The 285,274-nt window shown below is 41.5% G+C and overlaps 20 protein-coding genes and 1 long non-coding RNA gene across 33 annotated transcripts; 10 read left to right on the forward strand and 11 right to left on the reverse strand.

The window, feature by feature from the left end:
• Positions 1-10,864: 10,864 nt before the first annotated feature.
• Positions 10,865-29,616, reverse strand: ppap2d (phosphatidic acid phosphatase type 2D). Its single transcript, XM_073494114.1, has 6 exons — positions 28,719-29,616; positions 15,834-15,991; positions 15,381-15,667; positions 15,193-15,250; positions 12,633-12,809; positions 10,865-12,406 (listed from the first exon to the last, which is right to left on the reverse strand). Exons 1-6 carry the CDS (start codon positions 28,924-28,926, stop codon positions 12,302-12,304), a joined length of 993 nt encoding a protein of 330 aa, XP_073350215.1. The 5' UTR covers positions 28,927-29,616; the 3' UTR covers positions 10,865-12,301.
• Positions 29,617-33,937: 4,321 nt separating this feature from the next.
• Positions 33,938-37,408, forward strand: tnfsf18 (TNF superfamily member 18). The gene is made up of 4 exons (XM_073494921.1): positions 33,938-34,084; positions 34,712-34,783; positions 35,273-35,339; positions 35,506-37,408. Exons 1-4 carry the CDS (start codon positions 33,968-33,970, stop codon positions 35,862-35,864), a joined length of 615 nt encoding a protein of 204 aa, XP_073351022.1. The 5' UTR covers positions 33,938-33,967; the 3' UTR covers positions 35,865-37,408.
• Positions 37,409-40,901: 3,493 nt separating this feature from the next.
• Positions 40,902-44,366, reverse strand: tnfsf14 (TNF superfamily member 14). Its single transcript, XM_073494641.1, has 4 exons — positions 44,090-44,366; positions 42,029-42,062; positions 41,874-41,948; positions 40,902-41,737 (listed from the first exon to the last, which is right to left on the reverse strand). The coding sequence occupies exons 1-4, from the start codon at positions 44,282-44,284 to the stop codon at positions 41,346-41,348; spliced, it is 696 nt and encodes a 231-aa protein (XP_073350742.1). The 5' UTR covers positions 44,285-44,366; the 3' UTR covers positions 40,902-41,345.
• Positions 44,367-48,648: 4,282 nt separating this feature from the next.
• Positions 48,649-53,081, forward strand: tmed1a (transmembrane p24 trafficking protein 1a). Its single transcript, XM_073494213.1, has 4 exons — positions 48,649-49,076; positions 50,298-50,395; positions 50,784-50,970; positions 51,064-53,081. Exons 1-4 carry the CDS (start codon positions 48,900-48,902, stop codon positions 51,280-51,282), a joined length of 681 nt encoding a protein of 226 aa, XP_073350314.1. The 5' UTR covers positions 48,649-48,899; the 3' UTR covers positions 51,283-53,081.
• dnm2a (dynamin 2a) lies at positions 52,344-81,930 on the reverse strand. Of its 4 annotated transcripts, none has more exons than XM_073494210.1 (21): positions 81,460-81,930; positions 74,071-74,144; positions 73,689-73,838; positions 72,181-72,384; positions 71,913-72,011; positions 71,664-71,824; positions 71,324-71,466; positions 70,566-70,701; positions 70,371-70,438; positions 69,560-69,698; positions 67,397-67,483; positions 66,326-66,396; positions 64,356-64,407; positions 63,051-63,083; positions 60,290-60,400; positions 58,441-58,550; positions 58,199-58,310; positions 57,690-57,854; positions 56,686-56,909; positions 56,146-56,400; positions 52,344-52,673 (listed from the first exon to the last, which is right to left on the reverse strand). In XM_073494210.1, exons 1-21 carry the CDS (start codon positions 81,618-81,620, stop codon positions 52,643-52,645), a joined length of 2,586 nt encoding a protein of 861 aa, XP_073350311.1. In that variant the 5' UTR covers positions 81,621-81,930; the 3' UTR covers positions 52,344-52,642. The 4 variants fall into 4 exon arrangements, with proteins under 4 accessions (XP_073350311.1, XP_073350308.1, XP_073350309.1 ...); XM_073494207.1 differs by lacking the exon at positions 52,344-52,673 and adding an exon at positions 53,279-55,850; XM_073494208.1 differs by lacking the exons at positions 52,344-52,673; positions 63,051-63,083 and adding exons at positions 53,279-55,850; positions 63,289-63,300.
• LOC141019330 (uncharacterized) lies at positions 58,965-60,583 on the forward strand. Its single transcript, XR_012180770.1, has 2 exons — positions 58,965-59,493; positions 59,993-60,583. It is a non-coding gene; the product is annotated as an uncharacterized lncRNA (long non-coding RNA).
• Positions 81,931-82,040: 110 nt separating the features above from the next.
• qtrt1 (queuine tRNA-ribosyltransferase 1) lies at positions 82,041-86,547 on the forward strand. Its single transcript, XM_073494212.1, has 9 exons — positions 82,041-82,437; positions 82,565-82,633; positions 82,742-82,880; positions 82,984-83,178; positions 83,598-83,736; positions 83,838-83,913; positions 84,034-84,143; positions 84,746-84,830; positions 85,819-86,547. The coding sequence occupies exons 1-9, from the start codon at positions 82,150-82,152 to the stop codon at positions 85,969-85,971; spliced, it is 1,254 nt and encodes a 417-aa protein (XP_073350313.1). The 5' UTR covers positions 82,041-82,149; the 3' UTR covers positions 85,972-86,547.
• Positions 86,548-88,231: 1,684 nt separating this feature from the next.
• On the forward strand, positions 88,232-129,813 carry kcnt2b (potassium sodium-activated channel subfamily T member 2b). Its single transcript, XM_073495149.1, has 30 exons — positions 88,232-88,320; positions 100,156-100,235; positions 101,422-101,524; positions 101,807-101,869; positions 102,717-102,765; positions 103,161-103,220; positions 103,908-103,982; positions 104,368-104,451; positions 104,833-104,927; positions 105,632-105,812; positions 109,331-109,495; positions 110,629-110,765; positions 111,771-111,834; positions 112,648-112,756; positions 117,420-117,528; positions 117,684-117,740; positions 119,359-119,511; positions 119,597-119,850; positions 120,291-120,615; positions 120,697-120,802; positions 121,491-121,663; positions 122,192-122,263; positions 122,427-122,561; positions 123,221-123,332; positions 124,172-124,273; positions 124,390-124,473; positions 124,553-124,681; positions 126,317-126,662; positions 129,487-129,571; positions 129,668-129,813. Exons 1-30 carry the CDS (start codon positions 88,232-88,234, stop codon positions 129,783-129,785), a joined length of 3,714 nt encoding a protein of 1,237 aa, XP_073351250.1. The 3' UTR covers positions 129,786-129,813.
• Positions 129,814-132,230: 2,417 nt separating this feature from the next.
• LOC141020095 (C-signal-like) lies at positions 132,231-134,701 on the forward strand. Its single transcript, XM_073495151.1, has 6 exons — positions 132,231-132,510; positions 132,678-132,729; positions 132,875-133,062; positions 133,153-133,314; positions 133,435-133,545; positions 134,529-134,701. Exons 1-6 carry the CDS (start codon positions 132,265-132,267, stop codon positions 134,640-134,642), a joined length of 873 nt encoding a protein of 290 aa, XP_073351252.1. The 5' UTR covers positions 132,231-132,264; the 3' UTR covers positions 134,643-134,701.
• Positions 133,649-138,251, reverse strand: LOC141020094 (E3 ubiquitin-protein ligase TRIM35-like). Its single transcript, XM_073495150.1, has 6 exons — positions 137,114-138,251; positions 136,921-137,016; positions 136,000-136,230; positions 135,894-135,916; positions 135,678-135,796; positions 133,649-135,372 (listed from the first exon to the last, which is right to left on the reverse strand). The coding sequence occupies exons 1-6, from the start codon at positions 137,654-137,656 to the stop codon at positions 134,813-134,815; spliced, it is 1,572 nt and encodes a 523-aa protein (XP_073351251.1). The 5' UTR covers positions 137,657-138,251; the 3' UTR covers positions 133,649-134,812.
• An 831-nt stretch (positions 138,252-139,082) lies between these two features.
• Positions 139,083-143,815, reverse strand: gipc1 (GIPC PDZ domain containing family, member 1). The gene is made up of 8 exons (XM_073495164.1): positions 143,578-143,815; positions 142,577-143,131; positions 142,286-142,471; positions 141,926-142,106; positions 141,412-141,524; positions 141,247-141,328; positions 141,019-141,155; positions 139,083-140,758 (listed from the first exon to the last, which is right to left on the reverse strand). The coding sequence occupies exons 2-8, from the start codon at positions 142,868-142,870 to the stop codon at positions 140,741-140,743; spliced, it is 1,011 nt and encodes a 336-aa protein (XP_073351265.1). The 5' UTR covers positions 142,871-143,131; positions 143,578-143,815; the 3' UTR covers positions 139,083-140,740.
• A 2,470-nt stretch (positions 143,816-146,285) lies between these two features.
• Positions 146,286-151,642, reverse strand: dnajb1a (DnaJ heat shock protein family (Hsp40) member B1a). The gene is made up of 3 exons (XM_073494893.1): positions 151,042-151,642; positions 149,164-149,747; positions 146,286-149,067 (listed from the first exon to the last, which is right to left on the reverse strand). Exons 1-3 carry the CDS (start codon positions 151,250-151,252, stop codon positions 148,837-148,839), a joined length of 1,026 nt encoding a protein of 341 aa, XP_073350994.1. The 5' UTR covers positions 151,253-151,642; the 3' UTR covers positions 146,286-148,836.
• Positions 151,643-153,774: 2,132 nt separating this feature from the next.
• On the forward strand, positions 153,775-160,684 carry tecra (trans-2,3-enoyl-CoA reductase a). The gene is made up of 11 exons (XM_073494878.1): positions 153,775-154,292; positions 155,410-155,461; positions 156,279-156,323; positions 156,442-156,545; positions 157,942-158,057; positions 158,271-158,376; positions 159,168-159,240; positions 159,319-159,362; positions 159,470-159,527; positions 159,632-159,720; positions 160,511-160,684. Exons 1-11 carry the CDS (start codon positions 154,125-154,127, stop codon positions 160,682-160,684), a joined length of 1,029 nt encoding a protein of 342 aa, XP_073350979.1. The 5' UTR covers positions 153,775-154,124.
• A 2,197-nt stretch (positions 160,685-162,881) lies between these two features.
• samd1a (sterile alpha motif domain containing 1a) lies at positions 162,882-173,524 on the reverse strand. 3 transcript variants are annotated; one of them, XM_073494485.1, is made up of 7 exons: positions 172,950-173,524; positions 169,721-170,078; positions 168,414-168,550; positions 168,239-168,302; positions 165,580-165,661; positions 165,142-165,256; positions 162,882-164,208 (listed from the first exon to the last, which is right to left on the reverse strand). In XM_073494485.1, the coding sequence occupies exons 1-7, from the start codon at positions 173,310-173,312 to the stop codon at positions 164,062-164,064; spliced, it is 1,266 nt and encodes a 421-aa protein (XP_073350586.1). In that variant the 5' UTR covers positions 173,313-173,524; the 3' UTR covers positions 162,882-164,061. The 3 variants fall into 3 exon arrangements, with proteins under 3 accessions (XP_073350586.1, XP_073350585.1, XP_073350584.1); XM_073494484.1 differs by having other exon boundaries at positions 168,239-168,299; positions 168,414-168,553; XM_073494483.1 differs by having other exon boundaries at positions 168,414-168,553.
• A 2,321-nt stretch (positions 173,525-175,845) lies between these two features.
• Positions 175,846-193,970, reverse strand: prkacaa (protein kinase, cAMP-dependent, catalytic, alpha, genome duplicate a). Of its 2 annotated transcripts, none has more exons than XM_073495370.1 (10): positions 193,205-193,970; positions 183,440-183,501; positions 182,914-183,042; positions 181,782-181,880; positions 181,612-181,694; positions 181,402-181,528; positions 181,218-181,313; positions 180,883-181,005; positions 178,689-178,853; positions 175,846-177,587 (listed from the first exon to the last, which is right to left on the reverse strand). In XM_073495370.1, the coding sequence occupies exons 1-10, from the start codon at positions 193,248-193,250 to the stop codon at positions 177,462-177,464; spliced, it is 1,056 nt and encodes a 351-aa protein (XP_073351471.1). In that variant the 5' UTR covers positions 193,251-193,970; the 3' UTR covers positions 175,846-177,461. The 2 variants fall into 2 exon arrangements, with proteins under 2 accessions (XP_073351471.1, XP_073351470.1); XM_073495369.1 differs by lacking the exon at positions 193,205-193,970 and adding an exon at positions 186,999-187,209.
• A 695-nt stretch (positions 193,971-194,665) lies between these two features.
• On the reverse strand, positions 194,666-198,753 carry asf1ba (anti-silencing function 1Ba histone chaperone). The gene is made up of 4 exons (XM_073494496.1): positions 198,402-198,753; positions 197,572-197,687; positions 196,261-196,437; positions 194,666-195,430 (listed from the first exon to the last, which is right to left on the reverse strand). Exons 1-4 carry the CDS (start codon positions 198,508-198,510, stop codon positions 195,239-195,241), a joined length of 594 nt encoding a protein of 197 aa, XP_073350597.1. The 5' UTR covers positions 198,511-198,753; the 3' UTR covers positions 194,666-195,238.
• A 2,407-nt stretch (positions 198,754-201,160) lies between these two features.
• crb3a (crumbs homolog 3a) lies at positions 201,161-205,672 on the forward strand. Its single transcript, XM_073494130.1, has 6 exons — positions 201,161-201,267; positions 201,406-201,457; positions 201,657-201,768; positions 202,080-202,269; positions 204,507-204,562; positions 204,659-205,672. Exons 4-6 carry the CDS (start codon positions 202,137-202,139, stop codon positions 204,866-204,868), a joined length of 399 nt encoding a protein of 132 aa, XP_073350231.1. The 5' UTR covers positions 201,161-201,267; positions 201,406-201,457; positions 201,657-201,768; positions 202,080-202,136; the 3' UTR covers positions 204,869-205,672.
• A 1,133-nt stretch (positions 205,673-206,805) lies between these two features.
• On the reverse strand, positions 206,806-209,643 carry tubb4bl (tubulin, beta 4B class IVb-like). Of its 6 annotated transcripts, none has more exons than XM_073494136.1 (5): positions 209,587-209,643; positions 208,666-208,774; positions 208,438-208,548; positions 208,083-208,162; positions 206,806-207,224 (listed from the first exon to the last, which is right to left on the reverse strand). In XM_073494136.1, the coding sequence occupies exons 1-5, from the start codon at positions 209,641-209,643 to the stop codon at positions 207,105-207,107; spliced, it is 477 nt and encodes a 158-aa protein (XP_073350237.1). In that variant the 3' UTR covers positions 206,806-207,104. The 6 variants fall into 6 exon arrangements, with proteins under 6 accessions (XP_073350237.1, XP_073350236.1, XP_073350235.1 ...); XM_073494135.1 differs by having other exon boundaries at positions 206,806-207,464; positions 208,071-208,162; XM_073494134.1 differs by having other exon boundaries at positions 206,806-207,708; positions 208,051-208,162.
• Positions 209,644-211,644: 2,001 nt separating this feature from the next.
• On the forward strand, positions 211,645-216,097 carry LOC141019504 (zinc-binding protein A33). Its single transcript, XM_073494441.1, has 6 exons — positions 211,645-212,203; positions 212,904-212,999; positions 213,100-213,330; positions 213,418-213,440; positions 213,524-213,642; positions 214,151-216,097. The coding sequence occupies exons 1-6, from the start codon at positions 211,811-211,813 to the stop codon at positions 214,687-214,689; spliced, it is 1,401 nt and encodes a 466-aa protein (XP_073350542.1). The 5' UTR covers positions 211,645-211,810; the 3' UTR covers positions 214,690-216,097.
• Positions 216,098-216,285: 188 nt separating this feature from the next.
• Positions 216,286-217,320, reverse strand: LOC141019981 (G-protein coupled receptor 183-like). Its single transcript, XM_073495019.1, has one exon. The coding sequence runs from the start codon at positions 217,318-217,320 to the stop codon at positions 216,286-216,288; it is 1,035 nt and encodes a 344-aa protein (XP_073351120.1).
• Positions 217,321-234,187: 16,867 nt separating this feature from the next.
• gcgra (glucagon receptor a) lies at positions 234,188-276,917 on the forward strand. 2 transcript variants are annotated; one of them, XM_073493789.1, is made up of 14 exons: positions 234,188-234,470; positions 265,193-265,340; positions 265,871-265,967; positions 267,253-267,360; positions 267,498-267,592; positions 267,705-267,799; positions 268,312-268,504; positions 269,464-269,623; positions 269,773-269,833; positions 270,434-270,503; positions 271,782-271,870; positions 271,962-272,106; positions 273,241-273,282; positions 273,433-276,917. In XM_073493789.1, the coding sequence occupies exons 2-14, from the start codon at positions 265,287-265,289 to the stop codon at positions 273,796-273,798; spliced, it is 1,575 nt and encodes a 524-aa protein (XP_073349890.1). In that variant the 5' UTR covers positions 234,188-234,470; positions 265,193-265,286; the 3' UTR covers positions 273,799-276,917. The 2 variants fall into 2 exon arrangements, with proteins under 2 accessions (XP_073349890.1, XP_073349891.1); XM_073493790.1 differs by having other exon boundaries at positions 267,708-267,799.
• Positions 276,918-285,274: the final 8,357 nt, after the last annotated feature.

The following is a 285,274-nucleotide window of genomic DNA, read 5'->3' on the forward strand; positions in this document are numbered from 1 at the left end:
AAAGCCCTGCATTGTGAGGGATAATCCCTCAGAAACAATCAGGATTTTTATACTGTGCCCTCTGTTATTCCTGTAGCTTCACACGTAAATATACACACAGAATGCACACACACACACACATACAATACAACTCACACACGCTGCCATTTGTTCTGACACAGAAACAAGTACAAGGACAAGCTCTGGCATGCACTGCACATTAAGTGGACTCATGAGAAAGTATGCAAGAAATTCACATCAAATTGCCCTTTTAGTTAATTTTGTTTACAAGCTTCTCTTTGTTCTTTCTGTCATTCAGAATCCAAGGCGGCCCACCTACAGCTGTGAGTGACATGACGGGAGTTTTAGGGGACAGGGATTTGTAAATGGGGAGTTGCTGCAGCCCTGTAAAATGTCAGTTAAGTCAACATGTCTATCACTGTCATGTTATGTTAAAGGCAGCCCTTCTGTGGCTGTTCACACTTGGCTGAGCCCTATTGTTAAATAAACAAAGCCGTGTGTTGGGTTGTGCTGCAGATCAGTGAGGCAATCAGGCTCTCACCTTAAAGATCAGAGTGAGGAGAATTAAGGGAGCAGAGCAGCACACTGCAAGAAATGTGCATTTGTACACACGTCATCAAAACCAATGCAAAAATGTGCCAACAGCTTTTTTTTGACAGCAGACATTTTGACATGTAATAAGCACAGGTGAAATTAATAACATTAACGACAGCCGTGTGCCATTGAGGTGTTCCACTTCCAGCCTCCTGGTACCTCACTGCGCCGTCATTAAAGTTATTTGCTCCATTTGACATTGTACTTTTCTGCAAACCAGCCAGGTTACAGCTAGGCAAAAGGCTGCCAAGCGTCGAGATGTCATTTCGACATTTGTGAGCACAAAACCACTTGACTGATGTCGGGACATTTTCCAGACGTGTAAGTGGCAAAAAAACAGATATTTTTGGCTGGACGTCAGGATAATTTACAGCCAAAAACATCCTGCACGGTCAGTGTTTCGGCCAAAGAGCTGCACTTAAATTCACCACAGAGACGACAGCTGACGGCCGTCTAGCTGGTGCTGTCTGCACCTGCATTAGAGGAAGTACCTCTTCATAGCACCAGGTAGCAGTAGTCTGTACTTTTGCCATGAAAAATAAGGAATAAGAAAACGTCCTAATTGAATGACTGGCTCCGCTGCCGATTCTACGTGCTCAATTGGCTAAAAAGTCACCGACAAGGGCCGTCTAGTGCCAGTGGTGCAGAACACACCAACAACAACTAGGGCCACAGACGCTCTCCGACGGCCCCGACATGGTGCGTCAGGGCCCTTATGGAGACACTGGGACCATTCCCTGCCATGGTTGCAGCAGGAGAACCAGGTAAGCCAAAACTTGATCTTTTCCTCAACCTCACCAATCGGTTCTTGTGCCTAAACCTAACCAGACCAAGCACGTCAAAACATAAAGCTGAGAATTGAACAGAAAGAAATGTAAAGCTGAAACATAAAGAAGCATAAAGTTTCCAATTATCAAACTTAAAGATTCAACATATCTGTTTGCAGAAACCTACATTGCCAACATTTATTCAGGTGATTAGGTTGGTCAGCACGAGATCATAGCATTCATTCATTCATTAACATGTAAACAAGTTCTGCATTACTGCATTACTATTTTAATGTTTGAGACAAGATTACTGACCTCTCTTTTTGCAGTGTGGGAGCTCCACCTGAAGACAGCTGTTCAGTGTCTAGACAGGTAGATACCTCTGTGGTTCCAGGTCTGGGATTGTCTGTCTGTCACTGTCATCAATCCTCCTTTTCCAACAGGAGGTTTCCCTTCACCAGCTTTTCCACTGCCGTCATCAGCTGCCAAGACAACCGAGGGGAAGGAGAAACATAATTACAGGACAGAGGCAACCATAACTCACCCCCCAAGGTTAACACTAATAACAATGGTAGCCAGCGGCCATGACTGTCAGGCTGACATTGTTCAGCCATTAAACCGAACGACTATAAACAAAGAAACAATGCATCGTAGAAGCAGTTGTGGTCCACCTGTTGGCCAACAGCCCAAGAAAAAGATTATTTATTTTAAGATGCTAAAAGACATAAAGTTGAGCATAGGCAACAAATTCATTATAGTGTGATGACCATTATTATTATTATATTATATCAGCCTCTTACTGTACTGTACTTACTGCCCTTTATCTACCAATTACGCAAGTGCTCCTTGGCAAGTGATGTTAGTAGAGCAGCATTACACACACAAATGACTCACAAGTTCACCTCATTCATAACTAGGAATTACAGGAATATTGTCAGGTCTCTGCTGTGTGCATGCTCATTAAACTGTTAGCACTAAGCTATCATCACACTTACAATCACAGGAGTGAAGATGAATGGATGTATACACAGATATACACACAGAGCAGCAGAAAGAGAGAGGCCTGCACTGTATTTAACTGTTTCCTGCGCTCCAACAGGAACATTTCATCAGCTCTCTGATGGACTGCAGAGCTGTAAGTGTGACCTCGGCTGCTCACGTTTTTTAATGTTCAAGTTATTCCAGCTGGTTCCTGCGGAGGTCTGTAATTAGGAGCACTGCTGCACTGATAGAACCGTCTCCACCATCACATACACAAGCATCTGCATCATAGTCTGGCACATGCAGTTTACTGTCCCACATACAGTATTGTGCTGTGCAATAAACTCTTACATGCCCACTCATTGCATTGGCCAGTAGCCAATAAATAATTATATGGAAGTTGAAAGTGGCCGCGTTCTCTCGTGATCAAGTTAATCATTTCTCGTGATAGCGAGAGACAAAACTATTTCTACTTTTCCAGGGAGTACTTGCTCAAACTCTGTTCGTGGAAACAGAAACGGATATGCTGATGAAAGGGATCAAAATGATTGTGGAAGAGAAACCAAACCATTCTGAAACCTCCTTTCTGACGGAGATCTGCTTTATGGTGAAACTATTTAAAGAGAGTTTCTTAAAGAGCTGAAATATTGTACCAACAATACTCAAGAAACCAAAAATAAAGGTTTCAGAGTTAGTCTGGATGTGCAGCTGCAGGCTGCTGCTAAGTTAGCTCATTTTGATAGACTTTTAAAACAGCTTCAAAATCATGATGCACCTTAATTTATCTTGTTATCTCGAGAAACAAAAGGCTGATTTCCACACATTTTCTTCACACACGTGCACAATCCTCCGTCAGAGTGGATTTGGGAGTTTTAAAGCCAACCATATGAGCTTTTAATGAAAATTGTTGTTTAAAGATTAAAGTGCAGTCTGGTTGCATCGATGAATAACTGGTACTCCTCAAACTGACTTTTTCAACATAAATCAGTTGCTACTGTTTTCAAGACGCCCTCGGTGTGTGCTGGCATGGCAATCCTGATCTCTAATAATCATTTTATGTAATAAGAGGAAACAACCTTTTGATTTCTGATGATAACGGGTTTATTAGCTTGTAATCTCTCCCTTTTATGGAATAATTAAATAAGTAACTCATGATGTCGTGATAACAACATTAAAAAAAGTAAGTGCAAACATGGCTGTTTTCTGTTCAGTGATGTCATTCAGCAATATAAAATAATATAGTTGGCTCAGTACTTCTACTTGTACTAGAGTACTTTTGCCACCTCTGGTTATTACTACTTATTCTTGAAACCTCAGGAGGTCAGAATTTAACCACCCATTCAGTCAAACTACCTCCCTTTTACATTAAACACTCACTACAGATTTGCACCACATGCATTCCCTCTCTCTCTCCTTTTCTCTCACACACATTCATATTGTATTTCACATTCATACATGTACTTTTTTTCTCTGCCCTACATACATTATCGTACTGTCCACACACACCATTATTCACACACTACTATTCATTCCCTCTCACACAAACACTGCCGTTCTTTGTCTTTCTCTCCTTTTCTGTTTGACATATGCAGTCCCACTCACACACACAATAATCCTCTTTTATAAACAACATCAGTGTTTCTCATACAGACCAGTCATCTCACATTTATTACAATAGAGGGTGAAACAGTATATGGTAGGAGGGTGTGATTGTATGTGTGTGTGGGAGGATGTAGTGGTTTATATGTGAGATTATAATGGTATGTGTCAAGGAAAGTGTGATTCATGGCCTGAGCGACCTTTTTAAATGCACACACACGGGTGTGTATACAGGTATGTGCATGCTCACGCGCACTTCAACACATAAACATGCGGTCTAGTGGGCAAACACACAGATTAAACACACACACACACAAATGAAGATCCCTGCCATACACTGACCCAACATCTTCTCTGCACACAACAGATATGTTTTCTCAAGACTTGTGAGATCATCTCCTCAGAGCTGCAGCGTGAGCGCTGAGGTCAGCTGTGTGCATCAAACTTTATGAGGTTCAACTTGAGTATTACAATGTAGTTTACTTAAGTGATGAATGGGCTGTTTTCATGATTCCCCTCGCTTGTATTAACATTGGATGACGGTCGTGTCACTATTACATTACCACTACGTGCATGTGTGTGTTGAAGGAGGCTCAGCTTGTTGACCTTGGAACTCAGGACCGTCCTCCGTCCTCTCCCCTCGCTGTATGTACGAGAAGGCTTAAAGGAGCTGTTCACCCAAAAACTGATAATTCAGTTATTTCCTACTCACCTCCATGCGGATTGAAAGTCGGGCTAAGTTTAGTGGTCCACAAAACAGTGTTGCAGCATTCTCCTTAACAACTGAAGTACATAGGGACTTGTTTTAAAATGTAAAAACAAGCCCCCCATCTACTTCAGTTGTTTAGGAGGATGCTGCAACGCTATTTTGCTGTGAAGCTCCAGAAATGTTTTGTTGACTGAGAAACTTCACCCGACTTTCTATCGGCATGGTGGTGAGTAGATAATGACTGCGTTTCCATTCTTGGCTGAACTGTTCCTTTAAATCTTTCCTTTTTGATAAAGCTTACAGCTGGCTCAGGCTTGCACGTAGTTCTGCTGCTGTAGGCTCAGACTGCCGAGGGACTTCCCACGACACACTGAGCTCTTCTCTCTCTCCATCTGTACACATTCATGTCCCATTACTGCATGTTACTGACTTGGCTTCTTCCCTGGAGTCTCCATGAGGCCTTCTGCTGTGGTCCTGCTTGACAGCCACTGCTATTATTATTATTATTAGTAGTAGTAGTAGTCATATTTTTATTATTTTAGCTGTTATTGTTGTTGTTGTTGTTGATGCTGTGCATTTCCATGTCTCCCCCTCTCCCCTTATCTCTCCCTGCATCTCAAATCAATGAAATAAATTTTCCATTCAAACAAGCTTTATTGGCATGAACATTTAAGCTAAATTGCATGTTATTGAAGGATTAAATAATGATTGACTAAATAAATGATCACACGATAAGAAATATATTTTAAGCTTACACACTGTGAACCACTCAAAAACTTTTATTTCTCTTTTACTGTTTATGACAACAGTCAACATGCAGTATTTTGCAACTAAAACACTGACTTTTCTCCACATATACTGTAGATAAGGTCATTTCTAAGTGTCAGGGAGATGAATGAACACAGGATGAATTGTTGATAAGATGGATAAACCCTCTCTCTTCTTCTCGCTCAACCCAACCAGTCCAGGCAGATGACCCTCCCCTCCCAGAGCCTGGCTCTTCTCTGAGGCTTCTGCTTGTTAAAAGGTGCCTACAAGTATCTAATTATGAGATATAAATATCCAATATCTAAGTGTTAGATTTGGTGCTATATAAATTAAACTGACTTCACTTGACTCTCCACCACAGTCGTCACTGACACCTCCTGGGTCCTGATAATTTTAGTTTTTATTCTCGTGATCTTGTTTTTGCATTCCAGTCAGCCCTCAGCAGCCTGTTAGTTATGGAACAAACACACACACACACAAGCACACACATGCACACACACACAATAGACATCTCCCATGTTTCAGACCGCATAAACAAAGTAGTTTGGTATCTCTATCGACAACTTGTCTTGTCTAGGTCCTGGTAGATAAGCTTGTTTTACTGAAGAATGTTCTGTCAAAGTCTAACTCGCTTGTTATGATTCTGAGCCAAATCTTTAACTGTCAGTTGTGCCTGGGTAGACGACTTAATGTGTTTACTTCAGCTTTGTTTTACAGGTGACAGAGAGAGGTGAAGTAATTGGCTGAAAACACCTCGTCCTCAACAAAGAGAAGCTGCAGTGAGGTCGGACCAACCCTGAAACATTCAGCCTGACACTAAAATAAACATATCACACATTATGGCGCCAGGTCTTATCAGGTAACCTTTCCCATTGAATTGTTCTTTCGTAACACCTCCTAGCCCTCGCAAAGACAGCGATATGACCTCTAGATGGTAAATAGCAGCTCAGTTTGCTGTTTGTCATGACCGCTGTACAAGGCTGAAGAGAAAATATCTTCAGTGAGACACATGGTTGCTTTTCACAAACCTAAAAGAAACTGGAATAATTTTTCTCCCAAGGAAATGTTCAGCCCTGAGCAATCAAAAAAAAAGTATTTTATCAAACTCTCTAAGTGGAAACTGAAATGGATAAAATGATGAAAGGAATCAAAATGATTGTGGAAGCAGAACTGAACTATTCTGAAACCTCCGTTCTGCCAGAGATCCGCTTTACGGTGGAACAACTTAAAGTGCAAATTCAACAAGCGCTCAAATGTTTTCACACCGATACTCAAAAAAGCATCTGCAAGTTATCAAAAACAATTGAAGAAAGTAACACTGAGCTAAATTGACCACAAACATTTGGAAAATGGAGGTTGAGAGTAAAAAAACAATTACAAAAGTTTGAACGGAAAACTTCTTCCTCTACCTAATCTCCTTCAAGCTCTACTTGTCCTGTGGACATGTTCAGCTAGCTTGTCCTCAAAATCTTCTGACACAATTGACAGTTTATTCCTCATCTGTGAGTCAACATTCAAGCATCCACAGACGCTAATGAATCGACTACACAAAGCCAGTCTCACAAGTGTATCTCAGATTCTGCCTGCAAGAAACCAGATTTCTCTGGTAAAGGAGTGCTGAGAGAGCACTTGGTCCTATCCAGTACGAAAACATCTTAAAGAAGTTTATAGGTTCTTAGGGCTGGATGGCCTGTTCCCAACTAGAGAGTAGGTAAATGAGACACACCTGTGAGTTGAAAGGATGGAAAACTAACAAAGACTGCTTGGAGGAGGACAGCCAGATAGGGGAAAAGCAGCAAAGGGAGATAATGAGAAGTTTAATCCAGTTATATTTGAACTAAAAGAAAAACAGTTACATATATACAGAGTGGAGTGAACAAGGACTGGTGGAAACAGGTTCGGACATTGCTGGTTCATCTAACTCTTTGACCTGCATGGATACGGCGGCGAGTTTTTTTGTTTTTGGCTGGACCTTTTAAAAATTCATATTACTACTCACTACATTAAAGTTTCCCCTCTAACCCCTCTGAACTTAACTGAACTGAGGCCTCGTCTAAACAAGCACGGGTATTTAAAACAAAATGATCTCAGCCCAGATAAGCGTTTTACACACCTGAAATCGCAAATTACAAGACCATATATGTACTCCGGGCCGTTGTGAACAGGAAGAAGATTGTCTACTCTTCAGTCAATGAAACTAAACTGCATGCCCTCATCCCCACAATGGGCATTTATGTGTGACTTTAATATTATCTGGGTTGAATATAATGAGATTCAACTGATAAAACTGAATTGATGGGTTGTGTTTTCTTTTTATTTTGTATATTGAGAGAGTTATCCCGGCTATCTGTCCAACTTGTTCATATCTGTATATTCAAAGTGACAGGTTGAGTATTCTGTCTGCCGTCCAGCTCTGTTGAGGATATTAGAGAAACATCTACGCTACAACTGACTCATGTGAGTTTCTCATTCTGTCCCTCTATGCGACTCATTAGACGAGCGCTGTGTGTGTGGTGAAGTACGTAACAGCGCCTTGATTTGCTGAGTGATTCCTTCACTATCAGATAGCACAATGACACTGTCCTCATCAGATAGTGTGTGTATGCATATGTATGTCCTGGACAGATAAATAAGGTATGCTTTTGTATGCACAGACATCACATACCTACTGAAACTAACAACAAGGTTTCCACATTTGGCAGTGATTGTGGCCCTCCAGCTGGAGTTCCTGTCAGTTCTTGGTAGATCAGTTTTAGGGTTTGATATTTTTGCTTATTCAATGAGCTGATGTGGCTCGGCACATCCTAATCCCTGAAGAGCAGAGCGAGAAGAAAGGGGACCCAAGAAGATTTATCTAACCAGGAACATGCAAACTAATGCCTTTAACAGACTCATATCAGGACACAATGTGCCCACTTGCAATCCTAATGACTGCAGCTAGTGCATTCGCTGACTTTCATTACCATGGGAGATTTAGAAATATGCATAGCAGTGAGGCAGGGGAGCAGGCCTGAACTTGAGCATACTAAAGAGCCCATTAATCCTTTTTAATTCTATTAAGAATCGGACTACAGCTGGATAAGGGGCCAGCAGAGTTCCAGAGACTACATCTTTAATGCCTTGGAGACCCACAGCGAAAAGCTCTTACTTAACAAAAAATCATTTCCAATGAAAATTCATTTCCTCTTCGCAGTCGAATCAATTCACAGCCTTAAGCAGCTTTTACTTGGTAGTAAACACAGACAGGTTGAATTTTGTGAGGACGAAGAGGTCTGTTTTATATCTTCATCAAAAGGGCAATTTCATCACTTCAAACTGGGGCAGAGTTTAGTAAATGGAATTTGGCTGAACTGCACATGCCTCGATGATGTTATCACTGTCAGACAAAAAACATGTATGACACAAGCGTCTTCTCCTTAGGCGTAAAGAGATATGCACGTGAGCTACGTGCCTTCTGCAGCACACTTATCTGTGCGTTGATTTAGATCAGCACTCCCAAGCTTCCGCTCTGCTATTTTTGCACCTGTCCAGTTTCACAAAAAACATCATAATCTTATCAAGGAATTCCCCACAGTTGAGTATGACGAAGAGGGAGAAAATGGGTTTTTCTTTCACAGTGAAGCATGTGGACAGTAATGACTTTCACCTGTTGAGATTAGAGATCAAATACCCCCCCATTCGAAATGACCACAGTGCCCGGCTACTGTTCCCACTGTGTGCACAGTCACAGCAGTGTAAATAGTGAGGCCCTTCTGCCTGGACCTCAGTAATCTGAACATACAGAAAATGTGCCTCTGCTTGTCGACCCCCATTCATTTCCATTAGGGCCACAGGGTTAGCGAGGAGGACGCCAGTCACAGTGTAAACGAGATGTCATGTTTGACAGGGTGTGTAAGCTCAGCTCAGTGGAGCGGCCTGCCTCTCGCTCGGCTCAGTCACACACACCTAAACATAAGAGAATAACAAGGTGCAAGGCAGACACAGATAAACAAGAACCTGTCACACAAGCACAGGCATATACGTTGCTCAGGAATGAAACGTGTCTCCTTAGTTACAGTATTATGAAACAAAACAGGCCTGAAAACCACAATCGCATTCCTTCCCACCCTGACACCCCACGCCCATCACCCTCACTCTCTCCCTCTCATATCTACCGCCCCATCTGTTCTGCCAACTGCTCCATTACTCCTTCCCTTCATTACTGGGCCACTTTTCCTGCTCGTCTGTCCCCCTTACATCAGCATTATGCACAAACCCATTAATGACGCTCTCTCTGTCTCTCCCATTTGCCCTCTCTGTCTGATCTGGGCTGCTTTTTTATTCTCCTCCCTCAGCCTGAAAGTGGATCGGAGGGGGGAAAAAAATGAAAAGAAATGAAAAGAAAATGCCTCAGACGCCCCAACCTGTATCGGGCTAAGCATCTCCATGGTAGCATGACCCCCTGAAACAGCCCATCATGCTCCACTGCACTCAAAAAGGACTGAGAGCAGGGAAGGGGCAAAGCGAGGAAAGGCGTGAAGGGGAGAGAGAGCGAAAGAGCTGTAATGAAAGAAACTAGTGGAGCACTGGAGTGGAAGCCTCCGAACACAGGAGGTTAAATCACTTATCATTTCAGTGTTTACTTTTTGTTTCAGCCCAGATTTCTTAACCTCCTCGCAGACTCTGGTATCCTGTCTAAAAAAACCTGACTTACAAATAGCTAAAAGGTTTATTTTACCAACTTGACTTAAAATATATGACATTGATGTTAAAGGGACAGTTCACCCCCAAGTCAAAAGTACATGTTTTTCCTCTTAAATGTGGTGAAATGTATCCATCTAGATTATTTAGTGTGAGTTGCTGAGTTTTGAAGATATCGACCGGCACTCGGCTTGTGGTGCATAAAGCACCCAAAAAATACATTTGAAAAACTCAACAGCAATGTTTCTTTCCATCAATCCTGACCCGGTTACTCAAAATAATCCACAAAGCTTGTTGTGACAGTTTCATATAGGAACAATTTTCTTTCTACCGAACTATACCAGCCAACTGCATCACCATGCAGCATCTACTCATGGATCAGAGGCTCGTGCTTGTGACAGCACAGGATGCAAACATTAATGGCGTCCTCCTCCGCTGAGCTGTAATGTTAGCTGGCTTATTTATCTGAAGTGGTTTCTGGTCCATGAGTTGATGCTCACTTCTTTCTGCACGGTGCATGAAAAATAGTTCCTACATGAAGCTGCTCACAACAAGGTCTGTAGATTATCTTGAGTAACTGTCATGATGTATGGAAAGAGACACTTGAGTTGAGTTTTAGTGCTTTAAGCACCTCAAGCCGAGTGCCATCTAGTTCTATCATATTTGAGACAAGTATGCGTGTGTCTAGTATACATATGATGGGCTGTGATGTGCAGCTTTTCATTTTTACTGACACTGACAATAATAGAGAACAGAGGAAGTTAAAAACATTCAACATTCATTTTATTGGTTTGGTTTTTTGAGTACAGTGGTTATTTCTGCCTTTTCTGGCATTCACAGACAAAACAAACATAGAACAATAACTGGGAACACAAAAAATATAGCTTTCTGATAATATCTGTGGCTCAGTCTAGTAGTTACAACAGATACAATAGTAACTCTCCGTACCTGATCAACACAAACGTAAATACAAACACTTAATAAACATGTAAAAACTGTCCAAAAACTGGAACTAATACTTTTGAAATTCTGTGTGGTTTATAAAATGAAATAGCTATTTACATTCAATTTGAATAATTATCATTTCAAGAAAAAAAAAATATAGTGTATGAGTCTGTCATTAACAAAAATAAACACTGATTATTCAAACTTGTGATAAAATATATAATATTGATTACAATTTCCATTAGGTTCCATTATGTACTTTCAAGTGCTATTAATAAAGATACACAGGAGAGCCGCCGGGGTCGCAGCCATGTCGGCTCTCCTGTCAGAGTGGCATAAATCAAGGTGCAGCTCAGAGAGTCCGGGGGCAAAAGTCAAAGGTTACAAAATTCAGTCAAAGCTCCACCTCTGAGACACAGTCAAAGTGGTTAGTACAGAAAAGTGGTAGTGATGTGGAAGGGTCAGATTCCTTCTCATCACGACCTCGGTTACACAAAAAGAAAAGATAACATTGTGTTACAGCACAAATACTGCTTTTTTTCTCTGCTTAGGTTATTGTTAATCATAGTGATGTAGGGCAGTCTGATTAGAGCAGCGGCACATCAGGCCACTGAAGGTAAAGGATGGTTAGAAGTTGAAGCCAGTGCTTGTTATCACTGCCAGTTCTGTTTTGTTTTTTTTTACATCTGAGGTCTGATGGTCTCAGTTCACAGCTGCTGGGTGATGTTTTCCGAGATCAGCGGAGGATCGAAAACAAAGAAGAGGCCGGCGCTTTTCTCCTCCTCTCTCACCCAAGACCAAAGAGTGACCAGTTCTGCTTTGAAAGCTAAATACATGCACTGACCGAAAGCCTCCGTCACAGAAGAAAACAAGTTCAAACTAGAAACTATCAACATTAGCAGCTTCTAAAAATCCTCTTGAAAAATATACATTTTTTATTTTTTTTCATATATAAAAAAATATCTGTAATATTACTATGCAGTTCTTTTCACTGGACGGGTTTGACTTACAGTCAAATGTGCTTCTTGTGTCTTCACATGTGTGAGTTTGTGAACATGTTAGATTGGTCTGTGAAGGTACGATTGCATGTGTTAGATTGTACTCTTTAGTTATATCCTTCTCTTAGAATGATTCCCTTTCTTAAAGACTTACATTTCTCTGCTATCTGCTCCTCAGCTGTGCTATCTGACATTCTCCCTGTCTTTCTGCAGTCCAGCTTCTCTTATCCTCTGATTCCTGGATTGATTGCATGCGCCTGCTAACAGACAGTTTGCTGGCTGGACAGTGGACTCTCCAGGGACATGCTGGTGGGGGACAGGTCTGGACGGGCGCAGGGCTTAAACATGGAGGAGATGTAGAAGGCCTGCAGGCACAGACGCAAAGCATGTGAGGATATGTATGCAGACCACACACGCTGTCAATCATCCACTGTTTATAAACACCATCAGGGATCAGAGTGAGGAAAATGAGGCAAATAGCCTATTGTTTAAACTAACTCCGTCAACAGAGAGCTGAGAGAAACAAATCCTGTAAAGACAGAGATAATAGTTTTTTCAAGACTATTTAGACAACAGTCATTTTCAACGTACCACCCAGTATGCGGTGAGTCCTCCTTGGATAAAGCCTGTGACGACGTCAGAGGGGTGGTGACGGTAGTCAGAGATGCGGGTCAGGCCAGTGTAGATGGCGATCATCACTAAGAGGAACTGTATTAGTGGGCGCAACAGCCGAGCTCCTCGCCACGACAACCGCGCCTGCAGGTAGAACTGCAAGAAAGAAAAAAAACATTGTTTGCTTACTCAGGTTGACAAATACTCAATTGAAAACAGTACAAATACAACATCTTTAAAGTTTTACCTCATCAACTTCATTGATTTTTGTAATTATATTCTTTTTTCAGACACGTTGTGACAGGGGCAACAACAGACTGACAGGTGATAGTCAATCGTGATTGGGTATGAAAGGGGGCATCCTGCAAAGGCTAAGTCGTTCAAGAGCAAGGATGGGGCGAGGCTCTCCACTTTGTAAACACATTATTGCATGATGGATATTTCCACATGGGCTCTGGAACACTCTGTAAGTCTGTTGTCAGTAAACACAGTTCATTTGCACAGGATTGCATTCTGGTTTTATTAAGGTTTCACACAGCGTCCAAACTTTTCTGGAATCAATTCAACTTCTATAAACACAGGCGGTGCCCTTCAAGAGGAATATACGACATCCACTCAGTCTGCTACCCAGAGGGGAAAGAGAAGCCTGGCAGGAGTCCATTAACACTATCTACACCCCATTTCCTCCTTTTGTTCATCCTCATCTCCTCCACCGGCGCTGCAGAATACATGTTTGTGTCTGTAAAAATGGGGTCACAGGGCGAGTGTGATGCAGCTTTATGGAGGTGGCTGGAGGTCTGTCTGGACGAGCCAAACACTGAGGAGCACGTGGCCTACATTCCTGCGGTGAGGCCGACGCTCATGGGGTCCTTCTCTCCCTCTCCTATCCCAGCTGAGTGCAGGTGTCACTGTTCCTGCCTTAAACATGAGCAGCTGGCCGCAGTCCTGGTGGCATGTTGCTACAGGTTTGACACAATCTCTCCAGGTTGTCTAAAACACTAGCTAGCAGCAAACTTGAATGTGAGGCTGTGTGTCTGTGTCTGTGCCTGCGGCGAGTGTGAAACAATAGAGCAGGGGTAGCAAAAACTGGGGGTCGTGTTTTTCTCAGACCACTTCTTCCCTTCGGTTCTTCACTCTTGCATTCCTCTCATTCAGTCTTTCCCTACTCATCCTTGTCTGTCTGAGAGGAGCTGCTTTTCATTTGGACTTCTTTATTGCACAAGTGCTAATAGGGGATTTTCTTTTCTCCTCTCTTTGAACATCTTCATTTCATATTTTTTTTCATCAGCTGCACACGACAAAATATTTAGGGCACCTAAAACTATAATTTAAGAGTTAATGATGGGGTTTACATGAGGAATATGGACACTTTTTTCTTTAAGAATGCCTTTGTCTCCGTCTAACTGTCGTTTCTCTCCCACAATGCACCCATGACTAGTGGGCAGTGCAGTGTGAGAGAACGGAGGAGAAAGATGAAGAGATGGGGGGAGGCTGGGGGAGAGGGGGGCATGAGAGGGTGTCTCTTGCTGAAAGAAGCCTGTCGATCTCTCAGCAGGCATATTCAGCCCTCCACCCCCCTCCTCTAAATGAAAGCCACAACAAGGCCTCCTCTGTCTGTGTAGTCTCTTCATCTATTCATGTTCCCCCGTGGAAAACATTCTCCCTCATTCTTTAACTCCCCCCTACTCTCCCCCCCTCCTCTCAGTCTCACCAGCTTCTTTCAGTCTGAAGCCTTTGGAGAATTGCTCCTCTCAAAGATCTCCTCCCTCACGATCAGGAAGTGTGAATATATTTAACAGCACATGTCTCTGTGTGTGTTTGTGCATGTTTAATTAGCTTATCTAGTTAATAGTTGCACAGAGTGCTCTCGGCCTCTAGAGACTGGTGCTGTCTCTAATAACTGAAACGCAAGTGAGAGCTGTAATATTTCCCCAACATTGTAAACACAGATCCAAATACTGTAATTACACAACACAAGCTCAGGTGAATGTGAAGGTCACATTCCAGTCGTGTGTGTGTGTATGCGTGGATATGTGTTACTCGCGTTGTGGGGACATTAATCTGTTTACTAACATTGTGGGGACGCATACCCACTCTGCTCTGACTGGGCAGCTCACACACGCCTGAACCAGCACCTCTCACCGTGTCTCAAGTCAGCTCTGACGTGTTTTCAGTTTCTCTTCTACTCTGAATATGGGCATAAATGTATGACAGGGTGATATAATGTGATGTTAAGAAGTCACAGAAACAAAGGCGAGACTACTGATGAGTATTTCAGGCACGGCAGTCTTTTCTGTGGGAGAGAGGAGCTCCTGTTGGTGCTTGTTTTACTTTCAAGACTTTTTTAATGCAAAAAAAACCTATTTAACACACTGAAGGAAAGGAAAAAAACAAAAAGTTAAGGCAAGTAGTGGTTAGGAAACAAATGTAAATCTATGTGATACCCCCAAACGGGTGTGTCTGTGTGTGTGTGTGTGTGTGTGTGTGTGGGTGTGGGTGTGTGTGTGTGTGCGTGTGTATAAAATTAGATTCGACTTACTGCCAGATAGAGCATGGTGTACATTGCGAAGGAAGCATGGCCGGAAAAAAAAGACTTCCTGAAAGAGAACATCAATAAAAAATGCCAAAGGTTACACATTAACTACAGAGCTTTTGTACTCCCCACCCTTAGCAAACACACCAAATCATTTCTGAATGAAAACACTCATGCACACAATCCACACACACCTTGCTTCTTCCACCAGCTTCTGATTAGTCTCCGTGCAGGTGAACTGGGACACGTAGCTCCCCACAGTGCAGTTGATGGACTCATAGGTGATTTTACAGACACTCAGGAAGTTGGGCCGCAGGCGTCCCACACTTAGCTTGGCCATATTAGTGAGAGACTGACCCACACAGCAACCAAAAATGAAGCTTCCCAGCTCCTTGTACAGGCACGACACATAGAGGTTTTGAACAAAAGCTCGCGAGTGCACGCCTCGGAAACGCACCCGGAAGCATTCAACCAGTGCGATCTGGGAAGAAAATAGGAAAAGAGAAACTGGTTAACATAAGTCATAAAGTACAGCTGCACAAAAACTGCAGCAGTGAAAGTAACAAACACACGTTCCATTACACAGTATTAAAGTGATGACAACTTTAACTCACTGTGCAAACACATAACAGCTATCGTTGTCTTACCGTTATGCCAGTGATGGCTATACCACCAATAATGAGCACGCTGTCAGGAATGACTTCTTTGGCTTTGTTAGGATAGGTGATGCTGGAGTCTCCGCAGAAGAAGCCTCGCTGGTACGGTTTCACCGCCTTCAACTCACACGCAAAGAATGGGATGGAGGCTGATGAAATGTGGGAGAGAAAAGGGAGAGGGGGGGCAGACAAAAAACAAAAGATGGCTTGATGAGCATGTGGTTTGTGCAACATAGATAAGAGACAGAGAGACAGAGACACTGTTGTCTAACAGGAGCATGAAGAGGACATGCTCCTGTGAGCGCTATTGAGTGTCAGTCATCTAGTAGCATGATTTCCAGATTCCTGTTGGATGAAGCATTCCACACATTGCTGCTTTTACCAGATTATCAGGCAGAAGAAGAGAAGACAGACGGACAGACAGGGAGATGGCCATGACGGCGGAGGTTTAAGATGAAGAAGGAGGAAGAAGATATTAGAGGCAGTGTTAGACACAGAATGTGTCAGGGTGCCAAAAGAGGACAATAAACTCACTGTAGGAAGAGTAAAGTATTGTTTATTGATGGCATGACTTTTAATCCACCTGATCTTACATTAACAATTGTCCTACTTATGTCTTCCCTCTGCTTCCTGCCTGGTCACTAATTATCAGAACTCTGTATCAGGTGAAAGTCGGCCAAGGTCTTGCATGCTTAAGCAAACAAACCTCACAGCCTGACGGTGAAAGTTCGTTGGGGGAAAAGTTGTGCAACGTTTTAATGGCGACATAAAGGGAGATGGTGTGTTTGTGTCCCCGGAAACAAGGACTGAGACACACAGCTTTTATTCTGTGTTATATACTTCAAACTCATAGCCAATAGCCCTGTAAGAGCCTGCCCAGCCTGCTCCATTTCTCTGTCCCCTATCCCATGTCCCCTTGTCACCCCATGGAATGCAGCGAGAACATGGGACTAATCATTAACCTCTGTGCCTCTTCCTGTCATCCCTGGCCCTGCTGGTTGGTTGGAACGCACCCAGGCCAAAACATTGCTCCTGCCAGGGAATCTCTCAGAGTACGTGACTGAGTAGTGCACAGGATACACACTCAAAATTAGGCCAAAAGGAACACGGCACAAATACACACTCAAAACCACAAACAATGGCAAGCAAACATGTTCTTAAGTAGGATAAATCGACCGTTACTGACTGCCAAAGAGCTGGACATGAATACCTGACCTACTAAAGGTAACAATGGCCACATAGGCTTTGGTCATTAACTATAACTAATCTAAAACTTTATATTTTGTCCCTTGTTGTTTCTGCTGTGTTTTTATTTTGATATTGTTTTGTACAGCACTTTGGTCAGCTCAAACTGTGTTTAAATGTGCTCTAGAAATAAACGCGACTTGATTTTTCTCTGTGTTTGCTATCACAACCATACAGTCCACTAATAAAACGCCCACTCATTCAGCCTCAGTGGACTGATAAACAATGATAACAAGGTAAATAATCTATAGGTTTGAGGCTATCAGCACAGAAAACACATGAGAAGACAACTCCTAACAGCCGTGTGACTACAGCTGAGACGTAGCCAGACTTGTTTAAGAACATTAAACCGCAGTCGAAAGTGTGTGCAAGCGTAGTCAAAGTCATGCTGACCCAAACAGAAAGACAAAATAAGATAAAAGCGAGCCCTCTTCCATATATTTTAACATGGGCCTTGGTAAGAAAACGAAGGAGGGAATGAGAGAGAGAAACATGTAGCAGGCAGATAGCCGAGGCTGTGAAGCCAGTGAAGAGAGAGAGAGATAGGAAACACCTCTCATCTGACCCCAATCTCTCACTCATCTCATTCAGTCGCCACGTCTACAAGTGTCTACCTCATGTAACGCACACATCCACACACAGGTGCTACCTGTTGTTTCAGACAAAGGAATTCTCAAACTATTTTTCATCTATTTTTAAAACCCGGTGATGTCTCGTCAGACTTCCTGCCTTTATAACTAAAGACAGTTGAATCTTATCATGCAATTGCATTATTGTATTAGTGTATTTGGTACATCATGTAATGCAATCAGTTGAAATCACCCTGCTACTAATTCTGCAGTCAAATCTTACATTGTAGAATCTAATAATGCTGAATTTTGTGGACGCTGTTGACAGCGTAGTTACGTTACCTCACATGTCTTTTAACATTACAGAAACTGCTTGCTTGAGGTACTTCTGATTAGTTTGTATTAGCTAAGATCATAGGAAGTATTAGATAAATACTTTGGGAAAGTCCCTTTTTTTTCTCGTTAATTTAAAAGGTAATCTCCTGTGTGAAGTTTTCCTGGTTCCTCCCTGCCACCTGCATAAAATTCTCACACATCTCTTAATCTTGTAATCGTAATCCTGTTATCTGTGTGTCATACCTTGGTGGAGACCTGCGGAGATATGGTCTGATTCAAACTGAGTGGGTGTGTGGATTTTTGTTTTACGTGACTATAATGCTTTTCATTCAATTTTAAATTAGTTTTAACCCCGGGCACAAAATTATCTGATCTAGCAAATGTAGCACCAGCTACCTGGTAAAAAAAACAAGTGGCTGATGCTAAATTTACTAGATTTTCTTTACTCAACAGCAACAAAAAGGCTGGGAGTATATTCATGTTCTCAGAGATTTAGGTGGTGGACAAAAAAGTTAATTTTGCATGAAAAAATGTAATGTATACATATGTGTATGTATGTTTATACTATGTGTGTATTTGGGATAAGGGGAAAATATTTATTTTACTGCAGATTAGCATGTGTTTGTGAGTTTGATGAGGCAAAAATAATCAGTTTGTAATCAATGTATAGTTGTAATTTTTAATATTAAAAGTAATACTTAATATTGGTATACTGACTGGGCATGAAAGATAAATTTACAGATTGTATGATTGCTGATAGTTCTCACTATACAACATGAAAGCAGATTTTTTTTATGCCCAGGAAAAGGAAGGGCTGGCAGTGCTTTGTAGTTATTTTTTCTACAGGCTTGGACACGCTACAAGTTCTTCTGAAGTGTTTTTTGATGATCAAATGTTGCAAGATTGAACTTCGATCATGTCAAACACAGTAACTGCTTGGGATATAATCAGACCAGTTTTGTGGCAAAGAGAGATCTTCTACTGCTTTCTATACCATCCATTAACAGGCTTTCTCTGCATCCTCATCACATTTCACAATATGGCCAGTCCTCGCTCAATAATCGATATTTTGCTGCACTGACAGAGAGGTAATGGACAGACTGTCCATTAAGGACACTCTGTGGTTACAGTAGGAACATGGACTTCTTCAGGGATCATTTACAATACATATAGGGGACTAATGGGAACCATTAAGTGCTGAGCCAGATAGCAGCATATTTTATTACCTCAGGCCTGCCAGTACTTGTGGCTTGTGTTGTCCATGTACAGACTAATGATCAAGAAGCAAAGATCATTCCACAGTGGCAACGCTGTTTGCTAAGCTTCTAAATAAAAAAATCCACCAAACTGACCTCAACCTGAGTTGTGTCACAAATTCTCAGTACTGCAGAATAAACGAAGCAAAGGTTTCAGAAACCACACGCAGCATCCTCCACAATCCTGTACACACTACAAGCTCCTTTGTCACAGTCAACCTCTATGCTTACAACTACATTAAAACAGTTTTCACAACAAGACACAAAAACACTCCAGAGACCCTCACATCATCTGTCAGGCAGCTGTGAGCAAACCTCTGCACCTGGCCAAGACATGCTTTAAAAGAGAGCCGGCCAGGAAAGCCTGCGAGGGGACCCAAAAGGAGGCGGAGGAGTGGGTCGGCTAAGAGAGCCAGCCAAAATGTGCTGCTCGCTGGGCCTGACACTCAAGCAGGAATGCTTTCAAATAGTCAAAAGGGATAGAAAGAAAGAAGAGGGGGAGAGAGAGAGGGAGGGAGGAAGGAGAAGAGGAGGAATGAGAGCAGAGGGGATATGAGCCTCACTCTGAGAAACTCTTCTGGTTCTAATTTACACATCTATGACCACAGCCCAGAATGAGCTCACTGTGAGAGGAGAACAACAACAACCAAAAGCAAGAAATAAAAAAAACTATGGAGAAAGTGATTAAAGGCAGCCTGCTAAAAAAGAGGGCAGATGGTAGTTGCTCATTGACATGCTCTCCAGACAAGTTGCTTAACATCTGCTGATCGATAGAGTGTCAAACTAAAAACTAGGCTAAAATGCATAGCCAGGAGGCTAGAAAATTGACAAATGGGGGTGAGGGCAGTAATACAGGGGTGAGAGAAAACTGGAGAGATGGAGCCAAGAGAGATGCGGCGAGGGGTTACTCTGCGGAGAACAGCAGACGGAGGCGATTAGTGGTGGTTCTGGAATGTGAGGGTCAGAGATCTGGGCTCTGCTGGGACCCGCTCTGTAAACACGACCCCACCTCAACCAGCAGAATACCCCCAAACACACTCACGTACACATAAAAACCTCACTGGGATGCAAACAAACCGAAGCCGCAGCCACATACAACCAAACAAACCACCAAAAAACCCACCAGCGACTGGGAAGAAAAACTAACCAACCAAATAAACCACACCAGAGCCAAAGAATCCTAAAGGGATGTATTGAGGCAAACAGCCTGTTCACTATCACAGACCTAAATAAACTCTTTTGGAGGCTGTTGCTACAAACAAACAGCCTGTGCATCATAGATTAGCATTACACTCTGCCTGCAGCTATATCCAAGCCACAATAATGGCCATCTGCGTCATCACAGCCAATAATGTTTGACTGTACAGGCTACATCGTTCTACATTTGCCCTCTGATAGGACTGGAGGACAGACAATTAGTGACCTGTCAACACAGGTCCATCTGGCCTGCAGCTCAGGGCTGGGCTGAGGCTGGGCTACAGCCCAGCCTGCTGCAGCACCCTTCAGGGGTGGTCCACCCTCACTGGGCCCCTCACCAGCCTGCATGTGCCAGTGTTTCCCAACTAAATTTTAAGCTGCTTGTTTACCTTTAAGTCAACATTGCAAAAAAGTCATAAGGTCGTGAACTGAACTGTGAAGTGTCGTAATTTGAATCTTTGCAAGCACGAGAATCTGTGGTAACAACATTACAAGAAGCAGAGTGACGGCCGCCTAACATGCTCGTAAACAGCAGTCTGCAGTTGGGTTGGGTGGGCTTGAATGATTATTTACGCAATAATGACTTTAACTGCACAAAGTCTCGGTCTCCATAAGCCAGCCTTGGTTTGTTCTTTCACCTAATCACTATTCAGTTTGTGACAGGGCAGAGCCAAGCCTTTTATGTTTCACCTGATATAAAAAGTCTTTGTTTGAAGAGGCAGTCCAGGAAGAGACAGTATGCACCATCACGAGGCTCAAGCACACAAAAGAGCACAGTTACAGACACACAAACAGACAGACTGTTGTACCGTAGGGCAAGTAACACTTACACAGGAGATGAAGTCATTCACACCAAGGCTGTGATTATGATTGTCAAGCATAACCCAATAAAGTACTGTGCATGCATGTGTGTCCTAGAAGTCAGTTCTCCCTGTTCATCCTTGGTGGCCCAGTCCAGGTAGTGGAAAGGTAGGATAAGGTTGAGTGGTAACCCCCGGCACTGACACACAGCCAGCTATCTTTCCATAATTGTCTGGGTTATTCTGAGGGACTGTGGTTTTTTTTGTCTGCTCTGACAGTAGAACAAACAGTCTAATCAGTGGAGAACAAAGAGGGACTGAGGAGCCACAACAGTCCTGGATCTTAGTTAACCATCTGCTATCATCAGCATCTGCTACTGCCTGACCTCATGCAAATTGTTTAAGTAGATACTTACAGGGTCACAGGTTTGTCATATTTCTTAAGAAATATGTTGTATTCATCCGCATCATAAGCACTGACAAAAACAAGTCATAAAAAGGCCAAGAGTGAAACAGAAAGACAGCTGAAAGTACCCTGCTGGCCAGAAATGCTAATATTTATTGAGGAGTTTGAAGTGTAATGTTAACAGACACACAGAGCAAAAGAAAGTGTGTGTAAACTGAAAATTGTTTCTTGTTAGCAAGGTCGTTCTAACTAAAGCTGAAACAATTAGTCAATTAATCAATTAGTCGACTGAATGAAAAGTGATTATTTTGATAATTTTATTGATGCACGCTCTGGATTTTTTCAGCCAATAGAGATTTTACCCAGCTTCTCTTAGCTGATACCAACAAGAAAACCAATAATTTCACTTCTTGTGTTTTATAAAGTTCCTAACCTGTCATTTATGCACACCTAACAGTAGGGAAGGCTAAAAGTAGTGAGCAAAGATGGATGATATTATTCCATAGCTCTACTGCTTATAGTCTGGCTTCTCTTTGTTGTGTTGAAACTCTTCTCCTCCTACTTCTTCTTCTCTGTATTTATTGAGACTTTTCCCAATATCCAAAGCTTTATCGGTCCTCCAGTCTTTGAGTTTTGGACCATTTTTCATCATTTTAACATTTTTTAGACAAAATAATGAATCGTGAAAATGATCGTCAGCTTAATAGACTAGCTGAATAGTTGCAGGCCTACCACCAGCGCACCAGGTGAGCTCTTTCTTGCCCCCTCTTCTGTTACTGTTACCACTGGCCAGTGGAGACATGCTTCCCACAGCTGCTTCTGTTCTCTCCTCACTTCACTGACCTGCTTCCTGGAGCCCGGCTCTGGAGTTCAGGGCATGAGTGGTGAGGGCTGAAGTGGGTTGTCTGTGTGCCTGTCTGATTCAGCAGGAATATAAAGGACCCGCCACTGTGGTATGTACCTTGGAAACTTTAAAGGAGCTCTCTGGTGGTTTCTGTGGTGTGAAGGTAAGGGTGTGCGCTGCGAGGTGAGGTGCTGGCAGTCTGCAACGTGAGAACGACATGGGGTTGTGGTTGAGACTGGAGGGGAGGTATTTGGAATAGGGGAGCCTGATTGTGGTAGTGCTGTATGTATGGAAAGAGTTGAGAGCTGCAGGGTTGTTTTGTCTGAGTGTTTTGGTTTGCAGTGAAACATGCATTTGGAACGACTTCAGACGGAGCAGAGCTTGAGAGGATGAAGGAAGAGAAGGCTCCAGCAGGTGAGATGTGACACAATGATAAAATGGTCCCAATGATGAGTAACAATGCCATGGCGCCAAAGGGGGGATGTCTAAGTCTCTTTACGGGGGGGCAGACAGAAAGAAGACGAGTCATTAGTTCTGACAGACGTACAGGCGGGGCTACAGGCTGTATTCGGATTCAGGTAGATACTTTGATGTTAAACTTCTCCAAACCCATTCTAGCTAATGAGCACTGAGGATTAGAGCACTACACACATCTTCATTCACTCATTACGGCTAATACCTATGGACCACCCTGGGCACTTACGTAACCGCCATCGAGGAAAAGATTGCAGCTGCCTCATTAAAAGTACATTTGAAGCTATTTGCTGTCGAACAGTTCCTATCCCTCTCAATACTACTTCCTCACTTGGACATGAACAGACAGCTGTGGATAAGATCCCCTCAGGCGCCCGTGGGTCTGACCTCTGACCCCTACTGTAGATCCTCATCCCCGTCTCTGTTTCAGGCTACTCTCCCACCCCAGGGCTGTTCAGGCTCTCACTTGCCCCTCAGCCTTCAGGCAAACGAGACATTTCTGAGGGCTGAGCTGGCTCTGGAGAGCTAATGGGTGAAGGGAGACGTATTGACAGCAGAATACATGTGTCCATGTAGACTGTCTATGGCAGAGCGTAGCTAATGGATTCCTGCTTCTGCAGTGCTGTCAAACGGGAAGGAGATGCATTAATACACTAACGAGGGAGAGTAAGCAAAATCACTTCTTCCACTCGCTAATGATTCGACTGAGCCATTTTTAATGGCTCTCCATCTGTCATCCGCAGAGTGACGCCAGTGTGTTCCATAACTTCAGAGTGTGTTTGATCAGGGCCCGAAACACGCAGCAAAACACACCCGGCGAATTTGTCAACAAACAGCACGCACATGGCAGCTGTAGTAGGGTGCCTGCATTGGCAACCATGACTCATCCACAAAAACACCCACACCCACACTTTTACTCTCATAGGCACGCACACACACATAAATACATACACATAGGAGACAATTTAATATTCCTGGCCCTATACACACAGACATGCTGTGACGTGTTGGCCTTTTGCTGTCTCACTCACTTGGCAGCTTTCTCTGCCAAAAGAATAGAAGCAGGAATCCTCTACGATAAACCCGCCGCCCGCCCAAAGCACACAAACAGACATAAAACACACACACACACACACACTCACACACCTCGCTACATTGCTGGATCACCTTCAGTCCCAAAATAGAGTTTGTCTGAGGAATAAGGGACAAAAAAGGGGGGGAAAGCAGATATAAGCTGGAAAAAGGGAGCCCTTTTAAAATTCAGATCTCTTCGGTAGATACCGGTCCTCTCGTCCTGGCATGCTGCTTCACGTCTAGAACAAAAACACACTCAAACACACCAGTGATCAACTGATTCCAGCTTTCTCTTTCTGTAGAACCCAAAAACTAGTTGTGATTTTACAACTGGAAAAAAATCACTTTCCTGTTTAAAACTGCCAGTTCTATGCAGGTGTGACAAATGTCAATAACATCTTGTGCATTAGGGCTGCAACTTCAAATTATCCTCATTATCTTTTTATTTTCACAATTAATCATTAAGGAGGTAAAATGTCAGAACATTTTTTTAAATGCTCATCACGATTTCCCAGAGGCCAAAGTGACGTCCAACCAACAGTCCAAAACTCATAAATTACAATGAAAAGATGCAAATTCTCTGATGTAAGAAGCTGAAAAAAGCAAACATTTTGATATTTTTGCTTGAAAAAAAGACTGAAACGAGTAGTCGATTATCAAAACAGTTCGCAATTAATTTTCTTCTGACCGACTTAGCATTGTAATGCTAATGGTTGCAGCTCTTTTGTGCATATAGTATGAAACTATTTCACAATTGACCTCTGCAAGAAGGTTAAGCCTAGTGGCAATTGTAGTGTTCCTCTAAGCTGTATACGCTAATAGCAGGCTTTCAAGTGTCACTTCCAATCATTTCCCAATTACACTTAAGAGAGCCAATAACTGGCTTTATTGGGGTGATGACAGAGTAAGGACCACCTGTGCAGGAGGGAAACAGCAGTGCAGGCTGCGAGGCCTGTCCCTGCATGCTCTGCAGATATGACAAACACCCGCCACCTCCTGACCTCCCTGTGGCTGGACGCTAGATCTTAGATGCAGCCACGGGGCGCAGATTCTGTCAGCTCTCTCCCGGTCAAACCCCTACAGACCCACCAGGAATGCATGAACACACTTAGGAACACAAGCAAACACTTGCATTCTGCAGCTTACTTGGAACTGACTGACACTGAGCTGAACCAGAACAATCTTTCTCTGTGAAGCATCCTTTGTGTGCATGTCAGAACAGCCCCATAAGCAACACCTCCTTATGACTGGGGTACAACAATGTTAGACAAGCCTGGTGTTGAGTAAGAGTCTGATCAGGTAACCTGAGTCAAAACCGCAGTTTATGTCCTCAACATCCATGCATTCCACAGCTCATGCATTATTCCATACCATGCTAACTTTATGTCACCACTTTGACTGTTTAGTAAATAAAAAACACACGGAGACGCTGTGAAATCCTCACATCACTGTGGAATCCCTCTTAAGCTGATAGCATAATTAGGACAAGATGCTTCGGGGTAAAATTCCAGCATTACAGTGGTGAATGAGCCCCTTTACAGGGTGAATAATGCCAGCGGCCAGTCAACCATCTGAGTGAATCTGATGATGGCATTTTTAAGGGAAAATTGGGTTAGTCAGAGATAAGAGGGTTTAGCTAAAAGAAGGGCCCTCTTCATTTTCACTGAGTGATGGCATTCACTGCCAAATACCCACAGATGAGTCAAGATCAGGCCTCTGCTGATAACTGACATGATGGCTAACATAGCTGAGACATGCTGGAAGCTGCCAGACAGACAGGAATCGGTGAGTACTCTAATAGCTCATGAGCAAGAATGGGTTTAACAATGTGTTATACTATATTAGGGATAGACTAATTATCGGAGCCAGTATGCAGCATTTTTCCGCTAATCAGAATTAGTGAGGGTTTTCTTGTCCAATTGCGGATGAAACAATTTAAAAGTGTTCAAGTTTGGCTCTGATGCAGCTGTTTCTCTCTGTCTGTGTAGTCACCAGTCTGCAGTCCGATTGGTTACACGTCACGAATAATAAAAATCTTTCAACACTAATTCATCTGAATCTGCACAGTAACTAGTAACTAAAGTTATTAGATAAATGAAGAGAAGAAAAAAAAAATTGCTTCCCAAAGGAAGAGAAGTGGAAGTATAAAGTAGCGAAAATGGAAATACTATAGAGTAGTAGAGAGATTATCATTTCTACCCTGGTTTCAAATATCAGTTATCAGTCTCCTGATAATACTAATAATCATCATCCTGAATAAAAACAGATCTGTCGATATACTATATAATTCAATATGATGCTGTCATTGTGTGTTGAACAATTGACCACATGTTTTGTTTAGCAGGTGGCGATGTGGTTATTGATCTGAGAATGATGTCTGGTTTTGCTTGATAAAACTATAGGGGTCTGATTTGGGTTTATTTGAGAAACTACACCTAATGGGCCAGAAAAAAAACACCCCTTTTATTTTACCAAAGAATATTTCAGTCACAAGACGAACTCACTCTCTAAATCCTCTCAGATGGGTCTAGCTTGAGGCCCAGTGACTCAGTCTCATGTTGTAATCTAGTGGGAAAGAGGATAAGAGGGGTCAGGGCACGCAATTTTGTGAGAAAGCAAGTGGCGTGCTTAGTGTGTGTCGGCGGAGGAGAACTGAGAGAGACCATTTCCTCCCTTCTGCTGACTGATGCTGGGTGACTAGCCACTTCCTAAGCACAAAACAAAGCTGCTGAGATGTGTGCAGAGTGAACAGCTAATAGCATACCTGCAGGGGTTAAGAATAACACGGCAAAGAAACTAACTGCCTCACACTGTCGTTTTGTCTGCCAGGCTGCTTCCTTTGCTTTAACTGCCAACGAGACTGAGACCTGTCGGTCTGCCTAGACGGGTTCTGCCTCTGTCATGTTTGCTGCAGGTCCGAATAATCACTCAGTCGCTCAGCACTGATGCTCCCGTCCCAATCATAGTCATGTGAGATGACGACATGAAACTTATGACTCTACATTTTGTCCCAGTCTTCACTAAACATCACAGTAAAGCAGGTACCACACTGAAACCGGCTTTTAGAGGATTTTAGATAATTTACCCCACAAGGTTGAACAGAAGTAGAAAGTAATTTAGTGTTTTTATTCTATTCCTCTTAAAGTCCAATACATTTCTAAGGTACTGGAATTTCATTGACGTGTTCCCATTTCGTCAGACATTTACGCGCTATAACATTTAAGAGATTTCTGCCAATGAAAAGTTCATTCTCACTATTACAGTAAATCATGAACTGAGGGCACAACGAGAGAATGTGTGTGTGATCACATTAAATCTCAACTACTGAGGTCATCCTACATTTAATATAATGATGATACTCATGCTGCTCTATATGATTAAAACACAATTGGACCAAATCTTATCACATGGAGGTTTCTGATATTATATGGGTTATAAGATGGATAGTGCTGACTATGATTATGTTGCAATTTTTGTTTTCTTTTTTAAGGCTGCACGATTAAACTATTATTTCAGTAGATGTTATGCTTGTGATGATGTGAATGATCATTATGATGCTGTTTTGTCACACGTTTCCTTTATCATCTGCGATATCGATATTGCACTTGGTCATATTGCAACTTCTACGTTTCAATTCACTCTGCTTATCTGTGAGTTAAGTAAACGTAAATACACAACAACATCTGCAAGCTTGCTCTTCCTCCACTGTAAGTTTAAAACCATCAGATTTTGATTCGCAGACCGAGGAAAGCGTCTTCTTACTGTGACAGTCTGCAGGCCTGGACAACTTTTGAAAGCTGGACCATAAAATGATTGATGGATTACTTCACGATAAGAAAAATACACAATTAGCCTATCACATCCACTGTCAAGTGGAATCCATTAGTGATTACAGCAAAACTAATTCTGAGCACTCCTTCATTATGGCTCCGTCCTGTGGCCCCTGAGTTGTTTTCCCACATGTTGTTCCTGATGTTCCTCCCTGTGAAAACTGCTGGTTAATTGAATTATAAACCTGTACCAGCCTCCAGCTGAGCTCTGCTAATGAATCTGTGGCTGACGTCCAGCAGTCCTGCAGTGAGAGGCGCTACAGCGCGCAGTGAACAGAGGTAATTTTCGGCACGAGAACACAAGCACGGGGCCATGTTTTTATCCCAATTCCCACGTTCTTCTCCCGGGAACTTTGGGGGGGTTACCATGGGAACAGATGAATTCCCGGGACAACTCTGCTGCCAGCTGAGCTCCCCTCCTCCCTCCCTCCTGCCCCCACGTGCACCGAGGGGAACGGGCTGAAACTTTGCTGCCTGTTTGAACAGTTTCCACTTGACTTCTGGAGAAATACTTTGCAGCTTCGTTGACTTAAACAAATCCCCCTTCGATGTGTTTTGGGTTTGTTTTTTTTTTCCAAGAGAAAAAACAGTTTCGTTTAAACTCCTTCAAACCCTCTTTAAAGTTGACATGATCCACAGAGCTGCTGTTGACATGACACAAGGCAAGCTGACAGACGTGTGTGCGTTATTTAAAAGTGTTTCAAAGTTACTTACTGCAGCTTTAAAAATGGCAAATGGTGCATTTAAATTGTGGCCTAATTGTTGTTGTTAAACTGATCAAAGAAAATAAGTTTGCCTCAGGTCAAACCCAGTAAAATAGGTTAGATTAATAGACCTGTTCTTACCGACACAAAGACATATTACATCCAGACCGACAAGCATCCTCCTCTTGGTGCAAAACGCCTGTTCCTCCTCAGGCTGGGCGAGGAAATGATTCCCGGCTCCGTTCTCTCTACTTTCCCCGGCACCGCCGCTGTCAGCCAGCCGCAGCTGGAGCTCCGCGTCCCGGGGCAGCGTGTTGCTGTTGGTACCGGTGGAATTGACCTTTTGCATGTCTTTACACGTTAATGACGTAAAAAAAAAAAAAAAAAAGTAGTTGCAATGAGTCTGTTTTGTCGTGGTAAGCTGGTGAATGATGAAAATTCCCAAACTTTTCAGTCCATCCGCCGTCGGTGCGACAAATCCATGTCAAGGAAAGTTTGACAGCAGTGGACCCTGCTCAACCAACCAGCCAGCCAACCAGCCAGCCAACCAACCAGCCAACTGGTAGTTAAGGTAAACTCACACGTTTGTCATCAAAACGCGAGAGAAAGGTGAAGGCCAAGTGAAAGAAGGAGGGAACAAAAACATCCGAGTAAACTTCAGACCTCTCAGCCAACTTCTTCAGAGTGGGAGCGCGTTGTTCCCTCTGCTCCCGGATCGTCCCGGACACCTCTCTACAGCGTGATGGCAAACACACATGAATGGAAAACACAACTTTTAGTCCAAACTTTCAAAATAAAAGCGCTCTCTCGATGGGTGTTATTTTCGCCGTTGGTCGAGGAAACTGTGACATTTATTTTGGTAGAAAAGTCGTCTTATTTCCGGTGTTGTTCAGTTTGACTTTACGCAGCTGCGTCAAAACCTCCGCGGTTAAAAAAAGAAAAAAGGAAAACAGCTAGTAAATCAATGTGTGTGACGACGAGCCTGGAGCGCACAGCCTGTTTCGATCCACCTGACCTGACAGCTGAAGCCTACAGGACTGTTCCTCTTCACTGCGATGTCTCCTGTCCCATTAAACTTGTCCCACCCCTGTGAGGACACGTCCCACATACACCTCCTGCTCTGTCTCAGAATAATACAGCAGATTTAACGAGATTTGTTTCAGCTTGCACAAACCCTGGAGGTTTAAACCAGCAGCGAGACATATAGACTGTTATACTAATAATGTATGGAAGCCAACTGAGGCCAATATAGTGAAAAAAGGAGTGAATCCATCCTGTCAGCATAATGAGAAACTTTCTCAAAATAATGAGGCACCGTCTCAAAAAGAAACTTTATTCAAATACATCTCAAAATAATGACTTACTCTCTCAAATAATAAGAAGCATTCTCCAAAAAGACTTACTTAAATCTTAAAATAATGAGTTGGTATCTCAAGATAATGACTCTGTAGTATCACAAAAAAGACTGATCTCAAAATAAGGACTTAGTATCTCAAACTTATTGAGGAACTTCCTCAAAATAACAACTTACATATCTCAAAATAATGAGTCACTTTTCTCAAAAAGGAACTTTCTCAAATATAAATACAATGACATAGTGTCTCAAAATGAAGGGAAACCTACTCAAACTAATGACTAAAGCCCAGCTGATCCCAGCTTTAGTCATAATTATAAGATCATATGTCACTATTTTGGGAAAGCTTCCTTTTATAATGACCTTCACTACACAATGGGCTTCCATATAGTCTGTAATGACTTCTCGTGTATACTCATAATAACGTAACAATTAATGAAGTCTCTCAGTTGTGATGTCTTTCTGGCTAAGCTGGTCAGAAACCTGTAAGGCTGCCTCAGTTTGATTTTTCCACAATATTGACTTCTGCTGTCTGACTGTGTGTCAGAGCACCACACACACACACAGAAAGAGACAGGACACCATCCAGACACATGATGTAGTCGTTCCCTCATGAAGCTTATGAGAAGATTACGAAAGCTTATGAAATGCATGCTGCCACACATTTTATTTCTTAAATCAATCAATCAGCTGCATGAGATCCCTCAGTGTTGAACTCCTGCCTCACTGTGTGTAGTGAGAGTTGTCCTGCCACCTGCTGTAAAGACGGAGGCACAGCTCCTATCAGAGGTTTCTCAACATCTTCACACTGTTAAGGCTGTTTGTCACACACATGAATGTAATCGGGGCTGCAACTAGCAGTTATTTTTATTGTTGATTAATCTGACGATTATTGCTTAATTAATGTGTTGTTTGGCGAATAGATAGCAGAAGAGAGGAAATCATTCTAACTTCATTATCAAATTTAAATAAACTTTATTGGCAGGAATGTTTAAATTACATTGTTGCAGAAGCTAAGTTACATATAATTGAATGGTTACATTTCAACAAAATCTAAATATATGATCACAAGATTAAAAAAAAAATATCGAAAGACCACGCAAACCAGCAAATATTCACATTAGAGAAGCTGGAACTTTTTCTTTTCTTTTGTTTTTTTTGCTTAAAATGTAGCTTAACAAAAGGATTGATTATTAAAATAGTTCCTGTCATTTGACTAATCAGTTAACTGACTTATAATTTCAGCTCTAAATGTATTTTTTCCCATTTCATATTTTCACTGAGTTACATTTTAGAGCTGCTTTTTGTGTAAATTACAGATATTTATGAGCGCACAGTCCTCGATTTTACCCCAAATGGAAAATAGATTATTCAGTTCTCTGCCACTATAAGGATGATTGAGCCATTATTGAATGAACGAAATGAAATCGAAAACTGCAAATGACCTGAAAAATATAAAATGGCTTTTTTCTTTTTCCATTTTCTCATCTGCTTCTTTCATTTTTTTTTATGAGCTGTATGTAAACTAGAAGATGTAGCCCTCCTATCAGGTAAAAAAACCCTGAAGTCACTAAATTCAATGTGTTAGTCTTATGGATCTACAGTTAATTTAACAAATCTAAGCCTCAGTGTTTTAGTTGTCTTCATCCAAAATTATAAACTCTATTCTTTCCCTATAAAAGTGCGATTACTAACACTAATGATGGCACGAAAGATCTATTTTCCTGTCATTGTTTGATATTATTGATATTATTTTTTCATTGTTGATTATTGTTACTATCTTTCATGTATTCATAAGCACTTTTGTAACCACATTTCTTCTATTTGTACTTGTGGCTCGTCTTTGGGCAATCCCCTGCTGCTGGAATGAAAACAGACGGTGAACACCAGCTTCAAATGTGTGTTAGGATCATATACAGTGGCACAGTTTTACACTTACGGTAGGCCAGGAGTGATGGGGCACTGACAGTTTCTATTCTTCTTTAATATGAGGTCTCTCTGCTTTGTGCATTATTGATTTACATCCACTAGATGGCTGTACATCTTCATAATTAGGCCAGAAAATCAGAGGAAGTCAACTAATTGCACATCAACAGCAGTCAGTGAGATCGCAAATGGCTGAAGTCACAATAATTCCTCCTCTACGGATTTGAAATCATTTTGTGGTGCGTATTAAAGGATGTCAATTTAAGATCCTTTATATATGGTGCAGTAACTCTTTGAGTATCTCATTTTTTAGCACGTGTTGCAGTCACTGACAGTAATAGTGTCAATCTAGCTGATTGCGTCATCGCCTCAGACGACTCTGATCTGATCTTCCATCCTTCTTTGGCATTCTGTGTCACTATTTGCGCTTTTCACATAAACCATTATCAGAGGTATCCATCCTCACCCACTGCAATAATTAGATAAAAGGTCATTTGGAATGACTTATAGCACTGGGTTTCCTCTATGCCTCTGTCATGAAACTATGATTCATTTAGGGTTGTACTATGTGGTTTTGCTTTGGTTAGGAAAGTATTACATCTGCTGAAAATGCAGAACTAATGTTTGTGATCACAGGACAAGAAACGGGACAAGAAACACTGGCACAGTACTCAATGTGCACATGACTTGATACTGCTGACTCTCAAAAACACAACTGCACTTCTGCTTTTCACCGTTCGACACAAAACGATATATTCTGTCTGCCGTTATTTAACTCAAATACTATCCTACTGCTCTGCAGCACACATGAAGGCTCTCAGCCACTGTGGATTAAAGTCGGTAACAAGTCTGGGCATGTTGTTTGTTTTAGTGGTAATTGACCACTGCCAGTCATAAAGGTAGCCTACAGGTATCATTTTGTCTTTGAGTCCTTTATTCAGTGTGATGACGCATACCTGAACCAAAGCCCATCCTGTTTTGCTGCCATGAAACTTTCCCCGACCAAAGCACAAACAGAGAAAGTGAAACCACATTTATTGACCTCAGCCAGATTTAGATGCAGATGGGAATTTTCAAAAAGTGCGAATAGTAAACAAGTAATGGTGACATTTTGTGAGTTACACTACGAATTAGAATATGACATTTTGTTTGATGGATTTGTTCTACAATCTGCTGAGGTAATGATGATTATGTTTCGGTGCTGATTGTTTTTTAACCTACATACATTCTTAATCTTTTGACTGAAAAAGTTAAAGAAGTACACTTCTGTACCCGATGTGAAATATGGAATAACATTTTAAAAGGACATTTTTGAAGGGACTAGCCTTTTCACAGTAAGGGCATACAGTAATTTCCTCCTGGCAATGATGCACACAAACTTCACCCTTGTTTACATTGTATTATTTGTATTCATTTTATTCCTATAGTTTGTTTTGTCTTATTAGCCTGCAAGAGTCTATTATTTCAGGCTAAAGGCTTCAGTAATGTAATAGCGAATAAACAAATTGGATTTTTGTTTAACTGTACGAATCAACCCTCAGGCACACTCCTGAGTACAGAGCACACTTCCTTCTCCAGAGTAGTTTCAGTGTGTTAAGTAATTTTTTTCTACCATGTTTAATACGAAGACATAGGGGGAAAAAAGGGGAAATGGGAGCAAAAAAACAGCCAGCCAATGATTTTCAATGTTGGCAAAAGAAGTAATGCATTCACCACCACCTTCAACCAAATAAAGTCATAAAGTCAACGTTCTTTACTCCTTCCTTCTCTCCTGGTGGTGAGTTTTGTTCCTCCTTTTTGTGTCAGTTGTGTTGAGTAAGAGGAGAGGGCCAGCCCCAAGATGCAGATGCACTCTGGGCCTGTTGTGTTTGCCTTCATAAAAGGGAAAGTACCATCTGGATTCCTCTTTGTTCTATAGATACTCAGGTCACAGCAGTACACAGGCTGACATCAGAACGTCCTCATCAGTTGCACACACTGCGCTCAGGAAGCAAACACGCACACTGCTTTGGTGCACAGCAGAGGAAACTCGGGACCTGTAGAGTCATCAGCTCTGAACATCTGTCTTCCTCAGGCTCAGCTCGATCTGAGCTCTGTCGTCGGACTGACAATGCCGCAGCCTACCCAGCACTCCCTAATCCGTGTCCTCCTGTTGTGGACCACCGTCCTTTCCATCATCCAGGCTGTGTTCATCATCCTCTTCTTCACAGTTGGACATCTTGGCCTGGTGAGACTGCTTAAAAATATCCTCACATTGAATTTAAAGATTCCTACAATATCTCATGGTCATTAATGATGAGATACGAACTTTAAATTGTATTCTTGTGCAATAGTTTTACCCTTCCCCCGTCGTGTTTGAATGAATCCGATGAATGTCAGTACCGGTGTGTTAAAACACCTGAGTAGTGCATCTGTTCTTTCTTGTGGTCTTGACAGTAGCACAGCTGGTGGGACAAACACCTCTGCCTGTGGTCTGCAGCTGGTTACAGAGACCCCTGTCGTGACTCACTAACAGTGAAAACAGCTGCATTATGTTCGGATAGAAATGTGTCAGTCAATACCCCACAGATAATACAAGGCAACCCAACAAACACAGCCATAATGTAGAATAAATGACAAACTTTTATAGTCTAGCATTATCATTGACTACTCAGCACATGTGTTCACTGCTTGGTTAAATATTTTACAGGAGAATGCTTTTAGACTATACATTGCATTAAAACGTTTGACTTGGTTTAGTAATGGCATTTAGAGAACTTGCATGGCACCTTCTTTCACCAGGCAGTTTTGTTGTTCAAAAACTTCTTGCAACACTTATTATGAGCATATTTTGTGCTTCTGTTTCCCTCTCCAGTCTCAGAACAGTAGCACTGTAGCACCAGAATGCCCAATGCAATCCAAGGCAGACAATAGGCCCACACCTTCGGTAAGATAACCACAGCTTCAGAGTTTGTGCGTCTCCTGTTGTACCTCACTGTGTTCCGTTATATCTTCTCACACGCATGTTTTTTATTAATTCAAATGTCATGCTGTTGTTGTTAGTGTTTACTATCCCAATTTTCCAAACACACAGATCTAAAACCACGCAGGTTGATCACAATTTACGTTCCCTTTGAGTTATTTATGTCAGGCAGTTTAACAACTGTTCTCATGTCTCGGAGGAAGCACAGTGACGTCATTGCCACATTCGGGGAAATGCCACTAAACTAAACAGTGTCTCTTCATTTTCCTTCTGAAGATACTGAATGATGTTCTGTTCTTACTTCTAAGGTGGAGATACAAGTCTCATAACCACGCTTTAAAAAATGGAACATCCATGAAGCTGGTCTATATTACACTGTGTGAACCTGATGGGCCCCAAATTTAAAGTTAGATTTTCTATATTTAGAAATTAATAGCTTTCTTCCTCTTTCAGCCGCCTCTACCTAAAGACAGGCTTCTCTTGGGCAAAGGCAAAACGCTCACCTACGAGGCTACTCTAGGTAAAGATGTCCTATTTTAAGTATTTCCTTTTTCAGAGCGTAAGACAAAGCCTGTAAAAATGTGTACACAATGAGTCACGTCACCATTTACAAGCTGTTGGAAGTACAGATAATGTCCCGGTGTGATCAAACTCAAAACTAATAGCAGCTTCTCTGTCACCCACAGACAATGGCCAAATCCAATGGAGAACAAAGAATAACGAAAACGGCGTTATCTCAGACGAAGGAAAAGAACTTAAAATAACAATGGATGGATATTACTTTCTAAGTCTTCAGGTGACACTGAAGACATGTAAGTGTTCATGTAACGGGACTGTAAGGGGATCAGAGCACATGGTCAGTGTGACACATAATACAGGCATTCTCATGCAGGGTTGGATTAACACATGCAGCACAGGCCTCCTCAGCAAGGCACAGATGCTGACTGTTCCAGACACTCTGAAGTTCAACTTCACACTGCAACCCAAGGAAATTGATGCCAATGTAAGACGTACCCACCTGGATATCATCTTCTTTCAAATTTAAAAACCATAGATGCATCTCTGATAGATTAGAGATCTATATTTCAATCAAATCCTTGGCATATTCCAGGGTACCTGTCCAGCTTGGAGTCCGTCTCTGCAGCAAACCTGTTCAGATGCAAAGATGGTCGAGTGTACTTGTCCTCTTGTTACTAAACAATTGTACTTACCTTTCACCAGATTAGCAAATCACTTAACTGTCTTCCTGCCGTAAGAGATGTGACTGAGTCACAGGGGAGGGATGAAAGGGCTGAACTCAACATTGAAGATCTTATACCCACAAAAGAAAAACTCCCCTTGTTGAATTCTGGTCTACTAAAACTAAACTAAACTAAAAATCCACTTTAAAACGTAATTTACTGGATTAAATGTCTAACTAGTAGAAGTTTAATTACTATATAACAGGATTGGTTAATGTTGGCGTCATCACTACAAGTCTGTTTCTTTACTGTTGTGGGTTGTTTTTTGAAATTCACATTTTAAAACTCAGGTCTTGCATTAACAGTATAACAGCATACTGTAGGTTTGGGGGGATTTTCACTTGTGAAGCAGAAAAGCTTAAAAAAGCAAAGTTGGATTGTTTTGCTTTTTCCCAAATAGCTGTGATCAAGAAGCACATTTTTAGACAGTGAATCAGATATTCAAACATATATACAAACTGAAATGTCATGATATTTTTGACATCAATATTGTGACAATATTGTAGGGATGACTATTGGTAAAATATTAACACAATCAAATATTTGATAAATAATCATCAGTAATGTGTATATAATAACTATGTGGGTAAAGGCAAGTATTGAAACAAGTAGAACAGTCTGATAAGCTCAAAAAATGACATTACTGTAATGCAGCCTTTAAAACCAGGAAAGGACAACACTTGCTTGTGCTGTATCACGATATAAAGATATCTAAAATCTCACAGGATATATATAATATCATATCACGATAATGATTTTATATCAATATGTTGCTCTAATCTTATTTGATTGAAATTTCTTTGCTGGAGTTTTCTACATTTACAATGTGCAGTAATTGACGACAAGAATGTATTATTCTGAACCGCCACATCAGTTAACAGAACTGTGTTGTTTGCACAGCTCGTATTTGCTACTCGATGATTTATTTCTTGTTTTAAAATATATTAATCTAATATTTATGTTGTATTTATTTATTGTTTGGGCCTAAGATATGGTACGTTGCAGTAATATATACAATGTTGTATTTATCAAATTTCCACAGAGAGGACAGCAACTATTGAATGAATGTATGTCACTGTGTGACAATGTATGTCATTGTATGGCGTACATATTAGTGAGTCACTGGAATAGTAGTCACAGTTTTCTTTATTGATTATTGCAATAATATGTAGCTAAAATTGTTCAGACGTGTTCAGGGAAATTACACTTTACAATAACCTCCATTAATAAATCCTAAATTTATGGTTAAATACTGTGTAGTTCATGTATAAACATTATCTGGATGGACATTATAAAGTTGCAACTGATGTTTATAAACCTTTACAATTTCTTAATAAACGGTTTATTGGGCAATTCATTGCTTGTTAGCTGTTAAATAACTATTAACTAAAGTTTAACTAACTATTAATTTACCATTTTAAAATGATGGTTATTATAAAGTGTTATATGATTTATTTGTTTAGACACGGTGTCATTCTCATGTCTTTTCCCAGTCTGTAATCATTTAAAGAAGAACCCACTGTTACATACATTAGTATTCTATTCTCATCCTCTAAATTTATATTGAAAAGTGAAATGATTTGACAGAGACACCTCCTTCGCTACTTGAATTGCACATTGTGACGCATGAAATCACAACTCAAGGTGGTTTATGCGGAGAGTTTCATGTGCTAAGAGAAGTAGTATTTGGTTCTGTCAGTGATATTCAGTTGTTTTATATCAAACAAGAAGAAACCTCTTATTTCCTTGAAGATGATTTGTATGCATTCAAAAAAAAAGCATTGCATTTGATCTGGGAGCCTTTAAACATGTCTTTTCATCTGACTACATCAACATAACTGCTGCCACAAAAAAATGTAATGACGTTATGATTAAAAACTATAATTTCTTAGTAGTTTATTGTATTGTGTGGTTATTATGTTTGTGTTCAAAGCCCTGATATGGATCTAAACAGTGCAAATGACATTACGATGAGGTATTGGTGGTATTGGCTCGTGATTGTGAGTCACTTTCGAGACCCTTGATATAAAGTGAAAGTGAGAGGTCATAAGTTAACAATGGGACCCCGCAGATTATGAGTCACTAATAGAAGGATACAGTGGGACCCTCCCTGCCGTATGCTGTCGAAGAATGTTCCCTCTCGAATCTGAAGGAGCAAAATAACAAATCTGCACCGCACAAGAACACAAAACATCGTATCTACTGACATACATCACAACATTAGAGATGCGATATAAAAGGTCATGGGAACAGTTAGTCATTGCAGCCAAGACACATATTTTCCAAGTTACTAAGGTTTCATCCGAAAACGATTCTTTTCCAAACCTCTGCTGCAGAGTGCCACATTTACTACCACTCACTGTAATAACTGTTCCCACCACAGCTTTCGATTACACTGAGGAGAGGTCCAAGATACTGAATTCTAATGCGGATATCAGACAGTCACCACCCACTCTGTCTCATTTATTAGACGCATTTACATGGGCTGGTTTGTTCCTACCCTTGTTTTCCACTGCCCAATGTGCAAGATTTGTGTGTCCACGTAAAAATGTATGTCAACTTCTGCGAAAAAACCTCCATCAACTCTTTCCATTATTTCCATGCCATGTTTTTTCTCGACTGTTACTTTCAGTGGCGCCAGTTAAGAATCAACAGATTATGATTTCCCAGAATTTAAGATATGTGAAGCCCAGTCACCAGAATAATGTGTCTGCATTTGAACATTTCTGCGAACCACGGATACGTTAAATGTTTCATTTGTATCATAGCAACACTTCTACAGTACGTGTCATTTCACGTTCACATTATGCTGTCCTTCATGTCAGGAGGAGGAGGGGATGGCGGTGCCAAGCGAGAGACCACTGTTCAAGATTGCATTTTAAAACATCTTGGAAACAAAATGATATTTTTGATGAGACATCAGGACAGTTTCCAGCCGTGTTAGCAACAAAAGCAGACGGAAGACAGAACTAGATAAGCCAAAACAGGATGTTTTCCTATCCCTATCCAAATTAAGCATGAAGAAACTTCTAAGTGCTGTATCATAGGTGACTGGACGTGTTTCAGTTTCCTGAAGATGTTTCACACACTCATCCAAGAGGCTTCTTCAGTACTGAACTGACGTCTAGTTATCTACAATACAGTACTTAGAATTACAATTACCATGTCATACCATGAGCTGGATGACTGAGAACGTTCATCAACAACGAGAACAAAACGTTTCAGCATCTCCGTGAATGCAGAAAAGTGCGTTGACGACATTTATTTTACAGATTGGGTCAATGTCACAAACCCAACCACAGGACTTTATACGTTAAAATGACATTACTATCAAATATGTGTGTATTGTTGGGTCCCTGTAAATCAGTTAATTAAAGATCATGGTCTGAAATCTGCTCCAATTGAAATGTGTCATGAGATATCTTTTTTTGTGAATTGCCGCTATAAATATAATTGACTTGTGAGAAAAAAGGGATGAATACCCTATGTGATAGATATTTTCGGTAAACTTAGCAGCAAAACTGACCCTTTGAATTTTCTGCCTTCAGATGATTCAATTGTCAACAGTTCCCTGCTGCTCTGCCTCATCTAGAGACCAACACAAGGGGACAGCATTTAGCCATGGGCCGTGTGCTCCAACAGTCAAGCTTAACATTAAAATGTCACTCGAGACATCACATGTTGCTTCATTTGTAAAAAAACATAAATAAATAAATAAATGAATAAGGCTTCCGTGTGACAAACTGTGGTAGTGGTTGGTTTCCAAGTAGCATGTAAAATTGCTGACAGTGTCTCAACACATTGGTATCTGACAGCACAGCCCTGCTTTATCAATGGAAAATGTTCCATGTTTTCCGTGTGAATAGTTTGTTTGAGATTATCTTATGACTGAGTACTCTCAATCCCACACAAATTCTCTGTAAAAGTCACGTCTAGACGAAAGCTAAATGATGAAAGAAAAACTTACATCATGAATCCCAACCACACAGCTGTTAAAGTCTCTCACACCTCGCAGGTCAGCCAGCGCTGGAACATAATGACTCACACATGCACGGAGGATGAGAAACATTCAAGACAGTACAAGAAGACTGTACAGAACATCTGACAGGCCACTCATGATTTGACCTTAGTCAGACTACACACAACCAAGCTATGAACTGCGTTTAGTTTCAACTCAGGGTGTTTTACCGATTTGAACAAAAACTCATGGTACAAGCCTGAGGGAAAATGAAATTAAGGTTTCACTTAACCCACTCGCCCACCTGTACACACACATGCACACTCACAGCCCTGCTAAAGTACATTTACACCAAGCGACGATCTGGGGTTGGAAAGTGAGTCAGGCAATCTGCTGACACCCCCCTCCCTCCCAGCAGCCCCCACTACCACTTCCTCTACAGTTTACAAATATACAACTCTGTGGGTGTTTTCAAGAGCAGCTTCTTCGAACAGACACAGCTGAAGGGAAAGCGTAACAGTGACTGCATGAGAGGTACAAAAAAAAAAAAGCTTCGCAGAGTAATGAGGTTGGCCTGTTGTTTGCACATATATGTGAGCATGCTTGTCACCATGGTGATGAAAAGCGTTACGAGGAATGAGACCGCTGATCTGAATACACTGTCACAAATACTGTGTCAAAAGTTGTTCTGTAATTTTCTGTGTCACTGTGGTAAAAAAACAACCGTCCACAGTTTGTGTGTGTGCGGTTGGACTGAGTGGGTGAGACATTTGCTGCTACTGAGACCACTCAGCACGGCAGCAGGAAATGCAAGCGGTAGCTCACTTCAACTACCTGACGGCCTGTAGGGAGAGTATGAGAAAACCAACAAACAAGACTCTTAAATCATTATCTGTTTATTTCAGTGTTTAATATACATTATTGTCGATAAATACAGTGGAATTTAAGCGTTTTTTTTTTATTCTATCACTGAACGAACAAATAAATAGTTTGCGGTATGTGTCACAGCAAGAATGAAAAGAAATGTGTAACATTGCACTTAATTTTAGCATGAACATTACATATACGGCTATACTCAGCAACTATAAATGAGAAATGTTTAACATTCAGAAGATTAAGTTTAAAGTACGTATACTTGTAAGCGTATAAAAAGTCCCTGATGTGTGAATAGTATAAGGAAACCCCCGGCATAGACACGACCTTTATCACTTACTGAACAGCATTTTCTTTACAAAGAGGATCAGTAATCCTCCTCCTTTTTTTCCACTTCTACGTTTTACTCTTATTTCAAACTTTCCCGATTCACGATGAAATATCAATGTGATATTTATATCATAAATGCACCAAAGATGTTCTCAAAAGATTTGGATCGGGCAACTTGTGAGGTATTGCTCACTTTCACAAAAATGGCATCATCTTTATGGAGGTGAAACACTCCACCCAGGTAACTGTTTGACAGTTGCATCTTCTTTGACCTCATTTGACCGTATTTTCTGGATTTCAGAAGGGTAATACTTTTACCAACGTACAGCTTAGTTCTCCGTTCAACAGAGTGGCGAAATACACCAAAGTCAGAGAAGGAAACCTTGGAGTAGACGTAGTAATAACCCTCCTTCTGAATGACAAGACTCCCATCTTCGTAGTCCATCTCACAGAGGATAGGTTCTGCAACCGTGCTCCAAGCCATGGTTTGGTCTCTATGAACTACATCTTGTCCATCTGAAAAAGGGCAACAATGTGAAGTCTTTTAAAACAGGGGCTTTAAAATGAATTTTGCTCAAACCACATGATTGATGGCAATGACTACGGCAATATATGTGATGAAATAAAGGGGGGACATCAACACTGGTCTCACCTGTCAGATGTGCAACCGGTTTGGAAGGAAGAATACAAAATCTGGGCCTTTCAGTGGGAGAAGTATCATCTTCACCTGTGTGAGGAGCAGACATCATGTCTCTGATGTGGATTAAGTCACTGAAGATATTTAGAGTAAAACGGGCTACGACATACCTGCAACCTGCTTAGAGGACGATGCTGAGGTGTCCTGCAACGGAAATAAAATAGTTAGCCTCAGATGTATGTGGACATTTTGTTGTGATTGTGAGAATGCACATGTGAAGAAGCAAATATCACATGATTTCATGTGACGTGTTCTGTTTCCACATGTGGAAATTCTAATCCACATGTGAAAACATCACATATAATGTATGCAATTCAGATGTGACAATGTATGTGTCACATGTGGAAATTTTCATTCATAGATGAAAAGAGCGAATCAAATGTAAATGCAATCACAATTGGAGAATATGCAACCAATTGCAATAAGATGTAAAAAAAAAAAAAAAACTACAATCTTGCTCAGATCTTTTTAACGTTCTCGAAAGCATAAAATCTGAATTGTTTTTAAAGACAGTTTTCCGGTTGATGTTTGTTTCTATGATTTTATCTTTTCGCAGAAGAAAGTAGGACAGAGCTGCCTCTCTGGAAATAAGCAAAAGGTAGATAACAATCATGCAACAGGAAGTAGACTGCTTCCTTTTCTCCACTGTCCCTTGTTTATCTCTTCTTAGTCAAACAGTGTCAATCCAGGAAGGCATGTCCCCCTCCCTCTACCCGAACCCATGACTAATCCCCTCACATAGGGCATCAGACATAGACAGGAAACTGTGTCTGACCATCCACCATCATGGATCATCAAGTTTGCATGCCCACGCTACCCGGGACGTCAAAAAAATTCCTCGTAAATGGGCCGGACTTTAATGTACTTCTCTATCCCTGCTGCACTCTCTTCCCCATAATAGTGAAATTATTATTCATTGTCAGCAGTTTTTGGAGGAAAACAACCAATCATATGATCAAATATGTCACGTGATTTCTTGGTTTAATCATGTTTTTGCTTCACTAAACTAAAGTATGACAGCAAAGCGAGTAGTTGTAGTCATGGCATGTGACTCTGTGCATGTGAGTATGTGAAGCTATGAAGTTATGTAAGCATTAGTAATTGTCCTCGCGTTTCTGCCTGGTTCTGTTTATTTCATTAATAAAACTCACAATGCTGAAATTTTACATTTCCAAAGTAACTTTCTAAAACCAACACATGAAGTGTGCCGCTTCCGTAATATTTCTTGATGTCGCTCTCAGGTCAGGTCTTTTGTATTTTGTTGTCTTTGTCTTGAGATTTTACCTTAATGGTACAAATATGTATCTAATTCACTTCCAGTAATTACATTAATGTATTAAAGCATAGGCAGTGATGTAAAAAATCACAAAGGTCACACTTGAGTAAAAGTAAAGCGATTGCGTGAAAATATTTCTTTGGTAAAAGTGACAGTCTCATACGAATAACACATGAGTTAAAGTCTTAAAGTATCTGATATTCAGTATATACTTTAAATGTATGTATATAATGTATACTACGGGTCAACCGATTATCAGATCCAATATTCAGCCTTTTTATGATAATGGGAATGTTTTGTTAATCCAATTGCCAATTGAATAAATTAATCTTAAAATGACCTACTTTGGCTCTGATACAGCGTACAGTCTGCAAAGTAACTAGTAACTAAAGTTATCCAATAAATGTAGTGGAGTAAAAGGACAATATCTGCTGCGGAAATGTAATGAGTGGAAGTAAAAAGTAACAAAAAATGGAAATACGGAAGTAAAGTATAAGTATATGACAATTGTACAATAGTATAGTACTTGAGTAAATGCACTGTATTGTTACATTCCATCACTGAGTATCTGTCTGTTTAAAGAAAATCTAGAAAACCAGAAGAATTACCATTAAAATCTTAAAAAGCATTTGAAGAAAATGAAAAGGTGTTACTGACATAACCACAAGAGCTTTGGGTTGAGAGTGACAGGAAAAAAGAAAAAACTGTTTTAAAAAAAACTGCAATGAAAAAAAAAACTGAAAGTGAGAATAAGGTGTAAAAGCGAGACTCAAGGGCTTCAAAGGAAATTCAATGAAGCACAAAAAAATGTGACTCCGTTTGTAAGAAATCACAGGATGACATTGCAAAAGCTACTACAGGCAGGTTCAGACTCAGACACGGGGTTGATACTCACAGATTCAGCTCGGTAGAGACGGTAGATGAAGCAGGCTTCTATGGCCATGCCGCCCAACGCCAGGCTCACCAGCAGGAACAGCAGGGTCTGAGCCACCCCAGCCCGCCGTCGCCTTTGACTCAGCCTAGGCGGCACAGGAGGCCGATTGGCAAAGCTGTCCACCACATACACAGAGGGATATCCACCCTCAGCCATACCTACAGTGCTCACTCTGTAATTGAAGAATCAGTGTGGAAATATCTTCCAGAAGTTGTTGGAGGGTATTCAGCTTCAACAAGGCCCCCGGAGACAAACGGAGAGAATCAGAGACGAGTGGAAGAAGTAGCAAAATGGGTGGGCTCACTTGTGGTTGGTTCAAGTGGAGATGGCTCACGAGTAGTCAGATAAAGAACAGAAACAGATACAGAAATCTTGAGATGTATCACTAAAGCATCTTCAGAGGCTCTCAGAGATGCACCTGTCTGGACTCAGAGACTGCAATCATCAAAATGATAATGTAGTTTATGTATTTCCAATGCAGCTGCAGAACCTGACAGTCAATCAGTTACAAAGTCTAAAGGTAGAAAGCGACATCACTAAGTTGGAGACCGAGAACAATTCATTTTAACCTCCCCTTCACACCCTCCCTCTTCACCATAACAGCAATGTTGAAATATCTCCATTCACACTTCCTCTCTTGCAAACACTCTCTCTGTGGCTTTTCTTGAAGCCTGTTTGCAACAATAATTGACAAAAATGGAGTTTATGATCTATATCTCGACCACATATCACTTTCAACAACGCTTTGTGCCGTGTTGCAGGGGATAGAGTTGATTTGTGAGGCAAAAAAAAAAAAAAAAATACTGAAGACTCAGCCAGGGTAGTGTTATGTGAAGTGGTAGGTTAAGACCACTTTATGTTGAAAAAATTAACTGAGGATACATGTTGAGGTTTAAATGCCACACGTTTCCCTAGACGTGTATAAGGACGTATATTCAGTTCCTAAAATAATTGTGTCTGTGTGATCACTGGACATGAACATAGCAGCAGGAGGCTTTGAAAGAGGTGAGAGCCTTCATGTCTAATACTGCAGACTTCAGTAATTTATTGCTTTTGTTCATATATATATATACGTTCTCACCTGGTATCCTCTGACACTGAATTGATAAGCTTTAAGCGTCCCTTTAATTGACAGAAAAAGGTCCAGCTTGAGTGATGTATAGTACTTAGTTTTTTGGGTTTTTTTTCTTCATGACAGCAGGGTAGGACCACTGAAGGGGAAGGAGGGCACAAGAAGAAACCTGATAAGCACGATGTGATGTAAAGACACTGAAACAGCAGGGTGGTGCACTGAAGAGGACTGTTCTGTTCCTGATGTCTGACCGTCGATAAAGTACCATTTTTCATCATCTCTGTGAAGCCACAAACGTCTTCTTTTACTATCCTCTGTCTTTGAGGAAGTAAATTAAACCAAAACCTTTAGCATTTTTATTGTTTGACTTGAAAAATGCAACACAGCAACTTTCAGGGCATGACGTTACTAGCTGTTGTCAATCTGGCGCCAGCGCTTTCACAACATTTGTTTTCACCCAAAGGGGGGCGTGTTCATTCTGGAAACAGAAAAGTGACGTGTGGTCACCTATATTTTCACACGTTCATCCATTCACATGCACACAACCTCACAAACACTTGACCACCATGGCAAATTTCAGCTTCAGGAATAAAACGTTGCAGTTGTTATAGGGTGGGCACAACTTTGAGGACAAATGGACGCGCTTTTATGACAGTGTTATGAAATTGTGGCTGACACAGCAATCCAGAAGGAACTCTGCTGAGGTCAATGATGCTTCCCGGAAGTGTCAAAGAGAACCGATTCATGAGTTATGAAAGGGGATTTCACAAAATTGTGTGTGTGCGTGGGGGGGGGGGGTGTTTATGTCTGTCTATCTGTCTGACTGTCTAGGCGTGCGCCTTTCCGCAACAGTTTCATCATGTTGAGTGATTCTGTTTAGAAACGATGCGCCTCTTTGTTATAGGCCACTCCAATGGTCACGCACAATTATAGCAAATTAGCATGAACCCAAACACACAGACACACACACAAGACCCTGTTTTATTCACTTGTGGGGACCTTACATTGACTTACATTAATTTCCTGGAGCCTTACCCAAACCCCAACCATGACCAAAGTCTTCACCTGAAAATTTTATGATGTACATTATGGGGTCCAACATTCTGGTCCTCACAAAGTTGTCGGACCCCACATTGTGAGTTGGCTCCAGGTTATGGGACCCCACAAACATAGAAAAACAAGGCCACACACACACACATACACACACACACAACCTCTTTTCTAGATTTCAGCCTACTCGGGTAAAAACGATATATATATATGTTAGCTGCAACTGCAAGCTCTGTAGGTTACCCTTACTGATCTGACCGAGTTACCCTGCTCGGTCAGATCAGTTGGTCCACGACAGTTTCTCCAGCCTTATAATAATAATACGTCTGTTTGAGCCTCGTTGAATTTGCAATTTCGGCAGTGATATTGTTTTATTGGGTTAATCCCTTGTCATTTTCTGAGCCATTTTGGATATTGCCTTTCTCAATCATTTTGATTTTAGATTCTAAAATGTCCATTTTGATCTTTAAATGCTTTCATTTTTTACTAGTATAACTTATAATTGGACCCCTAATGAAAGCCTTAAAGGCCTCCCATCTGACTAAAGCAGAGGTCTGTGATGCGCTTGTTTCTAAACACATCAATTTGCTCTCTCAAATACATTTTGTGTGAAACTTCACATTTATAAGAAAAACACATCAGTTTTGACTCTACATATAATGGAAACCGCTACATGATCGCCGCTGACTATATTATGTTAATGGCATCATCAACTTTTGAAAGAAGACAGCGAAATGATCTATTCTAGAGTAGCTTTTATGGACTGAAAAGTGGAATGGCAATCTCTATATCTCTTACCAGTGGAGAGCTCTTTAAAAATAAATTGTTGTAAAAGTCAGCATGATCGCAGTTAGATCCATATATAATAATTAGATATGATCACCTAGTGAAAGTAATGGGTATCACCAGTATGGAAGTATATTATCAAGGTATCAAGGAAATCAGTTCAATGTTGCGCCATAGTTGACACCAACCACTCCAAAATACATGTTTTAAATAATTTGTGGTGTTATTAATATAATTTCTACTATCAATAAAATATCTCTTTGATCAGGTTGTATATTTGATGGTTGCATATTTCTTGCTACGTGCTGATAACTGAATTATCTGTATCTTTTAGCAGATCTGCAGACTCATGAATCATGAGTCATTATGTGTCATGTATTTCTGTTACTCACTATCACAAACTCATTAAGACACAATGAGTGTGCCTTGTGAATTATTGCTTAATAGATTATCAGTAAATGATTTACAATTACAGAATTATCACTTGGAAACTGTTAGATGTTTTGGTTTCACTACAACTTTCTTTTCCGTGCTACACTGTAAAGGATCATTGGCCCATCTGCCTAATTTGCTAATGTAGCTAATGTAAGTAACATATTATGAATTGATTATGTTGTAGCAGTCCAATTGTTTGACTTGCTATTTTTCTTTGTTTGGGCTGATTTTCCTCATGACTGATTGCTGGTGATTCAGATCACCTGTGCACAGGTGGGGAGACTGACTCCTGATTGAGGAGTGGAAGCAGCTTGGGGCATTTCCCTCCCAGCCAATCAGGGTGTGACGACACCCTGTTTGAAAGGCTTAAGAGAGGTGGGAAATGGCACACCGGTAGCTCTCACCCTCATACTGAATCTGTCTCTGAACCACTGAGAACCTCATTCCCCCTCAGATTGTCTGCCAGAAACTCTGGTCTATTTAGGCCCCATTTTGTTTTCTTGGCTGCCCACATCTTTCTTGAGGGAACTTTGTTTATTTGGGGACCCCTTAAAACCCCTTTGCACCTTCAGTTTACCATTTTATTTCCCTGGGGCTTGTAGGAGCACATTTATTTACTATAGCAGGAAGAGGCATTTGTTCATTAAATCCAAAAGAGGCATTTGTTTATTGTTTATTGTCCAAGTAGCTGACATCGGGCATTCCCCTAGTTTTGCATGTTTTTTGTTTATATTTTTATGTAGGTTGGGCTGGCCTGTAAGGAATTTACAGCCAATACCGCCACAATGTCATCATACAAACTCCTAGTATCTCTTCTATGCTATTTGTGACCAATTACATTCATTAATGCATTAAATCATTATGAACCATAGATTAGTTATACATTAGATAAGCATGTGCACTGAGTTTTCTTTATATTGTTCATTTACCCATAACAGGTTCTTCCTTATACATCCATGATAACAAGACTGTCTGCTTTTGCACATAGCTCCCCCCACAGGATAGACTCTTTTTTTTTAGGGGGAATAGATGATTCAGAAAACATAGAACATATTGTACGGGAACAAAAAGAAGCAAAGAGGTGATACAAATGATGAAGTATCTAAATGTACTTTTACTAACTGTACAGCTCATCATACGCCAGGTGTCATCAGGCACCATCAGGTACTATATGACGAGCATATCACACCTTGTCACAGTTTTGCATGTGGCTGCAGTCCAGACTACAAGGCGACAGACGGAGGTTCACTCATTCAACTCTGATAAAGGAACTGTGACTGCACTGTCAGGTTTTTTTTCAACCGTTGGAGTATGACAGTAAGCAACTGCACAAGCGTAGTAAAATGCTCATGTGTGTATGAGTAACAGAACAAAGTTGCTCCACGTTGGTAAAAGTAGAATAAATGGACTTTGCACTGTGAGCAGAGGATGATGATTGTGTCTGCAGAGCTCAGTTTGTTGGCATGTTTGATTCTGACTGTGAGCTTGACTTTGGGATTGGGGACAAACCAAAATGTGGAATTTACATTTCTATTACCTGCCGGCAGAACAGAGTGTTTTTTCCAAACCGCCGCGAGGAATGACAGCATGGAAGTTGAATACCAGGTATTTATAATCTTCTCTCTGGGTCTCTATCTTTCTCTCATGTCTGTTTATATCTGGAACAGTGACAGTGTAATATGTTAGTTTAAAAAAAAAAGATATTTTTTAAGTAAGATTTAGAATAATGTCTAACTGAAAAACAGGTGAACAGGCTTTGGACTTTGGTCTTGAATGCAGAGAGATAAGAAAACCACTGCTACTTTTGTCGAAGACACCTGTCCTCCTTAGGTAGGGCAATGTGGTGGAAAAACTCAAAACTATAACCTTGATATTACTCCAGTAAAACACATTGCAAACAGTACTTAATATCCATCCTATACAAGCAAAAACATGCCTTAACATAATAATCACATTGTAAATACATCAAAATATATATCCACCATAATTAATTTCAAATGCGTCATGCCAAATTCAAAACACAAATACATCATTTATCCACTTTTGAACTTTGTAAAATGGCACTAAACATAGCAAGTCTCTAAATGTGTTATCAGCCTTGATGGTTTTATGGCCATGACATTTGCATTGCTTCACCTCCTGCCATCACACCACAGTCATACTGCTATTACACCCTCTGGCAGCTGCAGGTTAGTAAAGTCACTGTCTTGGCTGCCGACTGTGACACCTCTCTGTGCTTTGCATGGAGTTTTATCACTGAGACTGACACCTCTGCTCCTGGATATCTTATTCACTCACCCATCTGCTGTAGTTTAAAAAATCTTCCCCAAAGAGGCAGTCACAAGTGCTAACAGTAGCTTGTAAAGTTGAAGGCTGGCACATGGATCTGCACTTTTCTAACTCAACTTTTGAGAATCTTGCAGCCAAAGATCATGTTCAGTATACACAAACAGACTGGATAGCTTTACTAAGAATGAAATATTGCTTAATTGAATCCTCTCAGGAATAAGCTTGACGTGATAAACAAAACAAAACCTTGAGAAAGGTCACTGATCCCTATCAGGACCACCGAACTGTGTCTGACACTGAGCTTTCCTTCTACTAGAAGTGATTAGCAAAAATAGAGAATTTCCCCACAAAGATACTCAAACTGTCCAAATGTTTTGCTCAGTGTACTATCAGGGCTTTAATTTGAATTTCAGACAGCCGTTGCCCAGGCGGTCTGATTAAAGCTGGAGATGTGAAGATAACAGGTTGGGCGAATTCTGGGCAACTGTGACCTCAAGCCTGAATGTTCTGACTTCAATCCCTCTGTCTCTTTTACAGGTGATAGCTGGGTCAGGTCTGGATGTCGGCTTTACCCTCATCTCACCCAGTGGATACCGGCTGGTCTCGGACTTCAGGAGATCTGATGGCATTCACACGTGGGTCACCTCAATGCTCTCATACAACCATAACAACCACAATTAACCATAAGGAAGCATAGAAGCATATCTGTGTTGCCATGGTCCTATGCTCCCAGGATCCTATGTCCACAGAGTCATACGTTTCCAGGGTCCTATGTTCCCAGGGTCAAATGTTCCCATGGTCCTATGTCCACAGAGTCACATGTTCCCAGGGTCAGGATCCCATCTTATAGGGTCATATAGGGTTATAGGGCTTCTATTGTGTTTAGGCCAATAAACCCTAACCCCATGACCTGGAGAACAAAGGCCCATGGGATATTGTAGTGAGTAGTTTCTACCACTGTCCAGAGCAAATGTCACCTGTTTCCAAAATTTGATATCTTTTTTTTTTTTTTTTTTCCTGCAGGGTGGATGCCACAGAGGATGGAGACTACCGGTTGTGTTTCGACAACAGCTTTAGTAAACTATCAGAGAAGATGGTGTTCTTTGAGGTGATCATTTACAGTCAGAGCAGCGCTGGCGGAGGCCAAGACGAGTGGGCAGACTTGGCCCTGACAGAGGGCATGGTGGACTACAAACTGGAGGACATCAGGGTGCGAGCGGCAAAACAAAAACGGCACTTAAATTATTTGATGTCATTTTTTATGCACTGGCTTTCATCCCCCTGTCTTTTCTTCTTCTTCTAGGCGACGATGGACTCTGTGTACCAACGCCTGGAGAGGACCCGCCAGGTCCAGACTGTGCTGCGGGCCTTTGAGGCGAGGGACCGCTACCTTCTGGAGGACAACCTGTGGCGTGTGTCCTTCTGGTCCTGCCTCAACCTGCTTGTCATGATTGCCGTCTCTGCCACTCAAATCTACAGCCTGCGACGCCTCTTTGATGACACCAAGACGGTCCGCACATAGCCACAAAACTGTTCTATTAAACTCCAGCCAAGAGAGTGCACAACCCACCTGAAGACCCTTAACTGACAGGTGCTTTGTGAGCTGAATTTAAAGGAAGAGTTCACTCTTTTGGGAAACAGAGGCATCATGTACTGGAGACTGTTATATTGCAGTGTGTATGTGCAATTGTGAATTCCTGACACAGCAACGCCTGAAAATCACATTTACAGCACTGTAATATACATACACACACACACACACACACACACACACACACACACACACACACACACACACACACACATAAAATATTCATGAGTACACACACATTTGTAATATAGTTGCAACACTGATGTTTCTTAATAATTTAATTTGGGAAGCTAGAAAACCACTACTGTTGTCACTGGAATGCTGTTTTATTGAATACAGATTATGTTTCACATCAACATTCATGACCCCGAGCTTATTTTTATCAAACCAATAGCACAAATAAACAAACCACGGTAATATCAGACACCTCTCCTCAGTATAAACTATAAAAAAGGAGAAAAAAACATTGTTTTTTTCTATGAAGCCTCAAGCAGTCTTAAAAAAATTACACCTAAAGTCTTTACTGTGATAAGAAGAGATGTATAAACACAGTCATAAAAGCTATCTCCCTGATCAATGTCTCCATCTGGAGGTTAAATACACAGAAAACAGTGGAGGCTCCACTTCTTTTGGATGCATTGCAGTCATTTGCTTCATGGAATTGCACTTTGTGGTAAAAACAAATATATAATGGCTATTTTATTGACTACCACTACATTATTTCAGTGTTTAAAACTTCCTGTGACTGCTCAGCTTCCTGAGCCATCGTTCACTTTTCTGTCATAAATCATATTGAGTGGTTGTGCTCCACCACTTGAAAGGCATTTTTCTTTGTGGTAACAGAGCAGACGTGCTTCAGTAACAATGATAAAAAGGTCTTTATGACATGGCACTGTATTCAATCATATTTTATCTGAAATTATCACTTTTGTTCAAATAAATAATCAACAGTTTTCTGGTAGATTTTGTGATATAAACAAGCAAAGACAGAATTACATTTATTTTTTAATTTAGATTTTACACAATTACAACTTGTTTTGACCATTTGTGGAGATATTAAAATATTTTGTGATCAGAAGTATTTCAGACATTCACTATAAAGAAAACTTATTTAGTGTTATGCCTCAATAGCAAATATAAATGGTTCATATGTTTTACTTGCAGTATCAGATTACTTATGTGTGCCTGTAACAGCCAGATGAAGCTTCTTCTTGGTTTTTGAGCAAAATATAAAGACATGTTGTTCCTCTGTAGTCCTGCTGCTGTCGTTTCCACTTCAGGCTGGTCAAGGTCACCACTGGTTTCGACGGGGAGCCGGGCGCCTGTTCAGGAAGAATCAACCAGCATTAATCTCGTAACCTTGTGACGTGCACTCTGACAGGTAGTACTACAGGATCCAGTCACCGGAACAGCGAGGACATTTGTAATGAGGCAATCTCTATTAGCGAGGGGGCTTATCCTCCACTCTCATTGGAGGATATAATTAGTCATATAAACCTGGATTCATTCATTATTAATGTTGTACATCAAAGAGAATTACATGAACAAAAGGGCTACTTGGGAAAAATGTTTTGCACTTAATGGTTTTAGAAGATGCTTGTAAAATAACTGGGCTCTCTTTGCATTCGGGTTACGCTCTATATATTTATGCCTATAAAGAAATTTCCACTTCCTTGGAGGTGGTTGTGCTTTATTGTCTTATAACATTGAATTAAAGTTGACCTGTATTACCTTTTGACATTAAAGGGTCTTTTCTTATCAGTTTTAGTAAAAAAAAGTAAAGGGTTGCCATAGGCGTTTGTCATTCTGTATGGGTTTAGATGTAGAGAGGGAGGCACATAAAGAGAGGAAAACAAGGAGGGGCGCTACATTATCAGAGAGAGAGAGAAGAGACAGTGGATCACACAGGACACAAGGAGACACCAACCACCAGAGCCAGTCCCTTTTATTGTACACAACACCTCTTTATTTATTCTCCATTCTAAATCAGTTCATGTTGTTTATTCAAATCAATTAATTGCTACAGAGGCACTTGACAAGGGTTTGCAAAACAAAAAGAAAAGAGAATTCTGCAGGTTGGTTTCCAACCCCTTCCACCAGATTCAGAAAGGGGAGGGAAAGAGGAAGGAGGCAAGGTACACCCATTAGGCAGACAGGCATTATTGCCTTAACCTAATGTATTACAGGGCATTTACAGTCTGGGCTTCTCGAGGGCAGGCTGAAGTGACAGGCGCGAGGGAATTTCAACAAACTTTGGCCAATAAGAAGTTTTATCACATGAACTACTAACTTTTGTGTACCAGGGGTTTGTGGAAGATCTAATTTAAAGATTCAGGGCTGTTTTATAAACTTATTTACTCCTTCTGGCACTGTCACTGAAAGCCAGTCCTGTAGAAAATTACAGGGGAAGAGAAAGCACACTCTGTCTCTAGAGTCTGTGGTTTTGGACAGTTTTGAAATTTTTTTACAGTTTATTTGTCTTGTCAGGTTTGCTAATTAAGTTACTATCCACTGTCTTGAGAACAGAGAATAGTCTAGACAGCCTCTCTAGACAGAGTGTGCTTTGATAAACCACAATTCCCACCACCTGCTCACCACCACTACTGATCAAACCAAAAACAGGAAACATCCTAGGAACCCAACGTCACACCCCGCTTGACCACTTTTTCCCAAAACATCGTCAAGAAAAGTTGGTTTAACATGGTCAAATACCCTCAAAGAGCAATCAAAAGATATTCATTATCAAATAATCACAGATGTATAGACAATGTCTAACCCCATGTGCCCTCCCAACACACAACACAAATGTTTAGACACGTATTCCCTGTAGCAGAACCCCAAATAACAGTCCGGGAGAAGCTGGGGAGCTGAGTTGTACAGAGCTGATACAATTGCAACCAAAAACATCAAATGAAATGACGAATGCCCAGGTTATAAATAATGCATCAGGAGATGACCTTTCTCTTTTCCCCCCACATCCAAGGCTAATCTATGAAATGACAATGTTAGTGCTTCTTTTCATGTGACAACTACGGTTGCATTTTATCATTGTGGGCATTGATTATAATCAATAGAATGTTTTTGTCATCAACCCTGCAATTAAATGAGATACAAGTGCTAACTCCCCAGTATAGGCCAGCTATATACAATATTTTTAATGCGTGGAAGCAGAACTGATAGCAATAATAAATGTCCTTGGCAACTAAGCCCAGAAAGAGATGTGCCAACTCCTAAACGCTTAACACCATCTTTATACTCTAAATCACGGATACATCCTCGTCAACACACCCCACCGCTTCACTGAGTTTTATCCTCTCTGAGAGGAAACTGTACTGTGTGCTCTGCTCTATATGAATCAGCTAATCCAGGAATGAACAAAGTCTACCCGAAGGCTCAACGTCTCATTGGGGTTCAACTCAGACTAAAGGGATTAAAAATCAAGGCTTTAACATCTTTAGCGGAGAGAAAGCATCCCACAGAAAGCCTTCAGTCTCTCTCTCCCCCTCTCCCAGATTTTTGTGCATAGTGTTCTGGTAACGGTCGACAACATCCCCGTTATGAGTGGCTTGTTGTAAGGCTAGATGGTTACAAGTGCTTGGATTGTAATGGTCAATCTGGCTGACATCTTTTCACCGTGGAAGAATCATTCACAGAAGGGGGCTGAAGCTACTCTCTTAGTCTCATGCAACCCTGCCCCTCGTCTGTTTATGCTTTGTTTTCTTCTTCTCTGCGATCGGGATTTTCACTCTTAAAGCTACATTTATGACGCTCATTAAAAATGACAAAGTCACTCAAATAAAATAACACATGGGGGAAAAAAAAAATGTAATCGACATCACCAAAATAACAACAGTGATAATAAGCTATTGTTTTCAGTATGAAATCAGTTAGAAAATGAAAACCCAGTAAAACATTAACAACAGGTTAGGTGTGTATATTACAGAGGTCGAAACTTGGGGGGTGGGGATCTGGGCCAATCTAAAAAGGTGGAGGGAGGGGAGAGGAAAGCCAGCCTGTAACAGTTAATAAGTTACTTAATGAGCTTTGCCGGGAACCTTGTCAGAGGAAATAAACCAGTTATTACAATAAAAAAAGCTCTTGAACTGAATTTGATACATCGTCTCCTACTGATGATAAATTCGTCCTACAGATCAGCTGGGTTTTATTTTGTATTAAACAATTGCCACAGCAGTCAAATGTAATATTCAAGTTGTTACGGGCTTTCTCTCGTTCATGTGCACTGATAAAGACGGTATTAGCAGCTTATTACATTGCTTGAAGAGACATATTAATACGGCTGGACGGTGCACATAATGCACCGCTATCAGTCGCCCCCTCCCCTCAAGCCCCCGCCGCTGGCCTTCAGTGTGCAGATACACACACCCACACACAAACACACACACTTTAGGTGGGCTTGGCCACAGGTCTAGTCTAGCAGGGAGGGCTCAGCAGGGCGGATAATGGTGGGCCGGTGAGAAGGAGCGCCAGGGGGTCTTCGGCTGCAACGGGGAGAGAAGATAAAGAACAAGAGTGAGACCAGAGACAGTGGAGAAACCAAAACAACCCGACAGAGGGAAAAGAGGGAAGGTGACAGAAGAGTAAAAGTGAGAGGCTTGATTGCCAAGAAATAATATTAAATATAGAGATGGGATAACTAAATAAACTACCCCTGTGACTCTTGAAAGACAAACGATAATGAGACGTTAGTGACATAACATTAGAAATGCAGTGCAAAAAAAATTCCATGATATACACACAAGGTATTGGTAATCACATCATGACAGGAAGTCATACCTGGGTACACCGGGTGGGACGCGGGCTGGTCGAGAAGGGATCTGTGGGGGTGCACTGAAGGGATCCAGGTTGCTGTTGAAGGCGTTGCCTGGGCGAGAGGGAATTGGTGGTGCACCGAAGGCAGGGGAGGGGTTGAGTGGAGCGCCAAAGGCAGGGGAAGGGTTCATGGGTGGCCCTGGCGTTGGGCCCCGAACAGCAGGCGGGCGGCTGGGGGGCGGGGCTGCTGAAGGAGGCGGCCTGCGCTGAGGAGTTGGGCTGAGAGGACGTTAAGATTCATTAAACTGACATGGTAATGAACACCTGAAAGATCTCATTAATTCTCCTTTAGATGTGGAGCTGAGTTCCTTGAATCACTGACTCTTATGTGTAACTGCACCTCTGTTCAATACAGCAAGGCAGACATAACACTACAAGGCGACTGATTTGTTTTTATCTCGCCATTTCTATTCCCATATATTTAAAACTGGATGTGTCATTAGACACTATATCTTCCAGCTGTTACACCTACAGCTTAATTTAATGCAAGTTGTCCTTTATCACCTTGCTTCTGGGATCCAGGTGTTGTTGACCGGTGGTGGTACTGGGGTTGAGATGGTGGTGGCGCTGATGTCACCAATGATGTTCAGTGACTCCTTGAGTGCATGGTACATGCGTAACATTTCGTCTCTACGCGTGGCCTGGTCAACTGACTCCTCCATGAGGCTGTTCTGGTCCCCGGATGAGTAGAGGTAGGCCAGCAGCTCCGAGTGGATGAAATCCTTTGCCTGAATGGAAGTTAAAAAGCGATTAAAACAAAGAGGCTGGCAACTTACATCTATAAACACAGAGTGAAGGTTCATACATTTGAAAATGGCTGACAGAAGTGAAAGACCTAAGTTAAGAGAGGAGGGAACTATTCAAGTGCAAAAACAATTTATCTATTGGAAGATATCTGATCCTTAAACAAAATAATAGAAAACCTTTGTAAAGGAAATGCCCAGTGGACGAGGGTGTGAGTGTTGGTTTTGTGTGTGTGTTTGCTGGATTGCTGGAAGCCATTAAGTGAGCTCACTAGAATCATAAAACCTAATAAAGGGACAGTGGACAACTCTGTCACTGTGAGGGTGCGTCATAAATTTAGTTAACTAGTGTCTTAAAGTTTATGACTTTGTTCTAACATGAAATACACGACCACTGTTGCTATTAAAATGAACACTAAACACTATTCTGCACAGCGCTATGGTGCAATGATATTTAGAACTTAATTAATTATTAATTAAAAAGCAGTTTATTTGATCTCAGATCCCAATTTTATCAGGGGCGTTGATTACTTTTATGATGATGTAGGATGCTACATTCACTGGATAATTGTAACATTTTTCTCAGCATACATAGCAAATGGGATATTACATCCATCCATACATAAAAGGAGGTCATTCGCCTTTTTTAAAAAAACATTTCCATAAGGTAAAATACATTGCAGAGTGTTGATGTAATAGACTCAGATCTGCAGACACCCTGTCTGTTAATGGCATGTGTCTGCTGCTGGCAACTGTTCGACTCACATTGTTGATCATGAGATGCATGATGGTCTTGGGCATGAGGTCCCTGATGGATTTGTTGATGATACCGATGTACGAATCCACCAGGTTGCGAATAGTTTCCACCTGCCGCTCCAGCTGAGGGTCCATAGAGAATGTGTCTGCAGGGGCAGCCTCTTCATTATCCGTCTAATAACAACAAACAAACAAACAAACAAAGATGAAGTACAAATACACTCTGTAGGAGTAGCCCTTATGACAATCCCACACTGTGAATAGAGAAATATAGACAAGTATGTGTTCATTTGGGCTGGGTTTTTCCAGTTCAAATTTATCTTTGTTTGAATTATCAGATAATGTTGTTGTTTTTTTATTTTAGATCCCAGGATTGATCCTTTAATATCGCTAGCTTAAATTATATTGAATTGAGTCGGGAAATCAGTGGCAATATCCAACTCTAGTATTTTTTATTTATTATTAACTAGTTTATAGATTTTATAGAAACAGAAAACCCTGCCCGACCACCCACATACCTGGTCCTTCTCTGGATAAACTCCTGCCCTGAGGAAGGATGCTTTCCAGCTGTCCACATCCTCCTGAGAATCGCAGGCCAGTTCTACTTGGCGAAGATCTTTGTACACGTTCCTGCGCAGATAAACAAAAGACAAACACACGTGCTTGTGAGTGTGTTGGCTTGCTATGTATACAAGGAACATGCATGCGCACAAAAAAACACAAAGTGTATTCAAAGATGTCTTAACAACATAACCCTGACCTCGATTCGGTGTTAAAGATTGCAAAAATGTGCTTTGTGGACATGAAGCCTTTCTCCACATCTCTGATCTTCAGGTTATCCAGTGGCAACATGTACTTCTTTTCTTTCTCCTAGCATGACACAGACAGAAGAAATGTGCATCAACAACAGAACTGAAACCTGGCATAATCAACAGTTAGTTCGTGACATATTCAGACAGTGACCAATTGGATGTATTTTGGTTACTGCTGTAAACACAAGACAGCAGTGCTAACACTTCTCCACCAATGAGCAGACATGATGGAATGCATTTCCTCTGTGTGGACCACCACCAGGCTGGTGAGATGGAGCAATGCATGATGAGGGAGAGGAGGAGGAAGAAGAAAAGGAGGAGCATGATGGAGCTCTGGGGGGATGGGGTGCCAGCTTTCACTGTTGAGCAGAGACATCTGGAAGCATTTACGTCTGCACTAACACAGAGCGAGGCGCAGGCCCAACAGTTACATCACTCACAGTTCCACACAATCCCCTGCCCCCACCACACACACACGCATACAAAATACTTAACCACACGTGCAAAGACAAACAAACATATGTGGGCCTGAAAAAATTGTACAAACACATATCATAGATTGGGTGTGCGCAAAACCACACACTAGTACGGATATGACCAACTACCTAAACACTAAAAGATACAGGGGACTCATCTCAACAAGCGCCTACACACATGCACTCTTGTACACACACAATCACACCCCCCCCCTCCGGCCCCCGTAACCCAGTACGATTTCCTGCAAATTCCAAAGTCAGATCCCGGCTGGAACATTTCAGCCCGCCTGCCACGTCACTTTGCCTCCGCCAACCTCCCTCTCTCGTTCTCTTTCTTTCCATTTCGCTTTGCTTCTTCGGAAAAGGCGACTGACATGAAAATGTTTCCAGTTGGCGTTTGGGCACACTAAGGCCAGTGGACTGGAGTTCATCCTTAGAAATGAAGTGAAGTAGTATCTTTTAGGGGTCTTTTTTATTTCACTGGGAGAATGGATATGACTGAGGCCTTGGAAAGGAGATCAAGTGGTGAGTAAAGCAATAGTAATGCTATGTATGCATTCTACGCACTTTTGATCATTGCAGACAAAATCTGAAGTTAGTTTAATCAGTTTTCTATAATTAAGTGTAAAATAAAATGATCAGAGAAACTAGATCATGTAAACTGTATCCATCAGCCCACTGACATGTCTCTTGTTCTGAATGTTAATCTTCAGGTTAGTGAATACAACCTTTGAAAAGGTCTATAATGTAAATTAACTGTAGAGCCGAGTCTGCTGAGTGTGCACTTACTGAAGTTATTTCGCCAATACAGTCCAACCACTTGTAGATCTATTTGCGTTCAATGTTGCAGGGGTTGGATTTTTCAAAATTAGCTCTATTTAAATCAATATTTAACAAGATACAAAAATATTTGGTTTTGTTTCAGCATATGTTAGGCTGTTCCATGTACGTGTTTTCTTTCATATGTGCAATTGTTTCACTGTGGTAATGTTTACTCTTCATGCCCTCTGTTCCAATGTCCTAGGGTAGCGACCTGAAGCCGCATTGACCTCGGGGTCCTTCCTCCCATCAGAGTCCTCCTCACCCCCCCGCCTGCCCAGTGTTCAGACTACCTGTTCATCAGGCTACAGCTGAACAGTAGTCTGCACATTGGTTAGGCTGGGCTGGGACGCACACACCTCCAGACACCAAATCTCCACTTGGGATAGCTTATCCCAACAGTGTCAAATTCAGTGTTGTCATCTTTATACATTCTTGTGGTGCAGTGTCATCTTATCTTAGCTAGCCATATCCCTGTGTGTGGAGCAGAAATCCCTCTTACCTCCTCATCTTTGTACCAGGACAGGGACTCAGCGGTCAGGACAAACCAGTACTCCTTGGAGCCTCCTTTCATGATGCTGATGTTGATGGTTAGCCAGCCTTTCCTGATCACCTGCACAGCAAGGATAAGATGTGGGAGAGAGGGGTACCAGGAGGATGGAGGAAAACAACTTTGTCAATGAGGCGTATACACTGGTGACATGAGTGCCCAATAATTAGTGTTGCATGATTAATACCAGGATGTCAATGAAGGTTATAATAAAATCTTGCCTACTTACCTGATAGGTCACTGAAATTTGGTTTGTCTCTCATCTTTTAATCTTAATATTCAAAATTTTTGTGTCTGTAAGTCTAACATCAAATATGCGCTACAATACATAGGCAAAGCTTAAATGTGAAACTTACTGAGTAAAAAGCATTGAGTGACCAAATGACAGTAATGTATACTGTGTGTAATATGGCTAAATGTATACAAAAGCATCAAATGGTTTAGTTGAAAATACTGAAAAGGGATGTAGTCCTTTTTCACTCAACAGAGAAGAAATCTTTAAACCAACAAACAGGAGCAGATGGTGTCCAGACCATGCTAGCCCCAACACAGAGTCAAAGACCAAAGGTCGGCGGTGGTATGTTAGTGTCAACGGGTCAGTAAAAGCTAATCTATGTACTTATGAAAAGCAATGTTAGTGAGGTTAACTGGATCGGGAGAAGTGAGTGCAAAATCAGGGGTAGCGGAGGTGAATATAGTTGCAATGAAATAGATTAAATGTAGAATGAAGTCAGCTGACTTAGTAGAGTTCACAGAGGGACAGACATCTAAAAAGCAAAGAGTAAATCTGAATTTGAGAGATGGAGAGGGAGGAAATACATACATCAGACTGAGAGGCTGAGTTGAGTGAATCATTTTGAGGACAGTAAGCCATGCATTTTAGAGGAGCTCTCTTAACGATGTCTCTTTTCATTTTTTCTCATAGACTCTCATGCATTTCAAGTACAATAGAGCAAACTATCTGTGAAAATTGTGCTCTTGTGCTCAGTAAAGTGGAGTGGGAACGTCTGTTTCAAAGTCAGCTCAAAACCTCTCTCATGTACTCCCTCTCCATCCAGCAGAGGACTGGAGTGAGTTATGGGAAAAAAAAGGTTCATTAGTTCAAAAGCGCCAACATAAACATGGGAGAGGAGGCAATTACATAGGAGCTAAACTGGTAGTTTGCCTTGGCGAGGAAATAACTTCAACTTTCAGAAACAAGGAAATCCCCTGTATTAAAGTCAGTTGGAAATGTTATAACTGAGTTGACATTAAAAAGGAGGAAAACATGAGATGTAAGGGTGTCACAGATGAGATGCTTTTGTTTGTACACTATTTGCCAGTAGTAAAAAAAAATGTCAAGAAATGTTCAATCCACTTCTGTAAACTTGGTGAGTGTAGCTGTAAAAGTGATTCAAGGATTAAAAATAAAACAAAAAAAAGATTAGTATAAAAAATGCTCATTTGAATGTAAAAGATAGTTAATTGTGAAAATGATGAGATGTTAATAAGGAATTTTGATGTAATCATTTAAAATACATCCCAAAGCCAAACTAACAGACCTTTTTGATCAGTTCTGAATGCAGAAACAACAATTGGAGACTTTGGTGTTTTTTTTGTAATAAAGTGAATTTGGACATGATGAAAGTACTTTGAATAGTAAAGTATTTTTAACATGCATTGGAAAAAGGTAATCACTGGAAATTAAAAGAAAAGTTCACCCGCAAATCAAATTACACATATTCTTCTTCTTTCCTGTAGTACCAATTAATCCATCTACATCGTTTTGGTCTAAGTTGCAGAGTTTTGGAGTTATCCGTCGTAGAGATGTCTGATTAAATGTATTTTAAAAAGCAAAGACAAACATATAAACTCACTCACATACACACACTCCCTCAAGAGGAACAATGATTGAGGACTTTGGAGACCTAGGGTTATGGTTAGGCATGTAGGAAAAATAGTTCCTACATGAAGCTGTTCACCACAAGGTCTGTGGATTATCTTGAGTAACCAGGTCATGATTTCTGGTCAGAGACATTGCTGTGGAGACTTTCAAATGTATTATTTTGCCACTTTAAACACCACAAGCTGGGTGATATCTAGTTCCACTATAATTATGAGAAGGCAGACCTCTCTATGGCTGACATCTCCAAAACTTGGTAACGCACACCAAAACAATCTAGATGGATGAGTAGCACCACAGGTAAGAGGAAAAGTATGTTTTTGATTTAGGGGTGAACTGTTCCCTCAAGAGCACAGAAAATGCCAAAGAATCAAAAAGTTAACTGTATTACGTGTCGCTGATTTAATCACTCCCCGCTCCCTCCCCGTTTCGTCCAGAGTGACGTTTAGGATGATTCTCACAAGGCAAACTTCGAGTCACCATGCAAGAGGCAGCAGCAGAGGTATGAACCTGAAGACATGAGAACTGATGCCGTCCAAGGTCAGTGGTGGAAAGTTTGCCTGTTCTCTCTCTCTGTTGTCCCTCATAACACACAGCATTACACAATGCCACATTCTTCACATCTTATTTACAATATTTGGTGGTGCACAAAGGGTAAAATGTTAGTAGCAACCCAGATGTGTACAGTTAAAGACAATTACTGTCTTAAAATGAAACCAAGAATTACGAGTGCAAACCTGCCATGTGTTACTGTAAAGGCAGTTCCAAATTACTGGTAACTGCATTTTACCGCTCGAATTGATATCAGTTTGATTAGTCTGGAGACTCTACCTTCTCCTCGTGGACCTCTCCAAGTCCGCCGAGCTGCAGAGGGGTAGAACAACTCGTTACGGTGAAAGGTATCGACTCCTGTATGTGCAGGAAACTGTTGATTCTGTTATCTCACAGCAGTTTGTCTTTTCCACCCTAACCATATTGGCTGACCTGTGTGTGATGGCCTCAGTTCTTCTGCATGGTCTACCCCTGCTGCCCCCTAGCAGGGTGTGGTTTAAATCTGTGGGGTACTTACCAGAATCTCACCCTGCAGTAATAGGAAGGGGGAGGGGAAATTAAAGCAAAAGGGGGGCAGTATAAAATCATAGCAAAAAGAAATGAGAAAGCAAGCAAGCAAAGATGAGGGACAGATGAGAGGCAGGAGGAGGGGAGAAAAGGGAAGCAAGTGGACAGTAGAAAGAGATGAGAGAAGTGGAATAAAGAAGTAGGAGACAGTAGAGTATGAATGTTTGAGTAAATGTTGAAAAAGGAGGGTAGAAATCGAGAATGAGAGGTTTGAAGGAAGGAAAAACAGGAGGAAAAAGAGAGACAGAATTCATGAGACAACCAGAGAAACACAGGAAGAGAGGCAGGAGAGAGAGAGAGAGAGAGAAAGAAAGAGAGAGAGACAGAGCAAGAGAGTTACATGCAATTAGAATTACTTCAAGTATACCACAATTTGGTTATGTCATATTTGTTGCTCAGTTGATAGGGGTGAGGTCCATGCACGTTCTGGATTTCAATACAAAAGATGCTTGTGTGTTAATGAGGAATGCAACAAAACAACCGTCATAAGTCTGTGATTAATTGTTGCTTTGCTGTAGAACATGCCTGGGTTACATGCAAACAGCAATTAATAGTAGCCATGGAAACAAATGCTCGTTTGAGAAAAAGCAGGGAATGCGGGTTCACCGATACTACTTTCCCCTGACTTCAGTCTCTAAAGCTGATTAGCACTATTATGATCATGTTCTAGTATCTTACCAACACACACTGAAATTCAACAACCATTTCTAAGTATCAGTCTGAATAAAACAAAAAAAGGAAAAGTACCAGTTTTACAACATCGTGGACAAAGACCAGCCAGTATAATATTAGGATTAGACAACTAAGACTGGGTACAGTCAGTAGTTAATATGATGCACAGGGGAGGTATCGTTCCCAGTTAGACGGGTCGAGATAGATTAATGGCTACTGGCTAAATCATTGCTGGGGTGAGGTGTATTCACATGGTTGATTAATCGACTGGTAATGGGAGGCATCAGTCAAGGGAGATTAAATCTGGGTCTGCTGAAAAGGCCAGAGTGGAGTGATAAAACATACCTGGTTGGGTATGGCCCTCTTCTTGTTTGCAGCTGTGTTCCTCTGCTGGGCACTGCCATTACACAAAGATGGACAGAAAAGACAATAAATATTGATGACAACACACCAAACATAACCTGTTTAAAATGTACATACCAAATAGTCATGTTCAATTATTCATTAACCAATATTGTGTTCCATAAGTTTTATAGCCTCTTAGGGTTGGGACGATGTAAACATTTTCAAACGGTTTGATATTCAGCCCTAATATACAGAGATACAGACTTTTACCACTAGCTGTTGCACTTGAATCTGCCGCTCCTAAATGGCACATAATGAAAGCATGTGAATGAGATTGTAGCAGCATCGCAATTTATCAGCACAACTATGACACATCATGTTTTTTATCTCTCATAACAACCATTCAACAATCAGAACAGAAACAGAAAAAGTAATGAATGAAGACTTTAGCCTAGTGAAACTAAGGAAAATATGTCAGTAGCTACATTTCAATGTGCATGTGAACCTTGCAATGAACTTTTTTTTTTTAAATAGCACCTTTCAATGTAACGATGTTACAAAGTGCTTCAAGAGTTTTCCACAACACATTCTTGCAAATGTTTCCCTGTAAAAGTCTTGTGAAAGAGATGAAACTGAAATGCTAGAGGGCTTTTAATTTTAAATTGATGTAGGAAGTATTGAGTATATAATAACATGGTAATGGAGTTAACAGGGCCATCAGGACCAGATCAGAAAGTTATTGTAGTGTGGAACATGGACAGCATAACCTGCACCACCTTGTAACTGATAAGAGTTCTCTCTTGTGGATGTCAGTTTGAGTCATATAGCGTCACTGCGTCTCTCCTTCGTGGTAAACCTCTACAAAAAAAGAGGAGGCAGCACCATGTGGTGCAAAGCTAATCAGCTATCCTTGGGCTCCTGCTAACTACCTGCATGCTGCTAGCTCTCTCCACCTACACCTGACAAATGCATGAAGGTGAAAGTGAGTTTTGGAGGACTGTGGACAAAACGATGGGTCAACATTTCTCTCACACACATACTGTACCACACGACCCTACATCCTTTCAATGAGCCCACCTGTTGTTGCCGTACCCTGGGGGGCTACCATCATCCAGCCTCCTGTAGTCAATACTGAAAGTGATGTCATGAGAACTGTTAAACAGCCCTAGCTGACCTCCGACACATCGCAGCAATCCACTCTGCCATGCAAAGGCTAGGCATAAACCCTCACACACGCACACACGGGGGCTTGCTTTGTTACTCGGTCAACAGTACAACCCACACAGAGGAGGGGAGCTCCACTCAACTGCATGCTACTGTAACTGCTACACTAGTGACTACGTGAATTCAACCACAACCTCTAAACTGCTTAGTGATACACACCACAAAAAAACTGTGAGTGCTTTGCAGTGTGCAAATGAGTTTCCAGTGCACAACAGCAGCTACAAGTGATGCAGTAACACATTCACATTGCTCTGTCCAATGGTACAGTCAGCGACAGTCAAACAGTCTGCAGCAGACAGGAAGTTTATCTGACAAGCAATCAACCATGCTTGATTGACTTTGTTTGAAGGAGTAGTAGTATTGATGCATGCAGGATGGAGAAGTGAGCAACTAAAGCGACCTTTATTATTGTAGCATCTGCTCTCCTACAGAGAGACACAGGCTCTGATGTGGCAGGATCACTAACTGGCATGCTACATCTCACTGATGCCCCACAGCCAACAACATGTGGCTCACTATAAGCAACATTTTGATTCAGGAGCAGTGAAGTGGTGGGGACTCTGTTCAGTTTTTAAAACGGCAGCTGGGTTAAACATGTATTACAGGTCTTTGTCTTTGTAAATCTATGGAATCACAACTGCACCTCAGACAGCAGGCAACATGTAGTTATTTGGGATCATAATGCCTGTGCACTGGAGACAAGCTGTAAGTTGGGCTAGATAAGGTGGGTGCAGAAGGGTACATACTTTGCGAAGCCAATGAAGTCCTCATGGTTGGTGTTGATGTAGGACAGCTCAATGTCAATCAGCAGCAGAACCTTAATCAAAGGCATAAAATCATGATTAGAATTGAGGGGCCTTAATTTAACACCACTTACCAAAGACACAATGTAGAAGTGTGAAGTCTCACTTTTTCAGTCTCAAATTTTACACTTGTGAACTGCATAAAAACAACTATAACAGAGATTACATCAGAAGCTAAATTTACACGAAGCTATACCAATATAGTCTGTCAGACTGATATTACTGATGGATTATAATCCAGATAAATCAACCTGCCTCACATCCTATCTGACAGAGCTGCTACCAAACCTCAAAGTCTGATTAAGCTTGGTTTGTTATAGAGTTAATGCAGTTTCAAAAGTAGCAACAAACTGATTTAATTATAAAATAACTGTTTTTCTGCCATGATACAGAATGCTCTTACCTGTGATATTATCAAAGCAATAGTTTAATCAGACAGGAAGTTGGAACAACATGTTTTTTGCATCCGTGGCTGTTTATGCACCTTTATTTCTAGAACAGCAAGATAAGAATCTGACCAAGATGTTTGAAACTCTTGCTTGGAAAAGGAACTGAGCCCTCACAATGAACTTGAAAAAATGCCTTCAATTACCTTTCAGGCCTTATTTAATTTTCTCAAGTTTGTAAATCTTTACGAAGTTATGAGGTCTATAGAAAAAAATGCTGTAAAATTCAACAAAAGTTAATCTAATAATCGCTTTTCCAAATTGTTTTTTGTCCTTACCATGCAGCTAGAGGTTCTGCAGACTCAGAGACAGACGATGCCAGATAACAAATTATTACAGCCAACAGTTGTGGATGTTCAAGCATCATATGCCAGCTTCACCTTGTGCTACATCTTGCTGCATTCCATTCCCCCGTTTATATGACTCAATTTGGGAGATCTTGACATCTTAACATGATTTTGAAGTGGGGCTTCATATGAACTGTAAATTGCAGCTCTTAGTGTATGTCTCCGAAAAAGAAAAAGCTAAAGAGCCATTTGCCAATTGAATTAACAGCCTATCAGCTCACCTGGTCCTTGGTCTTCCCTTCTCTTTCTCTGACGTGGGTAGTGACGATCCTCTCAGTCTCCTCTCTCAGTCTGGGGTACGAATTGAGCTGAAAGGCAACACAACACAACTGCAGCACTGAACGGAGACGCATACACACACATACACACTTACATGTGAGCTTGAGCTTAGTAAGACTTACCAATAAGTATCAGAGAGAAACAGGAGTGAGAAGTGAGAGTAAGTGTAGAACAAAGAAAAGGGAAAGAGATAGTCAAGTGACATTTCAGTGTCACGCATATCCAAACTACCACAAACCAACACACACACTTACGGCCTTTAAATAGACAGTGACTGTCCGAAAGGTGGAAAGGCATTTACTATCAGCCAGGGACGACTTTATGAATATAGAACCTATGCTAAGTTGGCCATTTTCTGATTGATGCATTTTTTAAATTTTTTTTATTTATTTATTTTTTTTAAATGGAGATTTCCTTTTTTGGCCCTGGCACAAAAGGGGGAATCAATAAGAAAAATAACTAAATAAACAGCAACAGGAAAACATTAATATAGGCCTAATTGATATCTTAAACATCAAATCAGTATTAGCCCATAATTTCACAACCGGTGCAACCCTCATATCAACAGATGAACCCTGTAGATTTGATCATCTGTGAATACATTCAAAACTGTCATCTCTGGCTGATGGTAGAGTTCTGATAATTAATAATATTAGTCAAGACTGGATGAGAAGGGAAAGTGGGAGAATGAATGGGGTGAGACAGAGGGGAAGGATGGCTGGGTTAGTGTTGAATCAGACGTGCTGCGCCTTCCTCTGTCCACAAGATGGCAGTGGAGCGCTGTTGCTATGGAAACACTCCAGTCAAGCTTCCACTGTACCCACAGCCTATTAGTATCATCCCCCACCCACCCCCCAGATATCACTCCCTTTCCATCCGGTCCAGCAGATAGAAGAATGTCAGTCTGCTGTGTGGGTCAGCAGGGGAGCAAAGCCGGGCTCTGCTCTGCCCAAAACGACAGAGCAGGCTGGGTTGTGGGCAGGGAGAGTGGGAGGAAGCAATGTGGAGGTGGGCAAAAAAAAATAAAGGCTTTAATGAGCTGATGCTGGGATCTTGCTGGTGGAAGTTCAAATTTCTGACGTGATTTGTGATTCAATACTCAATGTGAATGATATGGAGACTTTCAGGGAGTAGGGATGGGACGATATACAAACTCGAAGCAGTGGGCACGGATGGTGTGGTGGCAAGGGTGGGGTGGGGCGATTTCACTGGGATGACCATTTTACTGGGATGACAGAGACAGACATGTAGAGAGGAAAGGAATCCCTTCTCTTTTTATGTCATCATCCCTGCAGGTGTGTCCCTTGTTACCTTCACGGCACACTTCATGACGAGCGCGGTGAGCTCGGAAACCACGAGGTCCACGCATTTGAGGCTGGGCTCTTTGAGTTTGAGGATCTGCTTTTTGACAATCGCCTCGAAAGCCAGGTCAGGGGTGAAGAGCCCCGTTCTGGAAGACCAGTGGGTAAGATTGCATTTTGTTGTGGTGGCAGACAGAGAGGGATAGACAGAAATGAAGGAAAGAGAAAAAGAGGACAGCCAGGAAAGAGAAAGAAAAGAAATAAAAAGAGAAAAAGTCTTTGTTCAGTTAGTCATTTCTAGTTGTTGACAGACAAATCAACCAGTGGAGAAGGACAAGCCGCAGGTTTTTCACATCCTCTTCCCTGACAAGCCAGTTCCTAAAAAACTAGGTCAATATGGTAGAGATTGAGACATGTCACCACCAACTCCAGGCCAAATTACCGCTTACAACTACCTCTGCTGGCTTTGTGCACTGAACTGTGACACCTGCAGCTTGTCCAGGAAAGAGCAGAGATGCTTAGACAGGTTGAGTCCCTGAAACATCTCATATCCACGACGACACGTCACCCGTCACAACACTCCACAACACGACAGCACTGCCTGCACACAGGGCGTAACCGGGCTGGGCTGAGGGCAAACTGCACAGAACGTTTAAGAAACTAAACTGGTCAGTAGAGCCTTTTTCTAGATAGTGTAGGAAGCTGTTGGGCTAATGTTCTGTGCCAGTGTACCCTCTGGGACACCCATGGTTGCCCCTGCCCCATGTCTTGGCTGGGTCGGGAGATGCTGGACACCTGCAGTACCTTGTTGGTGCACTGCCTGACTGTGTTGATGAGCTCCTGAATGACCAGATCGATACATTTGAGACAGGGCGTTTTCAGCTTAACGATCTGCTTTTTCACGATGGCCTCAAACGCCAGGTCTGGAGTGAACAGCCCCGTTCTGAGGATTCACAAAGAGACAGAGGCACAGCGACAGACAGATGGGACAGTTAACAGACATGTAGGCCAAAGAAACACATGATTAGACGGATGATTAGGTACACGTGAAGACAAACAGGTGACTGACACAATTGGAGGTTATGGACACAGAGAAAGAAACGGAAAATTAACATACTATCAGCCACAGCAAAGGAAGGAAAGATAAAGCTCCATGGAGGGCCAGGTATAAATGTAATTATGCACACAAAATGAGATGTGACAGACAGGAGAGTATCGGTGAAGAACACATGACAACATTTGTGCAGTAGACACAGATATATGTAACACAATAATAATTGAATGCTTCAGCAGAGACAGAAAAGGAGTGGGTGGTGTTGCAGTGAGGAGATAAGGGGATTGGAAGAACAGTGAGGGAAAGTTGAACAGAGAAAATACATTTCACATAGAACAGAAAACAATTTTCTGAATACGCCACTTTGAATTGATGCTTTGAGTCTGTGATGGCAAGGCTTGATTATAAAAATTTGAATTATAGAACAATAACAGCTTTGATGAGGGGAGAAAAGTGAAGCATGTTTGTATTTCATATAAAAACAGAATTATAGGTGTCTATTGAGCTCTGTGGGTGGCTACTTTGAGAGACAGGCAGGTTTGTTATCTCAGCTCCACTTGCCTGACACCGTGGACGTTCTTGATTGCGTGACTGATTTCTCGCCTTAGCTCCTTCTCGTCAAACACAATCTGAGTGACAGCGGAGAGAAGAAGCAAATTATACTTCTAGTCTAACAGCACTTCAATCTTTGTGAAGACAGCCAGAACATAATATAAATAATACCCAACATATCACTCATCTTCATGGCACACTGACCTTGACCAGTTCAAAGGGGAAGCGTTCATGGAAGATGCGGTTGATCTTAGCGCCACCCGACAGCTCATTGGTGTCTACCTGGTCCCCAGAGCCCTCAATGCACTTCTCAAAGTCCACACCAAACTGCTGCACCATCCTGAGAAAGGTCAAGCACATAACATATGTGCTAAGTGTAAATAATCTTGCAACTACAACTGGAGTCATCCTAACTGTAATTCTTGCAGTGGATCTCCCACTGCAAGAATGACTGTAAATGCAATTTCAAAAGGGGGTCATGCTTATGTCAGCATGGGATATCAACATTAATTGTGTCCTCGGCTGAGCTGTCACATTAGCTCGTCTAGTTAAATAGCCTGTCGTCCATGAGTAGATGCACACTTCCTTGTGTGTGGTGATACGCTTGGCGGGTGTAGTTTCGGTAGAAAAAGAAACAGTTCCTAAATGAAACTGCTCACAACATGGTCTGTTGATTACCGTCTGTAATCGGGTTATGATTTATAGAAAGAGATATCGCTGTTGAGTTTTTCAAATGTTTTTTTTGGCGCTTTGAGCACTAAAAGCCTTCCCTTTTAATCTTATCAACTGAATGTGTCAGCAAAGTTAACCTCAATACAATTATTAGTCCTACGAGCTTCATAAGGGAGCTAACTACTAAGCAAGCCATGCAATTTTTTGCGATTAGTATATCGTATAATGGGTAACATTAGTATCAAATGCATGTTGCATTGTTATTAACAGCGATACTCAGATGCACTCACTGCAACAAGGCCTTGGTCTTGCGTGTTGGGTCATCTGGACGGAAGTTCTTGTATTCCTCCACCTCCTTCTCCAGGGAGAGGAGTTGACTCTGCAGTTTACTGCGCAGACCAGGCAGGGTATCCCTGATGTGGTTGGTCAATTGCTAGAGACAGAGGTAATATATACAAATATATATGTATATATATATATATATATATATATATATATATATATATATATATATATATATATATATATATATATATATATATATATATATTTGAGAATCAAATGGCACAGTAGAAAGGAAATCACAATTATCATTATCATTACTATTTTAAACAACTATTGACAGCAGACCTGGTTGAGTGTCTTTTGTAGATGTGGTGTGCCCATACGCTCTGCCAAATGTCTATAGGCAGGATGGGAGAGGAAGAACTTCCTCTCTGCAGCGAGAGCCGCACGAATGTCCTTCTTTCCATCAATGTCTTTCTGGCTGCGGTTCACCACACCAATGTAGCCTGCACATAACAACACAAATAGTGACTCTCAAGTAAAAAATAAAGCCTGTGAAAGTTCATTTGAGTGATTGTGTGTATAAATCCTCACCTCTACGCAGTGGCAGCAGTTTATTTTCAAGGATGTCCTTTGCATCTGTCCCTTCATCCATCAGGTCAAGTTTTGTTATAACACCAATGGTACGCATACCTGCACAAAATTATGTGTAACTACATCAATTCACACAGATTTAGTAGCTCTCAGCAATGGGTTTCCTACTACATGTCTTGTAGAGTAAAATCACTGATACAGAACAAAACAGAGACAAAAATACTGACTGTAGGCCTGCTCTTTGACTTCTGTAATGCTACATACTAACCCTGTGGGTCCACCTCCTTAGCGATTTTCAGAGCGTCCGAGTTGGCCAGGTCAGAGTTGGCAGGGGTGACGGCCAGGATCAGACAGCTCTCCTTGGTTATGAACTGCATCAGCATTTCCCTGATCTGGTGCTCGATGTCTACAGGCTGGTCTCCGACGGCCACCTTAGTCATTCCCGGAAGGTCGATCAGGGTCAGGTTCAGCACTGAGTCACATGGACAGAAGTAAAAAAAAATTAGAAATGCAAAAAATGTGTTTTCATCAAAATTACTTGAAGCCTACATATTTCTCACCGATGTATCATAATTTATCCAAATAATGTGTTCCCATGACCATTTTTTCCCCACAAAGTAGTATATGTAATATAATTTGACATATCATTAACTTTATAGGACATCAGACGAGGAAATGTTGATGATTAATCAATGAGAAAACACAAAGGCTATTCATGCTGTTGTCATTAAGTTATTTTACATGGCAAACTAATGATAAATACAGTGCTCCGTTTTTTATAAATTAATTTTCCTAAAACTTCAGCCGCCATCTACACCATCATGCTAATAGGTGTCTGTGGTGGTGGTGGGAAGCTTTCATGTTGTGACACTTGAGTGGGGAGGCTTTCGCTGTTGTCTAGTCCAACTGTTTACTTCCTTCATAAAACACCATGTGAGTTTTATAACTTACAAGTGTCCAATTAACTGAAAGAAATAAACATGAAAACGTCTATCCCACAAGATGAATGGATCTTTGTGACAGCCATTAAGTTCTGCTCAATGTTTTGCCAAAGCCACAACAATCTGTTTTTTTATATCTCAAAAGGCTGTCTGGAAAACTTATACTGGAAACAGCAAGGGGCAGCTGTCAACAACACAGAGAAACTTCTTGTTCTCTGTCATGTGCCGATGGCTTTCGGACTCATCGTTGTTTACTGTATGAGAAAGTTGGGCGGCAGCGAGAAGAAAAGAGCACTGCTCTCTATTTATTTTCAAAGCACTTCTTGGTGAACTACCGGGGTCTCCCTTTAACTACAGTTCAAGCTCACACTGCACTAGGTCCCAAAATTATCTTGTACTTGAAAATCATCATATTAATACTGAGATTGGAAAACTTGCTTTTATATATTATGCCTTGCAAAACTGGACTGGCTTGGAGCAGTTTGAATGTAGGTGTTTTGACTGTTTGTTGTGAGGTTGGTTTGTATTGTATATGTATGATGGATGTCTTGTATATGAGCCTATGTGTTGTTTATGTATCGTATTACATGAAGTCGCAGGGGGACCTTGAAATAGAGAGCTTTATCGAAAAATGTTTTTGATAAAGGATGATGATGATGATAATGATAGTGGTGGTGATGATGATACAACCAGGGAGAAAATGAAAACAGTACAGAAAAATCATGTCTGAGTTACAGTATATTTTCTCTTTTTATTTTCTCATCATATAACATGCAAATTCATGTTATAAATACCAAACAGCACATGTGTTTACAGTAAGATTTGCGTCCATTACCGTTTGGGGAGTAAACCCTCAGGTTAATTGGGATGGGAGAGATGCCTTTGTTGGAGCCTGTTATCCTGTCAGTCTCCGCTTCAATTTCCTGCCGCACTTCCTCGAAATCCACAAACTTCTTCCCTTTGCAGTGCAGGAATTCAGCATATTCTACACACAGGGTCAAAAGGACACACAGAAGGGGAGGGTAAAGTGAGGGAAAAGGACAAAGAGAGAGAAAGAGCAGGAGAGAGAGATAAAAATAGAGTATTAAATTAAAAAGATGAAGGTAGCAGACAGCAGACAGCGAGCTTAGCTTGAGGCACTGTGACAGAGTGGCCATATGCATAGCAGCGATGAAAGGAGACAGCGATGTGACTGTGCACAGGGCTGTTACACTCACCTGCTTTATTGTTGACCAGCTGCAGAATGAGAGGTCTCCGGGTAACAATGCCTGATCCACGTGGAAGAAAGTCCCTGAGGGAGGAAGAGAGACAGACAGAGGAGGAGGAAAAATAAATATCATGATTGTAGGGAGTAAAAGGGATGAAAAGGAAGGATATAAACACAAGTGGGGGCATGTTTGGTAAACAGAGAAAAAAAGAAAGAAAGAAAGACAGAATGGGCCCAGGGGGATTTCATGCCACAAACGTGCCTTTCAACAAATCAAATGTGACCAAGTCATTGTCTGTCATCATTAGAGCTTTAGAGATCAATCCATGCATACACTCATAAAAGTCACAATATTCTACACTTCAGTTCACTTATAATTCATGAAACTGAACAAGTCTCTCTGTATGTTGAATTTAACAGGCTGTAATGATGATCTGCTCTACAGCTAAATAATCAAAAAAAGTAGGTCACTATGACAGCACCCGTGGAGATGTTTCTGGGGATAAGAATCCCCGCTGTGAATTTGATTCACACATTTCCTACATTCAAATGACACTCATGTTGATGTAACATCTCAAACAAAACCCCCCAGACCACAAGTTCAGTCAGCCAGTTAAATTTGTAATTTCTCTCCGTTTTCAGCCCTGCTTCCCCCAAAGTGCTGTCCAATATTGCTGGTTAACACTCAGTTTTTATGGGCTGCGATCACATAATAACTTAATAATCGTTTTGTTGTTAGACAAGAGAAAGGGAAAAGTGTAAATGAGAGCAACTATATTGTGAATTCAACTTCGTTAAAAACGCAATATAGATGACCACAGAGAACAGGAGGACACGACATGGAGGTATAACAGGCTGTGTATGCAGCCTTGTGACAGGCAGAAAATTTAGATGGCAACTTTCTGTTATCTAACCTGTTCTGTTATCAAGCATTTTAAACATCAACCTAGCCGTTCACAGTGAACAGCTGATGTCATTGACCTGTATTTCCGTTGATTTTGTCAGACAACGTCTCAACCATGAAATACTGATTTGATCAATTTGGATTTTGGGCTGATTTACACATCAAAATCATTGGAAAAGTGCAATATATATCCTGTTTTAGAGTTGTTTTTACCCTAGCTGTACGGTTTTGTGATTTTCAATTAACAAACTTGTTGAACTATCAATTTACTAAATGTACCGCCTGTTTAAAGGACAGACATGTTTCAGCTAGCGACTATCAGCTTTTGTGTGAGCCCAGGATGTGTCAATATAAGAGATATCGCCCATGATAACGCCTTAACCACACTAGCCTCAGGCCTGAGACTTGACATTGTGCTATGTGCACAGTCACGATTACAAACATCAAGCAACTTGATTGCACAATGTAAAGCATTGCACAAAGCAGTAGATGACAAACAACCACTAATGGTATTGGTGCAACAGTGCATTATTGAGACAGCAGCCCATAGGAAACGATCAGACCTTTTATCACAGTGTTCCTCTTAAAGTGACAGGGTACCTCTGGAATTTCTAACTACATGGCCAAATATGCTTAGTCAGCCTTCAGATTAGGCTCCTCCACCCAGTCTTCTGCACTCCCCTCCCAATTCTGAAGGCCCCTCTGCTGCTCTGCAAACACACTACATCTGGTGGCAATCACCGTCCTCAGACCTGAAACAATCAAAGCAGAGCTGAGCATGTCACTAACCCACATTCTCCTTTTCCTCCCTACTGCCAGACGTACAGGCCTGAGGGGACTATGGTGGTGCTCAGCCTGCCTGCTGACTTCAGACTGGAAGCAATGTGTTAGCCACAGGACAGGAGAGAAGAGGGGAGCCACCATACTACATACTGCCTGCTCTTCCTACGCTGTAGTCCTGTGGTCAAACAGTGGGGAACATTCTCGATGTTCCTTACATCAGCAAAAATCCACAGGTCTGTGGTTCAGCACTGGTGCTGTGTCATGCACATAATGCAGGAGCATGCAGGCATTTGTCCACACGGCGGACAGTATAGAAAGGCCTGGATGAGGAATGGGAGGAAGGGAGGGACAAAGTTAGAGATAAAGAACAACATGGCTATGGGCTGGGGGAAAGGATGTGGAGAATGGCAGTAAGATGCTGCTGAGAGGGCAGAGCAAGAATGACATCTTCAAGAAACTGCTCATTAGGTCTGAACAATATGCAAATATATATAATTACACATATTTAGACAGATATTGAGATATGAGTCATGGTTTTTAGAACATTTTAATTTTAATTTTTACTGAAAAAGGGTGTGATTTTTGGCTGGGGTCAAAAAAGCATGTGCCGTTACATCTGAAGAAAATGATTTGTACTTCAGGGCATCTCTGTAGGACAATGATCAATTTATTAGCATTTATTTATTATCTATTAGTATTGGGCTGAACAATATGGTTAAAGAGTTGCAATCGTAATATGATACCCTCAGTGGGAATGATCATTTTTGGATTACAATTTTAGTTTTCATTGAAAAAACTGTTAAAATCATAATGTGACATTTGTTGGGGTCTGTACCAAACATGTTGTTTCACACATGGAGAACAAGATCTGTAGGCCAGGGCATCTCTGCTGCACCACAGTAGGCTACTTCATTATAATGCTGTTTTGTGACACATTTTACTTTTATCAGAAAACTGCAGTTTCTTGCGATTTTGGTATTGCCTTGGCCATAATGTGATTTTCGTTTCAATTAATTGTGAAGCCTTACTGCAATTATATTGATTCATCTCTTCAGTTACAGGTAACTCTCACTGGATTTTCAGCAGTCAAGCGTCACCTCATTGGCTCAAAAAGCTGCCACTGGTCAAAGATTCATTGCAATAAAATAAAGAGACAAAAAAAGGTTAAACTGTTTGCTCAAGAGTGCTTCTCATAACGTAAGTGCAGAATTGAACCAATCAGTCTTCATTGACAGAATTGGATAAACAGCAGTGGCATATTGAAAAGAAGCAAGAGGCCAGGATTACATTATTGATGCGCTGTAAATGATAGACGAAGCTGAGCAGATTGTGTATCGTGTCATGCATTATGGATGGCCGAGCAAAGAGCATCAGTCTGTGAGCCACCCTCCCTCTATCTCAAGAGAAAGCAAAAGGGAGAGTAGGGCAAGGGGAGAAAGGGAGAGCCAACTCCCCTCCCCCTGCCTGACTGCCCAACAGCCTCTGCCTCAAACTGGCAGAGCAACTCCGAGGAGCCATAGCCCACAGCTGATTCTCCTTTTCCTCAAGTCTACAGAGGCCTGGCAGAGCTCGTTTTTCAAACATGGGAACTGGTGTGTGAAACTCTGAGGTCATTGAGCGCTCTCACGGGAGGGTGCAGTGCACAGAAATGTGTTCGTGGTTTGATGGGACTTATCCCATGGGTCTCTGGTGCGGCAATGAACATATAATTATGGCTACCCGCATTCCCGCACCACAGTGTGTCACTGTGGGTACCAAGAGGCATCACTAGGGAGCAAAGCCTTTACAAGCACTACCTAAATCCAAGTGCTTAATGGAAAATCCCTTTGCTCTCCGTCACTTGGCTGTCTGAGGCTCTTCCTCACAGGGATGTCCACTGTGCTCCACACAAGCATCCAGACTGCTGGATATTTCTGTTCAAATTCCTTTATATATATCCGTGCCACCATTCTAAAGGGAAATCTGCTGCTACCAATAGAGAAGGCCAGCAATGGATTTAATGCTACAACTCATCAAATAGGTTTTAAAGATGCTAACATGGTCATATTTGGTCATATTAGAGCAACGCAGATAAATTTAAATTTTTAACAAGGAAAAGCATATTTTAAACTCAGATGAAGTCTAGCTCAAAATTAGGACAACTGTTCCACACTTTAAAAACTCCTGGTTTCTCAGTTGTCTACTTGCACAGATCTGATAACAACCTCCACCCAGGCCAGCTTGCAGTGCTAGATATGATGTCTTTTCTCTCCACTGGGGCAATGACATCACAACACAGCCAAAAATGTAGACACAGGTCTGATCATCATCTCTAAACTGACGGTTAATCATGATCCAATAAGGCATGCATTAAACTGCAGACGAGCCAGTCAAAGAAAACTGAACAGTTAAGCGAAATAAAATTCAGCATAAATTTGCAAATTTCCCTTAATTGTCTCCAGAAACAATTATTCTCATCATCTTGTAAGATTTTATAAAAATTCCTGAGTATTCTTTTGACGTCTTTGTTTGTTTTAGCAGCTGTTGGTGTCATATAACCAGTTGATCAAGAGTGGACAGAACGGGATCAGTCTGGAGATTTTAACAAGCTCTACAATGTACACATAACAAGTGGGTGGAGACAGGCATACGCTTGCTTTTCTCATAAGATATCCATGCTAGTCAGATTTCACAGTGGAAATCTTGGAAAAAAGGTGATTCCAGTATTTTAAACAGCTGAATTGGTCCAGCCTCAGCCCAAACGGGCGAGTTGCTGAGGTTGTTATTGTAAGCATCAGACAACATCACTCAGAGACACAACCTTTTGTTAAAGATCGAGATCTTTTTTGTTTAAACAGAAACAGACATAATATCTCTCTCTGTCTCTCTTTACAGTCACCAGACTCTGTTGACAAAAACAGTAATTTTACCTCACAGAACTAAGGAATTTCTGGTCTGCCGCTGCCTCGATCAGTTAGTTTGTCTGTGTTATTGTGCGCCTTTGGTGTTTAACACGTTAGTTCGGTCCGGACTAACCCTATTTTTTAAGTTGATGAAAACTTGATGAAAACTGACAAGCCTGCCTACCAACAAGGCAACAACACACATACACATGCCCCTACCATAAGCCAGAAACATTCACAAATACACAAGGCTGTTGAGCCAGAGTGATTTGATTAGCTTCTGTCTAGCAAAGAATGCAGGCCAGCCAGTTAGCCAATGTGTTCTTGTCTCCAGTTAATAACTTGGAGGGAACAGAGGCCAAAATCACATCTCCAAGATGGGTCAAAACGGCACAGTGAGAAATCTCAATTCCCCCTGACCGGCCGGGGCTGAATATCAGAAGTGTGACAACTAAAGAGGAATAGCTACGCAGCAGTTATGGTCCAGCCCTACCTTCCTCACTCCATCAGAGCCAGGAAATGTAAAACAGAAACTAAGCAACGACAGACGTGCATATGATGACGGCAGAACATTTTCCAGTTAAAGAGAGTGAAGCAGTACGTGAAGCCGCTTGAGAATGACATTAGTATGGAGTTCAGACAGAAGACAAAAGGAGAAGCATTTATGCTGGTTCTGAATCAAACATTCAGTGGTCTGAAATTTGCCTCTACCCAGCACTGAGTGACTCTATTTGTGCTGTCCTTGGTGCCAGAGAAAGGGAAAGAGGGATTATTTTCAAGCCTGGTGGCACAGGGATGAAGCCAGGCTCTCACACACATCATGAACCACACCATAACAGAAGACATCATCGACTGGGAAAACCATGGAGTAACCACTACTGACAGTCCCGAATTGCTCAGGGTTCAAGTCTGTTGTCACCACAGAGAATTTGCAGATCAATTATCTTACAACAATAAGCCTCCATAGTGTTCTATGGCAAATGATGGAAAAATTAGCTGCTCATGAGCTCAAACAAGCCCTTATATCAACAATGAGTCACCCCCACCTGTTGCTGTGATACACAGCACCTAAGACTCCACCTTCCAGGTATGAGTTTGACTTTTACTGTTCCACCTTGTTGTCCCACAAGTTCACCTCCACAGCAGTAACAGTCATACATAATAGCTGCAGTACTTTCCATCTTTTGGATAAAAAGATAGTTAACACTAAAGTGCACCACTGAGACACACTTCAAAAGATATTAAAAAAAAAAAGATGAGCATGCACAAGTGTATGTGTCCTAGCAAATCTGCATAGTGTTTGTTTAACTTTTCAGCACATGGGTGTGTGTTAGCCCTGTCAACAGGAAGAAAGTGGAAGAACGTCTGCACACATAATGAAATTGAGGTCGCCATGAAATGTCTCATGATAATTACAGCTGATGTGTGTCAGGTGCTCTCACAGTGCAAAGTCCCACTCATCTGAATTAATGTGCACTGAGTGGTAGTCTAATCTGCGTGTGTGTTCTTGCCTGAGAGCAGTTAAGAAATGTGCTCGCTGGTGTGTTTATAACCAAAGGCCTGTCTGCATGCCATCTTAATAGCCTATGTACTTCCTCCTCGTCAGCTGGGTGGCCTGCACGTATGTGTGTGATTGTGCAGTCCCTGAGCGGGTTGGGTTACACACACACCGAGTGTCCCTCAATAGGGTGGAAACCTGCTAAACAAGCTGCTTTAGAGCCGGCTTGTTTTGTTTCTTTATCTGCAGGGTGATCTCACTCACTGCTGATGTGGGAGAGGACAACTGGAGCAGCCTGTTGAGGAGCACCGTAGTTTGACCTTCACACCACAGAGAATGAAGAAACATCGAGCCTATTTCCTTAATTTGGCCAGAAACAGTAACAAAAGAGGAAGCTGCTACGGGAAGTTGTGTCTGCTACAGATGTGAGCTTGTTTTGTTCGAAGAACTGACATAATCTTGACCAAAAACTGCTTTGAGGTAAAAAATGATGCACTACTAAAATTTACATCCTTCAGGATAATAGGTGGCTAGCTCTGCCTCTACTGCTTTTCTCCACTGGCCTTCTCAATGACATGTTTTACCCCCTCATATAAATGAACAAACTGATCTAACAACACAGGCTTATGTGACCCAATACAAGTCCAATCAAGAGCCGTGAGTTACAGACAGTAAGTGGTAAATATAAACTCTGTGAGGTTTTCTGGGTGTGGCCTGGAAGTGCAACTGGAAGCACAGGAAAAAAAGTTCCCATTCAGAGCTGAAGCCAGATAGACAATGGCATAACAAGATAATCTGCATTGTGATTTCTGAAAATACCAAAATGTGCACTTTACAGACACAAACCTTCATTGTTCATATAAGTATTAGTTTGTCAAGAATGACCAGGTACAGAATATATTTACTGATCATTTTAAAAAGGCATAAATATTGTGCAAAGTATTGGGAAAATGACAAGAGAACAACCTGGGAGCCCACCACAGTAAAGAGCACATGCACACATCATAGTTTGGAGATTGCTTGCAAAAGTAAGAAACCCTACACGAGCTCTGGGTGCACAAAACGTTATAAAATACACGAAACTCCAGTGGTTTGCCACGTAAAGGGCGTATCTACGTCAAGTTGTTGAACCTGCAAGCCACTTCATTCTGTCAACGCCAGTTTACGACAAGTGCGTAACTCAATATTGACGTTACGTACTGGGAGAGATAACGAACGTATCGAACCTGCTGGAACATAAAATACACAGTTTGACCACGTTAGACCACGCAAGACACCGTACTCAGTATGAGATCATCTCAACGGTTAACTTAATTGATCATAATAACTCACCTGCCGACAAAATTTTCCAACACCGAGCTTTTGCCAGCGCTCTGCCCACCGACCACAGCAATCTGAGGAAGATCCAAATTGCAACTCTGGCCAATGGAGCTGAAAGCGTCTTGAAGCTTGTTAATCAGGGGAATCAGGTCTTCCATGCCCCGGTTCCCCATGGCTTCGTTAGACTCTGTGAGCCCCCTTCAACACAACGTAGACCCAGAGGCTAAAGCTAGCCGCGCTAACTATATAGGTAACGTTAGCTTAGCAGCAAGGTGCTCTCGGGTTACTCTGAAGTATTGAGTTCCGCCGCTTCAAACAGCTCAGGCTTTTATTCTCTCCTTGAACACTTGAGCGGTTACCGGTAATGCAATTCACACTAATATCATTCCGTGTTCTTTTTAAGCGCATTAACTAAATACTCGGTCAGTCGAAACGGACGGAAAACTCGCAAAACAAAACTTCCTACACAAACACCATCCGGTTAGCGTAGACGACATCCGAGCGAAACCGGTGAGTTAAGACCCGCCTCTTTGTCTGTGAAACCAGGTTGTTTATTGGCTAATTGTGCTGCCCCTCTGTCAAGCGGACATTCTGATTGGATATCCGAAAGGCGTGTTTCTTCGCTCGAAACGAATTGCTCATTTCTGATTGGTCAACGCGACTGTCAATGTCAGCCGCTTCGTGTCACATGGTTAACGCAACATGGCTGCTACCATAGAGTGTGGGGCTGATTCAAATACTTCAGGAAACAACATGTCGCTAAAGAAAGCTCTGTCTGCAGCTTCTCCACTCACTCTGCGGATCGTTGCTGAATGCCCGGTGACAAAAGCAAGAGCTTGTGATCTGATACTGCCACACTGCGCCGTCAGCACCCCGGTTTTCATGCCTGTCGGTACCCAGGGCACGCTGAAGGGAATCACCGTGGATCAGCTGGAGGGTCTTGGGTGTCAGATTTGTCTTGGAAACACATACCACCTGGGCATGAGACCGGTGGGCAATACTGCACTAAAAGCAGTGCTGTTTTCCTTGTGATTCGTTTGACTTTAATTCTGACTTTATGCATTCATAACTTTTCTTTTGAGAATGTGCTTTTCCATTTCAACTCTGCCACACACAGGGACCTGACTTGATCGAGAAAGCCAATGGTTTGCATGGGTTCATGAACTGGAAGAGAAATCTTTTAACCGTGAGTATAGCTTTAATAAACCAATGCAAAGGGGAGATATTTGATATTCACAAAAGTACAAGTAGTAGGTGATCTTGAAAATCTTGTTTCACTTTCATCTGCTTAAAGGACAGCGGAGGGTTTCAGATGGTGTCTCTTGTTGAACTCTCAGAGGTCACTGAGGAAGGAGTAAAGTTCAAGTCCCCCTATGATGGCAAAGAGATCCTCCTAACTCCTGAGAAGTCCATCAGCATACAGAACAGTCTCGGTCTGCAATGAGTAAACTAATTTGCATCAGTAATAAGTAATAAAGATTTGGAGCTTTCCCAGTGGCTGAAAGACCATGTCCATGTTTCTCTATCTTCTTCCAGGGTCAGACATTATGATGCAGCTGGATGACGTGGTCAGCAGTACCGTGACCGGACCACGGGTGGAAGAGGCAATGCACAGATCCATTCGCTGGCTGGACCGCTGCATGGCAGCCAATAAAAATCCAGACAAACAGAACCTTTTTGCCATCATCCAGGGAGGGCTGAATGCAAAGCTGCGCAAGGCCTGTCTAGATGGTAAAATAGCTGGGGTTTTTTTTACAAGCATGCTGGAGGATTGATCATATTTGGATAGAGCCTAAGAACATGTTTAAATGCCCTGAAAATCCAGCTACTTAAAATAATCTAGAGCAGCCATATAAACTACAAACACTCCATATATCCATACATGTAGCCTGACAAGTGTCAGGCAGCTTGGATAGTAACATCTTCAAAGTGTCAGGATGTGTAGAGGAATCCAATAATATAAGATATGTACTGTCAAAAGTTAAAGAGCAAAATATTATGCAAAGATGGTGGCAGCAATCTGCATGTTGGCAGGCAAAAGAAACATTTGCATTTTAATGTCAGGTCTTGTAAACTAGCCAGTTTGACTGTGAGAGACTGATGATAAGGGCTTGAACTTGTGCTTTAGGTATCTTATCCTCTTCCTGTAGAAATGACAAAACGTGATGTTCCTGGTTTTGCCATTGGCGGCCTGAGTGGAGGAGAGGAAAAGGATGACTTCTGGCGGATGGTCACACTAAGCACTGACCACCTGCCACGAGAAAAGCCTCGATATCTCATGGGTGTAGGGTATGTTTGCCTCTTTGCTGAAAATATCTCATGAGAACTGTGGCGTTAAATGTGCTTTATGATTTTAGAAATTGAGCCTGAATGATCCTTATGTGCTGCAGGTATGCTGTGGATTTGGTGGTGTGTGTAGCTCTGGGATGTGATATGTTTGACTGTGTGTTCCCCACCCGCACTGCAGTAAGTCCTCTTCACCTCACACACAGATAATCACTTTTACATGGTCATTTAGCAGTTATAATTCCATATCCCAAACAGATTTAAAATGTGTTTCTGACAGTCATCTTTCTCCTCCCTCAGAGGTTTGGCTCTGCCTTGGTGCCCTGGGGATCTCTTCAGGTTAAACACAAGCAGTATGCAAAGGACCTCCAACCCATAGACCCAGACTGTCAATGTCCCACCTGCAAGAGGTAAGCTGAGAACAAACCAAAGATTATAATGCAAGCCTGGAGATTTAGCTCACGCGATAAGCATTGTTCTTCATTAGAACAGATATTGAATATTATAAAGTAGTACAACACCAGAAAAGACTTGTAGGTACAGAGTTACTCATCAAGTTCTGTGCATCACCTTGATGAACTGGGTCATTTTTTCTAGAAAGAAACTTTGCTGTTGAGTTTTTCAAGTGTAATTTTTTTTGGGTGCTTTGAGCACCACAAGCAGAGAATCACCTCCTTCCATTGAATTCGAGAGAAGGCAGACATCTTTCTCTACCCCAAACTCTGCAACTCACAGCAAAACAATCTAGATGGACAAATATCACAATGTAAGAGGGAAAAATATGAATTTTTGATTTTGGGATGGATTGTCCCTTTAGCTGGTTACTTTGATCAGACAATGCAATAATGCAGTGTGTTGTGAGAGGAGGGTGCTTTAAATGTATGAATAGGTACATTTTGGTCAATGCTGCACTTTGATGCCAGTGGCACCTGGTGTTTGGACATTCTGTACCACATATAAAGTTTGCTGCAGGACTGAAACATGTAAATGATAAGCCTGCCGTCTGTTTCAGACATAGTCGGGCTTACCTCCATGCTCTGTTCAAGAGTGACACTGCAGCCATGCATCACATCACCATCCACAACATCGCCTACCAGGTCAGTATTGGAAATGTCTCTTAACAGTCAACATCAAATCATAACTGAAAGATTAAATTAAAGCATTTTACAAATAAATGTAAAAAATGTTTTGCCTCCAGAAGTTTTTGGACCAAAATAGCAACTTTTTAAAAGTTTTTTGTTTTTACTATCAACCCATTTGACTTTAAAGCTGAAGCTGAATAGAATTAAAAATTAATTTACATTGACATTAAAACTATATTTACATTTGTAATCCAACAAACTTCAACATGACATGGGAGCTGATATATCTGAAGGACACATTCTACATGTATTAAGTGTGTTTTATCAGTTGATTAGTTTTCTGTATCTGCAATCCTGCCACTAAGAGATATCAGCCCGAGCCACAAGTTTACATAATGTGTCCCAAATGTCTTATTGCTCCGACAGAAATGTGACAAAAGATATGAAACTTTTGCAAATGTATGTGACACAATTCAGATCGTGTCCTCGCCTCAGTCACAATCACTTAATCCTTCAGTACTCTCTGTACCTCAAAGTGGCACAAACTTGCTTTGCTGCTCTGACATTATCAAAACAATGAAGAGTCTCTTCTCGTGACGGATGTGTCCCAAAACATCATGTTCACGTTAAGAGAGCATAACAGATAATGTCTGATTATGCAACATGTTAATTTCTTGATATTTTTTTCATTGCCTTTTGCATTGAAGCTGCACCAGCAGGGTGGCTGTTGTGATGTTAGTGTCGTCTGGTCTGTTGGGCTTTGACTCTACCACTTTGATCCAAACTGAAAATGTCACAACAAGTTTTTAATTTCTGTGAAACATTTATGTTGCTCTAAATGTTGCTATGGTGAATGGTTGTAGGTATTCTTTCTGTATACTCTGAGGATGCTGACCTGTAGTTGACCCCTACACTCTGAGGTTGCAGAGGAGTCGATGACTTCCCTCTGGAGATCAAGATTTACATTATTTTACTTCGATTCATCAAACATTTCTCTTTGCAGCTCTCCCTGATGCGCTCTGTGAGACAGAGCATTATCGAAGGCCGATTCCCTGAGTTTATACGGACGTTCATGAAGCGAATGTTTCCCTCTTGTGACCAGTACCCCAGCTGGGCTGTGGACGCTCTCGCCTCCGTCAACGTTACACTGGAATAGAACCAGGACGGCAACTGTTGTTCTCCAAATGGGGGTATAAATGTCAAACAATGACTGAGAGATTTTATATCTTTTAAATGACTCTTTTTATGGATGATTGTTTTCTACTCTTTGTTTATATTTGTATATATTTTACATTGCCAGTTTTGTTGGCGATGAAGAAAATGGCTTTTGATCTGAAGGGAAAAATCCTGATTGTCTTTTGCAACAACCTTCTTCACTCAGCCTCTGCAAATTGTCCTCATAGTACACATTATGATAATGTGAGACTGAATGGGGTTTAAATGAGGTTTGAAACACATGAACTATCTCCTCCGATATGCTCAGACAGTTTTGTGTTGTTACCATGGCTACACAGTTGGCCCACCCACTTGAAACGAAATGTCTTGCCTTCCTGTCAACCTCTTTTATTTGTATTTTTATTTTGTGCCTCAGTACATTACAGAGGTATTTCATTTTTGCCACAGTCACAATATGAATAAATGCATATGTATTCTGGTATTTTTACCCACATCCTAACAGACTAGTAGTTGTCAGCTGTAACTGTTTAAACTGATAAATGAAGCTCGCTACAGATTTGTGTGCATTTGTCATGATGACCACCAGAGGGCAAAATAGACAAAACTAGAGCCAAGTCTGACAGTAAAATTGAATGATATGCTGTATAAGTTTTCTAATAGAGTAAACAGCAGTTCAGCTTTCTCTTAGCAAAAAGTAACCGTATTACAGTAATATTAGGCGTATGATCTGAAATGTTATCCGAATTATTGACAATCTAAAGTCAGCATCCATCTAAGTAATTTTAAATCATTATCAGCCATTGTTATTCTTCACTTTCTCATCATTTCAATTGGCAGTAATCCTTTTTGAGCCTCTTGGGGGAGGTTTTTGTTCGGTGCTTCCAGAGGTGCTGGTTTATCAAGGCCCCATTTGTGGGTGATTAATATTAATAAGTGGAAGTTAATTTGAATAACACCTGTTGCCTGTGGCTTTGAGTCAACAGTCCACTTGAGTGCCACATTTGAATTTCATTATAGCTTCTGTCATGACCACGGCTCCACAGGATTAAATCTATGACATGTATTGAGTGGCGGGCAAACAAATATCCAGCACATCAGTGAAGTGCTACAATGCAAATGATGGGTTGGGTGCATAACAAGTAGTTTACAAGTGCTTATAATCTTCATTATATTAATTAGTTACAAGTATAGCTAACTAAATTATTCATAGGAGGAGTTCTGCTTTGAAAAAAGTGAGTTCATAATGTATTTTATGGCTCCAGGTTCAAGTAATGATTGTAACGTTTTCTATAAATTACAGTATTATTATTCTTTGTCATGAGAAGAGATGTTTTTTTAATCTTCTGCTTCCACTGTGTATTTTTACATTTAGCCAATGAGAGAGCAACAGCACTCAGAGCTCGGTTGACGGAGCTGCACTACATAAATTGGATGTGTTCTCATGTATATTTCAGCAAGACGTTTCCCAATATGTCATTTGTGCCTCCTTAAACTGACTCTAAAAAGGTTTATAATCCCATAATATTTCACAGAAGCCCAGTTAACATAACAAAAACTCTCCATGCAGAAATAGCAAATAGGCGTAAATGTGAGCGTTGTTTAGACTCACGACTGAGATGCGCACAAGTCTCCACAGAAGTCTGATAGAAATATCTGGGCATCACGTGTGTGTGTCAGTTTTATTATTCGGGATTTGAGAGGATAGTATGAGACTCAAATGTAGACGGAGACCGCTCTTTGTAGAATATTGATGTTTTTTTTAAACACCTTTGTTTTTGTGATTGATGCTTTTTGGGTTATTCGTGAAATGAAAAGTCGTCGCAACAGAAGCCTACAGTGTAACGGTTGGTTACACATTTGCAGCCAGTGCGTCCATGCGTAGCTCAGCCAGGGAGGATGCTGGTGTGGAGAGAGACAACCAGTTGCTCTCCAGCTGTCACAGTAAAAGTGGAGCCTCCCCTTATACGCACCGACGGATGAACATCCTCGACCTGTTGCCTCGGCGGGAACAAAAGTAGAGCTGCATTGTGACGGGTGCCGAAAACGAAAGAAGTTGATTTTAATATTGAGGGGAAAGGTCGAAGACGATGCCATGAGGTGTATCAATGTGTTGGTTTTTAATCTCCGATTTGAATAGCAGAAGGAAGAGGAACGGAGTTGGTTTTGGGGGGTCCACCTCCTTGGTGTGGAGGTGCGGTTTGCGGCGATATCTCTCCCTTTGGGCTCTATAGAGGAGGACCATGGTCGAACTGGAGAAGGAGGTGCTCCCGCTGCCCCCTCGGTACCGGTTCCGAGACCTGTTGCTCGGGGACTGGCAGACCGATGACAGGTAAGGATGCAGCTACTTGCATCGTTTACGCACGGCGCGCCGAATCCGTTGCGCATCTGTGCGCCATGAGAGCATCACATCACCTTCCTTGTCAAAAGAAAAAGTACTCATTTGTTTCGCATTTTCTCCCTGTGATCTCGTTGATTCTGGGGTATGAATGTGTTGGAGTAATTCACTGGCAGCTGTGCAGCTCTGTTGTTATGGAGGCTGCAACAGGTTTCCTCGTTGCCCTGAGTGCGCAGAGGCGACTGGTGCTAATTCTGCTAATAAACTATTTCTCTCCAAAAGCATTGTACTGATGATTATACATATAAGAGAAACATACTCGAAAGAGAATGAGAGACGAAATATTAATTTAGGAATATTTTGTATTAATTTTCATATCATACAAGGAGCGCATTTTACACGTACATATTTGGAACATCAGAGAAAATTCCTTTGGTTGCACCAACCAGGAAGGAAATGAAGAAGCAGTCAGGGAGGTGAACGTACAGGAGTCTATTTATGTTCCTCCTCATGTCATAATTCCTGCGGTTTACAGTGAACCGTCTGCCACCTGGACAGGCAATTTCAAGTGGGTGCTCTCAGTAACTGGCAATTAACCTTTGCTTACACTCCATTTACAGGGCAGTTCGACGTGCTATACGATATGCATTGCTTAATTTGGCTTTTTCATTATGCTGTCTAATGGAAAACGCTAACCTCCATTTCACGCTTGGTGTCTCTTGTTGCTGGGCTGGCTTTGGGACCAAGACACTTGTGGACTTGAGTAGCTGTTTCAAATCAGATAATGGGCAAATCTTGCTATTGAAAGCATGGCAGAGATCAATCAAAGTCCAGTCATTGGCAGGGTTTACTACCGAGACACTGCTGCATGCTAACATACAGGCCTGTCAATAATGCAAATCATATTGTTGAAACTATGCAAAAAGCATTCCAGCTATTGTTTGTGATAAATCATGCCATTTTCTTGTGTATCTGAAACCTAGTATGTTTCGCACAGCTGAGCCCTAGATAGGCCTGCTCACCCTAGCCGTGCTCTTCTGGCCTTCTGTAATTTGTCAGCTATTGCCCAAGGACTAATGTTTCCAAACCAGAGTGCAGTGTGTGTGACCTCACTCACCTGATTACATAGGTTCATTGACAAGGGTTGCTCCCTGTTTCCTGGAAGAAAAGAAATGACTATTTGTAGTCCAGGCACCTCAGTCTTTAAAAGAGACTAGGAAACATAATGACAGTTGACAAGGACATGATCTTTTAATGTAACAGAAACAAAAACAGGTGTACAGTAAAGTGACAGTGTGGCTGTGATTGCTTGTGTTGGTTTGGAGGCTGCTGAGACAGTTTGAGAGGGCTGCGTTTGTGTCAGTGCCAAAGATGTGCTGTGATACACTCTAAATACATGATGTGGATGAGTGTTCAAGGATAACTTGGTGTCAATCACTTTAAGAGCTCTAGAAGGTACTGAGATCCAAATAAAACTTGTGTGGGCTGTGCATGTTACATTTGTTTTGTCGTAGAGCAGCCAGTGTACCCAAGCTGCCTGCTCCACATAGAAAGTAGATCTCAATTATGAGCATTGTATCCAGCAAAATAGAAATTTAGTCCTTTGTATCTCCGATGTGTGTAACTGTGTGTGTTTGCCACTCTCTTAAACTCAATCTGTGTGTGTGTGTGTGTGTGTGTGCATGTGTATGCAAACATCGCTTTCATCTACAAACGTCAGACGCTAGAAGGAATGTGAGAGAAAGAAGAGAGCGATTCTCAGGGGGGTCAAGATGTTGATCTCTGTGCCCGAGAGAATTAGTCTCTATAAAATGGACTGATTAGAAGGAATGCAGGAGCTGTGATTAATAGTGACAGAGAGCTTAATTACAGCAGAATCACACACACAGTTTGTCTGCCATGGTCCATTAATCTAAGGAGTAGCCTTTGAGCAACATCCCCAAAGAACCAAACGGCCCCATGAGCTCAGGTGCACAGATAGCTCCATACAGTATCACTAATCAAAATGTCAACATGTGTATGCATAACTTATCTCCCTGACACATATGGGGACACTCTGCTCTGGGAACGCCTACATTATTGAGCCTTATAATCCCTCTTCTGTCATCCTCTGTGGGCTTTCTCCCTGTCCTGTCAGCTTGCATCCATGCTTGTGCATGTGTGTGTGTGTGTGTGTGTTCATACATGGCCCCCTTTTAACATTCGCACCCCCGCCGTCCTTCTCCTCCATACATCTTATTTCTGATTGAAGTGCCATAATACGATGTTTTCCCCCTCTCAAGAGCTCTCCTGTAACCCAGTGGAATACATTTTGCTGAAGCCGTTGGAAGGCTCTTAGGTGAAGCAATTTTCAACACAGACTTTTAAAGAAGGCAATTGATTTTATAATTTATTTTACACACAGGGATCTCCTATCCTGCTGATAGTACTATTACTGGTTTCTGTGGTGCCTCCTTTTTCTACCTCTGCCAGTGTTTGTGTTTTCTGGTGGACCTGTGCCCTGTGGCGCTGCAGTTCGAGTGTATATTTATAAATATTTAATACTTTGATTTGAATTGCGCTTTTTCTTTGGTAAAACATACAAAACTGCAAATACAATTAGACGTTGTCTTTGACAACCCAGCAGTGGCTGTATCTATTTATTTTTTCAAATTGGAACAAACAGAAATTTGGCTCTGTTTTGGCCGTACAGACTGAAACAAGCTTTCTCTCCAGAACAGTATTTGAAGAGCTGTGTGCTGCTAAAAGATTGGTTACAGCTGCCAATTATCTTTTATCTGTGTAGTTCACATCACCCCTCAAAGTTAATCGAGGCTGTGCCCGATAATTGATCAGTAAGTGAATGTATGTCCTGCTGGTACAGAAATGTGTCAAGGACAGAGAAGTGGGAAGATTTTAACAACACTGTTCTGATTACACTGACACCATTTATTTTATTTATTTTTTGGCGGTGAGTCAGAGGCTTCTGTTTTGAGGAAATGCCAGATGACTAAACAATTAAATACCGATCTTTGGCAGGCTGATGACAAGGATTTTACCAGTCAAAGGAGCTGTCTGGTTTTTGGCTAAAAAGAACATGATATCAAGACCTGATTTCTTTTTGGCAGTCTTTTGATATTAGCAGTAGTCTTTGACTTTGTGTAATTCTTATCACAGCTTGACTAAACACACTACAAAGAGTCTGAACTGATTATGAACAGTCTCAGTTTCATACTGATGCTCTGCTATCACCTACATAAGCAAACAAGACCATCAGCAAGAAGACTGGATATATAGTTTAAATATAGTTATTATAATGCCCCAAGTGTCACTTTGTCAGATTCCTCACGAAAGATTTCTTGACAAAATTACTTTTAATAAGCAATCAAGTCTGTTATCTGTAGACTACGTAGGCTTATATACTGTAGGTGTATGAACGTCATTTAAACAAAGGCTACTTTGTTCCACCATTGATCTTACATAGCCACAAATAGAAACATTACCTCATAGCAATTCATCCTGCAAACAGCTGTGTTTAAAAAAGAAAAATAGTGATAAAAATATGAAGGTCTTTTCTTTCACTCGCTTCCAAAACAAATGCACACCAGCCAGATCAAGATCTTTATGACCGGAGGTGATGATGCGTGTAACGGTCTGTAACACAAATGAAAGGTAGCACATGTAGCTTTCTCAAATTTGTAAAGATAGCTTTTTGCGTTCACCGAAACACCCCCATCTTCTTATCTCCAGTGCTGTTGTTAAAATTTTTACAGTGTGAGAATTCTCAAAAGAATGAATTCTGGCTTAATGTGCTGCAATTACTGTGCTCCAGCAATGCAGAGTAGATGGCGTGTTCATAACAGCCTTTAAAAACACACGATTTCCAGCACAGCTCTGCTTCTGCCTAATTTGTTTGAAGTAAAATGAAATACAACAGAGTCTCCATTGCTCCACAAAAGAAAGCCTCAATGGGAGCTTTCCTCAGAGTCCAGGATTATCATACAAATGACAGCCTTTTGTCCTTAGAACAATCTGTCATTGGCTGTCGCTTCCAAATCTTCCTCATCTCTCTGTCTCAGTCTACTCTCCACAATACTTTCTCCCTCATGCTCCTATTCCCTTTCCCTCCCCCTTAATTCTTCCAGTCAAGCCTTAATCTAGTAAAGCCAGTGTAGAGCATAATCCATCAATATTGTCAATATTCATGCCCGTTATACGCTTTGACTTCACTATAAGGTGAACGCCAGAGTCCTTTAACCAGCCTTTCAAGGCTCATGTAAGTTTCAGTCTTATTAATAATAAGACAGTTTGGAAAGCTGATAGCTATCTCTGTCAAGAATTGTGGAATCATGGCTGCATTATGCATCATGACTGCAGAGCCAGAGTTGGCATCAAGGGAGGTTATTAGCAATACAAATGGCTGGTATGATGAGAAAAGTCACTCTGTGAAGGTGATTTTTATCAGATTTGATGCTGGGTGACGGGGACCTCATAACTTCTTTTGTGAGTTGTGCGCATGTCCTCACAGCCACATGAGTCTACCCGTAAACACATTGTAGTTAACTTAAAGAAACCCAGTTACTAATGGAAATTAATTGGACGGCTTTGAATAGTCGATTGGGAAAACTTGGCGCCAACAGTGGTGTAGGCGAATGAAACCGAGCATCAGGCCTGACAAATGTCCCTTTCTATTAATTAGAAAAGGCTTATAAAAACAACATCCTAATTAATATTGGTGAAGAGGAAAGGTTGCCAGTAGGCCTGAACATTAAAGAAAGGTCCCTTTGAGATCAAACGAGGGGGCATAGTGGGAGGATGGAGTGCTCATATGGAGTCTGAGCAGGATCCTGCTACAGAGAATATTGTGCGTATGATGCCAGGTGAGCATGAGCCTGTGCTCTCTTTGTCAGAAGGTTGTGCACAGAACAGAGAAGACACTACCTGAAGGCAAAGTGAGAGGCACTTCAGTTCAGCTGCACAATCAGAGTATATTAAATTTAATTATTTGTTCTTTGAACTCCAGCAACCCCTGCATTTACAATATTTATAGATATATTACAGAGACACATATTGGATATATATTAAAGCTTTATCTTTTTTCATTGTTATCATTGACGAGCAATAGCCCAAGGACAGAGAGAACAGAGTCAATGCTCAGTGGTTATCTAGACTCATGGTTCTTTAATTTATACAGCTATTTTGTTACCAGTGGGCTTTAATAAGCTACATTTTGAAGTCCCTAACCAGCCTTTGGGTTAGAAAAGCACTGTCAACACTTAAGAGCCTTCCTGCTGTGGAAACTAACACAGCCATGGGGCTGACTAGCATGTGTCTGAGCACTTCTGGGCCCTGTTTCTGAAAGGCCCAATGGCATCAGAGTGGGGGCAGGGAGCTACTGTGCCACGCTGTTGTGTGGGGATCACAAACACAGTTGTCCACTGATCGCAGCTCCCCTACTCCCAAAGTGTGTTAGCTGAATACACCACAGAACCTTACAATCCAAGCGGCTCCAGAGACACCAAGGACAGAGAAGATACCTCTCATGTTTCCCTCGTTTTGCATCACGCATGCCATCCTGAAAGTGGTGATTTGAAGATGACTTTGAAACAGATTGATATCTCACGTTTATTTGATCAAATGTTAAATGCCTGCGCACATCTGAGGCTAATGTAATCTGAATGGACAGGGAGATAGAATGTCATTGGATGGCTTTTAATAGAGCTGCACATCCATTTAAGCCATATTGTGTTTCACGACTTAGAGATGAAAGGGGTGTTTATTAGCAAGCAAAACGTGGACCCATGTTTTTTCCATGAATTCAACAGTTAAGAGGAACTGAAGGAACTGTGATTTGTTCTTCCTGCAGGTAAACAAAAGAGACTACTTGAATGTGTCAGTGTATCCTCCTCCAAGCAATAAATAGTGAATGATCGTTTCAGGAAAGGATGAGGCAAGGCTGGTTTACGTCAGGGAGCAGAAGGGAGGAATGGCTGGAGCGCTTCCACTGATGATGTATGGAAAGTCTGAATCCATGACAACACAGGGGTTGTTCAGGAAATGGCTCTGACTAACAGCTACACTGCACACTTCCTTACTGTTAATATACAGTGGGAAACATTACATATTCATTGTAAATAATGGCTGTCATTTTCTTGTTGTGTTGTTACACTGGCTATTGTGGTAGACAGAGGTACTGTTGGAGGATAGACACACACGTGTTTACAGTAGGGGTGGGCGATCTGATGATTTTAGATCATGACCCATCTTGAAAGTGTCCATAAAATACTTTTCAGGCAAATCTTGAGATTGCTGTATTTAAAGCAGGGGTTGGTAAGATTGCAGAAACCCACCAGAGCAAGCAAAATTTTGAAAAGGTATCCAACTGAAAAAATCCCATCCCCTCTCTTCAGGTCTACCTCCACAGCTGCTCTTCTGGAACACATGAGTGTGCACTGCCTGACTACACAGACACTGACTGCCCTGTAGCTATTGCTGGCCAGCAGGGAGAAATGTAAGTGACTGAAAAGGCTAACCGGCATGACAGTTACTGGTCAAGCTGTGTACTTTGTGCTAGCGTTAAGAGCAAGAGGCTGTTGTGGCTCTGTTCTTCAGTTCAGGGGCTGTTTGCTTTGTGCGACTTGTTTAGCTGTTAAACAACAAGCTTAAGGGCTGTGCACTGTGAGTGCAGTGCATGGAAAAGAAAGTTATACAATTCAGATTGTGGATCTTGATTCCAATTAAATAGATTGTGATATTATGTTTTGGCCTGATCGCCTACGGCTATTGCACAGTGGATAAAATGGTAGATGAATCGGTCACGACACAGACTGCTTACATTTTATTTATACTCAATAAAAAAAAAAAGCAGGAGAGAAAGAGACTATTTAAAGGTACCAGCCATCATTATAATTTAAGTTCTTGCTTTTTTTCAATGAAGTGTTAAAATCAATTCGTGGCAGCAGTGAGAAGTATTAAAAAAAAACGTGCCTTTTAGCAGAGGAATAAAGTTCTGTCTTTAGCATGGATGTGTACTCTCATTTTTCATTTTCTAATATGTGTGATGGTTGTGTATCTGGGTCAGGGACAAGCTGTCCTGTCGACCATTGGTTGGGTGAAGCAGAGAACACCTTGCCTTGCTGTAAAGCTGTAAGAGTGACCCAGTGTTGATGTGCAATTTATTTGCCTCTTGTTATCCTATTGAATTCCTCCTGTCCTCATTTGTGTGTCTTTGTCTGCTTTTTCTTCACTCTTTTAGATGTGAGCTCTTTTCTCAGAGGATCTCCTATTCATCCACACATCCTGAGCCATACACTATGTTAAGAAATTAACTTCAAACTGGTTTATGGTAATTAGCATTTCTCCGTAAAATGGTTCTCCAGAAGCTACATGTTGTTCTGATAGATGGAAAGAGCTTCTTTAAAATAACATTTCCACTGCATTGCTGCAGATGTCGGTCTCCTTATAGGTTAAATTTATTTTTATTCATCTTAGCCCTTACCATGTGTTATCTGTAAATCTTTGAAGGGTTTGTGATTTAAATACCAGGACAGTCATTTGTCCTTGTTTGCATATCAAAGTGATCCATACTGCGGAGTGTAGATTGACAGGCGGCCTCTATCAAGGATGGATTTTTCTCTTTTAATGGTGGGCATTCAGATGTATCCTTCCTCTTTCCTTACAGCATGTTTGGCAATGCTGTATTTTATAATAATAACATCTTTTTTTTTAAAATAAATGTAAAACCCTTAATAAGACATCGTTCTCGCTTTAGATCTGGTAGCTGTAAAAAGCAGTTAGCAGTTAATAAGGGCATAGTTATCTGCTAATAAATGCATAATAAAGTATATATTAATCTTAATAAAGAAACAAAGAAGCTTAGTAGAGGTTTTTGTCTTTTAAGTGCATGTAAAAGTATTTTAATCTAACAATAAACATCTTTATGATGTTATAATTAAAGCTTATATAGTCTAATCAGGGGACTTATTGTCTTTTAAATAACGCTACAAGGACTTAAATACAAAGAACTACAGCATGGCAAAATAATTATCATAGATTTATTTTTATTTATTTTTTTCCAAAGCCATGCTCCAAATATTAATTTACATTTTTGCTTTCTTTTCATTAGTTAAACCAACCCAATGTTGGCATTTTTGTGAAAATGCTGAACTCTCATGCTCTGGTTAGGTTTAGGCACAAAAAACACTTGGTAGAGGTTCGGAGAACATCATGTTCTGAAAATACCACAAACACGAGATTTCCTGAGATCTTATTAAGAATACCTTGTATGTTGCCACGAACACAGCTGGAAATTGCCCCAAGGTCTCACCAAGAAAAATCACCAATATCCAGTGGTTTCAGACTTGTAATTGTTGAAACACCATCCCAAGCTGTGCCCACTGGCTTGCCGGCCTTCTTGCCTGTAATTTCACCACCATCCCCTCCACCTCCTAGTATGAAAGTCAAGTAATGAACATGCCTATGACTCGTACAAATGTGAATGTATCAGTGTTTTGCAGAAACGCCATCTGTCAACATTTATATCTGTGACTGGACTGATTAAATACAATAAACACTGATGTGGCTGATCTTATCATGAGGTAGACTTTTCCCTTGGTTGCTTCGATTCTTTCTTTTTTTTTTCTGCTTCTGTGCTATGAATAGTGTTTCTGAGTTGTGTGTGGAGGTTGTGATGAGCCAATGCTGTGCTGTTGTGCACGCATAGATTTGGGTTTCTTTCGTCTCTTCAACTGTGTCATTAGATGGCCAGTGCTGTGTCATTATGGAGCAGAGGCATGGGTGGAAGCAGCAGGAGAACAAGGTTCAGCACTCTCTCTCTCTCAAAGATCCTCCTCCGCATGTCCCCCTCTGTCTTTCTGTCCATCTGTCTGTGTCTACTTATCTTTCTGTATTTGTGTCTGCTCTCTCTCTCTCTTTCACACTTCAACTATCAGAGTGTACATGCAAATGCGGAAATGCAAATTTTCTCCCCAGGCTCAGGTTTGAAATGCTATGCTCTGCCCCCTTTCTTCATGTCCTCATGTTTCCAGCTGTTGAAGATGCTGTTTCTGCTTAATAAAGCCCATGAGATGATCTTGATACTTGCAAATAATGACTTTGATAAAACTGTGTGCAGAGCAGACAGAAAGAGAGGGGACCCTCTTTGAGGGTTATTCTCTGGTGTGTCTTATATGATACTCTGAAGCAGTTGTTCCCTAATCCAGCGACATGTGTTTTTCCAGCGTCCCAAAGCAGTTTTTCTCAACAATTACCTAATCATTTATTTTCCCTGGGCTTTTTGGAGGGCCCTGGGGGTGCTGCTATGTGGCTATTGCCCAGAGGTGACATCGTGATGTGCTTGTGTCTCTTTTGTTTTGAAATAATGCACTTTATGAGTTTTTAATGTGTTTTTCTCACCCATCCTCCCCTTAGATTAAAGACCCCGACTCTCAATCTATCCCACAGCTCAACTCTTTATTGGGCTATATTTCCACTTTATTTTTCATCCTCTGTTGTACGCTCAAGTGGAAAAGCTTGCTCTTAGAAAACACATCACAGGCAAAATGACCTCTGAAATTATCCTCTTCTCCTGGGTGAAGATCACAGCTTCTTTACACTGAGGTTGGAGAGGGTTTAAAGACTTTGATGAATGAAGAAATGCATGGATGGTTTGATATAAGAACGTATGTCACCTTAAGTTTCTTAAAACAATACACAGGCAATAAGTAACTGAACGTTCGGCAAAGGATAGAAAAACACAGTCATGGTCAGATGTGGCAGTGCAGCAACTAATGGATTTGGTTTGAAAAGAGGACATTAGCTTGAGGGAAAGCGAACATTAAAGCTCTTAAGATTTTGGTTTGTTATGAGGATGATAACCCAGAACTTGCCACTGCGGAGCTCTTTAAAAAGCATGTGCAATGATCTCATCAGACCCAGCAGCACTTAGCTGTGGGAAATGTGCTAGATAAACATTGAAGCTCTTATATCAGTATGTTTTCTTATCTGAAGAGAAAACAATATCCTAATCACTTGTGACTGGCAAGAAGTTTTAACTTCCTGAACTTTTCCAGACCATAAAAACATAATGCAGCATGGATGTCTGATTTTCTGACTGCTGTTACTTACTGTCCTTGGTCACGAACATCATTCAAGCATTAAACATTTGTAGTCAGTCAAATTTTGATTTGGACCAGGAGAGAAAATCTTTCTGATAAGCACAGTAACATTAATTTAGCTAATTAATAACATATGTATTATTTTCATTACATGTAGTCTCTTACTTCCCAACTCTGCTTTTCCATATGGATGAGTAATAATATTTACTTTAGATAAAAAGTAATAATGGTGACCTGCTCTTAGTGCCACCATGGTATTGACCGTTTGATTGCTCTCTACATGGAAGAACTCATGCAGTCACATGGTCGATTTGCTCAGTACGAGTCACCACACACAGACATATGCACACAAAATCTTTCCTAACTTTCCCCACTGTCTATGACTACAAATACTGCAGGGCGTCCCATCACTCTAGTAATTCCTACAGTCATTTTCTAACCAAACGTGCAATTACACACCCCTGGGCTTTTGTGAAGCCTGGATATCTGTGCGTATCTACATGTCCGTCTGTTTTCCATCATGTGTGCAGAAGCCTTATTGTTCACAGGCTGCTCGGAGCAAAAAAGGAACCGTCAACAAGTGGGCTATCGGCTTCGATGGCTGAACACACTTCACAAGTATGTGTTTGCTCACATCTGCTCATGTGAGAGGAGGAGGGAAAAGACAACGAATCCTGTGTTGCCATAGCAACAAAGAGGAAAGTTACCCCCAGCCCCAAATGTAGCTGGAAAAGTGCGGCGTCGGTTTCGGTCTGTGTGTGTCTGAACATGTGGGGTGCTGGTATAGCGTCACTCTGGAACCCTGGGAAGACCCACCGCCCCCCATCCACCCCAACCCCCCACCATCACTTCCTCTTCCTGCAGACAGGAGAACAGATTGCAGTTGTTCTGCTTCTCTTTCATCTGTCTGGAGACCACCAGCGAGCCGAGCCTGGCGTTTTTCATCCGCGACCTGAGTCATCCACTCTTCCCTCCATAGGATGAAAGGGAAGCTACCGAGAATTCTCCCCTGAGGTGGTCAGACAGGAAATACAGTCACCCTCACTCCCGCTGCTTATGCGTCTGTCCACATGTAAGAGCTGTCTGAAGAGTGTCTCTTTGTCATTTTCATCATGCCTCTCTCCATGAGCGTCCATGTCAGATGGGCTTGCGAATGGTCTAATAATCCTAATGACCCCGTTGCAGGTGTGTATTTAAGGCCTGTGTGTGTACAGTAGGTGTGTGTGTCCCTCTAACAGGAGGGTGCCAGAATGGAAAGGGAGAAAGAGCAGTAATTATGGCCTCCCATGTTCAGCAGAAACATCAGAGGGAAGTAATTTGTTGCTCTATATTTAATCAGTGGAGATAACGAGACTGACTGCAGCTGTCTGGGCCTATGGGCAGGCGGACAAGCAGGAACACCATTTCCTACAAAACCCATTAGTCTTTAATGCGGCCAGACACGGGGTCTTATTTCCATACTTTTCAGTGTTCAAATAATCATTATCACCCTTTCTATCTCCAATTTGCTCAATTGTACACTTTTTCTTCCTCCACCTTTTATTCTTTTCGCTTTTGTCTCCCAGCCCACCACTTGTTTCCTGTCTTTTGTATCTGGACTTGACTTCATAAAAGAAGTATTTCATCTCTTCAGTCACCTGCAGCGCCTCCTGCGTGCTCTCTTTTTTGCTCTTGCACTATCCTTATGTCTCTCTCTCCCTTTCTGTCTCTGCCCACCTCTCCATCCATCTCATAGGGTGCAGGTAGAGTTCTATGTGAATGAGAACACTTTCAAGGAGCGCCTCAAGCTGTTCTTCATCAAAAACCAAAGATCCAGTGAGTTGTCTTTGTTTGGGATCCCTCTGTCCGTAATTAGTTGGGTGATTTTCTTTCTGCTGCCTGTTTTCTTACCACATGAGTTACTCTTTAATTGAAGAGATGTGTTTTTCATTGTAGTGTGTGGTGTGCTGTTATTATTGCATTACATTTCATCACCGTTAAACGTATCCACTCTTTGTGACTGTTTCATATGTCTGTGTCGTGATTCCAATGATCAGTGGATTCATTCATAGAAATTTCATGTTTTTTTTTTGTTTTGTTTATTTTTCCCCTGCATGCATAAAGTCCTTAAGTAGATTCCCAAAAAATGTGAACGCTGTGTAAAACATAAATAAAAACATCATGTGATAATTTGCTAATACTTTTTGACATAAACAAATGTAATTTATTTAATGTTTTATTATTCATCAACTAGAAATATCAGAATTAGAATCAGAATCGCTTTTATTGCCAAGAAAAAAACAACAAACAATACTGAAAAATAATTACAAGATATGCTAAAAATATAGATAGAAATGAAAAATAGAAAAATATATCTAGACTGAATTTGATGCCAGCGACATGTTTCAAACAAGTCGGGACAGGGGCAACAAAAAAGGTAAACAGGTTCATTGGTAACAGGTGATAGCATCATGACGGGTGTGACAGGGGATGGGGCGAGTTTTAACAGTTTGTCAAACAAAGGATAATACTCGTTAAACACAATTCGTTTGCAAATTATTGTATTTTGCTTTTATTTACATTTTGCACATTGTCCCAACTATTTTGGAATCTATATATATATATATATATATATATATGCGTGTACTTATACCTTGTTTGAGAAACCTGTCTATTTTGTACCGTATTTGTTTCATACTAAATAGTTATTGCATTCACTTCTTTTGAAGGGACTAATAACTGCTTAAATAACATTTTTTAATAGTAATAAAGATGTAGTTGTAAAGAATTGGCTTTCAGCTAAGATTAACTAAAGATTAACATTCAGCAGCTACATACTTTTATTCCTTTTTAAGGTGCATAGAGCATTACACAACTTAAAAGAATCCTCCAGAGCTTTATTAGAGATTTTTTAAATATGCACAGAGAATATTTAAAACGTTACCATATTTAAAAAAAAGAAAAGAAAGAAAAGTGCCTGCTGATTGATATTTTTATTAACTGTCTTCTTTTTGCATTGCAGGTCTGCGAGTGCGAATGTTTAACTTTGCTCTGAAGGTGCTGAGCTGCCTCCTCTACATTGTCAGAGTCCTGTTGGACAACCCGCAAGAGGGAAGACAGGACTGGTGAGAGAAAATGTTGATAACGGGGGCTTAATGAGGTGAAACAAAATCTCTGTCAGTGTGGAGCCCTGATAGGAAGAGCAAGTGCATCAGGTCAATAGATAAGATTACAGTGTGTAGAGTATCCCATGAAAGGATTGGATGTAAGATGATGTTGAGAGAAGAGAGGAGGTGGAGATGCAATCAGGAAAGTAATCAGATATTTGGATTGAGCCGAGTCCAGCTTCTGGAAAATAAGTTGCTTTCATCGCTGTTTTTGTGTTGCTGTTTTTTGTCCCCCTGCAGTGTGAGTGGAGCGAACTGCACCAAACAAAACAATTCGTCCCGTCCCTGGAGTGAGGTTGACTGGTAAGTCTCTAATTATGAGTGATGGCTTTAGCCTGCAGACAAGGCCCATGAAACCACACACCCTGGAGGACCTGCATCTCCAACACTGGCCCACCGGTCGGAAACGTTATATAACACAATCAATGCAACTTCACTTAATTGACGCAGTTCACAATGCTGATGCTGAGCATTACAGAACCACATTCATTTGTCACAATCCAACTGCATGGATTAGCTGTCAACATAATATGTATGTAGTGCCTGTGTAGCCTAATCAACAGTGATCTAGTGGAGATAAAGCATGTGATCTACAACAGCAGAGAGAGGGAGAGGAACCAGGAAGTGCACACGGACCTGAGGCTACACCATGTCTCCTGCTCAGGGACCTATTGATCTAATTGGTGGCTGGTGACACTGGCTAAGCTCTGGCTCCACATGAATAAGGAGCCTGACAGAGTGAGCTCAGGAAAGGGATGGGCAGCCTCCTGCTCCAGGCAGCAGACTCGTAGGAGCAAATCAGAGCGCAGGCAGGCAAGCAGCCATGATAAGCCCCAGGGTGTCTTTGGAAAAAGAAAAAAAAACAGCTTCTCTCACAATAGAGCTGTAAATGTCCATTGATTGTATGAATATTACCTTTCTCCTACAATATGAGCACAGTGGCAACTGTGCACTCCACTGTTGTAAACAGCATAATTCAATGTTATGTAGTGTCATGAGCTTTGTTCATGGTCCCTGTTGAGTGTCACGCGTGCCATTGTGTTTGGCAGAAAAGAATTTTAACATTTTGTCCATTTTCTCAGTCTATTTTTTTGTCTTTTAATTTGCCACATCTCTCTCTGCTGCTCTTTCCTTTTCTTCCACGCTGTAGGAAACTGATCATCTGGGTGGATAGACCTCTACCGCTGTGGGCACTGCAGGTCAGATAGATCAGTACACTCTTGTGTAAACAAGGCCTCAGTCTGTTTACACACATATCTGCACATCAGTTTTATCAGCGTTAAATTTACATCACATGATTTAAGAGCCTAAATACATGAAATCAGTTCATTTCTCCTGACACTACAGTATGATTACACATGCATATATGTACACAAACAGACACCGGACTGTGTCTTGCTTCACTTAAACCTGTTCCCTCTGAAGCTCAATCATCAGCACGCCTACTGATTCCACCCACGCTCTTCTCTTCCATCTCTGCGACTCCTAATTTCTCTCTGCTCCAACTGTCTTGACTCCTCTCTGTGTCTACTCTCCCTCTGTCTGCATTTCTAAATTTCTCAATAACTCTGTCTCTCTCTCTCTCTCTCTGCAGGTGCTTGTGGCTTTCATCAGCTTTTCAGAAACTATGTTGCTCGTGTATCTCAGCTACAAGGTGAGTTACGTACCCGTTGACCCCAACAGACCATCAGAAGCCTTTTGTGATGCCTGTGGCTGTGATGTCTACATGTGGGGTGTGTGTGGGCGTGCATTTTATGCTCAAAGGTAGTGTTTGTCTACTTCGCAGTCCTGCTAAATGGAAGTTTTCCTTTCTCCTCTTGCATTCGGAGCGTACCTGAGCAGGCCTTGAGGCTTCCTCAAGCACCATCCTGTTATTGACACATCAGAAAAAACTTTAGGGGAGGCCCCTGTGTTGCTGTAGTTGGGGGTTGATCCATCAACGGGTTGCCCTGCCTTTGATGTACTTGACACTATAAGCCTATAAAAGACTCCCTCTGCAGATTGTTCTGGAGGCTAGAGGCCTTAGCATTTAGAGTTGACTGATTCCTGTGGACATACCCTGTGCCTGTCCACCTACACTAGCCAGATTCAGGTCAGCCATATGTAGGTGGCAGACATAAAAAAAACATTGGTTGACATCTTAATTGAATGGTAAGTAATGCTGCTCTCAAAGGGCACAAGGGAGCTGTTTAACCCATACACATCCCAATCTATTCTATTGTGCACAAGCTACTCAATTTGTCGCTTTCCATTCTCCGCAATCATGCCTGTTATGTGGTAATCCCTTAAGGTCACCATGACAGTGGAGTTCCCTGACCCTGTGTGTGGTTTTTGTTTCCAGGGCAACGTTTGGGAGCAAGTATTACGTGTCCCCTTCATTCTGGAGATGATCAGCGCCGTTCCCTTCATGATCACTGTGAGTGGAAAGATACGGCCCAGTGACGTAACGTGTAATATTGATGTACAAAACCACGTTATAAAGAGAAAATAAGACAAATGTTAACTCTAAAAATCATTATGGAGATGTGTTTATTTACTGTAAAATGAATTTATATTAATGATAACTGAATGTCAAGATTGCAGATTTTTGTAGATAACAAACAATTTTGTCACGTAGGATTACTGACCTCAGTCCCATCCTCCCTTCTTGAACATGTTTAATACAGTAACACAGAAAGGATATCACAACAGGCACATGCACATCTCTTTCCTTGCAAGAGATCCTGTGACTGTATAAAACATCTAAAAAAAAAGTGATGAGACAGACAGCCAAGCAGACTGAAGCTTTCTCTTCTTGACAGGTGATTTTGCCCTCCTTCAAAAACCTCTTCATCCCTGTATTTCTCAATTGCTGGCTGGCCAAACACGCACTGGAGAACATGATAGTGAGTGAAAGACTGTCTCCTTATCCAATTTTTCCATTAGGTTCATCTCAACATCTCTGTTGTTTTGTTGGCATGCACTTGCCCCTCTATGTCTCTGCAATTTCAGCTCACCAGCTTTTTCTGCCTTGAAGGTAAATCAGTCACTAAACATTTAAACGTGCACCTTGGGATTGTTATTGAAGCTTCTTAAATTCCCTGCCTCCTCCTGTCCTTTGACAGCTAACAAAGCTCGCTTCTCCCTTTTTAGTGCATTTTTATATTCCAGCCATCCTTTTTATTGTCTTTTTCCTGCTAGTCCTCGACCGCATTTTATCCTCATTTTACACCTCAACAATGCAGCACTTACTGCACCTGAACTCATATGTGTCTGTCTCTCTGCAGAATGATCTCCACAGAGCAATCCAGAGGACGCACTCAGCCATGTTTAACCAGGTGGTGATACTCATCAGCACGCTGGTCTGTCTCATGTTCACGTGGTGGGTATTCTCGCTGCTGACACTGAAATGAGAAGGGGGGCAACCAGGAAAAAAAAGGTGGAAAAGAGAGGCAGAAATTTATAGGCGTCGATGAGGAAAGGAGCTGAAAAGCAAAGCAGCAGTGTGAATCATGCTGAAGAAATTAGACAGGAGAATAAAAATTGCTGCTCTTGGATCTAAGAGAGAGAAAAGACAGAGAGCAGAGAAGTAATTGGTAACTGTAAGCTTGAGATAGTGCTCTGAAATGACAACTGGCAATTCCTTAAAGTGCAGTGGAGGATGTGTCAGCTTCCTGCGTATCTGGTGTGAAAACCTGAGCTAATCCAGAAGATCCTACACACGGCATGAATTAAGCTCTCAGACCATTTCAGGGTTGACATTTGCCTGTTGACTCAATTATCCCTTAAAGAACACAATAAACACAGTGTGCAGTCGCACACCTATATATATATATATATATATATATATATATATATATATATATATATATACACTAGTGTATATTGTCCCACATATGCACTCAAGCATGAATCTACCTCCATCTCCTCACACACACAGTCACACATACATGCACAGGATTGAAAGACAGCCCTATATGTAAAATGTCCCCCACAGGCACCTATACTTCACCTAACATATGAAGTCTGTTGATTACTTCCTCTTCCTATTATCTCCATGTTTCCTATAATGCCGACCTCCATCAGTATCTGCGGTATCCAACACCTGGAACGAGCAGGCAACAACCTGACCCTGTTCGACTCACTCTACTTCTGTGTGGTCACCTTCTCCACGGTGGGCTTTGGAGATGTCACCCCCCAAATCTGGCCTTCGCAGCTCCTGGTGGTCATCATGATCTTTGTGGCGCTCATTGTGCTTCCCATCCAGGTGAGAAACATTAGTGATAACCTCTAGGACGATCACAGAAGGTAAATTAAACAAGAGATGGAATTAGTTTTAATGTAATGCAATGCAACAGACGAGATTTCACCGTATAACAAAAAGCTTTAAAGGTGCAGTGTGTTTTTTTTTTTATTTAAGATTGTAAACGTAACAAAAAATCAAAAAAGTCTCCGTGTTTGTCAACCGTCGTCATAGCCATCGTCAGAGCCACTGCAAACTACCTCCGTACTGTATCCCCTGTCTTCAAATTGGCCAAAGTTGGTCTCAGTCCAGTGTCCCCCCTTCCTCAGAACCAGTCAGCTTATAACCCAACTTGCTGTATAGCTTACTGTGCTAACTACATAACGGCCACTAGCTACAGCCAAAGATAGCTACAGCAAAGAGTATAGTGAACAGCGGTCAGCAGTTACCCTTTTGATATGCAGCCCCATACATTTTTGGAAGGACCTTCTGCTTTTAAAAGTGAGTTTTAAAAAGTGAGCCAAAAACCCTCATTGATTCGATAAGTCAAGAAGCTCTGAAGGCAAAAATCCATCTCAGCTGCCTCATCTTTTATTTTCAATTTAACTTTTGCAGCAGCCGACCGGGCTCTGCCAGGCTGTCTACCAAATTATATGAAGGTACCAAAGTCTCAAATAAATAGAGCACAGATGTGCCTTTGAAGCAGCAAAAAGATCTTACAATCGTCCCTAAAATTAATTTATGGGATAGCTTTTCAATTTGCAAAAAGCAATTTTGTTTTCTTTTTATGCTCATTACAGTTTTCTCTTATAATGATTCTTGTATTTCCCCCCTGCACACTAATGCATGTGATGACTCATTGCATCCTACGTACTTTTACAACACTATTTTTATTCAGAGAACAGCAAGCGTGTCTTCCTTACTCGCTCAATTCCCCAAATCCCTCTCCTGTCATTTATCATCTCCACAGAGGGAACTTCAGGAACCATTCACGCACACACACACACACACACACACAACATGGTCATATGACAAAAGTGTCAGTTTGTATCCTCACGGTTGTTTCTCGTCTTTGTGTAAACTTCTCATCCCTGAGGTAGCTCGCTTACAAGTGTGTCTCCCAAAAGATGCGAAAGTGCTAATGGGAGGAATTTCCTCTGTATGTGTGCATATGTGTGTGTGTCAGTGTGTGTGTGTGTGTGTGTGTGTGTGTGTGTACTGTACCAGCTGTCAGAGGAGGGCCTCTCTGGGCAGGAAATCACACTCACACACGACTGATAAACAATTCACAAATGATTTAGTTTACTGACATCCTTGTTTTGCTGTAAATTGGATTTCTTTTGTAATGACGCGACTCATCTTTGATAGCTTTTCTTTTTTAATCTTGTCACATAAGCAGTCGGTGTAGGGCGGCATCCTACGCATGCATGATCAACAGGCTATTGAACACGCTCTCACCGTTTTGTTTTTCCCCTCAGCTGTGGCTGGGTGGTGGCAAATATCTTCACAAAAAACTTCACAAAAACAAAAGCCTGAATATAATTTCGCTGAATTTACACGAGCCGACTCCTAAAGAAATGGCGACCTCTGCATCAGCAACATGGATGCCATGTCATCCTCCCCACTCCCTCTCCCCATCTTTCATCCATAAATACCCCTTGACATTTAGAAACTGGCCCCCCCTTAGCCCTAACCCAAACCCCCACCCAGTGTGTCTGTGAGTCTGTCTGTCTGACTCTGAGTCCTGCCATGACCGGTCTCCAGGCTGCAGAGGGGAGCCACAGAGCCCATCAGGATTGAGCTACTGTCATTTTCTTATTGCTGCCTCTATTTGTTTCCCTCTAGCCGTCCACAACACACAACAGGAAATTTACCCCATGACAAGTCATTTTGTCAGTTTTCTAGCCTTAAAAGGATATTGATTTGAAAATAAGATAAGAAGCCAACCATTTAGATAATTTATCTTGTTTGCAATTCATTTTCACCAGTTTGGAGACTTTCCAAACTAATCCCGATACCAAAAATAAAGGCTTGATCGTTACATCACAAATCTACCAAAGTAGGTGCCATCAGGAACTGGCTGTACACAAATAATGGCTGAATAAAACACTGTGGCCTGATGATGTTTTCCAGCGTTAACAAGCTGACGTTATCTCAGCTCAAAGTTGCTGCAAAATGATTACCTCCTGGAGAAAAACAGCACACAAGGGAACACCGTCTGTTGAATGCTATTGGGTTTATGTTTAGAAACAGTGTCAGGCGTTCATTATGAGCTGTCGATCTCCATTACAGCCGGCAGAGGGGTTCAATACTAGCTCGTTACCTGTTTAGCGTCGGCTTAATGTTGCTTAAATCAAGAAGATTCTTGGAAAAAAGTCACTTGAAATGAGTGAATTTTTACGCTATGACCAACAAAAGTCTTAACACCACTTTGTATGAAAAGGATAGTTTGGATCTTGGGGGTACTGCACTTTTCCTGCTTACACAGGGTGAGACAAAGTTGCATCATAATGGCTCTTTCTGGTCCAGTTAAAAGGACGAAGGAAATACAGAGTAAGAGGAGACAAGGATCCTTTTCTATCTTCAGTGATAATGAGGTTGACAGGTGTACAAAGAGCTTACAGAAGGTGAATGATGAGGTGCTTCTGCCACACTCCTTTCACAAAAGCTAGAGCTGATTATTTCAGTTTTAATTGGTATTTTATTATTGATCCAGAACTTCAAAATTTAATGGCAAGGCAATCTGGTTGAAAGTCTAATTTAAAAGTAAAATGTATCATACAAAATAATGTTATTTGCTTTCTGGCAGAGACACTGTCATGTCTGTGAATTAGTAAATATAAAGCTACAGCCAGCAGCCAGTAGCAGCTTAGCATAAAGAGGGGAAAAACAGCTAGCATGGCTCTGTCCATATATAGGATTCACTTGGCTAAGGTGAGGGAAAGATCGAGTTCATAAAAGATCGGTCTGTGAAATTTTGACGAAATGTAATCTTTTGGATTTGTGTAAATGGACATGAATTTTCTGCCAATGTACACAAATTGTATAGATGCAATTATGTCACTATTTTTGTCACTATTTCACAAACTGCTGTGGTTTGGGTTTATCTCAGAATTTTCCAGTAGGCCTCTTGAAAACGTTACTGTGATCTTCTTATCACAGAAGTACATTTTACATTTTGTTGTGGTAAGAGTTGTTTTGAATAAGTTTAAATCAGTGTGTTCACTGTAAAATATCTGGGTATTATTCAGTAAGTCAGTTTTCAAAATCCCACAATCCATCTATCAAGCACAGATTTCTTCTAATGTTGTTTAGTCCTACTGTTATTTCCGTAAACTGCCTTCCACTATCAATCTCTCCTATCATGTTTCATTCAACCACCACCCTTTCTTAATTCCCCCAAACACTCCCTCTAATCAAACGGAAACACTATAGTACAAGGCATTGTTTTCGTTTCATACTCCACCTGGCTGCTCTCTGTATTCCAGCTAACTTAATCCAATTTCCATCTGTTGAATGTGATTGTGTCATCCTGAATGCAGTTCGAGCAGCTGGCCTTTCTGTGGATGGAGCGGCAGAAGTCTGGTGGGAACTACAGCCGCTACAGGGCGCAGACGGAGAAACACGTGGTGCTGTGCGTCAGCTGTCTCAAGATCGACCTCCTTATGGACTTCCTCAATGAGTTCTTTGCTCACCCCCGACTACAGGTCTCTCCAAATGGTTTCAAGTAGCACAAAAGGGTGCTGGGGGGTCTCGTGTTTGTGGGTGTCTGTTGTCTGTAATCCTCTTCAGGAGCCCGAGCAGCTGAGGTTAAAGAAGAGGATTAATTCAGCATTAGCACGGATTGAACTGCTGTCTTATTCATATTTGAGCAGATGTGTGTGTTTGCTTGAGGGTCCATCCATGTTTGTGTATCCCAGTAATGAAGCCTCTCAGATGAGTTGTGTAACACCACATGTCCAGTACCCCTCAAATTATTTAACAAAATATCCTGACCTGAAAAATGAAAATCTTCACAGAGTCATTGTCTGCGTGTTGAAGTGCATTTCCTTTATTCTATTTAAATTTTGTTAATTTGGGTTATCACTGCTCTGATTATAGTAAGCCGGGAAACATCACAATGTCATCAAACAACATCTTATGTTTTCATTGTGTTGATTGAGACCCCAGCAGCAGAAATTACATACTGTGCATTTAATAACCTCCAAGCCTAATCACTGAATCAGCTACCAACAGGCCACAACATACCCCATATTGCATTGATTGCCGACAACAAAAGAAATGTTGCAGGCCTAACCTGAAACCCAGTGAGCTCAACACGCTAGCAGCAGTGGCTTTGTTCGTCCTCTGCAGTGTTGCCATCTTGACTGCGTGGTTGGGGCCAGCCCTTTCCTCAGGCGTTGCTTTCAGTTCTGTTCGGTTAACAAATAGATTCAGACAGAAATTAAACCAAAACACCTCAGGGAGGATGATTATTATTCTTTGTCCATCACCGTCTCAACAAAAAAGTTGCTCTTTGCTATCCTCTGCAGTATGCCACTCTCAAATGGCCATATCTCTACTCACACCTCTCTAGCATCTGCCCTCTGGCAACATTACGAAACACCCTCTCTTGAAGATTGGCAACCAATCAGAAATTAATTATACATTTTGACAGTGATACTAAAAACAAATTTCCTGTCTGCACACCAAGCAAATTATTACAGATTGAATGTAGTCAGTGAAATATTTCCTCTAGTTTCAGCAGATTTCTTGCTGATGTCTCGCTTGCTGTTGAACGCCCTTCAGCCACAATACAAATTGTGTGTTTATGTTTGTGTGTGTGTGTGTGTGCATGTAGGACTACTATGTGGTGATCCTTTGCCCAGCAGAGATGGATGTCCAGGTTAGGAGGGTCCTTCATGTGCCCCTGTGGGCCCAGAGAGTCATCTACCTTCAGGGCTCTGCCCTCAAAGACCAAGACCTGATGAGGGCCAAGTGAGTCTCAGTGACCAAAAACGACAGTCTTGTTTTAAAACATTTATTTGATTTTATGGATGTAATTAATTTTGCATGCACCCATTGGGAAACAAAGAAATCTTCATTATATAAAATAACCGTTTTTAAGTCCTTCAGCCCTTCATTAAACAAATTTGATCATATACATTTATGAAAAAGCCCTTGATATAAGCGTCTTTCATATGTAAAATATTCTCACTCTCCCTTAAAAGCCCCTTAGCCGGCTATACAGCTACCAATCAATGATACTCAATGAAGAATTTTTCAGTACTTACCTTTACAAAGTGATGGCAGGGATATCACGAGCCAATAGCTCATGTATGCACCAGTGCAAAATTGATGTGACACGACAGATGAATGGATGTCATCTTATTTGCTGAAAGGCTGATTGCAGTCAAAAATGCGGATATCGACCGGTATAGATGTTTGGTTGATACATTGGTACATCCCTACTATCTATCAGATTTCATTAGAGACATTCTCAGCACAAAGTAATTAAGCAAAAATAAAGCTCTGTAAACCTCAGAGCAGAGCTGAGACACAAAACACAAGAAAAAGCGGGAGCTCATAATTAATACCTGCAGCTCCTACAGCCTCGAAGTAACTGCTGTAATTACGGTTTGAGTCATATTGCTGTTTTTATGTTTACCCCCTGGCTTCTGATATTACAGCAGCAGCACCTTAGGCTGGCTTTGTCACAGGGAGCAGAAGCCTGTATGTTTAATCTCCCTGTCTCCTTGCCTCCTACTATCTCATCCATAAACGGCGTGGGCTTGAAAGACACATTGGTTTGTTTGTTGTTCTATTGTCCTGCTTTTTTTCTCTTTTGTCCTCTCCCTCAATAACATGACAACACCCTCCTTCCTGTGTCTTCTCTCCTCTTCGCTTCCTGATTCTCTCTCTCTCTCTCTCTCTCTCCCTCCCTCTCTCTATTTGTCTATGTCTTCTGCCCCCATGACCACATGCTCTACTAACTGCCTGCAGGATGGACGATGCTGAGGCCTGCTTTATCCTCAGTAACCGGTTTGAAGTGGACCGCATTGCTGCTGTACGTTCCCCATCACTTCCCTGTGCCACCATGAACCCTGCAGAACATCCATATTAAGACTTCCTGCCTGATACTAAGTCATAGATTTTTGTGTTTGTAAAAATTATTTCCTGTAATTTGCTTTGAACATTTTCCCAGAGTGAAAGAACATTGCTTTGTCAGTAAAGCAGCATTAAAGTGGATTTAAGTCACTTCATTGGCAATTTATGTGCTAGTCTTATGGTTGGGGATTTTTATGTTTTCGCATTAAAACATAAATTGCAACTTCATAGGGACGGTATTATACAGTAGTGCATGCCACCAAAATAAGGTCCCATGTGGGATACTGAAACTTGATCCCCTAGCCTTTTATCTAGCAGCAACATGTGTTTGACAATTTAGATTTTTAGTGGTAGATTTCAAACAACTATTGCATGGATTGCCTTTAAAATTGGTTCAAACATACATGTCCCCTGTAGGATAAGCTGTAGTCACTTTGGTCTTGTCTTGTTTGTCCTTCGACTGACTTTTCAATAACTATGTCAGGGTTGGTTTTACTCAGTTCCCTCTTGATGGCCATGTGCTCTGTGTAGCCTTGAATACTTCTCTGTACAGGGATGTCAGAATTGCACTACTCTGAAACGTTGTGAGAGCCTTTCAATTGCTCTGTGCAGTCAGTGGTTTAAGAGGATTATTAGAGTGGAGCTACAATCTGATGCTGCTAATAATGGGTTTCCACATTTTTCTCTCTGTCGCACTTTTCCGCTCTCTCTCTCTCTCTCTCTCTCTCTCCCTTGTTTACACCCCATCCAACACCGTCTCCAATTTTCTCAGGATCATCAGACCATCCTCCGAGCCTGGGCAGTGAAAGATTTTGCTCCAAATTGCCCCCTCTATGTCCAGATTCTCAAGCCCGAGAACAAGTTCCACGTCAAATTTGCAGGTGGGCAAGGAGTGTGAAATCAAATACACTGGCTGTGACTTGAGGTGTCATCTTGAAGGTGTGTTTCTCCGTCTAGTTTGGATGCTACTGCTGTTATTTAATCGCATCAGGCTGCAGGAAATAATGGGATGACACCTACTAAAAAATTCATCCTCCTGGCCCAATTTGACAGGGGGTTTTGCTCTGTTTGTGTGTTGTCACCTGCCATCATGCACAGCATTGTAAAAGATGGGTTAGGGTGGATGGGTAAGCATTTTTATTTTGTTACTGCAGGGTTTCATTGCAATGTCATGGGAGACTGAGCTGTCCTGCCTGCCTTTTTTTTTTTGCAGTGTGGGTCATCAGCTGTCAAGACTCATTTTCTACCTGAGTGTTTCTACTTCATTTATAAGCCTGAAAAATCTGCGTGCCTGTGCAGCAGCAAAGCTCTCCCAGTTCTGAAGAAGTGCTGGACAGATTGGCTCTGCTTGGCTGTAAGCCCTTTGAGGGTTTCTGTGAGTTTTTGCATCGCTTGCTGGAGAGAATCCCTTCTTCTCCAGCTCAACAGAAGATGCCAGTCAATCATCTACGAGTGAAAGAAGAGGACCCAAACTCTTTCTCACCCTTTCCTCTCTCTAACACATCTCTCTGCCTACAGCCCTGGAGAACGTCAAACTCAATTCTAGCTTGCCGCCCTCATCCCAGCTGTCTCTATCAATGATTAATGTTTTACTTTGCCACCTTCGCAAAGAAAATCCCCTTCTTTTGATGAGTTCTGCTGTTGTGCTAACCTTGTAGACGTGCTCTCCCCGCAGGCAAACCTTCATTGCCCCCGCAGCGCTGTTTAAACACCTTTAAGCACAGCCACACCGAAGCCTTTGTTATAAGTGGGGCAGGAATTGTTAGGTAGAAAGATAATTTCATGTTCACCCATGGTAACAACTGGTCTCTATTATCAGCGAGCTCTGTGTGGTGAAACTCCCGCTTCTGTTCTGGGAGTCAGACAGCCATAACATGCATGTGATTTGCTTTGATGTATTATCTTACACTGACATAGTGTTGGGCGTCTTCAAGTATTCCCCACATTTATTTTAAAATAAGATATTGTTTCTTATGAAATAGCCAACAGCCATTCAATGTTGAATAAGGAATTCTCTGTGGGATTATAGTGAGAAGTCAAGTACCCCTTTAAAGCCTTTGTGATTTTGTTCCTCTACAGTTACAGCACAGTAATTCACATTTTTTACACAAATATGTGCACATATGTTCAGATGTTTTAAACGCCTGCTAAAGAATAGTTGATTGACTCCCTCCCATTGCCAGTGTACCAGTTAGGTCAACCAGCCAATGCAGAATGGACCCCTTTCCTCCAATGCTCTATCCAGTTGTAATTATACAGTACATCCATGGTACCCTGAAGGGAACGGGCGCTCGGAGTGCCGACAGAGGGACAATTCTCACTATTACATGTCGGTTTGCCATCAAAATGACTGTAGAGCTGCTATTCTAAAGTAAAATAGTCACATAACGTTGCTTTAAACACATAAAACCTATAAGCTCTGCCAACTGTAATGTCCCTCTGATCCTGAAGTCACCATAGGTAGACTCAGAGAGCAAATCAGTGTGCAGTTACATGGGCATTACTGTAAAGTGCAGACACCATGTTTTGACACCACTTGGAGAATAGTCACTAAGTGCTAGTGTGGGAGGCATTAATGAGCATAGATACAAGATTTAATTTGATCCGCAGGAATAGCTTAATAACAGCCCAGCGTTCATTAAGAAAGATCTGTCGGTATGATGCTGCAGCGGGGCAGGAAACCCTGAAGCATTTGAGTAACAAAACATGATTTGGAACAGCGTGTCAATTGATTTTCTCCCTAGTTTATGTTTTGAACGACAATAGCCAGTCGCCCCCATGAGCTCGGCTCATTGTGGCTGCACGGTGTTGATACCGGCTGACTCATTCAAACAAGAATGGCCTACTGATTTAATTAGCTCAACCGGTGGACCTGTGGTCAGGTTGTAATTGCAATCTTGCAGAGGGTGCAAATAACCACATCTGCTCGCACACACGCATACACACATATCTGCGATGGATACAAAAAAAACGACGGGTACAAAAAAAAGCAGATCTCCTAAGTGAGGGCGACAGAAAGAGAAGAGAGAGCTTCTGTGTGTGTGTGTTTGTCGAGGTTGGTAATTGGTTTCTCTCCTAGTCTGGGTCCAGGCACCTAAAGGATACAGAGCTGGATGGAAAGCTGTGATGAATGGTACGCAGACAAGAGCATGTGAATCGAAGGGATCACAGTGGTGAGGAGGGGTTTAAGAAGGACACTGGAAATTGGATATTGGAAAAAAGACTCAATTTAGTGTGTGACTACAGTGTCTGTGGATTGGGAGTTAGGAATGTAAGACACAGACAGAGAGAGTGGATGTGTCTGTGTGTGACTGTAACAGTAATGAATACTGTTGCTCCACAGATACACCATCAGTGTTTTTTGCCTTTTCCTCTGCAGGCTTTAGATGCCTATTGCTCAGTAAAAGCTTCAGCTTCAAACACAATTCTCAGGCTGAACAGCAAGAGGCTAGTCTGTGTGTTTGTGTGAGCTGCATTATGATGTACTGTTCTGAGCCAAAAGAACATTGGTACCGCAACAAGACCCACAATCAGCATTTTTAATTGTCATGTCTCTCACCTGAGCAGCTTCAGACACACGCAGACATGACTAATTTATTAAAAACTGCATTTACATCTCAGCTGGCCTCCTGTTACTCCGACTGGCAGCTGATTGAGTCTGATACCTCATGTCAGGCTCTGACGTTTGTCACCAATTATTTTCTAATACAAAGCACATGTTGTGTTCTTCGGACCTAGCTCAACATTGTTGGTTAACAAGAAAGCTCTAATATGCCTGCCGCTCATCACTGAAGATAATGCAATCAACAACTGCACAGCAGGGGAAATGGTTGCTCCCTGGGCCCGAGTCATTGATTGGTTTACTACAAACATTAATCGCTCTGTTGGTTTTTCCTTTCAAAGAGGAGGCTGTGTGGCAACAGGTAAACGAGAGGACTGTCATCTGTGTTTGTTCAGTTTGGTTTGGTTTGGTTGGCTCAGAGGCTGGGCTTCGTTAAGTGTTTGATGGTGTGTGTGAAAGGTGGTTTAATAAGGCTGTCACTGAATCACTGGTTCGTTGCTAGGTCTTCCCATCATTCCCAAAAACTGAGCGGTGGGCCACAGCGGTGACATACAATTGAACCCATGGGAGTAAAGGGAGGACGTGTGTCCAATCAAGGCCAAGAGGATGATGGAGGATCTGACATGGCTGTCTGTTTGACTCATTTGTGTTAGACAAACATCAAGTGACAAGATATTTTCCAACATAAAATACGGACACAATTTATAGTGTGTGTGCTTGTGTCTTTGGATGGTAAGCTGCAGTCATTGACAGTGAAATGTGTGATAGTGTGTGTGTTTGCAAGAGCCACAGAGCACACAACAACAGTTTTTATTGAGAATAATTAATCAGCAGAAGGTAGTTGTGAGTATTTTGAGTATTTTGAGTATTTTCTCCAGAAAAACATGTTTTCATTAAAGAAATTTTAATGTTTCTGTCCTGTTTTCTGCGCTAGTGCTGAAACATTTAGCCAATGAAGGTAATTAAGTCAAAATTAACCAACAACGATTTTTATAATTACCGTTTAAGTTGTATACAGTACAAAGCAAAAATGCCAAACGCTCCCTGGTTCTGGCTTCTCCAATGTAAAGATTTGCTTCTTGTTTTTTATCAGTTTTAATTCAAAATGTTGAGGTTATAATAGGTTCAACACAACGAGCAATTTGCAAACATCTGAAAACAACTGATGGGATTTTTTTTCTTCTTTTTTTCGTCTTTCTTACATGAGTCCTTTTAGCACCATAAATGAGATTGAGTTCACTCTGTGTCTACCAGCAGCATAAAAGTCAGAAATGTACTGTATATCTCTAAATCTCAGCAGAGACAACTGCAAACCTGTCTGGCTACATATTACCAGAGATAATAAGTAACATCTTTTGTGTAATTTTTCTGTCCTTGAGTTGAGCGGGCCATTTAAAGGTCACATATTACCCTCATTTTCAGGTTTGTACTTTTATTTAGTTGTCTAACAAGCCTAGTCTGCTCCGACTGTTCAGCTCTCTCGGGCCTGAGAAGGCACCGCCGACGTGTTTCTGCATCAGTTCTGCGTGCTGGGAGGCACGACTGAGGGCGGTGACTTTAAAGGTGTGACATCACAACCTTATGGAAGTCGTGACGGCTCTTTAAAGGCACAGTATCTGAATGTGGGCTGTGTTTATTTCTCTGTGGACTGAGCGTTTTGATACTTCCACAGCATGTAAATAACACTTAGAACTGTTTTATAATCAAAACAGACATGGAAATCTCACAGTCTATAATATGGGACCTGTAAAAGGATTTAATTCCTTTCAAGCCCTGGCCCTTTTATTTTACTTGAATCTGGATTAATGAGATGAAACCATCAACTTTTTCCTTTTCACCCACACTCTGCACAAGGACAGGAGAGTCTGAACTGCACATTTTATATTTGATTTGAATGTTTTATGAAGCATAGTGTGAGTGTTTGTTTGCCATGGTATGTATGGCCTGGGTCACTCTTTCCCTCTTGTTTCCTCTGTCTGCAGATCATGTGGTGTGTGAAGAAGAGTTTAAGTATGCCATGCTGGCTCTAAACTGTGTGTGCCCTGGCACCTCGACACTCATCACTCTATTGATTCACTCCTCCAGAGGACAGTGAGTTCACTTGCTTTCTTTCTCCCGATCCCACTTTTTGATTGTTCATAGTTCGGTCTTACAGACTTGACAGTTAAATATACAGTGGTTTGGTGAATAGAGGTGAGCTGCTTCTTTTCTTCTCACTGTCACTCAACTCCTTTTTCTTTTTGCAGAACGGCGCCCCAAGAGCCTTTCAAGCAACGTGTCGGAGCCTTTCAAGCCCTTAACAGGTAGGATGCATCCGATCTGTATTCACACACAGGAATGTTGAATGTTCACTCAAGTATTCTGTCAGCTTCCATCGTTTACATAATGTGTGAGTCCGTGAGATTTGTAAATGAAGAAAAAGCCTTTTAACAAAAAGCTTATTTTCGAAATTGTGCTTAGAGGATTAATTTAACTTGATGATGTTAAAAATGGCAGCTTGTTTTATGGGCTTGACGAGTCAGAATTCAAATACCCAGAAATCAGGAGATGTGACAGCAGCAAGCTGCAGACAGCATGTCAGATTTGTGAAGCTGTGAAGGCAAAAGATTAAATATGAATGAGTCCTATTTTTGTGTGGTGGTTCATTCACAGTTTTAACGTGCAGCTTAGATCATTGTCATTCAATCTGCTGATTATTTTCACAATGAAGTGATTATTCGTTAAAGTACTTTTGCCTAATTTGCCTAAGTGACATCTAAACATTTTTTTTTTTGTCTTTTGTCTTTGTCTTTTGCTCTCATAAACAACAAAGAAAAGCAAAAAATGTCACTTCCTGGAGAAAGATAGTTGATTATTGAGTCTCATCCCCAAGTCGTCAAATACAGATGCTTTGAGATGGCAGCTCGGATCGGACGCCAGCCCAGAGCTTCAGTATTTGACGACTCGGGGGTGAGACTCAACAATCCGCTTGTTCTCCAAGGAGCTGAATTTTGTTGCTTTACTGCCGGAGTGACCAGCACCAGTTGTTTGATGTACAAGATCCCAGTTGCTTAGTTACTCCTTTTGATCATCATGATAAGAATGATGCTACTTTGATATGATTTTTTTGTTTTTGTTGATGTGTTGTATTTGACAGTCGACTACTTTTTTCCAACTTTCTTTTGGGTAACACCTTGGCATTTATGTGTCTGTCATCTTAAACATCCTCTCATCCTTAAGATAAACAACAGGGTGTCCACACAAAAGACAAACCTGCTATCACCATCATCATCATCCTAAAAATAACAGGTCGAATCCAATTAGACAAGAACCAAATCCAAGTCACTAACGATTGTTTCAAGTAGAGAGTACAGAAGACATGACAAGCTCTACATGTATTATGTGTTAGAGAAATATAACACCATAACTTGTGTCTAGTTCAACATTCATGTGTTTCATAAGTATGCTTCTATATCTGGACTTGATGTCATTTGGTTTATTGGCTGCGACAATGCTACATGACTAGAATTTGTCCTCCTCCTTCTTCCCTGCCGTGCACTTGTAAACTGCAAAGTCGCTATAACACTTGTTTATATAATGGCTTCTTTGTCGCAGGCCACCCACATTCACGCTGCCCCCACACACCCTTGCTTCCTGTTATCACCTCTTTAGCCTTCACGGCTAAAGCCATATTCCCCTGAGAAGAATGTTGTCCACTTTACTGTAAATGCGAACATCTGGTACCTATTGTTCAAAAACACCCTGTGTTGATTGAAGTATTGATCAGCTACTATGGCAGATGTAAGATGTTACATCTGCAACCTTGAATGTAAAATCTCCTGATCTCCTGTGGCCCTGGTGCTGAGGTTGATGCTTTGTGTTGCATGTTTTAAAGGTCAATCTTTCCCCACGTGGCCAATCAATCCTCTTTTTCTGTTTCAGGGAGGGCGGCGCATGTTCAGCAGACCAATGGCACCGAACCTACCGCCGCTGCTCTGCCAATGAGGTGCATCACATCCGCCTGGATGAAAGTAAATTCTTCGGGGAATACCAGGGCAAGAGTTTCACCTTTGCCTCCTTTCATGCTCACAAAAAGTAAGTCATAATGTTAAAAAGCCAAGAAATGGGAACACACGCCAACCTGCACGCTTCAGAGCTGACCTTGTCTCATCGCCTGCAGGTATGGAGTATGTCTGATCGGAGTACGCAGGCTGGACACCACCAACATCCTGCTGAACCCTGGTCCCTGCCACATCATGGGGGCGTCTGACACGTGCTTTTACATCAACATCTCCAAAGAGGAGAACTCAGCATTTGTCAGAGGTCAGAGGGAGCCATCGTGGGGCGGCGCGGGAGGAAATGCCAGGGGAGTGCACCAAACCATCTACCATGGACTCACTCGCCTGCCAGTCCACAGTATCATCGCCAGCATGGGTCGGTCAAATGGGCACGGCACAAAGACTGTGTAACATTTACCCACTGACCTTCTGTTTGCAGTTTCTATGTTGGTCAAACATGCAAAGCTGTCGTTAAACTGTCTCAGACAGCGGCACAGTCACAGCTTTCAAAATTATTCAGTTCTCACATTTGAAACCTATCTGGGTGATTAAAAATATTCATAGCTTTCCCAGTGAATTACCATGTATCTGATTATAAGTCACACTTGATAAGAGCAACTGCCAAATGAACTGAAATGTCAGATATTGTGGTTTTACAAACACACCACCTGGTGGACAACAATGAAACTGTCCAGCTCATACCCTCACTACAGCATATATTATCAGGGATCTGTGCAAACACATCACGTATAGGGTTTGAACTTTTAGCATCATCTCTGCTTTGATAGTCACTGTGGCTGTCTGTGTGTGTTTCAGGCACAGTAGCCATCGACCTGCAGGACTCCAGCGACAGCAGTCCAGAAGGCCAGGACCCCGGGAGCACCGGGCTGGGCAGTGGAAGGGGAAGCAGGAGCAGCTCTAGGACGGAGATGGGTGGTGCTAACACTTTGGCTCTGCCTGCCATGGGAGACTCAGCTGAGGAGCGGCGGCACAGCATCGCCCCCGTCCTGGAGCTGGTGGACGGTGTGAACAACCCCACCTTTGACCTGCTGGGAGACCAGTCAGAGGATGAGGTCGGGGAAGAGGGCAAGGAGGACAGTGACAAAGATGAGAGCGCCCACTGGTGGGGACGACACTGCGAGTAAGCAATGAAGATGCTGTTTGTGTTTTTGTTGTGCGTGTTGACGTGTTGTTCAGAGGTAACTGTTGGTTTGTGCTACAGGTGGGTGAAGGGATACCCGCTGAACTCTCCATACATCGGCAGCTCACCTACGCTGTGCCACCTTCTTCAAGAAAAGATGCCTTTCTGCTGCCTGCGCATGGACAAGGTATGTGATTTAAATAGATTGCTATTCAGTCCGGGCAATATATTGATATTTTATTATTATCATGATTTAACACTATACTATATCATCTTAGATTTTGAACATTGTTAAATCCTGATGTGGCAGAATTGTTGTCTTTTCCTGGTTTTTGTACCTGTGTTCTCATACTTGTCTTTACCCACATAGTCATTATATCTACATAACTGGTGATTTTTAAATCAAAAATCTCATTGTGTGTGCAAAAAATATAAAATAACATGATATTGATTTTGTCACTCATTCCCAGCATTTATGCTTTATGATTTAAAGAGATTGAGATATATAGTGTATTACAATTAGGGTTGGGAGGATATAAGATGTGTTGAGTCATGATGAACAGACAGGATAAGTTGACTGTGGTGAATTTCCATTATCAGAATGATTGTGAAATGGGATAATCATGAACATCCCTGACTTGAAAAACCTGTCTAGCTCGTAACACATAGTCCCACAGTATATTGGTTACCTAAGTGTGTCTTATCTCTGATGCAAATCTTTTTTGCTTTTTCACAAAATGTGAAGTTATTCCAGTATGTTTTAGTGCCAATAAAGGGTTTAAAGCATATTTTGATGATTATCGGGATAATGTCGTGAATTGCAAGTCTTATTATTGTGACGTAAAATATTCATAATGACTCTGCTCCTCTCCTAGGCTTGTCACCACACCCTTTTTGAGGATGCCCGATCCTACGGCTTCAAAAACAAATTGATCATCGTGTCGGCGGAGAGCGCGGGGAACGGTCTGTACAACTTCATTGTGCCTCTACGGGCCTACTACCGACCCAGGAAGGAGCTCAACCCCATTGTGCTGCTGCTGGAGAGCATGTAAGGATACGGTGCATCTAAGGCCATGTGAGGCCCGTGCCATGTTGTGAATATAGCCTGAAACAGAAATAGGTTATCTGTTAGTGTTGCCCAAAATTGTTGCTGTGAGCACAACAGCTAGGCTACAAATCAAGGTTACAGGGGAGGGTGAAATGGGTTTCTCCTTAAATAGCCAACAGAGGAGAAAAACCGAGCTATTTAAAGTCACTGTAAAGATGATTTGTGAAACGCTGAATGCTTTCAGGACAAGGCGCTCCACAATCCTGTGTCGTGTTTTGAGGCTGGTACACAAACACAGTCAGCCAAATGAGAGTGGAATCCAATAAAAAGGCAATAAAATGCTGAGTCACTCCTGTGTAGTGCTGTTATTTTCAGCTTTCTCTGAAGACACTGTGTGTATGGCTGTGTTGTATTTCTCAGGGTGAGTGAGGGGGCTCTGTCTCTGTGGGGACGTTAGCTCTTCATCATGGTACATATAAATCTCCACTGGTGGGAATCTCAAGTCTATTTGTGTTGTGATTGGTTCAGACCTGAAGCAGACTTCCTGGAGGCAATCTGTTGGTTCCCCATGGTGTTCTACACAGTGGGCTCCATCGACAAGTAAGACAGCCCAAAGACTGATTTCATTATTTATCTTTATCTCTCTTGTTTTTTTGTTTTTTTTTATCTTTTACTCTTTACTTCATCTTTTTTTTCCATTTATGTGCTTTTGCACCTCTTAAATGGTACGAACACACACACTCAATCTCAATCTTCCTCACAGTCTGGACAGTTTGCTGCGATGCGGAGTGACTTTCGCAAACACCATGGTGGTGGTCGACAAGGAGAGCTCCATGATTGCAGAGGAAGACTACATGGCTGACGCAAAGACCATCGTCAACGTCCAGACCCTCTTCAGGTCTGCTTTGCTCAAACTTGCTCTGCAATCTCACACACTATCTTACATATTTTTTTAACAATTGATAATAAGCATGTACCTGTACTTCAGATACTCAACATAGCAACACAGCTACATCACACAATCAGCCAAGTAGTTAATTTTCTGCCCAAAACCACATTTTGTTCTGTTAGATGCCGAGTTTACCCACTCTGTTTTCCTGATTGAGTGTCGAATATGTGCTTTTTTTTTGTAACATAATAAAAAAGAAATGAGCCATCTGTATTTTATGGAAGTTCCAGTATGAAAAATAGCGACAGAGCTGCTGCAGTAAAAGTTTTATCAGCAATAAGAATCTCGGTTCCAGTAATAAAAGGCATACAAGGGAAAAAACACAAAAATGAACAATCCTGTTCTAATCTACTCTACTATAATAAACATAATAATAATGATAGGTTTTTTATTACTGGCATGCTGTATGTAAGCGTTGCAAAAGCTTTTGGTAAAGAAGAAGAACAAGAAAGTTTTTGGTATTGGGTAAGTTTGTTAGCATTTTAGAAATGTGTTAATTGTCTGCATATGCTGTGAAAAACTGTGTTCACGAATGCTAAAACTGTAAAATGAGTGTTTTTTATTTTTACCCATTATTCTTTCGCTGTCTGTGTGCTTCTTCCCCTCAGACTGTTCCCAGCTCTTAGCATCATCACAGAGCTCACCCACCCAGCCAACATGCGCTTTATGCAGTTCAAAGTCAAAGACCATTACTCTCTGGCCCTGTCCAAACTGGAAAAGGTAAAAGCTTCATACCTTCACATCCCACTTTTCTTCTTTCTCTCTTAACTCAGACTTCAGAGGTCATAATGAAAAAACAATGAGAACAAACAGAGCAGACTGTTTGGCATCCTTTATTTAGTATTCTCACCGGTTTTGGAAATACGCTCCCTCAATCACTGCTCATGTTGCTTTGTTTTGATAAAAAAGCTTCAGGCTGAAAATAGTTTTTTTCTCACTAAGACTGCAAAGTTTTGAACATTTCTAACTGATTATAGGCGTGTGTTTTTTCTTCTCCTCAGCCCACTGCTGCTTTCTTTTTTTAATTGCTGCTGTTGTTGTTAATGTTTCCCTCTGTGCAGCAGCTAATGAATTTTCCCCTCTAGGCATCAATAACATTTATCAACAAATCAGTAAAGGGATTAACATTATTATGAAACAACAGTCTTTTTTTTAAATGTCAGGCTGTGTCGCTTCACAGCAGGAAGACCCTTTGGTGGATTTCCAGCCTTGTCTTTGTTTGGGCATTGCATGTTTGTGTGTGTGCTTCCTTGAGATTATCTGGTTTAATCCCATGTCACAGAAACTGGCAAGTCAGATGCAAAGGGAATTGTGAATTTGGCCGTGAGCATGAATGTCAGTTTGTGCGTTATCTTCTTCAGCCCTGGATGTTACACTGTCTTAAGCCCAGTGTATGCTCAACTGAGTGCTTGGCTGTGTTAATAAATACGATTTTAAAAAGAAAAAAGACACATCACCCATCTCATCTCTACAAAGACCTGTGTAATCAGGTGTGTGTGCGTGTGCGTGTGTGTGTGCGTGTGCGTGTGCGTGTGTGTGTGTGTGTGTTTGATCTGCAGAAGGAAAGGGAGAAGGGGTCCAATCTGGTTTTTATGTTCCGCCTGCCCTTCGCTGCAGGGAAGGTGTTCAGTGTTAGCATGCTGGATACGCTCCTCTACCAGGTATCTCAAACTTTCCTCTCAGACTTGAACACAACTAAAAAGTATAATTTTTCAGTGTGGAAAAATGCCAAATCTGATCTATTTCTATCGACCTGTTTGCTGTGTTCTCTCGCCAGTCATTTGTGAAGGACTACATGATCTCTATCACCAGGCTGCTGCTGGGTTTAGACTCCATGCCTGGCTCAGGTTTCCTCTGCGCTGTAAGTAGCTGAACATAATTCGGTTTGTTCGGACTGCGGCGTGGCTCTGAGGCCGATTATTGTGTTGTTGGTTTTCCAGATGAAAATCACAGAGGATGACCTGTGGATCCGCACCTACGGTAGACTCTACCAGAAACTCTGCTCCTCCAATGGAGACATTCCCATCGGCATCTACCGGACGGAGGCACACAAGCTTCCAGTCTCTGAGGTCAGCTGCTACAGTCACTGGACTGCAAGACACTTAACTCACTGCAAACTTAACTCACTTTTTGTCACAGTATGTAATGTATATCACAGCGTTACATACATGTTTACTTCATGGTACAAGACTTCAAGATATAACATTGTTATGACATAATGAGTTTTGTTTTTAGTTAGCACCCACATTACGCCTGACAAATTGTTACAGACCTGGGATTTGTATTTACGACAGTGATGTTGCAAAAACTGTGGGGGGCGCAAAATCACACAAAATGGCAATTTCTACATAATATTGCTTTAAATTAAGAAGCTTCTGTCCCAAAGCACTTCTAGCGGCCCCTAGAGGCCACAATGTTCATTACACCAGACAGGCTGGTTAGTCGGCAGATTGTCTCATTTTGATGTGTATTCCTCTGAATCGAATTCAACTTTATTGTGCAGAAACCAGTTTACCCACACATGAGGCAGCAAAACATGAACAAGCATTTATTTAATTCCAACGTCGCAGCAGGTGGTCCAAATTTGCATCCAAGCCCAGTCCGTTAACGACTTGATGCTATTCATGCTCATAAGGTTACATCAATAACATTTCATGTTCAAAAACTTGTAGTGAACCAAACCTCCCATTTCTCAGCATCTCATCAGCAGCATGTTGTCAAAATACTCTGATCATACTCATTAAAAAACTGCATGACGGCAACACTTGTTGTAAAATACAACAATATGACTTTAAATTTAACACTTTAAAACAGGCAAAATTAGAAAGTAAATAGGATGTCATAACAACATATTTACGGACTGTAGCAGCTCTCACTCTCTTGTTTTCACTTACTACAATGTCACTATTTTTGTCATTAATAAAATAAACAAAACAATAAAATACGAAAAAGTGAAGCATTTCCTTTGTTCATTGAAACAAAGGCATCTCCCCAGATAATTCAATTAGTCCATGTTTTACCAACAAGTGTATGCAGAGTTATGAAGCTACAGTCAGATATGAAAACAGTCATATATTAGTTTTGATCTGTGTATTCATCGCCTGAAATATTTCATATTACACATGATGCAGTGATAATTGATGATTCTTCCAATTTGGCACTGAATCACATCAATTTCTAAAGAAAAATGACGGCCGTGTCGGTTGTGTTGGTTACAAAAGATATTTCATAGGTTGGACTATTCATTATATGCAACGGACTGTATCTTGTACATTATTCATTTATAATGTGATAAGAATGTATTAATTCAGTTTCATTTTGAGAAATCAGACACTGATAAAAAGCTGATTTAATAAAAATCAGTATGATAGCGGGATGATTCTCTGCAGGAGGAAATTAAAAGTTTTTATATGGATGAACCAGAGAGCATATGTGACATTTTGGGCTAAAATGAGTTAAATCTTGATGAGCTTCTTTCAAAAGGGCACATGTGAATTCTAAACCAATTCAAGAACATATTGTTATATTGTTCATTATGAATATTGTCATCAACAGATTTACGAAGATGTAATATTCAAGATTGAATTTGATAAAGAAAGTTGCAACAAAGAATGTTTTTTTGTTGTTGTTTTTTTTGTTTTGGCTCTCCAGTAAAGTTGGTCAAATGTCATTTATTCACCTCATTACGTGGTTTTGTGTCACAGTCCCAGGTATCTATCACAGTGGAAGACTACGAGGACACCAGAGAACCCAGAGAGCCACTGCTGTCCCGGACCAGCGCTCATCGTAACTCCACCTCCTCCGAGCCCGTCTCTACATCTTCCCACTCCTCAGACCACCCGCTGCTCAGGAGGAAGAGCATGCAGTGGGCACGGCGACTCAGCAGGAAGGGGGGTCGGGGCTCCAGTGCGGCCAAGGGGGGTCCGGGCAGCGCGGCAGAGAGGATCAGCCAGCAGAGACTGACCCTGTTCAGGCGCTCCGAGAGGCAAGAACTCAACGCTCTGGTGCGAACGAGGATGAAACACTTGGGCCTTTCTCCAACTGGATTCAGTAAGTCTATAAAAGTATTCTGCTTATAGTTTTCCTTAATTTTGGTCAATGTTTTAACTTTTGTGTCTTTACAGCAATAAAATGCTACTTGTGCATTAATACATCAGTACTGAAAATCTAATAATGTCATATATATAGGTACATATATGTAGGTATGTATTTTGACTCTTTCTTTCCATTACTCTGAAAGATATGGAAGCTCTGAGGAGCAAGCGAGAATTTTTTTTTTCTGGTGCTCCATTTTCTAATATCTAGATTTTTTTTTTTATGTGTGTGTAACGGTGATTTCTTTTTTCATGTGTCGAGCCAAGTGAAAAAAAAATTTTCCCGAGAATTTTTTTTATTGTGTATGTTAATAAAATGTTTTATAACAGAAAATCTACGGAAGCCCTGAGGGGCAAAGGAGAATTTTTTTTTTCTGGCGAAAATGTCTCCACTGATGAAAAAACTATTTTTTTTTCATGTGTCGAGCCGGGTGAATTTTTTTCTTTTCATGGGTGAAAACATTTTTTTCACTCGGCTCGACACATGAAAAAAAAAACTATTTTCACAAGTGAAAAAAAAAGTTTTTTCATTTGCAAATATGAAAATGAAAAAACTTAAATCTGTATTTCGACTCCTTCTTTCCACTGGTCTGAAAGATACGGAAGCTCTGAGGAGCAAGTGAGAAAATTTTTTTCTGGTGCTCCATTTTCTAATATCCAATTTTTTTTATGTGTGTAACGGTGAATTTTTTTTTCATGTGTCAAGCCGAGTAAAAAAAAATTTCAAAAGAATTTTTTTTCTGTGTGTTAAAAAATGTTTCTGGGGCAAAGGAGATTTTTTTTTTTCTGGTGAAAAAAAATTTACTTTGATGAAAAAAGTTTTTTTCATGTGTCGAGCCAAATTAAATTTTTATCTTTTCATGGGTGAAAACATTTTTTTCACTCAGCTCAACACATGAAAAAAAAAATTTCACAAGTGAAAAAAAAGTTTTTTCATTTGCAAATATGAAAATGAAAAAACTTAAATCTGTATTTTGACTTTTTCTTTCCACTAGTCTGAAATATACGGAAGCTCTGAGGAGCAAGTGAGAATATTTCTTTCTGGTGCTCCATTTTCTAATATCTTGATTTTCTTTTTTATGTGTGTGTGAAAGTGAATTTTTTTTTTCATGTGTCAAGCCGAGTAAAAAAAAAATTTCAAAATAATTTTTTTTTCTGTGTGTTAAAAAATGTTTCTGGGGCAAGGGAGAATTTTTTTTTTTTTCTGGTGAAAAAAACATTTGCACTGATGAAAAAAGTTTTTTTCATGTGTCGAGCCGAGTGAAATTTTTTCTTTTCATGAGTGAAAACATTTTTTTCACTCAGCTCAACACATGAAAAAAAAATTTCACGAGTGGAAAAAAAAGTTTTTTCATTTGCAAATATGAAAATGAAAAAACTTAAATCTGTATTTTGACTTTTTCTTTCCACTAGTCTGAAATATATGGAAGCTTTGAGGAGCAAGTGAGAATTTTTTTCTGGTGCTCCATTTTCTAATACCTAATATTTTTTTTTATGTGTGTAATGGTGAAATTTTTTTTTTTCATGTGTCGAGCCGAGTAAAAAAAAAAAATTCAAAAGAATTTTTTTTTTCTGTGTGTTAAAAAATGTTTCTGGGGCAATGGAATTTTTTTTTTTTTCTGGTGAAAAAAAAATTTTCACTGATGAAAACATTTTTTTTCATGTGTCGAGCCGAATTAAATTTCTTTTTTCATGAGTGAAAACATTTTTTTCACTCAGCTCGACACATGAAAAAAAATGTTTTTTCATCAGTGAAAATGTAAAAATTTCATTTGCAAATATGAAAATGAAAAAACTTAAATCTGTATTTTGACTTTTTCTTTCCACTAGTCTGAAAGATACGGAAGCTCTGAGGAGCAAGTGAGAATTTTTTTCTGGTGCTCCATTTTCTAATATCTAGATTTTTATGTGTGTGTGATGGTGATTTTTTTTGTCATGTGTCGAGCCGAGTGAAAAGATTTTTTTTTTTTTTCATGGGTGAAAAAAATTGTTTCACTCGGCTCGACACATGAAAAAAAAAAATTTTCACTTCACACTTAGAAAAAGGAACACCAGAAAAATGCCCCTTGCCCCTCAGGGCTTCTATAAATATCAAAAACCTTGTGACACAAAATGAGTTTAGTAATGTGAGCAATCAACTGGGGAAGTTTCATGGTTATATCACTGTCCAATTTTATTTCTATCTATATGCTGATGTTTTTTACAAAGGGGTTTGTTCATACATCATTCATAGCCTGATGCATAAAACATTTTATTCCAAGAAAAAACACAAAAAATTGATTTTTTTTTTTTTTATGGCTGTTGGCTGTATTTTCTGATCAACGGAGTAATAAAAATAGATATATCCATAAACCCCTTTGTAAAAATGTAAGGGAAATTCTCCTTGTTGAAGTTTGAGAGTTGTTAATTCTCAGAAGAATTTCAGACTCTGTGTGATGAATCCGATCTCTACATGCAGCATAGAGAGGAGGCCCACTGTGTTCTCTGCAGTCCTCCAATTGGTCTCGACTTATATACAATATATTGTATATATAAAATGCCTCAATTGCATATTTAAACAACCCTTTCACTTGTAGTGTTTTACATAAAGTAAAGGGTCTGAGTACTTCTTCCACCCACGTTGTTTGCAGTCTGTAACTGTCTATGTCCACTGCTTGTGTCTGTTTTTATCTCTTATGACTCAGAGTAACGTAGCCTCTGTTCTGTGTGCCCGGATGTTGCACAGCCTGCTGTATATCCTCTGCCTGTTTTATTTCCTGCCTCTTTTCTTCCTGTGTCAGATGGGATGACAGACCAAGGGAACAGACTGTCCTATATCCTCATCAACCCTTCTCCAGACACCAGACTGGAGCTGCACGATGTTGTGTGAGTGCATAAATATAACTGATAGCACGTTAAAATCAACACAGCATGAAAACTACAAGTATTACAGAATCCCGTTTGTCCATGCACCACCTGCAGATACCTGATCAGACCAGACCCCCTCTCGCTGGTACCCAATCAGGGCAGCAACAGGAAGTGCGGCGCTGGGCTGTCAGAGAGTCACAGGTTCGATATGCAGGACAGCACCCATCTGTGAGAGTAAGAAAAAGATAAATAAACTGTTAAAACACTGCCAGAGAGAGAAGAAACAACAACACAGTCGTAAGAGAGAGAGACAGAAATGGAAAGGGATGCAGCCAGATGGCACGTGGCCCTCGTATTTCCTCCACATTCAGTATCTGTGAACTCAGAGGTGCCGGACATGCATGGACCTTTTCTATAACTACGGGAAAGTTTTATTTATGCACCTTCCTATTTTCAAAGTGGAGAGCTGTGGACACAGAAGTGCATTTAATGAAAAACTGTATGTATTTATATCTGTGTATGTGCATGTTATGTGCTGCATCGTGTATGTGCAGTGTGTGTGGTTGTGTGTATGTGCAAGTGTGTGGATGAATGTGTGTGTATGTGTGTGTGTGCTTATGGATCAAGAGCAAGACACTGCCAATTTTATCTGGACAGCCAAAGGAAACCTGCTGCCAAAATGAAAGTCGAGGGATGTTTTTTGTCTCCTTCTTTGTGTCGTTGGTGTGTTTTTTTGTCACACTTAATGTTGTTCGATGTATTTGAAAGTGACACTGCAGTGCACACACCATGTGAGGTTTCCTTTTTATTTTATTTTTTTCTCATAAAGCCATTTGGACACTTTTTACCTGTTGCTTATACAGTCCAACGCACACATTCATTTTACGCTCACCAGCAGCGGAGCAATCCAAAGAGGAACATAGAACATCAGAAACCTTGTGATACGAAATGATTTTAGTAATGTAAGCAATCAACTGGGGAAGTGTCATGACTATATATATTGACTTATATACAGTTGGTAATCACACCTTAGTTAAAGTGCCAAATTGCCCTGAATTTGAATCCCGGACCTAACAACTGCCTACACCTCAGGCGAAGATGATCTCCCCTCCTCTCACATCCTCATATGTTCTCATCCACACACTATGTGAGGTTTCCTATTTTTTTTTTCTCATAAAGCCATTTGGACACTTTTTACCTGTTGCTCATACAGTCCAACGCACACATTCATTTTACGCTCACCAGCAGCGGAGCAATCCAAAGAGCACCAGTCCCAATAATCAGTAAACAGCCGGCCTCGTCAGTGCAGGGCCTTCAGTCACACTGCTGTCTGAAGTGTGTTATTTTCTTCAGTCATCTGATTTCTCTTTGAACAAACTGTTCTTGACTTTATTGTTTGCCTGTTTTTTTTTTTTCTTAAAGTCCCGCTCTCTGCTGCTATCAGTCAGTGTGAGTCGTCCTGCCACCAGCTTGCTTTTGCTGACGTGCATGTTAGAGATGCAGAGGCATGGACAAAATAACAGGAACATATACCGTAATATAAAACCATAAAGTACAACAGCCCTGCAATAAACACGCCCTTTGTTAAGCTTATAATGTAACATCTTTGAGATTCAGCTCTCAGTTTAAAAGCCGATTTACAAGTAAATATTTGCTGTATTTATTGCTCACTGCAATGAATATCCACCTTTTCAAGTCATTAGTTTGCCAGTTAAGAATTTAAATCTATAATACAAATCGGTTTTCAGACAGAAGAAATCTCATTTCTCTGAAAACAAGTGAAAAGTGTGCCAGTAGAGTGAGATTGTTCTTGTTTTTTTCCAGGCGAGTCGACCGTATTTCATTAAGATTTTCAGTTGTTTGAAGAAACGTGAGATTTTAATCTGTTCTATTGATGTAAATTACTTGTTAGGATGAACATGTATGCAGTTTGTTTACCAAGGATTTGCAAGCCTCTGTAAAATCTTTTGTCAGAAATTCAGAATGTGCCGTTTCACACAGAAATGGTGCAGCCATGTGGTGGGAACGCTCTCCGGCATCCCAGCCAGCAACACCACTCCTGTAGCTTTAGTGCCGATAGAACAGATGAAAATATGTATATATTAAAGTCAGTCATTATAGCTTGTCATTGCTTTATTGCTGGTTCGGTGTCACTTTCTGCAACTACAACCAGAATCTCTTCAGATGATTTCACTCAATAGGTTCAGAATTTTAGTCAATGTCGTCACATTATTTTTTATTCCTAAACAAATCGCTCAATTGTCGGACGCAGTTTGTCTTTGTGTTGTTTTCCAAGCTCGCATTCCTGAGCTATTTATGCTTCGAAACATCAACACAGTGAGTGAGTCACTAATGGCTCTAATTCATCAGCTGCAATGTTTTCCGAGCTCAACAGAGACCACACAGTGTTGCCGTATGTGCTACATCACTTAGCTTGTGCATCCATATGACTTGAATTATCAAAAATCTGTAATGTGTGAGTTTGTGTGGACACATTGTATTTCAGCTCAGGTCAGGTCACTTTTCTTTATATTCGTTACTAGGACAAGGTTGATCCCAGTGCTTTCACAAGCCTGACCAACACTCCTTCTTTTTATCTGGCATGTTTGAACATTATCACTTTATCAATAAACTGCACATGCCTGACTTGTCACAGTGACTGGCTCAAATTTTGAGGTAAAGAGGAAGCGGCTCTATACACAAACTAGGACATGGGTGAGAACGTGGGTGTGGTGAGGCTAAAGACCAAACATTCAACAGGAGCTTTATATAAAGGGCTCAGACAGAGAACCGTGCAAACAGAGGCAGAGGAAATGGCAGCGCAACCAGTCACTGTGCTTATCACAGGAGCCAACAGAGGCTTGGGCCTGGAGATGGTTAAGCAAATCCTGGCGGGCAAATGTCCAGTGAAAACGCTGTTTGCCTGTTGCAGAGACCCAGATGGACCCAAGGCTGAGGTGAGTCTTTACGTCCTTTTATTCCTTCATTGAGCTCTTCAACAAACTCTGCTGCCTGGATTGTTGACAGCAAAAATCAGAAAATGATCTTGCAAACCACAGAGTTGCAGTGATTGAGAGGTGAGCTTCCTCTGAATTAAAAACGTGTCTTCTCTGTGCATTTACAGGCTTTGAAAGCGCTGGCAAAGAAGCATCCTAACCTCCACATCTTACGTCTAGGTATACACTCTTTCTTTCTATTAAACTCTGTCCTGCTCCGTGTTCAAACATGCTCTGGCTTTGACTCTATGAACAGCGCTGTCTTGTGATATTTCTCTGAATGTCTGCTATTGACTGATTCTCTCACTGTCTTTCTCTCCGTCAGACGCCGCTGACCTTGGTAGCATTAAACAGTGCTCCCAGCTGGTGGGCTCTCACGTGGGGACGGCTGGTCTCAACCTGCTGATTAACAATGCAGGGTACATGTCCAAAAGCATCCTGCAGGAGACCACTACAGAGGACATGCAGATGACTTGGAACACCAATCTCATGGGCCCTATGTACATGATTCAAGTAAGTAAGAGGAAAAGTGTGAAACACTTAAATACTGCATTTTTGTGTGTGCTTCTTCATGTTGACTCTCTTGCTTCCTGTCATCATTAGGAGTTCCTGCCTCACCTTCGTGCAGCAGTGAAGGCCAGTAAAATACCCGGGATGTCCAGCAGGAAAGCAGCCGTCGTCGGCATCACCTCACTTCTGGGTTCAATGCAAGCTGTCAAAGACACATATTCCTTCTTCCCTGCCATGCCCTACCGCATCAGCAAGGTGAGAAACAACCTGCCAACACTGTAACCTGCTACTCAAAGGCTTGACCTCACATTAATTGAGTGAAACTCTTCATCCATCACCTCAATTGCCCTGTCACCTTCTTTACCTCCTTCTCAGGCAGGACTGAACATGCTGACAGTGTGTGCCGCAGAGGAGCTGAAGAAGGATGAGATCCTGTTTTCTCTGCTGCACCCTGGCTGGGTGCGCACTGACATGGGTGGAGAGGAGGTGAGTCAGCAGCTGTCACCGACCTCACCAGTCCGGTCATAAAAGGCTACGATAAAACTACTGTAGAGGAGCCATTTAGCTCTGAATGATAAGATTGCTTTATTAATTGAGAGGCATGATAATTCCCTCATGTTGTTTGATTTCACACTTCACACACCAGTGGTTTCTACAGCTCTTTTTACAAAGTAGGCTTCATTCATTCATTGCAGGACTTCAGTTTAGCTCAGTGCTGTGAATTAATCCAAATCCCAGTAATCCTAACGGTACCGAAGACGTTACAGAAAGCAGGATTATCAGGTTAAACAGGCAGCGGATACAAATCACATTATGAAATGTTGCTCATTTTTTGCAAGTCATCATTACACATCAGAATCACATTCATAAAACGTAATAATTTAAGTTTGCTTTCATGTGTCCGAGTCACACCCAACAAAACTAACCTCTCTTATAATTCTCTGCAATGATTTAGGGGAAAAAATGTAAATAGGGTAAAAATGTTAACTCATATATATCACAGCTAAGCTTCTTAACAATAACTAACATAAGACAATAATTGTTTTTTTAATCAAATGTTCTCATATTTTATGTTAAAACATGAAAATGAGTTCAATCTAGTTAAATATGGGCAGATTTGAATAAATCTCCAGAACAAAGATATGAACTAAAATAAACACCTAGTTGTATATTTTAGACATTTTCTTTCCACCAGGGTGAAAGAAAACATGGAAGCAAAATATCCTAAAATCAAAAAATGGACCAGTTGACCATGAAAAATAGTGTTTTTCTCCCCTTACGTTGACATTAAAAAACAGTTCTGTGTCACATATGACGGGAGACAAAAGCAGATTTAAACCAGTTATGTTGGTTAAGTCGTCAACTGGTTTGTGAGAACAAACATTAGACGTCTTTTAGTCTTTTTGTGTGAGGAGAATTGACTTCCTGTGTGAGCCATCTTGTTAACTGTGTGTTTTTCCGACCACCAGGGGGAGATTGATGCCCCGGAGAGCGTGAAGGGGATGCTTTGCGTGTTAGAGTCCCTGACTGAGAAGCATAACGCAGCTTTCCTGGATTACAACGGCAAAACCGTCCCCTGGTAACAAACTGCTGTCAATCACTAAATGAACCCAAGTGAAATAAACCAATACTGTTCTGACTACTTTGCTTCTGTCGTGCTCTTTTTACACACAAACATGCACCGACATCATCTGCTTAGATTATTAAATCATATTAATTAAATAATTATGTTCTGTGCAAGGAGTTTTTAAAATCACCATGTGGCACTGTTCCACACAGCCACCTTGGCGGGGCAGATCTTAAGTGGTTTGGGGTTATTGCCATTAATGTTGGCTCCGGGGCAGAAGAAGGGGAACATCTTCTCAGTGAAGAAGTCGGTGAAGGTGTAGATGGGCGTCATGCTGATAGGGTTGGAGAAGGTCACCTCTCCGGAGTCGAAGTCCAACTGCACCCTGACTCGGGTGAGCTCTCCCACCAGATGCAGCGGGGTGCTGGGCCTCGTCATGGCCGAGTACTCGCCCTCGTAGTGCGAGATCATCCAGAAGCCGCCCTCGGGACAGCCCGAGATGCGCCCTTTCCTGTCGATGGACTGCTTGACTACCCCGAGCATCCAGTCCATCTTGTCACCCACCTCCACCTCCCAGGCATGGCGACCCGAAGTGAAGCCCTCTGAGCCCAGCACGAACACGAAGTGGCCGAAACGTTCAGGATTGGCCGGGAGCTGCTTGAGGGACCCAGTGTTGGTGACGCTGCTCAGGTCTGTGGAGAGGGACAACCAGGAGTAGGCAGTGTTGGGGTCCAGGGTGATGGGAGCTGAAAGAGAGAAAACACAGTGATTTAGTAATGCAGGGCTCCAGGGTGCCCCCAAAAATCTGTCAGACGTGACCAAAGATTTTCATTGGTCTCACTGGTGCAGGTCTGATTAAAGAAAAGATGTAGTCTTATAAAAAGTATTTTTGAGGTTATCACAATCACTTGTTGAGTATGCTATGATTTTATGATTGTTTTATATTCATCTATACTGTAAATGAGCTGTTAACACCCTTGTATTTCTGAATTATAATAAAGGTTAAACAAATTAAAAGATTAAATAAAAAACGATTCAAGTGAGTGCTTACTGTACTGAACCAGCGCCACCATCTTCTCCCACACATGGTACTTGAGGGAGCTGACATGTTTGGCCACATCTATGAGAGCACCTGACACTTTTCCTGGATCCTTCGGTGGGATCTGAGCTCTGTGAGAAGAAAATCAAACACGAGAATCTACTAATACTGAACGACTAGCGAGCCGAGTCTGGTTTAAACAGATATAGAAGATAAGAAAACTGTTACCTTTTCTTTATGTTGGCATAATTCTGAAATCAAAAGAGAGAGTGTTAGAAACTGTGTGCGTGGTCGAGTGAATCCAGAGAGAAAAATGCATGAAAGATTCCCGTACCTTGAGGAAGAGAGCATCACTGGAAGCAATCTCATTCTCAATGGCAATGACGGCGTGAGAGAAGGTGAGGATGGCGCTGGTGATGCTGTCCGACTTCCTCTTCACCAGCTCTTTCTTCTCCTCGTCCTCCTGCTTCAGGGCGGCCAGTCGAGCCGTCTCCTCCTTTTGCAGAAACTCCCGCAGCTGCTCGAACTCCTCTCTGATCTGCTTCTCTGTGGCCTGAGTCTGGTTCTGGCACACATACGGGTCGGGATGGAAAAACACTGAATGTACAATAATGTGACTGATACTGAACTTCAGTCTGTTGTTGTCTTATTTATCTTAACTATGTCTGCCTCTGTTTATCGACATCACTAAACATATTTTCATACGTGTTGTATGTAAACATCATGATTTGGAAAGTAAGAAGTAACCAAAACAATCAGTGCGTGGATTATAAAGTACAGTATTTATGTTGTGGATTAGAAGTAGGAAATGCCACAAAAAGACTCAAGTAAAGTAAAAGTACCTCAGATTTGTACTCTAGTAAAGTACTTGAGTAAATGTACATTCCACTGCATGCCTGTGTACATCTCGAAATGTAAGTGTCCCAAATATTTTGCACATTTAATGTATTCCCTGTCCATTTACTAAAAAATAAAATTGCAATAATACCCTTTGACTCTGCAGTTTCCTGGAAAAATATGTGCACATTGGCCAAAATTACTTAAGAAAATATTAGCTCCTCAAATATCACCACAAATCCACGGTCGTACACCCCAACAAGAAGACAACCTGAGATCTTCCACCCTGAAAATGAACTAGGTGGCTTTTCTTACACCTCGGCTGACATGTTTACACACCAACAGTGCCCGGCTCAGTTTCAGCCACAGTCACGCTGGTCCTCTAGTGTTTCGTGGATCTCTGTGTGTTTGTTGATACCTTCATGTGCACCGTTGTGTCATCACACTCCTGCTTGGCTTCATAGAGGCAGCGCAGGTTTTTCTTCAGAGGAATGAGCTCTTTCTTCATCTCCGCCTGAAGGGTGGAGAAAGTGTCAGACAACATGCGATCAAATGTGTTAGTTCAAAAGATTAAAACAATAATAAACCGCAGCTCAACGAGAACACATCACCTTCAGGTCCTGAGCTCCCTCTTCCAGGGGGCACACTCGATGTCCCTGGTGCTTCTTGGATGTGTGACACACACAACAAAGGACTTCAGAGTCATCCAGACAGAAGAGTTTGAGAACTTCCCCGTGTGTGATGCACTTCTCCTCCAGTATCACCGCTTGCTCCCCGGTCCCCCCGGCTCCTGCTCCTGTTCCTGCTCCAGCTGTGCGCTCCTGTTCCCTCAGGAAGGTGTCGGCCACGTTCTTCAGCGCCAGGCTGACCGTGGGCTCCGTCAGGGAGCACTTCCTCCTGCAGATGGGACACTCGCGTCTCGCCTTCTTCTTGTTCCAGAACTGCTGCAGACAGGCTCGGCAGAAGCTGTGGCTGCACTTGAGCACCACGGGGTCCCTGAAGATCTCGCAGCAGACGGGACAAGACAGCTCCTCTTCCAGCATGGAGCCCGAACGCGAGGAAACAGCCCGAGGTCGAAGGGCTGAAGCGACCTTGGGACTCTGGAGGAAAGAAAGTTTTCCGGGCTGGGAGGAAGCACGTGGGCGCAGCGCCATGGTTCCTGTTGGCAGGGGGGCTTCTTTTATCGCTGTGGAAAGTGCTCCGTTAGGAAGAAGAGCTCCTCTCTGAATGCTGCGCGAGTCCTGAGTAATCTGGACACAGTTTATGAGCAGCCAGGGTTATAGATCAACAGGGACTTGAAAGACAGGTTTCCTTCGCTTCTAGTAAATAAAGGACCCGCCACCACCCCTCATCTGCCCGCCACAACAGGGTTTGTGAAACAAGGCCGACTCCAGCTGACTCAAAAGCCACGTTTTCATTCTTCAGAGAAAAGAGCCAGAATAGAGCTCAAAGTGCAGCTTTTGGTCTATTTTTGAGTGAAAGGCACAGCAGATGGAGGAGGTATTGTAGAAGGACACCGGTGATGTTAGAGGGCAACGGGTCAGAACAGCTGCATCACATTTAATTATATAAACATACTGCAGAAGGTGCCGGGGACAAATCATTCCTGGATTTAACACGAGGCCTGTAGGTGACCCCAGTGAGCCTCACGAGCACGATCAGGTTAACCAGCGTGTCTCTTATTACATCACCTGTAATGACCTGCTGACACTCAAAGTGATTTCGCTGTCTGGTTAAATGTCATGCATATTTCAGGAGGACACAGGAGTGAGAACAAACACACACACACACACACACACACACACACACACACACACACTCAAGGATGGTGTCTGTGAATGTTGGAAAACACTTGAACACATCACAGCATCGTCTCTGTGGTGTCGGATCATCTGATCTAAATAAACACAAAACAAACCGGTGTGACGTCTGAATGTGTTTCCAGCTAACAACTGTCAGGAACTGCGTTTTGTTCAGTGGAGCTGCAACTAACGATTGTTTTCATTATCGATTAGCAAAATTGTTTCAAGATAAATGACTAAAAGTTTAGTCTAGAAAATATCTAGAAATTGGGAAAAATGCTCGGTCGGTAAATGTTTGAGATTTTAGCTTGAAAAAGGACTGAAACGATTATTTGATCAGGGCTGGGCAACATACAGCTGTTAAATCGAAGGGCAATATTTTTAGGCTGTATCGCGATACACAATATATATTTTGATATTTTGAAAATCTCCTCAAAAGCACCTCACAAAACTAGGAGTAGGTGACAAAATCAAATATCAGAATATTTTTGACTATTGGTTCTTAGACAAAATAGTAACACAGTGAAATATTTGATAAATAATCACCAGTCATGTGGAAATAACACAAGACAAGTGTTAAAACAAGGTAAACAGTCTGGTAAGTTAAGAAAATGACATCATTTTACTGTAACGCCTTTAAAACCTGGAGAAGACGACACTTTTACCATATCAAGATATTAACGATAACGGTATTACATCCAGCCCTAAGTGATTACCAAAGTAGCTGTTGCTAATTGTTGCAGCTTCGGTGTTTAGGAAAAAGACCAAACAGAAGGAAAACTGTCATGTCGGTGTTATTATTGCAATATAATTGGACATTGACAACAGTGTAATACAAAGCCATCAAAATAACGTGTTCTTCTCAGTGTTACAGTGTTCTAGCATCAGTTTCATTACATAACCCATTTAGATATTCATTAACTCTCAAACAAAACTACAAAATAGCTTCATACATTTGGATATACTGAAAAGGTTAAACACCAAAAAAGGTTTTTTGTTTTTTTTTTAAGACACGTGTTCACCTACGCTGAGGAGTCGGTGCAGCGCCGCCCGTCTTTCCTCTCTATGAACAACACGAGTCGCTGCGACACGTGATGGAAGTAGTTTGGTATCTTTCTGCTCCGCCGACAGGAAACGGGACTTTCCAGCACCGTGCACCAGGATGCAAACTTCTAACGCAATGTTTAAATAAAAAGAAAATGCGTGGAATGAGAAGAAATGAAGGCAATTTGTTCTTAAAGGGGCAGTTCACTCCAAAATCACATTTTTCCTCGTACGTGTAGTGCCGTTTGTGTATCGGCGTGGAGGTGTCTGCCTTTTCTCAAATATAAAAAATACACTTGAGAAAGTCAACATCAGCGTCTCTTTCCAGAAATCACGACCCAGCTCGACAAGATAATTCACAGACCTTGGCCACTCGTGTCGTCAAGCAGAATTATTTTAGATTATCTTGAGTAACCGGGTCAGGATTTTATGGAAAGAGACGTTGTTGAGTTTTTCTTTGGTCTTTTTTGGCAAACTAATGAATTATATATATTTTAGAGAAGGCAGATATCTCCAAAACTCTGCAACTCACAGCAAAACAGATGGATACATGGCACAACAGGTCAGAGGAAAAACACGTATTTTTGATTCTGAGGTGAACTGTCCCTTTAACAGACTCTTTTTCTTTCTTTCTTTAACACGACTACCTCCCTCTCACGACTCTCTCTTCTTTAATACTGCCTCCTGTAATGCTTCAACACAATGAAGTAGTTGCAACACGAGATCAAATTCTTCATCAAACCTTGTTTTAAAATAGACGTCACGTCACTTCATATAAAAACACCAACCATAAAAAAAAAAAATACACAATCCAACAAACCTGGAGATCAATCTGCTTCTCACTCTGGTATCATGACCTTCAATAAAAAGGTAAATTAACACTGATCTTCTGTATGAAAGTAAGACTGGAACGAGCCGCAGTCGTCACAGCGTGGAGTGTGTCAACGGTGAACCACTGAGCTTTTAGTGCTACGGTTTTACGACGACCCTTCAGCAACTACATTTTTTTTTTATCTTTCACCAAAATAAAAGAAACATAAAACCAGCAGAATTCATCATGAAGACAAAAACGTAACAGCACATGCTTGTAAAACTGGTCCATAAGAGAAACACCGAGCGGTTCAGGACGACACTGAATCAGGGACGCCTCCTCGTACTGTGCAATAACTGTTCACTCCCAATGTTGGTTCACAGCGCAGTGCCACACAGTGCAATGTGCAGGGGGGGGGGGGGTCACATTTTATTTTTTGCTAAGTATCAGATCTCTACTTAGTGTTAGCTGTCGTCTTTCACTTCTCCCATCTCAGAGACTTGTGCTGTTCTTTGTTCCACCGCCAGCAACTACAACATCGACATGCAGGGTCACGTGATGCGGTCGGAGGGAAATGCTCGTCAGCGTGCTCGTAGTTTCTGGAAAAAAGCCGGAAGACAAATAAAAGCACTTGGGAAGTCATCACAGTCTTCTTCTTCGTCTCCCATTAACTGGCATTAAGCTCAGAGTCTCCCAAAAGGGTGCACTCTAAATTAAAAAATAACAGGAGTATACACTGGAATAAAAACAAACTCATGACGGTAGTGTTGTGTTTCCTAGTAGTGCTGACTGTTGTGGGTGTCACACACACATACAGGTCGTTCTGATCCATTAGTTTCCGTGGTTACACCCGCCCAACCTTTGCATCGCCGATGGCACCCCAGACGTCAAAAACAAACTCGTCTGGGAAGGCGAAGTCTCCCAGGGTTTCATCTAAAGCCTCGGCAAACTCGTCAGGGTTCTTCTTGTCCTTTCCCAGCTCCACCATGGTGGCCGCTGAGGAGACGGAGAGAGGTCAGAGAACATTTAGTGAGCACGAAACCGCAGCTGACACAAACCGGTTCTGACAGCGTCGACACGCACGTACCCAGCTCGCTGTCTCTGATGCCCATGTAGCTCTCCAGCAGGTCATCCACCTTCTCAATGGCCTTTTCCTCGAACGCAGACGGCTGCAGTGAACAAAACCAGAACAAACAGAGTCAGCTAACAGAATTAAGATCTGTTATTAGTCCACAGGTGAGAACACACTAACCACTTCTTCCACAGTAGCAGGGCCTTTGGAGCGCAGCCGCAGAGTTCCTCTGCCGGTCCCCAGCTGAACTCCTGACGCCGACCTGGACCCTCCGGACCGCTGGCTGATCATATCTACACACAAGAACAAACAAAGATCCATAAACACTTTGCACAGACCTGAAAATCTGACTTCCTCCTGTTATTCTCCAGTTTGTACAGTGCTGAACATTAGAGAGTTATTTCAAATAAATATCCATCTTAAATTAAATTTTTTTTCCAGTTTCTCCTCTCTCACAGTAAACTGAAAATCTTTGGGTTGTGGACAAAACGAGACACTCAAGGACGTCATCTCCAGCTTTGAGAGACACTGGTCGTCACCGTTAACTGATCATTTTATAAACCAAACAACTAATCAATAAGTTAGACTTCTCCAGTCCGACAAAGAGAGGAACATGCGCTGCCACACCACATCTGAAACTGTGGAGCTGAGCTGATATCATGATGAAGCCCGTCCCTCGGAGGACTCCACCTACCAAAGGCCTTGAGAGGCTCCGTCAGCTTGATGGTGAACTCCTTCCCTTTGGGCAGCTCCTTCAGCATCTTGGCCACCTCGTAGTGTCGACACCCAATCAGGCGATGGCCGTTGATGGACTCGATCATATCGCCCACATTGATGACCTGGATCTGGTGGATGATGCTCCCCTCGCGGATTCTCTGAAAAACCCAAATAAATAATCCAGTAAACTTTCCATCTTATCGTCATTTCACTGACTTATTCTCGTTTCATATTGTGTGCAGCAGCTACTCCCTCACGCAGTCCAGGGTTGGGCCTTTTCCTGTGGACCTATGAGTCAAAGTAAATCAACTTCCTCGACTATTTTAACATCTCTCACCTTGATGAAAGCGTAGCCGGCTCCATTGTCAGTGATCGTCAACCCCAGTGCATCCTCTCCTTTGTACACCTCTATTTCCTTTCGCTGTCCTTTTATGTGGGCAAAAATAAAGTCCTCTAACCCAATCTGGCCTCCCAAAAGTTTGTCCATGTCCACCTTGTGAGTGTTCAGTGTGCAAAACATAACCTGTGGAAGGACACAACAAATGAGTAAGATTTACCACAATGCTTTCTTCCCTGATCAACTGAGGCAGTGATCCTGACTCCCACCACAACCAGCAGAGTGGCTCACCTCAGCCGGAGGGATCCCAAAGGCCTCGCCGATCTTGGCGTAAAGCTCCCGCACGTTACTGAAGCCCTCGATCCGGCCCGTGGGGCTGCCGTGAGCGAGCTGAGTGTGGAATATGAGGCGAGGTCGCATGGTTGGAGGAGGCAGACCCTCAGAGGTGGCGCCTTCTCCCAACCCGACAACACCCCCATCTAGGCCGTCCATACCTGACACATTGAGACCCGCGCGGATGGGCTCCGCTTCCTCGTTCTCAACTAACGGGGACGCCTTCTTCCGTCTTCCCAAACCCAGAGGCATAGTAGTCCTACAGGGAGAGCAGAGGTAGGGGAGGGGAGGAGGCTGCTCTGGGGAGTTATGCTACAATCCAGGCCCACATACACCTGTTCAGCCAAATCAGCTGCAGGTCTGTTGGATGTTTACGTCACAGCAATAACACTCCAGACCAGCTTGAGAGCGGTCTGAACCAGGTGCTGTAATGGATTTACAAATCCACACATCAGAGCAGCTCACATAGCTGGGTCTGTCAGGTCCAGCAGCCTGCAGTGGGTGGTCCCTCAGCTGTGAAGCACACAAAAAGCACACAAAAACACAACAATGTTCATTAGGTCACCACAGCAGTGACATCTCACTTGAGCCACTTATCTCATCAAAGTACTTAAAACTACTGGCAGCATTACAGACTTATAACGTCACCTTTGACTCTGGCAAGACAGGACATGAAACAGAGCTAATGTTAGCTGCTAGCTGCGAGGTACATTTTTTCCCACACATCTTTCACTTCTAGCAACACAAACACTGACAACTCTCAGGTGGCTAGCCACTTAGCACGTAGCTCCTGAAAACGGAAGCTAGTTAAAAGAGTGAATGTCGATCCCTTCTCGGTGGTGAATTACAGCGTGGGTATTTTAGGAGTGGCTCGGACAGCTGATGTTAGTTAGCTAGCTTAACCAGGATCGCTAAATGTGAACAGAAGGGAGTAAACACGGCAGGCCAGTCATTCTTACCGGAGCAGGAGTTTTTAGCCAACTGTCGTTAGCTCTTCTTGCTAGCTTCGCCTAGTAACGGCGTGTCTGTGAGTTGTCAAAAAATAACGTTACACTTGCAGAGAAAGTCCGATATTTGTGGCTCCTCCGCTCCTGACGGGGGTGACTTGGCCTGAGCAGATTGCGGGTCACCACAGTGTCTGTATCGGTATGCTGCTGTAGCTGCTAGCTGTTAGCTGCTAGCTCTGTCAGCCCAGCAGGGGTGGAACTATGACGCCTTCAGGTTTCCTCGTAAACTCCAGCTTCCCCACTGGAACGATTGTTCTCAAGTCTGTACGTGACACTTAAGCGAAATAATTAAGAGAGGAAAGTATGAGTCATAAGTGTGTTGTTTTACCTTATTTATCTTTTATTAGAGGAACTTTAAGTTAAAGTGTTGTGTCGCCGTCGTGTTATCATTGTTATCATTACATCAGAATCTCAAACTTCGGCAGCCATCGCGCCACCTCCGTCTGATGTGATTTTATTTTGAAGGTTTTAACGGAAGTGTTTCTATGCTATTGTTTCGGACTTGAACAATAACTTGGAAATTATGATTCCGGCTCATTCTGTCAGAAGTAAAAACACATTATACTTCATAAAAGTACTTTCTACATCAAATAGCTATTGTTTAAATGTAGTTTCGACAAAGTAATGTGTAGTTCATAGGGTCATAACTCAAAAAACATCATTAATTCACGGCGAAGTTACGATCAAGAGTTTTTCTGCCCTCTAGCGGCGACAGTGAGTAATTACACTGTCAGTAGTGTCAAGCTAGGTACAAGAGAGTAGTGATACTTCCGGTTACAACCTTCAAAATAAAGAAATAATAACTAGATGTAGTTACGGGCCGTGACCACGAGAGGGCAGTGTTTAAACATGATTTATTCTCGACAGTTGACAGAAGAAACATGTTAAAAGACTTTTTGTATGAAAAATATAAAATAATAGAAAACAAATGCAGAAAATCTAATGCACCATCCAGTTTATCACTCTCTACCTATAATACATGTGATTTATTCGCATTACATATTCCGTGCAGAAGTTATTCCCTCACAAAGTCCAGGGTCGTGCATTTTGCTGTGGAGCCATAAATAAATAAATTTTTAAAAAAATGAAATTTCTTGACTATTTTAACATTTCTCACCTTGATGAAGGCGTAGCCCCAGTGCATATGTGAGCAAAAATAAAGTCCTCTAGCCCAGTCCGACCTCCACTTTGTCCTCCTTGTCAGTGTTCAGTGTGCAAAACACGAGCTGTGGAAGGCCACAACAAATATAATATAATAACTAAGAATCGAGCTGAAGCAAACCCATTTATTCTCACTTTCATCTCATTGCGAAGGCCAGTGGACTTGCTACTTGCACTGTACTGTCAGTTTTGACAAAGTAATGAGTGGTTCAAAGGGATAAATGTATGCTGAATTTTAATAATAAAAAATATTGATATAAAATAAAAGAAGCAGTAAAAAATATTAAAAGGAGGTGTGTCTTATTTGTCCCATTTGGTTATACAGTTCGGCACTAGTTTGGAGTCACTGGGTCAGATGACATGGAAGCTATTGAAGAGAAATGCTGAATTTTAATAATAAATATTCATATAAAATAAAAGAAGCAGTAAAATGTAATAAGAAGACGTGTGTCTTATTTGTCCCAGTTAGTAATACAATTCGGCTTGAAATCAGTTTAGTATTTTTATCATAATTTTTATTAATATCATCAAATCAGCATGATTGACACATCATAACTCATTTAAAGCTACTTTCTTCCGGAAGACGAGTTTATTCCGCCCTCTAGCGGCCACAGTGAGTAACTACAATCCCATGTTTATCAAGCTATAATAATCAACAATCAATAATAATTCAAAATAAAAACAATAATAATAATAAACCGATGTAGTTACGAACCGTGACCACAAGAGGGCAGTGAATAAAGACGAACACGACCGTTAACGTAGCTAGTTAGTGTCTGAAAGCAAGAGATGGAGTTTACGTTGACTTTTTGAGGTGTTTGACAAAGACAGGCTTTCTGTGTACAAAAGAAGACTGTTAAAATATTATTCTATAGGAAAACATAAAATAATAGTAACAATAAAGCAATTAAATATTACTTTTTTCTCTTCTTTTCCAGATAGGAGTGAAACTTTTTTAAGAATGCACCAGACTTTTTTGGCTGGTAATGGATCGAGTGTTTTCCACAAACACACCGTCGACTGTTTAGCCACAGAGTCAGTGAAGCGCTGCATTTCAAAATAAAACAATAAAAGCATCGTTTTATTTCTACCCACAACTGAAAATGTAACCGGAGGTGAACAAACAAATCACAAAGAAGTTTTTTTTTTTTTTTTTATTGTTTTTACAAAATTGCTTCAAACATAACTATGAATAATATAATTAATGCTTTTAATATAATAAATGCTAATAAAAAAATAACCAGTATTCTGTACTCTTTAGTCATGCTATTATTAATATTTGCTACAAGACCATATTGCATAAAATACAGTTTAAGACCTTAACTTTATAGATTTGGGAAGGAAGAACTTTAGACGACCTTTTCTTTAAATCCTCTGAGACAAAGACTGTATAGGCCGACTTTATACAATGAAGATAATTTTTTAAAAGTCCTTCAAATTTCACACATTTGACAGAAGCTGCTAAAATGTCCTCAATAATTAAAACAAGTAGGCCATGATTGATTAGATATGTTTGCCAGTCTCTTTAATGTGGAAATGCAAATCATCACAGCATAGGAAAGAGCTATTAAAAATCCTCCTTCATTATCAAGTTACAACGTCTCTGTTGTTAAAAATCAAAAGTATCTTCAACCCCAACCTGAGGAACCTCAAAACAACATAAACAGGAGCTAAAACAAAAGGCTTACATTTGTTTTCCCTTAAAAAGGAAAATGTGAGAAAAAAAACTTTTTTTTAAACAAAAAAAGTTAAACGTTACAGAGATTACACATCTCTACGATCATGTTAAACCACATGTTTGTGTCAGTTTGTAAAACTTCAAACTCCAGCAGGAGCAGCATGAAGTCACATCAACGCCAAACATACTTAAAAAATACTTAAAATGTGAAAATGAACTAACTGATGTCGTAACTTCTACAGACTACAGTCAAAAGGTGCACAGAGCTGAATATGAGCCCAGTCATTTCCCCCTGAACTGTGAAACAGCACATTTCCAGATACTGTACATCGCCGAGCGAATGCTGTCGCGTATGAGCTCTAAGAGACGGCGTTAAAAATAAGACAAAATAATCAAACACAAAATATGTAGTAGGCCTTAAAGTTGGCGGCTTAAATTCTTCTTAATCTCTAAAATATTTAGCCCGGTACCAGACTGATGCACCAGGTTTGTATCATGTGGGGTAAAAAAGAAAAGAGAGAAGAAATAAACTCACTGGCTTAAGATTAAAGTCAAACAGACCAATATCAGATGAGGAGGAGCTGAAATATCAAATATAGTGAAGCTTGTGCAACTCAAAGGGTACAAATGAAGTAAATATCTTAAGATTTCGGTAGTTTGTCAGTCACACGAGACAGGATACACACACATGCTCTCGACACATTAATACTACACAGGAACAATTATTTGGCACAAAAAGTCTTCACACATGTATTTTACACAAGTGCACTACCAGAGAAACGAGATGTGGTAAAAGTAAACATTTTGCAAGAAGTGCCAGGGACTTGTCTTTCCTAAACTTAAAATCTGTGCAACGCTACCTCGAGCTCACTGGAATCACTCTTATATACGGTTTTCTCTTCTTAATTATAACTGGAGACATCCGTCCATCATCGTGGTTTTTAGGCTTATGCATATTTTTAAATTATGTTGTTGTAGTTGGTATATAGAGAGGCATGTGTCCCCCCTGGGGCCTTATTTCAGGAAAAAACGTGTCAATGGCGAGAGACAAATACATTTTTGATCCAGTTTCATTCGTGCCATGAATCACACAGATGATAATTATCCATTTAAAAGATTATTTTGCAAGCCAAGAAAGTCGCAGGTCGTTGTAAAGATAGTAAATTTAGTGTCTGTAAAACCGCTCAGTGAACTGCTGCGTCTCGCTCAACATATATCACCAACACGGCCGTCACCTTGGCACAGAAAAACTATTAACAAAGGTTAAAATAACTACAAGTGTGGCCACAGACAGCTGCAGTAATGTGAAAGGAGAGTTAGTTTTATGAGCTAGCTTATATGCAAGGTTTTGATGAACGAGACGGCACTTACCCGACTGCTGGGTGTGTAGTCTTACTTATATTTCAGTCTTATATTTCATTAGCTTTATGACAAACTGCGACTTTCTCCAGTTGGGAAATGATCTTTTAAATTGACAAACATCACATGTGTGAGTCATGACACCACAGCCACAGTGTGGTCACCCTGCTGCTGTCTGGCAAAAGATACAGAAGTATCTGCTACAACCTTCTGTTGTAAAATGACGATTACATGAACCTTTGAAACCTTTAATTTAAAGTATTTGTCTCCCTGCATTAACTCCTGCACGTATTCTTTCTGAAATCAGGTCTCATGGTGGTCCATCGTCTCTCTTTGTCTACGAGTGCTGAAACATTGACTTGACATTGACAAACAAAGAGTACTTAACGACCGATCAGTCACATCTGATCTGCCTCATAAAGTCAGTACTGGTTCTGATACCAGTGAATCAGATCAGTGCATCCTTATTTAAAACTCAGATGATTTCACGTCTCAGGATTCACATTAAGCCTCCGTTTTATCTAACGGCAACTAAATTCATGTCCTGTTGAGTTGAGTAGTTATCGCTACATTTAAGCATGTGTCACTGCACCTGAGGTATTATTTCACTTGCTGCGTGCGCCCTTAAAACACTCCTGAAAACTGCTGCTGCGAGACCAAATCCTCATGAACTATATTACACAACACTCTGGTTTCTGTTTCCACTTGATACCTCTCAGGTTTATCTTCATACACACTATATACGGTACCTTCTATTTGCTTTTCCTCCTTGAATCTGACATTGTGGCAGCTTGTTACTTCACACTGTTGTCAACCTCAGCTGAATTCACAAACGAAACATAAAGTCAGCTGTTCTGTCAGTTTCCACATAAAACTGACTGATATGAAAGATAAGAAAGCTGGAACCAAACCTGCCCTGAGCCTCAATCGTCCAGGATGAAACACAGTGTGTGACACAGTGTAACTGGAAATGTTAACTTGTTAGATTTTTGGGGGGGTAAACTTTTATCGAGTCATGGTGGGAGGACCTGTTTGAGTGCATCTCGCGTGCTTTGGCCCAGTTTTTCAGGAAATTTGACTGAGAAGTCCAAGATCATGTCGCCCCTCTTCTCAGGGCACTTTGACAGAGGGAGCCCTTCTCCAACGATCCGCTTTTTCATTCCAGGTTTGACAACGTCTCTGGAGGTCACAGTGATGGTCCGGCCGTCCAGCGTCGGGGCGTTGACAGTGCATCCACACAACGCCTGGAGAGAGACACAACAAAACAAGGTAATTAGACGGATGAAGCCACCGAGGTTGTCAAAATATGGCGATCATTCCTGACATCGGCGTTCACTTACATCTCTGAGTGATATCTTTGCAGGATAAATGATATCCGAGCCCTCTCTTCTGAACACCGGATGGGGTTTATCTTTAACTACAAACACCACATCTGCAGGAATGTTGGAGGGAGTTTCGTCTCCCTCCTTAGGAAAGGTGATTTTTGTCCCTTCCTTCCAGCCGCGCTTGATGTCGACGGTTAAAATCTTGTCTTCGTTGCGTATGGTGCAACCGTCCGGATTCAGTCTCTTGCGGGAAATCTTCATCTTTTTGGTGCAGCCGGAGAAGACCTCCTCGAGGCTCACCTTCAGCTCGTGCACCACGGGCGGGTCCTTCTTTTTCTGCTGCGCTCTGTGAGGGCCTCCCGAGTGGGTTTTAAAGGGCCGGTGAAACCCGCCCATGCCGCCCATCCTTCCCATGCCGAACGCTCCGAAGGGATCGTTGATGTCCATGTCGTCCTCCCCGTTTTGTGGGAAGAAGTGATCGAAAGGGCTGCGGCCTCCGAAGAACTCAGCGAACATCGCATGGGGGTCTCCATGGAAGGTGTAGTTGTAGCTTTGACCACTGTGTCCTCCACCTCCACCACCAGTCGAACCCTTTAATCCTAAAGATGAAGAGGACAAACATCAGAGCACAGACAGGAGTAGAGCTTAAATTAGGGCTGCAACTAACGGTTATATTCTCGATTAATCGATTAGTTGTTTGGTCTAGAAAATGTCAGAAAATCTGTTCTTTCCAAAGCCCAAGATGACGTCTTCAAATGTCTTGTTTTGTCCGCAACCGAAAGATGTTCAGTGAACTGTCATGGAGGAGGAGAGAAACCAGCAGATATTCATGTTTAAGTAGCTGGAATCAGAGAATTGTAATTTTTCTTTTTCCCTAAAAAAATATATAAACCAATCACTGATCAAAAAAAATGTTAACTTTAATAGCTGACAACTTGTACAATGATTCATTAAATCATGAATGAGCCCGTGAGGCCAACATTATGAGCCAGCTGTAGGTTATCGCACATCGGTATCTTTGTACATGTCAGATATATTTCAACACATTTTGGTCGACACTGACATTTTATCAATTACTGATATAAACCGATATTTATTTCGACCTGATTGCAGAAAACATCGAGTCTCTCCTGAAATGGATTTAACATATTATTCTGTGACTGAAGGACGGAGACAGAAAAGTCTTCACAAAGTTTATCATTTCACTGGGAAAACTAATAAAACTACTTCCACAGTGTTTTGTGTCACATGCGTATAATTAAAGCGTCGCCTTATCGGCCTGTCATACTGTCAGACATGTTTATTTCAGGCCAATGCATATATTCAATTTTAATGCATTTACTGGCTGATACCGAGGACATGACGATATTATCCTGCCTCGTTAGAAATAACTAAAGTATCTGCAAAAAGAGAGTAAGTGTAATTACTAAAGCTTCAGTCAAGTAAAAATACTGAAATATCCAATTACTAATGATCATGCTGCTTGTTCATGTGCACATTTATTCTGGGATTTCTGTCCTAAAACTCAGAGCTGTGTCTGTGTCTCTGCAGGAGGATGCAGACAGAAGATTTACAGCCTGAAGGCACAAAAAAGTGCATTTCTTTCAGCAGGTTGAGCCTGAATTATCACTCCAGTGACAGTCTGACAGGACAGGCAAGACCTGGCTGTTTCTAGTAACTTCTCCAGCTAAACCCCATTGTGCACACCCTTCATTGTGTGCCAACTGCTGTAGAAACATGCCAGAAAACAGCAGTGACCCATCAGGAGGATGCATTAATGTATAAACTGGATTCAAACTGGAGCAGAAATGTGCAAAAATGCTGAACATTAAAGTAACATCACGAGAAGTGGGACACAAACTTGCGTGGAGAGCGGTTCAGTTTCAGTTTTACCTTCTTCTCCGAAGCGGTCATAGATGTCCTTCTTCTTGGCGTCACTGAGGACATCATAAGCTTCTGCAATCTCCTTGAATTTATCTTCTGCTCCAGCAGACTTGTTCTTGTCAGGGTGGAAACGCAGGGCCTGTTTTCTGTACGCCTTTTTTATCTCATCTTCGGAGGCACCTCTGGCTATCCCGAGCACTTTGTAGTAATCTTTACCCATTACAATAACCTGTCAGTCGTTCTTCCTCTTCATAAAAACACTGTCATCGCAGACGGTTTAGGTTTAGTATCCGTACGGTGCCCGAAACACACCCAGCATGTCCGGTTCGTGGGCCAGGTTACCGGGCTCCGCAGATGTCACTGCTGCTGACGATCGCCGAGCTGAGCTAGCTTTAGCTAACTGTCAAGGTTAGCTTCCCTCACTTGTCACGGTCCGTAAACAAATTTCAACTCGTCACTGAAACGAGGGTAAATGATGGCAGTCAAATTAAACCACTCAACGTGAAATAACGTCTTCGCACGGGAGTGTCCGTGCGCTTTAGCCGAGCTGTGAACCGGCCGAGGAAACTTCTGGAAGAAGCTGCTGCTGCTGCTGCTGCTGCTGATGTGTGTCATCGCTGCCGAGCCGAGAGGAGTCACTGTCAACAACTTCCGGTTTCGTTTGAATCGCCGTGAACATAACGAAGTGTCTAAAACTGTTTAAAAATGAGCAGCCAGAAACACACACACACAGTGAGCAGTAACTTATCTGAATGGAGTTGGTCTAGGTTGCCTTTATTGAGTATTAATTAATTGGTAATTGCTTACTGCCTTCTCCTTTTATTTTTAATTGGACTACGCATGCGCAGACTGCTTATGTTGCCTTCACGGCCAGGGGCTTCGCTCCATATACTGTGAGGGCAAATCAGCTTAGCTCTATGGATGCAGTGCAAGGTATGCTGGAATAATCAATATAAACACAGAGGTAGTTCATATGAAAGGGATTTATGTGAATGTCAATGCACAGTGTGTGTGTGTGTGTGTGTGTGTGTGTGTGTGTGTGTGTGTGTGTGTGTGTGTGTGTGTGTGTGTGTGGTTGTTGACTGGTTGTACTGGTTGTGAGTGGCTCTGCAGCGCCCACCAGAGGGGACAAGATGAAACCTGCCATGTCCAGAGGCTTCTGTGATGACTTACCCAGCCGGTTTTATGACTCAGGAGGTGTTCAAGTCCTGGAGGGTGGGCAGGGTGTCATAAGTTATCTTGTCTTTAATCTGAAGTGCACTCCAAAGTTAAATAATGAATAATAAATCAGAAGCATTCTGACACAGTTTCCACAGAAAACCAAACGACTGTAGTACGACTGTTGTGATTAGATTGTACAAGTGTTGCTGTAACTATGTCCACCAGCTTTAGCTCACAGAAAGAAAAACAGAGGTTTAGTTAATTGGATGAAGTTACTATCAGTCTGAATATAAATCATGATAAATGAGTTTTTATTGTTATTGCATGCCATGTAAATACAAAAAAAAATAAAATAAAGCACATGAGGAGATTAAAACAATAATCATCACTAGATAACCCATACAAATTGTGATTCTTATAATGTATCTGGAAGAGAGTATAAACTACTGTTCCTCTAACCACGACACTCTTAGAGAACATGTGAAGTTTGAGCAGATTTGACCATCTACAGTCGAGTTGCAAACCACTTCCTGTTTTGTGGCAAAACATCTGAATTCACTGGGGCACCACAGCCACAGCTTTCTTTGAAAACATAACAGTTTTACAACATTTGATCATTAAGGTCTTTTGACCAAGTATGATCCGTATAAATGACAAAAAAAAAAAAAAAATACACTAAAATTTCAAAATTAATTCAAAATGGCTGACTTCCTGTTGGATCTAGGTCATAACAAATTTTGTACATGTGCTGTTGAAGTTTTTTTGCCACATCCCATGACCCATATCACACGTAATTTTTCACCACTTCTGCAAAGATTTGTAACTTTGCAAGCACCTTAATCCCCCAAAAAATGCAATTGAATGTCAAGAATAAACATAATAATTCCTTGCATTACAATAGGACCTTCGCACCTGTCAGTGCTCAGGCCCTAAATATGATCTTGGAATGCAAACAGTGATACTGCTGCTTGCTGCTTGCTGCTTGCTGCTGGCTCGCACTGGTTAAAAATAGACCATAGAATATAGATATGCAGTTGGCTATGTACGATGATGAGTTCACCCTGTGCGATGAAAGGCATCTTTGATCTTCTCCCAATCAGCATTTTCTTCCCCCTCCTCCCACCACAAACCTCCCCGATGTATTTTTAAGACGACGTTCATTCAGCACACAAACCTTGACCACACGGACCCTGAAATAAACATGCTCGTCTTTGTTCTGGAGGTCAGATTGAGTAAAGAATACCAGCCACACAGGTGGTCTGGGGGAAGGGGATGTGTTGGCATGTGGAGGTCTTTCATCCCATGGATCAGGCTTTTAATGGAGCCCGTCACTGTGTAACCAGGCGAGGAGCAGAGCAGTAGGGAGATGTGTCTTATAGGTCTAATGAGAGCACACTGGCATTTGTCACTGAGGTAGGGCTGTATGTGACTACCCAAGGTTACCAAGCTGGTGCAGAGCAAATCAGGCAACTTATATTTAGCCTTGCAAATGGCGCGCTGTGGATTATGTCTTGGGGCTCTCCGGTTTCGTCTTCAGTGCGTTTTGTTGCATGAAGGGGGGCTATGGATCATGAAGTGGCTGCTATTCAGGTGAGGAGCAGGTTCGCTTCATGTTCTTAGGCCAGCACTCCTTCCACTTCTCCTCACGTTCGTTCCTGCTCGCTTGCCTCCTCTCTCTCACGAACATACACTTCGTCTGGGGGAGAAAAGTGTTTATGGTCTCACATTTTTCCGTCACTCTTCTTCCGGAGGTGGTGGGCTATTCGGAGAGTCCAAAAGACACCAAAGACGACAGCCTTGAGTTGCACTGACAGTTGTGTGCAGTGTGAGCAGGGTGGTCGTTTTCCATACCAGCAGAGGACAAACCAGCGTCACTGGACATATCACAGATTATTTCACCTAGCTACTGAGGGTTGGGATCAGCCAGTATCATGGATGTACTCGCCTTAGAGGCAAAGAGTGTAAATGGAGCTGACGCTGAGAAGAAGTCTGCACCGAGGCCAAAACCAAAACCTCCCAAAAAGGCCAAAAGGATTGTTTACTTTGAGGTGGAGATCGTGGATTTGAAGACTAAGGAGAAACTGCTGCTGCTGGACAAGGTGAGTGTGTGAGTGTGTGTGTGTGTGTTGAATGGGATGGTTTCTGATTACTCTCACCTTTTATATTGACCATAACGGTTTTCAGAAAACTTTTAATACTGCTTTAACTGGAGCATGACATATCGTGATCACAGATATTTAAGTCCTGTAGAAAACACACAAAGAGTGCTCGAGAACTTGTAGCATGCCAAAGATTTTATGATCAATTACTACAGTTTATCACCTCCCACTGAATTCCTCTGAGGTTCATGATTTAAACATCTTATATCTGTTATCTGTATCTGTGATTACTTTGCAGAGGAACCATGTTTGTTATAGCTCAAGAAATACAGGGTCATCACTTTGACCAGATGGGTAATTTTACAGATAATCATCTACTTCACAAGGCAGCACCGGTCAAGTTGAGCCATTATCAGTCACGTTTCTACTGAGCAAGCGTTGCAGTTAGGAGGTGAGAATTCCCTCTTCATCTGCCAGGAATTTTCTGTTCCAGCAGCAGTACATGCCTGTACTACATTGAGCCAGCAGGCAGGCAGGCAGGCAGGCAGCCAGACACACATGATTAGCAGCATGTGTAAATGAGCAGAGTCGTGTCCAGAAACGTGAGAGATCGCATTACAGATGAAAAAGGCAAAATGCAAGTCTGACAGATTCCAGGAAGGACAGTTACACAGATCACCTCTGATTTTTTACACTTTTAGCACTCACTGTCTTGTACATTGACTTGTAAATGTCTTTCTGCGCACTCATGTTACTGATAATCCCAAAGCTACTACAAGGAACTTTCATTTCATCATTCATCATTGATTCTGGCGGTCTCTTTGGACAAAAGATGAAAATGGTGAAACAAAGTAAACCACCAGAATATAGAGCAGCTTCTCTCTGCAGGCCTCAAGACTCCTCAATTCACCCTCAGCACTCCACAATAAAAACATGTTTTGATTATATGACTCAGACCTGGTGACGGGCATTAAGAATAACTATATTCACTAAAGAAATATCCTTCTCGCTGGTGGTCTCATATGCTTATGTAGTTCATATAGAGGCTGTTTCATAACCAGTTAAAAGTTCCTTGTAGTCGCTCAAGGATGGTTTATCATTTACATTTCTATTGCAGGTGGAGCCAACTGCCACTGTTTTGGATATTAAAGCTTTGTTTCAAAAATCATGTGAGTAAGTTTAAAAAATTCTGACAAAATTGTAACTGACTATTTGTTTATATCTTAAACCTGCAGTGCAGAACTTTTGTCTCCCCCTTCTGGCATTGAGAGTAATTACACAAACACTGTCAACATACTTAAAACTTTAAAGGCTTTGCCATACTCCAATTCGCTGCCCCAGTGTTGTAACAAGTACTCAAATGAAAACTTGAACAAGTAAAAGTACTTTAGCATCAAAAGTACACGTATAAGTATATTAAACATATATTTTTACATGTATATATGTATGCACATGTATTATATATATGTATATATATATATATATATATATATATATATATATATATATATATATATATATAAACCACAGTTCATATATATATATATATATGTGTGTGTATGTATGTATGTATGTATGTATGTATATATATATAACGGGTCGACCAGATGTCTTCCTGGCCAATATCCAAATCCATTGATCCATTGAATCCAGTTGCAGATAAAAGACATTAATGCACTACTTTGGCTCTAATGCAGCATTCAATCCTCAAAGTGACTTGTAACCAAACTCATCAGTTAAATAAAATAAATATGGTGGCGTGAAAAGTACAATATCTGCCTCCAGAAGGTAGTGAAGTCCATTCATTTAGAAATGAATGTGAAATACAGAGAGATTTATGAGGTGGCAATCCTTCATCAGCATTCAAGCCGGGGGCTTGAATGTTACGGACGTTCATTCATATGTAAAAGTCCCGCACTGCAGGTTTAATGTTTGATAAATGATCTCTTGCTCATACAAGAGTAAAGTTCCTCTCCATTTTGACAGATCCAAAGTGGTATCCAGCCAGACAGTCCCTTCGTTTGGATCCAAGTGCGTCTGCTTTGTACAATAAATTCTGCATTTATTCAGCTCAGTTGACTGATGAGGTGATATGATGTTGTCTGGTCTTATCTTTGACTGATGGTTGTGGGACTGTTATGTTTCGCAGAGGCCAAGTGTCTAAAGGATGAGGAAATTCTGCAGACACTTCCTGTGGGAACCACAGCCAGCTTTTACTTCTCTGACCTCGGACCTCAGCTCACATGGGGAACCGTGAGTCCACATGTGCACAGACACACAATTTTTAGGACCATATAGTAGTGTTGCATGCTTTGGTAGTGATTACCAACCAGCAAATCAACTTGCCAAAATTTGAGTGTGTTAAATTCAGCTGTGAGTGTTTCTGCCTGTTGATGCTCATGCATGCAACATCTGATTCTCTGAACAGCAAATGCCAGAAATGATTCAATTCACGTGGTCCTTTTCACATGGTCACAAGTCTAAGTTTGCATGCTCGTCCTCTGGTAATGACTCAGCTCATGAATGCTCATGAAAGGCTTGCTTTGCACAATAGTCTGCTAAGTTAACACGATATGTACGTAATAGACTGAAACATGCAAAACCTGAGAGACATGGTCTTTTAAGATTCTTGTACTTTGAATATAAACAGACATCCTATCACTCACTCAATGACTCTTGAATATAAATATCAACCCGCAGTGACAGATAGAGGTGATTTGCTGTGGTTCGTTTTTCTCTCACCTCCCGCACCGCCTGTCCTCTGTCCTAGGACATATAATCTCACCGCCCCATTTCTCCCAAAGGTGTTTATCCCCCTGACCTCTCACTTGCCTTTCACTGCGCCTCTTTACTCACCCTTGCCCACCCACTCTCTACATTCCCTGTCCTTACCAACCCTGACACAACCCCCAGCACCCTGCCAGGCTTCAGACTAATGTCCCAGTGGGTGGAGGGGCATGGTGCAGAGATCACCAGTAGCTATTGGTCAGGCATGCTGAGCCCAGGATCTGCACGTGGTGCTGATTCAGGGATCGATTTCACTGCCGGCTGTGCTGCCACGCTTGATCATATCATATGTGGAAAGCTGGTATTACAAGCTGTCATAGTGTCTCATTTGGCCCTTGGGCACATGTTGAATACTATTATTGTTACACTGAATGGTTGAAAGTGCTGAGCTGAACTAGACTGACTGTTTTTGCTTTAGGTGGCTTTGACAAATGAGCTGTCAGCTGCATGTTTGCCCTCTGGCAGAGGCTTTAGACTGACAAAGTGCTGATACAACAGGGAGAAAATATTTTAACATCACTTATATATCTTATTAGAGAAGTTTATAGTTAGAGCTGTTAACAGCGCTGGGCTATATGGCCCCAAAATAATATCACGACATTTTTAGCCGACTGTATACATGACACATATATCGCTATTTTAAAATTTCCTCAGAAGTCATATTTCAAGATTTTGACCAAATATCTCGATATCGATATTGTGACAGTATTGGTATATTAACAAATATTTACACAAAAGGATTTTTTTTATTATTTGGATGTAATGCCTTGTTGGATCCCTTTAAACTCTTTCTCATGCAGCTGGCATTAAATCAAGAAAAACAAAATTTCATACATTTCTATCTTTTCTTTGCTTAATTCAGGTGTTCCTGTCAGAGTGTGCCGGCCCACTGATCATCTACTTAATGTTCTACTTCCGCCTTCCCTTCATCTACTCTCCGAAATATGACTTCACCAGCAGCAAACACTGGATCGTACAGTGAGTGTCAGCTTGCTTGTGTTTTCGGGGATCTGTTGCGATGTTGGAGCGATGTATAACACAATCCCAGGCTTTGCACTCCTCAAGATGGCAAACACTCTTGAAACGTATTGCTATGGTGACACTGAGTCAGGGCCAAGTGTATTGGACAGCAGCGGGGCTCTGTATAAACCACAGCTAAATATGTAAGTGTGTTTATGTGTCCTGTTGCAGCTTGGCCTGCATGTGTCACTCCTTCCACTACATCAAGAGGATTCTGGAGACAATGTTTGTCCATCGTATCTCCCACGGCACCATGCCTCTCAGAAACATATTTAAGGTGAGTTAGCTGCATAATTTTGACCTTTGATTACTATTCTGTGCTGTGTTTTATCGTCGAGGTTAGGGACAGCGCCCCAAAATCAAAATTACATATTTTTCCTCTTACCTATAGGGCTTTTTAACAGTAGGAATGTTACAGTGTTAGGTGCTGTTGTTTGGAGATATTGGCTATAGAGATTGCTGTTCCTCTCAAATATAAAGGAACTTGATTGCTACCAAAAAAAATAATTTGAACAACTCAACAGCAAATTCTCTTTCCAGAAATCATGACCCAGTTACTCAAGATAATCCACAGACCTTGTTGTGAGCAGTTTCATGTAGGATCTATTTTCTTTTCGCATCACCATGCAGAAGGAAGCGTACTTAGCTAGTGTACGTTACAGATCACATCCCGGGCTGTCACAAGCACAGGCCTCTCGTCCAATGAGTACATGCATGCTTCCTTCTGGGTGGTGATACATTGTGGTTTGGTAGAGAGAAAATAGTTCCTAGTGCTCACAACAAGGTCATGGATTATCTTGAGTAACTGGGAAATTTTTTGGCACTTTTAGCACCACAAGCTGAGTCCCATGGGGTTCATTATTTTTCAAGAGAAGGCAGACATCTCTACGGTCGATATCTCCAAAACTCCACAAATCACACCAAAACAATCTAAATCAATAAACAGCACTTTGGGTAAGAGGAAAGATATATTTTTGATTTTTGAAACTATCCCTTTAATCTCAGATATCTGACCCTGGAGCCCTATCATGACACTCTGACTTATTATAGTTCCTCCTTCTATTCCAGAACTGTGGCTATTACTGGTGCACTGCAGCTTGGATGGCGTACTACATTAACCATCCTCTCTACACGACACCCTGTAAGTGCAGACCACTGCAATTCTCACTTTAACTCAGTAGCCCTCCATCTGAATCCATTTTTTGTGACACATCCACAGATTACGGGCAACAGCAGGTGAATACAGGACTTTACATTTTCTTGGTAAGTTTGAGATTTGTGTCCGGCTCAGTAAAGGCAACTTACAGACATTAAACACAGCAGCTCTTTGTGATGTCGATGAGCATCTTTGGATGTCTTTATTCCCACAGTTCTGTCAAGTAGGGAATTTTTCCATCCATGTTGCTCTTCGTAACCTAAAACTACCAGGTGAGCATTTTCTGACAATGCATGTGGTGTTCTTAATGCTCATTAAAAAAAAGCAGCTCATACAGTAATTCAATATTGTTTATGTGTTTACCCATCATCATCAGGTTCAAAAGGAAAGAAGATTCCTTACCCAACGAAAAATCCCTTCACATGGATTTTTTGGCTGGTCTCTTGTCCGAACTACACATATGAGGTAAGACATGAGTCCAATCTTACATCATTTTATCAAACAAAAATTAGCATTATGTTTTTGAAATGTGTTCCTTTGAAGGTGATGTAGAAAAAATGTTTGTCAGTGCATTAGTAACACTGGAAAGAAACAGAACATTCAGTTCAGTCATTTGTATGCTTTTCACATCAAAGGATATGTTCCCAGTTATTCAAGTCTGACACCCAAAACAGTAGTATGAACTTGAAAATGAAGTCCAACAGAAAAATCAAGAGGATGTCTTCCAAAATCAATCTTTTGAAAACTGTTTAAAAGGAAATTTTATACACACAAAAAAACTATAACTTTGGTAGATAACCAGGAACTGGCAGTTAATATTAACTTCAGTCTTTGGACTGTTATTTTGTTCACCTACATTTGAAGTGCAATTGGATGAGATCTTTCACTGGTCAGTATCAAAGGAGGAATGCTAAACCTGTTTCAATATTCAAATAGACAGACTTGAAAAATTGTGCATATAAATAAAAATACATTATTTCCTACTTTACTTATGAATAAGAATCAGTTTGTAAGATGATGTCATTCAGGGGATTTTTGTTGCTGTTCAGTTTGGTTATTAGTTATGTTTTGCAGAAAGTAACGCCCAATGTTCAAACACTGAGATAAGAAACAGCTACAGTGCAGCCTGGATTTCATCCTGGCCATTTAGATACACTGGTGCTGCCATCTACTGGTTACATCCAATGCATACTACTCAATGCCCCGTGTGTGTGTGTGTTTTCTGTGTTTCTGTGTGCAAACGTCTTGCTCACAGCTGGGCTCCTGGATCGGCTTCACAGTGATGACCCAGTGTGTGCCTGTGGCTTTTTTCACTGTCGTGGCCTTCATCCAGATGACTGTGTGGGCCAAAGGCAAACACCGCAGCTACTTAAAGGAGTTCAGAGATTATCCGACTCTGCGCTCCTCCATACTCCCCTTCATCCTGTAGAGCCTGGCGGAGAAATCCATCCATCCGCTCACTGATCGGGTCCCTATTCAGGGCCTCTCCATCCACTGGATGTCAGAAAGTGTGTGCTGAGGTTAACAGCTCGGATGGGTTCTGGTCATATGGACTCCATGTAACATTTTCTTACATGTCAATCCATAACGAGGAGTTACTCTGAGTGTTGGACTGGTGAATGCAGGACTGTTACAGGCAAAGAAAGACTTCCGAGTTAAATGCAGCAAAGTCTTAATTTAATGTTGAGCTTGAAGAGCAAGAGGATGACCTTTTTTGCTACTTTGGTAAGTTGTAACATGTTTGATAGAGAGTGCTGTTTAGTTTTTGAAAAATCATATTATTTTCATAGCTTTTGGCAAAATGGTAAGTGAAGTCTCCCACAGAGTTGAGAAACCAAGAGGCTAATCTACAATATCAAACTAGTGTGCAGCCTGGAGCTGACAACTTTGTGGCCTCATGCAATATTCAGCTGTCCTGACTGATCGATGAGACCTTTACACACAATAGTAGTGTTAGTTGTACCCGGACTAGAAATTCTGTGCAGATTCTCAAGTTTTCCACCATGGATGATTAACAATCTTTTCTTTTTGTCTGCTCAAGTGTCTGATTCAATAAAAAGTAAACAGAATGTGATAATTTGCTGATCCTTTTTGACATAAACTCAATTTAAAAACATTATAAAGACAATATATTTAATGTTTTACCTCATCAACTTTTTGTAAACATATGCTTACTCTGAAATTGTTGCTGACAACATGTTTCAAACAAGTTCAGACAGGGGCAACAAGACTGGGAAAGTTGTTCAACAGGTAAACAGGTTCATCGGTAACAGGTGATACTCATGATGGGTATGAAAGGTTGTTAAAGAAACAAGGACCGGCTGCAATTTATCAAATCCTGTTTCATTTACCTTTTACACAGCATCCTAACTTTTTTGGAGTCAGGGTTGTACAAAACGTGTTCAATCAAAAAAGCGCAAAGTTTTATGTCATCAAATCAACATCAGTGTATCGTGTATCGAGTATAAAGTTTCTGTGAATTGTCAGCGTTTTGCAGATCTTTTTTTCCACTCTTTTATTTTTGTACTAATCTGAAGAGTTGTGCAGATGCAAACACAGATGGAAACCCTGGATTGGATAAGGAGTTTAATCTCTGCTATTCCATTTTCACTAAATGTGCATTTCACTGAACACTGCTTCGACTGAACTTTCAGATTAAATGAGGAGCTTTTTATTTTATTTGATTAATTTTATTTTTACCTCCGCCAAAGAGGTTATGTTTTCATCCTTGTCCATTTGTTGATTGGTTGGTTGGTTTGTCAGCAGGGTCACACAAAAACTACTGAACAGATTTCCATGAAACTTGGGTGGAGGAGGGGTCGCTGCCCAGAATAGACCCTGTTAAGTTTTGGTGCAGATACAGATAAAGGGACGGATCCAGGAATTTTTTCTCACTTCCTTTAACTTTGCGAGATAGGACATTTTTCTGACATTTTCATTAATTTCTCAGCGAATAATATATATTATACATATTATTGATTAAAAAATCAGATGTATTTAGGTGGCTGGTATCTGTGAGTGAGTACAATTTGATGCGGATGCAAATACAAATGTCTGTTTTATTTTAGATTGGATCAGGCTTGACATAATTAAAGGGGCCTTGTCAGAGGTATGCACTCTACTGGGTGCCATTCTAGTTTTTGATTTTATTTTTAAAAATGTCCTGCTGTGTTGTGAGGAGAACATTCAGTGTTGAGCAGGATTTTTATCACAAGTGGATTGTTTGTTTACAATTAAAGTGGCAACAATTACTTGATTGATCAATTAGTCATTTGAAATAAAATGAGTTACCAACTATTTATTTATGGTCATTTTTCTCTAATGTAAGGATTTACTGCTTTTCTTTGCATTTATGACAGTAAATGAGGAGTCTTTGAGTTTGGGACTGTTGGTTGGACAAAAGAAGCGTTTTGAAGACGTCACTTTGGGCACTGGGGAGGTGTGATGAGCATTTAATGTCAATTTTTTAATCGATTAATAGATCGTGACAATAATTTGCTAGTTGCAGCCCATATTTACAATATTTGACCGAGACTGAAGAGGGCCTGCACTTGTCCTCACACTAGGCTGTACACTGTAAGCTAATTATTGTTATAAGTGTAATAAACCATCACAAAACAAGTGACTGAACAGAGAGACAGGAGCTTTATTGTGGCTCTGGAAGAAATGTCAATGTTACAGATAAAAAGGGAGGAGATACATTGGAGATGTAGACTACATCATGGAATGTTACAATTCAAGAGGCAGACTTAGACCGAAACACTGAACAAATTATAAATGGATGACGACAAAAATATTGCATTTGATCAACATATCTGCTCTGTAAACAGGCACTGAGCAGCTGCATTAAATTAGAAACAATAAATTCAGTATTACAATAACATTTTCCCAAGTTTATTACTTTATTTTGCTTATGTATGAAAGGAAATTCCATTATGCTGCACATTTCCTGGTCACATCTATCTGTAATTGTTCCCATAAATGCAACTGTATTAAGTTGGAACACAGTCAGATCTAAACAAGATAGAAAAAGGGAAAAAAATGCAACATATTGCCTTGCCAGCAGGTAGTAGTATATCATGTTGGTTATATCTCAGTGTAACAGAGACGCTGAAGACATAATCCAACATCAGCAGCTATTGGTGGCATGATAAGTAAGGAATCAGACTTGTGATGCAGATATGTCGATAGTCTGACTTCCCCAGCACTTAGATGACATTTAACTCATCACATGAGAAAAAGGAAAAAGCACAACACATGTGCGTTATGTTTAACTGTGTGACTTACAAACTGGAAAAAACAGAAGGTACCATAATAAGAGAGGATGCAGGAAGAAATTTTAGAGTCACAGCGAACATATTTTCTTCTGGACCCAAAAACTGTGACAACACTTTGCCCACAGCAGTCACGTCTCTGTGGGTACAGAAGCCCATCGAAGGTCCACTTGCTGCAGGGCTCAGTCCCCTTCAGTGGCTGCATCATCCATCTTTTACTCTTGCAGAAAGGTCACTGCTTTTCCACTTTAAACACACTCTGAACAAAGGGGTATAGTCCCTTGACAACGGAATCGAACGGCCACGTGGGTGAAATGAAAACCATTTGAAAACCAAAGACCATAATGAGAGGTAGGATGACTGACTTTCAGTTTCTGGTCATTCTCACAGTGAAAGTTAATTCCACCGCAGCCTTCCCCCCCACTCACCCTCTACATATTCTGTATATGAAGGTGGGTTCAGATGGGAGAGGGCACTGCATGCACGTTTTGTGTCAATGCAGCATTGTCTGTCTATCGCGTGAACCACCACGTCAGAGGTCTTCAAATTCCAGGAAGTGGGTCCTCTGCAGCACCTTTACATGCCGCTCGTAGATCTTTAGTGCAGGGCCGAGTCGAATGGACAAACCGGTCAACACGTCACTGCGCTGCATCAGGAGAAGGGACTTCCCATCAATTTCCTGTTGATGAGAGAGAAAGTTAGCTTCGCTCATTGGGTCCTGAAGGGATGTTCTGAATGCTTAATATCTTTATTTTATGTAAATAATGTAATATAATTATTAAACAGCCACCAGGACACCCGTGCTGAAAGTTAAGTAAGCTGTTGAAACCTTAAAATCATGTGATCTCAAGACGGATAGTTTTCTCTTCTAGCAGCCTTTACCATGAAGCAAATCAACACATATTATGAGAAAACTTGTAATATATATCAAAGAAACAATTGTCTTAATGGTAAGAAATCAACTGAAGTTTCATAGTGACATACTATAAACCCTTTTCACCATTTTTGCCCAAAAATGTATAGAATTCAACATTACATATCGTTCTCAAAATCCTCAAACTCAAACTGAGCAGGAAAAAATCTGTACTTCAGTAGCAACAACATACACTGAAATTTCCAGTTGTATCCATATCTATAATGTGAAGGTTTTTAGAGAGGGGTTTTATTTTATTCCTAAAAACATGGTGAAAATTGGAAAAAAAATTTTTTATGGCTGTTGACGGTATTTTCTGATTTATGGAGTTATAACAAAAGATATCTGAAACTTCATCTTTAAAAACATTTGACTGAAATATGTCAACAAACTAAAGCAAGAGTTTTTTGGCTTTATCATAATGTTCAGATTTCTCTTCAGGAACTGTGTGCAAATTAGTGCATCTTTAATTAGACAATGCATAAGCTGCATATTTAGAAATAAAAATACAGAAAACTTATAATACAAAAAAAATAATTGTCCTAATGTAAGTAATCAACAGGGGAAGTTTCATTGTGATATCTGTTACCCTATTCAATCTTTAACTGCCTCTAAAAGGCCCTGGGTTTTGAGATATCTCTGGCTTTTTTTTGTGAACGTGTAGCGCCCTCTGTGGTTGTTTTGTGGTGGTGCACTCACCTGTGTTCGAAAGGCCACAGCTTGCTCTGGAAAGCCTGCAGCCGAGAAGTAACTGGCCACATCTGCCACAGTCCACTGCAACACGTTCTGGCTCATCTTCTCCTTCTTCACAGAGCTGGAGGAAGATCAGATTAAAAAAACATAATAAAGTAATCAAATATATGACAACAGAGTGACTTCTCTTCAGCAGGTACTGTCTCAGTTTGTTGTTGTCTTTGATTGCCTTTAGGTGACCGTCTGTGTGGTTAGTAATTATTTAAAACATGAGCTTGTACATCAGAAACATGTAAATTAATTATTCAAGGCTATCGTTTAAAAAAATAAAAGTCAAGAGAGGTGTATTAAACTCTTGTAGAGTGAGCAGGGACATGATCTTAGGAGTTTGGTAAAAAGCATTTCTAGTATGTAGTGAATTTAATTTAATAACAGGATACTCACATTTCATCACCTTTGCCACCATTCAGAAGAGTGTCTTCAGCAGCTGTGAAGGAGGATATCTCTATCTTATTCTTAAATGTGCCTGTGAACAAAATGGAAGCAAAAGTATTTCAAATATTCAGCAAATATTATCACAGTGGAAAACAGATTGAATCGATTTAGCTGGTTTCTATTTTATCTGTCAGTTTGACAACATGTAAGAGGAACACTTCAGCATCTATCTTGTCCTTAAAAGTGAGAACGCAACAGTGCCAAGCGATCGTCAAAATCATCTGTGCCTGTTAATTTCACATCAAAAGCCATCATGCCTCTTATTTCTTGTGTGAATACCTGAAGAAACATTTGCAGCGAACGGCTAAAGCACGTCTTCCTTTTGGCCTCAAATCATTTACAAAAACTGAACTGAGGTACTACAAATTTAGTAATAAACATAAAATGGGCAAATAAAGGGAAGCTCAGTTCATACGAGTCACTGTGGGACCAAAGAAAAGTGATTATATGAGAACCATGGTTCTAACTTTTCCCAAATCTGCATCAATGTGCACAGCAAAAATTCACATTCGGTAGTGTTGAACAAACAGCAGCAGCGTTGTGATGAAATGGAAGTGATGCCTTTTCCCATGGTACTAGAATGTCACACTGAGGTCTCTACTGTCACGGTACAGTATGTTTTTCTATTAGAGTTTCTTCACGGTTCAGTACAGTGAATGAGTGTTGGTACAGCACTAACACTATACAGTCCCAGCCCACTTTCTTGGGATTCTGGCAGAACTGTCTTCATGCATGTGACGCATGAGAGGGCCCACATTTTTAGACGGTACTGCTCTTTCTGAACAAACCATTTCCAGGCCCAGCACAAGGACAGTGAACAGTGGCAATGGTAGTTGTGCGGTGGTAAAAACATTTAGGTGTTGTTTATTCCTGTTATGCTACATTAGATATTTGAACTAATGTCTCACTAAGGAGGTAAAATATAAAAAGACACTCTTGCATTAAAAGCCAGAAAGTCACATTTCAGATTTTCAAATAACAACTGCTGTAAGCATCCCATTGCAAACACATCAAAATTGTTGGTATAAACAAAAGCAAGCTAGAGGAAGCTCGACTGGGATCAAACCATGTGTCTCTGAGGTGGTGGATGGGAACTTTACCTTTACTTTTCATCAAGCCCACACAAAAATCTGAAGGTTTTATGTTGCCTTGCTTATCGGCAAACACACGCATACCATAAAATACAACGATAAGACCTTTTCTGGATTATTTAAAGGGGACAGTTCACCCTAAAATCAAAAACACATGTTTCCTCTTACCTGTGGTGCTATTAGCAGAATCTGATATTGTCGTGTTGTTGTTGTTCCTGGAACATCATAATTAATGTTGCTCCAGGACCATCATTGAAAATGGCCAGTCACAATTTTGTAATGTCAAGCTTAGCGACTCAGGTAAAGAGACCAGAAAAATATGCATATGGGAGATGTTATCCATTCAAACACACGATTAACGTTAAGATATCGGCCATAGAGTTGTCTGCCTTCTCTCTAATATAATGGAACTGGAGGGCTTGTGGTGCTCAAAGCATCAAGAAAGACATTTGAAAAACTAAACAGCAATGTCTTTGTCCAGAAATCATGACCCGGTTACTCAAGATAATCCACTGTGAGCAGTTTCATGGAGGAACTATTTTCTCTCTACCAAACAACAACCACCAATCGTATCACTGCACAGAAGCAGAGTGTTCATCTATTCAAGGATGAGAGGCTAGCTAACTAAGCTAAGTTGTCACGAGCACGAACCCCTTGTCCATGATTAGAAACACTTTCTTCTGCACAATGATACAGTGTGTCTCAGTAGAAAGAAAATTTGTTTCTCCATGAAACTGCTTACGACAAAAGTCTGTAGATCATGGGTAACCAGGTCATGATTTCTGGAAAGGGACATTTCTGTCTAGTTTTTCGTATGCATGTGTTTGGTGCTTTGAGCACCACAAGCCAACTGCCATCCAGTTTCATTATATTTAAGAGAAGGCAGACATCTCTACTGCTGAAATCTCCAAAACACGCCAACTCAAACCCAAACAATCTGGATGAATATATAGCACACAGTGTAAGAGGTAGTTTTATTTTGAGGGGAACTGTCCCTTCAAGAGTCACCTTTAAGCAAAAACACTATCTGCCAAGCAGCTCATAAAAGCCATTCAAATTGCCAGCTTGGCAGCTGAGTGTGTATGACATGGTTGTGTGGTGATTTTTCTTGCCTAGAAAACATGATGCATCAACTTCAGAACTGAATCAAACTGTCAAATGTCCACCTCCACAAGCCACTGTCATTAGTGCAGAGGGGCCGCATGTTTTGAAAGATGGCTTTTAACAGTCAAAGTGAGCACCACCTGGATGCAAGGTAGCCGGACAAGTTTGTCAAGCATTCAAAACACCTTAAACTGGCCTCAAGGCAGAAGTCAATCAAAGAGGCCAAATAACAGCCAGAATGGTATTTGAAACGCACACTTTCATGAGCTGACTCCCTTAACATGTGTGCGTCTCTTTAGAAACCATTTCCCAAAATGAAAGAGCACTCTGGTGATCAATTTGGTCCCTGCGAAAACAGATGCAGTCTGAACAGAGGCTTTAAAAAACAGATAATAAGACAGTATGTTACTCACAGTTGTCAGATGGCAGAGAGAGTGTCTGTGGTCTTCCATCGGATACATTCTTGGTCTCATCCTGCTGGCCAAACAAGACGGAGCAGAACAAACAAAAAATGTCATGTCTGAAGCAGACAAATAAAAGAAGCAGGAGACACACAGGTGGGGTTGTTTGACACGTAAGGCCATTTACCAGTCCTGCTGCATAGTCTGGTACCAACTGATCAGACGTGAGGCCATTATCCTCCACCTTGCCTCCATCTTCTTTCTTCACGTTGTTCTTTAAAGGACCAGGGCTGGTGGTTACAGAGAGGATTGCTGGCTTTGTGACTGCTGTGAACACAGAGATTAATTTACATTACATGCTGATATAATCCAGACTGTCACACGCGACGTTATTCTTGGTAACTTCTGGTGATAATCAAATGAATGCATCTTAAAGATATTTTTCTTACTGCAGGATGACATCACTAGGCCTTTGAAATACATTGTTTTAGAACAGCAACAATTATTCAACAGATTGACAACGATTAAAGGGTAACTTCACCAATTTTACACAGTAAGTGTGTTTACAGGTCATGGGCAGTACGACTGCATATGTTAAAAAAGTAGTATGAAGCTTTTTGTGGCTCCAGAGGAAGCTGCAATCCTTAATCTGATAAACTGATAAACTGATAACCTCCAGTGATGTCACTCAGGGGCTAAATTGTATTGTGGGTAATGTAGGAGCCAGGTTTTGAAAAGGAAGAAGAATGCGTTGAATTAAAGGGCATTATCTCTGGTTCTGCTGTGAAGATTTTGATCCCTTGTTTATATTCTGTCCACAGTGAGTCCAACAGTGTTATAGCAGTACAATACAGACCAGCGGTCACTTTCCAAAATCTGGTGCCTACATTACCCAAAATGCAACTTAGCCACATCAGTGACTGGAAGCAATTTATCAGATTACATGCAGCTTCCTCTGAAGCTACCAAAGACTGTATACTACTTATACTACTTATTCGCTGTAAGAACGCTTTAATGTGTTAAATTGGTGGAGTTACCCTTTAAATTAATGAACAACTATTTTCAGTTTGACTAATTTTTTTTTAGGAAAGAAAAAGTCTCTGATATCAGTTTCTTAAATGTGAATATTTTCTGGTTTCTTTACTCCTTTATGACAGTAAACTGAACATCTTTGGGTTGTGGACAAAACAAGACTTTGTTTCTTTGGGAGACACCGATCGACATTTTTCACCATTTTCTAGACCAAACAACTAATCGATTAAACAAGGAGATAATCAGCAAATTAACTGACCATAACAATAACCATGTGTTGCAGCCTGACATTATTTTATTTTTCATTTTTCTGTGTCTATCTTACACTAACAACAGCCTTTCTACTGTCAACAACCACGTCACCCATCCATCTCCAATCCCCATTTCATATCCGATACAAAGCTGAGCATCAAGCTCGCACATGAAACAATATTTGAGTGCTCCATTAGACTGTGTGAATACCTTTGTCTCTCTGCATTCCTGGGTGCTGGCGCTCCGCTGGGCAGACAGCAGAATGATAGGCCCAGTCATTGTGTGTGAGGGCCCTGGGGCTGGAGGGGGGCAAGGAGCTGGGCCTCTCACCAGCCTTCTGGAAAGAGACAGAGTCCAGACCTGAGCCAGGGCTGCAGCCGGGGCCGGGGCCAGGCCGAGTGCCAGAGGGAGAGCAGGGGGCAGAGACGGCGGCTCGCACAGCGGCACAGAGCACGGGGGCATCTTCGTACGTGCAGCCGGGAGAGGGTCCATCCTGCCCATCCCGGCTCTCATCAGCCCCCTCCTCATCAGCATTACTGTCTGTGTCCATAGCCATTGAGGTGTCAGCCTGCAAAGCAGAAGCACGGGTGCAACATATAATCCCCATCCTACTGTATGTATGATTGTAATCTATAGTGATTATGACATGATACAATACTTAAAAAAAAATCTATGGTGGGTGCAGAATTAAACAAACGTCACACATCACAAGTAAATACTAATCTTCGCTGGGGATCAATGTGGACATTAAGCTTGATAGGAAACATTTAATTCGGTGGAAGAAAAGCCAATATCCACAATTAAGTTGATTATTTGACAACAACTTAAAAAAAGATTATCGGGGATTGTAGTCATGACTGGGGGGACTAATTGTAGGCTGAGCGTGTCACATGAAAACACGCTCGTACAGATGTCGCAATTTGACCGCTGTGGTAGTAAATTATTGCCTTTGAATGCCTCCGTCCCTTTCCTGCGGTGCAGCGTTGACTCCGCAGACAGACTGTGTGAAGCCCTTTACACCTCAGACGTGTCTCCACTTGTATATTAGGTTATCTGACTGCATGTAACTAGTTTTAACATACGCACTCGTTCCTTTCGGTGAGGTTTTTTTTTTTTTTTTTTTTTTTTTAGTCGATGGCGCCCGGAGTACAAAAAAAAAAAAAAAAAAAAATTACCTTGTGTGCGACTGCGTGTCCAAGACCCAGCAGTCGAGCACAAGAGCGCACGAAAGCCCGCCCCACTCCTGAGAGAAGAGCCGCTTGTATGGCTTTCACCCATCGCACTGCATTTCACATAACTTTCACCGAGACACGGTCACAAAAACACCATGCCCCCTCCTCCTCCTCCTCCTCCGAGGCTCTCAGCCCTGCGTGATTTCCATCTCGGCTCACATTAAACAGGGCGATGTGCTCGGTGCGTCCCCGCGCCGCCCCGCACCGCGCCGCGCCGCGCAGGCCTGTGCTTGATTGATAATTCTAACAGACGGGAGTACAGAAAGGGCCGATGGGAGGCGTTTTTTTTGCGGGGAGGTGGTGGAGGGGAGGGGGGGAGGTTTCTCTCAAATTTCCTCCAAAGTGCGCATGGAGTTGGGAGCCGCGGTAAAGACCTCGCCATTGTGTCTGAGGTCTTTAACGGAGCGCTTCCCGGGCCGAGCCGAGCCGAGCCGAGCCGAGCCGCGGTAAAGAAGAAGAAGAAAAAAAAAAAAAAACCCCGAGCTTTAACTCGACGTGCTTATCAACGCTGCACTCCGATCGGAGCGAACAACATCGCCTCGATCACCTCGTCTACTTTGACTTTGCACCGGGTCAACGATGAACAGTGGGGGGAAAAAAAGCGACTGAAAGAGTAACGCGAAATGAGTCCGTTATCGGACACGGTACTGTCTAAATGTGACCCTCGTATTCAGGTAAAAAAAAAAAAAAAAAAAAACCTGGACAACAAGCACCGAGAAAGCACAGTCTCCAAGTATCCACACGCACTCGTTTTATTATGTTTTTTTTGTAGTGACACAAGCCTTTCAGAGAACAAAGTCAATTTGATCTCAGCTTAACCCAAATCGGATAGAGAGCATCCGCCTGCTGTCGTGGACGAACAGTTTGCGGTCGCTTTGCGTTAGTTCGGGTCTCACAGTGTTACCGCCTCACGCACGCATTTCAGTACTTCGCAGTGATGTGGCTCCCTCCGAAAAATACTGTCAACATGCAGTTTGCCAGACACGCAGAAGTGATGCCATGGGGCCGTGCGGGACGAGAGAGAGAGAGAGAGGCCACAACACCAAGCATTAGACGTGACCGGGCTTGGCTTTGCGTGTCCGACAATGGATCTAGGGGTTCGACTTTATGCACTGCGTCGGCAAATCGTCCATCAGTCGAAAAACAGATGCAGTTTGCACGCGTGAACTGATCGTAGCTTTATTGTGAGTTACTTTAGCGTCGATTTTAATCGTGTTGGATGCGGGTTTGTGCGGGACAAAACATAGTGATGGGCAGATCTTAAAGTCAGACGGGAAAGGGGGTGAAATCTCGTCGCGGGCAGACAAAATATGTGTCGGGACATGTATGCAGCTGGTGACGTTTAGTGTGTCGCCTGAGATGTCCGTGCTCGTTTCTGTCAGGGGGGGAAAAAACAACAAACAAAACAACAATCAACAACCAACAATGTCCCAGCGTCCCCCGTCAGGCTCCTACATCCGCGGTGTTTCAGACTTTTTTTTTTTTTTTTTTCCTCTCCTTCACCCACTCCCACATTTACAAGCCCGTGACAATAAACGCGTGAATTTCCGGCCCCGGCTTTAAAAAATAAAACCCTCAACGGCACGCCGGTGTGCGTCGCCGCTTTTATTCTGGAGGCGGATTCGCTCCGCTTCCGGCCAACGCTCCTCTCGTGCCTCGCTAGCTTGCCGGAGCCCTCCCCCCCGCCTCCCGCCGCCTCCTCCCCTCCGCTCAACGCCGAGTTTGGGGCTCGAAAAGCGCTTTCTGCTGCTTGATAATGGTGGCTCGGGTTGTTGCGGACGGGCAGGACGGTGCAACTTTTCCCCGTCTCTTATTTCCGCCCCCCCCCCCGCCCGCCCCGCTTAAACTTCTCCGCTGCGTGAAACGAGCCACGCTCTGACTCCACGCGCACCTTCTGTTTTTTTTTTCTCCTCGGTAGCGCTCGAGCGAGGTCCAACCGCCGCTCCCCGTCTGCGGCAGTTTTTTGGGTGCACTTGCAAATCACTCCCCTCACCACTCCCCGTGTACACACACACACACACACACACGCACAGGCAGACACACACAGAGAAAAGGACGTTTTTCTCTTTGCAACACCACACACTGCCCGTGCCTTGCTTTTTTATTTAATTTTTTTTATCTCCACCTGTTAATTTTGGTAACATGTGATGTGACAATGAGACAACATCCCTCCTCCTCCTCCGTCCCTCGCATCAATCTCAACATACCTCCAAATCCTCCTCGTCCGGGTCCACGGGACCGAAAGCGCTGTCCCCGTTGCTCAGGTCGGAATGACTCGCTTCTTCCACCGCGCTCCTTCTCGCAGCCGTCGCCAACGAGCCATCGTCCTTTTTTCTGCTTCTCCGCTGAACCTTGGCGGCGTTCCGGTAAGAAATGGAGCCCTTGTAGTTAACTTTCAGCACGGTTTGTTCCTGAATCAGTTTCTCCAGTTCTGCGCAGGTTCGGTCGGGCTCGGACCCGTGTCGTCTCCGGACCATTCGGCAAATCCTCTCCAAGTCCGGCCGGGCTTTTCGCGACCGCAGCGAGTCGATAGTGTCCAGGATCCACTCGCGGTACTTGGATTCAGACATCTTTTTTTTTTTTTTTTGTTGCTCGGTTGCTTCGCTTTCTTTTTGCTTTTTTTTTTTCTCCTTACCTTGGTGCGTCAACCTTGTGCGTTACACACGGTGTTTTTCGTGAGCCGCGGTCCGAGCCCAACTGAGAAGCGGAAACCTCGCTGTACGCCTCCTGCGTTTGCGTGTGCGCTTAAGGTGGACCGACGGAGTTGCAGGGAAAAGTTTCACTCGAGAGGGCTTTTTAAGGTGGTATTTGCAGTCCGGGACGGGGACGAGGGCGCGCACCCGGGCCCGTGTGCGCCACATGGGTGCAAAAGGTGTTTTTTTTTAATATTTATTTATTTAATTTTATGTACCTTTTAAAGGCTGAGAGGGAGTCATTACATTTAAATATACACAGTCCTTTTTAAGCGTATATGACTATAAACATGAGCCTTGGGTTTAAGACCCAGAGGCTAGCTGGGGAATTTTGGGCCCCATGTGTTGCCCTATCACAACACAAAACTATGAAATAATTAATTAAGTAGACAATAAAAGTATTATTATTTGTTTTCTGACAGTGTTAATGGTTTGATTACCTCAGTAAATATATGGTAAGACATTCACAAAATGTCTTAAGCTTGTAAATGAGCAATTTTCAATTGGGTTTTTTAACATACCTATAATTTATGCCGTCCTAAAATTACAAAGTTATCTGTGAAGCATTTGCCTTCATGTTGATTTAATGTGCATGTACATTTATTACATCCCTCTTGGACAGATTAACTCATCTGTAGTCCCTTCCATGCATCTCATTATTGTCCAATTATCAATTAATAAATGACTTCAGAACTTTTCACTCCTTAATCGAGTTCCATTCATTGATGGATTTATTCGTTATGAGATCTTTTACTTTATATTAATTGCTTTCCAACCATCTGGATGGCTGTCTGGGCCCTCCACATATTACCGAGGCAGACAGATGCAACTCTGAAAAGGATTTCACCGAGGATGGGAATACATTTTGAGAGAGGTGCTGAAAGCTGGCTGGTAATTGATCCTGGACTGTGACAGGATGAACACAACACTGCATTATTCAAATGCACCTGCCAGCCTCTTAAAACACTCACAGTAACAGACTGGACAGCAAAAATACAGCATTCCCCCTCACCTACCAACAAGTACGTTCCCTCTGATCCAGCCAATGAGAGCAACCCCAAGCTGCGATAATACGTGTCATAAAAAAACATGTTTAATGTGACATGGTGCAAAGGGAAGAGAGGGTTTAGATATAAGCCAGACATATTAGTCTTAACAAGTAAAAGTTTATTGGAATGATACATTTTGCAAAATATTACTTTATGTATATTTTTTTAACATACTCATTGTGTTCTAAGGGTATCTGTCAAGTTCTCCAGAGGGTAAGATAGTTAAGACTGTCAAAGGCAAGGATATACAGTATTGTTTCCCAAAAGGTACAATAGACTACACAATCACTGTACCCAGGTCATGAGGAAAAGATTAATGTCTGTTTTTGCTTTTTTTGCTTTTTTTTTGAAAATACAATTAGAAAATATGAACACAAAACATCTCAGATGTAAAAAGTGTTATGTCTGAATGAAGAGTGTGTGGAAACTTGATGAAAATAGAAGGCAAACACAGGAGAAAAACTCAAAAATTAGCACAGAGCAGTTGATAGTTTTTAGTTGATAGAAGAGAACTAAAGACAGTTGACCAGAAGTTTTGTATGGGAAACAGAAATACATTTTTACAAAAGCCATTGTGATGGCCTCCGTGTCTGAAGTGGATCAAGTGGCGTTGCCTTCTACCCACCAACTCTGATTAGTCATTTGTCAGAACATAAATGTCAAAGATATTACATGTGCTCTCTTGTCTTAAGAGTTTCTAAATAATTAGCACAAATCAATTAAATAGATTTGAAAGGTTGCGGCATGTGCTTCACTATTTGCAAAAGACTGGACAGGTTGGTTGGTGATCCACTGCATTGTTCAATGTGATGCTCTAACAAATCAAAGGTTACACAGCGATGAGACTGTCGGCTGTGGAAACAATTTCTCAAAACACGTCTCAGGTCCAGGAGGTGCCTTGCCGTTGGGTTGCTTTACCACATGCAAGAAAAACCAAGCTCACCAGAGAAACATGTATTATACAAAACACACATCATGTTTCCAAACAGCATTGAAACATCTCCATCAGACAATTCAAGACATTCAAAAAGGTATCCTGCGTTTGATCTCAATTACATTAAGAGACTGCCAAAATAATTACTCAAGCCTACTGAAATCATTACAGTCGAAAAACATTCTCAAAAATGTCATGTTACAAGACTTTATGACAAAAAGATCGATGCACATCAAACAATTCACAGAAGCTTTTCAGTGAGATGGACAAAGTCTAGCACCTAGGGCCTATGGAGGGTGGGGCTGGGCGGGGGCGAAAAACGAACATCCTTCATCGAACCAAAACAATGTGTTCAGTCAACAAACCAGCAATAAGATTTGGTCTGCGATTGTCTTGCATCCACAGAAATAAACTTGGCAAAAGGGGACAGCTTTAGGATAGCTTCCTTTGTTTAATTTGTTACATAGAAAGCTTGAAAACGGAAACAAAACACTCCAATCTCAACAGTCTCAAAAATTTGGTTGGACTGCAAAATTATCTGAAGGTGTTACATGTACGGTATATACAAGAGAGAGGGGAAGGAGAAAAAAATAAACAATTATCCAGGTGAGAAGCACAGGTTCAGTGACAATTATCAGAAAACTGTTGCCCTACAACTGAATGATGAAAAAAGCCCAGAAGGTTTAACTGGGTCTTATTCCATCTTCAAAATAGAGCAGCTGAGAGTCCATTTTAATAGTTAAGCATGTTATCCATGATCTCGGGTACCTCAGCACAAATAAAGCATAATGCTCTGCCATCTTTCTTTAAAAGTGATATTGTACAAAAATAACATGCACATTTTGTTGAAACGTTTTGCTACTTTTTTGCGTATTAAAATCCACCACCATCATCGTTACATACAGAAAACTTTGCAATGTTCTCAGTTTGCAAATTTGGCAGAATTTATATTTGTTTATTTATGAAATCTTAATTCAGTTTCACAGCTATGAGACAATGTTGAAAAAGATGGATATTTTCGTATCTCATATATATATATATTTATATATATATGAATAAATGTACTATGAATTAAATAAACAATAGTCAGGAGTGTGACCACAATGTTAGTTGCTGCTAAATAGCAGCTCTTTAAACCCACCCTTGAGCACTAAATAACACACAAGCACAGAGATCGACATAAAAGGACAAAATGATCACCAATAGGATTTCTTAAAATGCTCTAATAAATTCAGCTAAGAGAAAGACAGACTTAAATGCAGACCTCATTTTTACGATTTCTCACCGGTCCCCACAAGGAGTAAGACCTTGATGAATTTTACTGTGATAAATTATTTTCACTCTGATCAAAGAGGTCACCACTGCTTCAACTGCGTGCAGTGAGTGCATCATCTACCCAATAATCATGCCACATTGAGCAGACAAAGGCAGGTGCAGAGAGTTTTCAAGCTTTAAACCAAACGGGCACAAGGGCTGATGCCACCATGGCCAAAGCTCTGCACCAATGCTTTCGACACAGTTTTCCAACCAGTTGGCATTATGATAGGCACATCTGTTGGACTTGGTATTGCTTGGACAGATTCAGGATGGAGAGATGGCGGGGGAACCAGGGTGACAAGATACAACAATCACTCTTTGAGAAGCTTGTAGAGGGCCCGTTCAAAAAAGGAGCCTAGCAGATTCAGTACCTTAACAGAAAATCAATGCCTCAACCTGCAAAGACTGAAAACATGTCGTTACACCATCAGTAAGATACAGCCACAACCTACGTCAGTTCTCCTCGAGCCCCTGCCACAAACACAAGAGGGATAAATAAAATGAATAGGTAACAGTTGAGAAACAATCAGAAAAGGCAACACTGCTGGTTCTGTTGGATCTTTCTTCGCTTTGCCTACCTTTCAACTGGGGGGATTTTACATTGTTGTCGTCGTTACAAATAAGCAAGTTAGCAGTCCACCCTAGCGCTTCCTTTCTTCTGACCCCCTTTTACTTTCTAAATACCTGTCTCTGTCTCGCTCTCTCTCCGCTACTCATGGTTGGAATCTAGAACTCAGCAAACTCCTTTGCACACTTCTCTGTGAAGGAGACTCTGATTTCTTCTTCCTCGTAGTCGTCAAAGTTGCTTGTGTCACCGGGGCCTTTGCACTTAGGAATAAAGGGAGCTTCCACCTAAAAACACACAGGACAATCAAAATCATCAGCATGATGCATTTAGGTTTCATAGAGAGCACCAAAGCCAAAGCAAGCACCACCAACCTACTGGATGACATTGGAATGAGTCCCAGGAGATAAAGAGACAATTAAAAACACATTTATTATTTATATTAGTTATGCACAGTTAAGATTAAAATATTCTAAAATAGGATTAAAATGCATTACACAATCAAGACGTCATGCTTGAATACTTGGAAAGGTCTATTAATCGATCTGTAGTCAGACTGCATAATTAACACACTTTTAGCACACTAAGTTTGAGATCATGTGCTGATATTTGCTTTCCCTGAAGACAACTCATCTATTTACAATTCAGCTGGCAATTTTCTATATTCCCAGAATGAGTTTTAACAACTGCATGAAAAAGATAGGACTTTCCTGCATTCATATTCATTATGTGTAGGCAGAGAAAGTAATACCAATACCAAATCTAAGAGCTTAAGAGCTGTTCAGAAAAATCAAGACAAAAAGAATGAAATTTGTGTGTTTTACATGAAATGTTCTTGTAGTGTTTTGTACTGTGTTAACAGTCTGTATCGTTATCCACATTTTGTTTGCACACTGTCGGCCTTCCTTACATGCCTCACTGCCCTGATGGAGGACCCCTCTCTGTGCAGCAGTTTTCCTGATGAGTCCAAGGTTAGAAAGGGGTCATTTCAATGTGTGCTCTTTTCTTCTACCCTGTGGACTTTCTGAAACCCTTTGAAAACTATAATCACGATTCAGGACCAAACAATGTGTGTCTGTTTGTTTTCATATTATAATGTCAAATGAAGAAGGGCTTAGTTCACCAGCTTTTATGTTAAGAAAATACTGGAGGGAAACAACCGTTTTGTGTGCTTCAGACACTTTTCTATTAGCTTTCAATATTTTCATCTGTGCAGAGGAAGGACAGATGATGTGAAATTACCCATAGCCACAAATGTAGACTAAATATACTGACCAACGTCTCATTTCCTTTGTCAGCCTCACTTTTCTTCTGCCCTTCTGTTTTCAAAAAGGCAGGTGGGCTCTATTTTATACTCATTACTGCTGTATGAAGGCCTGGCCTCTCACCTTCCTCTGGTAGATGGCAATCCAATCAGTGGTGGCAAACCACTTGTGGCCCTTGATATCATTGACTCCGTTCCTGAGGTTGCCAAAGCGCTTGGTCAGGTCCACCTGCAGTAAATTTCTCAACAGATCCTTCAGATCTGAGCTGAAGTGGGAGGGAAAGCGAACCTGCAAACAGTAAAAGCAGTGTGAGCGTCTGTGTTTGAGCCCAGCATTTTATACCTCATGCTTTGTATTTCAAATGACTACAGCTGTGTGTGTTAGCAGATCCCTGTGAGAGGTGCGTAGTGCTATGAGTGGTATGGTCTACAATGACATTCTGCCCACTAATGTTGATTTTGGATGTGATTTATTTGGATGTGATTTATCTGGATGTGACACATCTGCTTGTTTGCATAAGCGATTTTTGTTGACTGGATCGTTTGCATGAGTAGTTTTTGCTTTTTACATCAGCTGTTGAGTTACCACAAGCAGCTGAATAGAAGAAAATACATTTGCTTGAGTACTCCTTTAGTATTTCCATTTTGTACAACTTTATACTTCTACTCCACAACATCTCAGAAAAAAAATGTGTACTTTTTATCTGACAGCTTTAGTTACTAAACCATGCATCTCCAGATGTGTTGATGTTGAATGTTTGTTATGGGATGAAGTGTTCCTTTATGAGTCTCTTTTTTCCTCAGCTAAATAAACTATTTAAAATCCCTCTTGGATTAGTTGGAAAATACATTGGCACAGAGGTGAAAGCAGGGATGTTTTTCTGACACCATGAAAAGTCATTAAACACTAAAAGGGAACATTTTACTTTTACTTTTCAAACTTTAAATATATTTTGCTGATTATACTGACATACTTCTACTTGGTAAGATTTTAAATGCAGGAGTTTGCTTGTAGTGGAGTATTTTCACATTGTTGAATTAGTACATTGACTTGAGTAAAAGGATGTGAATACTTCTTCCAATACTGGTTAAAAACCATGCACAAAAGCCAGAGACAACAGCCATGTGAGAGATCCGAAAACTGGCCAGCAAACGTTAACTATATGATGCCATGTTCAACAACACTGAGGGCATTTGTTTACCGTGTTACTGCAATCACACGATGAATGACTTGATGAAACATACAATGTGAATGACGCTAGTGTATGTAGCAAATAAACGGACAAATCTGAGATTATATGCTGTTGTACATGTCCTATGATATCATCAGGACACATGCTACAAGTTAGATAAACAGTTTTTTTGTAAATAAAAAGATCCTGATTCAAATTTGTTCAATTTCACTTGAATCTAATGCATTTTGACCAAAATGCCACAATTTGATCGGCCATTAACTAAATCAGAGATACAGTCTCATGGGACCATATTGTGTATCGTTACTGGAAAATGTATCTTCTAAAAATAAAACATAATTACAAAGAATAAGCCCAAAGGAACATTAAAGATTAAACCATTTTTATTACAAAGTCAGGGGAAAAAAGCTCAAGATCTATTAAGAAAGTAAAAGTATTTTCATGTCATGTCCTATTAATTAAGAGAAATATAATGAATACATAATTTCACAGAGGACTCACTGCAAGTAGCAGAGGAACTGATGAGTTAAGAGCAGTACATTTTATCGGAGAGTGTTAGAGGCATTACATTAAGGTCAGTTGATTGGAAACCTCACAAGCCTATAAATGGGGGGATTTCAAGGTTTAAGGCATTTGAGAATTGTATTTACAACTGAAAAATACCACCACAACCCTCTTCTTATGATTGAGACTGTGACTTAACCATCACTGTTTAACTGTTTGCACATCAGAGGAAAACAGTGCTGGTATGAAATTAGGGATACTTGAATTCTTGATTTGGATGTCAGTATTCATTCAACATATTCCCATTTTTTTTATATAAAAGTAAATTGACCATGTTCTATATTAAATTGTACAAGTTTACATTTTTTGAATGGGACATAGTGACACAACTGCTATCTATGAATATCTGCACAAATCCATAGAGCAAAAATGTCAGCTCTGTACTAGATAACGTCCCATGTTTGTAGTCAGACATCTGTATTAAGAATAATATTCTTAAGTATTTCATCAAAACAAACAATACTGCGTATCTTAAAAAACTGTGTTGTGCTGGGACAATTGAAATTCGACAAAATTTCATTAAAAAAAGGGGATTATTTAGGTAGGAGTCTGTAAACTCACCTTCCCTGATACAATCTTCTCGTAAATCTGAATAGGCTGGTCGGCAAAGAAGGGGGGATAACCAGCAGCCATCTCATATATCAGCACTCCCAGAGCCCACCAGTCCACTGCTTTATTGTAACCCTGGAAAACAAAAAGGAAATTAAGTGCAGTCAGATATATCCTCCAACAAAAAAAAAAACAAATAGACAGCAAGGAGCAAATTGTATCAGAGTCCTTAAGGTGACAATTAAATGGCTTCCTTAATGAAGTGAAGTCCCATGTTGAGCTGAGATCTCCCCTAGCCTTATGACAAAGAGCTATGCTGTTTACTAATGGCCGAGTCGAGCACTTACCTTACTGAGGATGATCTCTGGTGCCAGGTACTCAGGGGTCCCACAAAGCGTCCAGGTCCGGCCCTTCACCCTTTTCGCAAATCCAAAATCTGTTACCTAGAAAACAGAGTGCACAGCTCTGAGCACTGACCACACACTGCAAGAGCACAGAGACCAATTAAAAAACAAACAAACAGATCCTTACCTGTATGTAACCTTGATTGTCGATGAGCAGGTTCTCTGGCTTAAGATCTCGGTAGATGAGATCCAGCGAGTGAAGGTATTCAAAGGTCAGTACAATCTGGGCTGCGTAGAAGCGGGCGTGTGGTTCACTACAAAACAGATCACCCACAATGTTTACAGTCAACCAGTGGTTCATGTAAAATAGTGAGGAGTTAACTAGAAGTCAACTTACCTGAATCTACCGATTCTCCTTAGGTGTGAGAACATTTCGCCCCCGGGTACATACTCCATTATCATGTACAGATTACTGTTGTCCTGTAGAGAGCGATGAGACAAGTCTTACTTATACAATGAGGGGAACATGTTGAGAAGATAAAGACACATGGATTTTCGAAGGCATACCTTAAAAGAGTGCTCCAGTCGCACCAGAAAGGGAAAGCTGACAGCTTGCAGGATACGTTTCTCGTTCAGTGTGTGTTCTATCTGCTTCAGCTTCACTACCTGCACGGTTAAGATTGGTTAGTACAACCAAAATACCAACTAACATTTGAACATGAATTGCTTTATCCACAAATGAGAATTCATCCAAGTCAGACATTTTTGTCTATAAAATGTCAAAAGATTGTGGAAAAATGCTCATAATGATTTCCCAGAGAAAAAAAATGACGTCTTCAAATTGCTTCTTTTGTCCAGCCAACAGTACAAGACTCAGAGACTCTTCATTTACTGTCATAAATGACAAAGAAAAGCAGTGAATCCTTAGATTTAAGAAGCTGGAGCCAGCAAATGTTTGACATTTTTTCTTGAAAAACGAATTATTAAAATAGTTGCCATTTAATTTTCTTTCGATGGAGTAACAGTGCTTCTCTATCTGTAACGTCAACATCATCATTCACAACAAAGTGATCTTTGTGCCATTCTAAAATTGATTCACCCTCAGAAGATACACTTGTAGCGTCACAAAAAAAAGGAAAAAAAAGAAATGCATTATGTCACAGTCACTTCTCCTGTCTCCATGGAGCTTCCAGCCAGCAATGTGTCATATATCAAAGATAACAGTGAAAGTACACAATGACTTACATTTTATAGGATCAGGAGGTAAAATAAAGATACAAATCTTTCAAGAAAATCAGTTTCCGGTTTGTCTGCAACTCTAGGCTATACGCTTTTTAGTAAGTACGGATTATGCTTGGCTCCTTATTTTAAAAGAGGAACATTCCATTGTGAAAGCAAAGTTTATAGGGAACTGACTTAACGCCAATGGTGTCATTAATCTACAGCCATTACATTGTGCAATCTGGATTTCATTCATAATGATAAATTAAAGCCAAAGAAATCAGGTCTATTGCCAATAAATTTGAAATAGGAATGCGCTCATATAAATACTCCTTAAGTCTTGGTATACCTACTATAACAATTTCTACAATAGAGACATCATTATTTCAGAAATATAAACTGGAGGACCCAACTCAAGCATTCACCTCTACTTAACAAGTTGTATTTCTCTTGCATATTGTGCCTAAAAGTACTGTACCTTCTGTTTGTCAAGTATTTTCATGGCAAAATGCTGGCCCGTCTCTTTGTGTTTAACCAGCATGACTCGACCAAACGAACCAGTGCCTAAGGTCTTCAAACGCTCAAAATGGTCCAATGCCGCAGTTTGCTGGGGGACAGAAGAGGGTATCAGTCAGACAAATAAGTGTTCATAACAACTTTCCAGGAACACATCATGAAAAGCCCTACTTCAGTCTATTAAAAAAAACAGGTATTTCACATTAGCCCAGCAGAGGGTGCACTGCCCCTCTCAAATAAATGGGATTTAATTTGTTCATGGGCGGGACCATTTCCGTAAGTCTGCCTGTGAGAGTGAACAAGCATGTGAAAACCTTTAAGATTTATTGTAAGATGCATCATCACACTAAGGTGTCTCAACACACACAAATTAAAACTAGATTTAAAAAAGTACTGTAACATTGTAAAATAATAATCGTACACTCATGAAACTAGGATAATAGTGATGATATAGTTTAGAAGGAAAAGTAATTCTCTTTCACTCTCACCTGTGCTGGATTCTCCCATTTTTTCAGGAAATCTTCTTTGGCTTTGGCAAGAAACTCCTTCACTGTAATTAGAGACAAAGTGCATGTTCATTAGAGGGAGTCCATCTGTTTTAAAAACCAACAAGTCCAAACTTATAGGATTTTATATAATAGGCCACCTCCTGTAATCACAAAGACCCAAAGAACACCACAATTTCGGTGTTTTAACAATAAAATGTGGAGGTCATAGTGAGATATTAAAGCAACTGAGCATGATTCATGTCACGTGCCTTTGTACATGAACATAAATGCTGTCCAGCTGATGTAAGTCTGCATTCATCGGTCTTCTCAGCTTGGACTCACTACTTTTTTTGTTGTGGGGTCCCAAACAGCTTCTTCGACCCAAACCATGAAAGTGCACAAGATAAATAAAAGTAACAGCTGGCTGAGTTTGTGAATTAGACTACTGTCAACATTTATCTGCTCAAGGTAATAATGCAACAGTTTGCTCATACAATAGAACAAATCACTAAAAGGTAAGTCTAAAAACATAAAACCAAAAGTATTGATTATTTCCCCAGTTATTATACCACATCTAAATCATGACAGGTGCAGAGGACTGTTTTTAGAAGCTACATAATAAAGATCGACAGGGATCACCTGTATAAAACCAAGGTTTAACATGCACCAGTATATGTAAGCTCCATCAGCTGTTGTGTCGGTTTCCTTCCAAAAACTACAATGAATGAGGACAGAAGGACATTTCAAAATAGCTCATGACAAGTTCAATGAAAGAACCAGCCGGGGGAGGGGTACAAAAAAAACCTCGAAGGCACCGAGTGTCCCTCAGAGAACTGCAAAGTCAATCCATTAAAAAGGATGCAGTATGTACGACAGCTGTAAATCTTTCTAGTGCAAGAGGGTCTGTGCAAGAAGGGTACTAGTGATGGAGGCCACCACGAGACCTTAAACAACTCTGAAGAAGCCACAGAGCTCTATGGCTGAGATGGGAGACATAATGCAGACAACAACAGTTAGTCGGGCTTCTCATACGTCACAGCTTTATGGGAGCGTGGCAAAGAGAAATCCACTCGGGTGACATCTCAGCCAGTGTTTTCCAGAAGGCCTGTGGGAGCCTGAAACCAGCTTGAAAAGGTTCTCTGGTCTAATTAAACTAAATTTGGCCCTTTTAACCCTCATATTAAAAATGCTAGGGGTGGCAGCCTAGCCGAAAGATATCATGATCTATTTAATCGCAATCACAATCCACGATCTCAACAGGGATGTTTTGTTCTCAATTTTGAAATGCCCTGTGGTCTATAGCCAGCCTATGAATTTCTCCATTTGCACCAAAAAAAACACAACAGTTCTTTTCTGGCACAAACTCCCCATCCTCCATTTTTCAATCATAACTCACGTTACATTGTTTACAAAATGTCACCTGAGGAAGAGCCACGTGAACTAATTTGTGCAATCAGTTGGCTATGTCACTCTATTGGTATGTTCAGCAAGAATCTGCTAGTCAGTGAGGTTACGTGAATTTTGGAAACAGAAGCAATAAGACATTTAATAACGTAATTTATATGACCTGCCTGAAATATAGATTGTGGAGGCCGTCAAGATCATTCCCAATGTTAAAATATGCTCTGCTCAGAAAACCAAACACCGGACATCACCACATCATTCACAATGTGATTAATGGTGGTGCCAGCTTCATGATGTGAGGGATGCTTCTCTGCACCAGGACTGTTGGGGTAAAATAAATGTAGCTGGAGATGGAGGATTATTCTCCAGCAAGATGCCAAGCCCAAACATAAAGCCAGGGCACTACGGAAATGACTCAAACAGCCTGGTGTGGCCCAGCCAGAGTCAAAGCCTCAATCCCATCTAGAATTTGTGTCAAGACTTCAATATTGTTGTTCAATCAAAGCACCCACACAGCTTGACACTATGTGAGCAGTTTTGCAAGAAAGACATCAGGACTGTACATGCTGGAGGCAGCCACTGCCCCACACCACAAAACCCAAGCTAGTGCATCACAGCCAAAGTTGGATTTGCTCACTCACACATTCCTGAGGTGAAGTTAATTTCCCAGAGAAAAGCAATATCTTGAATCCATTTTTTTTTTAATACACATATGGTCATCGTTCTCTGAGATTGGACACTGATTCACTTAAAATGATTCTGCGCTCATCAATGAACGATTGTGGAACAATAAATGGATCTGGAATCATTCATTGATCTGTGCCACGAGTGCAGTGTAACATGTGGCTACAATGCCTTTAGAGGAAACTTACATCTGGTCTCTGAACACACATGCAACACTGTGCATACACACACACATTCGTGCCACAACCAAGTTTTTTAAAAAGTTGAGACGGTGTGTAAAATATAAATTGAACAGACAACTTTTGGGGGAATTGAGGTTGTATCAAAGACCAACAGAGATACCTGTGGACATTTTGACAGCTTGGCAGTGTCATCAGCAGTAATTCATTTCTCATTCCCTCATCTTTATGGGGCTAATCACAGTGCTGTGTGGGAACATGCAGATATCCTGTCCTTCCTCATTCCTCTTTACACACTGGGTGCTAGTTTTGAGGCCAGTAGCTACCCGAGTAGATGCAGGAGGACTGTTAGCCTGGGACAGAAGATGATCAAGGTTGTAAAGTATCCAATGTCGGAGAAAGCACAACAATTATATTTTAATGTGCTTAATCTTTATAGTAAATACAAACAAAATCTTATATTTCAAATTATATGCTTAACAATTCAGATGCCAGATTTCAAATATAGGACTGAGTTCAAAGAAGAAATGATGGATAGTTGCATTAATATAAATAAAAATAAATATTATTCATATCAATTTATTGACAACATATAAATAGCAGAAACACTAACCATTTTTAGCCCTTTTGGATAATGTGGCTACAGTGCAGTTTAAATAAAGCAGTAAGCTGTGAGTGGTGACCATCTTTTGGACATATTTAAACTAATCAGCATTTTTGATGTGTTCAAACTAGTAAACTGAGATAAATATTATGAAAATGTTATAAACAACAAGTGACTACACAGAAATTTCTCATGAAAGCACTTGAGCATCTCTCTCTCTTTCACACACACACATGCATTTAAAAACTACACAAAAGCTTAATCCTGAACTGGCTAATGTGATTTCCTGCTAATTCTCCAAGGACCAGCAGCTCCAACAATAGGATGGGAGAAAGCCAGCAAGAACGGCAAAGACCAAAGTTCGAATAAACATGCCGAGAGCGCTGTTGCTCCCACAAGAGAGCGATGGAAGCAGACTGGTCAACAGGGAGAAAACATTTCCCGTGAAAGTTGCTCAACTCCCACTTCCGAGCAGAAAGAGCCACAAATGGAGCCATTACTGTCATAACTTGGAGCTGGTCAGAGGAAACATGTGGGTGTTGCTGCAAAATTAGCTGGTAGCTTGGTGGTCAAATCAACAGCTGTCTTGGGAGGAATAATTTTTCCCGCTGCCATCGCTACCATGGCAATTGCAGGTGATCAACTAAGGCTCAACATCCCAACTATCCTGCAACCCCAAATTCCTTACCATCTGGGATGACTATGGGTACCTCTGGTGCTGCACCATCTGCTGAGCGCGACCCTGATTCACTTGAGCGCGAGGATGACTCCCTCTTCCTTTCATGCCTTCTGGAGCTCTTCCTGTCACACATTAGCCCTGCAAAGTCTCCCCTGTTCTTCTTCCTTGGCCTCTTCCTCAGTCACTGACTCATGACCTATCTGCACCCTCTGAGAGCACTCTAGTCAGATCAGCAGCCCCAATCATCCACAGAAACCAGCCAAGTGTCCTTGCCGACAGGGTGTCTTCAGTCTTTCCTGTGATTGTCACTTTGCTGGGGACCAAGTTCAGAAAGTAGCATCCACATCCAGTGTACAGTCCAATTTAGCATGGACAGCAGCACTGCTCCCGTTAACACTCGCGCACAGATCAATTGGACCCTTGCTTTGGTTTGTATCAATATTTATCCTGTGCACAGAGTACTCTCTGCCGTTCCCTCCCATGTCAAACACACGCAAACATATGCACACACAGAGGCTATATATTGATCTTAACAGGGGCATAATCACCAGAGGGAGGGGCGTAAAACACTGGCTGGTATATTTATCCAACCCAGAGAGGAAGTCCTATGGAAAACTAGGCCTAAGTGAAGACCCTTGAGATGAACTAGACAGATCTAGAGGAAACTAAAACTTTCCCTAATTAGCAGAACCAATCAGATGTCACATCTGTGATGAGAAACTTTCAGAGTTGATCTGGGTGTTTTCAAAAACATAAAAGTGCCCCTCTCAGGAGACACTAGCAGAGCAGGAACGCACAAACCACAGTAAACTTTTTCTCCCCCCGCTTGAAATGCACCAGAGAGTCTGTGTAGTGCCAGTGCTGAATCGATCCTCCAAAAAAATCAATCCTACATCTCTCCCCTGGGCCTCTCTGGCCCACTCTGACGCAGGAACAGAGGGGTTATATTAGGGCGAGCTGACCGACATTTAAGTGTGAAGCGCGCCAAATCAAGTCCCAGTGTACACCAGGCCTTGTTCAGATAGCATACTCTCCCCTGTGGTGCATAAGAAATCAGTCAGAGTGCAGAGATGTAAACTTGGAAGGTGTTCCAATTTGTGTGAAGGCGAGAAATCAATTGTAGTGATCAGCTAAAATACTGGCAGTTCATATTTTACTATGACTACAAGCAGTTACCAACAAAACCACCAATGGGAAGTTACTTAACATCCTACAGTAAGAGCACAATTTGCTAGTTAAAGGAGCTGGAGGGAACTTTAATCTTTTGTTAATTCTGGCGGCCTCTTTGGACAAAAGCGGTATATATATCTGGTTAGAGCCTGCAGTTGTTTCAAAAGTGAGAGAACCGATATTAAATACAAATAGTGCTTTTTGCAGGATGCATGGCGATGAGGTAATGTATCGATCAGTGGTTATGCTTTGTTTTAGTTATATGTCAGCCTACAGCCAACAGATTTCAGTTGCTCGGTAATACTATTTTTGCAGACTTATGGCAACGGCGACTCATCCAGATATGACGGATGGAAGTTCCTTTGAGCTAGTTCCCTGGGCTACATTTTTGTTTTTATTCTATTTTTTTTTCATCTTTATCACCCCAGGTTGATGAAGAGAGCCCGGACAAGAGCCATGCTTGGAGTACAAAGATGTGCTTTATCGACATCTTTACAGAGACCTGTCTCCACCACAACATCCCGAATCAAGCTGTTGCACTCAACAGGCGGACCGTGTTCGGAGCGGACATAGTGCAGGACGAGAAAAGGTGAACTTTTGTTTACATCATTGATGCTTGGTGCTCAAACATTGTCAAAGTTGATGAACAATTTTTTCATGACTATGTCTGTCGTTGTTTATAATCTCCTCAACACAAATTTTAAAAATGCACAACAGAATTATTTCCTGAGTGTATACACGTTTATGTATATAAATAACCTTATATTTTGTGAGGGAGCTTTCATTTCGTTATGCAACCCTGTTTTGTATCATGACAAACAGATGACCCTGTTACCTAAAGCTAAAGTTATCAACATTAGCTTGGTAGCAAGCCCAACAAAAAATGTCCACTGCCAAACCAACAAACCACAGAGCAGCTTCTTTGCTCGGCTAAGAGACACCTGAATTCATTCTTAGCACACCGCCATTAAAAATAGTTTTCATGTTCAGTGTCAGACCAACAGGCATTAGGAATAATTATAGTAGTAGTATAGAAATAGCCAATCCTCTCACTGATGAGGTCATATACAGGCATCAGTATTTAACTGGTTCCTTGTAGTACATTTACTGACCAGTTCAGGAGTTGCTGACAAACGATGAGGTGATGATCACCACATACTTTTATGCTCCATTCACTTCTATTCAAATGCTGGTGGGGATAAAGTGTAATGTGCATGCATCCATCTGTCTCATTATGTAATTGTTAATCAGTATCACCATGACCCTGTGGCTGATAAATCAAACCCAACGTCTCACTTTGTTTTCTATATAGGTTACAGTGTATTTTATACAGCGTTATATGCCTTTTATTACATTGTGATTTTAGCTTTACATTTTTGGTTTGTTAGTTTCAATTGTGGGAAGCTAAAAGCCAACCAGCTACATAACGGGTACCTAATGAATATTAACTAGTTATAGAAAAAGAAAAAAAACTTGCCAACTATTTTAATGATGGATTCATTGTTTTCAAGCAAAAATGTCAATCATTTGCTGGTCCCAGCTTGTTAAATTTAAGAATTTACTATCTTTGATATGAATACTAATGAATGGTCTCTGGGTTTATAGGATATAAAAAACTCATTATTAGTTGCCACCTTAACTGCCTGTAATACAAGTTGCCAACAGACACTAGGTTTACCACCACGCCTGTTGCTGCTCTGAGAATCCAAAGAAAAAATATTTTCCTTTTCCAATAACCAAACTCCATCCTCAGTTTTGCTTTGCTTGTTGCTGGATTTTGCATCTCGGGCTTGTTCCCTGGCATCTGGCCAACTTGCCAGTTCAGTGCTGTAAGCTTATCTGAGGTGGCTGATTGGCATTTCAACAGCAAGGTCCACTGGTAATCAGTGCAGGCTTATAACAAAGCCCCTTTAACTGGAGACAGGAAGTGATGAGCGATCCAAACACAAACCTTCCCCTGTTACACAAACCAGCTGCGTGCAGCGCCGGGGCAGGACATGAACCACACTGATATTTATAGATAGAGGGAGTTGCACTTTGACAGGGTGCCACCTCATTATATGACCAAATTCAAAGTGCACAACATTCAATACAATCCCTTATGTCATAACTGTCTGTGAGGATGGTCCTGCTCTGATGGTCAAGAAGAAAACATTTACAAGCTACCAAACAATCATACAATCAGATAGACTTACAGGAGCCCTCAGTGAGGACAATATCACAAAAGCTTTGTTACAACAGTATGTGTGTGTGTGTGTGTGTTTGGATATGTTCATTATTACACTACATAGCAGTCTAAGGCTGGTGGTGTTCTGCTGTGCAGCATGACGCCTGAAAGACACTTCCAGAATAACAGAAACATGCCTTCCTTTCAAGTGAAAACCACAGGTAAGAGAACAGAGAGAAACAGCAGGCTGCTCTCTGTGTGTATTTGTATACACAGACATATACATGAACATATGCACGCACACATATGTCATGGCTGCTGGCACATAAATACTAGAACAACCAGTGTCACCCAGTATTTAAAAGAAAACAAAATATCACTCCACCAAAGCCAACAGTCGCTAAAGTTGCCAGGCTATGATTTGAATTTACTATCAAACATTATCAAGAAAAAAAAACAGCTTGATTATCCGTTAAACAAATGACTTTGAGCTCGGCCCGATACTAACTAAGCTGATGGAGAATAGCTTGGGCCACGGCTTAAATGCTCCTGCCCCGCTCCAGAATGAAAACTCACTGCAGCAGCAAGCCTCTAGCTCCTCCTGTGGTTGGTCATGTCTGTCGTCTCCACTGACTGTGTCCCCTAGACAGGGCCCGGCTCGATGAAACAGCCTTCCTGCCAGCCTGTGAATAACAGACATCGTACAAGGCAGGAGGAAGCCAGCTGATAGCCAGCGCAGAGTCAAAAAACTGCAGTATGTCCGGAGGTTTTAACAAGTGGGAAATCCAAAATATGCGACACCAATGACGACTTAAAATTTCAAGCTATCTTGGCCGGCTGTGTTTAGTTTGTAGAGCAGTAGAGGCGACGACCAACTGTGCAGAGCCTGGGCTGGACCTTCCTTGCTCCTTCACTTCCTGCCTCAGTTCAGTGTCTGTCCACCCTGTTTCCTCCTGTGGCCCTGAAATCAGCTTTGTGTACTAGCGCAGCAGCTCTCCGCTTGTCTTCTTGAGCCTGGAAAGTTCAGGGGAAACAGCAGCTGAACAAGCTCTCAACACTCTCTTTCCATTTTCTGTTGAAACCAAGCGAGCTGCCATGTTGTCCTCATCTCTAGCTGCTCTGTGGAAAATTACGCTCCTGGGTGTGGGCTCTGGACCACAGGTCTGCACCTGTCTCTGGGGATCAGGGTGGACCCTAAGCGATCAGACTGATAAGGATGTGAAGCATGGCATGTGAACAAACCTCCCGCCAGCAGTTCCTCCTCTGTCCCTGCTTTTAACTTACTAGTTCCCAATTTTGCATTACTTATTGAGCACTGAAAAACAAACTTATGAGCCATTAACACCTGAAAGTCATGGGCCTTGTTACAAGGGTTACCAGTGACGGGTTAACATTACAGAGGGACTGGAGGCCATTCTTCACACATACTCTCTACCAGCAACAAGGAGCTGACACTCATTTTGCAGATACCTGTTCAGACTTTGCACTCTTGAGTGTTATTTATAGTGTCATGGATAAAAACATAAAACGGTGTCCTCCACGGCCTTCACTAGGCCCTGTGATCCTGATCCTAAGCACTTGCATTGAGTTACCAAGCCTCTTCTTCTTCGTCGTCGTCTTCTTCTTCTTCTTCTGTGTTTATTAACGGATTGCAAACCAACTTTAGAGTAGCATGCTGCCAGCTACTATATTACAGTCTGCAGATGCTCTGCTTGTTAAGTCCACGAAATCAATTCGGCTTTATATTATCATCTCCATTTATCGGCTACAATTTCAACAATACTAATAAACAGGAGATATAATATACATTTCCCTGTACCGACATATATCGCGCATCTCTAGTCATTTATTTTGTTAGCTAATACAAATGTCATCTTGTTATTTTTACTAATGTTACAGTACAAAAGAAAACTAATTGTCAAGAAAAAAAATGTTGTGAGGAGCAACAGCTCACAATACAATTGACAAGAGCACCTCTTCCTCTCTGTCACGTACACAAACATGTGCATGCACAAACACACATACACTCTGTGACACAAGTACCCTTGTTCTAAATGCTGCTCATCACATGATATTCAAGAGACTCCTAAACTCCCAAGTTTCTGCCTGGAGAGTATCACCCTCATGCATCATATGACCACATCTTGGTGCCTTTTCCCTTCTCCGATAACAACCAACTCCCCCTTACTGTCAAACCCAATCTGTGGGACTCATCTGTTCTCATTGCACCAACATTCAACTCATCACTTGCAGAAACACCCAGAAATATGTGCATGTCCACTCTTCCCTCAAATCTCAGCATGAGATTATGAAATAATGAATTATGTAGTGCACAAGAAAACTCCAGTTCTGGGTTTGGGTTTGCTATGTTATTGCAGCCGTTCATAACCTTATGAAAGGAGGGGGGGGAATCATCAGAAACACATGACCCACAAAGAAGCCTATGACTGTTGTATAAGGTTAGTTGTCATCCTTGCTGCTACCTCAGAATATAACCTGGGGCTTTTAATCACGAGCTTTTCCACAGAATCAGCGGAGAGAATGAATAATATCATATGCTATCCAGTTACCATGAACATGGTGTCACACTTAACAGCTTGGCTAAAGTGAATGGCAATGACCATGTAGAGTTAAACAACCCAGTGAAGTTAAGCATATTCTGCTCAACCACTTTTCCATGCTAGAATAGGGTGTCGAAAGCAATGTAACACGGTGTCATTGTGCAGGGTCTTCGGGCCTTTTTGCATAATACAGGTGTTTAACTTTATTTCGCTGCTGTGGGGGAAACAGGAAATAACTGCAGCCAAACGATTCAATGACAGGCGGCATGACATGGCTAACGTTAGCTTACTGCAGCTACAGGTTAAAGGCTACTCACCGCTCTCCATCTCATTGCCCTTCTTTGCGGTGGGCGTGTTGCCCATGATGGCAGGCTGATGGTGGAGTCCCTGGGCTCGGACTGAGTCTTCCTTCACAAGTCGCTGAGAGATGCTACACAGCTAACGCAGTCGGCTGGGCTCAATGAAGCTGACAGCTAGCTACTAGCTAACAGCTATCATTATTAACTAACCAGCGTAAATATATTTCCTCCGATATCTTCCCCTGGTGTGTTTCGAAAACTCCAACCAAGCGAGTATATCCAAATATGCAGCTAACACTAACGCCTTAGGTTAGCTAGGCTAGCACACTAGCTAACTCTAGTGGAGATGGTCAGTTGGTGTTAGCTTTGCAGTGCTAACTCGTCAAATTCCAAGCGAGCACCGGTGAATTAAGATGTCAGTCGACTGTCCTTTATTTCCAGAGGTGGCTTGGTGTATCAAAAAATCCCAATCCAGAGCGTTAGACGGACCGTCGAAAGCTGTTTCCGTCTATCTAACCAGCAGGCTAGCGTTAGCTTTTAGCGTCCCTCGCCGTCGTATCCTGGCCTGAACTAACCAGGTGCTATCTCTGTGAAAGGCAGGCCTTTTCAGTTAAAAACCTGGATAACAAAAGTGCTGCCCGGGTTATTCGGTTTTTCCGCTGTTGGTTGTTTCAAATGGAAACCTCTCCATTCGCTTCCAGACCAGGCATCAAGTGCAATGGCTTCCTGGGACCGACCATCTGATAGTCGATTCCTAAGATCAACAGACCCCTTCCATTAATCTTCAGACCGCAAGGGAAACTCCAGTCATCCATCCACTGGTCCCGCCCCTCGCCGGCTCTGATTGGTTACAGGCACAGCTACTTAGCCGACAGACGTCACATATCGCGTGCTGATTGGATAAGCGTCGATATATCCAGTCATTGCGTTGATGCGATTCGTCTGTCAAATAGGTTTGTCCCGCCTCCCGGACTTGCTAATAACCAAAACGCCCATTAACAGTAACTGTTTGTTCCTTCTTCCTTTTTAATTACCAGCTGATTTTATGTATCAGATTGATTTTCGTGCAGGACATAAATGAAACGCAGCAGCATCTCGCAGCCTTCATCCTATTTGCAGAGCAGTATTTCCCCAGAGCCAGCTCTGTATCCTAGCCACCCCTTTTACCCGACTGATCTGTGATTGGATGTGACGTTAACACAGGCTATTTTTAGTAAAATGTGAGAAATATAAGGGGATACTCACACTGATATTTGTGTTACAGCGCTGCCTCTCTGTTGTGTTTAACCTTATGATGGATTTAAGTTATTTTGTTTTTTTTTGGTACATTCTTGACAAGGATACGTTTTCAGCACAGATGCATTCAAAAGTGGTTTATATTCAGTTTTCCTGCTTCTGTGATCAAAATTGAAACAAAGTGAAGACAATTTAGCTAAATGAAACACAGTCCTCTCTGTCACACAATCATACACAGATGCATAACAAATACAATGTTATTTTATTTGGAACACAACACTGCAAAAATGGAGGAAGTGATTTAGCCCATACGAAGCCCATTCAAAACCCTAAGGGGGAAAAAGTTTAAGTGCAAAAGGAATTTAAACCTAAAAATATAATGGCAGAATATCAAATTCCTGTACAGCAATATATTGCAATTGATTTGCCTATTGCTTCAGTGCTTAAATGCTCTGAAATGGGTACAAATCAGTTCTGCACCAACAAAAGCAGGAAGGTGAATCACACATCAGCTTTGTGATTTGTTTCACTTCACTGTTTCCCTCCCATGACTTGAAATACTTCAACATTGGTTGCAACATCATGGTAAGGAACTCCCCATCTATAATTGAGCATTACACTGGTGGTGAGTTGTTCATAATCTTCCTCATCTTCCTTGGAACAAACACTCATCTGAAGCCAAAGGAGAGAGTTCATTCTTGACAAGCTTCAGTTAAATACGGGCAGCTGTAAGGCAAAATGTCTGTACATCCACACTAGAATGTCCACAGGCATTCTTCAAAAATAAGGTCTCATACTGTCGGGCATGGGTCGTCTCTATAAGCAGTCCATAGAGTTATCTGGTAGTAACCCCAGGGGTGGGGCCTTGCCAGGGAGACAGGATGGAGGGAGCATGGAGTTTGACGTAGGATCCACATTTTCAGAGTCTTCCATTCGCTCTGCACAGCCTTCCCAGTTTATATGGAATCTGGTAACACGTGGGTTTGATGCCAGAATATTTCTCTGGAGCTGAAAAAGAAAGACGGAAATTTAGATTAATACTCTGGACAAGTACATGCACTCATTAAGTATGTGCAGTTAGAAATACATCCCACTTAATTAATTGTGCATTTTGACTTGGGTGAGAAAATGTTAATCCTGTAGATCAGAATGGTACAAAGGTAGCGAATGATATTCATCCAACATTATTACATGATCACATAAATAACTATATAATAACCAACATTATACTACAAGTTTGCATCTGCAATCACTTATTTCGTTATCTTTTCCACCTCATACACATACATTGTTTTTTAAAGTTTCATTCCGACTGTCAGCCACCTTAAAAAAGGTGAAAACTTTGAACAAAATCCTTCGGCACCACAACAAATCTCACAGTGGATTATTCCAGAAGTTACAGAATAGTAACATTTCTGCTTAACTAGTTATATAACCAAGGGAATTTGATAGGATTATGAGTAATTGTTCCAAAGTGCAAGCTCAGCAGAAAGAGAAGCTTCAACTCTACAACGTATTATTGCACCATGCTGCTCGATAAACTTTGTTCATTTTCACGGTTTATACAATAAAAACATGTCATCATGCTGGGTTGTGTGTTGTATTAAGTCTTTTACCAATTAAAATTGTGATTGTTGATTAATGTTTGAACCGGGTATTTTCGAAAACTCTAGAAAATAATATTTTATGTGTGTTGAATGTATAGTGCTGTCGACTTGGAAGAGTTTTAAAAGAATTTTGCTATTAAAACTCAAACCCACCACCATACAAACATTAATTATTATCTCAAAACAGTGCAATAAGCATTAAACAGTCTCACTGGCAACCATTAGTCTGACCTGTGTGTAGTCTGGCTTGATCGGTGGATTTTCACGAAGCTCAGGGTCTGTGTACTCATTGTTCACATAGTAACCAATGCGAATGAACTCCTGGCCCCGGTATGTGCAGGTGATCAGCACTACAGTTACACCAACAGCATCACTTTCAGGAATCAATCCAGTGTTTGGGGCATCAGCCTGTGAAAGGAAGCACAATACAAAGATTTGCAAAAGTATACATTTTTGTATACATTCATTTCAGGGATTCTCAATTTAAAGGGAAAATGGGCCTTATAATATTTTGATAAATCACTCAATTAATCAATTCGATAATGCAATGAGACCAATAAGTACAACAACATAAAAACCACAAATAAAGGTTGCAGCATGCTGATAACTTTAAGAATCAAGATTTATAATTTGTAGATTTGTACGACAAGTGCATGATACTTCGATTCACGTTGAGATGTTTATTAAAAACTAATTTTGTCCCAGTTCATTGATCCTCCAACCAGGAACACACTAACTGAAATTGATGTCTGCTGATATTTATAGAACTGTGAAAAAAGGTGAGGTTAATAAATGAAGACACTCAAAGGGTGTTTACATTGACCATTTCAGAATGTCTGACCTCAGTCGTCCTTCTGGAGCTGGCCTGTGTTAGTATGCCATGAGCAAACAGAATTGCGTTTTGCTGAGATAAAACAAAATCAAGAAGGCTACACTGGTAGTCAGCAGTAGCCACTGTAGTCAAAGTGATACGAAATGAAAAAAAAATCTTAAGACATACCCATAACATTAATAAACATTTTTGATATGGTTCCCTTTAATTTAAAAAAATATATAATTTCGACCACAACATGTCCTGGGCATGACATTATATTGAAAAATTAACTTGTCACTATCCTCTGGTGGACAAACTATAGAATGCTGACTGTTACAAAATCCTGTCATTTCTGTGCTTCAATTTTTTGTCATTTCTCATCTGATATATCAGTCAGGCTCTAGTAGCCCCTTTCTTTCCATACAACCTCGCTTCCAGTTTTATGGATAAAAAAATACAACTACCCACCAGTGGTGGCATGATATGAAACAACTGTGGTGCTATATTATTGTTACATATCAAGACAAACAGGTAGTAAAAACAGGAACTCCAGTATATTCTCTAGGTTGTTTGAAAAACATAAAAAGCTGCAGTTTGTAATTTCTGGTCTTTCAAACTTCCCTGAGAACAATTACAAAGTTATGCAGTAGAGAGGAAAAAACAGTTCAAGAGGACGCAACTCCGGATTTTGATACGTTTTTGAAGTAGTTTGCCTCAATCAAACGCACCTGAAACACAAACATATGTCTTCCAGCAGGTACTGGGCCGACCAAGACAGAGTCGAGGACCTGGTCATACTCTTCACTCTCTGCGGAGCCAACATAGATTATCTTCCACTCCAGGTCTATAATAAAACAGAACAAAACAGTTATGAATCACTGTAAAATGCAAAGTTATTAATGTAGATGAGACAATTAGTCCACTAATCAGTTAGACAATCAATTGGCCAACTATTATTAATAACACTGCCTGGGTAAATCTTCTAAAATACGTTCAAAAGAGAAATTCAAATCTAACTATTACATGTGCAAAACTGTCGTGCATAAACAACAGCAATTCTGTGTCTATTGACCATGTAGCATGAATGATAAACAACACAGCAAAGTTGTTGTTGTTGTACCATGATCATGTAAACATGCGAAGTAAATGTATGTGCAACCCTTGACTACTTTCACACCACTAACTGAGAAGAAACAAAGGCTAATACGAACATGAAAGGTATGAAATGAATGCACTTTAGGCTGTCATAGCTAACGTCACCACTGAGTTTTTTTTTAAATAATCCCCATTAGCATATTTATAAATTTCACGGACCTGACCTATAACGTTATTATTAGACAGCTTAGTGGACTTGTCCACCGTGGGAGACACAATCAGTCAAGCTGTGTCACATTACTTTGCCATTACCTTGTATCGTTACGTTACTTTAGACACATTTGACGACTTTCTTTTTAGCTAACCTAGCATTAGCTGTTAGCAACCACTAGTACACACACCGAGATGACAACAGGCTTGGCTTCAGACACACAATAGTGAGTTTATCTGCGACGGTACGTACCTTCGGGGAGGTCCTCCATACACTCAAACGTTATTTCAAACTGAAAAGGGTTTCCAAAGGGACTCGGGTTATCTAGGACAGCCACATTCAACACCTGCACCTTCGCCATTGTTGCTGGAGCGCTAAAAAAAAAAAGAGGGGCTAACCAAAAACAAACGTTCAAACCAGTTTCCCGGGGAAACCGTAAAAGCGACACTACAACGACACACACACTAAACGGTTTAAGCTGCCAAACACCTTCGATTTGACCAAACTTAAACCTTGTTTGTACGCCTAAATCCACTCTATTCAGTTAATTGCCGCTCAGTATAACGAGAATATGTTAAATGTGAGGAGAGATGTGCCGCTCTCCCGCCGCTTTCAGTGTCCTAATACCCAGGCTTCACCGCGCCTACGGCAAGCGGTGTGTGCGTCACCCAGCGGCCGCCTCCGTCACGGGAAAGGCAAAGTGGCTCTACCGCCCCCTGGTGGCTCAGTGCGACTTTGCAACTGTTTTGATTAGCGAGCCTTCAACATAATTACCCTGGGCTGGGAGGTGCAATAAAATAAACTTTATGGTGTCCCACCCCATGAAGGGCACACAATGGGTACATTTTACAATATATCCGAATGCAGTAAAATTCAACCCTGACAAACATCCTTGAGAGAGCTCTTTACTGCACAAAAGCTAATATGTATGGACAGGGCCGAAGCCAGGATTTTAGAAATACTGAGGTCATGCCCCCCCACCTCCACCCATTCGTAAGGAAAATGTATAAAAGTACGGTATAAATCTGCACATTTCTCTGCATTTCGATAGGACCAATAATGGCTTAGGAAATAATACCACCAGCAGCGAATAGATGAAAATTGGACTTAGATTTAGTTAAGTAATTTTACTGTTTAGAAACAATACAATGGTTCATAAAACATTTAGTATTAAGTAATTGTAAAGTTTAAAAACATCAGTTGCAACTCTCTAAAGGCCATCTAAATAATGTTTGTAAATGAATTACACACTATTTATTAACCATTTACAAAGTATGATGAACATCAACTGCAACTTTCCAATAAACAATGCTAATAAATAGTTTAAATAGCATTTCATTATTTAACAGTTAAATAACTGTTAAGTAAAGTTTAATGAACTATAAATATGCCGTTGTTAGTCATATATAATTGTTTATTTTAATGATATGATAGATATTATAAAGTCTTACCAAATATAAATATGTATCACGATATCAAAGATCGAGAAAAAATATGGAGGACTTGACCTCAGTGTCATCAATGGTAGCTACGACCGTGTAGCTTCCCAAAGGTAACAAGACTTGATGTTATGTGAGATGTTTCCGCGCCCTGTTTACACCAGAAACAGGCTTTCTCTAGTAAAAGTCTATATTGCTTTAAGCAACTGAGGGCCTGACAATGTTTACCGTGCAGGCAGAACAGTGACAATCATATAGGTCAAACCAGGAGAGGCTTCCAGAAACTGGACATTTGTAGGGCTGCAACTAACGATTATTTTAATTGCAGATTATTCAGTCATTTTCTTGATTAATAGATTAGTTGTTTGGTCTATAAAATGTCACAGAATGGTAGAAATGTTATAGAAATATATTCAGTTTACTGATGAAGAAACCAGAAAATATTCACATTTAAGAAGCTGGAATCAGATAATTTTAAACCTTTGTTTCTTAAGAAATAGTCAAACAGATTGATCATTTATCAAAATAGATATAATATTATAATAAAGCAGATGTTCTTTATGTTCTTTACTGAATAAAATACCTTATTATTAATTATTTATTTATGGTTTATTTGATAACGACAGAATATAGACGAAGTGAAACAGCTGTCTGATGCAAGTATCATAGTGTTTATAGCAGATGCTAACTTGAAATACCCATCCAGGGTTTTTAAGAACATAAGAAATACACCATATGCTCTGCTCTCTTTATTACCATCGTTCCCCTCTACATTTCTTATGCATTAAAGGTGCACTACGTAGTTTTGGGGAAGAGATTTTAATCAGAAGAGAAAGATCTTTGACTGATTTTTTTTATGCCATAACAAACTAAATAATCAAACTTTCTTTGTTTTCATGACTGAATAAACTGAACAAACAAACTGACCTTAAAGGACAACACAGTTTCATACTCTACGTTTACATGTGGCGGACCCTGCCACCTTTCTAGCTTCAAACGGTGTTCAGGTATGGAAAAGTTGGTATAACTACCTCCTTAATATTGTCAATATTAGACTTCTGAGTGTGAATTTCTATAGTTTAAATCAGGGTCCAGTTAACTGTGTCTGTGTGACTCATAATCGGTCCATTCCCAGATATTACTTTCAACTGAAATGGGGCAACTGCATGAGACACAAGAGAAAACGGGTTGGTCATGTGGGAGCATCTCCACAGGCTGACTCACTGCTGTAAAACAGGAGTAATTTTCCACAGCAGTTCTCTGCTTTTGAAAAAAAACGCCTCAGTGCTCTCACACACAGTCCAAATGAAAACTATCTGAGCACCACAGATTAGGCCCGAAGCAGCCTACATTTTCTTTGCCCCTCAGAGTCTGAGCAGGGGAGATTAGGCGGGGATTAGAGCCCACTGGACCAGCTGGCCGCCGAATTCATCCTTAAAATATCTCAGGAATGTTGATTTCCTTTCTCGTGTTGGGTAACGTGAAACCTGCTGGAGGCGCTGTTTTCATGCCACCGCCACCATCAGACAGGTTGCTAAGGTGGGAGCTGGGCACCGAGCACAAGGCAAAACATTGTTCTCCGGCAGGTTGGAGAGAGTTGAAGCGAGCTGGTATCATAGATCACTCCAAAAAGAAAAAAAAGAAACAAAGAAAGTCCAGTTTAAATCGAGCATCAGGAGGTAAACTCTCATAAAGTTGTTTTTTTAGACAACATACTGTCTGTTTTTGAGGGTTTTTCTTTTTCTAAACAAGCCAAGAGGAGAAGTCTGCTCCGCTCTGCGTCGCCAACCTGCGTTTTTCCTCCACTTTGCACAAAGGAGGGTCTGTGCGCCGCGCTGCGCTGCGCTGCAGGTGGATAACTGCGCTCAGGTAATGTAACACGAAACTGAACCATGTGACCAATGGCGATCTGAGGAGTAGACGGGGAGAAAAAAAAACTGCTTTACATAAAACACCAGCCGGCTGTGCAGTCGATGACTTAGTCCGGAAACTGTGTGGATGTGTTAAAGTGCGTTTCTGTCCTGAGATGTCACCTGTCAGTTTCACCGGACTGAACCCTTCGTTGCAGTTTCATCTCTGACAAGGTGAGGCGGAAGCGATATGGCTCGTGCGTGAGGAAACAACCTGCTGGATGTTTCCAGTTCTGCTTCGATCACCTGAAACCAGCCTGATCACTGAAGGTAAGTGACTTAAATTAACCTTAAAACATGTTGTCATCCTCATTATTAGTAATTTTAGTAATAGTGTTGCAAATGAGAAAGAGTTGAACATTAAAAGCTGTGTCAGTTTTAAATACATGTGCTATTATTAGAGTTTTATTTTGCTGTTGTGTGAGCAGGTTTAATGGTGATTCAACATCAGGCTGAATGTGTGACTCAGTGGTGGCTTGGTGTTAGCCTCCTGACTCAACCACAGATTAAAGCACAGAGCTCAAAATAAAAATATAAAAGGACATTTCTCTTTTTATGACTGACAATAATGTGTTTTCCAGCTGTTCAAGGGAGGCGATAAATCCACACAGTGCACCTGATGAAATGGACCCGAGCTGATGCCCCAGTCGGCCCCCACTTGGCCCTGCTGGTCACAGGTAGAGATGGCAGCGTGCCCGGATGTGCTCACCATACCTGGAGTTGTGGTCGGGAGTGTTTTACTGCTGGTACTGAGCAGTAATCCTGTGTGGGGTGAGTCAGTAACCATCCCCTCATCCTCAGCACTCCCACACAAATCAGACAACTTTCTGACCACACCTACACGCAACACATACACACCATTAAATCATGCAATGATAAGAATAAAAAAAAGTTTTAAAAAACCACAGGGGATGTTCCAGAGCAGATCTAAGACATGCACAGGCTTGTCAGCATGATGTTAGAGCTTTGGATTGAGAAGTGGTTTAAGAAACACACCCTGACGCATGACATAGAGGTATATTTATAACCGTTTTTAGCATATCAATGAGTACATATACAAAAGAATTTCACAATTCATTCAGCTTTCGCTTTAGCGCATGGCTGCCCCCTCCTGTGACCCCTGCTTCTTGTTATCAAGTTGTACTTGTGCCCTTGCAAAGTTCACTGTTTACCCGAGTGAATGATTGACTCAGAAAATGATAGGAGGGTTTAAGTTTCCATACAAAACTTCTTTATTAAAGTGGCTCTCAGGACTTATTATACAAAAACAAAGCAGCAATAAATTTGAGTTTTTTTTTTTACATATTTCAAACAGGCGCGTTGTTTAACTCAGCTGACTGTATAGCTGCAGTACAGACTGCATTCCTGAGCTTCTCCTCCTCCTCCTGACTCTCTCCTGGTCAAGTGGTTACTCTGTAGTTTCATGATGTCCCTGAGGAGTCACATGGCCAGTCATGGATAACATGGCTGCAATAGACTGGTTATCTGGTATGCTGCGTTTTTGTGTTTGTTGCCTTGAAAGTGTGCGTACAGCCAAAAGCAACTTCTGCTGCGCTCCTGGACCCTCAGTCCAAGATTATTTTTTTTGGATCATATTAAAAATAAAACAAAACAAAAAAACAGTGAAGATTCAGACAGGAAATGGGAGATGTGGGAGAGAGAGAGAGAGGGTGACACGCAACAAAGGTCGAACTGTTGACAGATGCGGCCATGTGGCATGCCCTGTAACCATTCAGCTACCGAGACGCTCCATCGGCTCCTCATTTTTCTTTACTTGTGTACAATAATACCAGTGTTGTAAAAAAGTACCCAACAATCAAGTATAGGTGTACTTGAGTAAAAGTAAAGATATTGTTTTAAAATATTACTTTGGTTAAAGTGAAATTCACCCATAGGAGTAGTTCTTGATTTAATGTATCTGATATTAAATGTATTTATGTATGAAGAGTAATTTTCTGGCAATAAATATACTTAAGTATAAAAAATGCAAGTTCAATTATACATCTGTTTAGGCCCTTACATGTATATATAGATTATGGGATAATCAGATCCAATAGTCTGCTTTTTTTTATTATCAGAGTCAGTGTTTCTTCTAACTGATTGCTGATACAAATGAATTAATGTAACAATGTGCTATATGTTTATTGTAAAAATATCCCTGTATGCCTGCGGATTATTTTTTCAGTGTTTTCATCTACATGCAATCGAAGGAAAAGTTTGAAATTTTTTAGACATATGCTCATTTGTTTTCTTGCCAAGAGCCGGATGAGAAGATCGATGCATATGTGTATGTTAAATATGTAGCTGTAGCCAGCAGCAATATAGCTTAGCTTAGCAATAAGGCTAGAAACAAATGGAAACAGCGGGCGTGGCTCTGTCTGAAGGGAAGAAAATCCTCCTATGGATGCCTCTAAAAATCATTAATTAACACCCTTTTTCTCATTTGTTGACTGGTGACCTGTCCAGGGTGAACCCCGCTCCTTACCTAAAATCAGTTGGGATTGATTCCAGCCCACAGTGACCCTCTAAATAATAAGCAGGTATAGCTGGATGGACAGTGGTAAAGTAAAACGTACAAAAACAATTCTCCATTTAACAGTGAGCTATGAACTGGACCACTTATTGTCTGGGACCAGTAACGTCTTTGAGTCTCTGCTAGTTGACTGGAAACTGGTCCAGCCAACCAGTTTATTCCCAAAAATGTCAAACTAAAATTAAATTCAACCAGAGTACAGCAGCAGCAGTTGCATGCAGGTGCTGGCATACAGTAACCTGGTTACTTAAAAACCAAAGTTCACATGTGCTTAAAACAACTAGTCAAAGAAATCCTGGATTGTTAGTTAACTAAGACTTTTTAGTTAATGGACAGTCCCGACAGGTAACCACCAGTTCAAGTGTTTGTAGTATACACAGGCAAGCAGTGAGAATTAGTTTGCATTTGCTTTGTTACTTGCTTTGTTATTTGCTTTGTTACTACAGCGTTCCTGACGTTTCTGCTCTTTTCACAGGGAATTCTACTACTCTTGCCCTTGACACCCACACTAATGGCACTAATGGCACTAATGTAAGAAAAAAAACCTTTTATCATGACCAGTAAATAACATCCAGAAGTATCTAGTGTCATTAGATTGATCATTATTCTGTATTTTTCCATTTGCAGGGAGTCAACATTGCGGCTATCGTAGCCCCCACCGTCATCTTTGGCGTTCTGGCCATCGTCTCGGCCGTCCTCGCCTGGCTCTTCTGCGTGGTGAAGAAGAAGAGACAGACTGAAGGGACGTACAGACCCAGTGCCGAGGAGCAGTCTGGTGCGAGCAGCGTGGTGGCACCAGATGCGCTGAAGTTACCAAAGGAGGAAAGACTCATTTGAGATTTTGGTGCTTTACGTTTGTACAAAAATCCTGAAAGGACACAGGCTGCGATCATCGTGTGACAAGGCTCTCAACCTTGAGCTGATCGTGAAAGGAAAGTCTCAGCAGGTTCTTCAACAAGCAGTGAATGGTTCCTGCGAGCACCAGGACACATGGATCTAAAGGATTTTAAGAACAATTGAACATTCCAAGGAGGTTTTGGACATTTCCTCTGCACAAATGAAACGAGAGCTTCAGTATTTTATTACCACTAATAATTTTAGTTTAGAGATGTTTTCCGTTCAGTTGCCTTAATATACAACTTACCACTCACCTGTACTTGATTTGATACAGTCTATTATGATTTACTGTCACTGGCAAAATCACTACCGATCTCTTACCTCAAACTTTTGCCTCTGAGAGTTCTGATGAGTCCATTGCATTTTAAATTGAGACAGATGTTTTATTTTTATTGTAATAATGACTGTGATTACATGACATTACGTCATTATTCACCTTACCACAGTGCTAAAAACTCTTGATTTTAGAAAGACTGGGGTATGTTTAAAAAAATAGGTTCTACTGAGAAATCACATCAAGCACAAGCAAACGATTGTTTACACTTTTCTACGATGCCTCAAGCAATCAAACTCATTTCAAGTCCCACTATTTAAAGCAAATCATTTCATCACATCAACCACGCAGTGCATTACGCATCGTGATCAGGCAGAAATGTTTACAATGTCACAATGTTTCTGCTCTTACAGCCTCTTTGTAAAAATCGTTGAATAATTAAACTTTACACAGGAATGAAACTATTTAAAGCACGACTGACGGTGTCATCCTGTCCTAATTTATGTGTTCTTGAAATTATGTGATGTTACTATTCACCGTATTCAATCCCAGTCAAAAGAAGCCACTATTGTTTGAGTTTGTAAAGTATTGGAAGGTCTCCACATTCTGACCTTCATCCTGAACTCATCAAGGCAGGATTTATAAGAAGAAAACAACAAAATATAAAATGCTTTTGTCATCCCGACCACACACTGGATTGCCAGTTGCTGACTCAGAGTTCCAGATAAAGAAGATTCAGCGAAACATCTCACTGATAAGAAAACATCTTCTCTTCAGCTGGTTAGGAGCTCAGAAAAAGGTGGAGCTTCATCTCAGATTGTGTTTTTTACTGGAAATTTGTGTGAAACTACCAAAAATAACATCCTCTCCCAGCTCTGAAGGAGAGCTGTGGGGCTTTACAAAGTTCAGTACAACACAGTCGGTTTCCTGTAAACTCTAAAATCATTAAGGGAAATTATAGTATTTATTGCGTTTATATTGAATACTCCCCAATATTGATTCCTAATCCATGCTTCAGTGTGGATGTTTGATATTAGTGGATATTTTATTATTGCTCTTGGACTGAAAAGAACACTTTAATTTTCTGGTGCTCTTGTTTTCTCCCCGACTACAAACTTGACATTATTTTTCATTCATCATTTCCTCCCTTTTTTGATAAATTACAATTCAGTATTACTAGGAAACAGACAACTCCCCCACTAACCACATCTCTTTCGGTTTTTCCTCAGAGTATTAACAACCAACAACACAGGACAAAGCATGAGATGATTCATTCATTTAGTCCATAATGGAGATGTGAGAGCAGATGAGACCTGAATCCCGTCAGCATTTGTTCTTCCAGGTGTGTAGGTAAAGCTCATAGGGAAATAATCTAAACGCCAATGGTGTCGTTATTCTCGAGGGATTATATTGTGCGATCAATTTTACTTCATTATACGATAAAAGATGAAGTTGTAAAGCAGAAATATGTTTTAACAGAACCCACAAATCATGTTGTGACCCTTCAACAGGGATGACCTTCCGGTTGAGATCTTCTTCCTTTGTCAGCGTGTTGCAGGATGGACGTTAAATTGCAGTAAAGCCAATCAATAAAAAACTCAGACGCAGTAGAAACGGCCTTTTATTCAGAGTTTAATCATCCTCCAATTTCAAGGCTTCACAGTTAAAATCGCTTTTGCAAGGCGATGGCGGGACAGATGTAAGGATGCAAATAATTCACGACATACAAAAACATTTTAACCAAAAACATCACTAGTATCAGTTAATATTGATGTCTAACAATAGAGCGACACAGATCTGGATGGAGACAGTTTTTCAGAGAGAGGGATTAAAAATGAGAGGGTGGAGTTTGGGGATGGGTGAGGTGAAAATGACGTTTGGCAGCTGAGTAGGTGGAGGTTTTTATGCGACTTCATCCTCTCCCTCTTCCTCAAACTCGCCCTCCTCAGCGGTGGCGTCCTGGTACTGCTGGTACTCGGACACCAGGTCGTTCATGTTGCTTTCGGCCTCGGTGAACTCCATCTCATCCATGCCCTCGCCGGTGTACCAGTGGAGGAAGGCCTTACGGCGGAACATGGCGGTGAACTGCTCGGAGATGCGCTTGAACAGCTCCTGGATGGCCGTGCTGTTGCCGATGAAAGTGGCGGCCATTTTAAGGCCACGAGGTGGGATGTCACAGACGGCGGTCTTCACATTGTTCGGGATCCATTCGACGAAGTAGCTGCTGTTCTTGTTCTGCACATTCAGCATCTGCTCATCCACCTCCTTCATGGACATGCGGCCCCTGAACACTGCAGCCACGGTGAGGTAGCGGCCGTGGCGTGGGTCGCAGGCGGCCATCATGTTCTTGGCGTCAAACATCTGCTGGGTGAGCTCGGGCACAGACAGGGCACGGTACTGCTGGCTGCCCCTGCTGGTGAGGGGGGCGAAGCCGGGCATGAAGAAGTGCAGACGGGGGAAGGGCACCATGTTGACGGCTAGTTTACGGAGGTCAGCGTTGAGCTGGCCGGGGAATCGCAGACAGGTGGTCACCCCGCTCATGGTGGCGGACACCAAATGGTTGAGATCTCCGTAAGTGGGTGTGGTGAGTTTAAGTGTGCGGAAGCAGATGTCATAGAGAGCTTCGTTGTCGATGCAGTAGGTCTCATCTGTGTTCTCGACCAGCTGGTGGACGGAGAGGGTGGCGTTGTAGGGCTCCACCACAGTGTCGGACACCTTGGGGGAAGGCACCACGCTGAAGGTGTTCATGATGCGGTCAGGGTACTCTTCGCGGATTTTGCTGATGAGCAGGGTGCCCATGCCAGAGCCAGTACCGCCTCCCAGGGAGTGAGTGAGCTGGAAGCCCTGGAGGCAGTCGCAGCTCTCGGCCTCTTTCCTCACGACATCCAGGACCGAGTCCACCAGCTCAGCTCCCTCAGTGTAGTGGCCCTTGGCCCAGTTGTTTCCAGCTCCACTCTGACCTGTAGTGAAAAGTATCACAGTTCATTAGACCAGCAACAATTAGTCATAAATGGATTAGTCAGAAATGGCAATATGTTGATAATCGATTAATAGTCTCATTTTATAGATGATTACTTTTGAAAATAATCTGCAAATAAATCCATAATGAAAATAATGGTTAGTTGCAGCCCGACAGTTCACTGATGCAGGAAACACACAGGCAAGATTTTCTTATGAAGTCCATTTTAACCTGATTATAAGTAAGTGCATCTTCATTTAATTCAACATAGCTTACCAAAGACAAAGTTGTCGGGTCTGAAGATCTGCCCAAAGGGACCAGACCTGACTGAATCCATCGTGCCAGGCTCCAGATCCACCAGGATGGCACGGGGAACATACTTTCCACCTGCGATCGTGTAAAATGGATCGACTCAGTCATTTTGATTTATAAAACACGGATGTGCAAGCAAATCATTTGGTGTATCAGAAGAGCTGAGGAGGAAAAGAGATGGTTGTGTTGTACCTGTGGCCTCATTGTAATAGACGCTGATCCTGTCTAGCTGCAGGTCGCTGTCTCCATGGTAGGTACCGGTGGGATCGATGCCGTGCTCATCACTGATCACCTCCCAGAACTGAGAAAAACAGGCGTGGAGGGAGAAGAGAGAGTCACAGAGAGTGAGTGTAGTAACAGTTTCCCAACACAGTGTAAGAGCTACTGTACATGAAGCTATTTTTAACCACGCAAAGCTGCAGGACTCTTTAATTCTCTAATTGAATGCAGGTTAAAAGTGCACTCTATTAGTCTGAAATGCAGACTGTCTCAGGGGTAATCAAGCAGATGGCAATAATCTGATAAGTGACTGTCTTAGATGCTTCAAGAACACACTGTACTGTGAACACAAGCCTGAAAATACAAATATATACACTCGTGCAAATGTTAAAATTATCAACTGGTGTAAAAAAGAGACATTTTTCAACATCAACTGGCTTGAAAGGAATCAAAGGTAAAAAAAAAAATTAGGTCACAGATGCGGAGGGGGGAGGGGAAGCTGCTGCTGCTGCTACGGTGTCATTGAGGTTACATTTTTACAACCGCCCTTCGTTCACAAAAGTGTTTGCAGCACTCGAGGAAAAAATGCAGAAAACCCCAAAAAGTAACTTTGCATGTAATTATTAAACAGAAATCTTTTTTTTTTTTTTTGCAAGTTGCATAATTCAACGCACATCAACGCGTGATTTCCCCTCAAAGTGAGCCCCGCACAGAATACCAATGAGAACTGTGTTGTTCATTTCCATGCACCGCACGGAGGTTCGGTCCAGTCATCGCATTTGGAAGTTTATTCTAGAAAATTCCTTGGAGGATGGATTAGTCGAGCTCCAACCGAGCTGTGCAAGTGTGCAGGAGAATAACACACAGAATAACACAAATCAGAAGAGTAGCTACCTTGGCTCCGATCTGGTTTCCGCACTGACCGGCCTGCAAATGCACAATTTCGCGCATGTTGGACGGATTTCGGATCTGTCGAGTAGGAGGCGAGAGAGCGAGCGAGCGGAGATTCACGGGGAGATGGTTTGCTTGTGGTCGACAGTCCGGGATTTTGTTGCACCGCCTCACAGATCGTCTACTGGGCTGAGTCAGTGGCGCAACTTTACGTCATCGCCATGGCAACCAAAGACCGGAGGAGAGAGGGAGGGACCAAGAGCCGTGGACATGGCGGATAGGATGCGAGGAGCTGCATCAGCCTCATCGATACGGTTTCTCATTATTCTCACGGACCGAGTGAACCCACGCACACCTACACACACACCTACACACACACACACACACAGGATCAAGGTCGTTACTGTGCAGTTTTAACAATGTCACCATCCATGAGTTCATTATTCTCACACCCAGCATCCATCAGCCCAGACTTTAAAGGTTACACATTAAAAAGTATCAACTACAGTCTGAAGGATACTTGTAACTTTTGGTGCCACCTGGTCTGCGTGTTTGAACAGGACAAAAGGAGTGAAAAAATACCCAGGATGTGCAGCCATGAAGGCCCAGTATATCAAGCATGTGCTTTATTTCCTTTAAAAAATAAAACTTTTAAAGGAACAGTTCCTTTATTTACAGGAGACACTTTATTTGTACAATAATTTTACATAAAAAAACACAATAATAATAGTAATAATAATAATAATAATGATAATAATGTGATTTCATAAGTAAACGGTGGATATGAAGTCCAGGGAAAAACTAGAATGACATTTTTTAAATAAAATATTGTTATTTTGTTCAGCTGACTGTTTAAAGACAAGCTTGAAACACTGTGAGCGTATCCTCTATGACCTACAGACAGTTTAAAGTTAAACCAGTTTTAGTTTGTTTTACATTAAGTCATCACAACGATCTGTTCTGACAGAAAAGCTAATACTGCATGTGAACAGGGATTATTCCTCACCCTCAGGCCTGCACGGCAGACGCTGCACGGCACAGTGTTGGGTTTTTAATATTCAGGATCAAGGACACGTCTAAAATTAGATTACTCCAAAATGCTGTCACCCACATGTGTGAATGCCGCGCTCCTTCTCTTCCACAAACTTTCAGATGAGATGTTCGCTGTGGTGTTTCATCTATTTTTGGCTGCCACCTCTTCCACATTCATTCTTCTTTCTGTTCAGAAAAGAAGAAACAAATCAGGCCCTGCAGTATAAATGTTGTGTTTTATTGAGACAAACACAAATTACGTAAAGCACATGCAAAGTCACATTTAAGAAAACACACACCATCAGAGGATTCATGTCCATCTTTCCCTCAAACCTTAGTCCTTTGGCCAAATTGCTTTTGTGGCCTAAACTGAACCACGGACATGATGCGACCCCTGGATTCTGGATCCTGACCACCTCTTTGCAACTCAAACGCGGTTCATGAGTGTTGTGTTTCATTCAGTCCAAGAAGCTTGCAGGCAGGAAAGATACTTGTGCTGCGAGCCGTGAAAACAATTTAAAATCTTTGCCTGTGTACATGAATACTGTAGATTATATTTCACGAAATGCAGTGACACCATTTCAAATATTCTTAATAACCTGTCCTATCTGGTATACAGTATTAATGTTTTAACTGACATGTTTGTTAGTATTAGTAAAAATCGGGTCAAAAATCAAGGGCTATAAGGTAGAAACCACACTGTTCCACCACCAGAGCAACAATACAGTCACTAAACTCACTGATGTATGAAATAATAGTTGTTCGTGTCGTGCAGTGGTGCCATGAGTTAATAGGTTTAAAGGTTTGCTTACGTGCAGCCTCGGGTTGTTAACATGAATGTCAACACTGAAACATTCATATCCTGAATGATGACATTCCACACTTGCAGCAAGTTACCAACCAGTTTTAAGCTATCCAACAACTGGCCAATGGGGCTTTATTTCCTGTTTCCCAGCACTGCTACATACAGTGCTTGGTTTGACACTGTTGCAGGAGTCGTGCACAGGAAAACCAAGAGCATTCTGCTTCACGGGCAGAACAATAGGTCAGGCAGTGAGTGAGCTCTGAGGCTTTTTTACCAGACAAGCTCAACTAGGCACGCTGAATTATGTTGACGACTGAGGAATCATTAAGGACTTAAGCCTGAGGACTTTTGCTGTGGATTTGATATATTCTTCATGACAAGCTGCTGATCATGTCAGTCCCAGAGGAGGATCTTACATGCCCAATCTGCTGTGACATCTTCACAGACCCAGTTCTGCTGTCATGTAGCCACAGCTTCTGCAGGAGTTGTCTGAAGCGCTGTTGGGACACTGGGTTACGCGAGTGTCCGGTGTGCAGGAAGAAAGCCTCCAAGTCCAACGTTCCCTCAAATCTGGCTCTGAAAAACGTCTGTGAGGCTGTGCTGGAGGTCAGGAGACAGAGTTCACTGCTGGAGGAAGAGAAGACGAACTGTAATCTGCACGGGGAGAAGTTTAAACTCTTCTGTCTGGTTGACAAGCAGCCCATCTGTGTGGTGTGTCAGTCATCTAAACTGCACAAGAATCACGACTGCTCGCCTATAGAGGAGGCAGTGCTGGACTGTAAGGTAAGAGAAGTAAACATGTCAGTATGTTTCCCAACTGCTCTGTAACAGCGATCTGATAAACAGACTCAGCTGTTCGAGGTAACACCTAAAGTTAGAATGCTGCCCCACAAGTCTGCTCTGATTGTAAGCGATGCTGTTGTCTGTCAGATCTGCATCCAGGCCTACAATATCCAAAGTACTCAAAACATGAACCATAGTTCTGTTAAAGGAGAAGTTCATCCAAAAAGGAAAATTCAGTCATTTTCTACTCAGCCCCATGTCGACAGAAGGTCAGGGGAAAGTTTTGTAGTCCACAAAAAATCAAGCAAAACAGTGTTACCTGTACCTGGGGACTTGTTTTAAAAGGTAAAACAACACCTCCATACAGCTCGTCCAGCATAATCCAAGTCTTTGGAAGCCCCAAGATCCAAGATGTTATTTGCAACATTTTCAAAGCCATTTTCATAGCTTCTTAGCTAAAAGCATTGGCATTCACCTTGTGTGAAGTAGGCTTCCAGAAACTTGGATTACACCGGACAAGCTGTATGGTACCATTTTATGTTTTTTTTTAAGTTGTTTTTCATGTTTTAAAACAAGTTCCCATCTACTCCAGTTGTTTAGGAGAATGCTGCAGGAGATACATGGGGATTAGCAGATAATGGGTGAAACTTATTCTGTAAACAATCTAATCTTTGCTGACTGAGCCCTGCTTGCTTTTCAGGATGAACTTTCTTTATCACTCAAGAGCTTGCAAAACAAACTGGAAAGCCTCAAAAGAATTCACTTGACCTCTACGGACCTGTTCAAGTACATCAAGGTAACCTCTGACGAGATGATTACGTGATGATATTTGGTTTTGAATAAAAAGAAGAATATCTGGTCAAATAAACCCCCGAATCTGCAATAATCTCCCTCAGAGTCAGTCGCTGGAAACACAGAAGTTGATCAAGAGCCAGTTCGAGCAGCTCCATCAAGTCCTCCACCAGGAAGAGTCAGAAAGAATCGCAGCTGTGAAGAAAGAAGAAGAAGAGAAGATGGCAGGAATGAAGGATAAGATGAAGGAGCTTTCAGCAGAAGTGTTGTTGCTCGCAGAGACCATCTCAGTCATACAGGAGCAGCTGAAGGAAGATGATATGGTCATGCTGAGGGTGCGTACAGTTCAGTATACATCAACTTTTTAATCATACTTCACAAAAACTTACAAACTTGACAGTGAATTTTTTCTTTTTTTCCAGAATTTTAAAGACACTCAGGACAGGTAGGTAAAAACAAGTCATGGATTTCTACTCTTTCTTGTTTTGATGTGTTGTTCTCAGCGTAAGATATCTGCTGTTGTCACAGAGAACAAAGCATCGCACTTGGTTCAGACAACATGTCCGGCGTACTGATTGACGTGACCAAGCATCTCTCCAACCTCAAATACAGAGCGTGGGAAAAAATGCTGGATCATATCGATTACAGTGAGTACGCAACATTGTAATTCTCAGAGACAGAGGAGCATTGTACCGCCCAAACCTGAAATGCAAATATTTCCTCTTTTTGTGTGGGTGGCACAGTTTTTTGAAGATATCAGATGTGCTAGAAGGGAGCATGCATCTGCTCATGGACAAGAAGCTGGCAGAAATAATCAAACTAGAACGTGATAATGTGTTACGTCGTCACGAGCATGAGCCTCTTGTCCATGACTAAATGCATGTTTCCTTCCGGATGGTCAAATGGTAGAAAGAAAATATTTCCTACATTTATCTGCTGGTCTGTGGATTATCTTGAGTAACTGGGTCAGGATTTCTAGAAAGAAACATTGCTGTTGAGTTTTTCAAACGTATTTCTTTGGTGCTACCCCAAGCTAGATGGATAAATAGCACCACAGCTATGAGTTACAATAAGTATTTTAGATTTTTGGCTGAACTGTCCCTAATAATATATGTATATAAATAATTCTTCAATGGCTAATTTCCTCCCTTTTAGCTCCTGTGACTCTGGATCCAAACACAGCACACCCCTGCCTCATCCTGTCTGACGACCTCACTTCCCTCCACTATTCAAAGCGGCCCAGTTATTGCCCCGACAGCCCAGAGCGCTTCCACATCAGCGCCGAGGTGGTAGGCATGAGTGCGCTGGGTTCAGGAAGTCACCACTGGATCGTGGAAACAGGAAGTAATCAGGACTGGATGTTGGGTGTGGCCTCTTTGTCTGTACCTCGGGACGCTGAGATCTCCGCCCGGCCCGAGAATGGCTTCTGGACTTTATGTTTCCGGGATGGAGAATTCAGGGCCATGACCTCCCCACCCACCCCGCTGACTGTGACAAGAACGCCCAAACAAGTCAAAGTACAACTGGATTACAACAAAGGGACTGTGTCCTTTTCTGACCCTGCAGATGACACACTCATTTATGCATTCACACACACGTTCACAGAAACTTTACTTCCATATTTTTACACACAGAGCAGTTCTCCATTGAGAATAATGCCAGAGAAGGTACTCGTCACAATGCTGCGTCAATGAGTGGATGAATGATTGAGATCGGCGTCAAAAAATTTAAAACTGGGATTGGTGGATTGACAGGCTATAATATTATTTCCTCACACAGAGGTCATGCACAGTATAAAGTCATTTTGCTGCTTCAAAAACATGTAACCTTTGTTTTTATAATGCCTTCCTCCTTTAAAGAATTGTCTATGCACGATGCAGTGTGATGTATATTTACGAACTGCACATCGGTTTACTTCCTGTCACCTATACAGTGACCTTCTGTTAGCTTTGTACATCCTGTTAACAGTATTTAAATCATTTTAAATGTAAACCTAACGAGCTAACACTGCAATTGATTATCTAAGACACTGCGGTGATGAATAAAATGATCAGAAACACTGAAGGCCCATACAAAAACAAACAGTAACGATTAACAATATGTACGAAGATAAATGTGGACTTCACTAACGTTAGGCTGCTACTTAGAACTGACATTTTGCAGAGAGTTAAGAAGATTGATGCCACTCACATGTCGATGTACGATAACATGTGAAGCCAGTTAGCTCAGCTTAGCTTAGCTTAGCATGGAGACTGAAAACAGGGTGACTTAAGTAGCCTGTCTCTGTTCTCAGGTAACATAATCCAGCTTCCAACGTGTCAAATGTCACTAATTAACACTAACATTTTTTGTTTAATCTATACAAAAAACTAATCTGCCTCCGACTATATATTACTTACCATAAAAACATGAAGGTGGCATCAATCTTCTTCTCATCAAGGGTCTGAGGATAGAAGATTTTGGTCTATATAAAATTGACTTGACATCCAAATCTCAGCAAGAAAACAAACAATATTTCCCAAATTAACTACGAACGGGATAATAAACATGCTCTTGTAAAACAGGCTGTTGAGTTCAGTTGGGATAAAATTCAGGGATGGTTTCTCGACTGCTGATATAAGTGGCTGAACATAAATTGTGGTGGAGCGGAGAGCACGTTTGAGTAAATATTAAGATGTTCCAGGTTTTTCTCTGACTGGGTTTTTGGTGTACAGCCTTTTCTTTATTTTAAATGATACTTCAGTGCAGCTGTTTTAAGATGATAACCATGTTATGTTGGACTGGGATGAGGGAGCTGTTTCTAAACCAACCAGCACCATGCACTTTAAGAAACACACACAAACACACACACACCATGTAAATGTAAGAGAAGTAACAGTTCATTGGTCCATGGTACTCTCTGTTGGAAGGATTAGACTTCACGCTGCTGTTTATTGGGCTGTTTTGTACACACGATGGCGCCAAAGTCAAACAAATAATTTGAAGGATTTAGATTCAGTGGAGAGCGTCCAACACATGATCCTCACACTGTTTGTATACGTTAATCTTTCAGAACATGATCAGTATATCAAGAAAACATGAAATAAACATGTTGATTTTCCACTTGTTGACTCATTAATGATGATTCACTTTTATAATCATTTGTATCTTTTTTTCAGGATTGCTTTCCTTCACTTTACATACAAGTCTATTCAATCACAACACATAATTGAAGATAAAGTAATTAAAGGTCCAGTATGTAGGAAGTTAAACTAAGCATCTACAAGGTTTAATTTGTGCATTAGATCTGCCTAAGCCTGAGAAGTTGGGTTCTGTGCGGGTGGGTTCTGAGCAGGTGGGTTCTGTGCGGGTGGGTTCTGAGCAGGTGGGTTCTGTGCAGGTGGGTTTTTGTTGCTCTCTGCACAGACACAAGGGCACCACTTCTTAACGCAGGTGTCTGAGAAGAAAGGCACCTTCTCCAGACGAACTAGGTAGGAAATTGGCTGGATGGTGCTGCTGATGTTGAGGAAAGCGAAGCCCACTGGCTGCACATAGCAGCGAAACACATCTGGGGAGTAGACGTCTTCAAAAGGAAACAGCGCGACAGGCGGCAGGTAGTTCAACACAATGATACAGAGGATAAACAGCACTGTCTTGAAGGCCTTCTTCTTCATGGGGTGCATCTCATCTTTCCCTGCACCACGGGACTTCTTCAGGGCCCACAGGATGCTCGCATTACACACAGTCATCCAAACAAATGTCGCAAGGATCTCACCGGTGAACACTTTCTCAAAGTTGGGAAGACCTCCCACCATCTTGGCTGCTGAGTAGGCAAAGGTGAGGCAGAAAACCAACGCTGAGAGGCTTAACCTGTACTTGATGTGTTTAAGCTGCCCAAACAAAACTGGAAATATCACAGCCACAAGGCGATCCAGGCAGATACAGGAGAGAAACAACGGGCCGCTGGTGTCTTTCACACCATAGGAGAACTTAATGGAGGACCACACGTTCTTGCTCTTCCAGTGATAAAGGTTGAGGAAGGTTATAGGGGTCATGACGCCAAAGTAGATGTCCATGAACGCCAAGCAGCCCAAGAATAAGTCTGAAGTGGAGGGCTCTTTGCGATTGGAGATGAGGATGGCGATGACAAGCATGTTGGCAGGGATTCCCACGACTACGTTGACGATCTGCAGGGTCAGGTCGAAGAGAATGCCCTCTACCTGGTGATCGCATCCGTCAAACACACTGAAGGGTTTCACTGTGGCGTTGATGTCAGCGGTGGTGTTGAGAGGGAGCTGAGTCGGGAAAGAGGTGGAGTTGAGAGGCAAGGATGCATTCATCTCCATGATTTCACAACTTCAGAACCAGGACTCTGAGGGGAGAAGAATGAGAGGAGTGGTGATCAGTTTAACATTTTTACCATCTTCTGGGCACTTTCGTAGTCCGGCCCAGTCACCAGAATAAAATGTTGAATGTGTCCTATGCACCGTATTCCACGTTCACAGTACCTACACTGTACACGAGCTGGCTTGCATGTCAGAAGGAGGAGGAAATGGTGGTGACGTTACAGCTAATGGCTGCCAAATCAGGGACCGCTGTTTGAGAAGGCATATAAGCATTTGCAAGCGTGAAACCACTGGATAGCTCTCAGGAGGGACCACAGTGTTTTAACATTTCTAAGTGTGAAACCACTGGATATTCTTAGTGTGGGATAACAGCTTATTTATTATTTATAAGCATGAAACCACTGGATATTTTTACAAGGGACTCCGTCATTTATAGATTTGCAAGCTTGAAACTACTGGATGTTTTTAGTGATGTCATTTGACCATTTCTGAGCCTGACACCACTGTAAATATCAACCAAGGGACCACAGTTTTTCAACATTTGTAAGAAAGAAACCACTGGATATTGTTGACGAGATGTGAGGACATTTTCCAGCCATGTTTGTGGCAACAGAACCAAGTACACATGATCTTTTCCTGATCATAACTAAGTGTTTTTTGTTCAGAAACCTAACCAGACCATAAACACAGTGTTGTCACAGCATAAAATTAAAAACTGAACATATAAAGAAATCTAAGGTTTCAACATATGTGTGGTTTGCAGAAACATAAATTGCCAAGGTGATTATTGAGGGGACTTATAGTTGATCTTGTTTTCCAGCTCAGAGTCGTCATGTCAAATATACTATTGTTCATTAGAATCCTTCTTTCTAACCCGATGAGAAGTTTATTCTCCGCAGAGTTAAAAAAGCCGCAGAGTAAAGCCTGACAGTTCCAAGAGAGCAAAAACATGTCACAAACACTGTCAGGGCTTCTCCTCGGGCTGTTATCTTGTTATTGTGGCTGAGTGGACCTTCCTCTGGGAACCGTGACTCCCCGTATGCAGGGACATCTAACTCACTTAAGGGACTCGTACTAAAAGCACCACCCTTGCACAGCAGAATAAAAGGGCAGCTATTCCCAAATTAAAATGGCAAAGGTACAAATGCTGCACGTAGACATTTGCTCAAGATCATTGTTATAAGGGGGCAGCGGTAACCTGGTAATATCCTGGAGCTCTTAAAAGCCCGACTCTGACATTTAGCTATTCTTAAAGCTAATTTCTGACCAGAAAAAGGACGATAACTTGGAAAATAAATGCAATAATGTCTGGATTGATGGAATAATAACTGGAGTAAGACATGACGCAAACCATTATAGGTGTCGTGGGCCTTGAGCTCTGTGTCTCTGTCTTTGGCCTCTACAGGAGGCAGCACAAATGGAGGCTTTTTTTTTTGCAGTTTTTTTTTTAAATGCTGGCCTTAAATGTCAACTTTTGATCTGGGCTCCGGGACTATTTCCAGCAGCTCTGAGTCAGGCTGATTTGCACAGACTCTTGAATTGTTAGAGTCTCCACATGCAGTACACCTGAGCTCCCTTCACTGAATGGACTATTGGAGCCAGAGGCTGTGATTGTTCCTTGTACAACCATCAAGGGAACTATTGTGGTTTAATGTGGACCTTTCATCCCTGTGCTCCTTCAGTGGATGGTGTTTCTCACCTCCCTGAGCTTACGGCTCTACTTCAGGCCACACACACTCCTGCGGGACTAATCACGCGGAGGAGTGAAGCTCTTTGCCCGGACGCTCGTCCCCGGAGACGGAAGACTTAATCAATTGTGTTTTTCTTCAGGCATATCTGCTGAAAACGAAATAAACAAAGCAGAATATTAAACAGTGTATTGGACGTTTAACAAGGCGCTGAATACCCCACAGTTTAATTAACGGTTTTACATGCTTTCATTTAAAAACAGCAGGGCTCTTCTGGATATTTTGTGAAAGATTTAGAAGCAAGTTGGGAATTTTATGTTTCAAATTTGTAATATTTCTGTTATTGTCTGAAACTGTACATATGAATTACTCACAGAAAAGATATTTACTGTCTAAAACAATTGTTTATCTACTTTTTTCTCCTGTTTTTAATGTTTCCAATAATTTAATAAAAGATTTGGCAGCCTTTGTAAAATATTTCAAATGAAATTACAGAAAACTTTAAAATGGAAAACACTTTTAAGACACCGAGGACACATTAAATACTGTTTGCCATTGTTATTTATTATCTCAGGAACCCTGCACATTGCACATTTGCACAGGCACATTTATTATATATTGCATACGTCATGTACACACAAGACAGTTACTGTATTTAGTATGTTTATCTTTATTCTAATAGTTTTTTATTATATTTTTTATTCAAATTGTTATTTTATTCTTTCCAATATCTCTTTATTATTGTCTCTATTTTTTTTATACTTAATCTTGTGCTGCTACTTATTTCCCTCTGTACTGCTATGTTACCTGCAAATTTCTCCGAAGGGGGATCAATAAAGGAACATCTTTATGTTTATCTTTAAGAGTCTAAAATATTTCCAGTTAAATGTCCTGACTTTGAAGTTACAAGGAATGTGAGATGAAGCTCGATTCATCCACATTAGTTAATCACTTCACGATCGTGATACAATAAATGTATTGTGTTAATCTCAGTAAATAATATCAAACTAATGCAGCTTAAATGGAAATGCCCAACTGAAACTCAACATTAAAGAAAGAGCTGCCTTTCTTTAAAGGTCACGCATTGATTGAAATAACCTGTGGAGCCTTTTAAAAGTACAAACGTTCAGTTTTTACTCACCTGTGTGAAATATTCTCCCGTGGTGTGTATTGACCGTGATGTCAAACATCCCGGTCAGGGATTCATTTATAACTTCTCTGAAGTGTCGTGGGTTTGACGCTGACCAGGAGGGGAGGATCTCCTGGAGTTTCTGATGTACCATGAGGGAATTGTGTATTTATTAAGATGCCTCAAAGCGTATAGCACTCATGTAATGATAAAAGGGAGCATGTCTGAGGACCTGATACTGAAGATCTGGATTGGATTGCAGAGATTGAAAGTCTCTACACCCCAAAAGTCAAAAAGTGGTATATTGACCCAAGCTGCCACTTCCTCTCCACTTAAGCAGGATTCTTACTGGAGGACTTTAACATGTATTCATTCTATATTGTTGAACTGAAGTACTGGATCTGAGTATTTCACCACTGTCAAATTGTGTCAGAGGTGTAGGAATCATTCTCGTGTCTCCTGGTTTGTCAGACTGGACATGACATGTGGGATTCAGAGAGCACCATGGGACGAGTCTGGTGATGCTCGAGCTTTTCCTGAAGCGATCTGTGTCATCCTCACTCAGCCCTGAACCCTTTTCCTCCTGAGCACAGGTGCACAAGAACAATGTCAACAGCCGAGGAGCAAATGTCAACATCTTCATCACTGTGACGCAAAATATAAAGCATCCTCGGCTCTGTGTGTCGCTAAGTGTTTGAATGCGCTGGAAGACTCCCTCTGAGGTGGAACAAATAGGGGGGTTGGAAAAAGACACTGTTTGCGAGCCTGTGTGAGTATGTGTCAGGACGTATCGATTGTTTTACAGGGTGGTTAATTACATTTGAGGCGCTGCATTGGGTGAGGAGAACCCAATGTTCTGTTCCCATGTGAAGACCAAACTCACATTGATCCATTGTCTTACTGATGTGGAAAAGAGAGAGGACAGTCTAATTTGGTTGCTTTACCTCTTTTTGTCCAGGGGGGCAGTAGCGGTCTGCACTTCATATGGGATATATGACGAGGACAGCGGGGTTTCACCAGAGGAGCCTGAAGCTTTTGCAGACGTGACATTATATTTACATTATATTAAACTCAGCAGGACAGCCTGAGATCTGTCAGGTCTCCTGTTCAATAAACATTTTGTCTAATTCCTAGAAATAGTTGGACCTCAAGATTCTTGTCTTTCTGTACCAGTTAACTTCTATTCTCATATTTTAGGTTTTGCTCTCCATTGTGCACATTTTCCTGAGAGTTTTCTGATCGTCTCCCCCCTCGCTGCCTCTGCTTATTGTGTTTCTATCTCTACGAAACATAAGTCTCTGGCATCACAACAGTCAGTGTTTGAACACAGTTTGAAATAAAAAATAATTACACATCCAGTGGAGAATGTGTTTATGAGGAATCAAATAAATAACACACAAAACTTATGAACTCTAATCTTGGACAAATCTACTTCAATTTGATTGAATAATGGGAAGAGTCTATTTATATCAAAAGGCTCTGGAGGACAGGACGTTATTCTGGCCTGCTCCAGTGGTTCGTATAATTGTAACAGAGTTGAGTCACGTCTTACATAAACACATCGTAAAATCATGCTGTTGTGAAGACTCCCCCTCTTTCTCTCAGGTCCTGTCTCAAATGTATTAATGTTAGCAAAGGGGCACTGTAGAGGAGGCAGTCTACAGTACGTGGTATCAGTGGGGATAAGACATCTGCATGTATTTACCTGCAGGTGGGATCTATCTATCTATCTATCTATCTATCTATCTATCTATCTATCTATCTAAACAAAAAAGCCATGACGTACTGTACGGGGTAGCATCCATTATCTCGTCAACTATTGGAAAGATTACCACAAATCTTAGTTCACACATTCATGCCCCATTCAGGATGAACTGTAATAAATTGGTGATCCTTTTACTTTTCATCTAGCGCCACCATCAGCTTAAAATTAGTTTTACCCCTGTTTTTTTCATTAACATCAGCAGTATTTGGTGCTGTGTGTGGTGCTAATAAGCAAATGTTAGCATGCTAACATCCCACCAGTATTGACATACACTGAAAAATATTATGTAATATATCAAAATACATTTTAATATATGGATGAGGTCCACACATGTCAATATATTGTCATTTAGGTTCAAGAATATATTACAAAATATATGTTTTTAAATATATTGGTAATATACGTTTACTGACATGTATTTAAAAATCTGTTAAAATATATTTGAATATATTATGAGATAATATACTTAATGTAATTTTAGAAAATATATGGTTATATTGTTTTTTACAATATGGAAAATGTCAATAATTGGTATATTTTTCGATATATAGAGATTACATCATTCTATTCAAAATAAATTGCAAGTAGGCTGCATTATTAAAAAGCCTATATATTTCAATACACATAAAGGTTGATTTCAATATTTTAAACAATATATGTTAATAATATAACACTGTTTACCCAAATAATGAAAAAAATATAATGTTAATATGTCAGATCATATAAAAATATATACAGTGTGGTATATTATAGCCTCACAGAGCAGCTATAGCCTACATGCCTGTACTCTCTCACTCTAGTCTCGTTATTAGATCATGACAGATGAAATCATTGTTGTTTTTATGACCCACGCGACCACGACTGAAACGCTGCGGCAGTGAACGCAGCGAAAGGACCGAACATAAGATTATTGGAGTACAGCAAATGACTCATGGAAAAAATCTGTTCTCCAGTGTTCATTGAAATCATACGCCCTGTAATTGGAAATGGATGCAAAGACACAACAACAGAGAGGGAGAGGATAGATGATCTCATATAGTCAGATGTAAACAAGAAACAATAACTCTTCTGTGTTGTTTGGCCACTTTTCTGTCGTTTTCTGGATCGGTTGTGAGAGATGAAATGAGCTGTGACTGAAACCTGTGTGCGTCATGGCAGCCAAAGAGAGCTGGAATTAACAACAAGACTGAAACATTTCTTTGACAGCACACACCCTGGAGAAATGGTCATCAATCAAAAAAAAAAAACTGCTGTCTCAGACGTGTGGAAGTAGAAAGCAGAGAGAGAAAAGGAAAATAAACAGAAAATGGACAGCAGAGAGGACAAATCTTCCACCAGCATCGCATATGTACAACAGATTGTCTCGATTTCAGTGTAGCAGTTGCTTTAATTTGCACGAATGTCAGTATTAGCTGCATGTGCTCAGCTCCGCATGATGAAAAGACGTTTGTGTGGGGTGAGCAGCTACTGAGCTGACTCCTTTTAATGGGATTTCACCACAGTGGAACTAACTGAATGGCCCGTAGCCAAAATAGGACGATCAGGCATCCCACCAGCTTTCCACCCATTATTACAATTATGCCACTCTAAATATGCAGTAATCACCATAATTATGGCCTCTCAGTCTTGGGGCAGCTAACCAACAAACAAACAACCCAGAGTTTCATTTAGCAATCACTTCTTAATGGGATTTATTGTGGAAGCAGACCACAGGATGTGACTACACATTTTTCAGACTGTATGCTGCACAAAGAGCTGAAAGACGGGATAAGTGTGACATAATAACCGGTGTTAAAAACCTAAATTCAGTTAGGTGATGTGTGTCAGAGGAATATAGACTGGAAACCCGTTAAGAAAGGTCACATTATAAGATGATTTACAGCTTTGTGCAGCAGCCCGTGTTATGTTAGCAGTTAATGTTTCTGCAAAACACAGTAACGTCCAAGGTTGACATGTGTAACAAACCTGGTATATCACGTTCACATTATATGCTTTTTAGCCGCCTGTTGAAACAGTGGGTGGAGGGGAAAGTGGTGGTGTTATTACAAGCCAACATGGCTGCCAAACAGATGACCGGAGTTTGAGTCACACCTCTGGATATTCTGGACACCTGGAGACATTTCCAGCGGTTTTTGTGGTGATCAAAACCAGCTGTTTTTCACAGGAAGTCCAAACATCTTCATCTTTGAGCGTGTTTCTTTAGGTTCGATTTTCAATTTTATGTAATGACAATGTTGTACTTGTGTTCTGGTTAGTTTAAGGCCCCATAAAACACTTGGTTAGGGTGAGGAAAGGCCATGTTTTGGCTTAAAATACCTGGTTTTGTCACCACAAACACGGCTGGGAATTGCCCAGAGGTCTCCTTAAAAATATCATGCTCGATAATGTTGAAATGTCTCAAACTGTGGTCACTGGCTCGACAGCCTTCTTGCCTCAACTGCCATCCCCTTCACATCCCAATATAAAAGTCAGATCTTAAGTGATTTAGTGATTTGCAGAAACGATTATAACCAAAATTATATTCTGGCGACTGGGCTGAAAGTTTCAACATATTCTGGGTTTGCAAAAAATGAACATTACTAACATTTATTGTGGAGATTGTGTCATGCTTTGGATTTACTGTGTGGGTTTTCTTCCGTGCTTGGTGTCTTTTCTGCCTGTGTGTTTTTCAGAGGAGGGTTTCCGAGGCTGGCCGTGTTTTCCTAGCAGGCTGGAGCTCCCGCCTCACACACACCTGCAGCACGTCTCATCATTAATCCCGGCTTAAACACCCTGGTCTGCTCATCACTCGCTGCCAGATTGTTTTTTCGACTACACCATGTGGTAGATGAATCCTTCGAGCTCTGATTTTTCCTTTTGCCTGTTTGTATTTCTGCTCTGCTCAACCCCAAACCTGTTTCTCCTCCTTATCTCCAGTGTTGGCGTGAGCCTCAAACACCGGCTTCAGCCACCTGCCTCCACGCGTTGCACACCTCAGCCATCAGCCTCAGCTGCCTTGGATCACTCTGAGCTGCTCACCAGAACCTTTCCACTGCCAGCCCATGGACTCACCCACTACGCTCCACCACGCCAGCTCACACGTCACTCAGCGTTCATCCGAGCATAGCCTCCACCTGTTCCACGGAGCCCCCCTTTGAGTACTACAATAAAACCCTTTAAACCTTCTCCCAGTTTGGTTTGTCCACTTTTGGGTCCAATTAAAAACACCATTGTGATTACAGCACAGAACAGCAGAATTGTTTAGATACATTGATCTCATGCAGTGTTAAATAATGCTGCTCGAGGCTGCAGGGATTCTGCAGTTATTCGTGTTGGCACGTGTGTTATGTGCTGTTCTTTTTCTATGTTTTCTTCAAATCAAATCAAATCAGTTTTATTTATATAGCCCAAAATCATAATCACATTGCCTCAGCGGGCTTTACAAACTGTGCAGTGAACGACATCCTCTGTAAAGTGTGCGGATCCAGGAGGACGACTGAGCAGACCAAGGCATCACCAGAATAAAGGGATTAAGGTTAAGTCAAAGAAGTAAGTTTTCCTGTCGTATCGTATTGTATCGTATCGTATCGTATCGTATCGTCTCGTCTCGTATCGTATTGTATCTTGTCGTGTTGTGTCATATTGTATCGTATCGTATCGTCTCGTCTCGTCTCGTATCTTGTTGTGTCGTGTCGTGTCATCTCTTCTTGCATCGTATCGTATCGTATCGCATCATATCGTATCGCATCATAACATCTCGTATCGTATCGTATCGTATCGTATCGCATCGCATCGTATCGTATCGTATCGTACTGTATCGTATCGAATCGGCATGAAACTCGTCGTCAAATAGGTTTTGTCGTAGATTTTATTTCACTGTACTGTATCTACTGAAGCATTCACTTTTTCTTTGAAGGACGGTGTAATCAATTCATTATTCAGTTAATTATCAGTATGCTTGACATCAATTTGTTTGTGACTTTATCTGCTCTCTCCATTATTCACACATAATTACATCCTCAGTAATCCCATTTAAACACAGCCTGTTAAGTTAAGCAGTGGCTCAGTTAAATTAAGCTGTTTGGTTGAGAGATGAATTTAAAGTCGATTAGAGTTACAGTAGATGTTCATGATTTCAATTCAATTATGGATTATTTTAATTTTAAATGTATTTTGGAACATTAAACACATGCTGACAGAGAATTTACTGGCTAATGGTGACAGGATTAACAAAAGCTCTTTGTTTGCAGAACTGTCTTCTTGTTTGACCAGCACAACATGGTGGGAGTGGTTACCTTTCATAAATACAAATGTGTTTGTCCATCTGAGACTCTAATTATTGACTCCTTTCTGCAGACGGGCAGAATTTGAATCACAAATGTTTTAAAAAGTGCTGACATGAGACAATTTCTAGTTTCAACCGTCCAACCCTCTATATTACTGCCGAATCTGCACAAATACATCGGCTTTGTAGAATAAAGCCGACGTGTTTTGAAGCTCTTTAGGATGAATCTTTGAACAGCATTCATCTGAAGCTGTGTGAAAAAACAAAACACATTCATAAATTATTGGAAATCAGAAAACAGTAGGGTTCTGGTTTCTTTTTAGATATCACGTTTGGTTCGCCAACGCATAAATTATTTGTTTTTTGTTTCCATCAGACCCACTTCAACATATTGGAAGGCCATTAAGCAGAAAGCCCACATAAAGACTGCTGCATTTTTTAGCTTGGAGCTCCAAGAATTTCAGTAAAGATAAGTGTAACACAAACCAGCCATGAAGACAGCAGTCGGACGCAGATGTAGCAGGGTTAAGAACTAAGTGCTTTTTTAAACTGTTAATGTTTCATATTACTGACAGTACATAACCTGCCTAATGTTTGGCTAAATAATTTGTTAGTGTAGATACTTGCTTTGCAGTTTGTATGCGACATTTTTAGAAAACTTTATTATTGAATCATAAGAGCTTTATGAATACAAAACTAAATTCTGATAATGATTTCTAAATGACGGTAGACCTCTTACAGTTTAGACTCAACATTGAGCAAACTTTAAATCATATACAGCTTTTTAAAAACATGTTGTTGTCGATTGCTGCCAGAAGGAGCTTTGTGGATTAATTTTAAGAGGGAGAAATTCTGCTTGGCTGTGTTTGCATTATTTACTGGAGGCTAATAAAACACTTCATCACAATTCAAGTCTTTGGGGAGAGATTTGTGTTTGGTTTAGATTCTCTATCACAGAGAGCTGTTATGTGAACCCTGCTGGCTGGACTTTAAGTTTACAGCATGAGGGAGAGAAAAAGGGGGAGTAATCTTTGTATCTTTGTCGGTCAGTAGTTGTGTGAAAAGGGAGATAACGAGAGATTTCTCGGGAATAAACACCTGCCGCTGTTCTCAGAATAATTATACACACTGCAGAGCTGCCTTATCAGTGAGTACAGAGCTCATGGATAGATGCATTTCTAAGGATAAGTAAGTTTAGCTTATTTCCAGAAAGATGCTCTGCAACACAATGGGATGTTAACTTTCACTTTAATTTTTACTAAAGTATAAAATCTTAAGGGCCCCAAAAACACATTTTCCCAATCAGCTTCTTGCTTTGAGTGATATGTTCCTACATGAACCCAATATTTTATGCTAAAGTTAAAACAGTAACGTTTATTCTACATGACAGGTTTCAGTTTTGGGACTAGAAACAAATCAGGCTTTAATAATATCATGTGTCACAACCCGGGCTCATGAGGGAGACCACACAAGACTGTAAGTTATTTAAATAATTTTATTTGAAAAGCAACATAATAAATGAACCGGTAGTCTGAGAGTCAGTGGTGGTTGCAGTGTTGAGTGTGTGTTTGCGGTTTTGAGATAAAACTAAGAAGAAAACCAGACCAAGATGGTAGATGATGATGATGGGGGAACAGCCCAACAGTAATTGATTAATTAGTCTCGGTCTGAAGTCTCGCGAGAAGACTAAGGAGGAGTATGGACTTTACATAGTGGAACTGCCAGCAAGAATTTATTTCCAGGGTCATGGTTGAGTATTTAGCTGATTATGATGAGGCAAAAACTGTACCAGCTTCTCCTTGAGCGGGACTTCTCCTTGGGCGGGACTTCTCCTTGAACAGGACTGCTCCTTGGGCGGGACTTCTCCTTGAGCGAGACTTCTCCTTGAGCAGGACTTCTCCTTGGCCAAGACTTCTCCTCAGGCAGGAGTTTTCCTCAGGCAAGACTTGTGTCTCTGGTTGCATAAAATATCTTATTATTAATGTCTATCTCCACTGAAATTGTTTCTGTAATATAATCAGACACAGGGCCTCAGAATAACAACCTCAGCCTGTCAGTTGCAAAAACAAGCACTTTATTTTTAGTGGATGTAACTTTGAGAGTCGGACTTGTCCCAAAGGATTACATTGCAACCATTGCGGCTGCCAGCTGAGGCGATCTACTGGACCGATTCCCAAACATTTTAGGGCATACATTTAAAAGCACCAGAATTCCTACTTCACAATAAACCTGATCCTGACTCAGAGAAGGTCCTGTAGGTTCCCGTCACCATGTGGAAGGACAGCTGATGTCTGCCCACTCCGGTCTCCAGCCTCCCCGGGGGGAGAATCATGCCTTTGCCAGTTGCTGTCAGAGGCAGCAGGGTGAGAACAGAGCTGATAGTCTTTCAGCATGACTGTACTGCTCCTCTCTTAACACCCTGCTGTTACTGTCGATGGATCTCTGGCTGACGAACACTCAGGCCATCGCATCAGCGCATGTAAAAGCTTGAATGGAAACACACACTGATTGGCTGCTCGAATGTTGCCTCAAGTTGCCTGTGTTCAGGAAAGTATGTGTGTTGTTCCATCACGTGTTGCTCTCGCTCACACACACTCCCCACATGCCGTTACAGAAGCTCAGGTGCTTCAACTATCGACTCGCTTTCTTTTCAAAGTCAAAGGCTTATTCTCCGACCCGGCCGCCAGAATAAAATGTACGTTTCTGCAAACCACAGATGCATTACATTGGTACCGTATCAACACTTCTACTATATGTGTCATATCATGTTCATATTACATGTATGTGACCTTCATGTCAGGAGGAGGAGGGGTGGTGGGCGAGATTGCTGCCAAGCAAGAGACCGCTGTTCAAAACAGTGTTTCAACATTTGTAAATGTGAAACCACTTCATGTTTTTGAAGCAGACATCAGGACATATTCCTGCCATGTTAGTGGCGACAGATCCAGATAAGCCAAAACATGATCTTTTTCTTTTTGTGACTAAACCTAACCAGACAGCCCAGTCGCCAGGATACAATGTTGATATTTCTGTAAACCACATTATGCAGCATGTTGTCATTTCTACAAGATGTGTCATGTCACATTAACATCAACGTAATGAGCTGACTATCATATCTGGAGGTGGTGACGGGGATGGTGGTGGAGTTACAGGCGACACCACTGGATATTTCTGGGGGGCCTCGGGACAAAAGCACTGATGCTTAAGACAGGAAGTTGAGACATTTCCAGTCATATTCGTGGAGACCACAGGTAGTTTATGCCAAAATAGGATTGTTTTCTGAACCATAATCAAGTGTTTTTTGGGCCTAAGCCTGACCAGACCATCAGCACAGCATTGTCAGAAGACAAAAATTGAAAATGGAACTGAAAGAAATGTAGATATGTGACAAATCCATGGTTTGCAGAGATGTACATTGCCAACATTTATCGCCAGAATTTGCCAGAATAAACGTTGATGATGTATGTTAATTTTGAATTTATATACACCCAATATGTTTTATGTTTTACACGCTGCAGGTCTATGTACAATATTCTGTGAACACCATTTTTAACAATGGCATATTTATCAGGAGAAAAATGAAATGATTTAATCTGACATCCAGGCCACATTCGTTAAAACAACGTTCTAGCTAATCAAGCAATAACAATCAGGAAAAAGTAGGCTGCCACACTGACCGGTCTCTTGAACTTTGTTGTGAGACTTTGACAAAGACCTAATTGATGCTCCCGCTATTAAAAGCCTTCACTAATTCAATGGAAGATAATTTGGTCATAATGAGCAAGTGAAGCGTGAAACATATTTGGTATTTCATGTTGCCTCATGTGACCCACATGCCACACCACATACATTAACTGTAATGATCACTCGATTCACTGTATATTGTATGAGCACAAACAAGTTATTATATCAATGGCCTCCATTCAGGTTCAAAATGATCATTTTTAGATGCCGCAGCGCACTGATCTCATTGTCTGGCACAGAGAATATGATCCTGCCAAATGCCAGTTGAATGGTCAGAGTCAAAGAGCGTGACCAGACTCCGAAAACAAGTTTGTAAGGGCCCAGAGGGCTCAGATGCCAAGCCACAGCTGACCCAAATGCACAACACTCTCACCTGTTTATTCCCACTGTCAGCAAGCCTTTAACCTCAGCGCATGGACGTAAACGATGTGTAGCACTGATTTTTTTTTTTGTTCTACCTGCCTGAACATCTCGGCAGCTTCATGTACAACTGGTGAAATTTGCACAGATGTAAACAAATACCTCCACAACATGCAGTTATTTTTACTTTTATGTCTGTAAAGGATAAGTTCACCCAAAAATGTCCACAAAACATTTCTGAAGTAGATGGGGACTTGTTTTAAAACGTAAAAAACAACAGGCTCAGTGCACAGCCAAGCTTCAGACACACGTGCATGCTAACGCTTTGAGCTGTTTGAGCTACAGTGAAGATTTGTGCTTTAAAAAAGGGTGTAAATAATGTCTTTTGAAACCAATTTGGGATCTTGGGACTTCAAGAGACTTGCCACACGAGTTTTATGCTTTTTATTTCAGCTGTTTCTTTACTTTCCTGAACAAGTCCCCATCGTCCTCAGTTGTTTAGGAGAATGCTGCAACACTGATTTTGCTGTAAAACTCCAGAAAATGTTTCGTGGACGACAAAACTTCACCTAACTTTCCATCGGCATGGGGGTGAGTAGATAATGACCAATTTTTTTTATTTTTGGACTAACTGTTCCTTTAAATACCCTGCGTACAGTGGCATGTTCAGGCGGTAGTACACTTCTTTATGTGACCTGTTTTACAGTTTGTTTTTGCAGCCTCGTCGTGCTCCCAAGCCAGATTATAATTATCTCAACTATATATCCACTGTTTACATTACCTTTTGCAGTCGGACTAATCTCTCTTCAAATATTATCCTTTCATACAGCTCCTGAAAGATGTGTGTGCTTTAGAAGTGGAAGTTGCAGGAAGGTGAATGAGATAAGAGGAAGACACAAACCAGAATAATGTCTCTGTATGTGTCTCTTTTTACACATCAGAGGCCATTTTTTGATATTTCATCATGCTATGTGTCTCATCATGACTGTTTATATGTCTCTGTGTCTCATTGTCTCTCTGGCTCCCTCTGTTGGACAGTCTGGGGACTGCTGCCCTCACCTTCCAGTCACACCACCCACACTCCACACACACAGTCATATTTTCACTGTCATTTTTTAAATACTATATTGCGTTTGCTATTTTCAGCCAGAACACTCTTGCATTTGTAATAAGACTGAAAGTGTTTTCATATTTTTTGCCCTGAGGTTGTCTGAAAGAATGAGGAATATGTCCAAATTATCAGACTTTTCACTTTTTATAGCTCATGGAGTGCCTCTATAAAAAAAACAAGGTACAGATGGTGCCGTGATCAAATTCGAGTCAAATAGAGCCTATAAATGTGCCAGTAGGCTGATTCAGACGCTGTTATTGTATTGCCTCAGGGGACGATTGGGGGGGAGGATGTACATCAAGCTCTTGACTGAAGTTTTCATTAATTTCACGTCATTTGAAAGCATTTCAATATAGAGGCAGTGAAGCCTGCCTGATGGACGCTGTGACACTGTAGCCTGAGAGAGCTCGAGGCTGTTTTAACGTCACCGCTCAGTCCACATAAAGAGGACAAAAGTCACAGAAGCTGCTCGCCGTCTCTTCCCATCTCTTACGGGCATCTTCAACAACAGATGTTACATGCCTGATTTTAAATAAGTAGCTTCTCTTATCGGTACGATAAAGCAAAAAAAAAGATTATTTAACAAACTAGAGAAAATCTGAAAGAGGGAGGCAACAATTAAGATGCAACAAGCGTGATGTAATGATATGTGAATCGTGTGATCCTCCTGGATTGACAGTCTATTTTATCATCTGCTTGCATTAGATATTTTATCGTTGAATACTAGTGATTTTGTTGGTCTGTGTTGTGGCATGTTTGGCATGTCTGTCTGTCCTAGGAGACAAATCCCTCCTCCGTGTCTCTTCCAGAAGGTTTTTCCATTGTTTTTCCAGTCTAGATTTGTTGGAGGAGTTTTTCCTCCCTCGAATTTGAAAGGTCAGAGGATAGAAGGTGTCAAACTGACACGACTTGCCTTGGATGCATCAAGCTTCTCCTGTGTTATAAGCATTAAATCATAGGACATTTATCACAAATGGCAGAATAGTTTTTTTTAACGTTATACTTCAGGGAGAATTCTGTCCCGGAGATCATTGCTTCAGCTCTGCAGAGCTTATTGACACATTCAGGAGGTCCTTGAACCCTGATTTTGGATAAAGTTCAACTCTGTTTATGGGCAAAGTTCATGTTAAAACCTTATGTGTGTGTGCGTGTGTGTGTATTTTGCAAGCAGAAGCACAGTGTTTTGTTCAGGGATTAACTGCAACTGCACACAGCCCCCAGACAGTTTAAGTTATGGGAAGGATTTTTATTCACAGTGCGATATGCAGCTCAAATTCACTGCAAGGCGAGGTGATTGATTAGCTGCTTACACAAAGGGGTCCAAGAGATTCCCCAGACTGTGTGTGTTAATATACTGTGAGCCTCTATAATGGGAAAACTACGATCTCTCGATTAATCCTGAAAGCGCTGACAGCATTCGATGCATTTTCAGTAGCTAATCCTCTGTGAACACATCCATCCGACCTTGCATTACAACTCAGTCCACACTTCTTACGCGATGGATTCTCCGCTTAAAACGTAACTTCAGATTCTTTCCCTTTCTTTTTCATTTCTCTTCTTGTGCATGAATTTGCTTCACTGAGTGAGACTGATATCTACTCATTGACGGGCTCCAGCAGAGATTCGACTTGGTCAGTTGGCTGAAATTGCCAGTGGTGCAAAACACATGTTTACATTTCTGTTTTTGTACAGATTTACACACAAAATGTATGATAACGAGCTTTAGACATTATATTCTAGGTGGATTTTATCACCTTTGGACGGAGCCAGATTAGCTGTTTCCAGTCATGATGCTAAGCTAACTTAAGTGAAGTTAGATGTTTTGAAAAGGAAGAAGAATTTGTGGAATAAAAAAGATGACATCTCTGATTCAGCTGTATCGATTTTGATAATTTGTTTTTAAACTGTCCATAACGAGTCCACCAGTGGTATGACACTATCACCAGTGTTATAGGCTATACTGTTTTTCAAAACCTGGTGCCTACATTACCCACAATGCAACTTAAAATACGCTTTACACATACGCAGTAGTCCTCCTCAAGACCTGTAAACTTACATTAAAGAGGTCATATTATGCTAATTGTCAGGTTCATACTTGTATTTGAGGGTCCTGGTAGAAAAGGTTTACATACTTTAATTTTCAAAAAACACATTATTTTTCTCATATGCTGCATCACTGCAGCACCACTTTTCACACTGCGTCTTGAACGCTCCGTTTTAGCTACGGAGTGAGACATCTCGCCTGCGTTCAATCTTTGGTGAGAGTTGCACATGTTGCACAACGGGCAGGATGTAGCCAATAAGAGGCAGAGTAGGGCGGGTTATGACGGGACTGGAGTGTATAATTTTATAATATAGATAAATATATATATTTATATAACAGCTGTTACATAGTGACACACATAAGTTACGGGAGTAAAGGCTCGACTCCAAACCAGGCGTTTCAGGCAGTGCAGGAGCAGTGTATTTCACTCTGCAGACCTTTAACATGCACAACAAAACGCTTCATAACACAATAAAGAAAAGGCAAAAAAAAAAAAAAAAAGCACAATATGACCTCTTTAATGTTTAAAATTGGTGAAGTTACCCTTTAATGAGTGTTGTGCATCTTATTAATGAACATATTTATTGATCCCTCGCCACGAAAAGAAACACACACACAATATTAAAACCATAAGTCCAGTCAGCGAACACACACACACACGCACGCACGCACAAACACACGCGCGCGCGCACACCCTCTCCCTGTTAAAGGAGCGCAATTTAGCAGCTCGCTCTCACTCAGCCACGGTGCCAACAACTACAACCACAGAGCTCAACCTTCTACTTTACTTTTTTTTTTTTTGTGTGACTACATTTCCTGCTTTTAACCCTTTTGATTTGATTCAACACCAGAGAACCGAGGACTTTCTCTCCGAAACTGAAGCAAACAGGCGGTGATTTATGGTTGAAAGTTGGATTTACAGCAGCTGAGCCACTTGAACTGAGAGGAAATACTGTCCGCCAGCCAGCTGCTGCTGCTCAGAAGATGAGCAGCGGTGAACTACAGGACTACAGGGGGAAATAAGAGGAATCCCGGGCTGTCAGCGGTAATTAATTTCCTCTTTATTTCACTCACTTTGATGAGATTTCCACATGTGCGTCAGGGGAACTGAAAATGTCTCACATCAGGGGAGATTGTACATGTTGTCAGTGGACTCACAAACTCATTACAGAGAGCAGCAGACGCGTTCATGCTCATTGTTCAGGGCTTGTGATTCACTTGAAGTCACTGTTTTAATTTCTGGAATCAGGACTCCAGCAGCTGCAGGTTAGTTTCACTTATCGCTCCTGTTCAAATGCCTCCTTATCTGAACCATCCTCTATCTGGAATCTGCCCTCGCTCTGCCTCCCGCTCTGTGTGCTTTAGTTAAGTGGATGTCAAGGTAAAATGTGACCGAGCAGCGGTGCAGTGTTGTATAAAGTCATGTTGTCATTATGTGGCTCTGACACACAGTTTGCTGTCATTGCTGCATAATTTGATTCTTCTTATTCAACAAAAAGTGCAGACACACATCTGTCTGCAGGCACACATCTGTCTGCAGACACACATCTGTCTGCAGACACCCTGCTTATTGCACAATCATGTATTTGCTTAAGTATGAGCACACATGAATTAGGCTGCATGGGGACAATGCAGCAACACTTATCGAGTCCGACTGACATATCAGTCCATCACAGATATATATCGGTATCTGTGTATATGTTGTCCAATATGATTTTTTCTCTCTGTCTTGTAGAATATAATGCAGAAAAATATGCTTTGGGTAGCTCGTAGTTATTAAATCCTCTTTGAAGTTTACTGTTTCAGCGCTACGATGTCATTTAGGATGATAAAGTTTGAAAGTTTTTTAAATATCTCACTGCTAGGGATGAGACAATACAAGATATTGTTGCAGATTGTGATAAAAAACACTCGATAAGTCGATAAGTGGATCGTGAATAATTCCCATTATTGGTATAATCGTGAATTGAGATTGAATATCTTCACAGCGATCTTTATTTTTGCTGGAAGACGTATTTAAGATCCTTTGATTTTCACTAAAAAACGATGTGTGTCCCGTCTGTGATGTAATAAAAACGAGATGGAAGAAACCTCGGGAAGAGCCACAGAGGAGGATACATATCCTGTGTTTGCTAACCACATTTGAAGGATCATTTAAAATTAATGTTATGTATTTATTCTGCATATTTAAGACTATCCGCCGATATATTGATATTGAATTTGCTTTGCTCCACAGTATCGGTATCAGCATTGACTTAAAAGTTACAGTAGCAGTCGGGCTCTACCACAAATATGATGACATGTTTTGATTAGAGGGGAGATTTCCCCAAAGTTATTTATGTAATTTTAAAGCTGTTAATTGTTGTGTGTTTGGATTGCATTCTCGTGCAATGTGTTTCTTTAAATTGCAGTGAAAAGTGTTCAGATCAAGCCCCTCTGAGAGTTTTTCACCTCTCCATCACATACTGTGTTGCTCATGAGTAAATTAATCTGCATTGTTTGTGTTTGTGTAAATCAGTGAACGCAAAACAAAAACAAAACTGTATGATGAGGTCTCTACAGACCAGAGGTCCAAGACTTCAGACGAAAAACTAATGGACGTTGTAAACCTACATTATGACTGTAGATTAGGCTGCACAATTGATTGAAATATTATTGAAAAATAGACACTGTAATATTTTGAAAAAGTAAAATGTGTGAGGAAACAGCCTGCAAGTACAAATACTGTAGTCCTGACCTGCAAATCTTGTTCTCCAGATGTCAGAAAACTCCAAACAAATGTCTCATCATCATGACTTTAGTTGTGTTTTTTAGAGAAAATGAATTTCATGATGCAAAAATGATCACTCCCTCTAATCGTGAATCACAATCGCAGTATATGTTACATTTGGTCCATGTTGTGGAGCCTTAATTGTAGGACCAGACCTTGTTTTGAATAACTGAGTTATTCTGCCCTCATTGTGCATCTATTAACAGAATTATTAAACATATTCAAGCCTGAAAACAACAGAGGACAAGCTGAAGCCTTTAATCAAATAAACAACATGCATGTGTACATTTTTTATTCATACATTTATATTTACATTTTTACAAGAACATTGCTATTTTAAGGCAAATTATCCTGTGCTAGAAAAAACGTTTCTCATCTTGTTCCAGACAGAACAAACACATTAGTGCCTGTCTGTGTACACTGTAACACTGAATACATGAGAACTTAATTGTTAGGAGAGGTAATTGTTCAGGACAGATTTTGATCCTAATTAGAGCTACTTGGGCGGCATCACGCTGGTGAGAGAACAACATGTGGGCTCTCGGTCCCATGTGCATCCTTTATCCCACTGTACACACTGTGGCTCATATACACTGTATGCACTGCTGTCACACAACTAAACAAACACATTCGTTACCACCACAACACATCTGTGCGGCGATATAAGAGCTTTCTTGTTGACGCATACAGGTGGACGCTATGAACGAGTGATGCCTTCGCTGTATGTTGTCTTTAGTGGTAATTTGCAAACATTAGCGGGTGGCGCAGGTGCTCCAACGCATACAAAATACATATTGGAGCAGTTTTGTGACGCTTATAGCTCCTCTGAGTGCTACTACAATCGGCAGGGCGAACTTATCCCAGGCACCAGCTCCATTATGTATGTGGATGATAATGCTGAATGATAATACAGGGGTTGCTGGGTTGCTTTTATTAACAGGTTACATATATATTTGATTCTCTTATGCATGCAGCACATTGTGCATTCAAAAAACCTCACCAGCTACTGTGATCTGGCCTCAAGGGGCTCAATCTAAAAGCAGAGAGTGCTTTCTGATCTTTTCGCCCCCCCAGAGTCCAGTATGTCAGCGCATCTGAGACTGTTCGGCTCCAGTTTCCCCGAGGTCTGTCAAAGAAGGGCTGCTCCACTGTTTCATGGCTCTATTAGCTTTGGATAAGCAGAGTTCATGTGAGAAAAGAAACATTGATATTCAAATGACTCCACTCTGCGTCCTCTCCGCCTGTGTAATTTTGTGCCTTGAGCGCAAACAGCATCTGTATTATACAGTGTGATGCGTGTAGTTGCACTTTGTCATTAAGGCGTGAGTGTGCAGGAGGATGGTGCTTCTCTATTCTCGCTGAAAACATCCGTCACCTTCGATGTTTGATCACACTCTAAACCACCTCTGAGATGTAATGCTGTGTTGTGGATTTGTGTTCTGCCGCGATGAGGCTTTGTGGTCTCAAAACAAGATTAACATTTACATGTTGTCACCTCAGCTGAGGTGACAGGTGGTCACAGTTGATTTGAATGTGTAGTACATGATGACGAGGCAAGAAGCGGCTATTCATCAGAGTCAAACTGTCTTAATTTGTTACGTAAGTTGTTTAGTCTGATGTTCAACCTTCAGGACAGATTCTTAAACTTAAAACACATCTTGGAATAAAGTGATTTATGATGGAGTCAAGTGAAAGTAGATCTTTTTTAAAGAAAAACAGCTTTTGCAACTTAGTTATTGAGGTGGTGAGGGTGGCTGAACTTTGTTTAACCTTGTTAAAAGGGTTCGGACTGTTCAGATTTCCATTGCCAATTAATCTGATGATTATTTTCTTGATTAATCGATTAATTGTTTGGTCTGTAAAATCTGAGAAAATGGTGGAAAATGCCAACAAGGTTTTCCCAAAGCCCAAAATAGGGTTTCCCAAAACCAGAAAATATTCACATTTAAGAAGCTGAAGTCAGAGACTTTGGACTTTTCTTCCTTCAAAAATGACTCAAACTGATTTTTCGATTATCAAAATAGTTTTGTTTGATTGACAAAATGTCAATTGTTTGATTGTTTGTCCTATTTAAACCAAAGTGCACCTTTATAAACCAACTGAGTGTTTAATGTAACTATTTATGTATCTTTTTGCAAAGGGAGTATTAATTATGGATGAGAAAAAAGACCCGTGTGTGCTCTCCCAAACCAGTCAGACTGAACTACTTTCAGCTGTAAACATTTAGCTTTCTGTCTGTGTAACTATCGAGTACTGAAACTACCAGAATCTAAATTAAAATAAGGAAATAAGCCCCATTGAACACTATGCACTGAACTGCATGATGAAGCAGAAATGCATAAAGAAATATAAAATATGAAAATAGAGAAATAAATAAGTAATCTGTGAAAATTCAAAGGGGAAGTAACAGAAATAAATACATAAATATTTCTGGAAATAAATTAAAAATGGACAAATTATAAAATGAAATGGAAAAAGTTTCATTTTTAATATTATCTTTGGTTTATTTTAATGGAATATTCATTTACTTGTTTTGATTTTGGCAGCTTCAGGCCTCCGTACTAACTGTGTCTGTTGGAGAAACGGTGTGAAAGACGAGGACGACACATCGCAGAGATCAGCTGAGTCTCTTGACTCGAGCGTACAGAACATCTTCACAGTCGATGGCCACGGTTAGACGCAGCGTATTGAATTTGACACCAATTGCTTTGACCTTTTTGATGAGCGTTTTCAGGATTGACTGTCAAGTATATAAACACTGCAAAGAGGAAAGAAACCTTTTCATCTAAGGCTTGAAAACACATTAGGTCGCTCCGTGATGGTAAAGTTCAGTACAGAACCGGCACGCTACAGAATTGAGGTCAAAGAGAGGTGAACGAAACAAAGATTAGCTGCTTGAGAGAGGAAGAAAGAGGACAACGCTAATAAAATCTCTGCCTTTTGTGGTTTCCTGAGTATGAGCCATCCAACGAGATGAAAGCAAGAGAGAGAAAGCGGGATGGATGAGAACTCGAGAGAAACAGAGTGGCTTATTTCCTGCTGCGCTCCCGTCTACTTTTCTTTGTAGTGCAGAGAAAAAGAGCTGAGAGTTACAGAAAGGCAAAGAGAGAGACGCAGAGGTAGAAAAACACAGAGCGAGTGAGCAAACAGAAGAGGCAGAACTAAAGGGAGATAATCCTCTGCTGGACGGACGTCGGCCTGTGGTGGCGCGGAGGACAGGTGTGAGGAGGAGTGTCGGTGTCAGCGCCCATCAAGTGACACGGCCGCCCTGCGTGAGGCTCGACGGGCTCCGATATATAAACGGACCCCCGCGATGGACGCAGGAGGGCTAAGAATAGCTCCCACTACAAAGAGCTGTCACTCTGGATTGTAAGGGTCTGTCTCTACACAGCCGCCGGGCTCCACTTAGCCCTGTGTGCCGTCCAGCTCATAAAACCTTATATACAAACACACATGTGTACACAGTCATTGGTACATGAGTACAGACAAACAAGCTGAGGAAGGATATTCCCATTTAAGTCTCAACGTTGACTTTAGGAACAAGTCTCAAACTGGCTTTATTCACTCTTGTTTCTCCAAAAAGTATAAAGAAATGAAAAAACTAGAGCTGCAAGGATTAATCGATCAAATTCCAGCTTCTTAAATGTGAATATTTTCTGGTTTCTTTCCTCCTTTGACAGTAAACTGAATACCTCTGGGAGTCATTTGAGGTCGTCATTTTCATACCATTTCCTGACAATTTAAAGACAACAACTAAATGGTTATGTGAAAAAATAATCAACAGATTAATTGACAATGAAAATAAACGTTATAGCAGAACTAAAAACAATTTCATGACCAAAGACAAAGGCATTTTTCGCGGCCACGTACAGAACACACACCAGTATATAAAACGTGCAACCTCTCCCTTCCTCTCTCATACAATCACACATGTTCGGTGCACACACACATAATCTATATGTACAGATACAAAGTGTTTATACACGACTGAACAGGAAGCATCAGAAGCAATCCCTTCCTGTTAGCGGCAGGAAACATCTACTGCTTATTGAATAGACATCGACTCCCATGTTGCTTCGAGCCTCAATTCTGCTGTCCAACTTTCAGGCACGTGCCGGGTTAAACGGATAATTTGAAGACTTTATTAAATCTTCTCAAGTGCACCTCACCGTGTGCCAGTAGCAGAGAAACTGTCAGTTCCTTAATGACACCTGAAGAGGAAAATCAAATTACCCACGTCTTTGATAGAACAATAAACAGATAGACCTGTTACAGTGACAGAAAACTGCTTGTGGAAATGGAGGATGGGCGACTGGATGCTTTTATTGAGATACATCCAGCTGCATGAATAAATTGTACGTTGTTGTGTGTTTCTGCAAACCAAGGATACGTTAAATTTCATACGTATCATATCAATACGAGATCGTGACCGAGACGAGGCTGCTGCCAAGAGACGGCGTCTCAACATTTACAGTCTTGAAACCACTGGATATTTTTAACGAGAGGTTGGGACATTTCCCAGCCGTGTTAGTGGCAACAAAACCAGATATTTTTGACCAGACATCTGGAAAATCTTCAGCAGTCTTTGTGGCGACAGAACTAGGGAAGCCAAAACATGATCTTATCCGAACCATAACTGAGAGGTTTTTTTGTGTCTAAACCTAACCAGACCCTGAACGCAGCATCGTCACAACATAAAAGTGAAAATGTAACATAAAGACATGTAAAGTTGCAACATAATGAAGTTTTGACTTATCTGTGGTTTGCAGAAACACACATTGCCAACAGTTAAGGCTCATTTATGCTCAGCGTTAGATATGCACACAGATACGGACTGAGCCTTGACTCTGAGCAGCGCCCTCTCGTGGTTGTATTGCTTGACATCCATGCCAACATGAAGGATGTATTTATACATCACACATGAAGCCAAACATGTCAACGTTCCTTCCTACTTCACATAGAGCTGATTGTCTTCACTGATTAAACAACTTCCTTCTCAGCCCATCAGAGCGGTGTCCTGATGTGGCTCTCTGATCTCTGGGTAGCATCTGTTGCCTGTCCTCCGTGTTTTCTCCGCTCGGTACCAGGACCAGAATCTGATACGAAGCGAAGCACATTCCATCACTTACTGTGGCCGGAGCGGCTGCCAGCAGCTTACCTTCCTGCCCCCGTGAACGAATGCAGACATTGTTTTGATGTTCCCGGCCTGTGCTGCTGGAAAACTACAAGATTAATCAATCTGACATGCCAAAAGAGACGTACATCCCCTCACGGTGGGCAGGCTGAATTGTTTCTGCAGCGGGCGGTCAGAAGGAATCAGCACTTCAGCTTCAAGCTGTTGAAAGTGGTTTTGGAGTTGCTTTTTTAGATATTTGTGTTTCAGTGAGTGTGTGTCTTGCCACAGTCAGAAAACATGGCGTCATCCTTTTTTAACTTAAACCTATTCTAATATCGTAAATGAACCCAAAGCATCATTTAACTCTCGGTTATGTGAGAGCTCTGCTATTTCAGCCTCGCAGCACGAAGAGTCACCACATTTCTTCGCTTTGGTTATCAGCCAGACATCAAAACACTTAAATCCTGTTTTTGCCTAATAAGTTCAAGAAAGTCCCACAACGAATAGTTTAAAGATTACAGTGTCCCTGTGTGTGGGAGTTTCAAAGGCGCTGTTAAGTGAAGTAGAGAGAGATTAATTTATCCAGTACTTAATAAATACCTGCTCACTGCAAATGTCATTAATAATCGCTTTTTTGAAATCACTCCTTCAAAGAAGGACCTTGAAGTCCTGATTATTCATAATGAAACGGTCGGTACAGAGAATGGATTTCTGTTGAAACAATTATAAAATCAAATGCCAAAAGTCAAATAAAATTTGTTTTGTATAAACTAAAATGTTAGTGGAGCTACTTTTGCATAATTTTCCATTTTTCACAAGAGGATAAAAACTGCTGTTGGACGTTTTTGTGGAAACAGCGTCCATGATTCAGACCCTGTAGGTGTTTACCATGCCAGTGTTAGAAAGACATGTGAGGGCATTGCTGGGAAATGAGCTGCCACTACTGACTGAAGCACATGATGATCTCATCAAGTCTAAGAGCGTCAACAAGCTCACAAAGCTGTCGGTACATACCATCAGGAATGAAAGACATCTGTCCTATCACAGCATTAAATATTTAGGAGGAGCCACAGCGATGGGTCAGTGGCCTAGCTTACAAATATTAGCAACAATTCACACTAGACTTAACTGTAACATTTTATGGGTTTTGGATGTGCAGGAGGTGACCATGGTCAGGTTACCTTCATCAGCATGGTAACAGTAGCCAGGTGACCTTTGTCATCATGGTAACAAAAATGTGGTTAATGTCGTGAAATGGTTGCTGTAAGGTTCAGGCACCCAAACTACTTGGTAAGATCAGGAAAAGATCATGCTTTAGTTTAAAAAAAGTGAGCCTAAGTTAGTTGAGTCAGTTAAGTTACGGACGTTAGTTAATTGATGTTTCGTCTGTGACATAAATTAAGTACGTTATATAAGTTAAAATGCTGACTTTCTTGTGTTCGCCAACCTCAAGAAAACGTGTGTTTCGTACAAACCCCAACGAATGTCACATCATCATGATTTTAATATTTATTTTCAGGGAAAATGAATCATTCCTACCAATTGTGACTCATATCACAATCACAATATCTGCCAAAATATCGCAAAATGATTATTTTATTTACCGTATCGAGTGGCCTCACCCCCCAGACTTCGTCGTTATTTACATCCCTGGGCATTTCATCAGTCAGCAGAGACTAAGTGGCGTGAAATGATGTGCAAAAAGGAAAAAAAAAATTGAATTACTTTGATGTGATATTCGTACACCGTTTGGTGGCACCAGACTGTATTAAAGGCAAAAAAATCAGTGTCGTCCCTCCAGCTGGTTAGACGACCGTGTGGCTACTTTAACTGCAGTGAGTTTATGAACTATTTTTAGCGCCCGCCTACAGACATTACACCCATCAAATTACAGTAGGACATTGTCAGTCATAATAAAAAATCCACTGCCTCAGACAGATTTCTTTTAATTTCAATTTGATTGAACATACGAGCTGATAAGAAAGACTCTTTATTGCAGGGATTAGGATGTCGTGCTCCAATATTGGCAAAACCAGATTTTTTTGAAGTTATAAATTTTGCCTAAAGTCTCATTTACCTGTCAACACCTTTGATTTTATAAATTGAACAAGGTTTGGGAGTAAGAGTCTTTGATATCTGAGCTCAACAGATGTGGATCGATGATAATTTATCGCTCGCTCCCACATGTTAGGACTTACTTTTAGGGTTTCTGGTACGTAGCGCTCTACAGACAATCAACCTGCCCATTAAATTTAATCAGAACCTGGGATTGGAGACGGGCTGAGATATGTGGCCTCATACTCAGGAGGTCATGACTGGAATTATCTCTGAGGACTCAGATAAGTCATGTTGGCCTGAGAGAAGCCAGTGGGTTGCGATGATGGAAACACTTCACTTCATCTCGCCCTGAGATGAATCACACAATCAGGCTCAATGCGGCTTATACGATTACACACTAATGACCAACCTACACGCTCCAGTGTTGACTGAACAAGGGGGCCATGTGTACGTGGCCGACCGAGGGGTCACTCGTGTCGAGCTGCCGAACAGATTCGAGGGCTTGAAAGGTGGCAGTTGAGTTCACGTTCTGGCTCGCGGCTCGCTCGGCGGGGGAGTTAACCTGAGGTCCGGTGGAATCAAGTGAATTCCTCTTCAGTGCACACAGAGACATTTCCATGTAGGGTGGAGACTGGAACAAAAAGATTTATCGCAGGAGAATCAATAACAGCAGAGGTGCGGCGAACGGTTTGAAAAGATAAAAGAACACAACAAGGTTTTGCTTTTCTCTGAACTGCTTTGTAAACCCTGGGGGAGGTAACAGTATTGAGCCATTTTCTGTTTGTTCAGATCCACATTGGCGAGGAACTAAAAATACCCCCCTCCTCCCTCGCAACGTGTGTGGGTCGAGGGTCAAGTGTAGCTCGTTTTGCTCCCCAACACGGCCTATTATCACACTACAGAGCACAAACAAAAGTCACTAGCTTGACAGCAGCTCAACTGGAAACTGTCACAACCGTGCCCCTGCCATGGGCTTTGGATCGCACGTCGTCCACATGGCCCCCTTTTTTCTCCAGCCACAAACAAATGATCTGTAAATTTCTGGTGCACTGCTCATTTTAGAGCGAAAGGATTACATGAATGTGAAGACAAGTCCGACTAAAACGTGCTTTAGTCTCTAAATCCTGCATCAAATACATAAAATAATACTCTTAAAGCAAAGGCTTCCAAAACAGGATAATAAACATACATAGAAAAGTAAAAAGCAAAACAAGGAATTGATAATGGATGAATCTAAAATGGTAGATAAAGCTCATTGTTTCAGAATAAACAGATTTTATGTCCCCAGGCATCTATATGTTGTTGTGTTTCCATCCAACTGTGGTTTTTCTGTCAACGAGCTTCTCACGAGACAAACACAGCCCGGGAAAAATGCTTCCGGTCATAGAAGTGAAGAGAAAAAACCAAATGAGCTGCTGCTAATGTACATTTTAAATGAGAAAGGAAACATTTGTTAAACTGTTTTGGTGCTGATTGCATTTTAAAAAATCAGACACTAGCTAAAGGTTTCACACAGAAGTGTAAAGAGGGATTTATGAGCCTTAGAAATGGTCATCTCAGCCACCCAGCAGAATAAACAACTGTTTTAGTTTATGTCTTGTTCACTTTTTAACACCTCCTTAACATCTGTCGAGGCCAAACCCCCCGTCCACTAAACCACTGCTCGTGAAATGGATCATGACTTTAGAGTATTTTCTTGTCGGTTTTGGATCCAACAGAGCTGTAGATCATCATTTGGCTTGTTGACCTCAAGCAGAAAATGTGCCAGAATAACATTTAAAATCGATGCAACCACAGAGGGAGTCTTGGCTCACTTTTCCTCCAGCTTTAGGAGGCCTGTGCACAGTCACAGGAGTAACGTGTGTGAATTGTGATGCAGTTCATGTGTGATGAGCTACAGCGAAATACAGTATCCACAGGAGGCGAGATTATTCCCACTTCTGGGGGATAAAGAACAAAGTGTCTTTTCTGAAGCGTGTATCCATGATCCTGTGTGATAACTTCATATTAAGAATATATAGGACGTACGTACATGTGCACGTGGAAGAAAAACCTTTTGTTTAATTGATGCATAGAAGAGCACAACGCGTTACTTCTCATCAAATAAAGAACAACAGTCATATGATACTTTTAATGAAACTCCTTTAACAATCTCAAAGGAAAAGTCGAGGGGAAATGTATTTATTCTCTCTCTTATTGAAGGTTTGATGAGCAGATTGATGCAACTCAGCACAAAGACAGGAAACAGTGAAACAGCTGACCTGGATCTGTTTAAAAAAAAAATCACCAGCATCTCTTTTGCTTAATTCAGCTAAAAACCGAGTGTAAAATGATGTTTTTTGCTCTTATGTGGCACATATCCTCCCAGGAAACATTCAATGGCGCCGAAAAGCTCACGCAATGCTGAAGATAATAGCTTCATATACACAGTCTGCTTTTCATTATTTTTTAATAATTTTTAATATGAGCAGTGTGCAATTTGTTAAAAATTGTGTGTATATGAAGCCACCTTGGGCATTGCATTAGCTTAGCTTAGTTCAGCACAAAGAAGAATAAAGTTTCATCGGGGTTATGTTAGGTTGTTGCCCTTTTTTTGGCACTCAACAGCAAAATATTATTTTATATGAATTTACCAAACAGAGTATAATGTGGTAATCAGTGAGCTTTAGATGTGCTGATGAGGATGAAACTGACAGAACAGCAAATCAGGGAAAAGTCTCAAAGCAAAAGTCCAGAACATCATAACTTCTTACTTGTGTTATGATTCATTGTGATAAAATATTTTATTTCCTGTGCCCTGAGTTTGGGTTTCAGTGGGCATGTGTGCTGAAAACACACTCTGTGCTGTGTCGTAGCGGCGCATCACATTGCTGCTGTTGATAATCGCCACGGTCTCGGATATGAGATTTTTGAAGTAACGGTGGGAGTAATGAACATGGAGTCCATTCTTTTCCCCCGACTCGTCTCTCGTCTGTGTGTTTATGTTTGACTTGAATCACAATGCTAAACGCAATAAACGGATTGGATGTCAGTGATTTATAACGCATGCAATCGGTCTGTGAGTTTTTCTGGTCGTCAAGTGTCGTGAAGGCAAAAATAGAAACGCTTCTTTCGAAAACATGATCAATAATTTATCAGTGATAGGTTCTGTTCTGCCTTTTAGTGATCTCAGGGGGGACGGAGAGGGATGGCGACTCCCAGCTCAATTCACCAACTGCACATGAGCGTGGTTTCAGTCTTTTCATGCACAGTAAGGATGCACTCGTAAACCCAGTATGAAATTTTGGATCAATAGGAATATGATATAAAATATAGCGCGTGCAAGAGCTTGTCAAGGTGAGGGCGAATGACAACGTTACTACTGTAACAACATGCCCATGAAAATAAGTTTTTATAAAAGCAGGCTTCTAGATAGCAGCTAGCTAACGTCACACACACAAAGAGCTCACTCTTCTCTGCACAGGTGTGTTGAATAGTTTCCGTTAATTCATTCATCAGTTCACATAATTGCTACGTTTAGCTAGGAGTGCGATTTCAGCAGTTCATGATACGCTGACTGCTCTTGGCGCTCTGCTGCTCCGTCTCCTCAGACAGAGTGCCCATATTGCGCGCTGCTGTCAGGAGAGTGTGGTGCTCTCAATAACCGAACGGTATGGTCCAACTCCGAACTGACTAACGGCGCAGTTTTGGGCCAAAGTGTGCCCTGGAGCCCGCCGTGACCGTTTATGAACTCAGCTGAACTCTCCCAAAAGCATACCTCCCAAAATTTCCATTTATTTATACACAGTAGGTCGTACACAAAATGCTGGTACTTCAAAACTTCAACATGTTTTTTTACTTTTATTCTCTGGCATTTGTAACTGATTGCAGTAGTCAACACAGCTGCCGTGCTGTGTGCTGTTTGTGCTGTCTAAACTGCAGACTCAGACTAATATCTTCCAGGCGAGCGTTTTCGTCTGTTACCTTCCAGTGAATGCAGGCTTTCTCTAGAGCCTTCAGTGGCGCTGATTGTTAGTCTGAGTTGAAAAACAACATGTCCTCTTGCGTCACCGAAGAGACTGCTGATGTCAGTGTGTCTCTGACCCGAAGGGGCTGGACTCAAAATGCTGTGTACACAGCGGGAGACATTGACCTCCATCCACATGTAACACGCTCACACTCCCAGCTGAGGGCTGTCACAAGAGTACAGGAAACACCCACAAGGGTTAGTGTTGGTTTTAGTGACTTAATCAGACCTTTGTACAAAACGTCTTTGACAAATATGGAACTATTGCTTCAGGCTTGCTAAAAAAAACATGTTTGCCAAGAATAGTCCAAAAATTACACATTTCAATGCCATTTTAAGAGATTCAGTGACAAATATCTGCAAATATTTGAAGCTCTGACCGGGAGTGCACGTGTACCAGAAGTCCTCCCCTGTTGAATGTAGCTCATCGGTGATCTGTAAGGATCCCTCCACACAGTTTGGATAATTCTTGAAAAGAAGTAGTTCATACAATGTGTTGACAACACGTTCTCACCCCCAACGCATCAAACTGGGCAGCTAGGTCAGAGCCCTAAAGCATCAAGCTATGACGCTCTACCTGCACCTCCAACGTCAGTTTTGCACCTGATACGTCACATACATCATCTGGTTAGACTTTCAAAATAAAGCGTACTGACAAACACTTCACATAGTACGACATATTAAGACAGTTTGGTTTGGTGTCAAACTCTGAAGGCCGCTGACCAGGCTGCTGTATTTGACGCGTTGGCAGTGAGAACAGGTATCTTTGAACAATATCCCCTATAATTTAAATATGGGTATAGCGGTGCACAGTCTCTCCTGGAAGACATTCATAGTGTTGCGTTCAAAATGACAGAAACTGTTGTGTAAAAAGGGAGAGAAGAAAACTACAGAGAGAAGTTCAAACCCTGGCTCCTCTCTAACAACAGCTGGCCAGTCGCAGCGTGAAGTCTGAGCAAATGTTGGCTCGTCAGTTTCGGAAAATCACAGAAATGGTCGGACACAGCCCCAAAAAATCAGACGATGAAAAGGTGTGGGTGAGGCTCCTCCTGAGGTTTCTTCCATCTTTTTTTTTTCCCCTGTCAAAAAGTTTGTTTTTTTAAATAATGGCAAGTTTTCCCCCTCACCAGACTGTAAAGTCCACTGAGGCAATGTGATTGTTATTTTGGGCTGTATACATAAAAGTTGATTTGATTTGATTTGATTTGTGGAGAGGGGGTTTCTGATGCCATTCGTAACATTTCTGATACTGGAAGCAATACTATTGGCTCTGAGTCTGTCCAAGGCACAGCAGTGTTTTGCATGCTAACATGCTATGCTAACAGGGCATAATGTTTACCGCTGTAGCTGTTTGCATGCTCACGTCTGCTATCGGTCCCTAAACAAAATGTAGAGCTGAGACTGATGGGAGTTGTTGAGCATGTATTCATACATAAACCAAAGTATTGGACTGGAAGAAGTCAGAGCTCCACCAACATTTGTAGCATGAATAACAACTTCATCGTCAGACCCAAGCCGAAATGCTTTTGTCTGACAGTGAAATGACACTTTATGCTGAAAGTTTTACTGACCTCTTCTGACTTTTTACCTTCTCCATGAATCGAGGAAATCAGTGAAATCCCTTCTTTGCATTCACATCCCTCGAGACCTGCCAGGTATAAAAAAAAAAATAGAATAATAAAAATAGTTTGAGGAGGAAGTTTGCAAAGTTTGATGCATTAAAAATAGATGTGCAAAAATATGAACTCTAATATCGTAACTGTCCTGTCCATCACATACCGTCCTCTGTACTCTGTGTGGGAACAGCTCGGGGAGCGGAGATGTTATAGTCATCACAACCAAGCAGTGGAAAAAGTTCACTTTGTATTAAAATCACAAATAAAAGTATCAAATGTCTTTCAGCATTTTTCAGCTATTAAACCTTCATATTATCCTGATGACGCCCATACTTAGATTTTATCTGTAGTTTTTCTGTTCTGAACGCTCCATGTGTGGGTTTATATATAAGACAGATTCCCTCAAACTATCATCTGCTATTTATTCATCACTTGCTGTGAGATCGGAGCTGTGTCGGGGGCATTTATTTTTCCTTCACGCCTCCTCCTCACCTGTCTGTGGCTTCTTCTTCTTCTTCTTCTTCTTCTTCTGCAGGGTGATTCACGCCTGCCGCCTCACCTCCACAGCTCCCTCCTGTCAAACCTCATTTCCTCCTCTCCTTTAAAGAGCTCCCATTAACTATCCTCCCCTCCCCCCCACTGACTGAGCTGCGTTGTCATAAACTAAACACATCAAATATTCATCGTACACTAACACACCGCTGCTGCGGAGTATTATTCATGCCCTCCACAGACGTGTGTTGAACTGCTGAGGGTCTTTCAGGGGCTCAGGACGGCCTCAGACAGCATCTATCTAACAGCTGTCTCTCAGGCTTTGCTTATCAGCACAACAGGTCTTATGTGCAAACATGAGCAAGGCGCTGACATTTATATTTAATCACCCTCGTTTGTATGCCAAGTTTGTTTATCGACACCACAGAGTGTAACATTTTACAGAAGCTGTAAAGTAGATCTACAGCAGCGATACTGTCGCGTCATATGTGCTGTTTTTCAGATTTAAATGTAAAGACTACACGTGAAGCACAGGTGGTAAAGGGTTAATGTATTGAGAGTGAATGTGTTCACTGAAGGGTCCTCATAAGGATAGGCAAGAAGACGTGTGTGTGGGTGTGTGTGCATGTGTATATGTGTGTGCTCATCTGTTTTACTGCCCAATTAGTCTCTGTTTGCTGATTACATTACCTGCACTGCATAGGCAGCTAAATGCTTCGAACAGCTGGGCTTCAGCGGGTTGACATAACTGCAGCTGTGGCAGAACTTTATGACAGTATACCGACTTGCACTTTCTTATATTGTGTGACACACTCAAAACATGCAAGTAAAACGTGAAGCGATCCTCGTTTAACATTAATAAGTAAAAGTATTTAGAGTAATCCAAAGTAACTATAAGAGAGAGACAGGAAAGCGGCGAGAGAGAGAATCAGTTAATAGTTTATGATTTTAACTCGTGACAACACTGTTTTTACTCTGGTTAAATTCTGGCAGAAAAACCATTTGGCTTTGTTTCTGAAAATATGTTTACTTGGTTGGTTTACTGTTGCCACAAACACAACTGAAAAACATCCAGACATCTCAATAAACATATCCAGAGACTTAGACAGTTTTCCAAATCTTGGATATGTTGCCAATACACACTTTTTTATGTTAACGTTTTAAGTTTATGTTGTGACAACGCTGCACTTATGGCCTGCAGGTTTAGGCACATATACCGCTTGGTTAGGGTTCGGAAAAGATCATGTTTTGGCTTAAAATACCTGTTTTAGTTGCCACAAACACGGCTGAAAAATGTCCCGACGTCTCGTTCAAAATATCCAATGGTTTCACGCTTACAAACATCTCACATGGCCGTAACAGCATCTCATTCCCTTCACCTCAGGACATGAATGTGAGCTCATTCACATGTTTTGCGAACACGATATGACACATTTTGTAGAATTGATGACATGAATATAAATATGAAACATATACATTTGATCTCATCCAGGGTTTGCATAAACGTAGAATGCCAACATTTTATTCTGGAGACTGAAATGAATAATTGACAAATAAATTAATCAGCTGCGTCTCCAGTCCTGACTACATTTACTTTGGCCTTGCAGAAACCTCCGGATGAACTGCAGGAGGCTTTGGATTTATTCTTAACATTCTTGACCTATATTACATCTACAGTACGGCTCCCGAGCGGCTCTTCTCCCCTCGCTCACTCTGCTGCTCGCTGTTGCGTGTCAAGTAAATATCTTGGTCCCGTACTTTCTCATGAGTGGATGAAGATGTTGCACAGAGCACGTCAGCCCTCCTCCGTGATGAAAGGCAGGATATGTTATTTTACAGTATATAAACTGCACATCCAGCGCACAGACATGGGAAAAAGATAAAGCTGTGGGTCCCGCCTGCCTAATTAATGCCTGAAAACAAACCAGGCCACATACGTTTGACGACGTTCACTCCACGTTCATGGATGAGCTCTCTGTTTGTGCTTTTTTTTTTACTGCATCTCATTCTGAGCGCACTCATTTGTGTTTGCAGATAACGTCTGCTGCCGAGACCTAGATTGTTTGTGTGGTTAATTCGTTCATGAGTGGGGTCAGTCGCTGCAAGTGAACCCGGAGCTCTTCATGGGAGAATAAATGACACTTGAGGCCTATTTAGGTAACTGTGCGAGCGAACTGTGCGAGCGAGCAAACAAAAAGCGTTAGCGTAGCTGCCTCAGAGGCCATACACAGGCTTTGTGCGGCTCAGACGGCTCTTTACAATTAAAACACAGAGGAAGCGTATTGTTTTCTTGTTAACAAGCAGCTGGAATCAACTTGGCTATGCATGAAAAAGCACAAATGGGACACCTCTGGGCTACCTGTAATTATTTTGGGAGCATTACAGCGTCCTAGAGGCAGAGTTTACATAATGATGGCTTTAAGCATCTACTGTAAGTGTGTGTTTGTGTGGGTGTGTTTGAGAGACCAGTGAGCGAGAGTGGCAGCACATAATGTGTGTATAACTGAGTAGATGGAGCAAAGATACGTTTCTTTGCTTTCTCTGGCAAGTGTTCATAAGCACTTGAGTTCATTTAGATTAAGGATGATACGGATGCTAAGAGGAGGGAAATGGAGTGAGATAACACAGATCAGGAATCGCAGCGATAAAGAAAAAAGCAGGGGCTGTGGGAGCCGAGTGAAATCGAGACGAATCACCTCCATTTACTTCATTTCACGATAGGAACGTACGCTTTAAGATTCCCAATTCGGACGTCTGCTTAAAGCCAGGTTATAGTTAATTCATCGTCAACGTCTGCTGAGCCAGGAAGTGCGTTCATATATAAGTAATGTAAGTATAGTATTATTTTTTTCAGGGCTTAATGGGATTCACTTTTTTTTTTTTTTTTGGCGCTTGGGATGACATTACTGTCAGCTGTGAGGAACTTCAGACTCACCAGTTATTTTAGGGACCTGCTGCACGCACACACACACACACACACACATTACATTAATATCGCCCATTGAATCACTGTTGCAGCCTGAAGGTTAGACTGTCAGTAACCAGCTGGGAAAATCTTGGTGAGCAAAGTAATAAAGTAATAAATCACAACCTTGTAGTTGAAATTAAACGATAACGCTGCTGTTATTTTATCTTTTTGTTATCATCAACAAATCCAAAAGGAAAGACCAGAATCAACAATGGCCAAAGTCTGAAAAGTCTTTAAAAAACACATAAATAGCCACACTGTCGGCTTTGGATGACATATTGTAACTGCAGTGACGAAAGACGTATTTAAATCATTTACTTAAAGCGGCACTATGTCGTTTTGGAGAAGAACAATATTAATGAGGTAATAATACAAACTCATAACTGAATAAACGAGCTGTTCTCAGAGGAAAATAAGAAAACACTGAAGCTGAAAAGATGGCAGGGTCCGCCAAATATAAACAAAGTGAATCAGTATGAAATCGTGTATAAATAAAATCAGTCAGTGAAGATCTTTGTGTTCTGATTAACATTTCTTCTTCCAAAACTACAAAGTGCACCTTTAACTCAAAACACCACAAGTCCTGCGTTCAAAACATTTAATGACGTAAACATGTTGAAGTTCAGGTTGTTTACAGTCACATGAGTCTGATGACTTGTGAAATTCAGATGGAGGGCAGATGAAGATCAGACACAAAAGATTATTCCAACACTGAGTGCTGTGTATATTTACTTTTCACCACTGTATGTACAGTATATCATGATAATAGTGTTGTTTGTTCTTCTCAGCATGTGAGATTGGAAACGCAGTCGCGTTGTTGCTTCAGAAGAAACTTCACTAGTTACCGTTGTTGTATTAAAGGACTTTCATACCGAGAGCTACAGACAGAAGTCGTTAGGGGGATAAATTCATTGCTGGTCGCCTCAGGGGGGATTTGGCAATAATAATAAAAAACAATACCGGCCTTATCCTCTCTACTGCACGAGTGATTCAGCCAACAAGCAATTTATAAATGCTTTTACATCTACTGGGGAGTCTGTTTCTCTGCAGCACAGGAGGAGATGTGTGTGTGATGAAAGCAACCACAGCAGCTGGTTTGACATAAAAACTAAACGGCAGAAGAAAGATATGAAGTGTTTACTCGACCTTCTTTACATGATCTACAGTAATAGTGATCCAGGCTTTTTAAATGTTCCTGTTCCTGAGCTGCAGTATAACTCCTCTCCTGCAGCTTCTCCCTGACAAACGATGTCTTTTCTCTCTTTTTGGCGTGCCTTTGCTAAATATGGCTTAAGATATTCAGTGTACCTACGTATGGGGTCCACGATGCTGCGCAGCCACTGTATATGACAGGGGATTACTGCACGTAAACGCAGTCTGCCACCATCCATAAGAGCTCAACGCACAGCGGAGCCGTGTGGATACGAGGTGGAGGAGACGTGGTGTAGGGATCACCCAGGCCTGTTCATAATTCAGAGGGTTTGTTTGGAGTTACCCTGTAAACATTAAATATTACAGAGGGCATTGTAGGCGGTGCCTCTGGTGGACGTATGTATTAATCATATGATGCTCAAACGTCCTGCGCCGTGTGGGAATATCTCTGAATGTGGCGGCAGTGGAAGGAAGTAAAGTAAGTTAATGTGCGTCCTTTGTGTCTTTATCTCTCCGTCTGTTTCATCTCTGTTGTTTGTTTGGTTGTGGAGGCTGATTCTCATTTCCTCGCTTTCTGTTTATGGCATTTTTTACAATCCCATCAGTCTTAGGGCGTCATACAACATCCATCATGAGCAGTCTCATTAGCGCAAGAACGAGTCGATGCCAATTCTGGGTGTTCAGCGTCTCCTAAAAGTGTTAATCGTTGCTCTCTGAAGTTTTCAGATCTGCTGTGCGACTCCGCCAAGTCGTCTTTTAGTCTTCATGATGGGATTTTGCTCGTACAGTAACTTCATATTCAGAGACGATGAGAGGGATTTTATCCGTCTTTCTTTTAGCTTTGTTTATTTCCCTTTACAGATCTAGTCCCCGTTGGACTTAATTAGGCAGGTTTATCGTGTGGTCTTGTCCTGATAACAGTGTTTGTTTGTCAAACAGTGACTGTGGCCCTGAACTCAAGGCCTTATCAGGAGTTGTACATTGTCAGAGCATCATAAGAAAGCCTCTAAAGGTCATGTTTAAAGAGTGAGGCAGCTCTGACGTTCTTGTCTTAGTCCTAATCCTAACTTCTACTGTGATGGGATAAAAGCAGCGTCACAGAATCACTCAGCTGCTGGAACATAATCAACATTTTTTGCTGTTTGTTCCGACCACATCCTTTAACGTAAAAAGGCTGTTGACACCACAAACTTGAGCGGCTTTACCGTACTTCTTCTGGCACGGATAACACTTCCAGTAAATGTCAAAGTAAGGACTGTTTTGAATCAGTGTGCCTGACTCGTCACGCTACCTTGCAGGTGTTGACAGGTGAAATTGCTGTGTGTTCGCTTCGCTCCTCGCTCGCTTGTTTACACCAAATCTCGGTGCGAATGTCACAGGGAGATTTATTACTGTGACAAAGCACTCCATTTCGTCCTCCAGATTTTTTTTCTGAAATGCTTTACTAGTTTCGAGCTTTATATGCTGCACTTGTAGAAATGTTCGGTCATAACTCACTGGTTTTGCGTTTGTTGCCCCGATGATTTCATCGACCAGCATTCGATTGGATTTAAGAAATTTCAAGGAGCTGAAAAGATCCCTCAATTCGATGCTCAGGTGGGTTTTGAGGCCAGTGATGGCTGGTGATAATTTACCTGGAGGCTGAGGTGGACGAGGTGATAACTTGAGTAAAAACTTTGGATGCACAGAACATTTAATTTGCAAAGTAACATGTAACTATAGCTGCAGCAGAATGCACAGCGTTTCCCTCTGACATGTAGTTGCATAACGTGGGAATACTACTGAAAGTACAGCACAAGTACCTAAAACTTGTACTCAAGTACTGTAAATGTACCAAGTTACAGTCCACTACTGCCTGGGAGTGATGAGCCCCTGAGATTCTCTGCTGACACAGACACTTTCCAGTTAATTAAGCACACTTGTAACATCTAATCAATGCAGTGTTCTTGTCCAGCTCCTCATGTTTTCGAAAGGAACAGAACATTAAAAACATCTTTCAGTCCGGTCTGATTCTGATTCTGGTTCTTATTCATTTATGGTTCACATTCTTTGTGGCATACTGTATATTGTAAAGACATGTATCGACACAAGATGCCCGTGGTCGAGGCCCGTGCGTGGGCCAACTTCACGGCTGTTGAGATTTAAATTGGACGTTAGATGTGTAGTTGAAGCGAGTGGGTTACCACAGAAACAACACAGACCTACAAGCAAAACCAATGATGTAGATGTTTTTCTCAAGTCCTTTCCCTGCGTCCCCGTGCCAGCCATGTCAGGGAATATCAACAAGTACACAGCTAGAGAACAAAACGTTAAGTGCTGCTCTTGTTTGAAGCTTGTACAGGTTTGTTCCTGCCAAGCTCGGAGATCACAGACGGTTCTCTGCAGGATGTTGGTCCTGCTCTTTGCTGAAACTGGCAACAGTGGTGGACTCGCTGTAATTATACTGTGGTCTCACAATCAGGTTTTAATCTCAACTAATCTTTGTTCATTTTGTGGCTAGAGGGTACGGCACAGTTGGGAAATGTTGGCTTGTGGTGTCAGGAGGTGTTATTGGCCTGCTTGGCTCAGGATCAATAATCCTCTCTTTAACAGCAGTGTGCTTTGTGTAAGGGAAATTTTAACTATGTTGTGATGGAGAGCACAGTCCTGGTTGCACCACAAAAGAGGCTCACTCAAGAGGAAACTTGAATATTCAGCACTTAAATCAACTCAAATTAGCTGGAGAGAGAGAGGATTGATTAAACGAGGGTATTATCGTACATCAAAGTGTCTCATCCATGATAGGGGCTGGAAACCCTGTCAATAGGATCAAATTGTACGTTGAAGCCACACAGTGTGGAAGGATGGTGCACCGTGTAATTTTGAGAGAGGAAAGAAAGGAATCTGTAGTTATTGATACCAAAATTGCTCTGTATTGCACTTTATTGTTACCTACACACCCTTGAAAGTGAAATCGGGTGCAGTTGCCAAAATACAGGGTGGGCAACCACAAATAGGACAGAAACAACAGAAGCTCAGTGTCAGGCTGCTCTGAATGCACCTTTTCCAACTGTTTTCCAACTGCCTTCACAACGATCTGATGACATTTTGATGACGGCTCGTTTATTGTGCCTCGGGCAAGCAAAGTACAAGGACGCAACCATCCACCGGTCTGTGTACTCATACTGAGGTGATAAACAGCGGCTGCGATCATGACTCTGAAGCTGGTTCATATTTTATGGAGAAAATTTTTTTTTTTTGTCTTCGCTCTGATATCCTCCGGCTGTTCAGTCATAGATATCTCTACTTGTTGCTAAAAGTAACCTCTAATTGCTTCTCACTTAACGATAGCTGCCGTTTGGTAGTTAGCTCAGTTAGCCCTGCAGTTTGCGGTCCTATTAGCTGACCTCAGGCCTCAAAACCTCCTCCAATATGATCCAGTTAAGTTGTGTGTTTGTGTAGTAATCAGGGAAGTCAGGAATCATCCAGTTCAGTGCCCCATGTCGCTGCACCATCAGGCCCACCGGCATGAGGGTGTGAAGGGTGAGAATCACTGGGAGCTACCCAAACCACCAGGACCAGCGCCAGACTTTGAAGCTAATTTTACACAGTGACCATGTTATAACTTACATTGTATAAGAGGCGGCTGTAAAGCTGTGGATAAATGTCACAACCACACTCTATTGGCACCAATCAGAAAGTAGGATTTTAGGAATGGGGAAGTGTAATGTTTTTGTTACATATCGACCGACATATACACCCGTACCAGTATATCTGCAATAAGCTTTCATCACTCTAGCTCCATGTCTAACTTCTGTGTTTACTACATATATTACAAATGCAGGAACAGTGTAGGATGGTGAGCATAGCTTATAATCGAAGGCTCCCTTTAGGGTTGTTGTTGCCTCACAGTGGTTCACAGGTCCTGCACACCTCATGAGAGACTCTACTGAACGCTTCCCACACACATGCCCATGTTGAAAACATAAAAAAACAGCCCCATACGCTCACACAATACAGGTACGTATAAAGCATTATACAACAGGTTGTCATTGTTTCTCACCCACATGCATCAGATGTGACCTCTGCGTATGAATGCTTATCAGAACATGTGAGTAACGCAGAGGAGGACAATAGCTGACGGAGGAGGCTTTGAGCCATCGAGCCGCCGGGGTCAGTGGAGCTGTGACAGCCGGACGCAGATGGGTCACTCTCATTGCAGCGGGGTCAGCGACAAACATTTTGAGCAGCGCAGAGGTCGGCCATATTACACAGCTGCTGCAATCTGGACCACTGTTCCTCGTGTGTTTTTTAAGGCTTAACACTCTCTCCACTATCTCGCTCACACAATATAGCGCCTGTCATTGTCCGTGCTAAATAATGGAAGTGCTGTGACATGGGTGGCTCAATGAAAAGATCTTTTTTATATTGACTGGAGGCTGTAAATACTTCATGTTTCCTCTCTGCAGTAAAAAAAAAACACCTTTAGAAAAGTGGGGTGAGGAGACAGGTGATGAATAATCAAACACTTCTACTGAGTGCTGCTATTAAAATCTAGTGATTCACCTTGTACACATGTTATTATTTCACAGATGTTTGCGATGTTCAGCAATGAATTGAAATACTATATTACTATAACCACTGGGTTACTTTTAAAATGTAACAGATTACTAGGGGTAGTACGAGGTGGTGGTGACTGGATGAAGAGAATGGCTGAGGTCTGGATGGATGCGAGGAGGAGCTCCTTCTGCTGAGCTCAGATCTGAGGTGTAGGGTCGGAGGAGGGTTTGCAACGATTAGCACAGAAATGACAACAGCTACAGTACAGTCAGCTGATTATGAAGGAAGAGGGAGAGAGAGAAAAGAGAATGATGAGCAGCATAAAGATCAGTCTTCCTGATTGAACTTACCTCACTTACTACATGTGAAGCGCAGTTTTGAAAACTTCATCAAAGTAAGTAACTTATTACATTTGACTACATCCTTGTACTCATTCTATTAATCTGTGTTGTCGGGTTATATGAGGGCAGAGGCGTCGAGGGTCGGACATTTTCAGATACCCCAGAAAGTTTTCCTCTTTTTCACGGCCCGATGTCAGAATATCGTTCTACCCCTCCATGGTTTGGGTCTCAAATTTTTCACACCAGCTTTGCTCACCTGCATTTTCCTAAAATATGAGAATAGAAGTTCCTGCGTGGTGAAAGATGCAAAGCATGTCATATTCTACATATTAGCTTTTTAGCTTTTTAACCCCGACATTATAATAAAAAATTAGTAACTTAATAATTGAATCATGTGTTCTGTGACAACTGACTTCTCTGCAAACTTGAAGCACATTTTTACCAAACATTTGCAGAAAAAACAGTCCGCTTCACTTGCAATTAAGTTTAATGACAACAAGGCTTCGGTACTTAGACCTTCATCAGGTTAGCTCAAGATTTTTCCTGATTGCGTCGGCCTTCGGTCTTCTCTCCTACGCACCTGCCGATCTTAAGGTGTGCAGAGGTGTTGCCCATTCAACCAAAATGTTGTACAGCGTCCCTGCTGACAGGTTTGTCTTGCATATTCAGTGAAGTACAACGTCCTGATGACTTTTTGAACACACGTTGCATGTGAGAGCAACTTAAGCTTCCCGATGTGGAATAGTTTGGCCGGGTTGGAAAAAAGCTTTAAAACGATCATATTTACTGAGGCTCTAGGTGTGTGTGAGAGACGCCGTCGAGCAAAAACGCTCGACTTGACACATTTTCCAAACAGCTTTTTAGCAGAGAAGCTCCAGCAGGCAGCAAACGAGTGTCACATCTTGTAACTAATGTGACAGACCTGACACGACTGAATCCCACAGTCAGACTGACCAAATTAGGCTAAGGCCACGATGAGCCGGGTTACTCGGCTGTTAGCGAGTGGACAGTGTATATACAACATGTTTTAACAGAGGGTGATACGCTTCACAGGCACGTCCTGGGTTAGAGAGACTTGCTGAAAGAGACATAGCTGCAGTTTTTGAGGCTTTTGGTCATGAACTTACATCTACAGTGTCTGGATTCTGTCCTCCATCTGACAGGTGGAGCCGAGGCAAAAGGTTGTAAGTCAGAATACTGATTTAAGTTGATATCTCTAATCTCACTGATGATCGTGCTATTATTGTGATTATTATAATGAATATCAGTGTCCATGTGATCACAGTCTGTGTGTTGGGTTTGGATGTTGCAGGAGGCAGCTGCTGTCAGTGTTCATGCATGTTTCAGACACACACTGACAGTGACACACACTCGTTTGTCTGAGCTCAGTGAGCAGCTGAGGTAAAGCTACAAAAAGTTCCCCGTCGTCAGAATCACTGTCCTGATTTTTATATATTATTTGCTGATGTGTGTTCCGGTAAAGTAGGACAAAAACAGGAAGCTGTCATCAGGATGCATTTCCTGTTGAGTCAGATCTTAAGTGTAACTTGCCTTCACATTGAGGTTCTGCTGATATCATGATTAAAATCTCCTTTGGGTTAAAGAAACGTCGCCTTCTGAAAATAGCTTACGCATGAAATCAGATCTCGGGATGCAGCAATTAACCTATTTCACTGCTCAGCACAGTTCTGTTACTGTAAAGGCCTCCTGCAGTGCACCGCATGTTTCTGTTCTCGCTCTCAGAGAGGGACATTATGGTACTTTATCTTTCAAAGCAGCGGTGAGCTGAGAGTTGCACTTATTAACAGCCTGCTGGAGAGATATTCTCAGTTCATTTCATTCATTTTGACTAAAACCAAACATTGACCTGATTCTTTGTTTAGTTTTATTTATCATTCTGTACTGTAGCACATGGTTTTCTTATTTTTTCAAAAGGCACAAACTGTTTACAACAAAAGCCAACAGGGAAATGTTGTTTAGATAAAATACAACAAAAACCCAATTAAAAATATTCAGTAGTAGCCTTTGTTTTCTTGGGTCAGTAGCTCTCCAGTCTCTTTGGGCAATGAGCGAGCTACTATTTGTCTTTGTTTTATTTAATCTTCTTTTAGACGACACTAAGGGTTAGGGTTAACCCAGCTCTTGAGGTTCACAACACTTGTCATTGCACATGTTACTCTGCTCTGTTACACTCATATCCGCCCCTCCTAAAACAATAGCCGGTGGGAATTAGTATCCAAGTCGACATAAAAGGCAACTCAAATGTTTCAAATGTAAAAACACAAATTGAATAATAGTGAAAGTGCTTCAACTTAACTTCTACAAGGCCAAAATATGTAACATATGTAAACATGTACAGTAACAAGGGCTGCATGAATTTTTACAGGTTTTATTCAGTTATAGGAATGGTCTTAAAATAATCCCTGAGGAATGCTGGAAGTGGCTTAGAAGTAGAAGTAGACGGCAGGTCAGAGTTGTGATCTTTGGCACGTTGATGGCTGCAGAACATCACAGAGAAAGACAGAGTGACCACACCAAAGACTGAGCGAAGACTTGGGTTAGTTTGCTGCACAGAACATCATCTATCACTCAGACAATCCAGGAGTGTTAGTGTCACATAGCTGAGGTTGATGCAGTGTTTGCACAGTAACAGATCAGCGTGCTATCTAACTGAACATCAGGTCAGTCACGCAGCGCGCAATGCCTAGATTTAAGTCACGTCTTCCTCACAGCAGCGTGTTTCAACAACTCCTCTGAACTCTGCTTCACCCCATTATCAGATAGTGGGTTTCTGATCCAGCGCTGTCATGCTCAGTGTAACATCTGCAGTGCTAAGGTATTAACATGGCATGCTTTGTGTTTTGCTTATTTAGTGAAAGCACGGGAAGAAGGACGAATACACGAAAACATATCTTCAGAGTTGTGCAATCTATGTGATTGACGTCTGTGATATACTTCGGAAACAAAGCCAGGTTACTGAACGCGACATTGATAAATGCACCTATCGGCCTCATCAATAGCTTGGAAAGTTGGTGATGCAGGAGGGTTCTGCATTTGTGAAGCTGCATGATGGATTGTTGCTCGGGGGCATTTTTCTGAACCGGACAGTTATTGTGTTTTCCAAGAGGTTTGTTTTTGATCCTTGCTGCTCCCCTCTGCACACATTCATGCACGCATACTCCCTCTTTTGTAATTTTATTTGTTAGACGGTGAAATCAAATGAAAGGTAAGTACTCTCGAACAAAACAACAGTAATTGTTAGTGGCCATTGTGTCGAGCCCATCCAACATGCACTTGAACACAGAGCGGTTTGGGACGATTCAGAGAATCTGCGTCATTCATTTACGATCGTCGGTGCGTTTCTTTTTATACAAATGTAAGAAAATGACCAGGTATTATTCAAACTAATCGCTGTCTGTCTTTTCATTCAAAAGGGAGCAATGACCCTTTAGTATTTCTGTTTAAATCATCTATTGAGTTTATAAAAATTTGAATCACATCACGTATCACACATAACACATCCCGAGGCTGTTTCAGGATGAAATCACCAAAGGAAACGGGCCAGAAAAACCCAAGAGGTCCCTCTGGCCGTCGATCCAACTCTTAAATCAGATGTGCAACAATAGTGATAAAAGCTCCAGGTCATTTCCTGGAACAGAGAGCTAGCGAGGCTGAACAACACATGTTCAGGAGGACCTTGATAGGTCTGGATCCACCGCGGGCCGCAGCTCTAGCAGGATATCATAAAAGCAGAATACACAGGCCTAATTAGCCTCACACCTTCGAGGTTATTAGTTCCACGTCAGCTCTCGCCAAAAGGCCAAACAGACGTGTTGTCTGTGACAAATCTGCACAAATAAAGCATCAGAGACTCAGGAACGTATGTCTTCAGGGTGTGTCTGTTAAAATCCTCTCTTAGCTTTCGCAGTGAGCATTACAAGCAGTGACTGCACATTTTAGGGAAAGCCTTATTTTGTGTTCAGCCGGGGGGCGTTTGGTGATGTTGGATCTAAAAATACGCAGATACGATATGAAGCAAAGAAGAAAAACTTCTTCGCCTGCAACCGGAGAGAGAGAGAGAGATGAAAAATTGGTCAAACTTTAAAGGAGCATCACAGTTGGTCACCGGATTTCAGGACATGCTTCACTTTTTCTCACGAGAGATGTTCTCAGCTATAAAGACACATATGTGTTAGATTTGGAGCTCTCTCTGTGCTGATTGGTAACATATTGCAACATATGCGCTTCTCAAACGCACATGGAAACTTCGAGCATATGTAACGACGAGTGCTACGTGTGTCTCAGGGGCCAAAAAAGGGTTGAGACGCCCATTTTTCTGTCTCACCTCCACACCCTGTCTCTTTTTCGTCATCCCTCCTGCACAACTCCAGCGTGCAGCGAGAGTCTGGTTAATCATTGCTTCGACTCGGTGCTAAGTTGCAGAAAGTGGTGCGGGCAGGCTGGAGTGTTGGGAAATGAGTGTCCATATGCGTTTGTGGGAAGGGGGAAGAGAGAGATAAGGAGGGAAACCCTTGGGAAAGTGTGATACACAAGCGTGATACAGCACTGATGCCCCGTAAGCAAGAGCATGTGCTCAGCCACATGCGTGTCAGCCTGTTGCACATGGACACACATGCACTCACAGGATGATGCCTGAGCACTTTCTGTCGTAAGAACTTACATAATTAAGCTTTATCAAGACCTACAGACATTACGTTTGGAGACACTTCATCTACTTGTCTTTTAGTATTGATCGCTTTGTGTGTGTGTGTGTTTTTGCTTTTCATCCTTCGTCAATTATTCATTCATTTTTTTTGTTCTTTTCGCTCTTTTCCTCTCACCCTAAAGCTGCGTTTAGTCCTATTAGTACTGTTTAGTTCACTGAATATTCAATCTCCTCTACCATCACCATTTTCTCTTTTTGGTGCCATCGGTTTGAGTTGATTTATTGATCACAGGTGCTTGAGTTGAACTGGATTCATAAAACCTGTTTAAGCGAGGTGTTTTATCGCAGAGCATCGTGTTTGAATCAAACGCGAGCGCGACGTCAGAAATGATCTTTCAGAAAAGTCTCGATTCATTTGGGATCTGTTGGCTTTCAGTGGCTCGGACGACGCTTTACGCCAGATGAGCTGTATGGAGACATTTTTATTTTATTTAATTTCTTTTTGTTTTTTCACATTGTAAACCAAGTCCCCATCTACTTCAGTTGTTCAGGAGAATGCTGCTTTGCTGCGTAGCTCCAGAAATGTTTGTGGACGTCATTGGTGGTGAGAAGATAATGACTGAATTTTTGTTTTTGGGTGAACGTATCCCTCAAAACTAGATTTACGTATTTATAATGAGGCCCCAGATGTTTGCTGTAGCAGATCTTAATGCTCAGTCTGGTGTGGCTGACATAATGTGGCTCTTATGTTGTCACTCCATCAGTTTCACATGAAAAAAGACGTGTTTTCAACGTCCAAATGAGCCATTTCCAAATCAAAGCTGACCTCTAACACAGTCATCGCATACCAGAGATGCTTCTTTGTTTTACGGCACTTTTACGTCGCTGTTAAACTCGGTACATGAAGCGTAATCGCAGTGGAAACACGATTGTGACATGTGTCTGATGGTGTTAAGGGCACAAAAGTTAGTACTGTGATCTCAGCTGGACCAGTCGTGACCTGATGTCAGACAAGACAAGAGTAAGTCTGATCCCTCAGGCGCCCGAGGCAATCAGTCAGTCTGTACTCCAGCTAATGCTAACTGCATCCTGTGGTCATTACACTGAACAGGCCATTAAGAAGAAAGTATGGCTCTTTGGTTTAGATATTATCTGAAGTCTGACTTCCACTAGAGCTTTGTGATATATAGGGCGGACCTTTAGATTATGACTCCTGGCGGCTAATTCAGCCCAGACGTCAGGAGCTTGTTGACATGTTCAGTAACAGACTCTCTGATTTGAATTTAGGCTTTCTTGAGCACATACATTAAAAGCTGTACATCTCTCACGACACATTGTGCTCTTATCACTTGAACAAACACCCACTAAACAAAAGAAAGTCCGTGCACATCAACACGAGCCCATCCTCCTCCCTGCCACGAGATCAGAACAGAATGGAATTTGAAACGTTTTAGCCAAAAATGTTTCCATGGTCAAGGTGTTTTTTGCAGAAACGTTTCAGATTTCGTTCCGTTCTCCGGCTTCAAACAACTCTCTCGGGGGAGTTTGTGGCGTCCGTCGACACGCAGGTGAGTGACCTCTGGCACACATGCTCAATCAGACACTGACAGGCTTTAAGATGAAGGTGGACAGCAGCCAACTGTGAGTCACAGAGTGAGTGCAGCTCTGCTGAGCCGCAGCTGTCTCGCTGATGGGACGAACAGCGTTTCCTGGAGGTTTTTGGTCCTGTACTTCATGTTCTGGACAGTCTAATTTTGGGCGGACCGTCCTGATGCATCATTGGTTTGTGCCTTTGCTTGGTATAAATCGACCTGATCGGCTTCACAATGCATATCTCCCTCTACAGTCACTGAGCCTGCTTAGGATCTTAACTCTGCTTCTTCCGCATGCCTTCAAGTCTTGTTGTAACAGCAGTGTGAGAGGTTTTGTCCCAGCCTTTTTCCTGTTTTGGCCCTCCTGATGCACGTGGCCAAGTTGAAACGAGGTAATGAGAGGTGTGTTTGCAATGAGCTTTGATGGATTGTGTGTCTCTGTGTCATCCAGGCAGTGTGGCGAGCATAGATAAGCCCCCTTATGAGGTGAAAACCCTTCCCCGTCCTGCAGTAACCCCTCCCAGCACCAACAGCAGGAATAAGGGATGTCACGGCTGTTCCTCCTTTTGGCAATGCTCATTGTCTGCTGCAGCGTCCAGGTGGGTCCTGAGAGCACACACACACACACACACACACACACACGTACACACGTACATATACACACTTTGTCCCGGAGGTAAACAGCTTCTATGCAAGTCGATGAACTTCCATTAGTCACTGGCCTTTACAGTGCGGGGGTGGTTTTGTTTCTGTACCTCTGCTGCCGTCTGAAACAAGCCAGAGAGTCGTCGTGTGGAAGCCGAAATAAATTTTCCGTCGCTGTTTTTAATGACACAAGAGTTACAGTGTACAATATATCAGCCTGTCCACACAGTAGCACAAGCCCTCCCACATACAGCCAACACGTTAGTTGGACAAACATCTCCTTGATGGATTATATCCTGGGTTGTTAACAACTGCTGTATATGTGAGGTACAGTGAAACAAATGAATTCAGTTGATGCAGCCATTTTGTCTTCATGGTTTCTGTGTGAAGTCCAAACATTCTCAACATTTTTCTTGCCCACCTGCTTACAGTACAGACCATCCTGTGGTGTAACTGGACTTCATGTGCTCCACCATTTCCTCAGGTGTCTCCGACCGCTACCCTGGATAAGCTGAAGGAGAGCTGGAAGAGGTACATGATCGAGTGTGAGAACAACAACAGCCGAGAACCACCAAGCACCGGTGAGCTGAACACACTTTTTGGCCTCTTGAGGGCAAAGATAATAAGCCATGAAAACAACATGGCAGGCGGCTGTAAATCCAAAGCGATGCACTAGAAAATGCAGCATAAAGCAATGAAACGCTGGAATAAACTTCAGAGTTGAGCACAAGTACGAGCCACTGTTAAAACAAGATTGTTTATATTAGCCGCTTTAACTTAACTTGCATCATATCACCACTTAATAAACACTGTAAGCACTGAGAACATTTTCCTATCCAGAAAAACAGGGCGTCAATATAATAAGCTCTGGTTAATCATTACTGCTCTGGAAACATTTCTGTGAAAGAGATATTTTTCGTGGATATAATTTGCTTTCACATTAGAGAGGAAGTCAGTATTTACCCTCACCTTGGTGTGCAGAGGCGACTCTCTAATGCAGCAGAGCAGGTAATGGTAAGGCTGCACGGTCACCAGACTGTGGAGTGGCAGCAATTTCCGCTCCCTGCTCGAAAACCATTGTATGATCACTCTGCTCCCAACCGCTCCCAGTTTTCTGTTTGCTGCACCACACTCTCTGTTGATGGAGCAAACTGGAGCTCTCTGTGTGTGCAGATAGCAGAGTGTTTAACTACATGGCGAATGCGGCCCTTGAGCTGCATTATAGTCTGTTAGCTTGTGTGATTCTGTAGATGCGGGAGATGCTCCAACTTTCAAAAAAGGCTGCTTCCCACACTGAACACAGGATCACAGGTGTAGAGGAGGGACGGACCACTTTATATACATCGGGCCTCAATCCAGAAACTTTCAAAAGTTTAGGGTGACATCTAGGATTTTTGGCTTTACATGATTTGTAAGTGCAGGTAGGAAAAACTCTTAAAGTTCTTCAAAATCTCTTAAATCATCAAGTTCACAGTTGTAGTTTCTTAATTTGCTATCAGATACAAGGTCTGAGATAGGAAGGGCCGAGATCACAGCCACGAGTTTGTCTTTGAAACAGACTGAACAGGCAGTTAGGACATTTTTCTGTTACGAGGCCGCTGACCTGTCCACGCACTAACAACCAGAACTGTTTACATCCTTTGTTGAGAAGATGAAAGTTGCAGTATGACCAGCGGGTCATCGATGGACGACTCTGAAGTCCAGATGAAAGAGCATGATGCGTAGGCCACGTATGCCATAATGACCAACATCACTTCAAAGACATGTTACTTCCCTGACCACTCCAAACTGTAGACATAGAGTGTAAGGGCTGTGAAAATATGGACAAAATCCCACCTATATTTCATGTTTTTTTCCATCCCCCAGGTCTTGTGTGCAACAGGACTTTTGACAATTACGCCTGTTGGCCCGATGGACTCCCCAACACCACTGTCAGCGTGTCGTGTCCGTGGTATCTGCCCTGGCACCATGAAGGTAAGGGACATGCGGGATGGTTGTTGATGCAGAGTAACTTAAAATACCCTGCAGAGACAGACAGCTGTCCGTGATGACTGCACTTTCCAGTAAATCACAGAGACTGTTTGTCTGTGTGTGTGTGTGTGTGTGTGTAGTTCAGCACGGCATGGTGTATCAGGAATGTGACGCAAACGGCCAGTGGGTGACCATGAAAAATACCAGCGAGTGCGACTCTAGTGATCCAAGTGAGGTGAGAAGTGTCTCTTGTTATTCTTTCTATCAGAGAAACAAATGTCACACACCTTCTCACATAATGAAAACAAGTCTAAAGTCCTCGTATGTGTGTGTGTTTTCATTTGAAGCAGTATTACAGTCATATTCGGGTCATGTACACGGTGGGCTATTCCTTATCACTGGTGGCTTTGGTGTTGGCGCTTGGCATCCTCATATTCTTCAGGTAATAATGATTTTCATTTTGAAATACATTCTGAAAAATAGAGACAATTCCATCTAATATTAACACGACGGCCATTTTCCTCAGATGTCATGCTCAGGGCAAGCCCCCAGGAAGAGCGACAGGCTTTCAAGCCAACTTTCATAGTGGCCAAAACGTGTAATTACAGAGTCACGTGATGCACTGCGGCCCGATTCCCATAAGCTTATATTGTAAAAGAAGTGGCTATAAAACGGTGGATGATTAGAAAGTGGTCGGTGCATATGTTAGCTGTTGTCTAACTTCAGTTATCGGTTATCAAATGTGTTGTTTTACCTCAAAATATGGCCCAAAATAAGCAGGGGGAACAGCTAGCCTGGCGCTAATTAACACTTTATATCAAAGTCTAGATATACGTAAGAAAGACAAACTGTATAACACGTCAGGTAGTCAGCTCAAACTTGGAATAAACTAGTATAAAGCTGTATTGTAATTGCAGTTATATTGATCACAAAATCTATCCTGCCGTTTATCAGGAAACTGCACTGCATGAGGAACAACATCCACATGAACCTGTTTGCCTCCTTCATTCTGCGAGCGCTGTCCATCCTCATTAAAGACGCTCTGTTAGAGGCCACCAACATCACGTCGCAGGACCTCAGCAGAGACCAGGAGCAGGGATTCCCCCAGGCATCTATGCCTCCAGTGGAGCTGTTTGTCAACAATGGGGTCAGTAGTGATCTGCAGCTCAGCAACGAGCTATAAAGGGCAGTGATCACTAAAGGACTGTAGAGGTATTATTAGAGTGGGAGGGGTTATGTGTTTTGTTTTGTTTTTGCTGAAGGGAGGGTCGTCTGAGAAGAGGCTTTTCATGTTTTAACACCCTGCATTTATGTTCCCCTTGTGGGATTAATTAAAAAAGGAAATAAATAGTCACAAATGAGGGATTTAACATGCGCAGTGGTTCATAAACAGAGGACAACAATCCTGTTATTGTTTCAGACACGCTAAATAAGATCTCAAGGTTACATGTTTCATATGCATATAGTGTATTTTGAGAGGGGTGTTGCTTTTTTTTATTCCTTTGGAGAGTTTTGTAATATTAAAGGCTGAGATATAAAAATAAAACCTCCCTCCCTCCCGCAGTACAGTCCATAAGAATTTGGGACAATGCCAGAACAAACCCAGAAAGCACTCAGCGCCTTACAATCCCGCAAATCTGTGTTTTTAATATTGGAAAATGTTTACATTTACTCGACCGCAGACTGTGTTGCAGCCGTTATGTTTAAATAATGTAGATAACAAAATATAAAAAAACATTACGCTACATTAGATCTATTAAATATTGCACAGCCATAATTATGATTCATATAAAGGTACAGTTGTATGTATAGGAAATAATAATGATTGTCTTGTGAGAGAGTAATGGTAGCAACAAAGATAATTGCAGCAGCTAATTATCCATAAAAGCAGTGAGGGTTAATGACATGGGCTGATGTGTAGAGTGTGTAGTTTGCGTGTCGGGGGTCACATCTGGCTGAAGTCGGAGTCAAAGTTGCTGCGGCTGTAAAATCTCACGGCCGTCAGCACAAAGCCTGAACCCAGGTGGCGGCAGAAGGAGCTCCCATGTGACATCTGAATAATAATGTTCGACATCAGACGGCTTAATGTTTTTTTATATCTTGCAGACGACGGTTAGCTGCCGCATCGCCGTGCTGATGATGCAGTACAGCATCATGGCCAACAGCTACTGGCTGCTGGTGGAAGGCATCTACCTCCACAACCTGCTGGTCATCACTGTGTTTACGGAGAGGAACTACTTCAAAATCTACCTGTGCATTGGTTGGGGTGAGCCGCCCTGTTGAATACTTGTATATTTATGTGTGTGTTATTTGCTGGATGATGAGAAAGAAATTGAGTCACAGCAGATAAAAAGGTTGTTACGCTGGTGTACAAAACGACTGCTTTGCATTTAGACCGCTCTCGTTTCTTTACAGGTACCCCGTTAATATTCCTCGTCCCCTGGGTGGTGGCTAAATACCTGGATGAAAATCACGAGTAAGTTTCCCCAGCACTCTCACTCCTCCTCCTCCTCCTGGATGTGTGGAGGGAGGAGGAGGCCAAACATTTTACATTTCAGCTCATTCATGCACCTCATATCTTAAAAAGCTGGCAGATGGGCCCGTCTCCTAAACGTATGAGCAGCTCACGGTCAATTTAACACGTAATTACTAGACGAGGCTGCGTTTAATGTTTTCACACGACCACGTTTTTATCTCTGCTGGGCGCCAAATATAGAAACTGTGTCAGAAAAGCCATTGTGTTAGCAACTTTTTAAATATTTTATGATAACAGTCAGCACCCAAACTTTATTATACAATCTCTCAGGGCCTGCAGCGTGGGGGCGAAGGGGATTTTTTTAAGGCAGGACTTTCTGAAGACACATCGTGATGTTATGTAAAGCTTTAAAACCCCACGGCGATGCTGTGTGTGCGGCCTCTGGTGCCACATTTTGGCCGTCAGTCTCACTCGGTCTCACAGCCAGCGGGGAGGAAGCTTTCTACTGTCATCGTAGCTGCAGGACAGTGTAATAAAATGTACAGTGTATATATCTGGTTGTCTCTCACTGATCTTTCCTCCAACGGCTTTCATTTTCAGGTGCTGGGAGCAAAATATAAACATGAATTACTGGTGGATCATCCGATCGCCGATACTGCTGGCAGTTGTGGTAATTTCCTCTTCTCGTCCTGATGCTGTCACTTTGCTTTTTTCACGCTCCCTCCCTTCACATCCTGATATTTTCCAAACATTTCACTCCAAAAATGCCAAAAAATTGTTGAAAAACACTGAAAAATGTATTCACCCGAAAAGTCCTCAACACATTTACCCAGCACTCTTGAATTTCAGCAATTCTTTTCCCATTCATACGCTCTACAATATTAAACACGACTCATTTATTCATGAAGTGTAAAAGGCTGTCGGTGCCGTAGGGCTAACATGGAGGAACATCTTGAGAGTCAAAGGTTTTTGGATTAAAGAAATATGAATTTTCTTGCGCTGTGACCTACAACAACAGTTTATCCACGCTGTGACCAGGCCCCCTTTTTTTTGGAAGGTGTGTCCTGCAAAAGGTCATTTCAGAGCTTTTACATAAGTCCGATTTATCATGGCTCTTAAAATCAGGCCTCTTGCACAGACATCCTGGCATTTTCCATGCATTAATCGTCCTGCTAAGTGGCCTGTATCCCACAGGAATTCCTGTGTTTGAGTTGTCGCAGGGATGGGAGGGCCGGTTCCCATTTCAGTGTTTCCCCCTTTATCCTGATCCCACCATGTCCAGGCTGCACATCAGAGCAGAACACTGCAGCCAGTAGTAAACAATGTGGCTGTGTGTGTGTTTGTGTTTGTGTGTGTTTGTGTGTGTGAACGCTGCTGCAGGAACATGTGATTCTGCTTCTGAAGAAAAAGTCTATGCACATACATACATATATTTATACTGTACACACTGCAGTGTGAGGAAATACAGAATATGGAGTGTGCAGAAACCTGCAGCTGTACTTTAGATACTTATTTCTTCATTTAATCATAATTATACGTAGCTATATGGCCTTTGGTAAACATTCCTTCATCGTGCACTCGTTTGCAAATGAATGTCATATGTAGTAAAATCCTTTATACAGTCCTGCGTTTCACAAAGTGGTGAACTGGAAGTGATTTTCATTACAGAAACCCCCCGCTGTGTTTTGAAATGTCAGCTGTAGTGTGAGGCTTCCCTGATAACAAAGGGCCTCTGCTGTGTGTGCAATAATGTTAAAGGTTGGGTTCACTCAAACAACACAAGAAATGTGTTGTACTTTTTCAAATGTAATCTTCAGTTGCAATTTCAAACACTTCTACTGCTTCGGGGTGGCAATCAAAGTTTCAAGCCAGCATTAATAAGAGAGAAAATGTGTTTTTGGCTGAACTGAATCTCTTTTTCATTCAATCCAAACTGTTTCTTTCACAGATCAACTTCCTCATCTTTGTCCACATCATCAAAATACTTGTGTCAAAACTTCGAGCGCATCAAATGAGATACACAGATTATAAATTCAGGTGAGTTCAGACGTCAGAGCAGTTTGTTCTCTTTACATTAGATCGTTCTCTCTTCTCACTCGTGCTTTCTCTCTCATCGCGTCCGTCTCAGGTTGGCTAAGTCGACGCTGACTCTGATCCCTCTGCTGGGTATCCATCAGGTGGTCTTCATCTTCGTGACGGACGAGTCGACCATGACCACCATCGGTCTGCGTCTCACCAAGCTCTTCATCGACCTCTTCTTCTCCTCCTTCCAGGTTTGGACGAACTTAACTGAAGCATCTTTGAATGTTTCATGGGCAAAGACCACGGCTTTTATGAAATAACTCAGCATCGTCATTCAGTTCAGTGAGAATATCCTGCTTCAGGGCTAACGGGGTGAATCAGTTTTGAGTTAGCCGCTGAATCAGGGATCTTGAGACACTGTTGAGGCATTTTATGGGTCCATGATTCCCTCTGTTTATCCTGCACTTAGACAAAATGAAATAATGAATAATAACATTTGTTTGGGGGAGAGATGAGAGAGCTGAGCACCACAGAAGATGGATAGACATGCCTCATTAGGATAAAACACCAAGTTTAAAGCAGTGACTTTGTTCTCAAATTTGAGTCGAACAAGATTAATTGGCGCCGCTGAGAATTCATTTATCTCCTCATCAAATCCAAATCAACATTCATGCTGCACCAAACTGACAGCAAAGCACTAAAGTTACATTAAAGCGTGTTCAGTGATCTGTTCAGAAGTCTGAGTTTCCCCTCCCCCAGATATTTTGCAAAGTGCAATGTTTACATTTGTGTCAGAAGGGATTAGATTAACATAATGTCCTATCTGTGCTGCTAACTGGCTGCATCATGCTGTGACATAACAACACTGACCTTTTGGCTGCGGGGACATTTTCAGATTAACAGCGAACCAACAGGGGAAAAATTGGCTTGATTGATTGAGCCACGGGGAGAGAAGGAGGCAGTAAGAATGCCACAGTCAAAAATGATAAGTTCAACTTAAGACAGAATAAACTCTATAATAACATTTTAACACTGAAATTAATGCTTATATGCAGGTTTTTAAGCACGAACGTTGAGAGTTGCACATGTGCAGTAGCGTCCTGGCAGCAGGCAGGGATCTGGTACTCAAAATGTTATGGTTGTTATGTTTTTATATTTTCAACTTCGGTCTGTCTTAAAACTTCAGGGAAGACTGAATGATGTCTGAGTGCTGCTTGAGCGGAGGCGGATGCTAAAATGACTTATGCGCCAACATCCTCAACTGCAACACGCGTTATAGCATCACGTCGATATCGTATCGATATCAATTTTCAAAATAAAGTGTTATTAAATCTGTCATGATCATGTTAATCTAGGGTACTGACTCAGTACTGTTGTCTCCACAGGGTCTCTTGGTGGCCATCTTGTACTGCTTTGTCAACAAAGAAGTGAGTCTCCTCATTAGCGCGACAAAAACACAATTCCTGATACAGATTCCAGCATTTTGAGCAGTTGTATCAGTATCAGAACAACCCTAAAAAGCACCTTTGTCAACTCGACTTTTCTCCTTTTCCCTGTCGTCTCCGTCCTCTCTTCAGGTGCAGTCCGAGATCCTGAAGAAGTGGAAGCGCTGGAAGCTCGGGAGGAACATCGAGGAGGAGTACCGCCACACGTACAGCAATACCCCAAACACGAAGACGGGCAGCCTGTTGAACCACGTCCCTCGACTGCCTCATCTCCCAGACATCGCCAAAACCTCCACCCCGGCCTGCACGCCCGAGGAGAGGCACATGCTCGTGGCCGGATGCCACAACGGGGTGGTCCACAGTAAGGAGGACGACCAGTGCACCTCGCCACTGCACAAGGGAACCATCAGCAACTGCACCCTAGTGGAGGACATCGGCCTCATGGACAAGGTGCGGTGTTACGAGGGTCAGCGGGAGAACGTGGAGAGCCACCTGTGACAGGCTCCTGTAACGAGAACGTGACGGATAAAGTTGGAGGGCGTTCAGCTCTCATCAGGCTCTGACATACTGCCCTGGGTGGCTGTGAAGAGCTGGGCTGATAGAGTCATCTGTCAGAGGGATCAGCGTGACTGGGAGACTGAGCACGGTCAGCCCTCTCCACAGCCTGAGAACGAATGCGGCGGGCGTCCACGCTGAAATGTCTAATGTGCTGTGAGCCTTCGTGAATGGACTTCTGTGGATGTTTGTCAGATACTGAGAGAAACTGATGCGTGTTGAGCAACAGCATCTGAAGGCAGATAAGCCATGTAAAATAACAAGAAAACCTCAAATAACAACAATGGAAACAAAAAAGACACAGGGTCCTCGCTTGAGCCTCGGCTTTTATTTGTGCTGTGTATCAAATGTGTGTTTTGTGGTACTGGAGCTTAAAGACAAACTGGACATTGAACTGCATACAGACAAAAAACAAGTGACACAAGACCAGGTGTTAGAGAACAGAGTCAACGCTTCTTTCTTCTTATTTTTTTCGCTTTGCTATTACTTTGATGAAAATGTACAGAAAAAGAAGAAGCTCTCTGCTGACTGTACCTCAGACATTAAGGTGACCACAGTGTTGTTTCAAGGCTGTGTTGGATATTTGGCAGCTGCTCTCACCGGGTCATTTCTGGCTCACATGTACAGTAGACATTAAAAAAAAAAAAAGGTCCAGAGATGGTATGTGATGAATTATAAATAAGCTAAAAACGATCACCGCTTGACACACTTAAGTGTTTTACAATAAAAATAGATCTTTTTCGATACTGCTGAGGGCTACTGTGTAAATGTGCAAGGCGTGTTTTCAAAGGGAATAGTTGCAAATCTGTGCCATTGAATATGTTTTTTCTTTCCCCCCTTCTCGTCAGGATGTTGTCTGACTCACACGCCTTGGCGTATTATTTGAATTTCTAACACAGTGGTGCACTCAGCCCCCCTTGGGATGAACGCTGATAGGGGAGACCATGCACTCAAATCAAGGATAAAAATACGCAGCGACTGTAAAAGCCACACATGCATGAAGTATGAGTCTAACACTGTGACTCAAAATAACATGTCATCTCTGGAACAAGGGTGTTTTTCACGTTAAGTATAGGCTGTCGTGCATGCAGATTGCACAGATTTAGTGAGCTTCACTTATAAATTGTGTGAGTCATCACATCTGTGTCTGTATCCACTGTGCAACAAAAGGCCAAAATCAGTGACTGCATGCCAGAGGTGGGAAGTAACAAAGTACAAATCCTTTGTTACTGTACTTAAGTTTTTCAGGTATCTGTACTTTACTTGAGTATTTATTTTACTTTTCCTCACACATATCTGTACTTTCTACTCCTCACATTTTTCAAAAACAGGCTCGTTACTTTAGTTTTAATGCATTTGAGCGGAATTATCGATTATTTTTTATTTTGCCTCGTTGCACGTCGCCTTCCCAACAGCACAAGACTGATTTTAACCTTGAAGTGCAGAGAGGGCGGCTGGAAAGGGGAGAAAAAAAGGCGTGTTAGTGTCTCGTATCTGCAGACACGCTGCAGCTCTCTGCCTGGATTTTCTTATTTTCTCACTTTGTTGCTGCTCGGGACGCTTTACCGACCCAAAACGTCCAAAACTCAACAATCGACTATCTTTGTGGTGCGTTCAGGAACAGCTGGGACAAATCCAACTGATTCTACCTTTAAGTTTAATAGTCTTTGCAAAGAAACAGCCGGTAGAAATGAGGAATACTTTTTTACTTTGATACTTTGAGTACATTTCGGAGCCTGTACTTTATTACTTTTACTTGAGTCAAGAAGTTGAATCAGTTCTTCTTCTTCCTCTTGTTTTTTTATTACACAAGTATCTGTACGTACTGAGTAAAGAATGTGTGTACTTTTGCCACCTCTGCTGCATGCGGCCCAGTTACTCCACAGACAGTGTTTATTATTCAGAACAAAACTCTGCAGCCTAAAAAAAGTTGAACAAAACCTCTCCAGGAAGCATTCGAGTGTCAACGAAAGCTAAATGAGCAGCGGTACATTCGCTTCTGAATGCATTTATTTTTAAAGAAGGGAAGCCTCCTGCCGAGCATTCATTAATCTTTGAGTTTTCGCCAGAACTAACTTGACTTTGTATGTATGACTATTTGCACAATGTTAATTTATAATTGGTAAATACTGTGTGTGTATATATGTGTTTATACAGGTGATTTATTTGATTGCTGTCGATATATTTCATAACATATCCGTGCGAATGCGTGTGCGTGTTCAAGTATATTTTCAGGTCGGTATGAATGTGTGTAGTTTCAGTATTTGTTGGTGTGTTACAGTAGGATGAATCATTGGCGACTGGGTTGATATAAAGCAGTGCAACAGGCTTCACACGGAGGTCAGAGATGATAAGTCTCTCGGGTATACAGTAACATAACATTCTCAGACGTCAGGCCTATGTAAGGCACGAGGACGACGCAGCTCTGTTTTATTATGGAGGCTGTACTAGCGTGATTCCCACAGAGATGAATTAGAGCACGACAGCGACGTCGTGCTTGTCATTCAGATAATAGCTCTGCATTTACACTTCAGCCAGGTGCTGGTGTTGGAAAAATAAATTGCAGGCTGAGACTGTTTTTCATCAGCGTCTGTCGAGGATTGTAATCGAGCAGGTGGATACTCGGAAACCGAGCGTGACGCACACATTGGCGCTGCTGCTGCTGCCCGGAGGTGAATCTGCAGAGAGATATTCAGATACTGACACGGAAACAAAGGAATGTTGTGCACCTTGAGTAAAATAGTATTTAGTAGAGTATATAAGTATATTGCTGATTTTATTTCCAACTAATACATGTATTTTTAAGCTGTGACCATGTATGTTTTTTTCGAAGCCAGCAGCTTGGGTCACTCCCCGTTTCTGGACCAAAGTGGTTCTGTCTGAATGTATTCTTTAAGAGGCCCCGATTTCCTTTTTACTTTCTCTTAAAGGTGGTTATGTACAGTATATTTTCTGTCAGTAAAAAGCTGAAAGAGTTCATGTGTGTACAGTTCATCATATATTGTGTGCGCTTATCAAACTCTGTCCAAATGGTGAAAGAATAAATTACAGTGTACGTGAAAGAGGATTTTAACTGTGCGTCTTTTCTTCTGGTTGAACGTTCATCGTGATAAAAGAGAAAGCATGTGCAGCTCTGGACTTGTTGGTGATGCAGGCTGCAGCAGGATGTCCTTCTGGTTGGCTGAATGCCTGCCTGGCTTACAAGAGAGGTGAGTATCGATTCCACCTCAGGGGTCAGGCTGCTGTTTGTGAGCACTCTCAGTTCATTTTTTGGGGCCACTGGAAAAGGTCAGCTCACACTCACTTATAAAAACTGCCATGTTTCGGCTTAAGGTGCCAGTATACTCCCATCAGAGCGGCTTTATCAGATGACCCTCTTCACTTCATCTGCATTAGTCCGAGCTGTGTCCAACCATTTCTTTAACTTTCAGAAACAGTGAATCCAACCTTGATGAAGACTGGAACTTCTCTCTCCAGCTCTGTTTGTTCATTTGTCAACTATTTGTGGCGCTTTTAATTAGTACAACCGAGTGCACCGCCATGAATAGCTTCCAGGCGAGACTGTGTTTAGTCGATATGTCTCCCACTTCTCTATGACGGATGGCCCTGAGTGTGGGCGTTAGTAACAACTATAATGAGTCCTACGAGCTAATTCTTTCTTATGGCGGTTACTGCCCGCAGGGCATCATGTGTAATAGCTGAGAAATCAAAGACTCGAAGGCCTTAACAACGAAGAGTAGAGGACGCCTTCGTACAATATAGGCTAACTTTAACGTTATATTATTTTGCGATACTGACGCTTCATGTCCAGACCAATTCACACACATATGAGTAAAGCATTAAGCATATAAACAAGGAACTTTACGCTTACCTGAGTATGTCAGTTCAACGATTACAACAACAAGCATCGGGTAAATCAAAACTGAAGCAAGCAAGGCTAAACACGGAGTCACGGTCATCGTTCTCACAGAAGGGAAAAATCTGTCCTGCAACTTCACGAGGGCGTTGCAAAGTAACGACACAGGAAATGCAGGCGTTTGATAGGCAAACGTGGGGAAACACTAATCTGTGAAACATTTTGTAGATCCATGGTGATACAAAGACAGTAGGTAAACCACATGAACCGACTGTTTTCTACATCCTGGTGGCCTTACTGTTGTCAGCTGTCAGTCAACGACAATTGACAGATTCCCTCAGGGGAGCGAATCTGAGGGGTCTAAGGGTCACACATGATATAATATTGTTTGGCAAATCACATAGGCATAAATCCCAAGGGGACAGGAGGAGGCGTGACCTTTGCCTCCCCAGTATATCCCTGTAAACACAACCAACAGAATTTGTAGTAGCGATGTAGTTTTCCTTAGCTGGCAGGGTGATGGAGGGTTTGTTTGCAGAGTTACTACTTTTGGTGTCCAACTCAAGAATTCATGTAGTTGTGTCCTCCATAATTGATGTTAGAGTTTCACGCCTGCATGTTTTCAGATGAAACATTCAAAACTTTTTTTTGCACACGTGACACCTCCATCTTAGGGGAAACACTGAGAGATTTGGGGAACAGAAGTGAAGACTATATTTGCTCTTTGTCAGTGAATAACTTCCAATACAGCTGATTTCTTTCTCTCAGCAGTACGATGTTCATTGTGGGGACAAATACTTCTACAATGTGTTTTCTCATGTGTGCATCAAAAACGTTGACCACAGATTTAAACAAAAACTGTCCAGACTCCCAATCATTGCATCGTCTCGGCTGCTCTCAAACGTTGTGGTTTTGGCTTTGAAACGTCTGCTTCTTTACAGCATCACAGATCCCACAATAAAACATTTAACGTTATTAATGTAAGCCGTTAAAGGTTCTCACTTTCAAAAAGGCTCATAATTAATTGCGCCAATTTGCAGCAGCTATTATTATTTCTTGCCGAAACAATCTCTTCTCGACTGCTTCTTCAGCAGCGTGTGATTAATGAAAGAAAACTACGTATTTAAACTCTGATGAGATGTGGTTGAACATTTTTTTCTGCAGAGCTGCGTGGAGCAGAGAGGGAGACATCCAGTGACAGCGACTACATTTCTGATCTAATAGCAGCCCTGCCAACAAACAAAGAAAGAAAATACATCCCTCCAGAATATTTAATTGCGATAACTGACGTGTCCTTGTTTGCCTTAACAGCTAATTACATACAGGATGTTGTTTACCGAGTTTGGCTCCCTTTAAGAAAAGACCACAGCAGCTTCTTTCAGCATGGAACAATTTAACATCCTTGGGGTATAACGGGATGGGAAGTGGTGGAAATAGCGTCTTTTCTGCACTCCGTAATGCACAAGAAGCGGGTAAAGGTCAGTAGATGGGTATAGGTCAGTAGTGTTTATAGTGCCTCCCTGAGGACTGTGGACCGGCCTTGTGTCCTCATGTGGGCAGGTTGGGCGGCTGCGAGGCTCCCGTGCCATCATCCGTTTCCCAGCGTCACAGCTGGCGAAGGACAAGGGTGACTGAATGAATATTTAACATCCATGTTTCTCTCCAAGTCACCAAGCTACTTTAAATCCTATATGTCTGACAGCAGCCCACGCAAATATGACTGAATTAGTTAGCGCTGCGAGGGGGACTCTGACATGCGCTTTGGGCCATGAGTAAAAATTAAATCACAACGGATTACATCAGTGTCACCCATCACCGGATATTACAAACTATAGTCATGGATGAGATTTTAGTATCTTCTTGATGTCTAAGTACTTTTGGATTTCATCTGAGGAAGGGGTTGTGTTGTTTTGGTTGCATGTCAGTTTGAAGATTTAGGTTAATAATACAAAATGTAATCAACAAATAGATGTAATATTACAGTTGACGTTGTCATTAAGTTGTGCAATCAGTGTTGAGTTGTCTGTTGTTATCGAAGCAGAAGATCTTAGAGCTTCTTCCACCTCTGCTGAACATGCTGAAGTGTAAGAGGCAGCTGTTCAGAGCCGCCTTCGCTCTGCAGTTATGACTTTGCCAGAGCAGGAAATGCAAGAAAATATCAGATATCACACGTCAACATAAAAATGAAGACTGATCTGACGTGTGCGGCGCCGTCTCTTTTATACTGCTCCATCTCAGCGCTGTCATCTTCCCTCCGTCTCTCCTCTCGTATCTCTGTTTGTCCAAGAGAGCATAAAACTGAAGAATAACAAAGAAAGTAAAAGAATGCTTCTTTACTTTTGGCTGCTTGGAAACAATCACAGGAAACTATTGAATACATTGTGTGCTTATCTTAACTGCCCTCTGCTAACTCGTTTAAGCTATTGATCACTGTAAAGACTACGGAGCCATTAATTACCAGCCTCTTCTGTTGTCGTATAAATCTCCGGACCAGGCAGCTCCCATTCATCACACCACTCCACCCACACTGAGCGAGTGAGCCCGAGCGCTGCTGCCGTCAGGAGCAGCTCATTCACACATAACAGAATTCACTTTACCTTTTGAACTAGTTTAACTTCACATCAAAGTCGGAACATAAATAAATATATCATATCACAATCACATGACACGTATATGATCTGACTTTCGTGCCCTGAAGAGGATGGCGTGATGGCGCGACAGCTGAACGACACGGCTGCCAAGTGAGAGATCATCAGCCTGAAACCACTGGATATTTTTAAGACGACGTCGGGACATTTCCCAGCCGTGCTAGTGGCAACAAAACTGGATATTTTTTGATCAAATGTAGGTGTTTTAAGCCAAAACATGATCGTTTCCTGACCCTAACCAATTCGGTTTCGTGCCTAAACCGAACCAAACCATAACTAAGTTGTCACAACATAAAATAGAAAAAGAAAAACCTAAAGAAATGTAAATTTGCAACATTAGCTGTTGTTTGCAGAAACTTACATTACCAACATTTATTCTGGTGCCATTTTTATACACTGGTGTTCTCATGGTTGAGATAGTGAAGTGAACATTGAAAATAAAACTTCATTCTTCAGAGTAATCAGCTCCTTTGGCACAGTAAGAGCAGCTGTGTTTGTAGAGTTTCCCTAAAAAGAAAATTGGCGATATTAATTCTTCTATTTAGGACTATAGGCCATTTAGAAATGATCCCAAGTCCAAACAAAAACAATTAGATGAAGCAAGTAGATACAGCATGAAGCCTTATTAATATATATGATTAGTTTTTGGAGTTTTGAAGTTGTAAATTAAAAGTAATTGCTTAATTTAAATGCACTCTGATGTAGTCAGTGTAGTACAAACGTTTTGCCTTGGCCTATGAAAGCGTGATGATGTGCAGAGCTTAACACAAACACTACCCGATGTTAAAAGCGTGGACAGCTGCTCAGCTTAATTAGCATAATTTACTCTGTTTCGTAGAAGGAGGAGGACGAGAGGCGAGCGGACAGAGAGAGTCGCTGGTTCTGGTTAATGCATGAGCGTCATCAGTCAGGTTGTTGGAGCTCATTAGCAGCTTGAGAGGTCGTGTTATCGTCTCTCTCAAGCAGAGCAGAATCCCCTGAGTACACTCACTCTGGCTCGAAGCAACACAATCTACTGAAGCTACTACATCATGTAACATGAAGAAGACCTTCTCAGCTTACACACACACAAACACACACACAAACACACACGCAGCCTCATCTGAGAGACACCCCTCGCCACGACCTAATAGTCTGGTCTCAAGCATGCTAAATTAAATCAACTAAATGTGCAATCAGATTATCGCCATCGAACACAGAAGAAGTTGAATAAATCCAATATCTCAGACAGCGTGGTGGTTGGAGCGGAAGCGCTGCGGCAGAGTTACTGACGTGGCTCTGGGTAAATTCACCGGCCCGGATGGGAGTCTGATAACCAAACGCTTCCCTCAGAGGAAGATTAACAGAAGAGCTCTGAGTAAAAAGGCCACTGCTGGTATCGTACAGTAGAAATGTCAATTTAAAATCTCCTTTAAAAGAATATCCTGCCGATTTTAGAAAATAGGTTCAAGAAGTCCCATCATGTCTTTATGGAAGGGAGACGAAAGGATCAGGGGACGCTAACAACACGGACCCGGAGGTTCACGTAGGCTAAGTATCGGTGAAGATTTAGCTTATCATGCCAGCCTATCTGTGGTGCAAGCTAGAGTAAAGTGGGACAACAGAAACCTGCTATTATGAAACATATACAGCATTTCTTTGCTCATTATATTTGCAGGAAATATCTCGTATCAGGTTGACAGAGATGTCTCAGCAGTCCAGATGGGTCTACCAGAGCATGTCAGTCTGCAAAAGAGGATTTTGCACTAAAATGACTTTGAAGCATTGGACCATTTTCATACAATTGGACGTTTAACATGGTAAATTAATTTGAGAGTAACATGGCTATTGCCTGGAGGATTAACTGACGCATTAATAAGCCTTATATGGCAGAAATATTAAAGGATAAGTTCATCCAAAAATGGAAATTCAGTCATAATCTCATACCCCTCATGCAGATGGAAAGTCAGGTGAAGTTTCGTCATCCACAAAACATTTCTGGAGCTCCACGGCTTTACCCTAAATGTTAAAGCACATAGAATTAGCAGCTGGTGCCAAGTCAGCAGTTTCACCCTGTTTCTACTCTTTATGCTAAGCTAAGCTACCCGGCTGCGTGAGAGTGGTGTCAATCTTCTCATCGAACCCCTCCAGAAAGTGAACAGGCAGATTCCCCAAAACATGGAATCAGTCAGTCGCCATCTCAAAACTTTCAGTCTAATTTTAAACACTCGTGTCCATTTAATAATAAAAAGAGGGTTTTTTTCTACCGTGCTGCCCGATGATCATTTCCAGCGGAGATTAGAATAAAAACAGACGGCTGGACTCACAGCAGTTTACTCAAATTAGAGCTCAATAAAGCCCTGACGATGACTGGAAGACGATTTAAACATGCTATAATTGGTTCTTCAATCGCTTTCCTCCTGCTATTATGTAAAGATCACTTATTCTCTTCTATTATGTGCTAAAAAAAAAATCCATGAATGGATTTGAACAATTTGTTCTTCCATAAGTGGTGAACGACTTGACAAATCTGACAGCTGACGACTGTTATATAAAGCATTTAACAGCCGTTGACACTTCTCGCACTCACTGATTCGTTCACTCTGATAGATATTAAGATAAAGTAATGATGGCGGTGAGACTGCGAGGAAAATAACTGTCATTTAGTCGTTTAGCTTCATTTAGAAGTACTGCCCTTTGACCTACGGTATAGTGGACCAGAGATTTGATCAGCCTGAGCAGCGTTACGTAAAACTTTTCTTCAAATCTGAACTGTAAAATGCAAAAAAGTAATAATCAAGCAGCGCTCGACTGGACACGTGAGGAGGGGTTGTGTGAGATGTGTACAGACAGGTAGAGCAGAATGTATTGTTTTAAGCTGCTGCTGAAAAGTGTGTCCACGATTCAAAGTGACAACAAAACTTCCTGATACTCCAAGGGCACCCCCGCCTGAAGTACACCGCTGCTCTGTTGTACGTAACTGTGCCCCGAATGAACTTCGTCCTTGTTTATCTGTCAGTCGGCCACTTCACAACTGCTGTGTTTCATCAGCAACTCAAGCAGCAACGGGGAGACGGATTCGTCCAAACTGAGTCCCAGCAGAGGCTTCAAGGTGAGGTCAGGAAGAAACTTTTCATCAGAATTAGAGAAGAGGGATGTTTTCCAGCGTTTTCTGTTTTCCTGATTGAAAACGTCAACTTTGTCTTTTCACAAGTGAAGATCAGTTTCACATGTGAACTCAAAAACTGCCACATGTGGTCTGGACATTTTCACAAGTAACTGTTGTTGTTTTGTTTTTTTTACATGTGGTGAAACATTTCCACATGTGAATTACATACAAACTCATACGATTGGCTTTTTTCTCATGAGGATACAAATTTCCACACGTGGAATATAAAAAATATGGCACATAAAATGACATTATTTTCACATGTGAACTCAAATTTTAACGTGAAACGCAAAAAATATCACATGTGACGACGGAAAGTAGCATTTTTCACATGCGGATCAGATTTTCCTCTCGTGGAAACTGAACATGACACACAAAGTCAAATTAAATCTGCTTCTTCACATTTTTACACACAATTAATTGTCTATTTTTTAAATTTTTTTTTACACATGAACAAAAATGTGAACATGTGAAACTAAAACTATGTCACCTGTGAACTGGACATTTTCACAAGCAATTAGCTTTTTCCACATAAAATGAAAATGTTCACATGTAATATTCACTTGTAAAATTACACATATTCATGTGCTTGGTGTTTTTCACATATGGAAAATAAAATAATGTCTCTGGATTGTACATTTTCTAAAGTATTTGTCTTTTCTCACAATATGAATGTAAATGTTGAGATGTGAAACTGAGCGGAAACAAGCCAGATAAAAAGATTTAAATTCAATTCATCATTTTACACCACGGGATGCCTGTGGGCCAATTTCTGCATATCATTTAGGCAAAAACACTCCATAAAACAGCGGAGAAGAAAAAACAAATGTGGCCCGGGCTTTCATCACATTTAATAAGACAGATTTCTGGGTAGATACGATGACGTGATTTACTCTGAATTGCAAAACCCTTTTCTGTAAAGGAAATTAGCAATTATGGTGAATGGCAAACGTCCCAAAGAATTTGGGAAGCCAAACATGCAATGCTGTTTTCAGGGATTTTGCTGTGGACCGACAGTAGCCATTATTGACTGGGCAACTGCCTAGTTTCCCTGAGCCACTGCTGCTCACCTCGGGCAGTGCCAGGCGAACTACCAGACTGTCGGGCCTTTTCACAGACGGCGCTGAGCTCCCCTCAAACTCTTCATATCTGTTATCGCGCTTCCTTAGGTCCCTCAAACGGCCCTGACCTCGACTAGAAGCGGTGAATCTGGCTGCATCCTGAACTGAGTCGTGACTTGATAGACACATTTTCTTCTCTGCTCTCTGCAAGTTAAATCTAAAGCTTTACCGTCTGAGGTAATGAGAGGAAAATCACGCTCGCTTACACGTGTGCACATGCAGGATTTATAGGGGACTAAACGATAAATGAAACATAAAAATACTCATCCTATCCAACAGCCATGGAAATAGACTGTCAGTCAGACATCTTACTTTTCTCAAAGCTGAAAGTTTGAGAGAGATCAATCAATTACTCTTTAAATGAACCATGAAGTGGTTTTTCAGAGAAACTCTGAAAACCTTTCATAAAAGCCTGAACAACTGTGGACATAAAAGCTTGTCAAATGTGTCATTTAAATGCAGAAAGGGATCGGGATGTTTCTGAGATGAGAAAATTGGCAGAAAATGTCAAGAAGTAGTTTCAAAATCACCATTTTTTAAATGTTAGTTTTAATCATAGCAATTCACAGGCCTGTCTGTCGAACGTCATACGTCTGTCAATGGTTGTGAACTGTTATAATCTTATGTATCTCTTATTAAACTTACA

Source organism: Pagrus major, chromosome 23, assembly GCF_040436345.1.
Source record: "Pagrus major chromosome 23, Pma_NU_1.0".
NCBI lineage: Eukaryota > Metazoa > Chordata > Actinopteri > Spariformes > Sparidae > Pagrus > Pagrus major.

Bases quoted from the DNA above. Each gene is read 5' to 3' on its own strand.
- ppap2d (XM_073494114.1), bottom strand. From the start codon at position 28,926: ATGCAAAAGGTCAATTCCACCGGTACCAACAGCAACACGCTGCCCCGG. The intron at 15,992-28,718 runs GTAAGAACAGGT...ACATTTCATCAG, and splicing joins TGTAATATGTCTTTGTGTCG to CCTCCATCCCATTCTTTGCG. The intron at 12,407-12,632 runs GTACGTTGAAAA...CTGTGCCTGCAG, and splicing joins GACTCACCGCATACTGGGTG to GCCTTCTACATCTCCTCCAT.
- tnfsf18 (XM_073494921.1), top strand. From the start codon at position 33,968: ATGCCGCAGCCTACCCAGCACTCCCTAATCCGTGTCCTCCTGTTGTGG. The intron at 34,085-34,711 runs GTGAGACTGCTT...TTCCCTCTCCAG, and splicing joins CAGTTGGACATCTTGGCCTG to TCTCAGAACAGTAGCACTGT. The intron at 34,784-35,272 runs GTAAGATAACCA...TTCCTCTTTCAG, and splicing joins ACAATAGGCCCACACCTTCG to CCGCCTCTACCTAAAGACAG.
- tnfsf14 (XM_073494641.1), bottom strand. From the start codon at position 44,284: ATGGCTGAGGGTGGATATCCCTCTGTGTATGTGGTGGACAGCTTTGCC. The intron at 41,949-42,028 runs GTATGTCGTAGC...CTCCTCACACAG, and splicing joins GTCCTCTAAGCAGGTTGCAG to GTGAAGATGATACTTCTCCC. The intron at 41,738-41,873 runs GTGAGACCAGTG...GCCCTTTTTCAG, and splicing joins ACCGGTTGCACATCTGACAG to ATGGACAAGATGTAGTTCAT.
- tmed1a (XM_073494213.1), top strand. From the start codon at position 48,900: ATGATGATTGTGTCTGCAGAGCTCAGTTTGTTGGCATGTTTGATTCTG. The intron at 50,396-50,783 runs GTGGGTCACCTC...TTTTTCCTGCAG, and splicing joins AGATCTGATGGCATTCACAC to GGTGGATGCCACAGAGGATG. The intron at 50,971-51,063 runs GTGCGAGCGGCA...TTCTTCTTCTAG, and splicing joins ACAAACTGGAGGACATCAGG to GCGACGATGGACTCTGTGTA.
- dnm2a (XM_073494207.1), bottom strand. From the start codon at position 81,620: ATGGGGAACCGGGGCATGGAAGACCTGATTCCCCTGATTAACAAGCTT. The intron at 70,702-71,323 runs GTGAGTGCATCT...GACCTTTCTCAG, and splicing joins AAGACCAAGGCCTTGTTGCA to GATGGTGCAGCAGTTTGGTG. The intron at 69,699-70,370 runs GCAAGTGGAGCT...GTGAATCCTCAG, and splicing joins AAGAACGTCCACGGTGTCAG to AACGGGGCTGTTCACTCCAG.
- qtrt1 (XM_073494212.1), top strand. From the start codon at position 82,150: ATGGCTGCTACCATAGAGTGTGGGGCTGATTCAAATACTTCAGGAAAC. The intron at 82,438-82,564 runs GTGGGCAATACT...TGCCACACACAG, and splicing joins ACCACCTGGGCATGAGACCG to GGACCTGACTTGATCGAGAA. The intron at 84,831-85,818 runs GTCAGTATTGGA...TTCTCTTTGCAG, and splicing joins TCCACAACATCGCCTACCAG to CTCTCCCTGATGCGCTCTGT.
- kcnt2b (XM_073495149.1), top strand. From the start codon at position 88,232: ATGGTCGAACTGGAGAAGGAGGTGCTCCCGCTGCCCCCTCGGTACCGG. The intron at 109,496-110,628 runs GTCTCTCCAAAT...GTGTGCATGTAG, and splicing joins TTGCTCACCCCCGACTACAG to GACTACTATGTGGTGATCCT. The intron at 122,562-123,220 runs GTCTGCTTTGCT...TCTTCCCCTCAG, and splicing joins AACGTCCAGACCCTCTTCAG to ACTGTTCCCAGCTCTTAGCA.
- LOC141020095 (XM_073495151.1), top strand. From the start codon at position 132,265: ATGGGTGAGAACGTGGGTGTGGTGAGGCTAAAGACCAAACATTCAACA. The intron at 133,315-133,434 runs GTGAGAAACAAC...CCTCCTTCTCAG, and splicing joins TGCCCTACCGCATCAGCAAG to GCAGGACTGAACATGCTGAC. The intron at 133,546-134,528 runs GTGAGTCAGCAG...TCCGACCACCAG, and splicing joins CTGACATGGGTGGAGAGGAG to GGGGAGATTGATGCCCCGGA.
- LOC141020094 (XM_073495150.1), bottom strand. From the start codon at position 137,656: ATGGCGCTGCGCCCACGTGCTTCCTCCCAGCCCGGAAAACTTTCTTTC. The intron at 136,231-136,920 runs GTATCAACAAAC...TATGTGTGCCAG, and splicing joins ACACAACGGTGCACATGAAG to AACCAGACTCAGGCCACAGA. The intron at 135,917-135,999 runs GTACGGGAATCT...TTTTGATTTCAG, and splicing joins GTGATGCTCTCTTCCTCAAG to AATTATGCCAACATAAAGAA.
- gipc1 (XM_073495164.1), bottom strand. From the start codon at position 142,870: ATGCCTCTGGGTTTGGGAAGACGGAAGAAGGCGTCCCCGTTAGTTGAG. The intron at 142,472-142,576 runs GTGAGCCACTCT...GTCCTTCCACAG, and splicing joins TTGGGATCCCTCCGGCTGAG to GTTATGTTTTGCACACTGAA. The intron at 141,525-141,925 runs GTAGGTGGAGTC...TCTTGTGTGTAG, and splicing joins GGAGCCTCTCAAGGCCTTTG to ATATGATCAGCCAGCGGTCC.
- dnajb1a (XM_073494893.1), bottom strand. From the start codon at position 151,252: ATGGGTAAAGATTACTACAAAGTGCTCGGGATAGCCAGAGGTGCCTCC. The intron at 149,748-151,041 runs GTAAAACTGAAA...CTTCATCTTTAG, and splicing joins TGACCGCTTCGGAGAAGAAG to GATTAAAGGGTTCGACTGGT. The intron at 149,068-149,163 runs GTAAGTGAACGC...GTCTCTCTCCAG, and splicing joins CAAAGATATCACTCAGAGAT to GCGTTGTGTGGATGCACTGT.
- tecra (XM_073494878.1), top strand. From the start codon at position 154,125: ATGGATGTACTCGCCTTAGAGGCAAAGAGTGTAAATGGAGCTGACGCT. The intron at 156,324-156,441 runs GTGCGTCTGCTT...TATGTTTCGCAG, and splicing joins GTCCCTTCGTTTGGATCCAA to AGGCCAAGTGTCTAAAGGAT. The intron at 159,721-160,510 runs GTAAGACATGAG...TCTTGCTCACAG, and splicing joins GTCCGAACTACACATATGAG to CTGGGCTCCTGGATCGGCTT.
- samd1a (XM_073494483.1), bottom strand. From the start codon at position 173,312: ATGTCTGAATCCAAGTACCGCGAGTGGATCCTGGACACTATCGACTCG. The intron at 168,554-169,720 runs GTATTCACACAG...CTGTGTTCACAG, and splicing joins AGGAATGCAGAGAGACAAAG to CAGTCACAAAGCCAGCAATC. The intron at 165,257-165,579 runs GTGAGTATCCTG...ATCTTCCTCCAG, and splicing joins GGTGGCAAAGGTGATGAAAT to CTCTGTGAAGAAGGAGAAGA.
- prkacaa (XM_073495369.1), bottom strand. From the start codon at position 187,122: ATGTGTGACAGGAAGAGCTCCAGAAGGCATGAAAGGAAGAGGGAGTCA. The intron at 183,043-183,439 runs GTGAGAGTGAAA...TCTGTCCCCCAG, and splicing joins AATGGGAGAATCCAGCACAG to CAAACTGCGGCATTGGACCA. The intron at 177,588-178,688 runs GTGAGAGGCCAG...GTGTGTTTTTAG, and splicing joins TTGCCATCTACCAGAGGAAG to GTGGAAGCTCCCTTTATTCC.
- asf1ba (XM_073494496.1), bottom strand. From the start codon at position 198,510: ATGGCGAAGGTGCAGGTGTTGAATGTGGCTGTCCTAGATAACCCGAGT. The intron at 197,688-198,401 runs GTACGTACCGTC...GTTTTATTATAG, and splicing joins TATGGAGGACCTCCCCGAAG to ACCTGGAGTGGAAGATAATC. The intron at 196,438-197,571 runs GTGCGTTTGATT...TTCCTTTCACAG, and splicing joins GACATATGTTTGTGTTTCAG to GCTGATGCCCCAAACACTGG.
- crb3a (XM_073494130.1), top strand. From the start codon at position 202,137: ATGCCCCAGTCGGCCCCCACTTGGCCCTGCTGGTCACAGGTAGAGATG. The intron at 202,270-204,506 runs GTGAGTCAGTAA...CTCTTTTCACAG, and splicing joins GAGCAGTAATCCTGTGTGGG to GGAATTCTACTACTCTTGCC. The intron at 204,563-204,658 runs GTAAGAAAAAAA...TTCCATTTGCAG, and splicing joins ATGGCACTAATGGCACTAAT to GGAGTCAACATTGCGGCTAT.
- tubb4bl (XM_073494132.1), bottom strand. From the start codon at position 209,643: ATGCGCGAAATTGTGCATTTGCAGGCCGGTCAGTGCGGAAACCAGATC. The intron at 208,775-209,586 runs GTAGCTACTCTT...TGTTTTTCTCAG, and splicing joins GAAACCAGATCGGAGCCAAG to TTCTGGGAGGTGATCAGTGA. The intron at 208,552-208,659 runs CACAACCATCTC...TTTACACGATCG, and splicing joins CAATGAGGCCACAGGTACAA to CAGGTGGAAAGTATGTTCCC.
- LOC141019504 (XM_073494441.1), top strand. From the start codon at position 211,811: ATGTCAGTCCCAGAGGAGGATCTTACATGCCCAATCTGCTGTGACATC. The intron at 212,204-212,903 runs GTAAGAGAAGTA...CTTGCTTTTCAG, and splicing joins AGGCAGTGCTGGACTGTAAG to GATGAACTTTCTTTATCACT. The intron at 213,000-213,099 runs GTAACCTCTGAC...AATCTCCCTCAG, and splicing joins ACCTGTTCAAGTACATCAAG to AGTCAGTCGCTGGAAACACA.
- LOC141019981 (XM_073495019.1), bottom strand. From the start codon at position 217,320: ATGGAGATGAATGCATCCTTGCCTCTCAACTCCACCTCTTTCCCGACT.
- gcgra (XM_073493789.1), top strand. From the start codon at position 265,287: ATGTCACGGCTGTTCCTCCTTTTGGCAATGCTCATTGTCTGCTGCAGC. The intron at 267,593-267,704 runs GTGAGAAGTGTC...TTTCATTTGAAG, and splicing joins ACTCTAGTGATCCAAGTGAG to CAGTATTACAGTCATATTCG. The intron at 273,283-273,432 runs GTGAGTCTCCTC...TCCTCTCTTCAG, and splicing joins ACTGCTTTGTCAACAAAGAA to GTGCAGTCCGAGATCCTGAA.